The following is a 288,358-nucleotide window of genomic DNA, read 5'->3' on the forward strand; positions in this document are numbered from 1 at the left end:
TTAAATGGAACCCCGTTAGTTTTGTTAGCTCATCTGAACATATAAACAAATACGTAATCTGTGCCGTTTGTTGTATTGTAAAATGTTAATTACATCCGGAGATATTGTAACCTAAAGTTGACGCTTGAGTACCACTCCTCCGCTGTTCGATCGTGTGTATCGGAGAGCACCGAATTACGTAGGGATCCAAAGGGAACGGTGATGGACCTTAGGTACAGAAGAGACTGGAACAGCACATTACGTCCACATGCTAGCACCTTTTTATTGGTCTTTTTCACTGACGCACATGTACATTACCATGAGGGGTGAGGTGCACGTACACACGTGGTTTCCGTTTTCAATTACGGAGTGGAATAGAGTGTGTCCCGACATGTCAGGCCAATAGATGTTCAATGTGGTAGCCATCATTTGCTGCACACAATTGCAATCTCTGGCGTAATGAATGTCGTACACGCCGCAGTACATCTGGTGTAATGTCGCCGCAGGCTGCCACAGTACGTTGTTTCATATCCTCTGGGGTTGTAGGCACATCACGGTACACATTCTCCTTTAACGTACCCCACAGAAAGAAGTCCAGAGGTGTAAGATCAGGAGAACGGGCTGGCAAATTTATGTGTCCTCCACGTCCTATGAAACGCCCGTCGAACATCCTGTCAAGGGTCAGCCCAGTGTTAATTGCGGAATGTGCAGGTGCACCATCATGCTGATACCACATACGTCGACGCGTTTCCAGTGGGACATTTTCGAGCAACGTTGGCAGATCATTCTGTAGAAACGCGATGTATGTTGCAGCTGTTTGGGCCCCTGCAATGAAGTGAGGACCAATGAGGTGGTCGCCAATGATTCCGCACCATACATTTACAGTCCACGGTCGCTGTCGCTCTACCTGTCTGAGCCAGCGAGGATTGTCCACGGACCAGTAATGCATGTTCCATAGATTCACTGCCCCGTGGTTTGTGAAACCCGCTTCATCGGTAAACAGGTAGAACTGCAACGCATTTCTGTTAATGCCCATTGACAGAATTGCACTCGATGATTAAAGTCATCACCATGTAATTGCTGATGTAGCGACACATGAAACGGGTGAAAGCGGTGACGATGCAGTATGCGCATGACACTACTTTGACTCAGTCCACCGGCTCTCGCAATGTCCCGTGTACTCATGTGTGGGTTCATGGCAACAGCAGCTAACACACCAACTGCACCCGCTTCTCCTGTGACGGGCCTGTTACGGACCCGTTTGTGTGCTACGACCATACCTGTTGCATAGAGTTGGCGGTAGATGTTTTGCAATGTGCGGCACGTTGGATGCTCTCTGTCCGGGTACCGTTCTGCATACACCCTGCAGGCTTCAGCTGCATTTCGTCGACACTCGCCATAGATGAGTATCATCTCCGCGTTTTCAGAGTTCGAATACACCATGGTCACAGTTCCTACAACACTACACTATCACAGACGTCTGGTAACACGGTGTACTACAGTTGGTCTGCGTGCGGAGACGAATGCAGAATAACAATAGCAGCAAGCGCTACATGCGGACACTGCGACAGCTAGACCAAACCACAACAGTGCACTACAGCCACACTCGTAAACACGGTCGTCATCGTAAACATGTCCCTGCAGATGCTGCTCGCCGACCGTGGTCCGTGTTTGTTACAACACGCAACTGACCATCGGAGGTTTCAAGCGTCAACTTCAGGTTACAATATCTCCGGATGTAATTAACATTTCACAATGCAACAAACGGCACTGATTACGTATTTGTTTATATGTTCAGATGTGCTAACAAAACTAAAGTGGTTCCATTTAAAAAAACGTAGGTTTGTGTTAAAAAACATACTTCCGTGTATTTTTGTATGGTTTGTATTAAGAAATTACACTAACCCCTCTCCTCACGTTCGGTCTGTGGAATCGGTTCGACAGTATTTGATGTGGTTTACGAAATATATCCAGCGGTAACGTTAGGTGACTCACCCTGTATACTTATTTGGATATGGGGTGGGACATACGAATGTAGTGTGTGGACATACAAGATGAGAATGTGGGTCTCGCGGGAGGCGTGCGCGAGATAGTCCCTGCAGCCGCACTATCCTCTGTTCCCTCGCTGGCTCAGCTGGATAGAGCGTCTGCCGTGTAAGCAGGAGATCCCACGTTCGAGTCCCGGTCGGGGCACACATTTTCACCTGTCCCCCGTTGATCTGTATCAACGCCAGTGCGCAGCTGACGGTATTAATTTAATTCTAATTTCGTTCTAGACGGCTGCAGGTCATGATGTATGTGTATGTCCAAAAGAACAGACACCATATCCATATAAGTATTTCTTATGCATGGTCCAAGTTTCATCGAGCTTTGTTACTTGACAGTGACAGACCATGCGGTAGTTACGTTCGTTCTAAACGGTTTGCATGCCTGTGTATCTGGGCGTAGAGTACACTCTAGGATCCTGCAGGTCGTGAGACGGACAGAGACGTAGAAAATGACGTAAACAAAAAGACGGTCTGCTTCGCGCGAAGACGCCGCATTCCACAGGCGTGTCGGCAGAGAAAGTGCGTGCCGTTCAAGTTCAGCAGGAGAAAGTGTTGACCGCCACAGGAGTCTGGCTAGTGCGTAGAGGCAACCACCGACTCAAAGGAAGGCCTCGGCGCTTGTTCGTGACGTCACGTCAGCTAGGCACGGCGAACGCCAGGTCTGTTGCAGGCATACTCATAATGGTGGTATCTCCCTCTCTGACACAGGAAAATGTGAAACTATTGACGGTAGTTTAACAACACACATTGTTCTGAGAGATTTCTGCAATAAATTAATTGTGTAATTCAAAACACTTCTTAACAAATAAAAAACCATGTACCTGCAGCCTACGTAAGATCGGCCTACTTTGCTTTTTTTCAAAGCATTATATCTTATGGGCTTTTAATATGGGGCAATAGCTCACACCTTCAGGACATTTTGGTACTTCAGAAGAAAGTAATTAGAATTATCACAAACAATGATAAACTGGCCAACTGCAAACCACTGTTTATCATCTTAAAAATATTAACTGTTATAAACATGTATATTTACACTGGCCTACTGCGTATAAAGAGCAACTTACCAGAATAACAGCGTAGAAGAGATGTACACTCTCATGGAACCAGAAATAGTAGCCATCTTGACATACCTTACTACAGATTATCCAAGTCACTGAACAGCTACGAAGTGGTGGGTATGAAGATGTTTAACAAACTGCCACTAGAATGGATAGAAGCTACATTTGATTTATTTAAAGAAAAATTATTCAGTTGGTTAGCTGCAAATCCTTGCTACTCACATCAGGAATTTTATGACTGTAAAATATCATAGTGGTACCAGTTTGGAGAGTACAGCATAATTTCTTTAACTGAATAATTTATGATGCAATGTTTTTCATATTATTTGATTTTAAATATTGTATTTTATGGAAAACCAGTAGCGACATATTGATCTTCAACCCATGTATATATGCTGTATAACTTGTATAATTTGTATACAGGGAGTTACAAAAAGGTACGGCCAAACTTTCAGGAAACATTCCTCACACACGAAGAAAGAAAATATGTTATGTGGACACGTGTCCGGAAACGCTTACTTTCCATGTTAGAGCTCATTTTATTACTTCTCTTCAAATCACATTCATCATGGAATGGAAACACACAGCAACAGATCGTACCAGCGTGACTTCAAACACTTTGTTACAGGAAATGTTCAAAATGCCTTCCGTTAGCGAGGATACATGCATTCACCCTCCATCGCATGGAATCCATGAGGCGCTGATGCAGCCCTGGAGAATGGCGTATTCTATCACAGCCGTCCGCAATACGAGCACGAAGAGTCTCTATGGTACCGCGGTTGCGTAGACAAGAGCTTTCAAATGCCCCCATATATGAAAGTCAAGAGGGTTGAGGTCAGGAGAGCGTGGAAGCCATGGCATTGGACCGCCTCTACCAATCCATCGGTCACTGAATCTGTTGAAGAGAAGCGTACGAACACTTCGACTGAAATTTGCAGGAGCTCCATCGTGCATGAACCACATGTTGTGTCGTACTTGTAAAGGCACATGTTCTAGCAGCACAGGTAGAGTATCCCGAATGAAATCATGATAACGTGCTCCATTGAGCGTAGGTGGAAGAACATGGGGCCCAATCAAGACATCACCAACAATGCCTGCCCAAACGTTCACAGAAAATCTGTGTTGATGACGTGATTGCACAATTGCGTGCGGATTCTCGTCAGCCCACACATGTTGACTGTGAAAATTTACAATTTGATCACGTTGGAATGAAGCCTCTTCCGTAAAGAGAATATTTGCACTGAAATGAGGATTGAATCATTGTTGGATGAACCATTCGCAGAAGTGTACCCGTGGAAGCTAATCAGCTGCTGATAGTGCCTGAGCACGCTGTACATGGTACGGAAACAACTGGTTCTCCCGTAGCCCTCTCCATACAGTGACGTGGTCAACGTTACCTTGTACAGCAGCAACTTCTCTGACGCTGACATTAGGGTTATCGTCAACTGCACGAAGAATTGCCTCGTCCATTGCAGGTGTCCTCGTCGTTCTAGGTCTTCCCCAGTCGCGAGTCATAGCCTGGAATGTTCCGTGCTCCCTAAGACGCCGATCAATTGCTTCGAACGTCTTCCTGTCGGGACACCTTCGTTCTGGAGATCTGTCTCGATACAAACGTACCGCGCCACGGCTATTGCCCCGTGCTAATCCATAAATCAAATGGGCATCTGCCAACTTCGCATTTGTAAACATTGCACTGACTGCAAAACCACGTTCGTGATTAACACTAACCTGTTGATGCTAGGTACTGATGTGCTTGATGCTAGTACTGTGGAGCAATGAGTCGCATGTCAACACAAGCACCGACGTCAACATTACCTTCCTTCAATTGGGCCAACTGGCGGTGAATAGAGGAAGTACAGTACATACTGACGAAACTAAAATGAGCTCTAACATGGAAATTAAGCGTTTCCGGACACATGTTCACATAACATATTTTCTTTATTTGTGTGTGAGGAATGTTTCCTGAAAGTTTGGCGGTACCTTTTTGTAACACCCTGTATATATGCTGTACAACTTGTATATATGTAACTTGCCTTTGTCAATTGCTGTAATAGCTAAACGAAAATAAAATTTCATTCAATTCAATTTAGTGTACATTGAAACTGTGCCGAGCTGTTTGCAGAAAACGTTCTAAAAACGTCCTTTGTTTGTTCGCAGGGTCCGTGGCGACGCATCCGTGACGCACCACCTGAACGACGTCATGTCAGCCGTGAGGAGGGGGGACTGCTCGGCATTCGCCTGCTCGTCTCTGCCGGGACCGCGGTAGATGGCGCCACCCAGCGACTTGTCGAGGCTGCGCTGAGGTGGCCACGAGAAGGCGGTGACGCGAGGCGATCGAGAAGGCGGCGGAGTGCTTGCACCGCCTGTGTCAGAGACGCTAACAGCGACTGGCCAATGGTGCACACTGTGTGGTGTTCTGATAACCTAGCGAACTGGAGCCTCTCTACTGCGACTGATGTTCGGTTGATTCTAACGCTCGCAACTGAGAAATGCCCTGCACAAGGGAAGAGGAGAATTTACTGTGACACGTACAGGAAGCACAAGCAGGTACATCCGTCCTTACTCAAAGCAAGATAGTCCGTCCACTGCATCACATTCAGCAGAACTGTTCCTTGGGAGAAATAAGGCTGTTTGCAGCTCGTATTGTACGACACGAACCAGGAGACACGCAAACGCACTAAAATATTTTTACTCTTCTATAAGAAGACTACCACGATGAGGCTGCCTCGACAGAAATCGAATGGCATTGACAGGTATTTATCGCTGGTCGCTGCCAACATTAGTTAGCAGACGACTCAATGTTTCATGCGCCTCCGTCAGTACAAATAGAAATGACAAGCATTAAAATGTTAAATGCAACAGAGTTCTGCAACATCTTATTTATTGGCATGTTTGTCGCATTTAACATTGTGTTGGCTGCAAGCTTACAATAGTAGCAGCCGGAGAGCGTTCTACACCTGTCAATGTATTTCGATTTCTGCCATTTCAGACACTTGCCGATAGTGCACGTACAGTAATGAATCTTCAACGCGACTAGCTTCTTAACGGAATTTCCCATGAGAAAGCCAATCTCAGATGTGTTGTTAGAATTCTTGTTCACAGACAGATTCGCCATTCGCCGTCAACATCATCTCAGAAACAACGAAAGTCGCTGTTGCGACAAGTGTATACAACATCCAGCTGACCCTCCATTTCAAAACTATAGGTTGTGATGTTCTGGGAAACAAGAAAAGGTGCATGAACTGTTTTAGTTGAACGAAGTGTAATCTCGTATCTAAAACGATTTTCTCTCTCCTTCTTTGCCTTTTCTCCCTTTTTACTCCATCCCTGCTGACTGATAGAATGCGAGAGATGGTGACACAATAACTGAGTTGTTTGAAGACCCTTCTGTCGCAAACTTCACAGTAAAAAATGACCTCAGATATAAAATGCACATAAACAAAATTGACTTAAAATATAGTACAAAGTATGTACATTCCATCTATTACGGGGAAATGTTACTGGGCTCTGGATTTGGAACCAGCTGGACGCAAGTATCGTCATCATCAATACATCATCATCATCACCATTACGTCATTATCATCAATACATCATCATGACTTTTATCGATGCATCATCATTTGCAATAACCTGACTGCAAATATCGCCACCAATACATCATCATCATCACAATTACATCATCATCATCATCTCAATTACATCATCATTATCATCATTATATCATCAAAATTGCATCATTACTGTCATTATTACATCGTCATCATCATGTCATCATTATGAGAATTACATCATCATCATTACTATTACCATTACATTACCATCATCATCATCATCATCATCAATACATCATCAACGCCATCCTTACTATTACACCCTCTTTATAATCATTATATCCCCTCTCCTAAAAATCATCATTATTACATCAACATGACTTCCTGGCAGTTTTTGGGGAGCATAGGCCATTCACAGAGATCTCCAGTTGGCTCTGTGTTTGGCCATGGTTTTCATCCCCGCCATTTATTTCGCCTCCTGGAATCATTCCTCATCAACAGCCCATTTCCAGACGTTTCCACCCTTTCTGATACCTGTTGCACTCTCAGTCTAGGAATCCCTCCTCAACAGCACCAACTGGCTTCCTAAGCATACTTCCTGACTATCTCCATTTCCTCCTATTTATTTTTAAAGTCACTAGTCTCCGCTCAGTAGCTTTCGACACATTTTCATGTGAAATCTCATGTAACCATAGGATCTGCAGAATATGTCGGGTGACCTACCACCTTTCGCATCTGTAGAAGACACGTGTAATAATCACTGCTGCATCTTCTAATTTTTTCTTGACTTATTAATATGTTAATAATTTTTGCAAGTTTGATGACTATGTCATTGACTTTGTCTGAAAGTTGTAACGCTTTCGTCTGCCTCACCTGTCATCGTAAGTGTGTTGTCACGCTATACAAAGAAGTAACCTTACTATAGTGAGTCTCCAGTTTTACTATGATTCTCTATCGGGCAGGACTGCTTGGCAAGAACGTCGCCGTTCTTTTTCTGACAGCCATTCTGTTGCATTTCGTACGGGCCATACAGATCTGCCACGACCCAAACTTCGCGTCTCTGAATACGATCGATGTCTGTTGTGTTATTTGCGAATAAGCTTACTAGGACTACAGGAAGCACTTAGAAGTGAACATTCGCCTTCCCTTGTGGCAGTATTTCTTTCATTCTCTTCCTGTGGACTAGCTCTCTCACTTCAGAGCGTGTTGTTCCAGTTTTCTTCTTTGGTTTTTTCTGTTGGTCAACGTGCCGTTTGTGACTTTTGGACCGAAAGATAAAGCAATCTCGGTCGCCTTTGGTGCAGTTCCTGTCAATATAAGATCAGTTATGATATCGCCAATCCATTTCGCCTTGTCCGTTTCGGCTTCACTCCTGTTGCCGAAGAAGTCGACTGTTTATTTTGCAAGTCTGTCTGGGCTTGCTGTGTTAATGTCTCCATGGAATCTTAACCTGTGTTTTCTAAATTCATTTGTGTACCGGTATTGTTTCTATTTTCTGTTTGCCTCCGAGTCGCTTTTGTTAGTCTACAAGTTTTGGAACGAGTAAGTTTCTTATGATTATGCATACCTTCGGCTCAGTGTTTTCAGTTACTGTTTTACTCTTCAAAATAGATCCATAGAAACATTTGAGTTTAATTACTGTTATATAATATCTTTATTTCATGTGTTTTAGGTACATTTCTTGTTGTAGACATTTTGGGTAAGTCTGTATGCAGCTTCCATCTTCTGGCATCTAACCTAGTTTGCTTTTGTTTCGATTCCATTTTCGTGAAGGTTTCACTGAGGTATTTAAACGGTGGAGCTAGTTTGATCTTGGCATGTTTCGTCTTCATTAATTTCTTTTTCTTTGTTTCTTCATACATAAATGACTTTCCGATCGTTGAGTAATGCTCAAGAATTGTCCGTGCTAGCATCTCGTATACGATTTCGTGTACAGGTGCATTGAATCCACGTATTCATCGTATTTCACATCGCTTCTCTAACTATTAAACCACTTCATGTGCTGCGTATGGTCACCAGTAATCTTGTAAACTACACTGATTTACTCACCATTACCTATACTGATATCGTGATGGCGACATTAACACGGTGGGCTGAAGCGGTGTGGTCTTCAGGCTTTGGTTGATAACCCGAAAATACTAGGGTGGCATTAAAATTTTTCTTAGAAAATCAATCAAGGATTAGTTTTTTTTAAATAAATGATTTTATTGTTTCTCGGAATATTCCCCTTTACCAAAAATACATTTTTTTGCATTCTATGAAACCATCCTTAAAGCAATGATGTCTCTCTCTCTTCCTTAGACAGCTTCAGAGAACAGGCTTTTATAATGTTCCGCTGCTTCGTCTGGTGATGAAAAATTGCTTCCACGCATTTTATCTTCACTATTTGGAACCGAAAAGTAATCACAAGATGCTAAGTCAGTTGTATGCTGGAATGTCCATGGTACTCCTACCGTATATTCCAGTATGTGTGGGAACAGCAAGCTGGGAAACATGTCCTGAACATAAAACCTTTTGAGCCGTCGGCTGTGGTGTACATAATAGGATTTGATCCGATTTATGTTTTTCGGCACTAAATTACTGTGGGGAAGAATACGAACTGACCCGATCTGAGTCAATGGCGTTAAAGTGCATACCACAATTGCAATGAAAACGCTTCAAACTTTATTTTGCTCTCGGCTGCATTTAATACGCTTTAAAACGTGCTCCTTATATGAACAAATCTCACTTGTTTTTAGAACCATGACTTTTTAAGACAAATCTCAGTGTTCTCATAGTCTGATATTTAACTAACGTAGTCGCTACGAAAACCATTCCTCAGAACGAGAGAAAGCTGAGAGTGAATAAGGAAGCCTGGAAGCTGGAAGATGGCCTCCAGCGAGGGACCAATCCCGTAAAATATGCAAACGGCCCGCTTCCTGAATAACGCAGGCTGGGAAAACGCATTGCTTTCTCTCTGCGCTTTCTCCGAAACCGGAAGGCAGCCAAGAAACTCGATGTGTTTCACTTTCAGTTTCGTCCGGCCGCTTGCCTCCTGGCTGTAGAGGCAGTCCATCAAACTTATGACAGCCACTCGGGCAGCTAAATACCGCCGTGTCCGTAACGACTTCTCTAGACGTCTCTCTTTCCGCGGCCATTACAAAGGCGTTCGCCTTATGTGCTAATGCGATGCCGCTTTCGCGGGAATTTCTTGCAGGCGCTTTCCGCCGATGTCTTCCGGCACGACTCTCTTTCTATTCCACGAGGCGCCTTTCTAAAGAAAGAGCCGTTTTCAAATAAAATGGAAACAATTATTATTGTTATTATTATTCACGTATGGGCCCAATAGGACCGACCGCTCATGGTGCAACCAATCAGTGTCGCTTTTGTTGGTTGCCCTTCCTTCCTGTCCAAATTTGTTTCATCCTTTCAGAATGAAGTCTCTTTCTTTCACCAGACCACGGTGTTCCAGTCCGTTTTCTAATTTCCCTCTGACCAATTTCCAGTCACATATCTTTTGTCTGAATATTTTTCTACCTCTAACGTCTGCCTGAGTTATATCAGCTACTTTAAGATCCTCCTTAATCCCAGCGTTCCATTTAACTGGCTCAGTTTTGGCCTTGCTTCTGTTTTCGTAGAATTCTACTATTCATTTTGTCAACATAGTGGGTGTCATTCTGTTAATGTGGCCATAACATTTAAGTCTTCGTTTTCTCATGACACCACATATGTCTTTGTAGTCTTCTGTTTCCTTATCACTTCTCAGCCTATAAGTTTCTCTGTCAGTAATTTTGGGGCCTAATAGTTCCCTAACAATCTTTCTTTCTTTCTTTCTTTTGAATTTCTTCAATATTCCTCTTTCTATTTAAAATTAAAGTTCCTGCTCCATAAAGACACTGAGGTTTGATTACAGCTCTGTAATCTCTAAGTTTACTGAATTTAGAAAGTGATTTTTTATTATAAATATTTTGTGCTCATCTGAATGCAGTTGGCATTTTTTGATAGCGAACTTCGTTTTCAGCTTTTTCCAGACAGTCTTCTTGCATTATTTCCCCCAAGCATTTAAACTGAGAAATTGTTTCTATTTTTACATATTTCGTGGTCAAAAAGTTTTATGCTTATTTATTATTATTATTCGAATTTAGAAAACTCAGATCGACGTGAATCAGATGATTTATGTCATCATATTCTTTATCTTTTCTTGCACCCAAACCCCCGATTGTTAAACACTGAGATCGGTGCCAAACGTTGTACGTCTATAGAGTATCAAGAAAAACGCCGATTTAGTTCGTGCTGTATGCTGTCGTCGTACAGAACATGTGTAAACGGTAGTTAAAAGTGATACCAGAACTACGAAGCACAGGAAAAGCATAGCTATGAGGGATGGTTTAGGAGATCTCGCGTATGTCAGTTGGTAGACTGTAATGTCGTTCTTCTAAAGGTTCCGCGTTCAAACCCCACCGACGACATTTTTTCTAACTGCTTACGCGTGGAACTGTTTCTGGGAGAACATTTTCCTGACATGTAAAAGGACTTTTCGGAGTTAGTAGCAATGTTCTTTCGGCAGTCTGCTTTCGCTTCGTTAGTTGACAGTGGCAAACGTGTGAGCACATTTGTATAGCTAGTGTGGCGTTCTGTCGGACATATGCGACAGAACACCGCACCTATCTATTCAAATGTACTCTATAGGTTCGCTGCTGTAAACTAACGAAGCGAAAGCAGATTGCCGAAAAAACGTTGTTACAGACTCCGAAAAGTCCTTTTACATGTCAAGATAAAGTTCTCCCATATAAAGATTCCACGCGTGAGCCATTTCACACGCGTATAAATAAACGTTCTTGCCAGCGAAAGAAACCGTAATGGCGTTTGCGTATAGCCAACAGTGGAAGGTGCTCTGCGCGCATTTGCAGTACAGCGACCGCAGAGCCCCAACGGCCATATTTCGAAACTCTTCAGTTGAGGTCACAACTCTAAACACTGTGCACACATTGACTGATGATGTGTTGGCATACACAGCGTCTTTCCAAAATAGTGTACACAACCTTGTTGCTGGATATTTCGCTAGTTAAAGCACACACATGTACAGTTTTCGAGGAGTCGCCTATCTCGAAGTTTTAAAATTCAAAATGGCTATCTTCCTCCACAATGCATAATCGACAACGACCTTATTATAATTCATTTCATTAGGAATGATTCCTGGCTTTGAGCTCCTATTCTGGCTACACTGTTCGACGATCATTGGCAGGCGGTACCTCGCTGTAACTGTGGAAATTACTGTTATTTCGAAAGCGAATATTAAACTTTGATTCAAGAAGATGGGGGCGGAATTTTTAAGAGTAAGCGCGCTTGTCCAACTGCACCTCCATCACGTTTAGTAACAATCCTACAACAAACAGTTTGTACATTGTTCTGTTCTGCCGATTGTGTACATTATTCTGAGACAAAAATTTTATGTCTGTATGCTTTAATTGAAGAGATATTAAATTATTTTGAGACACTTTCTAATGTAGCCACATGGAGGTAGGTAAGTTGTCGTATTTGACAGAGTAAGGCTTCATTCCAAGCCCTACTTGCTAACGCAATTTGCCAGTCAACATGATGCGGAGAATGTCATTCATACCTGTGGAATAGATGCCTGCCAATCCGGCCTGTATGCACTGTGAATTATTGTAACATTTCTGTCTGTTGGTGTCGTTTTCTAAATCATGGATAAATCTGATACGCTGATCCATTCATAATTGTCCAGCACCGTCTTCTGGGCACAGTTATTTTACTCATCCACATTGATTATTCCTCTGTGTGTTTCAGGCTCTCTAATGACTTATTAATCATCTTTACAGCTCAAAATTGTCTTCCATCTCTCAGATCATTATTTATGCAATGAGAGCATTTGGAGTATTATCGCTGTCTTGCAGTACGAATCTCCGCTCAGGGTTTCTAGTAAACCAGTGATGTACAATACATTGTGAGCACCCAATGTATGGCTATAAGCTGCGAACAAAGTCGACAGACAATGAGAAGCAGCTGACCACTCTTTCACGTTCATTACTTTCCCTTCTTCTTTCTTTTTCTCCCTTTCTTCCGTACGACAGCAGAATGAAAGCTAGATTACACCCACGTTCCATGTTTATTACTTGCTGTACGTTTTCTCATTGATTTTCCGTAAGAAGCACGAGCGCTAAACACAAAGACTGAAAGTACATTCCTCAGAATATTTCTCAATTTATGAAAATGTTAATTATTAAAATTGTTACATTCGACATTCCACTTATGCTAAAAGCTTTCACAGTAAAAGTGCTTTAGCAGCCTGTGTGAATAATTCGAACTTTGTTAGTTTTTTTTGGAAAAATCAAAATAAACTACATGACTCATTAATTGGGCTGTCTATCTGCACAACTACAGAACCAGTGAAGAATGTCATGATTGACTCCATATATGTATATAGTGATCAAAAGTTGTTGTTTACTTCTTAACAATATTTATAATTATTTTATTGTACTTTTAATGTGTACATAATAATCTGTTATTGTGTTTTAATCTTACATTATGTCATATGTATTGTAGAATGATGTGGAACTTTATTTCGCTTATTGTGTATTAATTTATATCTATTTAAACAATAAAAACTGCCTCTACATCATTGTTTTAAGTCAAAACCTCTGAAATGGAACGCCTTTCTCTAGAAAAATGTAATCCTAAAATGTAGCAAAACAGCCATTTCTTGCATATTAATGATTACATTACATACATTGTTCGCTTGACAGACACATATCAAAGGCAACCTCAAAGATGGAGAACAAGTAATAGAAAGAAAACTATGTTGTTGTTGTGGTTTTTTAACAGACACATATCAAAGGCAACCTCAAAGATGGAGAACAAGTAATAGAAAGAAAACTATGTTGTTGTTGTTGTTGTTGTTGTTGTTGTTGTGGTCTTCAGTCCAGAGACTGGTTGATGCACCTGTCCATACTGCTCTATCCTATGCAAGATCTTCATTTTCAAGTAACTACTGCACCCTATATCCTTCTGAATCTGCTTGGTGTATTCATCTCTTGGTCTCCCTCTACGATTTTTACTCTCCACACTGTCCTCCAGTACTAAATTGGTGACTTGATGCCTCAGAATGTGTCCTACCAACCGATCCCTTCTTCTAGACAAGTTGTGCCACAAATCCCTCTTCTCCCCAATTCTATTTAGTACCTCCAAATTAGTTACATGATCTACCCACCTAATCTTCAACATTCTTCAGTAGCACCAAATTTCGAAAACTTTTATTCTGTTCTTGTCTAAACAAAAAAATATGAGATATATTTGTAAAATGTATGATATCCTAATCTTCCTCAGATCCTAAGTGAGACTTTTCTCAAGAATACTGAAAAACTCAAAGATTTTATACATTTTTCTTTTGTACATTAATTAAAAATTTTACCATATCATTTAAATGCAAACATATCAAAATTAACAAGATAATTCCTAGGTTATTATAACCAAGCATCGTCAAAAAAGACAGTTTCAAAGTTTACATACATAGATTGCATAAACATAGTGCAATTGTGTCAGAGGACGATATTATATGGCATTCATATTATGTGATAAGGTTAATAATACTGTTCGTCTGTAATGTCTGTCCGCAACATTGAGCTCCGCAAATCTAGACATGTGGAGAGCGTAAGGTTGGCAGCACATTCATTTCATTGTATAAGCTAGGCGCCGGGATTCACTGCTAGAGGCTGCAGTTTTGTTGGGAGATGGGACTCAACATTTTTAGAACTAGAACAATGAAATTAATTATTATATTAATTACAATTAAATACACTGTACTCACCAGTATCCCAGTAGGCGCTGGAAACGTTTTCCTCTTTCTTGAAGGCATAGTTAAAGACGTTTACATTTATTTAGGAACACTTTTACCAGTGTTTCTCGTGTTATCGACTGCAGGTAATCAATTACCGTCGTCTTCAGTTCGTCTGTTGTCTTTGAGTTATTTTGATAATCAAATGTTTCAGTCGCACCCCACAGCTGCCAAAGACCTTTCGTAATTACCCAGGCTTCAAAGATTTAATCTAAAAGTCGTAGGGACTGGTGTGTCATATGACGAATAGCGTTGCCTTGTTGGAAAAATGAATGATTTATTTGATTTTCATTCAGCAGGGCAATAAATCGATAAATAATCTGCGATTAATAAATATCGAAGGTGATGGCAGTATCGAAAAAGATCGGCACTATAATTTGCACTCGCGTTATGGCAACCTACATTCCGCTGCGTGCAACGGTGTTTCTTTTAAGGCATGTAGATTTTACGATGACCAAATTCGTGAATTTTTTGGAGTTAATGAAGCCAGATGGGTGAAACCAAGCCTCATTACTGGAAAAGTTTCGATCTAAAACACCAACTCCACATTGGGCAACAAATTGCTGAAATCATTCACAATATGCTATTCGTTTCGCATGGTCCATACAATATAATTGTGCACAGCAGTCGTTTTATACGGGTGCATCCCCAGTTCTTTGATAATAGCTTTATGTGCTGCCGTGTGAGATATTTCAGCCTCTTGCGATATCTCCTCACTAATTTTGTTGGACACAACAACTTAATGTCGAAATGTCATCAAGCTTCAGTTTTGTGAAAATTGTGGGCGTATCAGTTCGTGATGCACCATGAACTGGATCTGTTGTATGGAATTTGCAAATTACACTGAAGCGCCAAAGAAAGTGGTATAAGTGTGCGTATTCAAATACAGAGATATGTAAACAAGCAGAATACGGCACTGCAATCAGCAACGCCTATATAAGACAACAAGTGTCTGGCGCAGTTGTTAGATCGGTTACTGTTGCTATAATTGCAGATTATCAATATTTAAGTGTGTTTTAACGTTGTGTTATAGTCCATGCACGAGTGATGGGACACAGCATCTCCGAGACAGCGATGATGTGGTGGTATTCATATGATGTGCAGTATCATCACAGTCTAACATTTATGTTAGACTGTGGTATCATGGCATACCAAGCCTGGTACTCCTGGTGGCTGCGTCAAGGGCACGAACCATTGCAATAGGCATGTATACTCCCCAGACTGAAAATCAAGGGGACTTCACCAACACACTGTACTGACTCCATGAGTTTGGCCTTTGAAGGAGAGAAGCTTATATAGTGGATGCAGTGCTCTTCGCTCATCCAGAATTGGAAACACCCTTAGCACTGATAGTTGGCGCCAGTCAAATAGCAAAAAGGGTGCACTACTAACAGTCTACGTGAGGGCATGTGGCAACCTTTGAACTTCTACTCCCATAAGCTGTAATCTTCTCAGCAGAACTAGACCACTGGAATTCCTCTTAATACCGTATATAAGGCAAAAAAAAAAAAAAACTTCTTCCCACAAATGGAAGCAAGGGAGTTCACAATCCTTACAGACATCAAGTCATTGATGTACGCATTTTGGCAGAAAAACAACAACTGCTCACCTTGCCAGCACAACCAACTCACTTTCATTGCACAATTCAGTACAATGTATTGGGTATTGACAGCGTGGTGGCCATTTACCTGTCTTACATCTATGGTATTTCAAACAGCTCACACACTGGAGCCAACTTGCTGAGGCACAGAAATCTGATAAAGAGCTTCAAAACTATCTCAACAATCCATAAATTGCGCTGGAATTGAGGTTAGCCGATGTATTTGGTGCTGATGCGAAATCTGGAAAATTGAGGCCATTCTTACCAGTAGCATTTCGCAATCCTTCCTTTGACGACCTGCACAAATACGTCATCCTGGCATCAGGTCAACAGTTCACCTAGTCTTCCACCACTTTGTGTGGCTGAAATACAAAAAGACTGCGGTGAATGGACTGGCATGTGTTTGTTGTTTTTTTGGGGAAGGAGACCAGACAGTGAGGTCATCGGTCTCATCGGATTAGGGAAGGACGGGGAAGGAAGTCGGCCGTGCCCTTTGAAAGGAACCATCCCGGCATTTGCCTGGAGCGATTTAGGGAAATCACGGAAAACCTAAATCAGGATGGCCGGACGCGAGATTGAACTGGCATGTGTGTCAGATGCCAATGGAGGAAGATCAACCATCACACACATGCATCGGTTGGGAACTTTCCAATTATTAATGCGTGATTTGCACACATCCAAATCGATTTGTGAGTCCACTACCTTCCTCCAGCCTACCACGATCAGTCATCTTACTTGCTGGCCTGAAGCAACCCCAGTGAATAACATATCTACAGAAACATTGGCATCCAACTTCACATCAAGTTGGATTTCTTACTTTGGTTGGCCATTGCACATAAGGACTGATCACTGGTGCCAGTTCAAGTCATAGCTGTTCTGTGCTTCCAACTAACAAAGTTCTGTGGCACAGTGCACCGTAGGACCACCATCTACCACCCGGCCAGTAATGGTATGATAGAGTGCAGGCATTGCGCGGTCAAAGTGGAAATAGTGAGCCAAGATTTGGATTGGATGACAGCATTACCAGTTATATTACTGGGACTAAGGATGACATATAAACTCGATTTAGACGAATCACCAGCATAATTTGTTTATGGTGAAATTGTGTGCCTGCCTGGAGGGTTTGTAGAAGCACAATCATCACAGTTACCTGATATCGATCATAGTGACTTTCTGCTTCGACTGAGGGAATGTGTCGCACAATTTTGCCCACATCAACTTTTAAGGCATGGCACCAAAGTTGTCTACATGCATCAGGACCTACCAACATGCACCTACATCATGCACTGTGTGTGTGGTGCCAGATCTTCACTGCAACCACTGTACACTGGACTCCACCAGGTGCTGCAGTGAGGGGAATGTACCTTTGAGATACCGGTAAACAGCAAGCTTATCACAGTCTCCGTAGGCTGGGTAAAACCAGCATATGTTCCACATGACAACTGACTACCTGACACACCTTGACCACACCGGTCAGCACCAGTGTCAACACCGTCATCACCCATCACAGAACATCCGTCCACACACACAACGAGATCTGTATGGCAAGTACACTTTCTGATGCGCTATCTGTACAATGCTCCACTTCCCCTGACGGGGCTGATGTAATGTCTGAACTTCAGTTTCTCTCACAGTCTAGGGCAGTGCAGAGTTGTGTCATGTGCGCACAGATCTATAAGTATCATTACAGTGCAGCTGTCAATTGGCTTTCCATGTCAGTCACCAGGGGCACTGATATCGATGGTGAATTATTCTGAGCCAACAGAAAGTATGTGTTCTTGTGTCATTCTCATCTTAGAGACAAGAAATAGTTTTTAATTCAGATACATTGCATCTGTACAAAAATATTGTGTAATCAATAAAGAAGTTTGCTATTTCTTTGTAGAGTATTCAATTTCTTAGGGGAACACAATAAAGAGACAGTCATTTCACACACCCATAGGCCAGACAATGAAATGGTCAATGATGAATCTAGCAGTACACAACCACCCATCCATTTTATTTCTCTGGCGATAACCTATTGTTTTGCCCACAGGACAGAGTAGGATTCTCAGCAAAATGTCTCGTGCACCATCTCATCCATGTGGTAAACATACATATTTATTACACGTCATTTCTCATGAAATAGATGAAAATACTTACTTCATAAGCATGCTTCTTAAATTTGTTGTTCAGAAATGAGATAAATGGATTCTATTACTTTGTCAAGAATGTAAGCTTTGTTGTCCTCTTTCTTACTATAGCAACTCAGAGAATTATTTACAGATGCACTCTTTGTTTTCTGGAATTTTACCTTAATACGCTCTTAATATTTGCCATGTGCAACTTCGGTTTGCATTAAATCAACTATAATATCTTTGCATTTGGTGCACAAATGGCATTTACTCAAGGAAAAGTCTTACTTTGTGCACTTTTCTTGGAAAAAACTGCATGACAAGCAAGCACTGAATGACCTCCAAAATTTAGAACAGGCATAACATTACTCAACTTCCTATTATGACATCTACTTGTGTCTGCTTCTTGACAGGTTGCAATTAAAGCTCCAGTTATACCCCAGTTCTGTAATGAGTAAGCTGCCACTTTGTTTATCTCTTTAATCTTATTGAATAAGTGCTGTGACATAACGTTAACAGAGGCACCTGTTTCTAAAACAAATGAAGTAGGAATTTTTCCAACTACAGTATCAATTAAAGTTTAAACTAATACTTGTGTGTTATTAGAACATGTGTGTTTATCCATACTCAGTTCATCTCTTATATCAATACCTTCATTATATCTTAACAGGTTAATGCGATTGCCTTGATTGCCCCCAATCCATGAAATGACCACCACTGCAGGGTTCATGAGTTAATTTCATTATAGTTGTCAATTGTGGCTTATTGGTCACCTCAGTGATATTTACTGAAGTGCCCTGATTCTGCCAGCTAGTATCAGATGGACCATTGTTCATCAGATTTTTTTGCAGGTGAGTATTATTCACATTTCCTTGGTTCTGATTCGCATTATGCAAATTCCAGTAACTGTTGCCATTATTCCCATATAACTGTCTGCTCCTGTTAACTTGATAACCAGGATGATACTGATTAGTACATTTTCTCCTCCTATTATTATTCAAATTTAGCAGGTGGTGGTCATTACACTGTGTGTCATACCCAGGTGATGTGGACAGTGGTGTCATGTGGGCAGCACTATAGCCATTTGTCCGAGCAGAGCTCTGGTTCCGCATCTGCAGCTGATTTGCTGATGGTGCCTTATGTTGTCATTACTATTGTTATTACTGACTTTTAAGACTTCTTGTATCAGGTCTATGGAATCTAGTATTGATATGAACTGTTCTAAGTCATCACCCGGTACATGTACTAATTTCTCCCAAATAGCAGCTCACATTCAGAATTCTTGATACATCTTTATGAGAAATAGGTTCATACCAGAAATGAGTTTTATTTCAGTGTTTCTCAAAATATTTCCATAGACCATTCTGTTTATCACAAAAGAGATCTCGATTGAGTATCTGTTTCCTAAGTCTCTTCTACAGGCATCTTGATCAGTATTTAGATAGAAATGCTCTTTCAAATTGTTCCTATATTTGACAAAGTTCTGCCAGTTCCAGTATGTATCCTGTTGTGAAGTGGATATTTTACTATTCAGTCCATGATTGGAGTAACATGCCTCCTGGAACTACCCAAACGTCCATATGCCACACTGTCTACATCACATAATGCTTGCAATATTATTTGGGTTCCCTCAATAGGCAGATTGAGGAATACTTGTTTTGCCTGTCTAGATTTGTAAATTTTATTTTTACAATATTTTTTCCTTCAGACCTGTATGCATGTGCCATGCAGCATATGGAGGATTGAGCCAGTTCGGGAAGCATGGACAGACAGCTGAAGTTGTTAAGGTGACTACTTGTGACAAATGGGAATCTCAGATTCAGGTCCTAGTCTGGCACTGACTTTCATGTGTCACTAATAGGTAGTTTAATCAAACAATGGAAACTCCAGGTAGGAATATCAACACTCAGGAAAAGAGAGATTGCTACTTACTGTAAAGAAACCACACCTCATGCACATATGACCGCCAACTCCAGCATCTCGGACTTGTAGTTTCTACATCTAATACAGCTGATGTCAAAGAATCCACAATCAGCAAATAAGTTTCATAATATTTCATATGGCTTCATCAGCAATGTCTGTTCCTTCAGACATGCATACATACAGGCATAGTGAAAATAAATATTATGGTCCTAGATGCCTACAAACCTGCTACAGTTGAAGTTTGGAAGGTAGGAGACAAGGTACTGGCGGGATTAAAGCTGTGAGGATGGGGCGTGAGTCGTGCTTGGGTAGCTCAGTTGGTAGAGCACTTGCCCACGAAAGGCAAAGGTCCCGAGTTCGAGTCTCAGTCCGACACACAGTTTTAATCTGCCAGGAAGTTTCAAACCTGCTACACTTTCAAAGCAGGCGGAAAAGTGATACTCGGATGTGGCGTGTCCCAAGTGGCACACAGGGGGTCCATACTGGCTTGCTAGCAGACTTGAGTGAAATAAAACAGCTCTTGCAGACCAAATACAACTACCCCTACAGTTAACAACCATAGCTGTAACTCGGAGCATGCTCTTGACAAAGTTGATCACCTCTGAAAGCCAAGCATGGAAGTAAATCCTTTAAGGAAAAATCCACCACCTGGCAATTGTCAAGGAATACTGCACTCAGATATGGCAAACAGTCAATTTAAAGATAACTTAGATGAACAGAGCATATGAAAACGCCCAGGACTGACAGAAGATCAAAAGTTAGACTCAAGACAGAACAGGTAAACTACATAGCAACACATAACATAAATTCCATCACATGACCAGGGAAACTCAAAATTTTGACAGACAAAATGGAGTCTAATAACAGAACTTCAAAAAATGAGAAATATTGATGAGGATCCAATAGAATCACAGGGGTATAGAATTTGTAAGGGAGGACACCGGACTGTTGCTAATCTGGCCATTCCTTGCACATACAAGGAGGTACCCAAAAAAATGGAATAACATTGCCGTGTGTGGAGCTTGTGTAGTAACACATTTCTGCCACTAGGCCTGTATAACGCAACTCATTGCCAGTTCAGTTCCACCTGTTTTATCATCTTGGTTTTTACTGTTCATCTGCAATGATTGTTTTTGCTAGTGCTGTTTTGTTCTTGTTTCGTTTTTTATGATGTCAAGTTCAATTGAACAATGTGCAGCTGTGAAATTTTGTTTTCGACTCGGTAAAATTCTGATGAAACTGTTTTAATGTTGAAAATAGGTTACCAAGATGACACTATGGAAAAAACTCATGCGGACAAGTGGTTTGCTCGATATAAAAATGGCGACATGTTGACCGATGACAAACCTCATTCTGAACATCCAATACCTGCCCGAATCGATGAAAATATTGAAAAAATTCGATAGCTTTGTATCCCCAGGTCAGACCGTCAATCACACCTTTTATTTGGAAGTTTTAAGAACACTGCACAACAGTGTTCGTCAAAAAAGACCCTATCTATGGTAGACAGGAGACTGGTTCTGCCACCATGACAACGCACCTGCACACACAGCCATCTCTGTTAGACAGTTTTTGGCTAAAAGTGGCACGGTTCCGCTGCCCCAAGCACGTCACTCACCTGACCTGGCTCCGTGCAACTTTCTCTTATTTCCACATATGGAAAGGGGATGAAAGGACATCAATTTGAGAATATTGGAGGAGTCAAAGAAAAAAAGAGGGAGGAGCTGTCAGCCATTTCTAAAGATGACTGCAAAAAATGTTTCAAACATTGGAAGCACCAGGAGGACATATTTATTAGTTGTAATGGAGAATATTTTGAAGGGGGTAAGATTGTTTGTAAACAATTTGAAAATATATAGTTTTTAAACAATAATTCCGGTTTTTTTTGGGTACCTGCTTGCATGGATGCTAGATTAGCATAAGTGCCATATTATTGAGTGTGTCTTAAATTTAGTGTAAACACATAGGCATTGTACTTTATTATACCCAAAGACACATTTATTTTCATGGAAAACTTAGTCTTTGAGTGTGTACATATATAGACTTTCACTGAAATTGGAACTGACCCAGTGGGACTCACTTCAACTGTTTTGGAGAAACCTATTTTGTCCAGTGTCAAGAGGAGGCAAATGCAAAAGGGTTGGGGTCTATTAATCATTAGCAGTTCAAACGTACGGCAAATAATTGTACCCCTTAGAGAAATAGCAGCAAGGGACAGGAAAGGACACCATGTGCTCTCAGTGTGCATGCCTGGCAGCATCATTCAACATGCTCAAGAGGCTATCCTGGTAGCCACTGAAGAAACAGGGTGCAACCAACTGCAGTTTGTGGCGCATTTTGAAACAAATGATGCTTGTTGTCTGTATTCTGAGGTCATACTTGGGTCATTGTGGTGACTGGCAGAGAAGTTTAAGAAGACCAGCCTTACGCAAAGAGTTTCAATGAAGCTCACAATTTGCAGCATTGTCCCCAGAATTGAGTGAAGGGACTGAACCAGAGACTTTGAAGATTCTGTGACAAGCAAGGCAGCAACTTCCTGGACTTGCACCATAGGGTCAAAGGCTGACTGTATGTGGACACATGGGTTATTTAGATTAGGCAACTCTCCATCCATTCCAGGTAACACCAGCTGTAGGAAACCCAGAAGTACCGGTGTAAGATCAAAAGAAATACCTCCCACAGGTGTGAGTATTAAAATCCTGAAAAGCAGCAAAGCTCACATAATACTACGTGCAGAAAGCTTATTGAAACCTAAACTAATAGGAGTGATACTTTTAGGGAAAATGTAAGAGTATACTGAAATTATAGGCAAATGGGAAGTGGTGGTGGTGTATTTATAGCAACAGACAAGAAACTCAAATCCCCAAAATAGAAACTGAGGCTGACTGAGAGGTTATTTGGGCAGGACTCAATATCAGCAGTGGGCATAAAATGATAACTGGATTCTTCTATCACCCACCACATTCAGTTCCTGATGTAACCTAAAACTTTAGAGAAAACATCAGTTCCCCAATCATTCTGTTATCATCGGTGGAGATTTTAATCATCCAACAATCAATTAGGAAAATTCCAGTTTTGTTAGTGGTAGGCATGATAAAGCAACCTGTGAAACAATGTGGAATGCCTTCTCTGAAAACTACATAGAACAGATAGTTCAGAATCCTACTCATGATGGAAATACATTAGATCTACTTGCAAAATAAAGGCTAGACCTGTTTGAGAACGTCCACATTGGAACTGGTGTCAACGACCGTGATGCAGTTGTGGTAGCAACGGTTGCCAAAGTACAAAGGCCACTAAAACAAGCAGAAAGATATGTATGTTCAGTGAACTAGATAAAAAATCAGTAGTATCATATCTCAATGAGGGACTTGAAACTTTCAGCACAGGGTTGGAGCATGCAGAGGAATTATGGCTCAAGTTTAAAAGAATAGTTGACCATGCACTGGACAGATGTGTACCCAGTAGGACGGTTCATAATTGGAGGGAACCTCCATGCAATACAGTTACTGTAAAGAAACTTCTAAAGAAAAACAGATTACTGCTTAATAGGTATAAAACAAAGAATAGGGCTATAGACAGGTGCTGAGTGAAAAGTGTTTGACTGTCAAGAGAGTAATGTATGTATTCTTCAATAACTAATGTTGCAGAATTTTTTCAAATGATCTTTCACATAACACAAAGAAATTCTAGTCATATGTGAAGGGCTTATTTCAATAGTGGTCCAAGTCCATTTTTGTTCATTTTGAGATACAGAGTCCTGAAGTTAAATGAGCACTGAAAAATCTGCAGTTGAGATACCAGAAATATTCAAGCTTATGGCCTCTTGCTAGAGATGAACCTTTCTTTCTGTTTGTTTGGATCATTAATTTCAGAAGCATTATAGGCATAAAAGTGGAGGTAATGGACTTGTACCACTATTGAAATAAGCCCTTCATGTAATGGCTGTTAGTGGCACCAAAGTTAGGGTCCTGTCCCTAGTGAACAAGACAAGAACTGAAATTGAGAGTAACAAAGCAAAAGCTGAAATGCTTAACTCCATTTTCAGATGTTCTTTTACAAAGAAAAACCCATGAGAATTTCCCCAATTTAATCTTTGGACTGCTGAAACAATAAGTGACTAAGTACTAGTGTCAGTGGTCTTGAGAAACAACTGAAAAGTGTTAAAAAGTGAACAAAGCTCCAGGATCCCATGGAATAAAAAAATAGATTCTATACTGAGTTTGCAGTTAAATTAGCCTCTCTTCTAACTATAATATATCAAAGATCCCTAAACAGATTCTGTACTGAATTTTCAGTTAAATTAGCCCCTCTTCTAACTATAATCTATCATAGATCATTTGAAAAAAAATTGTGCCCAATTCTTGGTAAAAAAAAAAAAAAAAAACACAGGACCCATTCATCTACAAGAAGGGTAGTAGAAGTGATCCACAAAACTACTGTCCAGTATCCTTGATATCAATTTGTTGTAGAATCTTAGAACATATTCTGAGCTCAAACATAATGAGGTATCATGAACTAATGATGTCCTTCACGCCAGTCAGCATGGATTCCAAAAACATTGATCATGTGAAACCCGACTTGCACTTTTCTCACATGACATACTGAAAGCTTTGGATGAAGGCAATTAGATAGCTGCAGTATTTCTTGATTTCTGAAAAGCATTTGACTCAGTACCAGACCTATGCCTATTGTCAAAAGTGTGATCATATGAGGTACCAGGTGAAATATGTGATAGGATAGAGGACCTTTTGGTAGGGAGGATGCAGCACGTTATCTTGGATGGAGAGTCATCATTTTGGGTGTGCCTGAGATAAGTGTGTTGGGACCCTTGCTGTTCATGTTGTATGTTAATTACGTTGCAGACAATATTAATAGTAACCTCAGGTTTTTTGCAGATTATGCAGTTATCTGTAATGAAGTACTACCTGAAAGAAGCTGTATAAATAATTACTCAACTTTTTAAAGTTTTGAAGTGCTGCAAAGATTAGCAACTTGCATTAAATGTTGAGGAATGTAAAATTGAGCATGACACAAAACAGAAAAACATAGTATCCTATGACTATAATACCAGTGTGTCTCTGCTGGAATTGGCCAACTAACACAAATACCTGTCTATAACACTTTGTAGGGATATGAAATGGAATGATCACATAGGCTCATTCATGGGTAAACCAGGTGGTAGACTTCAGTTTATTGGTAGAATAAGTTCTTGAAACTTTGTTAACACACTTTCTCAGGATAGTTTACATCTATCATCAAGGATCTTCCAATTCAGTTCCTTCAGTATCTCTGGGACAGTCTCTCACGGATTAAACACCTGTGATCATTCACGCTGCCCTTCTCTGTATATGTTCAATATTCTCTGTTAGTCCTATTTGGTATGGATCCCACACACTTGAGCAATATTCTAGAACCAGCCACACAAGTGATTTGTAAGCAATCTTTTTTGTAGAATGATTGCACTTTCCCAGTATTCTAACAATAAACTGAAGCCTATCACGTGCTTTACCCATGACTGAGCCTAAGTGATCATTCCATTTAAAATTCCTACGTGCTACACCTAGGTATTTGTATGAGTTGGCCGGTTCCAATAGAGACACACTGATATTATAGTCATAGGATACTATGTTTTTTGGTTTTGCATAGTACAGAATTTTATGTTTCTCAATATTTAATGCAAGCTGCCAATCTTTGCACCACTTTGAAATCTTATTAAGAGCTGATCGAATATTTATACAGCTTCTTTCAGATAGTACTTCATAGATATCTGCATAATCTGCAAAAAATCAGAGTTCACTATTAATATTGTCTGCAAAGTCATTAAAAGACAACATGAACAGCAAGAGTCCCAACACACTTATCTGGGGCACACATAACATGCTGCATCCCCCCTACTAAAAAGTCCTCTATCCTGTTACAAATTTCACCTGATACTTCATATGATCATACTTTTGACAATAAGCATAGATGTGGTACTGAGTCAAATGCTTTTTGGAAATTGTGAAATACTGCATCTGCCTGACAGCCTTGATCCAAAGCTTCCATTACGTATTGCGAGAAAAGGACAAGTTGGGTTTCACATGATTGATGTTTTCGAAATCCATGCTGAGGAGATCATTCTGTTCGTGATATCATTATGTTTGAGCTCATAAGATGTGCTAAGATTCTACAACAAATCGATGTCAAGGATATTGGACAGTAGTTTTGTGGATCACTTCTACTACCCTTCTTGTAGATGGGTGTGACCTTTGCCTTTTTCCAAGAACTGGACACAGTTATTTGTTTGAGGGAACTACAATAGATTACAATGACAAAAGGGGCTAACTCAGCTGCAAATTCAGTATAGACCCTGGCAGAGCTTCCATTGGGCCCTGGAGCTTTGTTCAGTTTTAATTATTTCAGGTGTTTCTCAACACCAGACACATGAATACTTATTTCACTCATTGGTTTCAGTGGTCTGAGGATTAAATTGGGGCAATTCTCTGGGGTTTTCCTCTGTAAATGGACATTTTAAAACAGAGCTAAGCATTTCAGCTTTTGACTTGCTACCCTCAAGAGGATGTCGTTATCAGGAGAAAGAAAACTGGCGTTCTACGGATCGGAGCGTGGAATGTCAGATCCCTTAATCAGGCAGGTAGGTTAGAAAATTTAAAAAGGGAAATGGATAGGTTGAAGTTAGATATAGTGGGAATTAGTGAAGTTCGGTGGCAGGAGGAACAAGACTTCTGGTCAGGTGACTACAGGGTTATAAACACAAAATCAAATAGGGGTAATGCAGGAGTAGGTTTAATAATGAATAGGAAAATAGGAATGCGGGTAAGCTACTACAAACAGCATAGTGAACGCATTATTGTGGTCAAGATAGATACGAAGCCCACGCCTACTACAGTAGTACAAGTTTATATGCCAACTAGCTCTGCAGATGACGAAGAAATTGAAGAAATGTATGATGAAATAAAAGAAATTATTCAGATTGTGAAGGGAGACGAAAATTTAATAGTCATGGGTGACTGGAATTCGAGTGTAGGAAAAGGGAGAGACGGAAACATAGTAGGTGAATATGGATTGGGGGACAGAAATGAAAGAGGAAGCCGCCTGGTCGAATTTTGCACAGAGCACAACATAATCATAACTAGCACTTGGTTTAAGAATCATGAAAGAAGGTTGTATACATGGAAGAACCCTGGAGATACTAAAAGGTATCAGATAGATTATATAATGGTAAGACAGAGATTTAGGAACCAGGTTTTAAATTGTAAGACATTTCCAGGGGCAGATGTGGACTCTGACCACAATCTATTGGTTATGACCTGTAGATTAAAACTGAAGAAACTGCAAAAAGGTGGGAATTTAAGGAGATGGGACCTGGATAAAATAAAAGAACCAGAGGTTGTACAGAGATTCAGGGAGAGCATAAGGGAGCAATTGACAGGAAAGGTGGAAATAGATACAGTAGAAGAAGAATGGGTAGCTTTGAGGGATGAAGTAGTGAAGGCAGCAGAGGATCAAGTAGGTAAAAAGACGAGGGCTTGTAGAAATCCTTGGGTAACAGAAGAAATATTGAATTTAATTGATGAAAGGAGAAAATATAAAAATGCAGTAAGTGAAACAGGCGAAAAGGAATACAAACGTCTCAAAAATGAGATCGACAGGAAGTGCAAAATGGCTAAGCAGGGATGGCTAGAGGACAAATGTAAGGATGTAGAGGCCTATCTCACTAGGGGTAAGATAGATACCGCCTACAGGAAAATTAAAGAGACTTTTGGAGAGAAGAGAACCACTTGTATGAATATCAAGAGCTCAGATGGAAACCCAGTTCTAAGCAAAGAAGGGAAAGCAGAAAGGTGGAAGGAGTATATAGAGGGTCTATACAAGGGCGATGTACTTGAGGACAATATTATGGAAATGGAAGAGGATGTAGATGAAGATGAAATGGGAGATATGATACTGCGTGAAGAGTTTGACAGAGCACTGAAAGACCTGAGTCGAAACAAGGCCCCCGGAGTAGACAATATTCCATTGGAACTACTGACGGCCGTGGGAGAGCCAGTGCTGACAAAACTCTACCATCTGGTGAGCAAGATGTATGAAAGAGGCGAAATACCCTCAGACTTCAAGAAGAATATAATAATTCCAATCCCAAAGAAAGCAGGTGTTGACAGATGTGAAAATTACCGAACTATCAGCTTAATAAGTCACAGCTGCAAAATACTAACACGAATTCTTTACAGACGAATGGAAAAACTAGTAGAAGCCAACCTCGGGGAAGATCAGTTTGGATTCCGTAGAAACACTGGAACACGTGAGGCAATACTGACCTTACGACTTATCTTAGAAGAAAGATTAAGGAAAGGCAAACCTACGTTTCTAGCATTTGTGGACCTAGAGAAAGCTTTTGACAATGTTGACTGGAATACTCTCTTTCAAATTCTAAAGGTGGCAGGGGTAAAATACAGGGAGCGAAAGGCTATTTACAATTTGTACAGAAACCAGATGGCAGTTATAAGAGTCGAGGGACATGAAAGGGAAGCAGTGGTTGGGAAGGGAGTAAGACAGGGTTGTAGCCTCTCCCCGATGTTGTTCAATCTGTATATTGAGCAAGCAGTAAAGGAAACAAAAGAAAAATTCGGAGTAGGTATTAAAATTCATGGAGAAGAAATAAAAACTTTGAGGTTCGCCGATGACATTGTAATTCTGTCAGAGACAGCAAAGGACTTGGAAGAGCAGTTGAATGGAATGGACAGTGTCTTGAAAGGAGGATATAAGATGAACATCAACAAAAGCAAAACAAGGATAATGGAATGTAGTCTAATTAAGTCGGGTGATGCTGAGGGAATTAGATTAGGAAATGAGGCACTTAAAGTAGTAAAGGAGTTTTGCTATTTGGGGAGCAAAATAACTGATGATGGTCGAAGTAGAGAGGATATAAAATGTAGGCTGGCAATGGCAAGGAAAGCGTTTCTGAAGAAGAGAAATTTGTTAACATCCAGTATTGATTTAAGTGTCAGGAAGTCATTTCTGAAAGTATTCGTATGGAGTGTAGCCATGTATGGAAGTGAAACATGGACGATAAATAGTTTGGACAAGAAGAGAATAGAAGCTTTCGAAATGTGGTGCTACAGAAGAATGCTGAAGATTAGATGGGTAGATCACATAACTAATGAGGAAGTATTGAATAGGATTGGGGAGAAGAGAAGTTTGTGGCACAACCTGACCAGAAGAAGGGATCGGTTGGTAGGACATGTTCTGAGGCATCAAGGGATCACCAATTTAGTATTGGAGGGCAGCGTGGAGGGTAAAAATCGTAGGGGGAGACCAAGAGATGAATACACTAAGCAGATTCAGAAGGATGTAGGTTGCAGTAGGTACTGGGAGATGAAAAAGTTTGCACAGGATAGAGTAGCATGGAGAGCTGCATCAAACCAGTCTCAGGACTGAAGACCACAACAACAACAACAACCCTCAATTTCAGTTCCTTTCTCATTCACTAGGTATTGGACATTATCTTTGGTGTCACTAACAGTCTTCACATACGACGAGAATTCCTTTGGATTTTGTGAAATATCAGTGGACAATATTCTGTTACAGCAATCACTGAAGTTATCATGCATTGCCCTCTTGACAGCCAAAAAGGTTTCATTCAGCTTATTCATATCTATAGCCCCATGCTTTGTTTTACAGCTATTAGGCAGTAATTTGCGTTTCTTTAGAAGTTTCTTTACAGTGACTGTATACCATGGATTTTCCTTACCATCATTAGCTGATGTACTGGGTACATATCTGTCCAGTGCATGGTTAACTGTTCTTTCAAACCTGAGCCATAATTCCTCTACATGCTCCTGCCCTGTGCAGTTCCAAGTTCCTCATTGAGACATGACACTACTGACTTTTTGTCTTGTTTACTAAACACGCACATCTTTCTGCTTGTCTTAGTTGTCCTCTGTACTTTGGTAATTGTTGCCACAATTGCATCATGGTTTCTGACAGAAATTTTGATATTGACATCCTCAAAGACATCTAGTATTTTTGTTTCTGTTAGATCCAATATATTTCCATCATGAGTGGGGTTACGAACTATCAGTTTTAAGCAGTTTTCAGAGAATGTTTCCTGTGTACTGTGACAAATCACCACCTCCATTTCCTATAAGCCTATCTGTTCAATAGTGGAAGAGATTTCTGAGTCCAAGGTTGCCAGAATTGAGATTATTGATTAACTTGTCCCCATGCTTGTGTCATCTCAGATCGCTATCCACATGGATGCCCATATGCTTTACATATGGAGCCTCATCCAGTGTATGCCAATGGATCTCTATTTCTGGTATCTATTAGTCATTTTTATTTGTTTCAAATAGCATAGTGCAAGTTTTTCTATGAGTAAGAGTAAGGTCTTGGCTGTGAACATTTGTAATCCTGTTCCATTATTCCCCTGGCTGTGTCTGGTATGGAGGAGTTTATTTGCCCAAGGGTCATATTTTGCAATGAGATTAGACACATCAAATTAATACAGCATTAAACAAAGGTACAATTTGTTTGCACATTAACTCTATACACAGAAACACAATAAAAAATTTAATGCTAGATTACATTTATGCATTTCATTTGATTTTTATTGATTCCAGAAATCCTGTTATGTGTTGTTACACATGAACATTGGAAAATTCATGGTTACAATTAGTGTAAAAATTGTTATTAACTTATAATAAGAATAACAACATTTACAGCTGTAGACTGAAATCGATCAGCAAAAAAACTCATGGTATTTAAGAAAACATTTAAACAATGGAAACTCCAGGTTGGAATAACAACAACTTTAGGAAAAGGATAGATTGTTACCATAAAGATGACCTGTTGAGTTGCAGACAGGCATGATGAAAAGACTGTTACACATTATAGCTTTCAGCCAAAACCTTCTGCAGCAAAGAAAACAAAGACACATGCACACAAGAAAGCACACCTCATACAACCATGAGTGCTGCCATGACAGCTCTGACCGGAATGTGACTATCATGTGAGTAGCAATCTGGAATGGAGTGGCGAAGGGGGAGGGGTAACAGGGTATGGGTGGAGGGACAGAAGAGCACTGTCTGGCAGGCGATGAAGTGATTAGATCACAGCCTGATGAGACTGCTAAGTGCAGAGGTGCAGGGATGAGGGATGGGGAGTAAGAAATGGGGGTAGTGGAAAAAGAGAGAAGTGCGGAAGACGAAAGGGATAAGGACAGGTGGGTGCATTGTTAGACAGCAGCACACAGTGAGGGTGGCGGACATGAAAAAGGAGGAGGTGACAGGGCAGAGCAGGCCTAAAATGTTGGGTGAAAGGTGTGGGACTAGATTACTGTATGTTGAAGTTGGGATAATTTTGGGAGTGGAGAATGTGTTTTAAGCATAGCTCCCATCTGCACAGTTCAGAAAAGCTGGTGATTGAGAGTGTAATCTTACCCTCCCACTCATCACCATTAAATTTCTCTGTCTTTAAACGTTTCAAAAGCTTTGAGAGGAGTAAGATATATGAAAGAAAAACTTTTTACTTATCTTCATTTTCTCTTGTTGTTGGCTGCAGTTCTCACATCAAGGGGTACATTCTTGAGGCTGAAATTTTGATTGTGTGTGTTCCTGTTGATCTGAATAATGTTTGAAGATTTGCCTGTTTTACTCTTGAATTTTGTTTTTTTTTTTTTTCACAGTTTTCAATATCACACTGACTTTACAATTTCCACTTCAGAACACAAATGCACATTGTTAAAATTATAAATCAGTTTCCATCTGAGGCATACCCACTACTGCTTACATTCTGCGGTACTCACAATATTCCAATGCAAAAGAGTTTACAAGCTTTCTTGACAAAAGAAAGATCTTTACCAAATTATATCATTATTTTTATAAATGAGTCCAGAAATAAATTTAATAATTCACATTAGATTGTGCAAATTATTAATATGAATTTTAAGTATGCCAGAAATTTTGTAATTTCAAATATTTCTAAAAGAAATTAACCATAGATACAGAGTGTAACAAATTAATTTCTTTTTATACATTTCAGTATGAAATTTTACTCTACCATCTGGTGAGACAGGCAAAACACCCTCAGACTTCAAGAAGAATATAATAATTCCAATCCCAAAGAAAGCAGGTGTTGACAGATGTGAAAATTACCGAACTATCAGTTTAATAAGTCACGGCTGCAAAATACTAACGTGAATTCTTTACAGACAAATGGAAAAACTAGTAGAAGCCGACCTTGGGGAAGATCAGTTTGGATTCCATAGAAATATTGGAACACGTGAGGCAATACTGACCCTACGGCTTATCTTAGAAGCTAGATTAAGGAAAGGCAAACCTACGTTTCTAGCATTTGTAGACTTAGAGAAAGCTTTTGACAATGTTGACTGGAATACTCTCTTTCAAATTCTGAAGGTGGCAGGGGTAAAATAGAGGGAGCAAAAGGCTATTTACAATTTGCATAGAAACCAAATGGCAGTTATAAGAGTTGAGGGGCATGAAAGGGAAGCAGTGGTTGGGAAGGGAGTGAGACAGGGTTGTAGCCTCTCCCCAATGTTATTCAATCTGTATATTGAGCAAGCAGTGAAGGAAACAAAAGAAAAATTTGGGGTAGGTATTATAATCCATGGAGAAGAAATAAAAACTTTGAGGTTCGCCGATGACATTGTAATTCTGTCAGAGACAGCAAAGGACTTGGAAGAGCAGTTGAATGGAATGGATAGTGTCTTGAAGGGAGGATATAAGATGAACATCAACAAAAGCAAAATGAGGATAATGGAATGTAGTTGAATTAAGTCGGGTGATGTTGAGGGTATTAGATTAGGAAATGAGACACTTAAAGTAGTAAAGGAGTTTGGCTATTTGGGGAGCAAAATAACTGATGATGGTCGAAGTAGAGAGGATATAAAATGTAGACTGGCAATGGGAAGGAAAGCGTTTCTGAAGAAGAGAAATTTGTTAACATTGAGTATTGATTTAAGTGTCAGGAAGTCGTTTCTGAAAGTATTTGTATGGAATGTAGCCATGTATGGAAGTGAAACATGGACGATAAATAGTTTAGACAAGAAGAGAATAGAAGCTTTCAAAATGTGGTGCTACAGAAGAATGCTGAAGATTAGATGGGTAGATCACATAACTAATAGGATTGGGGAGAAGAGAAGTTTGTGGCACAACTTGACTAGAAGAAGGGATCGGTTGGTAGGACATGTTCTGAGGCGTCAAGGGATCACCAATTTAGTATTGGAGGGCAGCGTGGAGGGTAAAAATTGTAGAGGGAGACCAAGAGATGAATACACCAAGCAGATTCAGAAGGATGTAGGTTGCAGTAGGTACTGGGAGATGAAGAAGCTTGTGCAGGATAGAGTAGCATGGAGAGCTGCATCAAACCAGTCTCAGGACTGAAGACCACAACAACAACAGTATGAAATATAATACATCATATACAAAATCATATAAAATTCTTTTAGTGAAGCAACTGAGATAATTTTAACCTATACAAGATTTAAAATAGTTTTTGGTATCACATATTTCTATAAAGAAAAAAGGCAATGTTAGAGGAGTGAGTCCCATTACAAGGGGAGGATCCAGATGGCCTGGGCTGTGAAGCAGCCACTGAATCAAGTTCGGCTGCGTGCTGTGCCACTGGATGTTCTACTCTACTCTCAGCTACTGCTTGGCAGTGGGCATTCATCCTGGTGGACAGCTGGTTGGTAGTCGTATCAATATAAAAAGCTGTGCAGTGATTGTGGCAGAGCTGGTATCCGACATGGCTGCTTTCACAGGTGGCCCAGCCTTTGATAAGCCCATGAGAGGTGTGGAACAGGAAGTGCTGGGTGGGTGGATTAGGCAGTCTCACACCTGGGCCTTTCACTGGGTTGTTATCCCTGTAGCAATGGGATGAGATTGGAAGTGGCTGTGATCTGGATGCCCTGCCAGACAACACTCTTCTCTCCCCCACTCCCAGCCATACCCTGCTGTCCCTCCCCCTTCCTTTCCTGTTGTGTACATAGTTCCCCGTAGTCAGTGCATACACAACTTTCCCAATAGAGCGTGCCCCGCTAAGCACAACAGCGCAGGCGCAGCGCTCGTCCGTCTCCGCACTACGAGATGGCGCTGTCTTAGAGACGGACCAAATTCTGCTTCTGCCGACCCGCGTATTAATATGTAACGCAGCCAATGAGATTGCTGCTAACATAGAACCTTTTCTCCTCGCGGATCACACTCGCGCAGTGATACCTGAACGCGCGAGGTATTATAACGAGTGTACAGACCTCCGATTAGTCAGTCTGCATTTGTCTGCACCAGTCTGTACCAGTCTGCATTAGTCTGTACCAGTCTATAGTCAAGTTTCAGTCTGTGCCTAATAAGATTATCATATTCCTGTACGTAGCCATGAAGATAAATGTATAGACACTTTGTCAAGTATCAGAGATATGTGAGAATAAGATTAACGTACCAATACCAAAGGAACTTCAGATTGTCAATTGTAAATAGCATCCAGAATCCAGTTAAGTAATTTTATGTTGTTATTATTTTAATAAATGTGTGTGAAAATTAATCAAGTTCTGTTTAAAGTTGGTCACCGTCAATCTGCTACTCTAAGCGTGCGAGGAGCATTTCTATCGTCTGACCTAACGGCAGAAGATAAACACACCACGATAAGACCACAAGAGATATTGCTGACACTCGCCTACTTCGTTAGAGCGACAAGTCAAATAATCTGATGGTGTGTGTACCGAAGGTCTTACAGTACGCATACCACACTGCCCCCCTCCACATTGCCATTCTCATGACAGTCACATTCCAGTCCAGTGGTAACAGTCATGTACCTACAAGGTGTTTCTCTTTGCTGCACTACGCTTTGACCAAGAGCTATAATGTGTAACAGTTTCTTTATTGTGCCTGTCTGCAATTCAGTGGAACAAAACTAGCATTTACTTCTGTGGAATAAACTAAATGAGCTATAAACATATGGTTATTTTAGACTCTGCCATTCTGGCTTCAGACTGACTGTCTGCAGTGTCATTTTTTGCCACGTGGTCCCTTTCGAATGTAGTATACAGGGGTATGGGGCCAGCACAGTGCTCTAACAGCTGTTGTCGGGTTTGCAATCCTTGTAGCTGCTACTTCTGTCTCAAGTAGCTCCTCAAGTGGCATCATGAGGCTGAGTGGAGTGCATTCCTGTCCTCCTATCAGGGAAGAATCCTCTTCAACACAGGGAATTGAACCTAGGTCCTCTGCATGGCAGTGAACCATACTGACCACTTATGTACAGAGACAGACTTATTTTAGACTGACATCCATAAATTCTACTACTGTTTAGAAGCAGTTCTTCTGAAGCATCACATTTACTTTTGTTTTGATTGCTTCTCTATCCAGCTGTAAGATTTTGGGTAGCCTGTAGTGCCTAACACTTCTGTGGCCCTTACATAGTTGTTGACTAATAATAGATACCTTGTTGGAATGATGGGTCTGATGATGATAGATGTCTTTTATTTTTGCAAAAATATGTAAATTTCCATGAATGAAATATACTGTATTGTGAAGATAAATATAAGACCTGGAAGGATATTGCAATTCAGAAATAGATGTTTAGTGATGGAAGAGAGAGGCACTTGTTTCATTATGTTCATTATTCTCTTCTGCATCATAAATATCTCTCTGTGTGAGATTCCACAACATGGACTGCAATATGTGAGTACTGAGCGTACAAGTGTTTCAGTGCTACAGACTTTAGTCAAGATATTAAAAGCATAGCACTGACTGGTCGGTCCGTTTATTAACTTTTTTAATGCATGCGCTACTGCAGAGTGTCAGCTATACACACTACAAGGAATTTATTTGTTACCTCTTGGTTTATAGGCACATTTTAAAATCTGGCATAACGTATCCTCAATGAAACTATATGTGACAGATGAAAACTGATATACAAAATTCTGCCTTTATTCAGTAACGCTTTGTGTTTAACCAGTGTTCTGGCTTCAAGCATGTATCAAAATTTGTGTTACGATGTTCATTAGCACAGGGATTTCAATACAGTATACTGGAGTCATCAGCAGACATTACTGGTAGACCTTGTTGATTGCTTCAGGGCAGGTCATTGATAAACATAATAAATAGAAGTGGACCAAGTGTGAAACTTTGAAGAATGTGTAGGAGCACTGCTCCGCAAGGTATCATCGTCGGTGGTCGATGCAGCTCCAGTGCAACAGGCTCTTTGAACGGTAGTCATTCTAGCGACTCAGATGTGTTCGTATGCTTTTGTATGTTTTTGTATGTCCATCCTTTTGACTGGAGGTCTTGGGGGCCACAGCTGTTCACTATTGTAAGAAAATGAAACACCCACAGCAGTCCTTATGATATTATTTATTGTGTAGCTACCAGTTTTGGCACTTCAATGTCCATCTTCAGGCAGTTGATGGTTGAAGTGCTGACACCACAGTTACAGACAGTCTGCATAAACCAGTAACTGATGAAGTGTATGCACGGACTGTGATAACCCCTTCAGCATCTTATGTATGTATTTTCTTATTGGTAATAAATATTGTCGAACAGTGCATTAGGACTGAGTAGATCTTCATCTTAATCATCTCTTATACCCTGTGGAACTACTCTGATAACTCCCAATGTTTGTGAGAGCACAGATATTCATCATTTCTAACAATTACACATTCACAATACTACTGAAGAGCACACATCATGATATGCAGTCTTCACTGATGGACAGTGTCTCTTCATCCATGACATTTGTGACAACAGCATAAGAGGTAAGTTTCTCACTGGTACGTTTACTACATTAGGACAATGCACCCTTTTGTAACAGTCGCATGCTGAAATTTGCACACAATGCCAATGGTTTTCAACCTGGACAGTGCAGAGCTTCTTAACTGACTTTATGACCACCTACAGTCTTCAGTAGTGTAAGTGACACGCTTCAATACAGTGGTTTGGCATATAAAACTAGTGCCGAACAATTGAAAGCAATAAACAATTTACTGTGGGGACCTCATTGTCATTCCCATACCATGCACCTGCTAAGCTGCAACACATCATCTGCTCAGATTCATGCTCGTTTGGCACAGCTGAATGCCCTTCACAGACAATGGACAATCAAGTACATCGAGGACATTTCACCAAACACCGACAATGCACTCGTGTTGTCGGTAACAATGCTGTGGGCCATGCACCACAGTGTCAGCCGAGGCATGCTTACTTCTATGTGGTGGCCTAGCCCAACCAGTTTCACCCGACTGCTTCCAACTTGGACGTCACTGTACCTGGCTGGAGCAATGTCCTTTGTGCGACGCCAACAATCCCCCATTTCCCTGCTGCATGTGCTGCGCTGATACAGAATACCACTAACTGCCCCATGTCGTGCCCATCCCTGTGTGGAATATCACCAACTGCAGCACACCTGACTCTGCACAGAACCTTCCCAACCGTGTCATGCCTGCACAGCCGCTATATGTCACTGACTCGCTGTAATCACACCTGCTCAGAACATTGTCAAATGCGTCATGCCCGTGCAGTCGTAACATGCTACTGACCTAGCCATGCCCGTGCCTTTGCAGAACACCACATGACGTGACCGACCACACCACACCTGAGCAAAACCTCTTCTTCCGTTGTCTTGGAACATACATATAGGCACAGTGACCTCCACCCAGTCAAAACAAACAACTGTGCACCTAGCAACCATGCCCCACATGCAACTGTATCTGCATGGAAGCAGTTTGATGACACTGCATGTGACTGTCACATGTTTTGTGACTGCTTGATGGTGCCCACAACTGGCTCACCAATTTGACAATACTGAACTTCCAACAGGGTGTTCCTACAGTTTCACAACAGTGCCCAGATGCCAATCAAATGGAACTTTTCCAGCACTGCAATGCAATGGACAGGACATCTGTGTATTCTACACTGTGTATGGTGACTGGACTTTGCCTGCTCCAAATGTGCTCTCACCACTGCTGGTCATGTCATGTGAGCTTCCGAGAATCTCATTTTCAGCTGCGCCACCCGCCTTGTCCCCTCCGACAAACCACCTAATGTCGGACGTAAGTTCTGACATCAATCCTCTACTGGGGATAGGAAAATTGACTGGTTAAAACCGATACCAGTAATTTAGTTCCAAATAACTGGTACTTTTTGTATTTGTTTGGTCTTAGTTATAACATGTTTCTTATTTTTTACTAATGACTGAGTAAAAAAACCGAAATATCAATCAGCCATAATTTCCATTTTTTAAAAAACCTTTCTTAATAAGAAGCAATTTTTATATGCAGAATTTTCATTATTTTGAAATATTATGTCATTACAGAAAATAGGAAATTTGATCAGGGCTATTTTAATAATGGTGCTGACAGAAATGAGCAACAAACAGATGGCAAAAGAGTTGGTACAGCATTACTCAGACAATAATGTCCCTGTTACTGTGTTTCGTAGCTTAAGGTAAGTTTGTACAAGCAATGTGCAAGACTTTCCCCCATCTGGTCTATACATACATACATTAATCCTTCCTCCATAGATCATGAGTATGACAGTTCATAATGATGTGGAACGTGTTACTTTAACATAAGTTTTCTTTGCACAAAATAATTAATTAATTAATTTTTTTGCAGTTACTACTTCATATCTAAGAATTCATCTATTGAGCAGAAGGAGTTGTCATTCAGAAATTCTTTTAATTTGCTTTTAAATGTTGGTTGGCTATCCGTCAGACTTTTAATATTATTTGGCAAATGACCAAAGATTTTTGTGGCAGCATAATTCACCCCTTTCTGTACCAAAGTGTATGTAGTATATCACTGTCATTGCCAGACATATGTTGTGTGCAGAACTGCATCAGCTCTATTCTGGAAACATTCTTGTGAAGTGGCATAACAATGAAGTATAACGCTTAATTTGCTTTGAAAGATTAAAGTTTTGTCTGCCATTTCTATGAAAAAATAAAGCAGGAAGGAGATTATGGTAACAGTAATAAATTAAAAACTTAACAACTATTCATTCATAAAGCACAATAAAAATAGAAAGTAGCTGTACCACTTTTCAAAAATAGTATCAAATGGTGGATGGATAAAATTTTCTTTTATTTGCCTACTTAACTTAATATTTTGATTCTATGTATCTTCAAACTGAGTCAAAAATTTTTGGTCTTTGTTTGATTTCTATGTTTGTTACAGGAAACAATAGGAAGAAAACAAATGAAAATTAGTCATTTCAGAAACCAGTTATTTTGGACAGTTTTAACACTTAAGTTAAACTGATGTTGAAAAAATAATGTTATAACTTAAAACCAATTGTTACAGCAATGACCATCATCCCTACCCCCCTACCACTTCACATCTCATTGACAAAGGATGAATCTGCAGCTCTTGGATCACAGTACACAGATCCATGATCCGAACTCTGCAACTGTCACTGTTTTGCCGTCTCACATGGGCACACTCTGTTAAAGACGTAAAAGCAGACCGGGGAATGAACGTTTTACATTACTTTGACCTCTCCCCAGTTGTTCAACATTCCATGCTCTTGCACACTGACATGGGCTGCTGCGTTCCAGGACCTTTTGCCCTGGCACCTCCACCCAAACTTGGTACAATGCCCATTTAAGACAAACAACAGGAAGGCAATCGTGCGTCCATCGACACATTCAAGAGGTGTGTCTCCTTACCTAACGAGCTGTTGGTGATCCACCAATGCTATGCCTATTGCTATGGGTCGTCAGATGCACTCCATGAGGAACACATTGGTACCACAATATAAAATGAGATATCCACTGCCTGCACCCTGGCCTGTGAGCAGCCCACAGCCTTGACACACAACCGTCAAGACAGAGAATGTGCGAGCACAAACATGACCCTAATCCCACTGACTAGTCACACCTACTGGATGTCTGCCCAAGCATCCGTGCCCCACCCCTCCCTTACCCTATCGAGCACCCGCACTGGCACTGACCCCGGGCACACAGCAAAGCACACACGTCAGTGTATCGTGCCCCACCTCAGCACCTAGCTACCGCATTGCTGCACAAGCGCAACATTTGTTTTCAAATCTTACACTTTTTCATATATGTATGATACTATTAATAAAAAGAAAGGAATATTTGTTTATTATGATGTAAGTAAGTCATAAATTATGACATTTGTGGGGACTGTAGGGAGGCGAACCTATTGTCTCATAAGTTAGGTTAGAATTTAAACATAGAATTAATTTTTTGTTTAGGGTTGATGGATAACTTGTTTGTGCTGAAGAGACCAATAAGATTCTTCTTCAGATGTTGTATGATGCTGAAGTCAATAACAAAAGTATTTCTGACCTGAACAGTGATAAATACTTGCCCTCAGATAGTGTAGAGGTGGAAGGCAGTGACATAATGGAATAGGAAGAAGAAGATAACGAAGATGATGTCATTTATAGTGATGATGATGGAATAGTAAGTAATGACAACGCTATGAAAGATCATTTCGCTGGAAAATATGGAATGATTTGGTTCAAAGAGCCTCCCACCAAGTGCCAAACTCTAGCTCATAAAATAATTTTGGATAAACCTGGTCCTAAAGTGACACTCCTAGTTCAATAAAAGAAGTCTTAAAGTTCCTAATTACTCCAAAATAATGTTAGTCATGGTAAGGAAAACTAACAAAGAGGCTAGGTGAGTGTATAACAAGTAGAATGAAGATTATCCTGATAGTACAGCCGGTCACGGTGGCCGAGCGATTCTAGGCGCTCAGTCTGGAACCGCGCGACTGCTACGGTCACAGGTTCGAATCCTGCCTCGGACATGGATGTGTGTGATGTCCTTAGGTTAGTTAGGTTTAATTAGTTTTAAGTTCTAGGGGACTGATGACCACAGATGTTGAGTCCCATAGTGCTCAGAGCCTGATAGTACATCTAAGGTGTGGGAGAAACTAGATGGGGAAGAATTTTAGAGGCCTATATTGGTTTGCTTATATCTTCTGGAACCTACAGATCAGGGAGGGAGCACACGAGCGAATTTTGGTGTGAGAAACATAGTAGGCCTATTTTCAGAGCAATAATGCACCTAAAAAGGTTTCCAGCTATCACACATTTTCACAGTTTGAGAATAAGGAAACAAGGGCAGATTGTACAATTCTTGATAAATTAGTTGTATTTAGAGACATTTGGGAAAAGTTCATTTCACAGCTTTCTTCCATATACAGTCTACACTTTGAAATGACTGTTGATAAACAGCCTGTGCTATTTAGAGAGAAATGTCCATTTCAACAGCATATGAAAAGCAAGCTTGCTAAAGAGGTATAAAAATATGGTGGACTCAGCATTCCAGAAATGCATTGCCACTGAATGGACAGATTTAGAAAGCCAACAGAGAGAAGTAAATCAGGTTTCCACAGAATATCTAATGACAAAGTGGTTCAATAAAGGCCACAATATTGTAGCTGACAGCTTTTTCACTAGAAGACCTTTAGTGAGAGAGTTGTTGACAGTGAAAACCACTTCTGCTGGAACTCTAACGAAAAACAAGATCGATATTTCTAAGAAGATGCAACCATAATGTTCAAGAGAGGTAAACTCATCTGTTTTTGGTTTTTCTGATTCCATACCACTAGCATCACATGCGCCAAAGAAATTAACAGCAGTTATACTTGTCTCCCCCTTCACTTATCAAGAATTATAGTTGGTGATGAAAAGAAGCCAGAAGTAAAAGAGCATTACAACAAACACGAGGGATGTGTTGATACGATTGATCAGCTTGTGGGCACCTGTAGCATGAAACACAACACCAAGCATTGGCCTGTTGTACTGTTCTACAATACTTGGTATGGTTGTATCGTCACCCACAAAGCCACTCATCAAAGCAGAAGAGGTGGCAGTTTCTGTTGCAGTCAGGATGACAGCTTGTGCATCCTTACTTCAACAGAATACTATTTGATATGAGGTTCCTTCAAAAGGGAGCACACAGTGGTCTTCTTGCTCTTAGATACGAATATGAGCCTAAAAGACACAGTACACTTGTAAACACCAACGAAAGACAAAGGTGTTCCTTGCATCCAAGAAACCTAGACAAATCTGTTACAACTTTGGAAAATCTGTATGCAGCACCCATTCAAGCCAGACTGTGATGTGCTTACAGTGTAATAAAAATGAGTAAGTGTATTGTGTTGACATGACCATTTCTAAGCACAATAAAACTACAGCAGGTATTTTATTGTACTGAAGTTTTCATTTTTGTCATGATCACCAGAGATATAACAAAACCTGAGAAATAAAAAAAAATATTTCAGTTTTCTTCAAAAACATAAAATAAAATAATATGTCCCAAAAATGTTTAAGATGTAAGACAACAATGGCATGTAAATTGTAAAAAATAAACATAATTTTTTGCAACAAAAAGCAATGTAAAACTAAATGTTGCAAAATATGTAATGTTGTATTTTCTCTCGTTGTTGTTGTTGTTGTTGTTGTGGTCTTCAGTCCTGAGACTGGTTTGATGCAGCTCTCCATGCTACTCTATCCTGTGCAAGCTTCTTCATCTCCCAGTACCTATTGCAACCTACATCCTTCTGAACCTGTTTAGTGTATTCATCTCTTGGTCTCCCTCTACGATTTTTACCCTCCACGCTGCCCTCCAGTACTAAATTGGTGATCCCTTGATGCCTCAGAACATGTCCTACCAACTGATTCCTTCTTCTAGTCAAGTTGTGCCACAAACTCCTCTTCTCCCTAATTCTATTCAATACCTCCTCATTAGTTATGTGATCTACCCATCTAATCTTCAGCATTCTTCTGCAGGTAATTTTCACATCTGTCAACACTTGCTTTCTTTGGGATTGGAATTATTATATTCTTCTTGAAGTCTGAGGGAATTTCGCCTGTCTCATATATCTTGCTCACCAGATGGTAGAGTTTTGTCAGGACTGGCTCTCCCAAGACTGTCAGTAGTTCTAATGAAATGTTGTCTACTCCTGGGGCCTTGTTTCGATTCAGGTCTTTCAGTGCTCTGTCAAACTCTTCACGCAGTATCATATCTCCCATTTTATCTTCACCTACGTCCTCTTCCATTGCCATAATATTGTCCTCAAGAACATCGTCCCTGTATAGGCCCTCTATATACTCCTTCCACCTTTCTGCTTTCCCTTCTTTGCTTAGAACTTGGTTTCCATCTGAGCCCTTGATATTCATGCAAGTGGTTCTCTTTTCTCCTAAGGTCTCTTTAATTTTCTTGTAGGCTGTATCTATCTTACCCCTAGTGAGATAAGCCTCTACATCCTTACATTTGTCCTCTAGCCATCCCTGCTTAGCCATTTTGCACTTCCTGTCCTCATTTTTGAGAAGTTTGTATTCCTTTTTGCCTGCTTCTTTTACTGCATTTTTGTATTTTCTCCTTTCATCAATTAAATTCAGTATCTCTTCTGTTACCCAAGGATTTCTACTAGCCCTCGTCTTTTTACCTACTCGAACCTCTGCTGCCTTCACTATTTCATTCCTCAAAGCTACCCATTCTTCTTCTACTGTATTTCTTTCTCCCATTCCTGTCAATTGTTCCCTTATGCTCTCCCTGAAACTCTGTACTACCTCTGGTTCTTTCAGTTTATCCAGGTACCATCTCCTTAACTTTCCACCTTTTGGCAGTTTCTTCAGTTTTAATCTACAGTTTATAACCAATAAATTGTGGTCAGAGTCCACATCTGCCCCTGGAAATGTCTTACAATTTAAAATCTGGTTCCTAAATCTCTATCTTACCATTATATAATCTATCTGAAACCTTTTAGTATCTACAGGGTTCATCCATGTATACAACCTTCTTTCATGATTCTTGAACCAAGTGTTAGCTATGGTTAAGTTATGCTCTGTGCAAAATTCTACCAGGCGGCTTCCTCTTTCATTTCTTAGCCCCAATCCATATTCACCTACTATGTTTCCTTCACTTCCCTTTCCTACTGTCGAATTCCCGTCACCCATGACTATTAAATTTTCGTCTCCCTTCACTACCTGAGTAATTTCTTTTATCTCATCATACATTTCATCAATTTCTTCATCATCTGCAGAGCTAGTTGGCATATAAACTTGTACTACTGTAGTAGGTTTGGGCTTTGTGTCTATCTTGGCCACAATAATGCGTTCCTATGCTGTTTGTAGTAGCTTACCCGCACTCCTACTTTTTTATTCATTATTAAACCTACTCCTGCATTACCCCTATTTGATTTTGTATTTATAACCCTGTATTCACCTGTCCAAAAGTCTTGTTCCTCTTGCCGCTGAACTTCACTAATTCCCACTATATCTAACTTTAACCTATCCATTTTCCTTTTTAAATTTTCTAACCTACCTACCCAATTAAGGGATCTGACGTTCCACGCTCCAACACGTAGAACGCCAGTTTTCTTTCTCCTGATAACGACATCCTCTTGAGTAGTCCCCGCCTGGAGATCCGAATGGGGGACTGTTTTACCTCCGGAATATTTTACCCAAGAGGACGCCATCATCATTTAATCATACAGTAAAGCTGCATGCCCTCGGGAAAAATTACGGCTGTAGTTTCCCCTTGCTTTCAGCCGTTCGCAGTACCACAACAGCAAGGCGGGTTTGGTTAGTGTTACAGGGCCAGATCAGTCAATCATCCAGACTGTTGCCCCTGCAACTACTGAAAAGGCTGCTGCCCCTCTTCAGGAACCACACGTTTGTCTGGCCTCTCAACAGATATCCCTCCATTGCGGTTGCACCTACGGTATGGCTATCTGTATCGTTGGGGCACGAAAGCCCCCCTACCAATGGCAAGGTCCATAGTTCGGGGGGATTTCCTCAAAAAAAAAAAAAAAAAAAAAAAAAAAAAAAAAAAAAAAAAAATGATGTATAGAATCCACTAACAATAAAAACAGTGTGGGATATAAAAATTTGATGTTACAACAAAGAAATGATGACAAAAGCCAACAATAAATAAAGTGCTCCAATAAAATGAACTGGGTGTGGAAAGACCCCAAGTGCTCCAAATTATATAACTTTTCCAACATGCCTAGTGGAGGGTTGATCACGCTAAATTCTCTCTGCCACGTATGGGCTCCACAGCCTGACATCCTTGCTACAGACACAATTTCCCCCACCACCACCAACATCCCTTTGATCTTTGATTATACCACCGGTGTCCAGTGTGGACACAGCCGATGCTTCCCTTGTCAGCCACAGCCATACCATTCCCACCATGATGTCAAGAAAAAGTCCAGTTGTGTCTCACAAAAGTTCCAAGGCATTGCACGACATGTCGTACACATCATTACCCACCGCTTCAGTGGTTATTGACCCCATGCTCGTGTTCCCTTGCAATGCACTGCACTGGGGTGGGGGTGGGGGTGGGGGGGGGGGGGAGGGAGGGAGGGAGGGAGGGAGGGGAGAGCTCTGTGGGAACACTACTCTGCAGGGTATCATCATTGGTGGTCGACAAAGTTCTGGCACAATAGACTCTCTGACTAGTAGTCGGTCTAGTGACTCATGCATTCAGATGCTTATGTATGTGATCAATATTCTTCTACTGAGCATTGACCAAATGATTATTCGCCGTTATCATCTCCTATAACCTGAGGATCTACAAATGCCTTGTCTTACAAATGTTCTTTTGACTGAATACTTCCAACATTTTTAGAGGCTATTACAGCTCTTTGTGCTCTGTGTGGTGTGATCCAAACCAACTATATTGCATTTACCCTAATTCCAAATTGTGGAAGTTGTGCCAAAAGTAATTCACTGTTGACAAAATCGATGGACTATGTGAGATCAAAATATACTCCAGTTTTATGCTTTTTGCCATTGAGTGCACTATAACATTCATTTAGAGACAAATATAGGACCCAGTTTATTGATCTCCCTTTTTCAAAAACCAAATTTCACTTTTGCTGTCTCGAAAATTTATGGAATTGGACCACCATCAAGGAGCAGTTTATCATATCTGACAGTGGATAAGAAACGAGAGGGCAGATGTGTTTAGTTAGTTAGTTAGTTAGTCAATTTCATGTTCCATGGACCACTTGTGTGAATAATGATAGTGGCGTGGAAGGATTTGTTTTACCTACATTACACATTCTAATAATGTAAATATGGCAACAAGCTATCATTTTTATTTTTTAAATATAAATATGAGTTAGCAGTTCCTATCCACCATCTTTTTTACATTACTAAAATAGAAATTCTTCTATGGAACAGAAGGAGTAGACAGGAGAAGCTTTTCCAGTTTGTTTTCAAATTTAACTTTGCTGTCTCTCAGACATTTTATATCATTTGCTAAATGATCAAACATTTTGGTGGGAGCATTGTGCACCTATTTTTGTGCTTAAGACAACATTAATGTGGAGTAATGAATGAACATTTTTTTCCTCTGGTATTATTATTATGAACATCATTGTTCCTTTTCAGCTGCAAGGGATTATTTATAACAAATTTCATGGAGGTAAATACACTGTGAGGCATTAGGCATTTTGACTATTTTCTTAAACAGATGTCTAGAAGATGGCCATAACTGAGCACCACATATTATTCTCACAGCATGTTTTTCCTCAATGAAGACCTTCTTTCTTAAAGAACCTTATTCTATCTGACATTATTGAATGAAAATATGCAAAAATGTCAATTTACCAATTTGTCTATCACTAAGATATTTGTAATAATCTGAAGTGCAAATGTGGCTGAACATGTGTTCCAAAAGATATTTTTTCCAGTTTACATTCTCATCACTATGAAAACCTAAATGTTTTTGAAGTTTCCACCCTATATATGGTTCCTTATTGTGTTACAGCTATCAATGGTGTAGTACCTCTAGATGTGTGGAACAAAATATGTTTTTTCTTTTTGAAATTAAGAGTTAGACCATTCACAGTAAATCACTCACTAATACTTTTGAGAAAGCTGTTTACTGTTGGTTCTGCTGCTTTAAGGATTTTTGAATTGATTACAATACTGTTGTCATCAGCATAAACAAGCTTTGTGAAACCCCTTTGCAAAATCCCTTGGGTAAATGTGACATTGGTTTTTGGATGGCTATAACATCAATTCTATAAAACCTAAGATAAATTTATGAGTCACACAGTCAAATGCCTCAGATAGCTCATAGAAAATACAAACTGTACTATTTTGTTATTTAACACTTTTAAAATTTTGTTTGTGAATGTGTAAATGTCATTCTCAGCTGGAAGTTCAGAATGGAATCAAGGCAATATTACGAAAAGGATAGATTTCTACTCACCATATAGAGGAGATGAATTCACAGACAGGCACAAAAAAAAGACTGCTATTCATTTAAGCTTTTGCCAAAAGGCCTTCTTCTAAAGTGGAAAACACACAAACGTTAACATAAGTACAACTCACACACTCAACCACTGTCTTTGGCCTCTGAGGCCGGACTGTAGACTGCAACTACTCCTGATGAGAGAAGCCATCTGTTCTCCCAGCCAGAGACGTAATAGTTCCGAAGCAGGTCTGACGCCCAGCCTGGCTGTTGCTCAGGTCACCCCTGTTGTATCATGTTCACAACCTGCCTGAGCACCACATCAGCTGCCACACTAGAGGCACAATGGGAAGTGGTGACGCGAAAACTATCCAGCGAGTGCCTCACCTCTGTATCCGAGTGAAAACAGTGCAGCTCCTCTTGGTCGAGTGAGGGGTCAGGGAACCATGGGGAGCTGCAATGCAGCAACCTCATTCACATCTTGAGATGTGGCACAAAAATCTCTTCACAAAGATGACTTGTGAACTCTCCCTCCAAAGTATGTGGAGGGAGCTTCCACTACTTGAATTTGTGAAGTTTCTGGGTCCTGGGTAAGCATCACTATGCTGCACATGTAAAATCTGTAAAATCACTAGTTGTGGCTATTGGATATGTGTGCACTGGTGGAAATGTATGTTACTATTCCAACGAGGGCTGCTGTTTGAGAATGGAGAATGTAGTCTGAAATTAGTCATGACAAATAAAATTTTTTGAGCACAACTGTGACAGAAACTCAAAAAGTAAAATTTAATAACCCAACTTGCTGGTCTTCACTCCTACATAATACTGGAACTTCACAATTATGAATTATCTTGGTAAAAATGATTTATTGGCAAATAGTCAACATGAATTTGGAAAATATCTTTACTCACACAAAATAGTGAGTGCTGTTGGCAGAGAATCTCAAATTGATTCCTCACCTCTAGATTTTCCTGAAGGCTTTTGACACTGTTCCTCAAAAGTGACTTCTAATCAAATTGTGTGGCTCTGGAGTATTGACTCAGTTGTGCGACTGTATTCATGATTTCCTGTGAGAAGGTCACAGTTCGTAGTAACTGATGGAAAACCATAGAGTAAAACAAAAGTGATATCTGATGTTCCCTAAGGAGATGTTATAGCACCTCTGCTTTTTCTAATCTATATAAACAATTTAGGAGGCAGACTGTGCAGCCCTCTTAGACTGTTTGCAGATGTTGCTGTCATTTACCATCTAATAAGGTCATCAGATGATTTGAACCAACTGCAAAATGATTTAGACAAGATATATGGCACAAAAAGTGGCAATTGATTCTAAGTAATGAAAAGTGTGAAGTCATCCAAATCAATACTAAAAATTTGCACAGTACACCACACAGATCTACAGGCTGTGAATTCAACAAAATATTCAGGGACTACAATGAGGAATAATTTATACTAGAATGATGACACAGGTAATGTCATGGGGAAAACTAACCAAAGACTGTGATTTATTGGCAGAACACTTAGAAGATGGAGCAGGTCTATTAGAGAGACTGCCTACACTATGATCTTCTAGATTACTGCTGCATGTTGCAGGATCTGTGTTGTGTAGGACTGACAGAGGACATTGAAAAAGTTCAAAGAGCAGTTCAATTTGTATTATTGCAGAGGAGAGAGTGTCACAAATACGATATGCAAGTTGGTCTGGCAATAATTAAAACAAAGGAATTTTTGTGCAGTTATAAAGCATTATCTGGACAATGACCAGTGCAGTCCCATAAAATGGAAACCAGAAGGCTCTGGGCTGCATGCCAGTGGAGAGAGCTGGCAGCGCCACACCTCCAGGGAGGTTCTTCAATGGCAGTGTAGGTTATGCAGAAAGGACAGAAAAATTTCTGAACAGGAGGCAAAAATTTGTGCCCTTAAGGCTGAATAAGAAAACACAAACTTGCAATTATGTAGGTTAAGGGAGGAAAAAGAGACTGGAAACTTGGAAAAGGTAGCAAGCAAAGGGCAAAAAAGGGAAACACTTGAAAAACTCCAGAAATTCAATTAGTAAATCAGTTTGGCTTGCTATCTGAAGTGGAGGAAGGGCCTCATCCAGATGAAAGTAGGTTGAAGCAGAGTATTAGCTTAAAGAAGAAAATACAGGTCAGGATCAAACCAGAATAGGAAAAGAAGAATTCTGCTTATAGGCAGCGGTCATGGGAGGGGTGTAGGCCAACAGCTTCAGGGGAAATTAGTTGCAGGGTACCAGGTCACAAGTTTTGTGAAACTAAGTGTTAGCCTTAGCCAGGTGACAGAAAACTTAGGTCAGCTAGGCAGGGACTTTGAGAAGGAAGATCAGGTAATTAAATTTGGGGGAGCAGGAAACAGCCTGGCTATGAATCCGAGATATAGTATTAGGAGTTGACCTGGATAAAATAGGAGCAGAAATGGAGCACACAATTGTGGGGTTTGTGGAGGTCTTCCAGTGCCATTATCAGCCCTGGCTAAACACTGCTGTAAGGCATGTTAACACTGAGCTAAACAGGATGCTCCAGACACTGGCAAAATCCCACATAAGTGTTGTTACAGTAAATGCTATTGGTAGGCAGGAATACACTACACGTGGCCTACACCTGAATAGGACGGAGAAAAATAAGTTAGCTTCTCTATTAGCAGAAACTGTAAGGGGGTCCACAGTCACACAAGGGGTGATCTCTGTGGTTAATGAGTCCAGGCAGACAGGTTTCTTAGGTTAAAACCAAAGTCCAGACAGATGACAATCAAGATAAATAGAATAAAAGAAACTTCATGTACAGTAAATAGGAGTAAAGCTAAGGGCAGTATCAACTTACTTCATAAAAATATCAGGGGAATAAAAAATAAAGTAGATGAGCTATTAGTGTGTTTAGATGATCTCAAAAATAAGAATGAGACTGATTGTCTGTCTGAATACCACGTAACTGTGGGCATGGATAGTGTCAGTACAAGTGGGTGTAATTTAGCATCTTACACTTGTAGATCTAGGATGGATAAAGGAGGAGTTGCCATTTTCATAAAAAAGGGTATAAATGCAAAACTGTAGAAGTAAGAAAATTTTGTGTTGATCAGCACTTTGAGATTTGTGCATGTGAACTTCAGCTAGGTAATGTAGTATTGATATTATCAACAGTGTACAGGTCACCATTAGGAGACTGGGAGCTGTTCATAAAAAAGTTTGACTCCCTATTATGCTGTCTGTCAGACAAAAAGAAGAAGTTATTAATCTGTGGTGATTTCAATGTAAACTTTCTAAGTAATTCTGATAGGAAAAATGAACTAGAAGTGTTATTAACAATATATAACTTAGAATCAGTGATCAATTACCCCGCATGTATAGCTCAAGACAGTAGCATGATAATAGATAATGTATTTGTACAGAAAGAGGATGTAAAACAAACACATGCTTTCCCTGTGGTAAATGGATTGTCAGACCATGATGCACAACTGATTAGCTTACAAACTCTAACAGGGTGAACAGTTCGGAAACCATTAAGTAAAAGTGTGAGGTCACTCAACCCAGTATCTATAAGAGCACTTCAGAGAAAGCTTAAGAAATGTTAATTGGGAAGATGTATATAATGAGCCAAATGCTAGTGATAAATGCAACATATTTTTGATAAATTTATATCGTATTTTTGAACATTGTTTCGCAAAGAAAATTACTAAATGTAACACCACACACTTTTCAGAGAAACCTTGGATTACTATAGGTATTAAAGTGTCTTCAGAAAGAAAAAGAAAACTGTATGAGACAGCAAGAGCTAGTAAAGATCCAGAAGTAGTTTTTCACTACAAAAATCATTGTAACATACTGAGAAAAATTGTAAGGAAATCAGGAAATATGTATGTTAGAGAAGAAATTAACAACTCCAGCAATAAAATAAAATCAATATGGGAGACAGGAAAAGTAACCACTGGGGTAGGTAGTATTACTATTAAAGAGAATGAGACCATTCTAACCAACAGTACACAAGTAGTTAATGTATTTAACAATCATTTTTTAAGTGTAGGAGAAAAAAATTGATGAGAACAGTTCAAAAGAAAAAGCCAGGCAGTATGTGGAAGAGTCTGTTTTGAAAAAATTTAGTCAAATTAAGTTTCACCTTACAACCTCTTGCGAAATAAGTAAAATTATTAAATCTTTGAAAAATAAATGTTCTGTTGGAGTAGATGACATCCCTAATGAACTATTAAAACAATGTGGAGCAATTACAGCTGATGTTCTGAGTCACATATGTAATGCATCACTAACTCACCCAGACAGGTTAAAATATGCCATTGTCAGGCCTCTCTACAAAAAGGGGGACACCACAGATGTCAATAACTTTCAGCCAGGATCCTTGCTTACAGCATTTTCAAAAATCTTTGAGAAAGTAATGTGAACCATGACATTATGTTACAGAAATTACAATTCTATGGTATAAATGGAATAGTGTATGAGTGGTTTAAGTATACCTACAGAACAGGAAGCAAAATGTTTCCTTATATTGGTCAAGTGATTTAAACAAGTTTGCCACTTCATCTAACTGGGGTAAAATTACACTAGGTGTTCCATAGGGTTCAATCATGGGTCCCCTTCTGTTCTTGATATATGTGAACGACCTCTCTTCCTATCTGAAACTGGAAGCTGAACTGACACTGTTTGCTGATAATACAAGCATCATTATTAATCCAGTAAAAGAAATTCCAATTGAAAATGATGTAAGTAAGGTATTTGGAAAAGTCATTAATTGGTTTTCTGCAAATGGGCTTGCTCTATACTTTGAAAAAACACAGTACATCCAATTTTCTGCTGCAAAAAGTACAGTTCCTTCAATAAATATAACACATCAACGTAAGTCAGTAGACAGGGTAGAGCATACTAAGTTTTTGGGTATACATATAGATGAGAATCTTAATTGGAAAATTCATATTTTGGATCTTCAAAAGCGACTAGGTTCAGCAACTTTTTCAATCAGAATAATTGCCAATTTTGAGGATATAGAAATTAGTAAGCTAGCATACTTTGCATGCTTTCACTCTCTGATGTCATACGGGATAATATTTTGGGGTAACTCAACATTTAGACAAAAAGTATTCACTGCTCAAAAGAAAGTGGTTAGAATAATGTGTGGGGTTCATAGTCACACATCTTGTAGGCATCTTTTTAAAACATTGGGAATTCTTACAACAACCTCACAGTACATTTACTCACTAATGAAATTCGTTCTCAACAACATGGACCAGTTTAAAAACAACAGTGACATTCATGATTATAATACCAGAAAAAATAAAGACTTACACTATCCTTTACTCAACCTATCTTTGGCACAGAGAGGGGTAACATATGCTGCTATAAAAATTTTCAGCGAATTACTAGAAGAAATACAATGTCTGACAGACAGCAGTAATCGCTTCAAAAATAAATTGAAATCATATCTCCTTTCCTTGACAACTCCTTCTATACCATAGATGAATTCTTGAATAGTCTTAAATAGGAATAAATAAATCTATAAATATAGTATATGCATTTTGTGCCATTTAAGGGAATGGGGTAAACAGTAGAAATATTAATCTTTAACTTTGTATTGTAATATATTAAAAACTCTTGTTTCATATGTGCATTTCTTGTGCACTTGACACATTCCACACCGTAACGGCTACCATCCCATGCGATTGATCAATGGAACATGCAACCAACTAACTAACTAACTAACTGAGACAGAGTTCAGTGATCCCTGTCAGTGCTAATTTAAGCATCCACCCATCACTGGTTGCCACAGTTCAGTTGCAGACTTTGAAGGAAGACATAACTTAGCCTGCATTCTGTGAGTAGTACCAGATTGTCAAAGTATTTGTATGTAGGAAGCACAGGAATGAAGTTCAGTTAACTTTATTTTCTTTTTAGAAATAAAGAGTTCAATAAATCTTCAAGTGATTTGTACAGATGATTTTGGATTCCGCTGCTGCCCATCACAACTATTCTCTCCTTCCTTGATTGTGTCAGTTCTGACTCCCACAGTAACCAACACAACATCTGGTGCCATAGAGTACAGAACCAATGCTGTCTTCGCTCTTCGCCACTCCATCGCAGTGTGTCACTAATATTTCTTTCTTTTCTTTCAGAGGCACATTTCCACCAGTTGTGTATAATTGTTTATATAACTTTTTTGCAGCACTCCTCTCATTAAAATTGCCTCTAGCCCACCTCCTACACCACTTGCACCTATCCCTCTGGCTGCTCCTGGCTTTGATCTAATGCAGTTTATTCAGTTCCAGAATGAACAAATGTCGCAGTTGATGATGGTCATCCAGTAGCTCATTAATGCACAGGCCACTGCTGCATCAACTCTGCCACATCCATGGCACTGCCTCCATGCATTCCACTATTCCAAGCTTTCAGTGAACAGCAAGAGAAGTGGTTCAATGCTCCCTGTGCTAAGTGTGAAGGTAATGTAAAACTTTTGTATTTCTTGTCAACACCAGCACAGAAGTTTACTGTCTCACTCAGAAGTTATTCTCGATTAGTAGGCTGCAGTTGCTAGTTTTTGAAGATTTAGTGTCTGTGCCTTGAAAACATGGCCCTGCTGCTCTTCCATGCATGACAAAAAACATTCCCCTACACAGAATGTGACTTGCTTTGCTTGAGAAAAGCCAGGTCATGTACAGTCTGTGTGCTCGCAACAGAAAAAGAACTCTACCCATGCTTGCTCTTGTAAGTGCGGAATAGTGCATGTAGTTTTTTTCTAAACCAGCTTCCGGTTCTAGTAATGACCATCCACTCAAGGGCTGTGCAACAACAGTCAAACAAACTGTATGTGAACTTAACACTGCCGGATGCTGCGTGAAATTCAGTTAGACTCTGGCAATTCTATTATGTTGCTTAATTGTGCCACTTGTGAACAGTTGGGCTCACCACAGTTGACAAAATCTTGCATGCAATTTACAGGACATTCCTGTGCTTGGTATATGCAGTTTGCCTGCCAGATTCTTGTCTCTCACCAAAACAGTGACATTTACAATCTTGCGTTCGCAAGACTGAATTTTTTTTGGGTTAGATTCATTTCATTTGTTTGGTGTTCATATTCAGGACAGTGTACTTTCTATTTCTGCTTTCAATCCATAAGACAGTGTTACTCAGTAGATTGTGAAGGTTCCTCACTTATTTTCTGAAGCACTTAGCAGAGCAAATAATTTTGTGGTGCGTTTTACAATCAAGGACAATGCGCAACCTCAGTTTTTTCAGGCACGTCCCATCCCTCATGCTCGTAGAGACAAAGTTGCAAGTGAACTTAAAGAAGGGAAAGCCAGTGGTGTTATTGCTCCTATCCAGGCTAGTCAATGGGCTTCTCTCTTGGTAACCTTATCAAAGCTTTCTGGAAGACTTTGTCTTTGTATTGACTTTAAATCCACTGTGAATCCACAAACAATAATTGATACTTATCCATTTTCTCACCCTGAGTAATTAAGGGACAGGCTTGGTGCAGGCTGCTATTTTCCAAAAACTGACTTTCACAGTGCGTATTTGTAAATTCCACTAGATGAGGAGTCTCAGATAGTGTTTGTGATCAACACACATTTAGGGTTGTTCAAATTTTTGTGCTTACCCTTTGGCAGCATTTCTCCAGCTGCCATATCCCAATGCTACTTGAACAGCTTACTGCAAAAGTTCCATTCTGTTCAAACTACTTGGATGATATTATAGTGTCAGAATGCACACCATGGGAACATATCAGCAACCTCTGTACACTTTTTCAAGTACTTTCAGCTGCGGGCTGGAAGTGTTACACGGACAAATGTGCTTTTTCACAGACTGAAATTCAGTACTTAGGCCACATTCTTATAGCCAGGGTGTTTATTCCCTTCAATCACATTTGCTGGCCATCCAGGACCTTCCAGCCATGCAGAATGTGACAGAATTTCAGTCAGTTCTTGGGAAGATGACATATTATATCCAGTTTATACCCAATGCAGTCCAGATCGTAGCACCGTTGTATCAGTTGTGCCAGAAGAATGTGCCTTTTGTTTGGACCAAAGAGTGTCACGATGCATTCCAGAAACTTAAAAATGTTTTGTTGAGTGACTGATGCCTTGTTCATTTTGATCCCACTAAGCCTCTGGTTTTGGCAGTGGACACTCCTTTGTATGGAAGTACAGCTGTGCCCTCATACAGGTTTGGTTCACAGGACAGGCCGATTGCTTTTGCTTCCAAGTTACTGACCAACACTCAGTGTAACTGTTGCCAAATCGAGAAGGAAGTGCTCGCTATTAATTATGGTGTGACAAAGTTTCATCATTGTATGTTTGGTCAGAAGTTTTAGCTAGTGACAGGCCGCAAGTCACTTCAGTCTCTGTTTCACCCACCCAAACCTGTTCCACCATGCAAAGCTCAGAAGCTGCTACATTGGGCTTTGTCACAGTATCAGTACAAAATATTGTCCCAGCTCACGTCAAAGCATGCAAATGCTGATGCTCTTTTTTGCTTTCCTGTTGGTCCTGATTCTGAATTTGATGCTACTGCTGCATCTTGTTGTCAGATCGATGCACAGGACACTGAACTTTTATAGACTTTTCCACTACACTATAAGAAAAGTGCACAGGCCACAGAAGCAGACCCTAACTTGAACCTTTCATTGCACTACATCAGTACTGCTTAGACTTGTTTCATGAAAAACATTCAGAATTCGTTTGTGCAATGATATTTTTCTCATCAGCGTAGCCTCTCCATCCAGCATGGTGTGTATTTTATTGCAAAATGACTCTGGACAATCATGTGCTTATTCCTAAGGTTCTGCAAAAAGATGTTTTGTGATTGCTCCACCAAGGACATTAGGGAATTGTACACACAAAACAGTTAGTGCATCGGCATTGTACTTGGCCGGGTATGGTCACCCACACTGAACAAATGACGTCAAAGTGTTGCATTTGTGCTGAAAATCTACTGGTGACCCCCCTCCCAGCAAACATTTTGGGCATGGCCAAAATCTCAATTGCCACAGTAGCGAGTGCATATTGATTTTGCTGGTCCCTTTTGGAACAGTTGTTTGCTTATGGTTGTGGACTCTTATCAAATATCCATTTGCAGTGCACATGTGCTTTACTATATTGCATAGTACCATTAAGGCTTTGTAATCTGTTTTTTGCTTGAAAGGTCTGCTTGAAGTGTTGGTTACAGGCAATGGACCAAAGTTTGTTGCTCAGGACTTTGAACAGTTTTGTGAGGCCAATGGTATCACTCACTTTATCAGTACTGTATTTCATCCTCAGTCGAACAGAGAAGCTGAACGATTTGTGTGTACATTCAAGCAACAGATGAACAAACTGTGTGCCACCCACACATGGGATCAAGTGCTGCTGCTCTTTCTCACAATGTACTGCTCCCAGCCCCACAACAGTCCGTCACTGGTTGAGCTTCTACATGGCCAATGCCACTGCACACTGCTCCAGTTGGTGCACCCACCACAGCACACAGCACCTTCCATATTCCGCGAGTATCACTTTGCGCATAATGATTTTGTTCTTTTCAGAGTTTTTGGTCACACAAGACACTGGGAGAGAGACAATTCCTCAAAATTTGGGCGCTTGTACAGGTTGCTGTGCTGCCACCAGAACCAGATTTGTGCTTGTTGCTTGTGAGATTCTTCTGCATACTTTCTGTCTCCAGGGTCACATCCTACCAGAATCGTGCAGCCAGCACAGCCACCCATGGACACCTCTTTGGCACCACCTGCAGAACTAATGGAGCTGGACCCATCACCTTCACTGCGACAGCAGCTCAACTTCCCAGCCCTCATCCTGGTGCCCACCATGGACCAGGCACCATCGTTGTCATCATCGTCATTTCCACTGCTGTTGTCAATGCTGCCATTTCTGCTTTTCATCAGCCAAACTCAGGAAGAGGGTGGGCACTTTTCTGCGGTTTTCCATCTGACATTCCCCTTGGAGCACAGGAAGGACGTCAGGTGCAGCCAAGGTCTTGGTGTCAGTCCCAGTTGCGAATCCCAGCTCCTCATACCACCCAGCTTCCTGCCTTCTCCCTCCTCCCCCCCCCCCCCCCCCAATTGTCATAGGATGGCTCCCTACATGACAATGGTATGGCATTTTGTGAGGGTGGGGGGAAGAACGTGCAGTCCTAAGGCATCAACTGCACACCAAGCGACATGGCACTGTGGAATAGACTCAAGAAGGTGCTGACCCATGTGACAATGGAAAGAGCAGGCAGTGCCACACCTCCAGGAAGACAGAGTTCAGCACTCCCTGTCAATGCTAATTTAACCAGCCGCCCATCACTTGTTGCTCCAGTTTGGTCGCAGACTTTGAGAGAATCAGTGCTAAGTATTGAGAAGACGTTACTAAGTCTGCATTCTGTGAGATCACAACTATTCTTTTCTTCCTTCCTTTTGTCAGTGCTGACTTCCACAGTAGCCGACAACATTTTTCACTGTAACAGGATCTGCCATGTACCCAACGTTTGCCTAAAGGGATTAGCAACCTCTCAGACACTGAAGCACTACTGGGTTGCATATGTATGAGATGATGCCTCCCCAGACTGAATGAATCACAACAAAGACGACAAATGGCAGGACAAGCACCACCAGAGGTCCTTCATGCCAGGGACCTATTTCCTCTGCCGTGTCATGTGTGTAGAACTGGATCAGCACGAATATCTCCACACCAACTGTACGGGATGGCACAAGCCAACACATCAGCAGTTCATTCAACTGGAACTCTGGGCCAGCTTGTGTCCCGGCTCTTTGCATCCCGTCAGTCAGAGCCCAGTCAGAAGCCACTGCAGTGGGAGTTATGACTTTCCAGAGATATCCCAAGATGTACCTGTTGGTTAACTATGCTGAATGCTCAACCTCCGTCATTAGGGATTATCAGTGATGTAGACTTCACGTCTCACTGCATTTACTCACTATGTTTTCCAGGTGTGTGACTGTTAGTGTCTGAGAAGTTGTATTATTTTTTATAGAGAAAAGTTTTTCCTCTGTTATTATATATCTCTACTGTGTCCAGTATAAACCATTGTTTTTGTTTACCTGTGTCTTATTATTGCTTGTTAAGCATCTCCCTGTGTGAGTTATAGCAGGATTTTCTCATGAAATTTTAGTCACCAACTTTCTCCTTCAAATGTGAAAATATTTTGTTAGGAGAAATTATCATTGAAATCCCTTCTACAAGAAGGGTAGTAGAACTGACTCACAAAACTACCATTCAATATCCTTGACACTGATTTGTTGTAGAATCTTAGAACATATTCTCATCTCAAACATAATGGGGTATCTTGAAACAGAATGATCTCCTCAATGCAAACCAGCATGGATTTTGAAAAAAATTGATCATGTGAAACCCAACTCACACTTTTCTCACATGACATAATGAAAGCCTTGAATCAAGGCAACCAGGTAGATGTAGTATTTCATGATATCTTAAAAGCATTTGACTCGGTACCACACCTACACCTGTTGTCAAAAGTACAATAATGTGGGGTATCTAGCGAAATTTTTAACTGGATAGAGGACTTTTTTGAAGGGAGGACCAGTGTATTATCTTGGATGGAGAGTCATTGTCAGGTGTAGAAGTAACTTCAGGTGTTCCCCAGGGAAGTGTGTGGGATCCTGCTTCTCATGTTGTATATTAATGACTTTGCAGACAGTATTAATAGTATCAACAGGTTTTTTGCAGATGATGCAGTTATCTATAATGAAGTACTATCTGAAAGAAGCTCCATAAATATTCAGTCACACCTTGATAAGATTTCAAAACAGCAACATGTTTTATATGTTCATAAATGTAAAATTGTACACTTGACAAAACAAAACAAAATGTAGTATCCTATGACTATAATATCAATGAGGAACTGTTGGAATCGGCCAGCATGTACAAATACATGGGTGTAACACTCAGTAGGGAATGAAATGGAATGTTCACATAGGTCCAGTCATAGGTAAAGCAGGTTGCAGACTTCAGTTTATTGGTAGAATACTGGAGAAGTGCAATCAGTCTACATAGGAGATTGCTTACAAATCATTCATGTGACCTGTTCTAGAATATTGTTCAAGTGCGTGGGACTTGTACAAAGTAGGGCTAACAGGGGATACTGAAAGTATACAGAGAAGAGCAGCACAAATGGTCACAGGTTTGTTTAATCTGTGGGAAAGTGTCATAGAGATACTGAAGGAACTGAACTGGAAGACTCTTTAAGATAGACGTAAACTATCCCAAGAAAGTCTGTCAACAAAAGTTCAATAAACAGCTTTAAATGATGACTCTAGGATTTTACATTTCCCTATGTATCAGTCACATAGAGATCATGAGGATATGATTAGAATAATTACTGCACAACCAGAGGTGTTCAAATAATCATTCTTCCTGCACTCCATATGTGAATGGAGCGGAAGGTACCCGAAAAACTGCTACAATGGGACATACACTCAGCATCTCACTGTGGTTTGCAGAGATAGATGTAGATGTAATAAAATAAGAGAAATTAGAGCTCACATAGAAATATTTAAGAGTTTCTTTTTCCAACACACTGTTAGAGAGTGGAACAGCAGAGAAATGGCTTGAAGGTGTTTCAATGAATCATCTGCCAGGCACTTAATTGTGAATTGTAGAGTAGTCATGTAGATGTAGCTGTAGATTTTGTTTCAGTTATAAGGTATAGTACAATCTTCTGAGAAAACTAATCTGCTGAAAGCTTTAAGACTACAAAAACCACCATCTGAGCCATGGTGGGGATTAACAGGAGACAATACTGCAGATCTTTTTGTGAAAAGCTAAATCTAATGACCATTCCAAACATGTATATACAGGGTGTTTCAAAAATGACCGGTATATTTGAAACGGCAATAAAAACTAAACGAGCAGCGATAGAAATACACCGTTTGTTGCAATATGCTTGGGACAACAGTACATTTTCAGGCGGACAAACTTTCGAAATTACAGTAGTTACAATTTTCAACAACAGATGGCGCTGCAAGTGATGTGAAAGATATAGAAGACAACGCAGTCTGTGGGTGCGCCATTCTGTACGTTGTCTTTCTGCTGTAAGCGTGTGCTGTTCACAACGTGCAAATGTGCTGTAGGCAACATGGTTTATTCCTTAGAACAGAGGATTTTTCTGGTGTTGGAATTCCACCACCTAGAACACAGTGTTGTTGCAACAAGACGAAGTTTTCAACGGAGGTTTAATGTAACCAAAGGACCGAAAAGCAATACAATAAAGGATCTGTTTGAAAAATTTCAATGGACTGGGAACGTGACGGATGAACGTGCTGGAAAGGTAGGGCGACCACGTACGGCAACCACAGAGGGCAACGCGCAGCTAGTGCAGCAGGTGATCCAACAGCGGCCTCGGATTTCCGTTCACCGTGTTGCAGCTGCGGTCCAAATGATGCCAACGTCCACGTATCGTCTCATGCGCCAGAGTTTACACCTCTATCCATACAAAATTCAAACGCGGCAACCCCTCAGCGCCGCTACCATTGCGGCACGAGAGGCATTCGCTAATGATATAGTGCACAGGATTGATGACGGCGATATGCATGTGGGCAGCATTTGGTTTACTGATGAAGTTTATTTTTACCTGGACGGCTTCATCAATAAACAGAACTGGCGCATATGGGGAACCGAAAAGCCCCATGTTGCAGTCCCATTGTCCCTGCATCCTCAAAAAGTACTGGTCTGGGCCGCCATTTCTTCCAAAGGAATCATTGGCCCATTTTTCAGATCCGAAACGATTACGGCATCACGCTATCTGGACATTCTTCGTGAATTTGTGGCGGTACAAACTGCCTTAGATGACACTGCGAACACCTCGTGGTTTATGCAAGATGGTGCCCGGCCACATCGCACGGCCGACGTCTTTAATTTCCTGAATGAATATTTCGATGATCGTGTGATTGCTTTGGGCTATCTGAAACATACAGGAGGCAGCGTGGATTGGCCTCCCTATTCGCCAGACATGAACCCCTGTGACTTCTTTCTGTGGGGACACTTGAAAGACCAGGTGTACCGCCAGAATCCAGAAACAATTGAACAGCTGAAGCAGTACATTTCATCTGCATGTGAAGCCATTCCGCCAGACACGTTGTCAAAGGTTCCGGGTAATTTCATTCAGAGACTACGCCATATTATTGCTACGCATGGTGGATATGTGGAAAATATCGTACTATAGAGTTTCCTAGACCGCAGTGCCATCTGTTGTTGACAATTGTAACTACTGTAATTTCGAAAGTTTGTCTGCCTGAAAATGTACTGTTGTCCCAAGCATATTGCAACAAACAGTGTATTTCTATTGCTGCTCGTTTAGTTTTTATTGCCGTTTCAAATATACCGGTCATTTTTGAAACACCCTGTATATAACAGCCAACTGTACAAGCAAGATGGTATGGGCCATTAGGTGTAGAATAAAAGAGCTTGCGATGGTGGAGATATATCGTTCGTACTTGTCGATGCCACACAGTAACCCCCCCCCCCCTCCCCCACTCCCCCTACAGTGTGGGGCACAGCTTGAACATTGTGGAAGGGGGGCGTATCCAGCAGTGAAGGTGGTGAGGGAGACGGTAGTGATGTGATGGGGATATCCATCTCCGGAGGTTACTGCGGCAGGGGCCACACCGGGAGGTGGACGTGGAACTCCAGTGGGTGGTGTGGGAGGATGTGGCATCAGCCTGCACGTGAAGATGGAGTGGTGTGGGGACGGACTGTGTCCCCCGTTTGAATGCTGCCAGACGATCACTGCCGTCTCCCTCATCGCCGGACATGCCCCTTCCGCTCAAACCATGCTCTGGGGGGGAGGGGAGGGGGGGGACTGTGTGGCATCGACAAGTACGAATGACATATCTCCACCATCACAAATTCTTTGACTCTGTTCACCTAATGGCTCACACCATCTTGCTTGCTGAGTTTGCTGTATGACTTGTAATGTGGACATCTGAATGAAATATACCGAGTCTTACAGAAATGTGTGTGTTCCCTTGGGCTACAACCCAACTGAAACCCCACAATTGTATAAAGCATATTATGTGATAAGAAGGATTTGATATGATTAGATTTGTTCCAACAATCTTTGAATATGTGTATCTGTAGTGTATCCCTATAATGGGATAGAATATTATAGGTGTGTGTAAATGATGTCGTAGTACACTGTATGCAGTGTAACTGCATTGACAACTTTTGACATTTTCTTCTGTAGGAATATATTAGTATTTATTTTTAAGCAGGTTGTATTTATATTCTCTTTCCATGTCGCATGCTGATCAACATATTATGATACACACAGCTGAAAATCGTAGCTGAAGGGATGGTTGAAGAAAGACTTGGACTTGGTATGAAATGCAAGGCAAATTGTTGATGATGTGAGGTCTAATGAAGAGGGTGGCAAGTATATGACAGGGGTGGATAATTGCCACAGACCGACTTCAGAGTTGATGCTGAAACAACTTAGATACACTCAAAAGTTAATGTATAAGAAATACTAGAAAAAAACTGTAGCCATTAACTTTCTTATCTCCCCTCCAATCCAAATGAACACAAATTTAAAATAAATAACACAGGTTTAAGAATTGGTGAATGATGTGAAATTCTTGGCAATATACATCCAATCTGATTTAAAATGTAACACACATATTCAAGATTTTGTAGCTAAACTGTCTTTCATGGAATGAAAACCACAAATAGCATCCTTTAGCTTGTTTCCTGCTCTCAAAAGAATTTTGGAATTATATCCTGCCCTTTTCCTATCTGAATCAGGTTGTCCTTGATCTCTGCAACCAATTTTCAACAATAAGGACTCTGAATTATGGTTGTGGTTTGCTCATTGTCAGATCAATCTCTTTGAAACAACACATTCAAGACACAGAAAGCAGAATGCCTGACTTGCAGAGACTATATCTTGTCATGAAATACCCATAACAAAGGTAAAATACAGGAAATAAAATAATTTTGTGAGTTTTAACGTTAAATCTGTTTTGAAGGAATTTATATCTGTTGTAGCATGATACATTTACTGGAGATAAAAAGTGTTGCTTAACAATATTTATTTAATAGTTTCCAACATACGAAGCTAATTACATGTCACTTACTCTTTTCCCAAAACGGATCGCACAGAGCTTTTATAAAAATCAAAGATATTTCAGATTATAATGAAAAGCAGTGAACTCTCAACTATTTTTCCTGTTATTACAATCAATAGCTTTTCCAAAATTTCTCCCAGAATCACTGTGATCCCTACACTACTCCGACACCAGTAATTAAGTTATGAATTAATACATGGTGGTGAAGATGATTTCCTACAAAAGAGCAACACAGCATTACAACAAAACAAATATACAGCATATTAAAATGACAAAAAACATATATAATATAATTACAAGAAACTGTTTATAGTATGTGATGTGATAGTTCATTAATTCTCTACAGAGATAACTTGCTGCAAGAATCAAGGTGGAAACCTTGTAGTCCTTCCTGTGGTATTTGGAGGTGCTTTCTTCTGGAGAATGTTGTGGTTGAATGTCCTTTGAACAGTTTGGAAGATAATTTTCTGATTGTCTTTTTTCTTGCAAGAGAGAGGCTGGTTTAAATCTGTCCACTGACATGTTTATGTGTTTGCATTTCCTCTTTATGGTGAAATATTTTTCAAGACTTACTATGACAGGGAAGGACAATTATATGTAGATTCTAATGGTTTTCTAGTCCTATCACTTCTCAGGAAGACATAGGAATATGCCTGCAGGTCCCGTGGGACAAATACCGGTCTTGATGTGCTACATGTAGGTCTTCTATGTTTCAGATGTAACATTTGCTTTTGCAAATCAGATACATACAAATCAAGGTAAGTCTTCGTAGTTGGCGCTTCACAAAATTCACCAGGAAGTGTTACAGTCTTTCTATATACCATCTGTGCTACAGTGCTACCTCTTGTGCTACAGCACCAAACCTCACTAGAACAGTAGACAGAGTTTCTGTACATTTATAAATGTTATGGGTCTCGATTGCAGACTTCAGAGTTCTAGAGTTCTGTATAGTAGCTCAACCTTGCTGTTGCACTAAGGATGGTGCAATGTTGTGTGTACAATTTTCATTCCACATACTGTGCCCATATTATTAAACAGCTGTAATCTAAAATGTGTACCTTGGTTGTTAATCACCTGTAATGGAACACTGAATCTTACAGTCCAGTGCTGGTATAGGGGTTTTGCTACTTTGATATCTTTGAGTGGTATGACTTCCATCCACTATGTGCAAGGATCAATACAAGTCAAGCAGTAAGTCATGCCATTAGAAGGAGGCAAAGGTCTGATGAGGTCAATGTGTACCAAACTGAAACATTCATAAAGTTCTACAAATCATTTAAATTGTGATCTTGTGCGGTCAGTGATTGTAGGAACACTGTTCACGTTTACATCGCACTTCACTTGGCGTAGACCGGGACTGTGTCCTAGGCATGCCCGATGTTAACTGACTGGGCACAGCCCGTGCTGCCGGAGTTGTTGTTGTTGTTGTTGTTGTCGTTGTTGCTATGCCGGCAGAGGTCACATCTGAATTCTCGCGTGCCCTCTGGTGGACGGGACTCTACTTGCGGCAACTACTGTCCGTGATGTGCCGTGCCAATGTGCGCCTCCCGCGATCTTTCTGGTGGCTACTGCACTCCTCCTCCTTCAGGGGGTGAAGCCACTGTGATCCACTGCGTCGGAAGGTGCTCGGAAGGTGGAGCGTCAGGCAGGAGCGATGACCTCCACATCCATTGGATGGCCGGAGTCAAGGGGATCTGCCAACCCTTGAGCCAGAACCTTCGAATACGGCTGGAAGTGACCCACACAAAGAGGCCCCCGTCGTCCCACAACCGGAGCCTGGGACAGAACGGGCGACAAGCTGTCGAACTCTGGATCCTGTTCCACCCCAGGAGGGGCAAGACCCAGTGGCAGGGACGAAGTGGAAGGGACGACCACAGGTGAACCAGCATCCTGAGAAACTGGGCCTGCTAGGGGGGCCGGCTCTCGCTGGGGCATCTTGAACGATGGCGATGCCGATGCTGGAGCTACTGGAGGCTGCCAAGGCTGAGAACCATCGCAGTGCGGCAGAGGCACAGCGGGCAGAGGAGGTAATGTCCCCTGTGAAACCAACACAGGTGCCGGCAATGGGGAAGCCGGGGTCCGAGAGGTCGGAGGGTGGGCGCCCAAACATGGACGTAGCTGATTTTGGTGACGACGTACCACCCGGTCCCCCACCTGCAAGGTATAGAGCCGGCAGCCATTGCGGCACAGGACCACCGCCGGTATCCAACGTGGATTGCGACCAAACCCACGGGCCCAGACCGACATACCCAGTGGAAAGCCAGGTACTCCATTTTGTGACGACTGGCGAGGACCAGGCCGGAGGAGGTGCAGCAGAGTCCTAGGTTGACGCCCATGGAGGAGCTCTGTGGGGCTGCGTTCTCCCATTGGTGTGGTCCAGTATGCCGTCAAGAAAAACGTCAATGCTTCCTCCGCAGGAAATTCGTGCACATACTTTTTCATCTGCGTCTTAAATGTGCGCACCATGTGCTCGGCTTCCCCATTAGATTGTGGATGGAAGGGGGGAGAGCAAACGTGCCGAATACCGAAGCACCTACAAAAATCCTGGAAGGTCTGCGAAATAAACTGCGGTCCATTGTCCGAGACGAGGGTGATTGGCAGACCTTCCACAGAAAAGACTTTTGCTAGTGCCTGGATTGCAACTTCTGAAGTGGTTGAGGAGCAGCGAACCACATATGGGAATCGGGAATAAGCATCAATGACAATGAGCCAAAAACCATTGAGAAACGGGGCCGCAAAATCGATGTGAACACGTTCCCATGCTTGGGTTGCCGGCGGCCATGAAGAGAACGCTGCCCTGGGAGATGCTTGTTGGCTTGCACACTGGGAACAGGCGGCCACCAAGTGCTCAATTTCTCTGTCAATACCGGGCCAGTACACATATCTGCGAGCCAAGGTTTTAGTACGGGAAACACCCCGGTGCCCCGCATGTAATAACGTGAGGACCTCCCTACGTAAACTTGCAGGAACAACCACGCGAGGAGCTGTATCCTCAGTAGCCAGGAGGAGAACTCCTTCCAAGACCGAGAGGCGGTCTCGTAGAAGAAAATAATTACGAAGAGGGTCTGAGGCCTGGCCCGGAGGGTGGGATGACCACCCCTGCTGAATGAGGCGAACTACTTGCCGGAGAACCGGGTCAGCTGCTGTTTCCCTGCCGACTTGAGAACTAGTGATCGGGAAGCCATCAACTGCTTGGCGGGACGCCACATCCAAATGAAAACACATAATCTCCTCTCGATCAAACGTAGGATCCGGGCCCACCAGAAGACGGGAAAGAGCGTCGGCGTTGGCTTGCTGTCCTGTAGGGTGAAAATGAATGTCATAATGGTACTTAGAGAGGAACAAGGCCCAGCACTGTAGTCTGTGGGCTGCCCTAACCGGAATCTGAGAGGCGGGGCCAAATAACGATATTAATGGCTTATGGTCAGTGATTAACTGAAACTTCATGCCATACAAGAAAGGGTGAAACTTGGTAACAGCGTAGACAATGGCCACAGCCTCTTTTTCCACCTGGGAGTAATGGGCCTGCGTGGGACTAAGCGTTTTAGACGCAAACGCCAGTGGTTGCTCAGAACCATCTGCGTTGCGATGGGCCAGGACCACCCCCACCCCATACTGCGAAGCATCTGTAGCCAGGACCAACGGCTTATGGGGATCAAAAGTAGCCAAACAAGGGGCTGACGTGAGGAGGCCCTTCAACGAGGTGAACGCTCGCTCGCAAGCAGGCGACCAATCAAAAGGAACACCCTTGTGCAGAAGGCAGTACAGGGGGTGGGCTATAGTGGAAGCCCTGGGAATGAACCGGTGGTAATAGGCTATCTTGCCTAAAAAAGCTTGTAACTCTTTCAGCGAAGTGGGCCGAGGAAGGTTGACGATACCTTGGACCAAACTTCCTAGTGGCTGGATACCGTGCCGAGAGATGGTGTAGCCCACATACTCAATGGATGGTTGGAAGAAGGTTGACTTATGCAGGTTGCAACGCAAGCCCACAGACCTGAATTTGAGAAAGAGGGTGCGAAGGTTGTGCAAGTGTTCCTTCGTGCTGCGGCCTGTGACAATTATGTCATCCAGGTAATTAATACAATGAGGGATTGTCGACATGACATGCTCAAGATAACGCTGGAATATCGCCGGGGCACCGGATATTCGAAAGGCCAACCGCTGGTATTGGTAAAGGCCAAACGGGGTGTTGACGACCGCCAACCGTTTGGAGTCCTCATCAAGTGGTATCTGATGATAAGCCTCCGACAGATCGATTTTCGAAAAATATTGGCGTCCCGCCACGGCGGAGAACAATTCATCAGCACGAGGCAAAGGATAGGTGTCCACCACCAATTGGGAATTAATGGTGGCCTTGAAATCGCCACAAAGACGTAATTTGCCCGAGGGCTTCCTTACAATAACGAGGGGCGAAGCCCACTCACTGGAAGAAATGGGAAGAACAACCCCTAGGGCTGTCTGCCGGTCTAGCTCTTCCTTTACCTGAGGGCGGAGAGCCAAGGGGATCTGCCTCGCGCGTAGAAAACGCGGGCGAGCCGACGCCTTCAACGTTAAGCGAGCTTCAAAATCTGAAACACGCCTCAGGCCCTCCTCAAAAATATCTGGAAAGTCTGAGGTCAAAGATTCCAATGATTGATAGGGAACGTCTTCGGAGACCAACTGTATGGTGTCAGCGATAGAAAAACCGAAAGCTTGAAAGGCATCCAGGCCAAAAAGGTTAGCGGAGCTCGCATCACTGACAACAATAAAAGTAATAGGCCGAGTGACTGATTTGTAAGTCACGTCGGTAGTGAATTGACCCAGTAGGGGAATGTTTACCATAACCGCGTAGACGCCGGTAAACTGGCGCCAACGGGGGCGATCCTAGGTCGGAATAAGTTTGTGCATCAACAACGAAACTGCCGCGCCCGTATCTACTTGCAGTTGTAACCGGCGCGACCGAACCGACACCTCGATAAAGAGTTTGCGTGCCGATGCGTCGGAAGCCTGGCCCGATGAAACTTCCTGAATGTCAACGTCCATGTCCCCTGTACCTGCTTCCTTCGATTCTTTTGAGGCTGAGCGGCAAACTTTAGCAATGTGACCTTTTTTATTACATTTGCGACAAACGGCCCAACGCTGGGGGCACTCTGACCGATCATGATATACATAGCACGACGCACAGGACGGCAACAGGGGCCGGCGACCGGAATTCTGTTTACGCGCCGTGCGGGAGCGGCCGTAACGGCCGGATTGAACCGCTCGCACGTCGTCCACCCCCGACACAGTGGACGCGGCCGCGCCGCCCTGAACCTCCACGACGTCGCTCCATGCTTCCAACTGTTGACCTGCTGCGTGAGAGACTTCATACGATTGAGCAATGGACAGGACTTCCTCAAGGGAAGGGTCTTCTAACTGCAGGGCCCGTTGCCGGACCTCCCTATCAGGGACCGAACGAACAATGACGTCGCGTACCATAACGTGGGCATACGACTCTCGCGACTGATCCGTGACAAAACGACACTTGCGTTAAGACCGTGCAGGGTAGCGGCCCACGCCCGGTAAGACTGATGGGGCTGTTTCTTGCATTGATAGAACTCGACCCTAGCCGCCGCTACATGCGTGCGGCGGCGATAATATGAAGACAGCAATGAACACAATGCGTCAAAAGACAAGGACGAGGGTTCCTGCAACGGCGCTAGCTGCCGCAAAACTTGATACAGCGAGGGAGATATCCAAGACAAGAAGAGAGCGCGACATACCTCCGCATCGGCAACATGAAACGCCTGGAAATGCTGCCGAAGGCGATGTTCATATGCGTCCCAATCCTCCGCCGTCTCGTCATACGGGGGAAAGGGAGGAGGGAACTGCGCCGGAGCCGACGGCGTGGAGAGCAACGCCGGAAGCACTTGTTTCATGGTGGCCATGAGCTCCGTCTGCTGCGCAACCAAAACTCGCACCAAATCCTCCATGCCGTGGAGAAGCTGCGAAACCGGAACAACGACGCAACACGCGAAAGAACGACCCTACTCGTCGCCAATTGTGTAGGAACACTGTTCACGTTTACGTCGCACTTCACTTGGCGTAGACCGGGACTGTGTCCTAGGCATGCCCGATGTTAACTGACTGGGCACGGCCCGTGCTGCCGGAGTTGTTGTCGTTGTTGTTGTTATGCCGGCAGAGGTCGCGTCCGAATTCTCGCGTGCCCTCTGGTGGACGGGACTCTACTTGCGGCAACTACCGTCCGTGACGCGCCGTGCTAATGTGCGCCTCCCGCGATCTGTCTGGTGGCTACTGCAGTGATCTTGGTCTTCTGGCAGACAACACAGGATATAATCCTTTGTCAAACATTGTTTTTCTATGTTTAACCAAATAACTCTATTAGTTAGAAGTTTCACTGTAGTTTTCTTCCCAGTATGAGCTAAACCACAAAAATAGAGAAATATTAGATATTGTAAGGCTTGAGGAATGTATGGTGGAAGTTGATATGACTTGAAGTTTAAGAAATTATTTCCTGTTTGGTGTTGCTGCTATTCTTGATCCTGCAGCTGGAGCTCACTGATTTCATCATAGTCCATTATTGTTACTTCATCAGTCCTGGATAGGGCATCTGTAACAATACTTCCATGGCCACTGACATGATGAATGTGAGTCAATAATTGTGAAATGTATTGCAGCTGTCTAATCTGTTGAGGAGATTCCATTTCATACCTTTGTCTAAAAGCAAATGTGAGTGGCTTATGGTCAACAAAGATTATGAAGTCTCCTTGTTCTACCAAATGCTTAAACTTTTTTTATAGAGAGGTAAATTCCCAACAATTATTGATCGTAGGTACTGTAAACCTTTTGCTGTCGACTCAGTTTCTGTGAAAATCGTGCAGTCAGTTTTTAGTTTCGTTTTTCCTGTTGCTGGAATATAGAACCAACAGCAAAATTTTAAGCATCTGTGAATCAGTAGCTCAGTTGGTAGAGCACTTGCCCGCGAAAGGCAAAGGTCCCGAGTTCGAGTCTCGGTCGGGCACACAGTTTTAATCTGCCAGGAAGTTTCAAAACCTCATTAATGAATAGCTGGATTGTTGAAGGTGACATCCACAGGTCAAAATACATTATATTAAATTCATACAATCCTAATCATGTGATTATACACTGAAGAGCCAAAGAAACTGGTACACCTGCTTAATACCGTGTGGGTCCCCGCGAGTACGCAGAAGTGCCGCAACACGATGTAGCATGGACTTGACTAATGTCTGAAGTAGTGCTGGAGGGAACTGACACCATAAATCCTGCTGGGCTGTCCATAAATCCGTAAGAGAATGAAGGGATAGAGATCTCTTCCGAATAGCACATCGCAAGGCATCTCAGATATGCTTAATAATGTTAATGTCTGGGTAGTTTGGTGACCAGCGGAACTATTTAATCTCTGAAGAGTGTTCCTGTAGCCACTCTGTAGCAATTCTGGGTGTGTGGGGTGTCGCATTGTCCTGCTGGAATTCCCCAAGTCCGTCGAAATGCACAATGGACATGAATGGATGCAGATGATCAGACAAAATGCTTACGTAGGCTACGTGACACCTATGAGAGTCGTATCTAGACATATCAGGAGTACCATATCACTCCAACTGCACATGCCCCACACCATTACAGAGACTACACCAGCGTGAACAGCCCCCTGCTGACATGCAGGGTCCATGGATTCATGAGGTTTCCTCTATACCCCTACACATCCATTGATACAATTTGAAACAACACTAGTCTGACTAGGCAACATGTTTCCAGTGCAATGCTGGTGTTGATGGGCCCAGGTGAGGTATAAAGCTTTGTTTTGTGCCTTCATGTGTGGGTCTTCAGGTCAGAATTATGTTTCGTTGAATCATTCACACACCAACACTTGTTGATGGCCCTGCGTTAGAATCTGCATCAGTTTGCGGAAGACTTGCATTTCCGTCACGTTGAATGATTCTCTTCAGTTGTCATTGTTCCATTCTTGCAGGATATTTACCAGCCGCAACAATATTGGAGATTTGATGTATTACCAGATTCGTGATATTTACGGTACACTCGTGAAATGGCCGTACGGGGAAATCCCCACTTCATCATTACCTTAGAGATGCTGTGTCCTGTCGCTCGTTTGTAGACTATAACACCACGTTCTAACTCACTTAAATCCTCATAACCAAGTGATTGTAGCAGCAGTAACCGATGTAACAACTATGCCAGGCACTTGTCTTATGTAGACGTTGCCGACCGCAGTGCCGTATTCTGCATGGAGGTACCTCCATGGTATTCTGTCTGTTTACACATCTCTGCATTTGAATACACATGCCTATATCAGTTTCTTTGGCGCTTCAGTGTAGCTGTCTTGTGCTAATCTTCTCCAATAATTCGGTATTTGACAGCAAGCCTTAAACAGATGGGAATACCGTGAAAACTTCTATTAGAGGTACTGTTCAAATGGTTCAAATGGCTCTGAGCACTATGGGACTTAACATCTGTGGTCATCAGTCCCCTAGAACTTAGAACTACTTAAACCTAACTAACCTAAGGACATTGCACACAACCATGCCCGAGGCAGGATTCGAACCTGCGACCGTAGTAGGCGCGCGGTTCCGAACTGAGTGCCTGAACCGCTAGACCACCGCGGCCGGAGAGGTACTGTTCTTTCGTTTAACTGTCTGGAATCTCTACATGGGCATATCGAGCCATTCTTCTTGGGTGCCATACAGAGAGGACTAGCCCAGGCAGATTTAGATGGACTGATGATGCCATAATCTAACATGAATTTAAAATCTTGTTTCGCCACTCCCATGCGCTTTTGATCCAACTTTTTTGCCCTAGAAAACAAAGGTGGACCTTCGATGGTCTTGTAGTGTTTGATAAAATGTTTACTTTCTCTTGGTACCAAATTAGGTTTAGCTACATCTGGATACTGCAACAACGGCTCTGTAAATTTTGTATTTTGTCTCATACTACCAGTACTTAAAAAAATTTTCTCTGAGACTGACATAACCTCATAAGTGCGCTTGATTACATCATCTATTAATTTCTTATTATGTACATCTATTAGTAACTGTAATTTACTCAAAAAAATCAGCTATCTGTATAGCTTTATCTATTTTTGCAATGATAAATGGTCACTGAAATTGAAGCTGTAGCCCCAAATCGATGGTACAAAGTTGGATTAAGAATGTAGGAATTAGCAGCATACGCTTTACATGGAGATTCAACATTGACCTTTGAATTTGTTGGAATTGCAGAATGTCAATTAAAAATTGCAGTACCTTCTTTTTGTCAGTAACAAATAGGCAAATTTTGCGGCAATTGCCGTGGGAGCCGACCTTGTCGCTACTTCAGCTGCTGTGTCGAGTTTTCCTGTTCGGACCAGCTATGGCGTCGTGCGTTTTTCAGATTTGCAGTGCAGTCCAAAGCGAAAGTGGTAGTAACTAGGTTTGCCACCTGTTCCGATGTATCGCGAGCGTCAAGACTCGTCGCGACAAGACCCACTTTTGTCCCGATTTTGCAAAATACTATTACGAGCTTGGCTCATAGTATTAAAATAACGCCATCTGTTAGCGCAACATGTAAATGCAGCCTCAGTTTATATCCGTCAACAAGCATATGCTAACAAGGTCGTATGGCAGATGGGATTGCATGTTGTGTATCCTGTATCGACGATGGAAGCCCATTCCCTGATCTAGCGCCATCGCTCGAGAAAACACCTGACTTCTCCAGTAGTATGGGACTGGAATTATTTAAAGGCCCGTCCACACGCAACGATCTGTCTGCGCAAATGTCTGCGCACATCACATCTGCGCAGACAGATCGTTGCGTGTGAACAGAAGATTTGCACTAACCTGAGGTGTGTGCAAACCTGGAAATTGGTGTTGGAGGTTTGAGCAAAACATCTCAAACCTGTGGGTTCAAACCACATCTGTGCAGACAAGTTGGAGCGTGTGGACCGGAGATCGCCGCAAATCTGGCGCGAAACAGCTGTTTGCTCAGTCTAGTGTTTGTATTTGTGCGCACAGGGCATTAAAATAGCTGATACTCGTCAGTTTGTAAGTGAATTCATTGAAATATATAGAAACCATCCATGTTTGTGGAAGATTAACAGTAAAGAATATAGTGACCGAGACAAAAAGACAGCAGCATACAATGCTCTAATTGAAAAATTGCGGACAGTTGACGCCTCGGCAAACAGAGAAACAGTAATAAAAAAAATAAATTCGTTGCGAACTGTTTACCGAAAAGAGTTATCCAAAGTTCAGAAATCTAGAAGATCTGGTGTATGAGTTTTGTATCCTGGAACAAAAGTTTGTAACAGGTTGCTTCTACACAGTAGCGAACTGAAAATGCCTACTCAGAAACAAAGTAAACCATAGCTCATTGGCTATGTAGGTATATAATCTCTAATAATACAGGCCTACTGTGTTTTAAACACGCCTACAACACCAAAAATATTATCTGTAACTTGACAGACTTAATTTACTTGACTTGCTTTCATGAACTCATCCTTCAGGACAGCGTAAATAGCTTCACATGTGTTGGGTATTATTTCACTCAACGCTTGTTTCGATATTGCAGTTGAAAATTCCAAATCCTTGTAGCCCCTTCCTGTTGCTAGGAATTTTAATGTTACCCCCAGCCGTTCATGAGGAGAAATTGCCCTTCTCGTACAAGTATTTTTTCTCATAATATGAGGGGTTAAAAACTTTAAGAGATAATATTCGACATCCATCAGCAAATAATTTCGCCAGTCGTTCGGTTCGCCCTGCAACTCTCGCAGTAAATTTACGTGAGAAAACTGCTTTCGCTTTAGCAGCCACTGTCTACACTATTTTGACCGCTTTCTGTTTCCTGCGGTTGGTCTGAATATTTTTTGCACCACAAGTTACGAACACAGACCACAACAGAACTTCCTCCACTTCTATATTTCAAAATAACTGAATTAAATTTTTGACGTTTACGGGGAGCGTAGTCGCTTGCCACTGCTATTCCTTTTCTACACCGACAGATGGTGGGCGAGTAGTAGATTGGGGTTTGTGTGGTGTGAACACATCACAATTGTAGCGATCTTTTGCATGTACAGACATCTGCGCCGATGTCTGCGCAGACAGATCGTCGCGTGTGGACCGGGCTTAAGGCAGATGTGAGGCATCACATTTCTACGAAGAATCATACAGATTCGCGGTAGCATCGACATCAGAGACTATTTCTACATTCAAGATTGAAGAAGATACCCCGGAAGAATTGCTAGTTGGTGCTCCAGAACTAACAACAGCTTATAACGTTGTCAAGCATTAATCAATCGTTCAGTTCTCTTGACAGTACCGCAAAACTGAATGCTGCAACGTATTCTGATTCCAGAAGTCGCCGCAAGGCGATTTACAGCCAGGACCTGAAATAATAGGGCTTATACGTTGATATCAGTCATTAGGCTCTTCTGTCTCTCAAAAAACCAAAATTTCTGTCGTTAATGCCCGCAGCTGAGAAAATTCTTAAGCTTTGGATTCCATTAAAACAATTTTTTGTCTTCGAAGACAGGCCACATAAACTAATTTTACATTTTTCAGTAGTCCGATCAGTGACACTTACTTCATGTTTCTGCAGTCAAACTTGGCTCTGTGTGTAAAAAATATAAGAACTGTGGAGAAGAACAGAGTCTCGATAACTAAAATAAGAAATATATTAATCTTCACTCAAAGACGTAATAATGAAAGGAAAACTGCCAGTTTTTATTGACATGCAAGACCAAGATGAATGTGAGTAAATTAAAGAAAGAGAACCCTAATAAAGAAATAATTAATTTCATTTCGAAATCTGAGGAAGAGACAATGGCTTTCTATATCACGCATTTGATTACTTTGAGAAATGGACTATTCCTTTTAATAAATATAAAATATTTGATTGGAAGATGCTATCTGAAACCTCTGATTGGGTGATGATTGAAAACATTATTATATACCTGGCTAAAAATGATGTGAAGATTTCTGCCGACAACTGTTTCAGGATTGTATATATAGGAAAAGCTTTTCAAGATTCTCAATACTGGAATTCTATACACTCCGTGGAAGACAGGTAGCTTTACTTCCTTAAGAAAATTGAAAATCCCGAATTCAAATGCCAACTGCCAAAATTATGCGAGTATTTCTTTTCTATTCCTGCGCACAACGCCACTATGGAAAGGGTGATTTCGCCCAGTGGACAAATGAAAGAATTCGGCTGCCAGGGACTGTGCCAGTTTAGCTACAAGCTGCCTTGCATGAAGTTTTATAAAAACGTAAAAGGGAAAAAAGATTTGTTTAAAAGATGAAATCTTACGAAAAATATGGTTTACCAACTATTTCTGCCGCAACAAGCACCATATAATTGTGTTCTAGATAAAAAGTGATTTTGTTAAATAAATTTTTTACTTCATTTCTACACCCTCATCTCTCAGTGTCCCGACGAGGTCCCACGTACGTATGGCAATTCTAGATAACAGTTCTTGCCCTTGAGATTGTATTTATTTCGCAATTTACTGCGGCTATTATTACGTAGGAAATCGAGGCTTCCTTAGTGAGACCTGCCTCGATAACCAATTGACTGTGCGGCTATTTGTCTCTCTAGCCTGTCATTATGTCACTTATTGTTATCAGACCATCCTGTTGGTTACAAGAATCACTATACATGGCAGAGAATTCGTTACAGGGATTCATTCCTACTGGTCTACCAGCAATTATAGCCACTTTTTCAAGTCCCTCTTCACTAACAATTAAAATATTGCTTATATAATCCGGAAGGTTTTCTAGCCAGAGTGTCTCAAGGACCTTTGCCAACACTACTCCTTGCATTTTAGGTAATAACTGGCTAGGCTTTTGGTATTCCAAATCAATTCTCTTGACTGAACTCTTAACACGCGTAACTTCGATTTCTTTGAATATGTTCAGTAGACGTTCTCAGTCAAAACATATTTATTCACTTCCGTGCGGCAAATAATGTCCCGAATATTCTCTATGCATTTTAGTCCTAATTTGCCACTTGATTTTAAATATAGTCTCTTCTGTAACAATTTTGCAAGTGCTGAAATGCGCCTGTACTTGATAGAATCAAATTTGGGATCTTTCACTCAAAAAAGGCGGAATTTTCGTGCTAACCTTATTGGCTACCAATCAATCCTCGGGGATGCTCCTGCTTGTCTCCGTATCTTCTTATTGTCACTGCAAGTATAACTGCAGTAGCATGATATATTTACTGAGGCTAAAAAATATTGCTTAACAATATTTATTTGACGGTCTCCTGTATACAACGTTAATTATACAATGTCATTTGCTTGTGAGATGTCCCGTATTTTCACGTGGAAAAAATGGTAGGCTCATACTTATGAGATGTTGACTCTTACTATGGCATTTTTCCTACACGTACATCAACCTCAGACTATTTCATTTACGTTTTATTGCCTAAGTCTACTACATTTTGTGATTCTTTCTGCTGTCTTTTTCGAAATTATCTAGCGTTAAACGATGCGAGAGACTTACTTACTCGAAAGGCAACAATCACAGACAAAATCTGAGCAGTTGTTTAACGGATCAAAGAAACTAGACAAAGGGCAGAAGTAATTTAAAATCCAAGCAGATGACGATTGAGCTTCCACTTCAAATGGCTAAATATGACCGCCAAGGAACTGTACGTACGCCGCGAAATTCAAATCGAGTAATGTAGACCATTAATACAAAAAACATAGTAAGCTTGGAACAGCTGCAATAAAGGGACTTGATCTTTGAGGATAGTATACGTATACCGAAACGAAGGGTAATACAAGTCGAGTTAACAGCGATATCAAATAAATAGTGCAATACATTGAGCTATCGAACCTTCGATGGTTCCTCTGGGGGCCACCGATAGCGCTCGCATCGTTCTGAGCCGGTGCGTAACATCATTTCGAAGTGCGGTGTGTGTTGGCGTTGATGCAGACGTGTTTTAACTCGGGATGCGTGATTTTAGGGACGAGAAAGATCTTTTTCTAGTTTACGTCTAGCGAACTAATTCGTTGAGATGACATTATTTTTCTGTATGGAAGCAATGTCGCACATTTGATTTATGACAGACTCATCGTGATGGAAGGGGGAGGTAACGCAGAAAGGGCATGTGGATGTGATACGCAGGTATATTTGAAAGACACCAAGAATGAGAAACGACCAATTTTAAATTTTTTATGGGAGTAGCATTGTCTTGTTTTCACAAGACCATAAAATATAACCCAATTTGTAACTTATTGTACAAGCCCTTATTCGGGTATCCTTACTTTCCTCTGAGAATAGAAGGGTAAATAATGGGTTTCATGTTATTTAAGATCGGGTATGATGATCGTTTTTCTATCTGGACGTAAATAATCTGCGTAAGCTTCAGTATCAGATTTCTACTGGTAATCGTTTACAGATGGCGTAATATTTTGTAGAAATTACGACGCTGATACTGTGCTGCCTTTTAATTCTGCGATTACACCTCTTGTGTTTCGTATATAATGTGCTATTGCAATGCATAGACATTTGGCAACTACTGTGAAGTATTTGTGAAAGATTCTACTCTATTTTCTAGATCCCAGTGAGTGAAGGCTGTCGGTTGCGCATTCGTATGGACACTGATGAATGGGGTAAGTATTTTATTTGCAGACGCTTGGCGTCATAATATCCATGCACTGAAGTCACCCGCTTCACTCATAACATATTTTGTTTCAGCTCTGGGAGAGGTCTTGCAAATTCGCGAGATTTCCGGCACAAGGAGTTATTTCATTCGCTATTTGGGAAGTAAGTATTTTGGCAAGTCATTCATGCACTTTGCAGTTGTGGTTATGTCGCTGAGAGACTGTTGTTATGCCATTGCAGAGGCAGGGCAACAAATGTGAAATTAACTGTAGGCTAGTACCCGGTTATATCCAGCTTCAGAACTTTTGAAAACATTTTTCTTAGTGCTTCATTGCTCAGCTATCATACCATGTCTGTCAGTCTTGCATTGTTTACATAAATAGTTTTCTACTAGTAATAGCTCATGAAAATTGTCTAATTATTATAATTCCTTGTGCGCCATTTCCAGCTTATTGAACATAGATCCGCAAAAATACTGAAGTGTTCCAAAATTGCATCAGTATGGATTAAAAAAAAGTGTTATTTAAGAGTCAGGTGATTTGCTAATTAATTTATATGTTGTAATTTTCTCCAATCTGTTTTATTAGTAGTAAGGTATCTTAGCACATTGCTCTGAATTTGTGTAGTTAGTTATGCCATTAAGAAAGGTTAGTTAAACTTCTCTCGTGTACAAGTCGTAACACAGTGAAGAAGCGTACATAATGTACCAGTTATATCCAGTTCACCCCATGCCCAAATAGTTCATGGAAAGAAATATTGTGGCTTTCTCAGCACATCTCCATAATATGACATCTGTCTCTATGCCCTGCTAACCACTGTGAAGGGTGTGTCCCATTGTACCAATTACTAGGGATTTTTCTCATTCCATTCATGTATGAAGCAAAGGAGAATGATGGTTTGAACGCCTCTGTGCATGCAGTAATTATTCTAATTTATCCTCATGATCCCTATGTGATAGATACATAGGAGGCTGTTGTATGTACCCAGAGTCATCTTTTAAAGCTGGTTCTTGAAATTTTTAACAGATTGTCTCTGGACAGTTCACTATGTCTGTCTTAAAGAGGCTTCCAGTTCAGTTCCTTCATCTACATCTACATCCACATCCATACTCCGGAAACTACCTGACGGTGTGTGGCGGAGGGTCAACATCTGTGACACTTTCCCACATATCAGACAAACCTGTGACCATTTGTTCTGCTTTTTCTCTGTCTACATTAAACGTCCCCTGTCAATCCTATTTGGCATGGGTCGCACACGCTTGATCAGTATCCTAGAACTGATAGCATGAGTAATTTGTAAGCAGTTTCCTTTGTAGACTGCTTACACTTCCTCAGTATTCTAATAATAAACTGAAGTCTTATCATGTGCTTTACTTATGACAGCTTATGTGGTCATTTCATTTCATAGCTCTTCAAAGTTCCATACCCATCTATTTGTAGGGCTGGCAGTTTCAACTGTGACTCATTGATGTTATAGTTAATAGGATACTACATTTTTCCTTTCGTGAAGTGCACAATTTTACATTTCTGAACACTGAAGGCAAGTTGCCAATCTATGTACCACTTTGAAATTTTATCAAGATTCAGACAATACTTCATTACAGATACGTATGTCATTCTGTAAAAAGTCTGAGATTATTATTAACATTGTCTGTAGGGTCATTAATATACAACTTGAACAGTGAGGGTCACAACACACTTCGCTTGGCACACCTGTAGCTGCTACTACATCTGCCAATGGCTCTCCATCCAAGATAGCATTCTACATCCACCGTAACAAAAGGTCCTCAATAGTCACAAATTTCACTTGCAGGAGATGTGGGGAACTCTGAGATGTGATACAACAGAATGAAAGAAATAAACAATGAAATGTTAGCAATTTAAAAGATTAGAAAAAGTGCTCCCAGTTTCTAAAGCTTGGGTTTGTAGTCTTGTGTGGGGCTAAATCTGCTGCCACTTGGTCATTATAAAATACCCCCCTTCCCCCACATTAATTTGATTATACAAATATCTTAATAGTCCTTTTCCTGAAAGTTTACTTAGAAAAACTATAGAATTTTGGGGTCTAGTGTGGCAGGGGATACAACCCGTCGGCTTTGAACAATGACGTCATTCCTTAGTCGTAGATAGTAATGTCTTCACTCCGAGGCATAGATAATAAAGCAGTTCTGTGTTCTAATAAGCGCTATCATTAAAATAATTGAATGTGAATCTAAAAGCGATCGTTTATCTATATTTCACTATTTTACCGTATTTCACTTTCTTATTCCACCAATATGCTTCAGTAGCTGATAAGTGTTTTCAGGCTTATTAAAAAAATCTCACGAGATAGAATAAACTGATCCTAAGATACAGATGCTTCAGTAGCTGATAAGTGTTTTTTGGCTTAAAAAAAAAATCGCACGAGATAGAATAAACTAATGAAGTTTATTCTATCTCGTGAGATTTTTTTTAAAAAGCCAAAAAACACTTATCAGCTACTGAAGGGAGCTACAACACTAAGAAGAATCGCTTCTCGGGTTTTGAAAATATCAATGTTTATCTCTCTCGCATTCCTTTGTTTCTCAACATTCTCCTCAGCTCTTTCATCTTTGTAATACATGCTCTCTGGCGACTTGTGACGTCATTGTTCAAAGCCGACGGGTTGTATCCCCTGCTACACTAGACCCGAATTTTGAGACAAAACTGCTGGCTAAAGTTCTTGGTACTGTTATTAAGGCAAGTATAAAAGAACCATCAGGCATCCATACTTTTGCAGCTATCAATTACTTCGTTTGAGAGATCTTTCTCAACTTATCCTCTCTAGAGGAGGGACCCTCTCATTCTGGGACCTAACAAGGAGACCACAAGGTGTCTGGATTTTTGAATTTTTATATATTTGTGGTAGATGAAGTTCAGGACTCAAATATCAATCGATTGGCTGCAACTCTCAGAAATTCTGAAGAAAATAGAATTTGAAGTTTTCTTACCATTCTTTAATGCAGTAATGTAAGGTTGATCGTCTGATAAGTGGTGTGGCTCAGTCATAATGCTTGCCTGCCACTTTGGAGTCCTGGGTTTCATTCAGATTTTTAAACAAAGATGGATATTCTATGGTATGTCCATGAAGCGTATAATACAGAAAGATGGAAAAGAAAATTGTTTTCCTTTTTATTAAAAATTTTGATTAATGATCTTTTATAAAAGGTCGTTACTTAATAAGTCAAATTTGCAATGAAAACTAGATATCTGTGTTTAGTATGTAATCAGAAATAAGATGTAAATTTTTGATAAAAATTACAAGTTGATGTGTGTTAATTCGCATTTTTATATTTAAATGATGTGGGTATATGATCTGAACAGAGGGAAAAAAGAGAAAATGGCCGAAATGACTCGACCCAGTGATTACCAGTCTTTGAGTGCTACAATTTTTTGTTTATGCTTCATGGAAATGATTGTAGAGCTAGCACCTCTGTTTAAAAATTTAAATCTGCTAAGTATTGAGCCCAAGCCCACAACATGGCAGGCAAGCACTGTACCACAGAGCCACCCACATTGCTCATAGAAAGTCAGTTTTATGTTAGTGTCTTAAACAGGGTTGTAAAACTTCAATGTCGATTTTTGCAAGTTGTTTTAAACTGCTTTTGGTGACTGGAATTTGAGTTCTGAACGTCATGTTCTATAAATATAAAAATTACAAAAAATCTGATTGCTGTGTGATCTCCTTTTGAATGTTCAGCATTCTTTTGCCCTTCCCTGACATCGGTCTTTCCTCTCAGCGTAAGAAACTTGTAGTCTAAAAAATCAGCTCTCTTGTACTTTGTGTATTGGTTCTAGGATTTTAGCTGGCCAGCAATTCTGCCTCATAATTTTATAATTTTCCTGAGAGTTTCAAATATTCATATCTGTTGACTCCACAGTACAGACAAAGGGTTCAAAAAGTTGCCATTTTGACGTTTAGTAGCCTACCAGATTTCCAGTAACTGGCACTGCTGAGAATGAGTCTTAAGACTGATAGTAAAACACAGCTGGGCTTATGTACTGCTCTTAGTTTGGCAACAAGTAGCCATTGGGATAAGTCTTTGACATAACAATAAGAGGTGAGAAGAGAGACAATGTATTTATAGCACCCAAATTGAAACCATTGGCTTATTTTCTGTGTTTTCTTTTTTTAGTGAGTTTTGAGAAAAATATTATGTTATTACGGCAGCAAGTGCTTTAAAGTGGACTGATTTAAGTGATATTGGTCTGCACAGTGAGGTCATCAGTCAGTGTGTGTCTCGTGGATTAATTGCAGGGACACAAAGATGTATCAAATTTGGTGGCGAAATGATTACACAATTGATCTGTGGGAACACACTAAGTCGATCAGTGTTTTTTAATTTGAGTAGGTAGGTGGATAATGTTTATTAATAATAGTTTACACATTTGATGTATTCATAAACATGTATCGACCTACCTTCCCCCAAGACTTAATTAAGAAACTTTGATCCACATAGTCAGTGTGCTCATGCAGATCAGCTGTGTAGCAACTCAGAGCAAAAAAATATTTCACTGCTTTTTGGTATATCTGATGGGTTGTGATGCTGTCCTTGGTTTGTGGATACTACAGGTAGTACAATTTAAATAGCTGCCACTCAAACCGCAGTGTTTCACCCTTTCTTCTGAATGTATTACTTCGAAATGTTGTCTGCCTGTTGTATCATTGGCTGTGTAACATAGTGTCAGATCTTGTGTTTCCATAGTTCTGTACGAGAAGTGCTGATAACATTCCTGCATAAACTACGTAAGTATGCCACTGGTCCTATTCTAGACCTTTACCTACAACTGACAAGAGCAGAACAGAAATAAAATGGTGGAAATTGAATAATTGATTTGAATAGATAACTAAAAACACATAATTTTTAGAAAGGCGGTATGGAGTTGTGGCAGTCAAAGATAATTAGGTAATATAGGTGCAGATGACAAAAGACCATTTTCAGGAAGTTTCTCTTCCTGATGTAGATAGTGAAAGGTGGCAAAAATTAAAGACCTTCCTGCTTTTCTATATGAATCACATTCCACAGGGGGTCTAGTTATGCAAGGAAGCAAGCGAGGTATATTTTATTTTGATGCAATGCCGTGTATGAATGTTTGTGTTATGGTGCTCATGTTAATTATATCGTATTGTCATTGTCTTCAGACTGGTTTTATGCAGCCCTCCAGGCTAGTATGGTCCTTTAATGTCTGCATAACTGCTGCAACCTACATTTATCTTAACTTGCTTACTTTAGTCAAGCCTTCAAGTCTTCCCACATTTTACCCCCCCCCCCCCCCCCCCCCCACACACACACACACACACACACACACACACACACACACACACATACACACACACATACATACATATTCTGCATTTACCAAACTGACAATTTCTTGATGCTTCAGGGTGTGTCCTATCGACCAATAGTTAAGTTGTGGGCTAAATCTTTGTCTTCCATTTGATTCATTACCTCGTCATTTATTACTCAGTCCCTCCATCTAATCACCAGTATTTTTCTATAGCACAACATTTCTAAAGTTTCTCTTGTGTGAATTTCCTAGTGTCAACGTTTTGGTTCAGTACAATGATACACTCTAGGCAAATTGGAAAATACTTCATGCCACTTAAATGTATATTTCATGTTAACAGATGGCCATCATCAGCTTTTTTGCTGCCCAGATAGCAAAACCCATCAACTACTTTCAACATCTCACTCCCTTATCTAAATACCTCAGTGTCACCTAATTTAATTACACTACATTCCATTACACTTCTTTTACTTCTGTTGTTCATCTTGTAATATCCTTTCAAGATGCTATCAACTCCATTGAACTATTCTTCCACATCCTTTGCTGTGTCTGAGAGACTTAAAATGTCATCGGCAAACCTAAGTTTTTATTTATTTTCTCTGAACTTGAATTCCCTTTCCAGATTTCTACATGATTTCCTTGACAGCTTTTTCAATGTACAGATTGAATAAATAACAAATATCAAGAATGCGTTTATCACCTTTCTTATGGCTTCCCTTTTGTGTTCATATACACTAATACATAAACATTTGAGTTTATGAAGATACTCTCCAGTGTAGTTGAACCCAGCTACTTAACAGATACCTCTACTCATATTATGGAGGAGGCAATGAGTTGCATACAGGAACAATGAAAAAGTGCTAAAATATTTAAGTCCTTTTGAAATCTCACACACACACACACACACACACACACACACACACACACACACACACACGGTCTCCAGATACCGGGGCCTGACTTATTATTCCATTCAGAAGTGTCCATTGTTTGCTGGATATATCTGCAGTCAGTATTAAATTTCATTGGATTACGCACAAGATATTCAGTATGCTCAAAAAGGTTGCTGAATACAAGTGTGCAAATATAACTTCCTGCTGTTCTGATATTAAACCCGTCCCTTTGCAGTAGTTGTTCATGGTCCTAGCATTATATTCATGTTTTGCTCTATTTTTCGAGACAAGAGAAATAGTTGTAATGGCAAAAGAACATCCAAGAAGATACACACTGTGAAGCAGTTTGCCAATATGAAGTATTTTGTGGAAAAGGTCTCTGTTGGAAGTTGTGAAATTAACACTAGGTATTCGATACAACATACTTCCATATTGTGAAAGTACGTTATCCCTGTGAGCTGAATTCAGACAGAGACTCCTGTAACTCATCACTGAATGAAAATGTGCAGAATTATGTAAGTTTCTTCATCCTTAAATTGCCCAAAGCTGTAGCTCTGCTTACTATAATTATAGCAGAACAAAACACTTCATTCTAATAGGCCGGTTTTCTAATTAAGGTTGCACAAGAGAAAAAATCAGAATATATTTACTTTTATTGTGTATATCTTAAATAGTTCTATAAGTACTTAATTTTATCCACTGGTTCCTGTCAGAATTTAGTGATCCATTTTCCTTGATCATCTGGTGTTTCCAGATCTTTCATTTGCTACTGTTTCAGTAAGATATCTGACAATAGCATTTTATTTTCCTTCCTTACTCCTATACTTGTCATCTTCAAACAGAGCGCGCGCGCGCTCGCACACACACACACACACACACACACACACACACACACACACACACGCACGTGAATGCAGGAGGGAGGTATGGCAGGAATGTAGGCTACACATGTAATACCTGATTGTAGTGGCTGGTGGGTAGCAGCATCCACTGAAGGGGGCATGAATTGGGAAGAGGTGACGGGATAGATAAGGAAACAGCTGGATGGAGGCATGAGGGCTGTGGGTTACCTGAAATTGCGGCCAGGAGGATTACGGGAGTGGAAGATGAATGGTAAAAATAACTCGCGCCTGTAGTTAGAAAGCTATTGGTAGAAGGAAGGATCTAGATGGCTCAGGTTGTGAAGCACCCTTTGAAATGGAGAATGTTGTGCCCATTTGCATGTTGTGCCCATTTGCATGTTGTGCCCATTTGCATGTTGTGCCCATTTGCATGTTGTGCCCATTTGCATGTTGTGCCCATTTGCATGTTGTGCCCATTTGCATGTTGTGCCCATTTGCATGTTGTGCCCATTTGCATGTTGTGCCCATTTGCATGTTGTGCCCATTTGCATGTTGTGCCCATTTGCATGTTGTGCCCATTTGCATGTTGTGCCCTTGGGTTGGTAACTTTGTTCTGGGCCACAGTTTGGTGATGGCCATTCATTTTGGTTGACTGCTGGTTGGTTTTCATGATATTGTATTGTGCTGTAGGTAGAGAGATGGTGAATAAAATGCTTTTGGCTGTCAAGAGAGTAATTCACGAATCCTTTAATGAGTGCCATAGCAGAATATTGTCAAATAATCTTTCATGAAACCCAAATAAATTCTGGTCGTATGTAACAACTGGTTAGACACTGAAGATAGTGTCCAGTCACTTGTTAGTGATAGAGGAAGCAAAAACTGAAATGCTTTATTCCATTTTCAGATGCTTCTTTACAAAATAAAACTCGGGAGAAATGCACCAATGTAATCCTCGTACCCCTGAAAAGGCGAGTGAAATAAGTGTTAGTGTCAATGATGTTGAGAAATAACTGAAATCATTTAAATTGAATGAAGCCCCAGGGCCCATTGTAGTCTCTATCAGTGCTGAGTAAGCCCATCTTCTATGTATGATGTATTATAGATCCCTGAAATAAAGAAACTATGTCCAGTAGTTGCAAAAAAGCAGAGATCACACCCATCTACAAGATAAGAAGCAGAAGTGATCCGCTTGCTCTTATCCAATATCCTTGACAGTGATTTGTTGTAATATTTTAGAACATATTCTAAGCTCAAATCTCAGAACAGAATGAACATTTTCGTGCCAACCACCAAGGATTCCGCAAACATAGATAATGTGAAACCCAGCTCGCATTTCTCACATGACATACTGAAAACTTTGGATCAAGGCAGTCAGGTAGATGCAGTATTTCTTGATTTCTGAAAAAAACATTTGACTGAGTACCATGTAAATGCTTATTGCATATGTATGATCATATGGGGTATCAAGTGAAATTTGTGATTGGATTGAGGGTTTTTTTGGGAGGGAGGATGCAGCACATTACTTTGGATGCAGAGTTGTCATCAGATGTAGAAGTAACTTCAGGTGTGCCCCAGGGAAATGGGTTGAGACTCTTGCTGTTCATGACCTTGCGGACAATATTAATAGTAACCTAAAACATTTTGCAAATGATGCAGTCATCTGTAGTGATTTACTGTCTGAAAGATATACATAAATTTTCAATCTGAATTTGATAAAATTTCAAAGTGGTACAAAAATTGGCAATTTGTTTAAAACTGTGCACTTCACAAAATGGAAAAAAAATGTAGTATCCTTTGACTATAATATCAGTGTGGCACAGATGGAATTGTCAAACTCCCATAAATACCTGGGTGTAACACTTTGTAGAAATATGCAATGGAATGATCTCCTAGTCTGAGTCATGGGTAAAGTGAGTGATAGAATACTAGGAAAGTGCAATCAGTCTGTAAAGTAGATTGCTTGCAAATCACTCATGTGACCCATTCTGGAATATTGCTGAAGTATGCGGGATCTATACCAAATTGAACGGAGATATTGAATGTATACAGAGAGGATCAGCATGTAGGGTCACAAGTTTCTTTGACCAATGTGTGAGTGTTGTGATGCTGAAGAACCTGAACTGACGGACCCTTGGAGACAGGACATAACCTGTCCTGAGAGAACGTACTTACAAAGTTTCAAGAACTAGCTTTAAATAATGAATCTAGGAATATATTACAATCTCCTGCTTGTCACTCGCATATGAATCGTGAGGACAGGATTAAAGCACACACAGGCATTTAAACAATCATTCTTTCAGCATTCAATAGATTAGGCTAGATTAGTACTTGTTCCATAGATCATGAATACGACACTTCGTAATGATGTGGAATGTGTCAGGTTAATAAAAGGTGTCTATACAAGATATTAAATTACACAAAATATTACATGACACTTAATGTTTTAATATATTTTTTTGTGGGGTTGGGGAAATTACCCACTTACTATATCCAAAAATTCATCTAATGGGTAGAAGGAGTTGCCATTAAGAAATTCTTTTAATTTCCTTTTAAATGCTATATGGCTATCTGTCAGACTTTTGATGCTATTGGGTAAGTGACCAAAGACTTTTGTGGCAGTATAATTTACCCCCTTCTGAGCCAAAGTTAAATTTAACCTTGAGTAGTGAAGATCATATTTTCTGCTAGTGTTGTAGCCATGTTCACTGCTATTACTTTTGAATTTGTTTTGATTGTTAATAACAAATTTCATAGGTGAATACATATCTCTAGCTCTTTAAATAAGTGTCTGGAGGATGATCTTGGATGATGTCAATGGAAAGGAAAGAAAACGCCATAACTGGTACAGTGGGATGTCCCCTCTGCCATTCAATTCAGAGATCTGCAGAGTGTAGATGTAGATAAAAAGCTATGCAGTAATTGAAACAGAATTGGTACAGGACATGGCTGCTTTCACAGATATTACTCCCTCTGATGGGGCTGGATAAACCTGTGGCAGGACTGGAATAGTGTGTGCTGCATGGGTGGATTGGACAAGTCTTGTCCATTGTCTTCCACAGGGATTTGATCCTTGTGGCAAGGTGTTTTGAATGCAACCTGGGCTGTCTGGATCCTTCCCTCCACCACCAGCTTTTGTGAACTACGCAGATAGGAGTTGTCATTGCAACACATTCTTCACTACCTTAACCCTTAACCCTCCTGCTCTCAATAACCATTAGTCCACTGTCCCCACGCCCTCTGCCAGCAGTTTCCCCTTCCTTCGTTCTGTCACCCTCTCCCAAATCTACATCTCCATGCCACCTTCATGGTCTGCTACACCCCACCGACTGTGGTACCTGTGCATCACATGCCTGTAGCCTGTCCATGTACACCCCCCGCCCCCCCCCAATCCTGCATTCCTAGCCAGAAAAGCCACTGCCTCCCTCCAAGCTGCTAGCCACCCAGCCCCAACTCATCTTCCTGCCTCTCATCCCCCTACCCCCCTTCCCCTTCCACACTCACACACACACACACACACACACACACACACACACACACACACCCTAGTTTGCTGAAATGTGATCCCTGCATTCTGTGTCCAGCTGGCACAATATTGTGCTTGTGTGTGCATGCCTGTCATTGACTCAACACTTCTGCTATTCTGTAATTTGTTGCCTTTATTGCTAAATTATTTATCTTGTTTCCAAACTTTCCTATTATATTCATAATTTTTAGATTCATACTTGACGGTTTTGTATGTGACACAGTTAAAAACCATAACTGAATCAAAATGTTACAAATTTTAATTAGTTCTACTTCATTGCTTACTAAAAATACATACTAATGTATAAAAATGCTTCTATGTGTGACAGAGGAGGGCCGTTGTGTATCCACCGCAGTGTAAAACGCAGAAACTGAACACTAATAAATCTGAAAACATGACAAATCCATTTCCAGTCATTCCACTGTAAGGAAATTACCTTTGATACTTAGTTCTCTCCTCTCCCCAATGGAATCTCCTGAATCAGAGGCAGTTAACTTGCATGTAATTTCATGTGCATTGCTTGTAACTGTTACTAACATCAGGTTTCAGAGAGTTTGAAAGAATAGCTGACCATGAACCTGATATGTATTTACTGTACCACTCAATGTGGCATGCACTCAACAAGTCATTGAAAGTCCCCTGCAGAAGTATTGAGCCATGCTGCCTTTATAGCTGTACAACTACGAAAGTGGATGCAGGATTTTGTGCATAAACAGACTTTATGATGTCCCATAAATGTTCAGTGGGATTCATGTTGGGAGATCTGGGGCGCCAAATCATTCGCTTGAATTATCCAGAATGTTCTTCAAAAGAATCACGAATGGTTGTGGCCCGGTGGCATGGTGCATGGTCATCCATAAAAATCCCACCATTGTTTAGGAACATGAAGTGCATGAATGGCTGCAAATGGTGTCCAAGTAGCTGAACATAAACATTTCCGGTCAGTGATCCCTTGAGGACCCAGTCCATTCCATTATGGAGCTATCAATAACTTGCACTGTGCCTTGTTGACAACTTGCATCCATGGCTTTGTAGAGTCAGCACCAAACTCAAACCCTACCATCGTCTCTTACCAACTGAAATCAGAACTTGTCTGATAAGGCCCCAGTTTTCCAGTCTAGGGTCCATCCGATATGGTCAGGAACCCTGGAGAGGTGCTGCAGGTGTTGTTGTTCTGTTGGCAAAGGCACTAATGTCGGTCATCTGCTGCCATAGCCTGTTAAGACCAGATTTTGCCTAACTAATATGTTTGTCATATGTCCCACATTGATTTCTGTGGTTATTTCATGCAGTGTTGCTTGTTTGTTAGCACTGACAACTCTATGCAAATGCCAGTACCCTCAGTTGTTAAGTGAAGGCCGTCTGCATCTTTTTATGTATGAGAAACACAAAATAAGCATTAGGCTGTTGGGGGGGCAACATATGAAGTTTTAAGTGATAAATGTAGCAGGATAATATTGAAAGATCCCTCACAAACCACATTCTTGTATAAAGGTTTTAGTGGTTCTCAAGTTAGTGGCCAGATACACATGGATGAAACAGCAAGTGAAATTGAGAATAGCAAAGCAAATGCATAAATGCTGAACTCCATTTTCAAATGGTACAAAGGAAAATACAGGAGTAGTGCCCTCAACTTAATTATTCCACTACTGCAAAGATGAGTGATATAGATAAGTGTTAGTGGTGCTGAGAAACTGAAACTGAACAAAGCTCCAGAGCCCAAAGGAACCCCTGTCACATTGTAGATTGAATTTGTGGCTGAGTTACCCCATCCTTTACCAAGCAAAATTTGTTACTGGATTGAGGATTTCTTGTTACGGAGGACACAGCATGCTATCTTGGATGGAGAGTCATTGACAGTTTTGGAAGTATCTTTAAACATGCTCCATGGAAGTTTGTTTGATCTCTTGCCGTTCATGATTACCTGAGCTTCTTGCAGACGGTGCAGTTATCCATTATGTAGTCTGAAAAAAGCTGCATAAATATTCTGTTGGATCTTGATACTCAAGTGGTGCAAAGCTTTGCAACATGTCTTAAATGTTCAGAAATCTAAAATTATACAATTCTTTAAAAACTTGTAAAGTATTGCTGCAATATAGGTGACCTCGCAGCTGCAGTCAATTGTACAAATATCTGGGTGTAACAATTGATAAGGACATGAAATGAAACAATCTCACATGCTCAGTTGTAGTATTGTAGGTAAAGCAGGTAGTGGTCTTTGATTCAGTGGGCAAATGCAGTCTATCTACAAACGAAGCTGCTTACAAAACATTTGTGCAACTGATCCTAGAATATTGCTCAAACAAATATATGGGACCCATAGTAACAGCCCCCTAGGGCAGACTTCCTCCAGCTTACTGGGCAGCTACCTCACCCCTTTCAGCTGCTCAGTGACTTTAATGCCCACCATCCCCTTTGGGGTTCTACGAGAACCCTGTCTGAGAGGTGCCCTCTTGGCCGACCTTCTCAATCACCTTAACCTAATTTGCTTTAACACGGGAACACCCATGTTCCTTTCGGATTCCACGCACACCTATATCCGAATCCATGCACACACATTCCCATTTGGACCTATCCTTCTGCACTGCTCAGCTTGCCTGTTATCTTGAGTGGTCCATTCTCTCTGACACACACTTGAGTGACCATTTCCCGTGTGCTATCTGTTTTTGCTGACTCTCACCCCACCTACGTGCACACCCAAATGTCAACTTTCTAAGGCCAACTGGAGGCTTTACTCCTCCCTGGTGGCCTTCAACAAACGTTTCTACAGTTGTGATTACTGGGTAGAATATCTTATAAACGTTATCCTTACCGCCACAGAACATTCCGTCCCTTGCTCTTCTTTACCGCGCTGTGCCCTGGTCCCTTGGTGGACAGAGGCGTGCCCTGACAATTCATGTATGGAGGCATCCTCCTTGCATTTTTAACCATCATCCTACAATAGCAAACTGCATACATTATAAACAGTTGCGTGCACAGTGTTGTCGTGTTCTTTGGGGTAGCAAAAAAGCTAGCTGGATTTGACTTAATGGGTGTTTTAACAGTTCCTTTCCCTTTTCTGTCATGTGGGCTAACCTCCAACAGCTTTGTGGGACCAAGGTCATGCCACAATTTCTGGCTCGACAGTAGCAGACGATGTCATAGTGGACCCTATTGCTATCTCCAACACCTTGGGCCACTATTTTATGGAGATTTCATGGTCCTCGCACTATAACCCTGCCTTCCTCCATCGCAAAAGAACAGAGGATTCTCGGGTGACACCCTTCTCTTCTCGGAATAGGAAGTGATACAATGCCGCCTTTGCTGTGAAGGAGCTAGATTATGCTCTCACTTCACCCCAATGTTCCACCCCAGAGCCAGACAGTGTTCACATTCAGATGTTGCAGCACCTTTCTCTTGTGAGCAAGCACTTCCTCCTTCATACCCTACAACCGCCTCTTGGCAGAGGGCACATTTCCCAAACGCTGGTGTGAAGGTATAGTCATACCCATACCTAAGTCCGGTAAAGACAAACACCATCTCTCTACTAATCACCAATTGTGTTTGCAAGATGGTGGAACATATGATTCATGCCCAGCTGTTACGGTGGCTCAAGTCTCTCAATTTACTAACCACTGCACATAGAGGATTTGGAGCACACCATCCTGCAGTTGGCCACCTCGTCACTGCGTCCACCTATCCCATGAATGGTTTTCTGCAGAAATCCTAGACTGGCTGTGTTGTTCGATTTGGAGAAAACCTATGACACCTGCTGGAGGACTGGCATCCTCTGTACTCTCCACATGTGATTCTTCAATAGCCGCATGCTCCATTTCCTTCAGGAATTTTGAAGACTGAGTTGTCAAGGTATGTGTGGGTTACACATTGTCTGACACCTTTATCCAGGCAAACAGTGTGCTTCATGGTCTCGTCCTGAGCGTCATCCTCTTTGCTGTCACCATTAACCCTATAATGGCCTGTCTCCCACTGGGCATTTCCACGTCCCTTTTTGTTGACGATTTTTCCATCAATTCAGTTCTCCACAGACTTCTCATTGAGCTGCTTCTTCAGCAATGTCTGTCATCTCTACTTGTGGAGCATTGACAATGGCTTTCATTTTCCCACTGACAAAACTGTTTGTGTGAATTTCTGGCAGCACAGTTGGTTTCTTCCACTGTCTTTACATCTTGGGCCTGTCGCTCTTCCGTTCATTGAAACTACGAAATTCATGGGGCTTGTGCTCAGTGGGAAGCTTTCTTGGCCTTGTTTGTGTCTTACCTGGCAGCCCTCTGTAAGCGGTCCCTCAGTGTCCTACGTGTCCTCAGTGTTACTTCCTGGGGAGCAGATCAAACCACCCTCCTCCATTTGTAACGGTCCCTTGTCTGTTCGAAAGTAGATTATGGGTGTTTCGTTTATCCATTTGTGCATCTGTCTGTCTTATGCAGTCTCAATACTATCCACCATTGTAGCATCTGTTTGGCCACTGGTGCCTGTTACACTAGCATGCCATTTGTCTGCCACATGTAGCCACCCACCCTATGCCGCCCCCTTCGATGACTCCTTTCATCGTCAGTATGGGGTGCGTCCCTCTTCTGTTACCTCCTGGAGTTCACTTTTGGCTCTTGCTCCAGCAACTTAACTTCACGCTACCTGCCACTCACCTGATGGGTGTGAACCCTTCACCACCTTGGCTTTGTGTGGTGGCCAATGTTTACTATGGCTTTCATTCGCTTCCTAAGGTCACTAATCCAGCCTCGCTCTATCTTCTTCAGTTTCATGACCTTTGCACTGAACATTGCAATAGTCTCTTTGGGTTCATTGATGGCTCTCAGACTAACCGTGGTGTGTTGGATGTGCCTCGTTATTGGTACTGACATTTTTCGGTATTGGCTTCCGGAACATGGCTCAATATTTACAGAGTAGCTCTTCGACCTGTGTCAGGCCATGCAGTACATCCGGCGACACGGGCTTTTCGATTGAGTCATCTGCTCAGACCTCTTTGTGCCCTTGAGAGCCTCTGTGTGCTGCGCACTATCCATCCATTAGTGCAATGGTTACATAAAAACTGTCACTTGCTCATTCTTGATGGAATCACTGTGATTTTTATGTGGGTCCCTGGTCACATTGCTCGGACAGAAAATGAGGCTGCTGATGCTACTGCCAAGGCTGCAGTCCTTGTACCTCAGCCTGCTAGTTCTTACATTCCCTCTGATCATCTCTGTGCTGCCATCTGTCAGCAGGTGGTGTCACTTTGGCATCACCACTGGTCCTTCCTTCATGGGAACAAGCTCAGTGTTATTAACCCTTTCCCAGTGGCTTGGACGACCTCCTCTCGGTTCTCTCGCTGTGAGGAGATAATTTTAGGTAGGTTGCTTATGAGGCACATTCATTTTACCCATTGCCATTTTGTTAAGTGGTGCTTCCCCAACATTTTGTGCTCATTGCCCTCAATCTTTGACGATCTGCCCTTTTTAAACACTTACTTCTCATTTGCATTTGCCATCTGAGCTATCCTCCATTTTAGTGAATGCTGCGCACGTTCTTGGTCCTGTTTTACTTTTTATCTATTCTAGTAACATGGTGAGGGACATTCAATCTTTAGTTCAGACCTCCATTTCTCTGTGGCGTATTTTAAAGGCCTTTCTCTATGTTCGTGGTTTTAGCTGTCTTCTCTTCTGTCGATCGGCATTAACATGTAGTTGTTTTTAACTCCTCTCTCTGTCTGTGTTCTACAGTCCAGATGTGACCCTAGTTGTATTTGCACCCTAAAACAAAACAAAACTAGCAAAAACCATACTAACAGCGTTATTGAATGGTGGCTAGACAGGTGTTACCCCACAGTAATGACCCACTTGCTGCATTAAACAGCGCGTTTGCATCAGACCCAACCAGTTGCTCATTCAATTACTAATTATCTCATAGACAATTGCCACATTGTGGAATTGTGCTGCTAGCTTGTAATCTGGGTAGTTTTCTTGCACGGAGCTTAAATTTTTTCTCACTCAGCCCGCTGTTTATTTTATATTACTGGTGCTCACTCGTATGTATAACAACACAATTTCACTGTTAGCTTTAGCAATAATGAAGGAATAGTTACGGGTTCACAATTGTGAAACAATGGAAAGGTGAAAAACAATATTGTTTATAGTTTAAACATATTGGTTAAACAGCCATTCTTCCCACATTCCACACAAGAATGGAACAGGGAGAAGCCTTGAATACAACAGAAAGTACCCTCATCTGTGCATTTCAGTGGTTTACAGGGTATACATTTAGGTGTAGGAGAGTAACAACTTATGCTGGTGACAAAGGAAACATAAAAGACTGAAATTAATTTCCGTCTTTCTCAGCTTGTTTCCGTGTTCTGTACAATTCCTCTGTAATGTGTATTTAGCATTCACCTTTCTCATCATCTTGCAGTCACTATGCGGGAAGATGAATGGGTTATGGAGGATCGTCTGGATCCGAATGACGTGGACTGCCCTCGAGCAGCTCCCGTTCCCATTTCTGGTGCGCCAGTAGAATCTGGAAACACTGCGTCTCAGCAGACGCGTACAGGACCCGATGGAGTTGTCTATGAGGTGAGTCTCATTCTTACAGCAACTGATGAGGGGACCTGACCGCCTGACGCAATTTGATTTTCCTTTCATAATTATACCATTTGAAAATCAGTGCCCATACCCTGAAAGGATGCTAAAATGTAGTGAGATCAAATTACTCGTTTTGCTATTGTTCTGTTCCTTTTCGATAACTATTTTTTCCTTTTAATTATTAGACTGGTAGCAGGCATACCTTGTTTCCTTAGAAATTTCAAAAGTCCTGTCTAGGCACCACTTCATTGGAATTCCCATGGCATAGTTAATTTTATGGAAAACATTTTCCTAGAAAAGAAGTTGATAACTGAATTTGTTTTCATGCAATGTGATAAAGACAATGTTGAGCCAGTAACTGTTTATTTGCTTAGCTTTTTGGATAGCTCTAATTTCACTCTTTCCATGACCCAGTGTACTTTTTTGTGAAAATTCATTAATGAAGAAATTTACACTTGAAGCTTTGACCCATCAAGTATTACTTTCTTCAGTATGCATGCGACATCGTGCGCTGCAAATATTTTTCAAAATGCCGCACATAAAACAGGATTATTGTGGGGCTCATACCTTGGGTTCTGTTGATGATGAGAAGGTAGCCCTAGGACTAGGGACCATTTTTATACACTACTGGCCATTAAAATTGCTACACCATGAAGGTGACATGCTACAGACACGAAATTTAACCGACAGGGAAAAGATGCTGTGGTATGCAAATGATCAGCTTTTCAGAGCATTCACACAAGATTGGCGCTGGTGGAGACACCTACAACGTGCTGACATGAGGAACGTTTCCAACCGATTTCTCATGCAGAAACAGCAGTATACTGCCGTTGCCTGGTGAAACGTTGTTGTGATGCCTTGTGTAAGGAGGAGAAATGCGTACCATCACGTTTCCAACTTTGATAAAGGTCGGCTTGTAGCCTATCGCGATTGCAGTTTATTGTATTGCGACATTGCTGCTCGCGTTGGTTGAGATCAATGACTGTTAGCAGAATATGGAACCGGTGGGTTCAGGTGGGTAATACGGAATGCCGTGCTGCATCCCAACAGCCTCGTATCACTAGCAGTTGATATGACAGGCATCTTAGCCGCATGGCTGTAACGGATCGTGTAGCCACGTCTCGATCCCCGAGTCAACAGATGGGAACGTTTGCACGAGCAGTTCGATGTTTGCAGCAGCATGGACTATCAGCTCGGAGACCATGGCTGCAGTTGCCTTTGACGCTGCATCACAGACAGGAGTGCCTGCGATGGTGTACTCAACGATGAACCTGGGTGCACGAATGGCAAAACGTCATTTTTTTTCGGATGAATCCAGGTTCTGTTTACAGCATCATGATGGCCGCATCCGTATTTGGTGACATTGCTGTGAACTCACGTTGGAAGCGTGTATTAGTCATCGCCATAATGGCGTATCACCCGGCGTGATGGAATGGGGTGCCCTTGGTTACACATCTGTCACCTCTTGTTTGCATTGACGGCACTTTAAACAGTGAACGTTACATTTCAGATGTGTTACGACCCGTGGCTCTACCCTTCAATCGATCCCTGTGAAACCCTACATTTCAGCAGGATAACACATGACCGCATGTTGCAGGTCCTGTATGGGCCTTTCTGGATACAGATGTTAGACTGCTGCCCTGGCCAACACATTCTCCAGATCTCTCACCAATTGAAAACGTCTGGTCAATGGTGGCCGAGCAACAGGCAGTTCTTGATGAACTGTGGTATCGTGTTGAAGCTGCACGGGCAGCTGTACCTGTACACGCCATCCAAGCTGTTTGACTCAATGCCCAGGCGTATCAAGGCTGTTATTGCGGCCAGAGGTGCTTGTTCTGGGTACTTATTTCTCAGGATCTATGCACCCAGATTGCGTGAAAAAGTAATTATGTCAGTTCTAGTATAATACAGGGTGATTCAAAAAGAATACCACAACTTCAGGAATTTAAAACTCTGCAACGACAAAAGGCAGAGCTAAGCACTATCTGTCGGCGAATTAAGGGAGCTATAAAGTTTCATTTAGTTGTACATTTGTTCGCTTGAGGCGCTGTTGACTAGGCGTCAGCGTCAGTTGATGCTAAGATGGCAACCGCTCAACAGAAAGCTTTTTGTGTTATTGAGTACGGCAGAAGTGAATCGACGACAGTTGTTCAGCATGCATTTCGAATGAAGTATGGTGTTAAACCTCCTGATAGGTGGTGTATTAAACGTTGGTATAAACAGTTTACAGAGAATGGGTGTTTGTGCAAAGAGAAAAGTTCTGGACGGCCGAGAACGAGTGATGAAAATTTGTTCGCAGCCCAGGAAAATGTTAAGGATATGGTGTTTCGGCCACCTCTCCCAGCCACCATTGATGATTTGAAATGAGAAATAACAGCAGCTATCCAAACTGTTACGCCTGATATGCTACAGAGAGTGTGGAACGAGTTGGAGTATCGGGTTGATATTGCTCGAGTGTCTGGAGGGGGCCATATTGAACATCTATGAACTTGTTTTTGAGTGAAAAAAACCTTTTTAAATACTCTTTGTAATGATTTATAACAGAAGGTTATATTATGTTTCTTTCATTAAATACACATTTTTAAAGTTGTGGTATTCTTTTTGAATCACCCTGTATATTTGTCTAATGAATACCCGTTTATCACCTGCATTTCTTCTTGTTGTAGCAATTTTAATGGCCGGTAGTGTATTAAACAGAAGGATCAACTTGTAACTATCCTACACAGCACAGGGTGAAAGTTTGGATGTTATACACTTCCTCCAGGTCACGCAAATACAACAAATCACATGGTACACTTTGCCTTAGATGTGGTCTATTGTGCACTTTAAGAGGCTTCCAGAGGCATCATTTAGTTCATGGGCCACTCCAGAGAAAGGCCAAAAAAGTTTTTTTACCATTTTTTTCAGTCAGTGGTGGATATCTAAATAACTACAGCACACTGCTCAAATTTTGACAGGTATTCTTCCTGTTTTCAAAAATCTTTTATTGTTGAGAAACACCCCAGAAACATGGTTTTTGGATACCAAACTGAGCCTTGGATTCAAAGACAGCTATTCACACCCAGTGGCTGTACTTCTTATAATGTATTGCAAAGGTCCTGATTCCAAAAAACCTTGAAATGTTTTCCATCTTCGTCCTTTTCAGGGGTACAGAGGTTCAAAATTACCCTACTTGTGCACATAAAATCTGGTGTGCGATAAAAATGTAGTTTATAAAGCATCTCCATGATGGAATGTACAGTATCCTTTTGGTATCAAAGTTGATGCCTAGCTTTCAACCATTCAACATATCTTTATCAATTTGCCCGATCACCGGTGTTGCTATCAGCCATCAGAAAATTTCTGTTCTATGGCTATGGTATTGAAACCATGCTTTGTGGTCTGCTGTAGTCATAACTCAGTTCTTAAAAGTACACTGTAAAAATATAGCCATTGCAAAAGTGGCGTGTAGTTTATTGGAAGAGTGTAACTGTGATTAACATTCTGTGATCGATCTGATAGACAGTGTTTCATCATGTGGTCGTCAGTGTACTAAATGTGAAAATATTTGAGTTGCCTAAATAATGTGCTGTGCTCATTATTAAAAGCTTGTAAAACAAGTTTACAGCAAAACCACAGACATTTGGTAGGGAGTGGGGTAAGGTGAGCTGAGTTCTTGAGCACTTTGGCACACAATTGGCTTCTATGTGGAAAAAATGTGAACTATTCTGACATGCAGAGAGATAAATTATGGTCAGGGTAATACCAGCTTGTTTGTTTCCTGCTTGTTTTGCCAATAAATTCTAGTCTTCTATGCCTTAGAAATCCATGTTGGATACTGCTTCATTGTGTGTGTCTTCTGTAAGATGAGATTAAGACAACTAAAACAGAACTAAATTTTTTCAAAACTTGATAACTGCAACAGATACAGTTTTTCATAAAATGAGTATTTCTGTTTTCGCCTAGAGAGATGAATATAAAAATTTAATTTTTTACATAATTACTAGATGGTACTGAAATTAAGTATTGTAATGAAATATATTGATATAAAAGGTAAACATTATGTCTTTACTATGCCTAACTCAGTTTTGAAATTATTTGCATTTATCAAGTTTTGAAAAAGTTCTCAATTGTAATTGCTGCAGCAGCAGCAGATCTTCAGACTGTCCCCACTCAGTTATTTCTCCTTTTGATCCAGCTCAGTGAATTCTACCTGCGTAGCTTCCAAAATTTCTTGCTCACCCAACAAATGTAGCAAATTTGCAGCAGAATTATAGCAACTGCAAAACCTGATGAGTACGTACATGAAAAACAGGATGACATGAGCGCACAATTGCGACAGTAGCTCTACGTTCACCTGTGCCTCTTTCAAAGTAATTTTAGAAATTGGCAACAAAGGCAGCACCTGTCAAGGGATGGGTAATGAGACATCTGTTCATTGTTCTCGCACAAAACTAGTCAGTTTGGAGTGCCAAGTTGTATGTGGTGTTGGTCACCAAAGTGTTAAATTCCATGTGTATATACAACTGGAAATATTAATTAATAAATATTGCATCATAATTTTTTATTAAAAAGAAAACCTTATTTTTAATTACTGGTCATGTGAAAACAAACTAAAATTTGATACAAACATGTGAAATGCCTGTATGTTACATGTAAGTTATATTAATCAGTAATACAGTTCAATCTCTAGAAATAAAAAGGAATTCTCTCTTCGGTCTTTCATGTTTTTGTACCAAATTCATATTATCACGAATACTCACCTTTCTTTTTTTTTGTGGGAATAGAAATTAAGAATAAAAGGATGTTATTTTTATTACAAAATATTTCAATATTTGTTATTAACATTTCCATTTGTTTATAAATATGGAATTTAATTAAAGTAAAAAAAATGTTGCCACTAGGGAACACAATTACTGATCTGTTATGCTAAGCACTCTGTTAGTGACACACACACACACACACACACACACACACACACACACACACACACACACACACTAATAAGATAGGAATGATGGTACAGTTCTCAGGTGCACTGCCAGTTTGTAGTGTCCAGTGGGCACAGATGGGAGGCAGACTACCATTCCCTGATCTCTTAGGTGCAGTGTTTATTCCCTATAAACTGAAACACGTGAAGACTGTGTTCTGGGAAAACAGTTATTCGGGAAGGCAGATTATGTTCGCTCTGTGTCCCACCACTACTGTACAACCTGTGGAGATACTGGAAATCATAAAGTATCAGCCACTGCTTGTTTACCATGCAAGTGCACTACTCGGAAGAATCGGGTTCATACTGAAGAACAATCACGTAAGAATACTTTAGCCTGCCAAATAAAACATGGGCATTATTGGGAATTTCGAAGATGATCTCAGTTTTTGAACAAACGATGCGCACCATTGGTGATTGACGCAGAGAACACCAGTGGCGCACTAGACTATTGTACCCCGACAACTTGGCAGTCGTAGAGCACTTAACAGATCGCTTGGTGAGTGGGGTAGCCACAGCTGTAGAAATGCAACTAGTTGTGAACAAATAGATCAATAAATCTTCTCACGGCAGCTGTTGCGCTTATTTATTCAGAGCACTTCATCAGACCCCCGTGTGATTGTACTGGAATGTACCAGGATCTTAGCAGAAACTTCAAAAATGCTGGGACAGTGTCATTAGAGGCCATTGAAATAAACACCAGAGGTACTAGTCATCCAGTGCTGCGGCTATACTCTTGTGAGTGCTTAGGAACTGACACTGGCTCTAATTAAGAAAACACACAGCATCTCAGCAGCCATGGTACATGGAGTAGCTATACCCACGCTACCGCAGCTGGCCCCACTGCCGGGCTTTGCCAGCCACAAACACTGAAGCATGTGGCTCCTCGGACACTGATGTGTGCAGCTCGTCGGTGTACCTAATGGTGGTGGTGTGTTTGATAGGTGAAATACAGTGCTTGTCAGATACAGTGTACTGGCAGTACACCCGTGGACTGTTAAATCAATAATTACACTCGGAGAAACTGAATAATTGGAAGATAGAAATGTTTTGTATTGAACAGTGCTAAGAAATCCTCTAATTTTCAAAGGCTATTATTAGCCCACCCCTCCACTCAATTAAAAAGAAAAACATCATTACATTTTACTGTATTAGGAGATTGATGTCTCGGCACTGGCATTTGAAGAAAAACAGAGGGACCAGTCGGCAAGATCCGCTTAAATCCAGCAGTGACTGACTCGTCAGCCAAGCCACTCATATCTGTTTTGTCACATGATTAGCATTAAAAAAGGTTGTTTAGATCCTGGCAACAAGTGTCTTAAACATCACACATTACTTTTCTTGGTGGCATTAGCCTCTGCACTAGGTAGCCAGAGATACATTTACATGTGCAGTAATCTCATTGTAACTTTAATGACACTTAGTTATTTGTGCAAAAATTTGGTACATGTACCATCATTAATTAACCTTGCACAGTTTAGTATGCCTCTGTTGTCCTACTCACCTACCTTATAGTTGCATTCACAAATGATGGCAGTCAAGTTTAGGCTTGTTCTGGCCATTCTCTGACTGCCAATGATAGTTCAGGAGTGTTCAGCGTACTCTGCCTTGTCGTTGCTAACATGAGCCTTATGTGTGACCATAGCTAGTTAGTGAATTTTTATTCCAATGTTATGAGCTGTCATCACTCATAGTGGTAGTATGTGACAAATTCTTCAGAATAAGGGAGAAACATAATTCTCAGGCTACATACTTTCAAGAGTGAACTTGTGTATATGCATACTGCAACTGTTATTTGGAACTGGCATCAGTGCATTTCCTGTCTGTGCTCTGACCTTTGCTGACCACCATCATTTGTGAACTGAACTCAGCAGCTGCAGTGTCACACGAGATTCGAGCATACTTGCCTGCAGAGCATCATCGATTGTGAACCGCTTCTTCCTCATTAAGATTTGATGATCCCCAACAGGGCACTGTCTGGTGTTGTAAGGGTTGGACTTCAAGGCGGCCAAGGATAAGGGGCCGGTGAATTTGGGGAACTGTATTTAGTCCATGAGCCAGGGAAGAGTTCATTCAGATGCTCATGAACGGCAGTTGCAAAGTTGGCGGAAGGTCCATCATGCCAGTAAATGTCCTCTGTCAGTGCCAAATTCTGCAGCTGTGGGAGAAGCCACTCATTTGACATCATAACATGAGTAATGTAGATCACAGAGCCATCAAGGAGGTACTGACTGAAGCTGTGTTGTTAATTCATTTCCACCCAAAGTGTGATATGTGGAGTTTTGGTCTCAATTTCATGATAAAAATGTGGACTTAACTTTTCTTGTATGAAGATGTTCCTATCACTTGAGTTCAGGTAAATAGCAAGTTTGCCAAAGTAAAGCATGCACTTCAGTGAAGGGATGGTAGGGAGGGCCTCCAGCAAGTCCTGCACAATTCCTGCTGGCATTTTTTGATAATTATTAGTTCATTGATGACAATTGGTTGGAATGCTTGCTGAGTTCATTTTAGTATGAAGTTGTATTGTGCTTCTTTTAATTCAAAGTTGTGTAGGACACTTTCTGGTCAACTAATGGGGTGAATGTATCACTCTGGAAACATCCCCCAGGCTGTGGCTAAGCCATGTCTCCGCAATATCCTTTCTTTCAGGAGTGCTAGTTCTGCAGGGTTCGCAGGAGAGCTTCTGTAAAGTTTGGAAGGTAGGAGACGAGGTACTGGCAGAAGTAAAGCTGTGAGGACGGGGCGTGAGTCGTGCTTGGGTAGCTCAGTTGGTAGAGCACTTGCCCGCGAAAGGCAAAGGTCCTGAGTTCGAGTCTCGGTCCGGCACACAGCTTTAATCTGCCAGGAAGTTTCATATCAGCGCACACTCCGCTGCAGAGTGAAAATCTCATTCTGGAATGACCTGCTCTACATGGAGACTTGAAACTCCTCTCCGGGTAGCCACATGGCAGTTATGCAACACGCATGTTGCAATTCACACAAAGCCCACTGTTGCCCCGTCAGTGAACAGGATGCGAGGTTCAGATCTTAGATTATTGCCACCTTACACCTATTTAATTCAGGTGTAAAGTGCCAGTACAAAAAACCACAAACTGAGTGTTTTTACTCTGTAATTTATTTCCAGACCTGCAAAAGAGTAGTCACTGCATTTATCTTGTACACATCTCCTGTTCTGGTATGATGAAATACCATAGTATGTTTTTAAAAGTCTAGGGTGACCATTGCGTTTTGTAATGTCACCCAGTAGCATAAGCAGCAGGGCATTCGTAACCAAGCCACCTGTGTGTTAAACAAACCAACTTTGAACCATTTTTTTGTCACACAGTCATGAACAAAGCTCTTGCTGATGTGAGAGTTGGGTGGGACACACAGCACATAGTTACCACTTGAAAATCCCGATTGAAATGCAGCTGAACTCATATCCACTGTTGTGAAAGAATGTAGGAAAGAAGAATGCTACATTCGCAATGTATAAGACAATTTGTTGAAGTTAAATTTCGTACAGTAAGTTTGCAGTCACATTTGTGAATTGTGAGAATTATCTTTCAGTGTAATAAACTGTTGATCCATTAGGTGAACAGTTTGCTGTTATTGATAATCAGGAATAATGAATGATAACGATGGCAGCAATAACAGTGATTACTCAGGAAGCACCAATATAGTGGCTTACTGCAGCAACGCTGAGGGGAGTGGAAGCCATCCACTTTAGTCCAATGTGTAACAGTTGATATTATGTTTTTAATAGTAGTAGTTGCTCAGTAGTGAGGTGTGAAACATCTGCTCTACCTGTTTACCATATATCTGTAGTTGTACTGCAAGCAGTTCCTGCAGAATACACACGTACAAAATCAGCAGTCTGTGGTGGCCGTGTATGCAGCTTTGATACCCACATTTAAAATGATGTGATACAAGAAGATAAGCAAGATACAGTATTGTTTATTGAATTTCAAAAAGCTGTGTACAAACTCGGTCTGAGCAGATACCCAGTTATTAATGAAATGCCAGAACAGCCTTTGTGGGCATGGCTCAAAAGGCAAAAAATGAACTGTGAAAGCTCATTAATGAAATTTAAGTGTTGAAGATACATAAAGGTTTTGAAAGAATGTGATTGCAGTCCATTAGGAGAGGACTAGTGTGTTTTAAGAAGAAACTGGCTCACTTAAGAAATTTTAGCAGGTTCAGGAAAAAAAACAAGTAAACATATATTGTATCCAAAATTAACTCTCTTAATGACAAGCAGCAGTAATAATGAGCTCAAACGGAATGATACAGGGAACCAAAATCAGAAAATGAGTAAACCAGTGATGCTCATTGTCACAGCTGGCATTTAATTAGTGTCTATTTGTGTATAGAATGTGCAATAAGGAAATTAAAGAGCTGTATGTGGAAGTTGTCATGGACAGAAAAATTTAATGATACTATTTGCTAATGTACAGTGGTGGTTACTGCATGTGAACAGGAAGTGTCGGAAGCTTATTGAAATGGAACTTGTGCTGGCTTACAGCTATAGACGCACATAAACAGAAATAAAACTAAAGTAATGGTGTGCAGCTGGTGGTGATGCTGGATGAGTAAATGTTAAACTTGGCAAGGAGATGTTTGAAGAGATGGTGGTGTTTTGCCTTCTAGGTAGTACAATAGATCGAGGAGGAGGATGCAAGACACACAGTAGCAAGGATGACCCCTATGCCAACCAGTAGAAACACTGATCATGTGGACCCCATCTTGCACTTTGGTATCTTGAAATGAACAGGTCAAAGCAGTCATGTAGTTGTATTCCTCAAATTTTAAAAATTGTAGGACTCAGTACCACACCACACCACACTAATTTATCGAATGAACGATCGTATATGACAGTGGTCATAAAAATTTTTGCTTAAGAACCAGTATTGAGATTGTAGGGTGACTCTTCAGGTCGCATGGGAAAGGCAATGTGTGTGGTCACAGGTACATTTGAGACGTGGAGTGTGTTACGGAGATGCTGAAGAAACTGAACTGGCAGACTGTTAAGGACGAATGCAGACTAGCCCATGAAAGCCCATTTATAAAGCATCAAGAACCAGCTGTATCTCATCAATTTAGATATATATTACAGTTCCCTGCAGATGACTTCCAGAGGAGTCATAACAAGATTAGGTCGATTACAGCTCACATAGTACGCAAATGGAACTGTAAGAAGTTCTAATAACTGGTATGTTGAAGTGACCTCTGTTGTGCATCCGCAGTGGTTTGCAGAGTATAGATGTAGATGAGCAGAAGGCTTTCTGTAAAAAGAAACACAATTACTTTTACCTTGTTCCGTGACAATCGCCTTCTCATAGTATTTTGGTGCAGTGGTCCTGCTTTGCAGTACTACTGATCATACTGTGGGACTTTTTCCTTCTGTATAGGGGCAAGGCCTGTACAAGCTTGTATCTAAAACATCATGTACGTGTTCATGAAAAAAGTCTGCTGCATTCAGTTTTACTGACAACACACAATGAGTCAAGAGACAGTGATATACACACATCCTGATGATGGTAGTATCGCGTACTTAAGTTATAAAAGGGCATTGCATTGGTGCAGCTGTCATTTTACTCAGGTGATTTATGTGAAAAGTTTTCCATTGTGATTATGGCTTCATGATGGATATTTAGACTTTCAACGTGAAATGGTGGTTGGAGCTAGATGCAGGGCACATTCCATTTCAGAAATCGTTAGCGAATTCAATATTCCGAGATCTACAGTGTCGAGACTGTGCTGATAATGCCAGGTTACAGGAATTACCTCTCACCATGGATAATGTTTCTGTAGAGTTGTAAGTACCAACAGATAAGTAACACTGCATGAAATAACCACAAAAAACAATGTGGGATGTACAACGAACATATCCATTAGAACTGTGGTGAAGTTTGGTGTTAATGAGCTATGGCAGCAGACAACCGACACGAGTGCCTTTGCTAACAGCACAACATTCCCTGCAGCATCTCTCCTGGTTTGTGACCATATCAGTTGGATCCTAGATGATTGGAAAACTGTGGCCTGAACAGGTGAGTCCCAATTTCAGTTGGCAAAAGCTGATGATAGGGTTAGTGTGGTGCAGCCCCCATGAAGCCATGGAAACAAGTTGTTGACGAGGTATTGTCCAAACTGTTGCCATCTTCATAATGGGGTGGTCCATATTTACGTGGAATGGATTGGGCCCTCTAATCCAACTGAACCAATCATTGACAGGAGATAGTAATGTTCGGCTACTTGGACACAGTCTGCAGCCATTCGTGGGCTTCATGTTCCCAAACGATGAAGGAATTTTTAGGGATGATGATGTGACGTAGCACCAAACCACAGCTGTGGTTTGATGAACATTCTGGACAGCTCCACTGAATGATTTGGCCACACAGGTTGCCCAATATGAACCCCATCAAACCTTTATGGAGTGTAATCGAGTGGTCAGTTTGTGCCCAAAATTCCGCACCAGCAACACTTTAGCAATTATGGATTTCTGTAGAGGCAGATGATTCAATATTTCTGCAGGGGACTTCCAATTACTTGAGTCCATGCCACATCAGAGTTGTTGCACTATGTCTGGCAAAACATCAGACATGATATTAGGAGGTATCCCACGACTTCTGTCACCTCAGAGTAGAGTGAACAAGTAACTTATTTACTTCTCTCTCTCTCTCTCTCTCTCTCTCTCTCTCTCTCTCTCTCTCTCTCTCTCTCACACACACACACACACACACACACACACACACACACACACACACACACACACATGTAAGCATGCACACAACTGCCATGTCTTGGAGCTTGGACTGGAATAAATGTCAGATTAGCAATGTTCATAATAAGTCATCTTGTACAATTTCCTGCTGTTGGAAGGTTTTGCTTGGACCAAAATCCTCTTTGTTATCTCTGGACTTCTGCAAACTTTCTTCCTCTGTTGTGAGCCACATGTCTCTTAACCTTCCCCTTGGTCTCTTGCCCCCTCTCATCATCTAAAAAAAAATGGGATTTTTCACAAGTATCATCGGGGTTTCAGGCGATGTCTGCTGAAACTACAATGAATACAGGAAGGGAAAAAAAAATCGGAAAAGTGCTGGTAGTATTAACACTCCAGACTAACTTAGTTATGCATACAGGTGAAGATGATGATTTCATGTGGTTCAGTGGCCTGGTGCATGCCTTTCTATTGGAGGCCATGTTGACAATTTGTGGGGCCCTAAACTACCTCAGTTACGAAACTGGAGAAACCTACAGTTTAACGTGGAGTCTGACCCATGTATTGTTTCTGGCAATTCCTCACATCGTGGAGAGATGAAGGCTGGTTTAAAAAGAAGACTGAAAATATGTGGACTGGCAAATTTGATAATGTAATGCCTTGGTTTCCAAGCACAGTCTTTACTGCTAGACCACCAGACGTGACATTTATATAGATAGTTCATTTATAGGTTTTGATGAGTGAGTTTGTATCAAAATAAACTCTTAAGGGTAAAAAAATGCACCACAGAGGAATTATCCGAATGGGACATAAATCGGTAGAAATGATGCCCACATACAAAGAAACAAATCATTAAAATTTCACAAAAATTGGATGATTTATTCAAGAGAAAGAGCTTCACAAATTGAGCAAGTCTAAAACGCATTGGTCCGCTTCTGACTCTTACACAAGTATTTATTCACAGTTGATTGATAATTGTTGTATGTCCCCCTGAGGTATATCATGTGTGCCACTTTCTGTCCAATTGGTGTGTTAGACATCAAGGTCCGGGCAATCGCAGAGGGTGGGCTTATTGGTAGTTGGGAGCTCCAATGTTAGGTGCGTAATGGGGCCTCTTAGGGATATGGCGGCTCAGGAGGGGATGAAATCCAGTGTGCACTCCGTGTGCATTCCAGGTGGAGTCATTCCTGATGTGGAAAGGGTTCTTCCGGATGCCATGAAGAGCACAGGGTGCAGCCAGCTGCAGGTGATGGCACATGTCGGCACTAATGACGTGTGTCGCTTTGGATCTGAGGAAATTCTCTCTGGATTCCAGCGGCTGTTTGCTTTGGTGAAGGCTGCCGGTCTTGCTTACGAGATGAAGGCAGAGCTCACCATCTGCAGCATCATTGACAGAACCAACTGCGGACCTTTGGTGCAGAGCCGGGTGGAAGGTCTGAATCAGAGGCTCAGACGGTTTTGCGACCATGTTGGCTGCAGATTCCTTGACTTATGCCATAGGGTGGTGGGGTTTCGGTTTCCACTGAATAGGTCAGGAGTTCACTACACTCGGCTGGCGGCTACACGGGTAGCGGAGGCTGTGTGGTGTGGACTGTGTGGTTTTTTAGGTTAGAAGGCCTCTGGAAAGTAGGGGGTGGGCTGCAATCTCGAAGTCTCAGACGGTGTTCAGGAAAGATAGATTAGGCAGAATTGGTGGTGGAATGTTTGTGTCCGTGAGTAGTGGTTTATCTTGTAGTGAAGTCGAAGTAGATACTCCGTGCGAATTGGTATGGGTGGAGGCTATACTTAACAGCCGAACTAAGTTAATAATTGGCTCCTTCTACTGACGCCCAGACTCCGATGATATAGTTGCTGAACAGTTCAGAGAAAATTTGTGTTTCGTAACAAATAACAGGATGCTGAGGGAATTAGATTAGGAAATGAGGCACTTAAAGTAGTAAAGGAGTTTTGCTATTTGGGGAGCAAAATAACTGATGATGGTCGAAGTAGAGAGGATATAAAATGTAGGCTGGCAATGGCAAGGAAAGCGTTTCTGAAGAAGAGAAATTTGTTAACATCCAGTATAGATTTAAGTGTCAGGAAGTCATTTCTGAAAGTATTCGTATGGAGTGTAGCCATGTATGGAAGTGAAACATGGACAATAAATAGTTTGGACAAGAAGAGAATAGAAGCTTTCGAAATGTGGTGCTACAGAAGAATGCTGAAGATTAGATGGGTAGATCACATAACTAATGAGGAAGTATTGAATAGGATTGGGGAGAAGAGAAGTTTGTGGCACAACTTGACCAGAAGAAGGGATCGGTTGGTAGGACATGTTCTGAGGCATCAAGGGATCACCAATTTAGTATTGGAGGGCAGCGTGGAGGGTAAAAATCGTAGAGGGAGACCAAGAGATGAATACACTAAGCAGATTCAGAAGGATGTAGGTTGCAGTAGGTACTGGGAGATGAAAAAGCTTGCACAGGATAGAGTAGCATGGAGAGCTGCATCAAACCAGTCTCAGGACTGAAGACAACAACAACAACAACAACAACAACAACAACAACAAATAATTACCCCACTCATACGGTTATAGTTGGTGGGGACTTCAACCTTCCCTCGATATGTTGGCAAAAATACTTGTTCAAAACCGGTGGTAGGCAGAAAACATCTTCAGAGATTGTCCTAAATGCTTTCTCCGAAAATTATTTCGAGCAGAACCCACGCGAATTGTAAATGGTTGCGAAAACACACTTGACCTCTTAGCCACAAACAATCCAGAGCTAATAGAGAGCATCATGACTGATACAGGAATTAGTGATCACAAGGTCGTTTTAACTAGGCTCAATACCGTTTCTTCCAAATGCACCAGAAACAAACTCAAAATAATTTTATTTAAAAAAGCGGGTTAAGTGTCACTAGAAGCCTTCCTAAGAGACAATCTCCATTCCTTCCGAACTTACTATGCAAATGTAGACGAGACGTGGCTCAAATTCAAAGATATAGTAGCAACAGCAATTGAGAGATTCATACCTCATAAATTGGTAAGAGATGGAACTGATCCCCCATGGTACACAAAACAGGTCCGAACGCTGTTGCAGAGGCAACGGAAAAAGCATGCGAAGTTCAGAAGAACGCGAAATCCCGAAGATTGGCTAAAATTTACAGATGCGCGAAATTTGGCACGAACTTCAATGCGAGATGCCTTTAATAGGTTCCACAACGAAACATTGTCTCGAAATTTGGTAGAAAATCCAAAGAAATTCTGTTCGTATGTAAAGTACACAATCAATACCTTCGCTGCGCAGTGCCAATGGTACTGTTACCGATGACTGTGCCGCTAAAGCGGAGTTATTGAACGCAGTTTGCAGATATTCCTTCACCAGGGAAGACGAATGGAATATTCCAGAATTTGAAACATGAACAGCTGCTAGCATGAATTTCTTAGAAGTAGATAACTTAGGGGTTGCGAAGCAACTCAAATCGCTTGATACGGGCAAGTCTTCAGGTCCAGATTGTATACCGATTAGGTTCCTCTCAGATTACGCTGACACAATAGCTCCCTACTTAGCAATCATATACAACCGCTCGCTCACTGATAGATCTGTACCTACAGATTGGAAAATAGCCCAGGTCACACCAGTGTTTAAGAAGGGTAGTGGGAGTAATCCATCGAACTACAGACCTATACCATTGACGTCGGTTTGCAGTAGGGTTTGGGAGCATATACTGTATTCAAACATTATGAATCACCTCGAAGGGAACGATCTATTGATACGTAATCAGCATGGTTTCAGAAAACATCGTTCTTGTGTAACGCAGCTAGCTCTTTATTTGCACAAAGTAATGGCAGCTATCGACAGGGGATCTCAAGTTGATTCCGTATTTCTAGATTTCCAGAAAGCTTTTGACACCATTCCTCAAAAGCGACTTCTAATCAAGCTGCGGGCCTATGGGGTATAGTCTCAGTTGTGGGACTGGATTCATGATTTCCTGTCAGGAAGGTCGCAGTTTGTAGTAATAGATGGCAAATCATCGAGTAAAACTGAAGTGATATCCGGTGTTCCCCAGGGAAGTGTCCTGGGACCTCTGCTGTTTCTGATTTATGTAAATGACCTGGGTGACAATCTGAGCAGTTCTCTTAGGTTGTTCACAGATGATGCTGTAATTTACCGTCTAGTAAGGTCATCCGAAGACCAGTATCAGTTGCAAAGTGATTTAGAAAAGATTGCTGTATGGTGTGGCAGGTGGCAGTTGACGCTAAATAACGAAAAGTGTGAGGTGATCCACATGAGTTCCAAAAGAATTCCGTTGGAATTCGATTACTCGATAAATAGTAAAATTCTCAAGGCTGTCAATTCAACTAGGTGCCTGGGTGTTAAAATTACGAACAACTTCAGTTGGAAAGACCACATAGATAATATTGTGGGGAAGGTGAGCCAAAGGTTGCATTTCATTGGTAGGACACTTAGAAGATGCAACAAGTCCACTAAAGAGACAGCTTACACTACACTCGTTCGTCCTCTGTTAGAATATTGCTGCACGGTGTGGGATCCTTACCAGGGGGGATTGACAGAGGACATCGAAAGGGTGCAAAAAAGGGCAGCTCGTTTTGTATTATCACGTAATAGGGGAGAGAGTGTGGCAGATATGATACGCGAGTTGGGATGGAAGTCATTAAAGCAGACGTTTTTCGTCGCGGCGAGATCTATTTACGAAATTTCAGTCACCAACTTTCTCTTCCGAATGCGAAAATATTTTGTTGAGCCCAACCTACATAGGTAGGAACGATCATCAAAATAAAATTAAGAGGAATCAGAGCTCGAACAGAAAGGTTTAGGTGTTCGTTTTTCCTGCGCGCTGTTCGGGAGTGGAATGGTAGGGAGATAGTATGATTGTGGTTCAGTGAACCCTCTGCCAAGCACTTAAATGTGAATTGCAGAGTAATCATGTAGATGTAGATGTAGATCAAAATCCTGAGGCGTTTGCAAACGTTCTCAGTTGGGAAGAGCTCCGGCAACCCGGTCAAGGTGGGTATTGGCAAGCATGATTACAAGTAGAAGGAACTCTTGCTGTGTGCAGGCAGGCATTATCTTGCTGAAATATAAGCTCAGTATGGTTTGCCACAAAGGTTATAGAATATCAACATATTAGTGTGCTGAAACATGATGTGTGTGTGTCCCGGGACAATCAGGAAATATGGGGAAAAATACTGGAATTTTTCATTGTTTTAATTTTCAGTTAAATTTTTGTAATTTTGTCTGGCAAGAACTGATACTTTAGCGAAGAACTTCACTTTATCTTGCTACTGCGGAATAATACTGCAGCAATAAAACACAAAAGTTAGAATAACACACAAAAAAGCACCTCAGTTGCAAAGAAAATGCACCATGTACAACGACAAAATGCAGTACCCACACAAGTTTTACTGACCGCAAAATGTGTAAAATACTTTAGGATGAAGACTATGCAATACTTCATATCAAACTAGTTTGATGAGTATGACGTGACAATTGTCACATTTCTTATAGTTTGCAGGAGAATATTGTGGATGGGGGTTTCAGAAGAGTTACTATCAAAGTGCATTTTCTTTCACACAAGCTGAATTAAATTACGTGTGAGAACGTGCGATGAATTTCTTAAATTGTGAAGAATTTGACTCTCATTCGATACCTAACAGTGATTTGGAAAAATACTGGGTCCAGAAGACCAGCCATTTATGCCATTATTTAAAATTTTTACTGGCAACTTTGTGTTTAATGTATCTTCAAGGGTAACACATACTAGGAAAGACTAATATTATATGTGACAGATTAGCTTTTATTGTAATTGTACTGTATGAATATAAATTTAAATGATTAACTTATCCTATTTGTGTGTTCATGCTACTTAAGGGGCTCTGTAAAGGCTCAAAATCATGAAAAGTTCAATTTTTACGTTTTCTGAATCTGCAGACTATTACCTTTTAATAGATATATAATTTATTCAATTCCAAAGACTACAACTATTTTTAAATTTTTTTTGAAATGTGTTCTACATGGGCGTGACTCACTGTGGCGCTGTTAAACTGCTGTCAAATGGTGTTATTATTAACGTCCGTGTTCATCAGGTACATTTTAGTGATGTGAGATAAATTATGTGTTGTGGCTAACCTGTGATGGTTCAATATATATCGCTGGTGTGATTGTCGATTGTTTCATGTTTATTTACTCTGTCGTTATCTCGAAAATATTCGTAATTAATTCTGTTTCTTGAGTCTCTGTTTTGTTGAAGTATAATAATGAGTAAAAATAAAGTTATTAGAAATCCTCTGAAGGCTTTTAAGAAAAGGAGAAATGTTGGAAAGCCAAAGGTATGTGTTATTACTGTAAACAATAAAGACGATAACCAAGTGAGTGTGAACCTAACCTCTCAAGTACACCTGCCCATACCAGTCAAAGTGGGAAAGAAAATACTTCACACAAGAAGCTTGGTTCAATGAGTGAAAACTATGAATGTTTTATGGGCGAATCGGATGTGAATGAAATATTTGATATGTCGGTTCTCAAAGGAATTTTTTCAAACTGTGTAAGATGTATTCATTGTAGTGAAGTTAGTCTGGAACTCTCCATAATAAAGCACGTAGGACTTGCTAGTGAAATACAACTGAAATGTGATAAGTGTTCACACATGACCACCTTTTGGAACAGTGTTGCAGTAACTGCAACTGAAGAAAATGGTAGCAATATCTACGAACACAACATTAGATTTGTTTATTCCTTGCGTTCAGTTGGTAAGGGTGCTACTGCAGGTGCAATTTTCTGTGGCATCATGAATCTTCCAAATCCCCCAACCAAGTTTACGACCTATAATAAATTAATAGGGTCTAAAGTAGAAGATGTCTGTATAGAATCTATGAAGAACGCTGTGGAAGAGGCAGTAATGGAAAATAATGGTAACAGAGATTTGACTGCAGCGTTCGATGGTACCTGGCATAAACGGGGCACACATCTCTTCATGGTGTAGTATCTGCCACCAGTATGTATACGGGGAAAGTTTTAGATGTAGCAGTAACATCAAAGTATTGTAGATGTCCACAAAAATATAAAGGTACACATGAAAATAATTGCAAAGCTAACTATAGTGGCAGTAGTGGAGGAATGGAAGTGGTTGGTGTCGCCAGTATATTCCAGCGTTCTGAGGCATGTGATAAAGTGCGGTGATTCTAAAAGTTTCAAACATGTTCAAGGACTGAAGCCCTATGGTGATGATGTTGTAGTGCAGAAATTTGAGTGTATTGGACACGTACAGAAGCGAATGGGAACAAGACTTCGGCGACTGAAAGCTTCGTACAAAAAAAACAAAAACTCAGTGATGGTAAAGGGTTGGATGGGAAGGGAAGGTAAGGTTAACTGACAGTGTAATTGACAAAATACAGAACTATTATGGAATGGCTATTAGGCAAAATACACAAAGTGTCGACGAAATGAAGAAGGCTGTTTGGGCTCTTTTTTTCATACTTCTTCAACCGATGAAAATCCCCAACATAGCTTGTGTCCCAAAGAAGAAGACAGTTGGTGTAAATATAACAAAGGATTGCTAACTGGTGAAGTGTACACTCATAAGCATAGTCTGCCTCATGCAATAATGGAGGTGATAAAACCTATTTTCAGAGACTTAGCAGCACCTGAACTGTTGAAAAAGTGTATTCACGGAAAAACTCAAAACCCCAATGAAAGTGTAAATAGTGTTATATGGTCGAGAATCCCCAAGACTGTATTTGTTGGAATAGAAACACTTCACTTCGGTATGTATGATGCTGTTGCGACTTTCAATGATGGCAACATTGTAAGGTGCAAGGTATTTAGAAATATGGGAATGAAGATAGGTTCTAACATGGTACGAGCGATGCTTGCTTTAGACAAGGAACGCCTTCGGGCTGCAGACAGGGCTGTAAAGAGTCTATAAATACAAGCAAGAGTAAACAGGAGGAGGAACAAGAGGAAGCTGGAGGAGTAGTTTGCAGAGGATGAAGATAATCCATCCTATGGACCTGGAATGCACTAAAAAGTTAATCCAATCTTTGTCGCTCGATTCCCAAAACTTTTATTTTCTCATACTAATTACATGTTTTCTAAGGATCTTCCAAACATATTTGTTTCAAACTTTCAGTAAATGTTACACAGTACCTTCTGCATAATTTAACACAGCCTTTTTCCAAAAAACTGTATATTTTTGAATGTATAAAAAAAAATTGCAAAAAAAATGTTGTGAATTTTCATTACAATTGAAAAAAAAAATCATCTTTAATAACTGAACTAAAATTTTGTAAAATCCCTGTGTTAAGTTGTAGCCCATATTCCAATAAATAGTCTGTAAAAAGTTCAACTTCCTACCTCAAATACTTTGTGAGGAAAGATGTAATTTATAAGCGTTATTTTAACATTGCAAGTATAGGGCGTTCCGGAGCCCCTTGACCTTTGCTGTTGCTATTGACGGACAGTATCGTATGTCCTAGGCTCTTAAATATCTGCTGTCATTCTCCCCCCTCCCCACTGTGGTGTATTAGAATCCTGAATAAACCAACCCACTTAAAGAAAAATAATTGTTGTTACTTACTGAATACCATTCATACAGAGTCCACCTGAGTTGCCATTTCCTATACAGTGAAACCTCTTTATAACGTTCCTCCATATAATGTTTTCCTCTGTTACATCTGTTTTTTTCGGTCCCGACTAAAAGCCCATATAACCAATGTTAAATTTTCCTCTTTACTGTGTTTCCTCTCTTACAATTTCCTCCATGTAACACCCATACTTTTGGAACCCTGGTCAATTATTTACCTCTTTATAACGTTTAAGTGACTGGATGTAGACGCATCATTTTCAGTTCTGTGTATTCACAGTTTGCACCGGCTCGGAAAGCCCATGCTCAGCGTATTTCGTATGTCAGCAGAACAACCTGGTCACGTGACATGTCACACACATTCTGCTTGCGATCTTTTTGGCGCCATTTACTTTCATCCATCCACTTACCGGGCCCCATGTTTTAATTACAAAAAACTAATCTTTTGATACATTGATCATTTGAAATAAATATCATATTACAGTGTTGTGAAAATTTAAAATGTCATCTGTGGCACCATTTGTCAAAGCTGATAAGTGGTATCCCGATCTTCAGTAATGCCCTATAATTATTATTTGGAAGCCTTCCTCTTTATAGTGTTTTCCTCTATACAGTGTTCAGAATTTGTGGTCCCTTGAAAAACATTATATAGAGGTTTCACTGTAGTCTGTTTTCTTGATTACTGTCAGTCAGTGTATGAGAGTTGGATCTGATTAATGTCACTGTTAATGGCAGCTTTCTCATAAAATCCCCTATTACAGCTAGCTTTTATCCACAGGAAAATAACACTTTTACACTGCTTACATCATCCTTCCACCTTTTTGAGAAATATTTTTGATGTATCTCCGTCTTAAAAATGGCCTTCTACTACACCAATGCACGCCACTAGTCTTTCTCCTCTTCCTACATTTCTCCTTTTCCACACCCCACCCCACCCTCAACCCTTGCAACTCTTGACTGCCTCTAGCTATTCTACCCTGGCTTCACCCTTACCCCCACTTACACACACGCACTCACGCACTCTCTCTCTCTCTCTCTCTCTCTCTCTCTCTCTCTCTCTCTCTCTCTCTCTCTCTCTGAAATACTCTGACTATGGCTGTACGACTTCGCTTCCTTGAAAGATTAACTCAGCTTTTAGGTGGTTATTTCTATTGCAGAGCTTGACCCTCGATCAACGTCTGCCAGTAATACCAGCGTATGCCAGTCTGGGAAGAGTGTGCCTGCATGACAAGATGCCGACACGTCAGCAGAACATAAGAATGATAGAACTCGGGAAGTATCGCATCAGGCCACTTTATTACTCTCCGTATCCTGAGGTAATCTTCTTATTTTTATCCTTCCTTGTGTGTGTGTGTGTGTGTGTGTGTGTGTGTGTGTGTGTGTGTGTGTGTGAAAGTACATTGTTGAATGTTTTTCACTTGAAGTTAAAGGGTACCATTAAAAATACACCCTGGTAATCTGTTAGGTTGGTGCATAATCTAGTAGGATTTTGTTCTGCATGTTGGTATTCCAGGTGCTATTGGTTAATTTATCTATTGTCATTTTTATTTGTAGTTCACTCTCACTATTTGAGTTTACATATTGTCATTTGGAGTAGTCTTCTGTTTGAATTCAGTAGAGGGGTGACAGCAGCGGAGGAAGCCGGAAACATTTTCACCATGTGTGGGAGTAATGCCATTGGACAGAGCATAGCAAGAATATGAATTCTTGTCTTGACATGTTCAGGAAAACCTACAGGGTTTGAAGAAGATTGTTTAAATGCATTAATTCACAATGATCAACATCACTGTGCTTGAGAACTGGCAAATATGCTAAATTTTGATCATTCCATCATGCGACGTTTATTTGCAATAATGTACGTTCAGAAATCAGATGTATGCTCTAAGTCAAAATCATAAAAATCAGTCAGTGGCCATATATGCATCCCTGCTTTTTTTCCATCATCATCATAAATTGGCTCATGAACACCACTTGATTATTCGTACCCTTATTGTTACCAGTGATTAGAATGGTAACACAAGGAAAAGAAAGGGATGAGGACTAACAAAGCAGTAACTTGCCGTACAAACATCTGTGCGCATCGACAAAAGATAAGCTATGCATCTGGAGGAACAGTGACAATGTGGTATACTATTAATTGCTTCCCCAAGGCGTATCCATCATCGCTAATTTTTTGAAAGATTCCATTATGGCTTCAATTGCTTTTCATGCATGGTTGTACAATTTTGTGCTTAGGCAATTTTCAGGTATCTAAAACGGAAGCAATATACATTGGATACATTAGTGACACTTGTGATTTTGGTGTAGGAACAAGTCATATCTGTAATATACTAAACACATTATAACTTACTTTATGGGTGATTTTTTAGTAGTAATCCTATTACTCCATGTTATGCTCAAAAAATCTTTCTACCGACTATCCAAAAATGACGTGCTCCCAGAATAAAATAACTAATATTTATAAGTTTTTTAAAGAAATTACATATGTAATTACACCAGTGATGAATGGTAATTAAATATAATGGAGAAGAAAAGCCTGTCGAGTTTAATTAACAAATTTCTGTAAAATAATTGTAGTTTTCCTGGTGTTAAGTACATTAAAACATGGCTCTTATATATAAGAGCTCGGCAGCAACTGCTCGAAAGTCATGTGCATTATGCGCCTGGTATATCTACATATATGACTTTTTCCTACATCAAAATCACAAGTGTCACTAATGTGCCAATGTGTAGTGCTTCTATTTTAGGTACTTGAAAATGGCCTAAGGCCGAAATTGTACAATCGTACATGAAATAGAGAGAATGGCAGCTGAAGGCGGCATGAAATCTTTCAAAAAATTCATTGTATTGAAAATTATTGACTCATTGCTAATGTTTACTGGCAACAACTAAGATGCCTTTCAAACACAATCCAAGAATGACTACCAGGAAGACAGTGTGAAGTGATGCTACACTGTAACACCTGCCCTTGTTCTGCTTGACTGACAAACACTACATAGGAGTTGGGTTGGGAAGGCAATCTGCACCCATTTCATTCAACTGATCCTGCATGCTAAAATTTTCACCTTTTTCACTCTCTACGGAACAACCTACAAGGAATTTCTTTTCTGGATGAAAATGCTCTACAAATATGGCCCAGAGTTCGACTCAAAACCTCATGATTTCAACAGTCATGGAATCAAAAATTTCCCCTAACATTGGTATACTGTTGTGAATAGTGAAGTAGAATGTGTTATTGGTAAGTCTGTTGTGTTTATTAAACGTAAGTAAAATGCTGTGAACTTGTGGACCAACCCAATATATTCGGTTGCCTATCTAATGGCTTCCAGGAGCAACAAAAATTTTATTTTCAATCCTTTGCATAATTATTGACCAAATTTAAAAATTAAAAATGCTGTTATAATCTAGTCACTAAGAGGTATAATCTCATGTTAAGCATTTAACACATTAGAACAAGTATTGCAGTTGGAGACAATGAGATTGTCTTGAGGCAGTGTGAATCAATTCATGAATACATATACTATATTCATCTGATATTTGAGAATTAGAGCACTGTGTTGACTTCCAAAACACATTACACATAATTTCCAATCTTTACAAGGTTTTTGCTTGCTGGTACCCCACAAAATTATGAAACAAAAAATGCTTATTACTTTTTGCTGTTCGTGCGGTAAAACTGCCACATCAAGGGGATGTTTTAATTTATTACTTCTTTACTACTAACTGTATTTGCAATACATTTTGCATATTGTATCCACATATACCACTGAATGAACCTGCAAAATTATACAGCTATAATTGTAAGGCACACCATCCAGGAGATATCACATCATAAACAGTGAGATGTGTGAAGAAGTTGCTGTTAATGATGCAATGTCTCCTGAACAGTGAGCCATACAATTATAGCTGTATAATTTTGCACAATAGAATAATGTAAATTGACTACATTAAAAATATCAGTAGTCTTACTTTGGTTGTTTAAAAGTAGTACCAGCATCATTGTGTTCATCAGCTGAACCACAAACAAGAAATTGTTAGAGGCTTTGAGGTCCGATATCTTAAGTACTTTGAATCATTCCCCTTACTGCCCCCTCTTAGTCCTGCAGGTAAATATATTTGTGCATAACTTCTGGAAAGGATGTGGAATTTTTCAAGGGTATGTCCACACAAAATATTCTCAGAGTTCGAATGGAGTCATGTTTGAGTTAAAATTTGAGCTTTTGAAGACACTGAATATCTTCATCTCCTGACTGCTTGTCTTTTCGTGTAGAAATTATCTTGCTTAGTATTGGTGGAGTGGTGTGTCAAGGAACAGTGTGTAGAGGTGGGAAGTGGACAGTGGAGCACATGAGCCCCTCCATCCACACAGGCCAGAACTACTGTATTTACCTGTTCAGAATTTTCCCCAAATTCATCATTTGAAAGATACAGGTCACTTGCATTTGCAGATTAAAATACTGCTCTGGAGGTCATAGGGGTATCTCACATTCAGACATGAACATTGTCATGTGCAGACTTATTTTGAGGAATTCGGAAGAGTGACAGAGGAACACTATCAGCTCAGCTGAGAACTAGGTCAAGTGTAGGGAAGGGAGCGGTGAGTGGGCAGTGCATCATGTTGTGCTGCAACTGTGGGAATGTATGCTGTGTTCCTTGGCTTCATATAAACGACTACCGTGTTTAAACTGCAGTTTGCCTGAATTCTTTGTGCTGGGAACTAAATTGACTTTAATCTGCTGCTTTTTTCACTTCATTGGTCAGGTGAAATTATCATCGGTGGTGGTTAAACATAACGGTGTTATAGACTGGTTTAGGCACAGTCAAGATAAAAGTTAATGTAAACAATTTTCTACTTCATTGGTTTATCAAAATGTTGACAGTAGAAAAGGGCATAAATGGCCACCAGAATACATTGGTGTTATTCATATTTAGTGTTGTTACTGGAACTGGTGGGTTACATAAGGGGCTCTAATAGCACCAGATGTCGATTACTGTGAAGGACATGAAGGCGCTGCATACTCCCATAGAGACAGCAATGTCAGCATCTTATAAGAGTTTGAAAGGTTACCTTCCATTAGGAACATGGGTGCACTCAGTGACTGTCATATGATTTACAAATGATAGAACGCAGCAATCGATTGTCATTTTTTATGGGTTTTGTTTGGCAAATCTAGATTTCACTAGTGCCTAGCCATTATCAATGCATTATTTCATACTATTAGTGCATGTCAGTTCACGGTTGTTCAGACGTCTGTTACAGTTCTTCCAAGACTACTGTATAATGAATGTAGGCTTTGTGGAGAACACACAGATCGGCAATTGTAGAGTTTGAAAGAGACCTTATTGTGGGTCTCCACACACATGCCTTGTCAAGTTGTGGAATGACCAGATTTGGAGGGCATTTGGATGCGACATGTCGAATGTTGAACTGTGTAGGTAGGTATACTCATAGTTGAGAACCGGGTCGACGTCAAACTGCCAAAATGGAAAATCACTGTCTTGTGCACTAAGCACATTTTAACCTATTCACAGCTGCACCTACCATCCAAAAACAGGTATGGATTCCCTGCAACATTGTGTCATCCTGCACCACAGGTGGAAGAATAGCAGTGGTCGAATTAGATAATTCAGTCCTGTGCGTAGGCTTCTGTTAACATCCCAACACGAACAGCTCTATTTGGTGTGGTGCTGTGGCTGGGAAGCACGAACTGCTGATGAATGGCATTGCATTGTGTTAACAATGAATTGTAGTTCTGCACTATCCCAAATGATTGTCTGCGAGTACGGCAGCGATTTGAGGAGAGGTGACTGTACGGAGGAGCCGTCAGATACGACTTCGGTCCGAGACTGGTTGTGACTGGGGGAAATCTGGTGGCGAGTGTTACCTCTCATGTGAGAGTAGCGTAGTGCTATTTTTAGACAGGAAAATTATGGGTGTGTGTGGGACCGCAATCTCTGAACTGTACACGTGATGATGTAGTACTCCTGTGGTCAGCAATATCCCCAGATCTCTGCCCAGTAGAACACGTGTAGGACCAGCACAGATATCAGCTCCATCCCAGTGCCAGTATACAGGATATGAAGGACCAGTTACAACAGTTGTGGCCATTTCCTGAGTGAATGATACAATGGCTTTGACATCTTTCCCAACCGAATAAGTGCATGCATCCATGCCAGAGGAATGTAATGTTGTACTGATAAGTGGGCTCCTACTGCCAAATTCTATGTAAATTTTATTCTGTTTTGTAATAACTGCAATAACATCACATGCCCTGTCAATGTGCAAAATTTTGTTTCATGTCTTTCACCTGTTCTGGGTGCTTCACTTTTGTTCTCAGACAGCAAATAACCAGTGAGACTTGCAAAGGCATAATGCCTTTACTTCGTAAACATTTCATGGTGCAGTACGAGGATTTTGACAAGTAATTTTCTGTATGTTTAATCCTGTAATTTCTTGTATCAACAAAGATGTGGATGCCTTATACATACAGGGTATCCCAGGAGGAGTGGTCAGTATTTGGGGAAATGACAGAAATTATCATTTGAAGCAAAAAGTCTAGTAAACATGGCCTCTAAAGTGCATACCTCAGTAACTATGAGCACTTATATTTGCTACTATGAAGCACCTCTTCTATGAACAATGTGGAGTGGAACTTACATTTCAGGCCATGTCTTCATATGGAGCAAGAAGATAGGCCTGCACTACTAAGATAAAACAAGATTTCCTCTTGACATTACTTTATACAACTTGGATACAGGTTCATTATTAGTAAATTGAACTGTATGTTAACTTCTAGTGTATAGGAAGAGCTTAGGAAGACGTATGTCAATGCCTGTAAGCAGTTAAGGGTGTTCATTTCATTGTAATTGTATCAATGTCATAGCAACTCATCATAAATAAAACTGCACATGGTACCACATTTCTGTAACAGATATTACAGTTAAAGCTGTTTAACTGTAACTGAAATCTGCTACATTGTGTTTTTATTTATGATGGGTTGTCAGACTTTTAGGTAATTGCATTGAAGACAACTACACAGTAGCTGAAATTGATCTGCAACAAAAAGATTAAAAATTTATGAGCAATGCGGCCTGTACTCCTATCTTGGCTCTCATTAATATGGTTATGGAACACACGGTTTCTGATGGGAACAAACCTGAAAAACATTGTCGACAGCTTTTGATACAATTAACAGATTGATATTTGTGGTTTAACAAGGTTTTTGCATTTCACCAGCGCCTGTGATTACATTGTATGTCTAATTAGTGCCCTCTGTTCTAGTCTATCCCATCATAACTCTTCAGGAATGTTCCCATCACTCGTTAACATCTGAATCTTCTGAATCTTAAGTAGTAGGTGGCTGCCCAACTTTATTTCTACCATTTGGTATCCAAGCCACCATACATTTTGCAAGCTCTTGATTTTCCGTCTTTTTGATATGCCTTTACCATTTTAGTTGATTCTGTTGTATAAAACTAATAATTGAATTTTGAACATTCATTCTGTTTCTGATTGTTGGGTTTATTTTTTTCTTTCTTGATAATATTGCTGAATGTTGCCAGAAATCAATGTCGCAAGGTAATAATTTTGAAATTAGCTACCATCTGATTGCACAAATTTCTGAATCACATGTAATTGTGCACCCAACTATTGCTTTAAATATTCAGTAAGAGTACTGCGCAAATAAGAACCTGCCAGTTGATAAACCAATGACAGTGATACAGTTTGGTTAAATCCATCTGATTGTGATGAACATCTTGGTGATCAGATATGTACAGGGTGATATGTATATTTTCTTCACTGCATACAAACTCTAGGGATTGATCGATGACAGGATACGGAACAAAAAAGGTCTAATGGACTTAGGTTCAGAAGTGCACGGTTTCCGTAATAGACCAGTTATTCTATCATACATTGTTAGTCTACACCGCTGTACAATGCAGCCTCAGTTACGGTATTTGTTGAAAATGGTTTCCATGTGCCTCAACACATGCATGTGTGCACTGTAGCATGTTCTGTCTCTCACATTCACATCAGCCAAGCTGCATTGGAGCAGTGACGAAGGCAGCGTGAATAATCCAATGTCCCACAAGTGGAATGGACTCTGCGTACGCGACACTATTGAGGTGACCCCATAACCAGAAATCGCATGGGTTGAGATTTGGTGAATAAGCAGGCCACGGGACTGGACCTCATCTTCTGATCTGTCAACCAGGAAAGACACGATTGAAATGCATCCAGACATTACAGCCCTGCACACCCTGTAAGGTGATAAGGGTAGCAACAATTGTCAAGTAGGATTTTCCATGTGATCATCTGGCTTACCCTGTGCTGGCGAGCCAACTACCTGGTACTGACATGGGGGTCGCTTTCCATAGCGTTAATCGCATTTTCCTCCAAGTCTGGCGTCCGAACATTTTGGGTACATCCTTCATAATTTCCTGCTTCCAGAAACAATCCTGCCTCAGACAAACGGTGAAACAGTTGCAAAAATCGAATGCCGTGGTTGTCGTCGACAGGGATAGGTCTCCCGGTACAATCTTGCCATCTGTTGCTATTTACCTTCCCGTAAGTAAACACCATATCAGCAAGTTGTCAATTTCAATACAGATCCATTGTGTACAGTGCTGTATCACATCCGCTACAAGATGAGTCAGCAACAGAAGTGAATCACACACATTATTACTAATTACTGTGGCAGGCAGGCATGCTAGGGCATGACGTGAGAAAGAGTACCACCCTGTAAGAGGAAAACAGGCATACTGTAACTGTTGCTGCATGGTAGAGCGTGTATTAGACCGCAGACCCTGTAACAAAGTATGAATGAATAAATGGTCTCTAGGTGGAAATCGTGCATTTCCAGACAAAACTTCATTAGACCTTTCTTGTTCCGTATTCTCTCATCAATCAATCCCTAGAGTTTGTATACAGTGGAAAAAAATCACCCTGTAGAGGCAGTGTATAACAAACAAAGCTGTTGTGAAGTGTCTGTCATTAGTTTGTCTGCTGGTGCCTTCTAATTTAATGACCAATACAGCAGTGGTGCAATACTCTTATTGATTTGCAGAATGGTTGCATTCTTCCTGTGTGACTCACAGTTGCAAGCTTTAAATATTCTTGCTCTTTAGAATTTGTTCTCATTTCTCACATTTGCACATGAAAATTCTTCCCCAAGTGGTCATTCCACCAATAGTAACCCACACCACTTCCATAGCAGAGACATCATCATTGGCAGTTAGTCAGCTCCTGATAATGAAGAAAGCTCGATTTTGAGACAGAGTGAATACCATGAAAACTTTATGCATTCTGCAGAGAGATTCATTTTCTCCTAGTGTATATTCTTGCCATAGTGTGTAAACTAGATAGTCGTGTAAAACACAACCGGATTCAGATGTAGTACTGTTACGGCAAGTTTATGAAATTGTACATTCTACAGAAACAATTGCGTGTTGTGAATCTGCAGTTTGCCCATTATATTTGTTGATCAAACAGTCCACTGGTATACTGCCAGTTCATAACAACAAACGGGCACAGTATTTCAGTGATCAGATATATCACTACTGTCAGGTGTGCTGAAGAAGTGCATTTGCAGACAGCTACCACCAACCTGCACAGAACACTAGCATATGTTGCATGCACAGTCTCAGATGTGGGGTGTCTGTCCCAGGAATTGGAACACCACCTAATTACGTTCCAAGAAAAGAATGGCAGAGCAAATGCGCTCTTCACCCTACCAGTACAGTACAACCTGTGGAGATGGAAGAAATCACTGAGGAAGAGGTAGCCACACACTTTATATTGCACACCAGTACTTTGTAAGGAAAAGTGCGATGTGTACTGAAAAAGCACTGAGTAAGAACTGTGTTTTGGCCACCCAATAAAAGGTGGGCATTATTGGAACCATAAAAGATGACCTCAGTTTGCTGAAGGACAGTGTGTATCAGATTCTGTGGCAATGCTGCAAGACTTGTCTTGGACAGGCAGTGTGCACCATCAAAGATCGATGCCAGGAACACGAGTGATACACTCATCTAATGTATCCTAACAATTTGGCAGTTACAGAGCAGTGTTTGCAAGAGAATTGTGCGATGGAATGTGGACACACCAGGATTTTGGCACAGAATTCGAAATACCGGGGCAGTGTCATTAGAGAAGCTATCGAAATTAACACCAGGGACAAAGGCTATAATCTCAGCAAGGCTTAGGAACCAGCTCTGGGCCTAATTAAAGACACTCAGCAATACAACAAACCGGTGGCAGGGGTGATGTAGCAACTATGATACAATCACAGATGCCAACGTGCGTATAAGTAGGCCGCATGCACGCAGCAGCATTAACACACCTGACAAGTCTTCTCATCCAAATACTGTGTCCGTTGGACACTGAAAGGGCAGCACACCTGTGGACCATTTGCTCAATTGTTGGCTGTCCTATCTTTTTGTTAGTGAATGGAAAATAGCTTTATGTCCACCTCAGATTTATATGCTGTGACATTTCAAACATCAGCAGCACTTCAGTAGAATGTTATCTTCTGTCTTCTCTCTTGCAGTGCATTTGTAGGTGTGATAGTTAGGGAATTTATTAATGCACCACACTTGTAACAGTACTTATAAACTAAATGTACACAGATATTAATACAGATTTATAAATTTTCAGATGTTTGAAAAAGTGCCATGTATGTACATATGTGAATTTTGCCTGAAACCGTCAAAGTCAAGGAGACGTCTTGCGCACCATTTGGTAAGTGCTACTTGGATATGCTTCCATTTTGCTTTATAAAAAAAGAGAAAAATAAAACAATATTCAACAAACTTTGCCTTTTACTAGCATATATGCATAATGATCAGCACACTAGTTGTAGGTAACAGAGATTAAATACAGAGAGCAAAGGAAATTGACAACCTTGCACAGGGACTTGTACAAGCATCGGTTTTAAAAGTCAAATGGAATGAAAGGAAAACACTGGTTAAGAAGAGAATAAAACAGCCATGTAGCTTCTCATGAATTTCACATTGAGCAATCCATGAAAGAACGAAGGAGAAATTTGGAAACAGAAAAGGAATAAAAGTTCAGGGAGAAGAGAGAGAAACTTAGGTTTGGCAACATTGTACCTCTCTAATGGCAAATGACTTGGAAGAGCAGTTGTGTGGAATGGACAGTGTCTTCAAAGGAGGTTATAAAGTGAACATCAACAAAAGTAAAAGAAGGGCAATAGAATGTCGTTGAAGCAAATCCGAAGTTGCTTAAGGAATTAGATTAGGAAATGACACACAAAAAGTGAGTGAGTTTTTGCACAGCAGAATAGCTGACAGTGGCCAAAGTAGACACAATATAAAATGCAGACTGGCAGTGGCAAGAAAAGTGTCTCTAATATTGAACATAAATTTAGGTATTGGGCTTTTTTTATTCCTCTCTCTGAAAGTGTCTGCCTGGAGCGAAGCCTTGTCTAGAAATGAAGTACGTCCAGGTTCCCGGGTTCGATTCCTGGCGGGGTCAGGGATTTTCTCTGCCTCGTGATGGCTGGGTGTTGTATGATGTCCTTAGGTTAGTTAGGTTTAAGTAGTTCTAAGTTCTAGGGGACTGATGACCATAGATGTTAAGTCCCATAGTGCTCAGAGCCATTTGAACCATTTCTAGAAATGAAGTGTGGACTATAAACATCTTATGCAAGAAGAGAAGGGAAGCTTTTCAAATGCGGCACTAAAGAATTATTTGAAGATTAGATGGCTAGATCAAATAACTAACGAGGTGGCCCGGAATCAAATTGGGAAAAAATTAAATTTTCCCTAACCCAACTAACGGAAGGGATTGGTGGATATGACAGATTCTGTGGTATGAAGGAATAGTTTGGTAATGGAGGGACGTGTGGAGGAGAGGCATGGTGAAAATTGGAGACCAAGGAATGAATACAGTAAGGAAGTTAGACTAGATGCAAATAGCAGAGATGAAGAGGCTTGCACAGGCTAGAGAGGTGTGGAGAGCTGCTTTGGGGCAGTCTCTGGACTGAATGCTGCTGCTGCTGTTGCTGCTGCTACTACTGCTGCTACTACTACTACTACTACTACTGTACACCCTTGTAAAACAGGGTAATGAATTACATTTAAGTACAATGTAAGCCTTACAACTACAGCACTGTACCAGAAGAGGAAACTCCTGCAATGAGGCAATTTTTCTTCTTGTTTATCAATATGACTGCAAACATTTGCAATATCATGTCAAAGTATAGTTATTGGTGACACTGCTTCATTTGTAATAATCTCATACCAATAAATTGCACGCAGGAGTATCTGAGCAGTCTTTATAAATGTTTGTATTTCATGCTCTCACTTACCATGTAGTGAAATGGTCAGAAAAGATTTCAGTATGTTTTAGACAAAGTATATTAAACATTTGAAAGGTATCAGTTGACTGAACACTAATGCGAGGTCTTCCACAAGCGTATTAAGAATGTTCTTGATTCACCTAAATATTTAGAGGTTATGGTTCTAAGCAACTTGAATCTCAACAATCATATGGGAAATGTTGTAGGGCATGCGAATCAGATTTTTGTTGGCAGAACACCTTGTAAGAATGGACAGTCCACCAAAGTGCATAAACTACATTTGTCTAACCTCTTCCAGAGTATTTTTGTGCAGTAGGGGATTCTTATCTTATAGGATGACACGAATCAAAGTAAATCAGACAATGAAAACTTCAGGTATGAATATCAACAATATAGGAAAAGACAGATTGCTGCTTACTGTAAAGAAGACACGTCAAGCTGCAGACAGGCCCTAGATGCTGGATTTGGCAGTCGTGTGCGCGTGTACATTTGTTTTACAGATGAAGGCCGTGGCTGAAAGCTATGAGTGTCTTTTAATTGTGCCCATCTGCAATTTGATGCGTCTTCTTTACGGTAGGAAACTAAGTAAAATTTTAGAGAAAGGCAGCTTGTATTGTGAAATAGTGGAAAGTGAGATAGACCTGATAAGTAGGTGAGAACGAGAATGACAGTCATTAAAATGAGGACATTTTGTTGTGGCAAAACCTATCTAGAAAATTTCAGTTGGAAACTTTATCCTTGAAATGCTGCCTCCCACTTATATACAGAAGAAAATTTTGGTAAAGTAAGAGAAATTGGAACTCGCACAGAGGATTTCTATGTTCAGTTTCCCCTTTCACTGTTCTAGGTGGAATAGTAGTGGTATAGTTTCCAAGTAGTGCCTTGCACCATCTGCCAAGCACTTAAGTATGAATTTGAGTAGTTATAGTGAAGCAGTTTGGTTCATGTCGAATAGATGCTAATACTTTCTCATTCTCATTCTCATTAGGCTAAATGTGGCTTAAGGCATCCACCGGGGAAAGAGATATACCGAGAGGAAAGCATCTCATTCTTCGAAGTTGATGGGCACGTGTGGAAGAAGTATGCCCACAACCTTTGCCTTCTGGGAAAGTTGTTCCTGCCGCATCGCACGGCGGGACATTGTGGGCCGGACTGGTTCATCTACTATGTGCTGACCCATTCGGACTCCCACGGCTGCCACATAATGGGATACTTCAACCGAGTTAAGGAGCCATATGCGTACGTCCACAGGTGTACTTCTGCTGTGACACTTCCTCCCTACAAAGATATGGGCTGTGGCAAGCTTCTAGCAGATTTCAGTAAGTAAAATTGTTATTCCTTTGTGATCCTTATTATAAAGGCATTTTCATACGGGACATGAAAGCTAACATGGAGGTGGTTTGTGAAACTGTTGGGATTGCCCAGAAACTGTCACATGGAACATGGTAGTCAGTGTTGTCTTTGACTCCAGGTCTCTCCAACAGCTGTTGTTGGCTACATATGGAACGCCAACTGCACAATTTTTCTTCCAAAATAAACTTGAGTGAAAAAGCTGCATCAGCTGCATTATCAATTATAAAAGATGAAGAACATTGTGAAGATGTCAGTTGATTTGTAGGTTTTCAACATGTTGGAAAATACCTTTAAAAATGTTCAGTTTCCTCTTAGCCAAAAAACACTGGCAACATGTTTGAACAAACAAATTTAGTTAAAAATACGAGGGGCTTTCAATAAGTAATACAACACTTTTTTCTGTGAAAGCAGGTCAGTTCTATTCAGAATTCCATTACACTGTATTATTCCCAACTCTTGACTACAAAACCCTATTTTTCAACATTATATCCGTTCAATGTGACACCTTACGCCACCTTACTGGCAGGGTCTGTATGTGTGCACAGTACCACACTACTGGTCAATGTCAGAGCCAGTCTCGCTGCATCAATAACCTCGCAATCATCCGTGTACTGCTTCCTAGGGAGTGCATCCTTCATTGGGCCAAACAGATGGAAATTAGAAAGTGCGTAATCCAGACTATAGGGTGGATGAAGAGGAAGTGTCCAGTGATGTTCAGGGAGTTACTTTTGGGTGCACATAGTTAAGAGGCCTTCTCTTGTGGAGTAGTAGTTTATTTGCATATTTTGCATCAAACAACATGTCGAAATTATTTCTTTAAGTTTGATAGGGTAGCACATTAAACTTCAGAGTTGATTGTTGCACCATAAAGGAGGACATTAAACAGAATAACCCCTTCAGAGCCTCAGGAGACCACTTGAAACCGATGTTGTTCAGAAGCCATTAGCAATAGGTGTACCACCTAAGCCACATACCACTACCCAAAATCAGAAACAAATTAAGCCATCCCCGCAACCCAGGCAACCACCTCCTTCTGTTGGTAAAGAAAAAGTCCTCTGAAAAGTAGTTCAAAGTCCAAGAAAGCAGTAGTTAAACCTTTGGATCGGTGAGCTATCTCCCTTTCTGATGGAAACTAAGCTCTTGAGGATATGGACTTACAATTGGAGGAACCGGCTAACATTCCCCCTGACCTGCCCGGTAAATCACCGCCTCCGAGGGAGAAAGAAAAGAACGACAATTGCTAACCAGTGGCTTTGCAGTGAAATTCGAATGGATATTGCTCACATTTGGAAGAATTGCAGCTACTGGTCTGGGAGAAACCTTTATGCATCTGCTCGCAAGAAACTCATCTTAATCACAGACACACCTGCATTACGGGTCTACCACGCATACAGGAAGGACGATACTACTGGAGACAGAGCTAAACGTAAAGTGGCTGTTTTTGTTGACAACAAATGCCACTCCTCTCCTGTCCCTCTTACCACTACCATCCAAGCAGTTGCTGTGAAAGTTCACAGTGTTTTCTTTGTACATGCCCCCTAATGATGCTTTGGATGCAGATGCACTGGTGGAACTCTTCCAGGCACACCCATGCCCATTCCTTCTTGTGAGGGACTTCAGTGCACACAATGTGACGTGGGGCTCAGCTACCGCTTGCTCCAGGGATCTGTTTTTGTTCCCCAGCTAATGCAGACTCAGTTCAGTGGAAAGTGGCTCCAGATTTACATTCTAGTGACCACTTTCCAGTGTGGATCCTTCTGCCAACTAGGACGGTGGCCAACAGGAGACCATGCAGATGGATGATACAGAGGACAGTACAGTCGACAGGCTATTTTTGAACAAAAAGATTGTGCACAGGAGGTGGTGGCCCATATACCTCAGACAATGGCCTGTACCTTGGTGGAATGATGACTGTTGATTGGCAGTCAGGCGAACAGCTCTGTGGAACTTCACTGTCCGAATATGGACAAACTTTATGCCTTCAGAGCTGTGAGAGCACACAGCAAAGCAAGTGATAAAAGAATGGAAGAGGGCTTCCTGGAGGGAATTCATAACTTCCATTAATCGGTCAACTTCCACTGCGCATGTTTGGGAATCAATGAGACAGGCTTCAGGCAAGGGTAGTTCATATCCCCTTACGGCCTTGTCCAGTAATGGGGTCTTGGTACACACACCAGATGACATGGCTCAGGTTTTAGCTGAACACTTCTGTACTGTTGCTACGTCATCCATGCAAGCTCCTACTTTACAGGCATTCTGTAGAACTGCAGAGATGAGGAAGCTCAGTTTCTTCTCGTATAATGAGGAAGTCTACAACCTTCTGTTCTCCATGTGGGAACTGGAGTTGGCTTTGTTTGCAGCCACACTGCTCCATTTCCTGATGAGATCCATTACGCCATGCTTAGTCATCTGTGTCCGGAAGTGAAAGAAAAGCTTCTCTCTTGTTTCAATCAGATCTGGTTTGATTGACAGTACCCCATGAATTGGAAGGAGGCAATATTAATTCCATTCTGGAAACCAGGCAAGGACTGTATCACTCCTAACACTTACTGGAGTGTCGCCCCTACTAGTTGTATGGGTAAGACTCTTGAATGTATGGTCAACCACCACCTTGTCTGGCTGTTCGAATTCAGAGGGTCACCTGAGCCACTCCAAGTGTGGTTTCGGGTGATACTGTTCCACCCTTGACAATTTCATCCTAGAGGCAGCAATACAAGAACCTTTCTTACGCCAAAGCCATTTGGTTTGTGTGATTTTGACCTCAAAAAGCTTGTGACACAATTTGGAGGTACATCATCAGTCGCCAACTTCATGAATGGGGACTACATGGACGCCTGGTGCTTATGATCCAGTCCTTTCTTGAGGACCAGCATTTTTGTTATCGCATTGGCAATACCATATCTGACTGCTATGTTCAGGAAAAGGGGTTCCCCAGGGCAGTGTCCTCAGTGTCATATTGTTTGCCATTGGCATTTCCTCTGCAGTCAAAAGTCCTATTAAATGCTCTTTGTTAGTGGATGACTTTGCAATCTTTCACTCTTCCTCTAATCTTACATTGACAACAGGGTAGCTACAGCAGATCATTAGGAGGCTAGTCTGCCCCAATAGCTAAACGGTCAGCGTGACGGACTGCCGTCTCAGGGGACCCAGGTTCGATTCCTGGATTGTTTGGGGATTTTCTCTGCTCAGGGACAGAGTGTTGTGTTGTCTTCATCATTTCATCCCCATCCGGGGCACAGGTCGCCCAATGTGGCGTCGAATGTAATAAGACCTGCACCAAGGTGGCCGGACCTGCCCCGTAAGGGTCCTCCTGGCCAATGACGCCAAATGCTCATTTCATTTCCATTAGGAGGCTGAAAACATGGGCTCGGCCAACTGGTTTTCAGTTCTCACCCAAGAAGACTACATGTGTCAATTTTAACTGTGCCCATCATGGTTTTAACCAACCAGTGCTCACAATGGGGGACACTATTTTTAAGTTTTCAAGACAATGGGCATGTTTTGGGTTCAATATTTGACCTGAAATTAACTTGGCTCCCACACCTGAAAGACCTATGAACAAGGGGCTTCCAGTCATTGAATATTTTGAAGTATCTTACGGGAAAACATGAGGAGCTGGCAGGTCCCGCCTCCTGCAGTTTTATAGGGCATTTGTTCGATCACGTTTAGATTACGGCAGTGTGATCTACGGATAAGCCTGTCCTTCCTACCTCAGGATGTTAGATGATGTCCAGCAAGAGAGCATTTGGATATAGACCCAATTCAGTGTGCGTGTGCACAGGCTGGTGAACCACCACTCTGGATTCGGCAACGGATCCTTTTGGCTCGATAGGCGCTGAAAATATCAGTGTCGTCTCGGTCATTAACATTTAGTTCAGTGGTCCAACCCACCTTTGAATGGCTGTTCAAGAATTGGCCCCTTGCGACCCAGCCATTTGGTATAATGCTACAGACTGTCTCAAGGATCTGGATCTCTCAGGCATCAAAATACATAGCCAGGGATGTAACACATTGCCACCTTGGCGTTTTCAGATGCCCAAAGTGATTTTAAGCTTGACATAGTACAAGAAAACGTGTACTCCAGTTTTTGTTTTCAGTACTTTGTTTTCATCTATTTTAAGTACATACCACAGTTTTATTGTTATTTATTCAGATGGATCCCAGCAGGAGAATTCTCTCTATTGTTCTGCTGTTTTCCCTGATAGGGTTTTTAAAGTGCACCTTCCAGAACGATTTCAAATTATGATGCAGAGTTATATGGCATTCTGATGGCACTGGAGAGGGCTCACAGACATCACCGTACAAGATTTCTTGTCTGTTCCGACACTCCTAGTGCACTGCAAGCACTTCACCAAATGTATCCAGTAGACCCACTGATTTAACTAGCCATGACTCCTTACAGCGGCTCCAACACCGTGGGGAGGTGGTTATCTGGCCACATTGGGATACGGGGCAACAGCATGGCCGACAGTCGCCAAGGAAGCATGTTGGGATAGTGCTGTCCATCAACATCTCATCCTGTTGCACGCCATCATCTAATTTTCTAAGATGCATCATGCATCATTGGGAGACTGAATGGTTGGAGGTGACAGACAAACTGCAGTTGTTCAAAACAACCACAAAGGCTTGGCAGACTTCATGTGAGCCTCGCCACTGGAAGGAGGTTTTCCTTACCAGACTGCGCATCGGGCATACCCCTTTAGCACATGGCTTCCTCTTCCGGTGGGAGAATCCATCTCTCCGTGAAGTTTGTGGCTCAGTGCTTGTAGTTCCACATATTGTGGCTATGTGTGTCCTATATACTGATATCAGAGTAGCCCTCAGTCTCGCTGGAGATCTGCCCGCCTTCCTCGCAGATACCAGTACCAGTTCTACACAGGTGGTGAAAATTTTGTGAACTGTCAGGCCTCATACCTAAATTGCTGGGGGAAGGGCAGCAGACTTTAATTCATTATAAACTGCATGTGGGTACAGCCTTTGTCCTCACCCATGAGATCTGCAAGCTGACTTTTTGTCTGGGTGATGATAACCATGATGTAGAGTGCCACCAAGTCGTCGTCGTCGTCGTCATCATCATCGTCAAGTCTCGCAATTTACTAACCACTGCACAGTGTGGATTTAGTGTGCCGCCCCATTCACTTTGTACCCACTACGCTCAACCTTTGACAGTCCACCATTTCTTGAAGGAATGCCCTTTTTTAACCCCTTACATTCTTGTCGTGTGGACCATCCTTTTTGAAAGTATTTTTATGGAGTGTAGCAATGTAAGGAAGTGAAACATGGACGATAAATAGTTAAGACCAGAAGAGAATAGGAGCTACTGAAATGTGGTGTGACAGAAGAATGCTGAAGATTAGATGGGTAGATCACATAACCAATGAGGAGACTGAACAGAATTGGGCAGAAGAGGTATTTGTGTCACAAGTTGACTAGAAGAATGGATCAGTTGGTAGGATATGTTGTGGGGCATCAAGGGATTACCAATTTAGTATCGGAGGGAAGTGCGGAGGGTAAAAATCATAGGAGATGGAGATGAGTACACTAAGCAGATTCAGAAGAATGTAAGTTGCAGTAGTTACTCAGAGATGAAATGGCTTGCACAGGACAGAGTAGCATGGACAGCTGCATTAAACCAGTCTCTTGACTGAAGAAGAAGAAGAAGAAGAAGAAGAAGAAGAAGAAGAAGACCTAGTTTGTGTTTGCCGTCTGAGCTATCGGCAGTTTTAGTGAACGACACATGGGCTGTTGACTGCGTTTGACTTCTATCCATTGTGGCAATGTGGTGAAGGCCATTTAATTTTTAGTCCAGGACCTCTGTTTCTCTGTGGCGTATTTTATAGACCTTTCTCCATGTCCCTGTTTTTAATTGTCTTCTCTTGTTGTTTGGCATTAATGTGTAGTCGTTTTAACTCCTCTTTGTCTTTGTATTGTACAGTTCTGATACAGGTGTATATGACCCTAGTTGTTTTTGTGCCCTAAAACAAAACAAAAGTGGAGATGTGGACGTATCACATTCATCATGTCGTTTCATATTTCTTAGTGCATTATGGAAATCCAGTAGGACTTTGTGCATTTTTCCACACATACAAATGCTTCAGAACAGGAAATCCTGCATTGTGATGACAAAATGTCTCACACATCCACGTTAGCTTTCGTGTCCAATATGAGAACAGCTGAACCCAACTGCTTGTTTTATTCTTGTGTTCACTTGCATAAATATAATTTGGTATCTGCACAAAAATAGAATGAACTTTAGCTCATATGCCTCGAAAATAGGCTGACTGCTCTGTTGTTTCTATTGACAAAGCTCATAAACCTCACTGTGTCTTTTATGGGGAATACTGCTGTGTGCAAATTTTTTTGTTATTTCCTTTAATTTTAGTTTTGAACACATCAGTCTTCAGGCTGGTTTGACACTGCACACACTCCCCCCCCCCCCCCCCCCCACCCCCCCACCCCCCACCCCCACCCCGCCCCCAATTCTTTGGTAATCTTTTCATGTCTTTGCAAGTGTTAAACCTAATATTTTCTGTAATGTTTTAAATATTTTAATTTTTGTCTACTCCCGTTATTTTTCCCCTTCTGCTACCCCTTTGTGTCAGATTCACTGCTGTATGCAGGTGGCCTATAACCTGTCTCCCCCTTTTTGTATATTTTCCCCATACATATTATTTCTAGTACTTCTACTTTCACACTTTATTTGTCCACTCAATTTTTAGCATTACATCACCAGATGGAACTTTGGGACACAGCGTTCACCGAAAGCCGACGCACACAGATTTGTATCTGCACCCTAAGAGTTGTCATCCACCACACCAACGTAGTGGCGTGCTTAGGACTTTGGTACGGAGAGCATATGCCATTTCCGACGCAGACAGCTTAACCCAAGAACTTGAGCATTTGATGACTGTTTTTAAGGAAAATGGATACACCGAGAAACAGATTCGTCGGGCTATGGAATTTGGACCGTCTCCGGAGGTGTCCAATGAGGAACATAGATCTGTGGCCTTTCTTCCTTATGCTGGAGACTTATCGTTTAAGATTGGACGAATTTTAAGGAGTTTTAACATTAAGAGTGTGTTCCGTCCACCCTCTAAGATTAGGGCTCTGCTCGGCTCTGTGAAGGATGATTTGGGGCTTAGGAAACCTGGGGTGTACAAAATCCCGTGTCAATGTGGGAAAGCTTACGTTGGCCGTTCTATTCGCTCAGTGAATGACAGGTGTGTGGAACATCGCCGTCACACGAGGCTACAACAGCCGGAAAAATCGGCCGTAGCAGAACACTGCCTGAATGAGACACACAAAATGAAATTTGAGGAAACTGTTGTAATTGCCAACATTTCCGGTTTTTGGAATAGTGTGTATAAAGAGGCGATCGAAATTAAGTTGGCTGATAATTTAATCAACAGGGACAATGGGTTTCCTCTTAGCAGAACGTGGAATCCTGTATTATCTCGCATCAAAACTGAACGTTCTTCGGTGTGGCCTTGATTGCGATATATCGTTGCCAGCAGTGTTTCACTAAGGGCGGCGCCACCTCCCTGTTTTGGAAGTCAGAAACCGTGATAGGCGGCGCATGCGCCGTGTACTGAACGGTGACCTATATAGGACGTCGAATTGCAATCTTGCGTCAGTTCTCAGTGGGACTCATCAGCAGAAGCAGCATTTCCTGAAGATGGCTAACAGTTGGATCGCCGAAATATCGAGTCAAGTTGATTTTAGGATCCGGCAGCAAACCCGAAAAGACTTTCAAGACATTTTCCCATCTATTTGTCACTGCCACAGTGTCATTCTTCTGGGCGCCTGCCCCGCTGGGCTCTCCATAGGGCTGACTGGGCAGCTTTTACTTCCGCTGCAACCATTGAGTCTCCCCCACAGGGTGACATTGACAAGGTGGTCCGCGTGTTAACCACGTCAATTATTTCGGCAGCCGAGGCTGCCATCCCCCGCTCTTCTGGCCTCCCTTGGAGGAAGGCTGTACCCTGGTGGTCGCCGGAGATTGCTGAGGCTATTCGCGACCGTCGGCGGGCTCTCCAGCGTCATAGGCGGCACCCGTCTCTCGAGGCCCTCATCGCCTTTAAGAGGCTCCGTGCCTTGGCCCGTCGTCTTATTGCACGGCGTAAGCAGGAGTGCTGGGAGAGGTATGTCTCATCCTTGGGTTCCCATGTCTCCCCCTCGCTCGTGTGGTCCTGGATTCGGCGGATTTATGGATACCAGACCCCTATGGGTGTCCCTGGGCTCTTCTTGGACGGCGCTGTCTGCACGGACGCTGCCGCCATTGCTGAACGGCTTGACGTGCACTTTGCTCAGAGCTCTGCGACTGCATCTTATCCCCCCGCCTTTCGCTCTCTAAAGGAGCGAGCCGAGCGGACGCCGTTCTCATTCCACACGCGTCGTTCTGAAAAATACAATGCTCCTTTCAGCGAGAGGGAATTCCTTGCTGCCCTCGCCGATTGCCCTGATACAGCACCAGGACCAGACTGCATCCACGTGCAGATGCTGAAGCATCTCTCCAGGGACTGCCAGAGACACATTCTCACGATATTTAATCGCATTTGGAGCGGAGGCATGTTCCCATCGCAATGGCGAGAGGGTGTTGTTGTCCCCATCTTGAAGCCTGGTGCGGACCCACTGGCGGTGGACAGCTATCGTCCCATTACCCTCACCAACGTTTTGTGCAAATTGCTCGAACGTATGGGGGGGCGGTGTTTGTGTTGGGTCCTTGAGTCGCGCGGTCTCCTCGCTCCATCCCAGGGTGGCTTCCGTCGGGGCCCGTCTGCCACGGACAATTTGGTGCGGCTGGAATCTGCTATCCGTACGGCCTTTGCCCGACGTCAGCATCTCGTTGCTGTATTTTTCGATCTGCGGAAGGCGTATGACACCACATGGAGGCATCACATCCTCGCCACTTTGCATGAGTGGGGTCTTCGTGGTCGGCTCCCGGCTTTTCTTCAAACCTTTTTATTGCGCCGCTCTTTCCGGGTGCAAGTCGGTGCCGCTTCTAGTTCATCTTATATACAGTAAAATGGGGTCCCGCAGGGCTCGGTGTTGAGCGTCTCCTTATTTCTAGTGGCCATTAATGGTCTGGCTGCAGCCGTGGGGTCGTCAGTGTCTCCTTCTTTGTATGCCGACGACTTCTGCATCTCATTTAGCTCCACGACTACGGGAGTAGCCGAACGCAGGCTGCAATTCGCCATTCGCAAGGCAGCATCATGGGCTCTGACTCATGGTTTTCAGTTCTCTGCAGCCAAGACTCGAGTTATGCACTTCTGCAGGCGTTGGACGGTCCACCCTCATCCTGAACTTTACCTCGACGGCCACCTGCTTGAAGTGGTGGACACTTGCCGCTTCTTGGGACTCGTGTTTGATGCCCGGCTCACATGGGTTCTTCATATTACTCAGCTGAAGCAAAAATGCTGGCGGCACCTCAACGCCCTCCGCTGCCTTAGCCACACGTCTTGGGGTGCAGATCGCTGCACGCTGCTGCGATTGTACAGAGCCCTTGTGCAGTCCTGGCTTGATTATGGGAGCCTGGCCTATGGGTCTGCATCACCCTCAGTGTTGAAGTTGATAGACCCCATACACCACTGTGGGGTTCGGCTTGCAACTGGCGCTTTTCGCACCAGTCCCGTGGATAGTCTACTGGTGGAGGCCGGGGTTCTCCCGCTGCGGATTCGCCGCCATCGTCTGCTCGCCGACTATGCTGTCCACGTGCATTGCTCGCCAGGCCATCCCAATCGTCGCCTGCTTTTCCCTGCATGGTCCTCCATCTGCCCGAACGGCGACCTAAGTCTGGGATTTCCGTAGCTGTCCGCGTCCGGTCCCTGCTGTCGGAACTGGGGTCATTCCCTCTTCTGCCTCCCTTCCGGGTCCGTGCACCTACGCCCCCCCTGGTGTTTGCCCCAGCCGTCCGTCCGTCTGGACTTGGCACAGGGACTCAAGGACTCGGTTCCGCCTGTGGACCTCTGTCGCCGTTTTCTTGCGCTCCTCGCCTCATTTCCGGGCTGTGAGCCTGTCTACACTGATGGTTCCCTGGTTGATGGTTGCACTGCCTACGCTTTTGCTCACGCTGCCCATGTTGAGCAACGCTCCTTGCCGGCTGGCTGCAGTATTTTTACTGCAGAGCTGGTGGCCATCTTGCGCACTCTTGAGCATATGCGTTTCTGCTCAGGTAGGTCCATCGTCATCTGCAGTGACTCCCTGAGCAGCCTTCAGGCCATCGACCGCTGCTATCCCTCCTCTCCTCTGGTGTCCTCTATTTAGGAGTCTGTTTCCGCCATTGCCCGTTCTGGTCGTTTGGTGGTCTTGGTTTGGATGCCAGGTCATGTTGGCATCCCGGGGAACGAACGTGTTGACAGGCTGGCCAAAGGGGCGATCGACGCCCCAGCTTTGGAGATCGGCCTCACAGCTCGCAATCAGCAGCTGGTGTTGCGCCGTAAGGTGCTTGGGGTGTGGTCTGCTGAGTGGCGAGGCATGACAGCGCCTAATAAACTGCGGGCTGTCAAGGAGAAGACCGATGTGTGGCGCTCCTCCCTGCGGTCTTCCCGCAGGGACTCTGTTATCCTGTGTCGGCTGCGCATCGGCCATACATACCTGACGCACGGCCATCTTTTGCGTCAGGAGGATCCCCCCGTGTCAGTGTGGGTCCCGGCTGACGATCGCCCACATTTTATTGGAGTGTCCCCGACTGCACACCCTTCGGCAGTCTTTTAATCTCCCGGGCACTTTGCCTTTGGTTTTAAGCGACAATGCCTCTGTGGCTGATGAAGTTTTAAATTTTATCCGTGGTAGTCCTTTTTATGGTTCCATTTAGGGAGGTCCTGCTCCTTTCCCTTTGTGTGTCTCTTTTCCTCGAGTCTCTCGTATTTGGTTGCAGATTTTAGTGTGTCGTCGGTTGGTTGACTCTTTCCCTTTTTTGTTGTCGTGGTCAGTCAACCAGTCTCCGGCCATCTTCTTTTCTTCTGTTTCTTTTTGTCTGGTGTTCATCTGTACTCTTCGTGTCTGTCGTATTCATTACCGCATTTGTGTTCTTTTAGGGCCTGGGGGGGGAGTATCCTTCCCCTTGGGGTTTTACCTGCTTCGTGCATTATTGTCTCGCCTGTTTTTGGAATGGGGGACTGATGACCTTAGCTGTTTAGTCCCCCCTTCAACATCCCAACAACCACCACCACCACCGATATTGTGGCAAAGTATAATGCTTCGTAGAAGTGTTGAGGAGGTTCCGGTAACCTGGCAAGGAAGCCTCATTCGAGGAAACTCTCAATACGAACTGTGGCAGTTGTCAAAAAGGTTCAAGCACTGATTTTGGAAGACCTGGGTCAGTTGCTGAGGAAACAGGCATTAATGTCGAACATCGAGTGAACAATGTGTCGGATGGCGGAGGAAGACCTTGTAGGAGCCATTTAGTCCAAAGCTGGCTATCGGATAATGTTGACATGTTCTGGCCAAAGTAGTTTTGGCCCCCGAATAGCCCAGATTTGAGCCCCCTTGACTACTATGTTTGGAGTGCAGTCAAGAGCTACCAACAAGATGAGACACCAAATCTCGCATCTCTGCACACTCCTATTGAAGCAGCATCCGTGAATATGGACATCGCTGTTTTAAAGAGTGTGTGTGATCAGTTCAGAACAAGATTGGAGGCACTCATTGTGGCTGAAGGGGGTTACATTGAGTAATATTAATCTTGAAAGATACCACTACTTATGTGTAAAAATATTTTCATTTGTATAGTGTCTTAGTAGATTTGCTTTTAAAGTTTCATTTGTCCAGATTTAAGCACCGCATCATGTGCCGTCACGAGACTGGGTTCCAGATGGCCACATGGCACTACCAAAAGGGAAGCGCATCATGTACAGTTTATAGCTGTGGTGCATCGTACTGCATCTGCAGCAACAATTTGAGCAGCAGTTGGCACCACTGTGACCCAATAAATTCTTACGAATTGGTTACTTCGACAGCTCTGAGCTAGATGCCTGTAGAGTGCATTGCACTGACCCCAATCCCCCGCCGTTTGTGACTTCACCGGTGTCAATTGAGAGCTCATTCGAGGGCAGGGTGAAGGGAAGTCTGTTGTTTCATGATGAAAGTCTCGTAGGCAGTGATGGCCATGTGCTGGTTAGGAGCATGAGGACTTGCAACCAACGCTGGATCAGCACTTGGAAGTATGGTCTTGGGGTATGATTTTGTATGATAACAGCAGCACTTTTGTGGTTATCCAATGCACGCCGAGAGCAAATTTGTACGTCAATCTAGTGATGTGACCTGTTGTGCTGCCATTCCGTGTGGTGTTTTACAACAGGATAATGCCCACCCACATACATGTTGCCTTAGCCTGCTTGATCCCCAGATTTGTCTCCAATTGAACACAAATGGGACATCAGACAACAATTGCATCATCCACAAACAACATTAATTATATCTGACCAAGTGCAACAGGCATGGAACTCTCCCCCCCCCCACAAACTCACATCTGACACCAGTACAGCACAATGCATTCCTGTTTCTATGTTTGCATTCAACATTTTGGCAGTTACAGAGTTATTAATGTACCAGCGTTTCACATATACAATGGCTTGTCTTGCACCTACATTAACCTGTGATGTTGCAATGTTAAACACTTAAAAATGTTACCTAGGCAAATGTGTTCATGAAATGTCATCATTCTAAATTACTTCTTGATGTTGCAATTTTTTTCCCCATTGGTGTATTTACCGCATGGGTACCCAGTTTTTTAGGAATGGTGTTGAGACAGTGCACAACAGAGTTGTATTATTAGTAGTGTTTATGTCATGACTTGCTGTTAGGTGCTGGTATGGCAGTGAAGGTTTGAAAAACAAGACTCAGTGTGCATTACAGTTGCAGATAGTCAACACTGCTGTCCTTCGCAGGTATTGACACAGTAAAGGGATATGGAGAGGTATTGACACAGTAAAGGGATATGGAGAGATCTTCTTTCTGCACAGGTGTTGAAGAACACAATTTGGAAATTCAAATTAACTGGTGATTTGGGAATTCTCCTAGGAGAAGCCAATGGCCAATTATGCCCCAAATTGTTGAAGTTACTACTGCCATGGCTGAGAATGCTGGACGCAATGTGTGATCTTCAAGCAGTGCACAAGCTGTTAGACAGCTGAACATTCCATGCTCAAGTTGAAATACTTTGGGTAGCAGAAGAGCAACCTCTAGTGTGGTTCCATAGTGTCATGGATGTAGATGATCATCACATAAACACTGTATGCAGATAAAAATGTTATCCTCTCATGTGGAAATTAAGATGTTGCTTTTTATGGTTTATTCTTAATTTTTTGTCTGCATGTCCTTACAAATGAGGGCTGCTAGCAGTTAAAAAAAGCAACTGCCAGTTTTTAAAAACGCCAAAGCCAGCATTCAGGCTTTAAGGTGCTTGACCTATACAGTTTTTCACTTAAAAAACAAATCTGTATATTTGCGAGATGTGTACCACGGTACTTGGCGCTGTCACATCATCACAGCTCCGAAGTTCAAGGCTCCCGACACAACAAACTAATCAGGAGATTTCATATCTCCTTCTGGAATGAAACTTGTGAAGGCTGAAGAGGTATTAAACTTGCAGAATATTTCAAGTCGTGCGGTCAAAGAGAAGTACTCAAGACTGTTGGGCAGAGATGCATCAGTGGCTTCACCTGCACCCAGATGTGACTATGAAACAGGCAATAACAACAATAGTGATGGAGGTTAAGATTGTTTTGAGATGATGTATGCCGTGTACCACATTTTGTCCTTTATCTTTAATAAATAATTTTTAACTTAAGGCAAGTTGTAGGATACTAATTCAGTATGACAACATCTGCATGGAAAATAATATTATGCATTATATTAGTGGTGTTTCTATGGAATTCTGCAAAAACCCCAATAGTCCAATCCATTTTCCTTCTCTACACCTAGGGAATATAATTTGGTGTCACTCAATTAGTTCTGATAATATTCCTGATGCCTAAAGAATATTTAGACAAAAGTAAAATAATTTAGCTATGTACGGGATGAGGATGTGCATGCCCCCCCCCCCCCCCTCCCCACCCCTCAACATTGTGATTTTTTGACTAGTGGGGTTTTTGCCAGCAAGCCCTCAAATGTTCCCATAAGTTTCATTGGCCTACAAGCACTCGTTAATCATCAGGGCCTTTCAGGTAGTGAAACCTTACTTATAAACACCCTGTAGACTAAGAACAGCAAAAGGCTTATAACCCATCCATGGGAACTCAGATATAGATTTGGTTTCCCCTGATGACAGTTATTACAAGCATTACAAGCATGTTTAATTCATCGGTCACCACAGAGGACAGGCTTTACTTTGATCCAAGTTATAATTGTCTTAAACAGGAATGTTTCTCACAATTTGGTGTGTGTGTGTGTGTGTGTGTGTGTGTGTGTGTGTGTGTGTGTGTGTGTGTGTGATTTTAATTCACTGATGAAGGATTCTGTGTGAAAGCTCAGTAATTTCCTTTGCTACTTTCCTGTTCTGTTTGGTTCGGCTAGTAGTAACCTGTTCATGCAAAGATATACGCATAGAGTATTCTGAGAGAAGACTCTTGTATTTAAAAGTATACGTTACTCCCACCAAACTGAATTTATTCAGTTCTCTTGTTTCTCTTTTCCTCTGCAGCCTACAAGCTGTTCCCACTGGATGCCCACCTGAGGCTGATGGTGGATGAGTGCCCCATGCTGCTGGCCGGTAGCATCTTCCAGAGCCACTGGTCTGAGACGCTGTTGGACCACCTCGTGGATATCGAGCCACCGCGTGCCGGCGGGACGCGTCCAGTCGTCGCTTTCAAGTGAGTTATTCAGTTTTCTCCTGTTTGGAAATGTGTTCTTAGCACCAAATGTCACTTTGTCATATTGATTTACTCTCCGTCTGTACGCTTTGTGCCATTGTATTGTAGGTGGTAGGGATACATTCTGCGCTGTTGGCATTTTCGCTTCTTCCTATTCCGTTCGTGGACAGTACGCAGAAAAAAAATCAATACTTTTCTTTACATGCACAGATTTATCTGATTTTAGTGTTTTGGTCATCATGTGAGATGTACTCTCTGATCAGAAGTATCCAGACACCTGTTAGTGAACATTAAAATGGGGTGTGTATACTCTTCATCATTAACAGATTGAAATCTGCTAGGGACATTTTCAATGAGATGTAGAGGATTGGCAACCCATTCCTCCTCCATGACCTGAAAACAGAGGAGGAAAAGATATGGGACGCTGGGGTCGGGAGTGAAGTCGATGTTTTCTGATTCGTCCCACAGGTATTTCGTTGGGGTCTGTTCGGGACTCTGGGTGGCCGACCCACTTCAGAAGTGTTATTGTGCACAAACCATTGTATCGTAGTGACTGCTTTGTTACAGGGTACACTGTCATGCTGAAATAATCACTAACTTTGAACTGTTTCTCTTCTGTATGCAGTACACTATTCTGCAGAATGTGTTAATATCCTTTTCTGAAGCACAGTCAGTGGACTGCACCACAACTGAGAAACATCCCCGTACTGTAATCCACCTCCTCCTCACTTCACCGTTACTACTTCACACGGTGGCAGTTGACGTTCTCCAGGCATTCATGAAACCAAAACACTTGTCAGATTGCCACAGGGTATAGCATGATTTATCACTCCAAATTGCTCATTTCCAGTCATCCACTGTTCAGTGTTATTGCTTTTCACACCACCTCAAGCAAAGCTTAGCATTAACAAATAAATTTGTGGTTTATGAGGAGCTGCTCACCCCATTCTTTCTAACACTCTACAATGTTTTGTTGTAGCTGTACTTCTGGGTAGCATTTCAGAAATCGAGTGATTCTTCCTGCTGATTTCATGTGCTGATTATTTATTTATTTGATCTTGGAGGTTGCTGTCAGTCAGTACTTGATCTAGCTGATCTTGGTGTAGCTATGGTTCTTCATTAGCACTTCTGCTGCAGTTGCATCACCAACAGTTAACTTGGGCAATTGAAAAGGGTTGAAATGTTCCTGTTTGACTTATCACTGTTGTGACAATCAATTACTAATAGACTTTCGATCGACACATTCTACTGTGACTGCTTCTCTACTGATGACACAATACTCCTGCCTCCTTGTATACTGGTGCACCTGCCTCTCGTCACTTCTAGTGGTCAAATCTGTGTTATGAAGTGGTGTCTGGATACATTGGGTCAGAATAGTGTATGCTTTTGCATCTGTGCTGTGGGAGCATCCACTGTATGGTCTGTTGTGTGGGTTATTACTTTCATTTTCTCCCCTCTCCTCTTCCAGTTGTGAAAAATGTGTGGGAAGAATGTCTGTAGGTAAGCCCAGGTGTTAGCTCTAATTTCTTCGGCTGTTGTGGCCATTTTGAAAGATATGTTGCTTATTTTCATTGGCTTATGTCGTACGTTGTTATATTTTGGGGTAACTCTTCCTGTTCTAAAAGGATATTTTTGGCTCGGAAATGGGCAGTTCAGTGGTGTACACTATGTGATCAAGAGTATCCATACACACCCAAAACATATGTTTCTCATTGTAAGTGCGTTGTGCTGCCACCTACTGCCAAGTAGGGCACTCTACAGAACTCACGGACTTCGAATGTGCTCAGGTGATTGGGTGTCACTTGTCATACGTCTGTACGCGAGATTTACACACTCCTAAACATACCTAGATCCATTGTTTCCGAAGTGAAAGTGAAGTGGAAACGGGAAGGGACATGTACAGCACAAAAGGGTATAGACGGACCTCATCTGTTGATTGACAGAGACCACCGACAATTGAAAAGGGTCATAATGTGTACTAGGCAGACATGTATCCAGACCATCACACAGGAATTCCAAACTGCATCACGATCCGCTGCCAGTGCTATGACAGTTAGGCTGAAGGTGAGAAAACTTGGATTTCATGGTTGAGCAGCTGCTCATAAGCCACACATCATGCCAGTGAATGCCAAACGACTCCTCACTTGTTGAAAGGACGCTTGAACAGTGGAAAAACGTTGTATGGAGTGACGAATCATGGTACACAATGTGGCTACCAGATGGTAGGATGTGGGTATGGCGAATTCCTGGTGAACGTCATCTGCCAGTGTGTGTGTGTAGTGCCAGCAGCAGTAAAATTCTGAGGCTGTGGTGTTATGGTGTGGTAGTGTTTTTCATGGAGGGGGCTTGCACCCCTTGTTGTTTCGCGTGGCACTATCATAGCACAGGCCTACATTGATGTTGTAAGCATCTTTTCGCTTCCCACTGTTGAAGAGCAATTCGGGGATGGCAATTGCATCTTTCAACACGATCGAGCACCTGTCCATAATGCACAGCCTGTGACAGAGTGATTACACAACGATCACATCCCTGTAATGGATTGGCCTGCACAGTGTCCTGACCTGAATCCCATAGAACACCTTTGGGATGTTTTAGAATGCTGACTTCGTGCCAGGCCTCACTGACCAACATAGATCTCTCTTAGTGCAGCACTCCATGAAGAATGGGATGCCATTCCCCAAGAAACCTTCCAGCACACCTCATTGAACATGTGGCTGTGAGGGTCATAAAGGCTAGGGGTGTGGCAACACCATGTTGAATTCCAGCATTACTAATGGAGAGTGCCACAAACTTGTAAATCGTTTTCAGCCAGATGTCCGGATACTTCTGATCACATAGTGTAATTCACAAACCTTTTGTCGACCCCTGTTCACGAGACTGGGTGTTTTGACATTGGCCTCTCAAAAAACAACCACACACACACACACACACACACACACACACACACACACACACACACACACACCTTACTGTCATTGGAAACTTTTTCAGTCGATAGAATTGACCATAGTTTGCAAATCCGTCCTGGGAAGGGTTCGACACTGCTGAGGTTTACCCAAGTAATTATTGAATGAAGGTTCGGGAGCCACATCAGTCACAAGTGAATTCCAATTACGTAGTTTTCTTTTTTTTTCCAGTTAGTCTGTCTGGCATTTGCCATTCTTACAGTTAGTTGTCCTGCCAACATACTGATTGTAACTGATCCATTTGTGATGAAGCAGGCAGAATGTGTTTGTTTTCCACTTAACATGTTTCCCTCCCAGTAGAAGCCACTGAGCACATCAGAAAATTACCATAATTTAAAAAATTGAAGAAAGTCAGATGCTTTATTAAACGATTTGTCTGAAGGGAAAAATATATTAGAATCATTTGACATGCCTTTGATGGTGCTTGAAATCGCATGCAGCAAATGAGGTGTTGATTGAGAATGCAAATTCCCTTTCCTGGTATTTGTAGGATTATTTATTGAAAATTTTTTAGACAAAAAAGTTTTTCATATTTTTATTAGACCTTTGTGCACAGATGATAGAACGTGCCAATCGCACAATAGCTGACTGCACTGTCTACATAATCCATCAGATAGATCTTTAAAATTATAATATTCAAAGTTAAACATCAAACTTTGCACTCTGTTGTATCTCATTTGTTGCACATCATTTCGAACAGCATTCAAAGGGCACTTCAAATGTTACACTAATCTGTTTTATTTCTTGTGTTCAGAATGCGTGCTCACTTGCTTTTTAAGTGTCTGCTGTTCTCGTAATGTCTTGAATTTAGTACTTGATTTGAAGGAAGTTATTATGGCAGATAAATATAACACCAGTGCAACGTTTTATGTGCACAATAGCTAGACCCTGGAGACATGAATGTTTTGACTACTCATATTTCCTAGTTTTTCTGTCCTTGAAATGTCCTAGAGTTAGTACTTAGTTCAAAGCAATCCTTTTTCGCACCAGTGCAACTTTTTATGCTTAAAATTGCTATGGCCTGAGGAGGTGAATTTTTTGACACTTCATTTACATAGCTAGCAGCAGCTGTTAGTGAAACATTTAATTTTACTTCAGATCACTAGTTAGATATTTCTTAATTGCCCAGTTCTCACTCTCTGTTTGCCAATGAAAATTCAGATGAAAATCCATTGGGTAATTTGTAGGGAGTAGTGTTTTAAATAAATCTTAAGATTTGACCAAAAAAATATAAAACATGATACCTACGCTATATTGTCTGCTGGATCAAGCTGGAGATGGTGGAATGACAGAAGACAATAGAGAGGCTTATGTTTCCAACAGACTGGGAGAGGTTGGGAAATTGTATGTGGTTGTGGTGGTGGTCTTACATCTACATAGATAGTCCACAAGACAATACTATTCACTTTCTCCTGTTCCCCTCACAAATAGAGAGAGGGAAAAATGTCTATGCCTCTGGATGAGCCCTAATCTCTCTAATCTTATTTTCTGGTCCTTATGCAAAATGTAAATTAGTGGATGTAGAATCTTTCTGCAGTCAGCCTCAAAGAATGGTTCTCTAAACTTTCTCAGTAGTGCTGCTCGAAAATAACGTAGTCTTCCCTCCAGCGATTCCAATCGGACTTCCCAAAGCAACTCCATAGTATTTGCATGTTAGTCGAACCTGCTGGTAATGAATCTAGCAGCCTGCCTCTGAATTGCTTCAGTATCTTCCTTTAATACACTTGGATGGTACTCAACAATGGGTAGCACTATGTGCTAGAGGCAGTCTTCTTTACAGATGAACCACACTTTCCTAATTCTCCCAATAAACTGAACTCGAACATTCGGCTTCCCTACTACAGTCCTTATATCCTCATTTCATTTCATATTGCTTTGCATTGTTATGCCTGGATATTTAATCGACATGACTGTGTCAAGCTGCACACTACTAATGCTGTATTTGACAATTATAGGTTTGTTTTTCCTAATCATGCAGATGATGATGATGATGATGATGACTCCAACTGTAGCATTCTGAAAAACTGTTTAATTTTGCTGTAATGTGGAGAAATACCTAATGTTGAAACTGGGGGTTTGCTAGCTACTACATAAAGTTATGAATTACTGTTTATAAAAAATCTAGTTTGGTACAAAATTGAGGTAAGCTCTTCAGAGAACTTTATTGGTTTTCTACTGAATCCTAATCAAATAAATACCCACTATCATCTGATCATATAAAAGCTGTAAAAGTTCCTAATGCATGGAGTAAACAACCAAAATTGTTGCATAAGTTATTAGAATTTTAGGAAAATGTATGCTCCAGATTTACAGCGTATCAAATATTTATTCAGTAATGTTTCAAGAAATTTTTAAGTCTGATTTGTGTAGTGTGCACCCAGTAGTAGTAGTAGTAGTAGTAGTAGTAGTAGTAGTGTTATTATTTAACTACCCATTAGTTTCTTAACATCCATGTTCCTTTCAACTTGGGTCTTTACTTCTGGAGAGAAATAATGAGACTGTCATAGACTCCACAGTCAGTCGCGAATTTTACAGACTTTAAGCATGAAATTCCTACTAACCTTCTGTAACGATCCACTAGCTAAAGAGGAGTTTTTGAACACTGTAGGTTTCCATTTCACCAGTATATTGGGAAATGTTAGCAGTAGGTGTTGGTGTGAATATGCAGAAAACCAGTCTGTGTTTCATAGTCAACAGCTGTGGTGGTCTGAATAATGCAGTTTGCTGCAGTGTTTATGATATAGAAACAGTAGATTCCTGTACAGTTTTTAAGGTGTTCTGCTATATAGACAACCACTAAACATTGGTACCCAGCTGTTTACATCTTGAATTAAGCACTATCCACCCTTTCTAGCTTCCTGTAATAAACTGTTTTTTCATTTGCAGTCAAACAATGGAAAATCTAGACTAGAATATCAACAATATTATGAAATGTATATATATTGCTATTCACCGTAAGGGTGACACGTTGAGTTGCAGACAGGCCTGGCGAAAAGATTGTTATATCCTTCTTCAGAAAGAAAACGTGCACACCTTACACAAACGACTGCTATCTCTGGCTGCTCTGATTAGAATACCTTCCAGAGCTCGCAGGTGCGTGTGTGTGTGTGTGTGTGTGTGTGTGTGTGTGTGTGTGTGTGTGTGTGTGTGTGTGTGTGTGTGTGTGTGTGTGTGTGCGCGCGCGCTCTTTTTCTTTCTGGAGAAGGCTTTGGCCATACGCTCACTTGTCATTTTGTTGTGGCTGTCTGCGACTCATTTGAATTTTCTAATTTTGATGCTCAGATTTTTATATGTACGAGGTGTGATCAAAAAGCAATGGCATTTTTGTTTTCCATAAAGAATCATTTATTCTTCATAGTCAAAAACTTTGTCCCCTTTCAAGTAATTCTCCTGAAAAATTGGGCCAGTGCTTTTGCCAATCCTGGAAGAATTTTTAACTCGCCTTTTGTTATTATGGTGTTCAGCTCCTTTGGCGATTCTCCAGCATATATCTTAATGCAATTTCCATGAATGGTTTTTCCAAAATTGTCAGTTTCCTTTAGTTTGGTTCAGGCAAACAGCACAGAACTTCCAAATAGTATTCCTTATTGACTGTATAACCATAAGGCAGGAACTCATGATGTGCTTTCACATTGTAATCTAATTTTTTTCAATCTAGTCTCTTCTGGCAGTTTGCACTGGGACGATTAGACGTAGGTTTCAATGTCATACTTGTATAACCATGTTGTGTCACCTGTTATGGTCTTCTTTACAAGTTCTGGATCATTTTCAACTTCATTTGGCACTTCCTGAGCGATGTGTACTCAACATCATTTTTGGTCAAAATTTTTCAGAACAAACTTTGCTGCTACACATTTCATGTCCAAAACACGTGAAAAAATTGCATGGCATGAGCCAAAGCGTATGCTGACATCATCGGCAACTTTTCCTATGACGATTCGCTAATTTTCAAGAACTATTTTCTTTACTTCATCCATAGTGTTGTCAGTAATTGATGTACTAGGGCAACCAGAGCAGTTGTAGTCTTAAATTTTTTTTTTACCTTCTTTGAAACGTTTATACCATTCTTAAGCTCTTGTCTCAATCATACTAGATTCGACAAAAGCCACAGTCAACATTTTGAATGTGGTGGTGCACTTTATTCCATTTATCAAGCAAAATCTAATGCAAATTCTTTGATCCATCTCTTTCAAAAGTAAAAATTTGCAGAGCACTAGGAAACACACACAACCTTTAGACTGTCAACAATAAAGTATGTATTCAAAACAGCTGAAAATGCAAATCTATATCCAGAACATGTGAACCAACAAGATAAAAGAAAAGAATTGAAAATTGTCTGCATAAACCCTGTGAAATTATTAAATTCCTGTTACTTTGTCACACCTCATAAATGGGAAGAAAACTGTTTTACATAATTTTTGTAATAATCACACTTTGAATTAAGTCTTTCATCTCCTTAAGAGTATCGTAATCAGCAGACACTGTTGTAGAAATCCTCAGTTTGTATGGTAAAAATGTACAATTAAAATTAAACAGGGCCTGTTTCTGTATTTGTAATTTTGGAAGATTTGTAATGCAGGGCAGCTGCGAAGTGCCTGCTTCTGTAGCTTGAAATTAGTTTTAAAAATAGTATTCTTGTAAACTTTAGTGGTAAGCTCTGGTAATAAATGTCTCTTGGTTCTGGAGATAAGTCAGTGAATTTTCAAGCGCATTCCTTGTCCTCAGAGCTGCACACAAGGGCCAGTTTCTCTTCTCGTGCGGAGCTTGTGGGCAGTCCGTTTGTGTGGCATCAAACATTTCACACTTAGGTGAGTGGGACAACCGGCAGCCATTCCTGTGCCAGTACTGTGGCGAGTCATTTGTACGCCTTGCGAATTTGTCGACATTGAAATGTATAAATCCGCTTGTCACAAAATTAGGCATTCGAGACGGTTATCGGCACGTGCCGAATCTCTCGCAGACCTCGTGTCAAAAATGTTGAAGCCTAATTTTAGTGACCTATTAAAAATAAGTCAGGTGAAGTTTGAAACTTTGTTGCTGCTATTTAATGAAGATTGTGTAAAAGATGCGTGAGGAGACCACTGTGAGAAGTGTGTTTGGGATTTGAGTGTTTTCGTACACTGCCTGTGTTATGTTTATGGGTATCCCCCAGTGTTTTTGTACTTCAGTCATTTAGATTACCTTAGAAATTGGAGCAGAGATGGGTGGCAACAATGACTAATTAGTAAAAGTATTCCCATTTTTAATGTGTATTGATGAACAGAAAGTAAAAGCAAATCGTAAATACTCAGGGAAATGTTGTTGTTAAAATACATGTAAATAATAAGAATAAGTAGTTAGTTTTCATCCTTCTCTTTTTCATTGGAAATTGGCTAATAGGAGCAATCTGCAGAATCTGTAAAGCTGTCAGTCAGTCACTGTAGATAATAGTTCTCTGCAGATAAACTGAAAGTCTGCCTGTAGTGATGTTGAGTAATTTATTAGTGATTTAATTACCAAAAACTGTAGAAGCACATTTGTATTTTTAATGCAAATTAGTGTCAGCATAACACTTCAGACAACAATAGTATAAAATAAACGTTTGGCTCTTAATATGGCTCTTCAGAGGGGGGGGGGGGGGGGGGGGGGGGAGAGAGAGAGAGAGAGAGAGAGAGAGAGAGAGAGAGAGAGAGAGAGAGAGAGACTGTTTGCCTGTGAAATCTTCACCACGATTTCAGTCTCATTTTTCGGTTGTCAGCCTCTCAATGCTTCTACTATTGAGTAGTTTCCTTTGCTAATGCCATTATGTTTTTAATCCAGTTGTAAATAAATAGTTCGATAGTAATCATAAAGGGTCTCCAGATAAATAGGCCATCAGATCACAAACGTACATTCTCTCAGAAATTTAAGAAGGAAACTATAATGAAATTTATTGTTGTTTAACACAAACACAATATTTTGTGAACTGTGGCTCTAACTTAGCCTAATTTCTCAAATATTTATAACTCAGGTTACATCTGTATGTAGATTTTGTAAATCTCAACAAAGAAAATGTTTGTGCCTGCTTGTAGGTTGGGCCAAATACAGATAACAAACATCATGCTAGGTCTTTGATCTTGGGGTAGCTTTCTTCAGGAAGAAATTTCTAAAACTGAACAAGGCTTCTTGCTTTCAACTTGGCCACAAGGTATCATCAGTGTACAGTTCTTATTTTAGTGCTGCCTGGAACATTTTCCACTTCACACAAAAAGGATTTGTGGAAAGTTTTGAGCTCCTTGGTATGAGCATCCACCTCATAGGACCTGCACCAAAAGTTCTAATTATTGCCTCCTGTCCCTATTTCATGTTCAGTTCTGACCCTTAACATTTTCCACTGCAAAATTTTAATGTGACTTTAGCCAAACCATACAGCAGACAATATAAAATACTGGATGGCCGGACATGTCATTAAGGTTTTAAGTTAATTTATAGGTTCTAGTTGCAAAATCTTTTATTCTCACTTTTATGGGAAATTGTGTGTTGAATGAATATGTTAATACCAGCTTAGTTTTGCACAGTCAGATTGTTATATGCTATGAAACAGCAGCCAATTTACTAAAGAGTACATTATACAAAATTTTAATTCCTTTTCACAATAAAATAGAAAAAAGCAACAGAAATTATTAGCCAGTTCAGTTTGTCAGTTTTTATATGTGAAAGCTTCCGAAACAATTCTTGTATTTAAGCACAAAAATACATCACATTTTTGACACTTCTCATATGATGTCATCTCAATACATATCTTAGATCTCGTTCGTTTCCTTCCGTATATGCCAGCGAACATACTTGTCCTTTTGGCAGCTTATAACTGGCAGAGGCTGTGCGCATTCCTCTTCTTTTTTGATATGTCATCTTTACTTAGGCGTCCTTGCTTGGTTGGTCTTTCCCTGCCAATACTAGTCTACTTGCGGTTTGTGCTTGGAATTTATGCAGCGAAATGTGTCGTTCTTGAAGAAACTTACAGTTGTTGTAACTACTGCAACTGTAATTGTGCACCAGAAGATATATTAATACCACCTCGATTTTATGTGGGATTTATATAGTGATGATAGCATGTCCATCAGATCAATACTACTGATAACAGATATTGCAAGTGGGGATAACAGGTGGTCTTAATTCTCGCACATATTCTCATGATTTGTCCCGTCTGTTTGCCTTATTTTGGGGCTCAACACCAGTGAAGGATGACAGCAGAGTGACGTGTTTGTCATAGCATCTCAATACAGTGAAATGTCCTGTGTGGTTTACTAGACTTGCTATTGCTCTTAGTCCTTTGGCCTTCATGTCTTTTTCGTTGGGCAGGTCACAATCTTTCAGCCTATATGCTCTTATTGTTCCAGTGAAATAGGTGCCTCTGTTCAACAAATACTGAACAAGAATATTGTAAAAGTTTTCAGCATATACCTTGAAACTGTAATTTCCTGGCAACATGATCTGTTAATTTTACAACTAATTCATGCATGAGCCCTTTCCCTTCTTCTCTCTTCCTTTTTAAATTTTTTCCTGCTGCGCCCTGATAAATGCCAAAGTCGTATAAGTAGCCAGAAGCTCATGGCTCTCCTCCACATATTGAGGCCCCATCTTATAGATTTGTTTTGCATAAATTGTTTCATAGTGCTTCTACCTTTAAAAGCAATCATTACTTCATTGATGCTGTGGTGTTCCTCTGGAACTTCTTTCAAACATTTTTTTGAGTTGACTCAGTCAAGGTCAAATTTTCCAGAGCTTATCTTTAGTTCGTTTTGTCAGTTGATGATAAATTATTCTTGAAGTAGAGGATGCTCAACAATTTTTCAAATATGTTTCATGCTGTAACATAACAAATCAATGGGTGGGCGATATGGGTCTCCAGTAGCAGCAAATGCAAGGCATTTGAGCAAGTCCCATTCCCAGGTACATGCCTAACATTTGTTCCAGTTCCAACTTCTGGTCATAGTTGTTCCAGCCTTTTATGTCCTGTACTGATTTGATCAGTCTAACGAGTTGTGAAGTGTATCATCTGTCATCAGAGTTCTGAAATATTCCAGAGGACTCATTAGTCCAGTAGAAGTCAATACAGGAATAGTAACAATGGCCAATGACTGTAGCAAAATCTCCCTTCTTCCACTGTAGTTGATCAGACTTTTCTCAAAATTGCAGTCCTCCTGTATTCAGCCAAACACCTTCAACATCATTTTCAGCAGGAAAAGGAATATTAAGGGGATACTTGTTCACGTGCTGACAAGTATCGTGTCATAACTGCAATTGTTTCATAAGCGATCGTCACCCCCACCACCTTAGTAAAAATATTTTTTTGTCACTGACATCAGGCTTGCCCAGAATAGTGTGTCTTCAGTGGATAGCTACAAAAATGATAAACTGTGATTGTAACTTCAGTTTCATCACAAGTTCTATTGTTTCACGAAATAAAGTAGTTTGGGATTCATTCATAACTGTGTTACTCATTGCCCAATGTAACACATTTGTCACATGCATTTGCTACCCCTATTACAGCACAGTGCAGAATAGTTATTCCATTCCCAAACCATATTTAGTATTTGCGATATGGCAACATAAAATAATATATCAGAATAGTGCAACAAACAGTAGTAATACAAAGACAGTGAATGCAACGATGTTACCTGGCATGACATAGCTGTTCACAGCAGTGGTCAGATGACGAAACTACATTGGTGCACTGTGTCTGCACTGCTGATTCATATGAATGCCACCAGAGATCCCTAGGGAGGTGGTGTTATCAGATGTCACACAAGGCACTAAGCTGAAAGGAGACACACATTGTAGTCTCTGTAGCCCTTCAGACCCAGTATGACATCACGCAGGACACTAGAGAGTTAGATAATATTACTCATTCTGGACTTAGGAATAGTCTGTGTTTATTTGCTGTTCTATTTCAAACTGAAACAGTTTGCAAATTTGGCATTTCATAGTTGTAATTTATTTATTGATTTTGGATGTGACTGCTTGTAGCTCTATCATGACACTGCTTAAAAAAAACCGTCAGTGAAACTAGAACCGTGACCCAAAGCAGTTCTCATTTCAGACGCAAACAAATTATCTCAGTGCCACTGAAGCACTGTTGTAGTTCTCTCTTCCTTATTGTCCCAACGGCGGCTAGAAATGATCAACTAAATCGTAAAAGACTAGAATAGTTGTAATTTCTGCATAGAAAGACCTCCCTGGACTCGAAAGCTGACTTCCCTGGACTCAAAAGCATAATTTGATATACCGATGTCCCACCTTTAAAGAAAATAACTCAGATTATTCATTCAAACTGAAAGGAAATATCAAGTGAATTTCTCAGCGTATTTGTGTGTCATCCAGGAAGTAACTCAGTAGCCACAGTGTTACTAATCGTATTCTGTGTTATCAATTTTGTTATATTACGAGCAGGAAGAATTTGTTTTGCCAGAGGATGTGAAGCCTGGTGTGGAAGTGAGCACCTCTTGTATCTGAAAGACACAGCAAATGAAGGCCTGAATACAAAAAGTATATGGCAATGGATTTTATTTGCCTTTCAGAACTAAAGCATAGTTACTAATAATATTCAGATGCTGTGACTGCAGATGAAACAACTGTCACAATTATTTCTGTTCTTCTGTTGTAAGTGCATTGAAAACTGAAAAGCTAATTCACCAAATGTGATCCACATGTCTGGAGAGTCGAGTGGTTACACTGCGTACATTGAGAGGAAGTATTGGCTTTTGATATTTACAGACTTTGGAAATGTTTTTGTGAAGAATATTGTCATTGGCACCATCCCTGAAACAGAACAACACAAATGAAAGAACAGCTCAGCTTTCATTGTGAAATGTGAACATCCAAGGAGATGCTTTGTAAGCTAGAAATAACTTCACATTCCAAAGTAAGAATGAGTTGAAAAGTGGGCTCAGAAAACAATTTCAAGATTGACACCAGCAAATATGTGCGTTGTAAGTTCAATTCGAGCTTCTGCTAATATGAAAGGAAAAGCAGTTGTCATCAGGACAAGAAATAAGGTATGAAAAATCCAGACAATAAGTCTGGAATAAGCAAAACTGTCATTAAGCTTATAAATTCTAAAGAATGGCATGTAGCTACCCATAGTGGTTACAATGTAACCAATACCCATGTTTTGTCAGTAAAAGCGAAGAGCATCCATGCTGAAGAGCTTTTTCAGCTTGCATTACACTTAGACAGCAAGATATCGAGATGACAATACATTCACCATATTGAGCATTGTGCTAATTATTATGCAGTGCTTCAGCTGGTGCATGATGTTATTAATGGAGTCCCTGGTGGTATTATCTATGAATGATGCCTCTATCCTGCTACAATATTCAGATGATATTTGATAAAGGTGTAATAAGACAAAAATGCTGGGCAGACAGTTTTAGTACTTGCAGAGACTATTTATACACTGCTGATTCATGATGTTAAACTCCAATTGTGTTGGATTGTAGCTGAGACTTATTTTCTGCTTATGAAAGAGTTGCTCAGCAGTGGGTGAAGAGCATCCACACCCAGGTACCCCGCACATAACACACACCCATAATGTGCCAGTTAATTGCAGTGAAATGCCATATGCTCTCATCTTTCTGGCAGTGTCCCTTTTTTTGCAGTAGATCATCATCTCATTTTGGAAGTGATAGACAATTGATAAAGTGATACAGTCCACCACACCCAACTACTGTGAATGTTTCTTAAAATATGACACTGGATGCTGTACCTCTTTGGCTCCATGTTGGCTTTTTTGAGTGGTTATTCTACTGTCAATACTAATATTTTACTGTGGTGTACATCCAGTGTCTCCAGCCTTCCAGCTCCACCATTCAAAATACAGTGAAAATGAGGGACATAAATGATCTTATGACTGATAATATTATAGTAGTAAGTGGCAAAATGAGGTAAACTGTCATCTGACAATTATGAACTCGAGTATTTCATAGGATTCCTTAAGTAGATTTCATTGCTGCTGTTTTCAGTTAAAATAGAGGAAGAGAAAAACATATTTGGATTTAAACATACGTTTGTAGTGAGATCTGAATGTATGGCTGCAGTTGCAGCAGTACTGAAGTAGTGAGATGTTGCGAGAATGCGAACATTCTCTCATTCCTTTGGTACAGGGTACTCTCCAACCTTACATGTCCACACACCATAATGAATAAGGTAACACAAGATTCATTCACAATAAAAACTCGCATCCATAAATAAGTATTTGTGAGCAGTAGTTATGCACGAAAGAAGAGACTGTTGGTTTTATGTTTCCAACCACGCCATCCCTCGAAGTTGTCCCGGGTGCTCTGTAAATGTGGTGTAGGCTGCCAGGATGGAGGGCCCTAAAATATTTATCACTTCTCAGTGCTGTAATATGATAGAACAAAATGAATTATATACTTCTCACAAAAGCTACTGACTTGTCGTGCTACTATCGAGTGCAGAAAACCTCTTTAGTTCCTTTCATGTTATAACGGCCCCCTGCCTTAATATGATGAAAATTCAGTTTTATGCTAGTAAATAAAATGTCACATGCTTTAGGAGACTATAATTTATCATCGAAACATTTCAAAGATGTTCACAGGGTGCTCTTCACAACGCTGAATAATACTGTTTCAAAGATAAAGTTTATGGCTCTTCACTTTTTTGTGTAGGGTATAATATATTTATAAGAAGTCCAGATTTAAAAAAAGGTAAGGCTGGAGACATCTAGTAGTTTTATAAAAGTAATCATACGTTTTTATTCCTCTTTAAAAAACACACGTAAAGTTTACATGGCGTCTCTGACAAAACAGTTACATCTTCTGCATCAACCTCTTTGGTTCTGCGATCCACACGTTTACATGCAATTGAATTAGCCGGCACTAAAAACACTGACTGATGTAACTTTCACAACTACACTGAGCCAACTGCCTGCTGGTCTTTGACAGTGCGTGTATTTATAACCTTCCAAAGAGATCAACAAATTCTCTCTCTTTTTTGAGTCAATTAAATTGTTATTAAATTAATTATCTACATGAAATAGTTATGAATGATTCTGGTGCTGAGATGTGTAGATTAAAAACATAAATGGTGGATTTTACAAATAATTACAAGTGTCAACCAAGTGAAATTGCTGGATTACAAAGTGTTGAATATGACCTTTCTCATTTGCATAATACTGGGGTTAAAAAGTGCAAATCTGTAAATTGCGTGAGTATACAGTACAAAAGTATTATTAAACTTATTTGTTTTTCATACTAAGTGTAGTGAATAATCAGGTTTTCCTGGCCAAATTTTATAACGAGCAATTTCGTAGTCACATATGCTGACACTTTGAATAAGCCTATATGAGCGAAAAACATAACAGTTCCTAATTAAATATTCGTGTTAAAACAGTTTAAATAACTGTACCTTGCTTTTGCAATCTCTTTTGGATCGAAATATTGTATATTAATGACATTGAAAAACATTGCATCATAATTGCACCCATACGAAATTTAACTAATTTGAGTTTAATTTACTGAAAAATTGTAACTTCCGTACTTCTTTTCCCTCCTATCGGGATCATTACAGTGTGTACCTCCTGCATCATAACTGTGAACTATATGGCCACTGCGCTACTTTCACTACCTTGGAACAAAGCTCACATTAAGTGTATAGGAGGTATGCAAAAAAAACTTCAAAATAGATTTCCCCAGAAACTCGGAGCCATTGGATGAAAAGCTGCAAGTCACTTACTCAATACAGGTGGCTCTACAATATACCTAATACTTACCAAAATTTCTGATTTACAGAGCTAATGGTCTCCTTTTCTGATAGAGAAACTGGTTGACAGTTTGAACTTGTGTGTTTGCAACAATGCTGCACAAATAAATCCCATTGATGGCGTAACAGGTAGCAACTGTACATGGGAAGCTGAGGCATATGGCTCTAGTGCCAACAATATAAAAATTGTCACATTGTGTGATGCTAATACCAGAACGAACATTAAATATATGTTTTAGTGGTGCAAATATACTCTGTATCAGATTTGTGAATGACATAACAATAACAAAATAAGTGACTATCTAAAATCTATGAAAAAACTTTTACTTTATTTGCTGTCCATACCTGCAGGAAACAGATGTCGCCTTTAGGACACAGCATCTCAACACTTCGCTTCTGATATCTCCAGAATATTAACATAGGCTTCTGCTTTGAGAATGCCTTCAATTTGTCATAGGGGCACTGCTCCCCGAGCAGAGATATAGCCCCAAACGACAAAAGAATAGCGTCCACTTCTTTCTCTTTCCACAGGATACCTTGGACTAAACCACTCTCATCGCAGGCAGCACACCTAGTAATATCAAAACTATGTAATGTTGATAAAACATCTCACAAATTCAATGAAAACATTTATTGAACAAATACAGTGTCATAAAAGTGTAACTATAAAAGGAGGAAAACCAATTTTATAAAGGGTGTTCTGTACGGCAATAACGTGAAGCCAGTTTTACCTAAATCGCTTGTATATATGAAACTATACACAATTAATTTACTGACATCTAACATGAACTGGGGCATTGCTCAGGAAGAAAAGATTTTCTCATCTGAAAATATGACTCCCCAGTCAAAGGCAATGTATTCTTCCACGAAAGCTGTGTGATCGCTCTTCTGATACATAGTGAACCATTCCTTTATAACAGTTCTTTGGTATAAGAATCCATTATCTTTCGACCTCCTCCTCACAGTTTTGCACTGCCAAGAAACTCTGAAATCTCTCCTAGGTGCCAGCAACCAATGAACAGATGGGCGCATATGTTGTCAGACATCAAATGTCTCTCTCACTGGACACACAGGATCATCCACCTCCACCGTTATGCCCTGTACAACCAGTGGTGACATATTCTCAAACCTATGCAATGTAATGCAGCTATTTAGTGTGTGTTTAGAGTGACCACGACAGCATTATCAGCGCCCTCATTTAAACAGACCACCTCATAAGCTGATAGGAGGAACACAAATTTATTCAATAAAAATTAAAGGTTTACCGGTTATTTAATGAGAAGGAAAAAAGTTTGGTACAATATTGAATAAATAAATATCATTATGAGGTAACCTTAATCTGACAATACAGATTACAGTAAATATCAGTGTGAAGTATTTTATTGGCGCGGCAAGCTATAAAATTAATATTCACCCAAACTGTGTCCTGCACATTATGTTAATTAAATTCGTGGGAAATGTATCACATCTGTAATGTATTTAGCAAAAACAGTGCAGTATAGATATTGCGACAAATGCAGTGTTAAACAGTGCCCAATGTGTTCACGTTGATCGACCAACGGACACTCCAGCACACACTGAAATACAAACAGGAAGACATCATCTTGGCCTTTAACGCAGTGTGCTGACATTAGTATGTGCGCGTTCTTCACGTAGCCGAAGTGAAACTATGTTCCCAGATACGATGGAGCATGTGGAACCAGTATCATGTCATTAGTCATCAGAATATTAACCAGTGGTTGACAACTCTCGTCTTACACCAGTAGGAAGAGAACTTCATCGCAAAGTAAGATGAGGTGACTTCAGAATTTATGCAACACAAACAAAAAGAACGAAAGAGCTGTTCTGCACTCGATAGTAGTACACAAGTAAATAGCTTTCTGAGAAGCATGTAACTCATTTCCTGTGCTTGCATCAAGGCACTTGTTTCAATGTGAAGTGAGAAAATAAAAATTTTAGGGTTGTTTATCATAATCTGATACCAGATTCTAATTACAGTCCTGATCAGAAACGATATAACCCGAGAACCGCAATTCTTTCATGTGTAACTACTGGTAAAAAATTCTCATTCATAGACATAGTCTTGTGAACCTTGCGTTACCTTACTCGTTATGGTATGGGGACATGTAAGGTTGGAGAGTATCCTGCGCCCCCTCCCCACTCTCCTACCCACATACTGCTGTGAACATCTTTGCGCATGTGTGCATTCAGCACTGACTCACAGTAGCTATAACAGTTGACAGAATTCATGCATGAGGCAACACAGCTGTTAGATCATTCAGACAGTATTAAGTCGACAGGACGTGGACTGATGATCAAATTGACATCAGTTCTTGTGACGTATTCATCCCAAAATTGAGTATTACTCAAAGCAGTCAAGTGTTCTAGCAATTGCTCTTAGATAATTCCCATACAAATAATTTATTAATGGAAAGGCCCCGTTAGTGTGAAACTGTTGGGAATTTATTAAGATCAAACTCAAGATTGAGGCACAATGAAAATATAAATTCTCATCTACAAGGCATTTTTCATGTTCGTTGACAAAGCACCAGCAGCAGTTACATTGCAAGCATCACAGAGATTGCTCGATGTTGTCTTCCCTTTTTAAGATCAGCAATTCTTATGAGGCTCTGTCTCTATCATCCTACTCGACAAGCTAAGCACTGTGGGTAAAGATCTCTGCCCATTTTCAGTATGAGACAAATTTAACTATTATTGGGCGAGGTTTGGTAGCACCTGGTAGTTTTTGTGCCAATCTATGGCTCCTGTCAATGTATGTCAGTCACTTCAGCACCTAATTTTTCATGTGCGACCAGTATAAGCAGGTTGTCTGTGTCTTCTTCCTTATTTCCTGCTACACCATAGAGTCGTAGACTACTGTGCCTTTGGGACTGTTCTAGCTCAGTCATGGCAGATAGTTTTACTTCAAACTCTCGTGTCTTTTTCTTGTACTCGGACAGGCGTTTTTAATGCTGTAGTTTTGGCAAGATTGACCTCAACAATTTCACACACTTTGGTCAATACTGCTGCTGTTACTGCATCTGACATAGTGTCTGCTATCACATGGAGATTGTCTTTGTCGTGAAGTGCAGTCTTTACTTCAGAGCGGACCAGTTCTGCTATACTGGGAGCTGCAGCCTAACCTTCTGCAAAGAGCAGGCCTGCCACATGTGCTGCTTCCCCACTGCTGGTTGTGCTGCTGTTGACTTTCCTGCTTACCATTTTTTCCAGCGTAGATATTGGTGGAGCACAGAAAAAGTAGCACTACTGCACAGAACACTGTTGTTTACACAATTTCCACTAGTGCCAGACAACACCACTTACGAAAGCACCCTCAAATTCAACTAAAATTAGCGAGCCGAACTTAACACGTATTACGCTGCAGCTGCCATCTTGGACCTTTTGACACATGATATGGTCTGTAGATTCACACAAGTAAAGGAAGATAGATTATTTCTTCCCAAATAGTGATGACTGAGCAGGAGAGATGACCAATAAAAAGATGGAAAATTGCTTAGCTTTTGCTCCAAGTTGTCACAACTCACAAAATTCACTATGCTCTCCCTGTTCATTATTTTGAAAATCTACTTTTCTGCTGCTCTTTAATAGCATCAGTTTGCCTAATAAATTGTTCTTTGTATTCATTGGTCGCATCATCACTTTCCGCAAAATAATTAGTATTACTTTCTAGTTACCCCAATCATAGGTCATTGGACAGCTTGTCTTCTATTTCTCCTTTCCCTGTTTCGGTGACTGTGTTCCAGCCAGCTTTGTTCAGCAGTCCAGAAAATGGTCTTGGTGCGGATTGTCCCTGATTGACACGTACAACACTCTAGTCACGTGCCAAATATGTCCCCATAAAGCCGGTCAGAGTACAGCTGCCTGTGCACTATCCACAACGTCATCATTGTGGTTTGCTCTGAGTCCACTGCTTTCTTGTCGAACAGAGGTGTCTCTCTTGACAAGTGGTGTTAGTCAGCGTGCCATTCACAATATGCCTGTGCTGGCTTCTTTGTATGACATGCAAGCTGGGCAGATCCTTATCTGCGACAGTTCGCAGTGGCTCCAATCCCAACTGTGCTGCTTGGTCACAGATAGTCACACTCCATTGATGACAGAAGTTGTTTTTTCCCATCAGGCTTCTGCCAGGCAGCACACTTTGCATTTTGGACCGCTCAGCTGTGCTCACACCCGACCATTAACTCCATGCTTCATTGCCAGGCATATTTCCCTGTGTCTCACACAGTTCCTTCTGACATCATAAACAAAATCAAAAGTTGTAGATAATCACAGGATATTTACATTAGACTTTATTCATTTAGGTAAACTTCACCCTAGCTCCAGCTAAATGTGCTCTTTAATCAGGCAAGACTGATAAGATTTTACTGAGACAACATTATAAACGAGGATGCTTCAGCTGATTATTGGTGCATCAGTTCAGTTGAATTGGTATGCACAATCCTTGGTATGTGGAAGGGCCCCTTATAAATAAGAATAATTTTTTATTCTAGTTTGTGGTCTTCTTTTACAGATCACACATCTTCACTAACACCAAGTCACTTCTGTTGTACTTAGTTGAGTTAGCTTTTAAGTTGTTCCTTTCTTTCTGCTTGCCTGGAGCCCTAAACAAATTTTCCCTTGTCTTTTCGCTGACAGCCGCTTGTGTGCTGTGTAGGAATTTGATACCCTTGCGTGAAAGATATGGGTATTTCCTCTAAAAAAAAAATCTCACACGATGCATATTGTGTACACCCAAGTGATGAGACTTCATTGTATCATCTAGTTCACCAGTCCTCATCACCTCACTTACCATGTTCGCAATGTGTGTAATACGCAGTATTCAACCAATTTCTCTCGACACCTGCACTGCAAGGATGGAAGTAAGATATTTCCTGATGTAAATTGATTTAATCCCTTTGAAACAGCACACATCCAAATAAGGTCATGTTGCTGGAGTTTTACTTGCTACTTGTCAGCCTATTTGGGAATTATTTGCTATAGGCAAGGATCTCTCCTTTGTTCCTTCACATGTTCTCGTATGGCTGGTATAGGAAATTTTAAAGTGGTACCTGCTTAAGGCAGAGTATTTTTGCCTTCCCTCTTTTCCTCCTTCAGTCAGAGGATTTTTCTCTTCTCCTTGTGGTAGGTGAAATAGAGCATTGGCTACTTCATTCTCTTTGCCTGGATGAAACCTGATCTCCAATTCGTACAAATCTAGTGCCAAAACCCCTCACATGAGAGTTGGACACTGAACAAGGATGCCAATCATTTGTGATCACTCCACACCATTTTCCTTCAAAGCAAAAAGTGCGGAAAACTTTCAAATGCTCGCACAACTGCCAATGCTTCCAGTTCTGTCACTGCATAGTTCAGCTTCCATTTGTTGAGCACTCGTACTTGTAAAAGCCACAGTTCTTCCTCCACCATTTGAAATAAATTGGGCTCCCTGTTCAAAAATTGAGCTGTCTGCCACAAGATAAATTTATTGTGTAAGGTCCGAATGTTGGTATCAACACATCCCACCTCCACACGGAAAGGTGATTTGTGAGCGCCAACAGGTGGGAAGCTTTGAGAACTTGGGTTTCTCCTAAATTTTCAGTAAAAGCATGCACTTGTCGTGCAATTCTCAGCTCAGGTGCTTCTCCTGTGTCCTTAAGTTTTGATGGGTCTGTCAGTATTCCTTCAAGGCTGATTGTGTGTCCTACAAATTTAACGTGCCACTGTCCAAATCCAGAGTTCCTCAGATTTACCGTTAGTCTGTTGTCATAGGTGATCTGAAAACTCTCGGTTGAGTGGTATTGTGTTCTATCTGGCATTCTGTGGCTGTTAGCAAATCATCAGTGTAAACAGTCACCTGCTTTGGTTAGTCATGCTGCAGCTTTTCACCCAGGGCTATTACAAAGGCCAGTGTTGATACATGAAGACTGAACAGGTAAATTGATATGTTTTTTCCCTGTACAGAAAGGCAGTGTAATGTCGACAATACGTTGCTAGCCTGATCTACCAATACCCTTCCGTAAAGTCCAGACTAGTAACAGTTCAAACCCTGTCAGACCTTCGCAACAACTCATTTGCCAATTCAGGCCAACCTCTTTGCTTTATGAGAATTATATTTAGTTTCTTAGTCTCTAGCACCAATCAAGCTACTCCATTCTTAAAAACTGCTATTGTAGGGCTCTTTTATTTTACTTATGGGATAGGCATTCAGTAGGTGATGCAACCCTTTTTTTCTGAAAGCAAGTTGGTTTTAGCCAAGATTCCAACACATTATATTATTCCACACTCTTTTGGCTACAAAACTGTTTTTTTAACATAATCTCTCTTCAATGAGATGGTCTTTCATCACTCTAATGGTTGGTGGTAAGTCAGCATCACTGCATCAATAACCTCACTTTCACCTATGCAGAGCTTCTTGCAGAGTGCATCCTTCTTCGGGCCAAACATGTGGAAGCTGGAAATTGCAAGGTGAAGGCTGTTGGGTGGGCGGGGAAGAACAATCCATTGAAGTTTTGTTAACTTCACTAGAGTATGCAGCCTGATGTGAGGCCTCGCATTGTCATGAAGTAATTCATTTCCATTTTTGTGGCAATGATCACACCGAAGTTGTTTCTTCAGTTTCCTGAGGGTAGCACCGTGCACTTCAGAGTTTATCGTTGTACCATGAGAGACGAGATGAAACAGACTAACCCCTGGAAGACTTGCCATCACTTGGCCGGCTGAGGGGCGGCTTTGAACTTTTGGTTCAGAGCAAAGGTGGCGTGGTGCCGCTCTGTAGGTTTCTGTTTAGTTTCTGGTTCAAAATGATAAACTCATGTTTCATCATCTGTGACAATGCTCGAAAAAAAAATTGTCACAAATTGCCTCACAATGCACAAGCATTTCTGCACAGATGGTTTTTTGTTGCTCTTTATGGTCTTCTGTTATGCTACAAGGAATCCAGTGGTCACACACCTTTGAGTATCCCAACTGGTGGATGAGTGTGTCAGCACTAACAGACATCCAGTTGAGTGGCGAGGTTTGTGATGATCTGCTGATAGTGTCAGCAAATTAAAGTGTCCACATGTTCCAACATTGCAGCAGCCACACCTGTGTGTGGCTGGCTGGCTGGCACACGGGAGATCGGACAGGTTTGCACCACCAATTGTGATGCTGACAGCTGCCTCGCCCAATGACTCTTCGCGCTTTTGTTCACTGCCAGCTCTCCATAGGAATTCCTCAAGCCCCTACAAATATCTGTGATCTGGTTTTCTGCCAAAAGAAACTCAATGACAGCTATCTGCTTGGAACATGGCTCCACTACAGATGCCGCTTTGAAGGCTACGTACAGTGCCTCCAACTATCAGAAGTTCATGAAATGAAATGGTAGGGGCTGAAGAAGAAATGTTTCACAGATTTCCAGAATAAATTCCGCATTTTCCAACCAAAATTGATCACGAAAAAAATGTGTTGCATTATTTAATGAATGTCACTCTTATTCATAAATAATTGTTGTTTTTTTAATTATCCTTCAGTGTGCCTACATTATACTTCCACAGTTACCCTGTTTTGTTTTCAACCATTACACTTTTCAGCCATCATAAATTATTACAAAAAACTGATTACCATGAAAAATATAAAAGTTACATAAAAATAACAAAAGAATGTTTCAGTCTTAAACAGGACTGTGAGCCAGCAAGCATACAAGAATATGATTTGTGTAATACAGGCAACCAGTTTGTTGCAAGATGTAACATGACTTGTTTCTAAACCAATGGTACATGTCACTAAAAATTATAGCTATGGGACATAGCACACTGTGTGCTGCTGTGGGCTGTAAGAGGAAATAGGCACGAAGCCTCGAATTTGCCAGAAAATATGGTCACAAAAATAGTCACGCCACCTATTAACAATTGAAGAAGTTACCTGCTTACATTAAGAGAAATATTTTAAGTAGCATATAAGTGTTCATCTTGCAAGTCAACAGCCAGTATTATGCAAAATGAAAATTTATGCAGGCCAATGGAATAATAAATATTCTATGAATTTCGTGTGAAAACAAATTACAATGTAATAAATTAAAAAAGGAGGGGAAGATGATATTTCAAAAGTCTATTCTGAGGAAAATGACAAATTGGTTTTAGGTGTTTCTAAATAACGGCTTTACGCCATCAAAGAAATTATTACATAGCTGCAACTGTTCATTCAGAATGAAACTGTCATTAATAGAAAGAGATATTCTTTAAATCTAACAGAGATGCTCCACAACTGATGAAGTATGGCCTAGGTGTTCACACATTATGTAACTAACCATATAACTCTTTAACTGAAGAATTAAAGGTACTCACCAAACAGCTTTCATATATTATGGAGCACTTAAAAAGACTGCACAACCACCCACGTCATATCTAAAAGTAGAAAATGCCAGAAACTGCTTATTGTGATATTTAGTGCACATTCCTTAATGTAATTCTAAAATCAGTCACAAGAATGAGCCACTGGTGAGGAAACATGCTTTCGTAAGTACACTATTTTCCAGTTACAATCAGTGATGTGTTGTCACGTGCTATGTTCAGAACAGGAAAAATCTGGAGACATCTCTAATACACAATCGTTCAGATGTCCCTCAACCAGAAATAACGTAGATTTATGTTGTGGGGTTTGGAAGGTTGAACATCTTGAAGTTGTGTGAAGATAATGCAGTTGTCACAGATGGTTTCTCAAAGCAAATATTTCACCTAGTAAGCAACTGCGGTGTTCCCCATCTTGCATTAAAATAGTGGTGTGTCCACAGTTGCATTCTTGCAAAGCTGGAACCACGTGTCGCACAAGGAGAGCCTTATAACGTGCATATGTCGCTGTACAGATTAACAGGCCCACGAGGTGTCATCTTCTCAACGGACTGAGAATAAATGAGCTTTTGAAACTGACTGCACTTGAGGAAAAAAACAGGCAAATGTTTATTTTATGAAGAACTGTTTTGTTAGACCAACCTTGTGGATTTACAACCCCAACAGACCCTAGAGGTCGACCATTAAGCATAAAAGGATGGAAATTTACACGAGGAAACACAAATGAGGATGGAATTCTGTTCCCTGTTGCATTTATTATGCAAATCAGCCCCTATAGTTCCTCTTTCAGCAGATGTTGTTATTTCTCCAATTTGTCTCTAACTTTTTGAAGCAAGTATTTTTGGGGGTTCATAAACAGTGCTGATTCAGGGCCCACCACAGTTCCATGTCACAGGCTTCAAGTTTGTGATGTCCAAAACATGTAAAAAATTTTAAATATGGCTGCCACATTGTGTTAGTTGAAAACTGTTCCATGAGGTGTGCTTGTGGTTTGGAGCTTCTGAAGAGAGAATTTATCATTGTACTTTTTAGGAAAATCTCATAACCATTGCTTCCCAGCACTTTTACTTGCCAATCAAGGGGGGGGGGGTCCACAATTTTATTATTCACTTCTGGAAATTCATAAACCAATCTCATTTCTTGAGTTTTCGATAATCCATAATCAATTAATAACAAGTCCTCTTATCAGTAAAGACCTTTCTCGGCTTTATCGGAGAATATTTATAGACTGAGGTACCAGCTTCGTCAAACTTTTTAAGGTGGAAATTTGAAGTTGGTTTCTTCAAATAAAAATGTTGTGCTGCTTCACAAACATTCATTTTTTTGCTCTTGAACTGACTTAATAGCAACTTGCAGATCGTCTTTATCATCAAACTTTTAACACCAGGTTTGCTTCTGGGCGTCTTTACTCAATTTTCAAAGTACCTAGCACAAAATGAACCCAAACATATTAAAATTTCTATCTTACATAATGCTAAAATTACTGTAAGTAAAAATATTTGCCTATTGTGAAGTGACGATGTACCTTTGACCTGGTCAGAGGACCAACACCCCAAACAGAAAAACTTTTAAAGTATGATGATAGATGGCAGCTCTAGCAAGGGTGGTCAAATTTGCATCACTATCCCATATATGAAAATGGGAATTAATTTTATAAACTATATTGCAAAGGTTCTGTAGTTACGCTGCACAATGAAAGATAATTACATTTAGGTAGAATTCTGTATTCTACGTATGGAAAATGCTTTACATAATACTTAGCCTGTTTTCGTCCAATGTAAGAGCAGTAGTGTAAATTGTACGTAAGTTGTAATAGTCGTTACAATAGTGTGATGTGCAAGAATTTAAATATTGAAGAAAATTAATAAAATTATTTTTATATTTCTGAGCAAACATGGTACATAGTATATTAATTGTAGAGTTCTGCATAACTGTTACTTTTTAACATTGACCAGTGAGTTTTGATTCATTACACTGGTCAACACTCATTTTCTTGCCAAGGATATTTGAGTGGCTTTAGGATGGGTTAGTAGTGCTGAGGACGAATATAGCAACCATTTATGCAGTTTGGCTCTAGTTTTTGAGATAATGCATGATTTATTCAAAAAATTAGAAAAAATTGCTAATACTGAACTCGAGCGCTACAAACTACAATGAAAAAAGAAAATAATCTTTATAAATAGCTTCTATGAAAACCTGATAGGCATTTGTCCACGTATAAAACATAATTGAAAAGTTTCTCTATAAGTATATCATTTTCCGTCCATGACGAACCGCTTCCTGCACGCTTTCCTTTTATAGGTCTCTTCAGAACAGTCACGTTGCAGGTTCCAACAATAATCTGCCATCATATGCCTGTCCCATCTTCCTTTATATCTTTCCTCTATTCCTTTCATATCTTGATGGACCTGCTCTCCTTGTTCCTCGCTGAAATCACCTAGATTACGAGGAAATTGATCCAAGTGGCTGTGAAGGAAGTGCAATTTTATGCTCATGTTAGCTCCTAAGTTTTGAAAGTTAGTGAGCATGTTTTTGACCAGTTCCTCATAATTGGGAGCTTTATGATTGCCCAAAAAACATTTTACAACAGCGACAACTGTTCCAGGCCGATGCTTCAGTGACAGTCATGACACTTGTAAAATTGGTATCGTTGATGAGCCTGCGAATTTGAGGACCATCAAATATTCCTGCCTTAAGTTTTTCACTACTGAGTCCAGGGAACGTATTGCAGATGTATGTGAAGTAATTACCATTTCTGTCTAAAGCTTTGGTGAATTGCTTCATTAGTCCTAACTTAATATGTAATGGTGGAAGAACAATCTTGTCCCTACTAACCAGAGGTTCATTAATGATGTTTGCTTCACCAACAGCCATATGTTCCCTTGGAGGCCATGTTTTCTGCTTCCAATGTTCGTGCTTTGCCCTACTATCCCACATGCAGATAAAACAGGGTGCTTTGTGTATCCACTTTGTTGTCCAAGCAAGAAGTTCACCATTTTCAAATCAACACAAATCAACCACTGGTGCTGCATATACTGAATTTTCTGCAGAACCATCTTGATGTTAGCATATGCTTCACAAAGTTTTGTTGAGTGGGCAATTGGAATAGATGCGTAACGATTGCCATTGTGTAGGAGAACACATTTTAAACTTCTAGTGAAACTGTCTATGAAGAGACGCCAGTCCTCTGGTCTATATTCCGGCAGCCCCAATTCAAGTAAAAGTCCAGGTATATTGCTGCAATACACTATAACCTCCTCTTGGTTGAAGTATGGAAGAAGGTTTTCTTCTCTCGTCCGGTAAGCTGTTATTTTAACACTTGGATGAAGACAGTTCTTTTCCTTAAGCCTGGATGCTAAGAGTTCTGATGCTTGCTTTGAAAGATTGAGTTCTCGTATCAAGTCACTGAGCTCCTTCTGGTCGAACTGCTGGGGTTGTGTCTCACGTCCTTCGTATTCCGAACCACTACTTGTACATTCCTCGCCGTGCACATCGTCATCTGATGATGTTAGCGTGGGTAATGTTGTGAAGGTTGGTACAGGAACATCGTTGCTGTGCACCACCAGTCTTCTTGCTGACTCCAAATCGGGATATTCCCACTTTCGTTTTTTGAACCTATTAAAACCTTTCACATTAACAATGCAAAAATAGCAATCATCTGTATGGTTCTTCTGCTTTCACCATACCATAGGCACTCCGAAGTTTAAGCTTTTCCTTTTTCATTTTGTCCACTGCCGTAAGCACTCCACACAGCATTTACAAACTTTATGGGGTGCCCACGCCTTGTCTTGATCTCCAAGTTTAATTCCGAAATATGCCAGATACGCTTCCTTCACAAAAGGAGTGATATTCTTCCTGTTCTTTTGAAGAACGTATTCACTACAAATGTAGCAGAACTCATCTGGATGGTTCACGCAAAGACGGCGTGAAGAACTCGTGTTTTCCTAAAACAAAATTGCACAAATACTACATATTATGCAGAACTTTCTTGTATTTGCATGTCAATCACATCCAACAAACATCATTAATTGTTTTGTGTGAAATGAATACTCACCTCTTATTTTCTACGTCACGATGAAAAGGTTCTATCTCCTTGAAGCTGCACTGCACATGTGTGTGACTTTCGACCATCGCCATTTTTCTTGTTTACACTGAACGCTACCTGTCGGCTGTTGCGGGGATTACCTCGGCCAACAAATGAATGTCGAGTACCGCCGAATTCAAATCTGCACAACCCTCAATATCTTAAACACGCGCACCGCACAACAGGACTGAACACATGCGGACAGTGTGATGTTTGCATGATGTAATCCTCAACCGCACAGATGCACTCCCTGAGCACAATTGTTTAATAAAGATAGTACAATATCACTAATTAAAAAACAGGTAGCAAATACATTACACCATATATGGACCCTGCAGTCGATATTATCCACATGAAACTCTCATTTCCACAAATAACCTATATCTCGAAAACCAGAGCCAATTTGGAAAAAGTACAAATATACTCGGAATGAGTATCATAACAATATCCCATTTTCGTTCAAACTTCCCTGGCAACGAAAAAAAAAATTTTATTTTGTAGAGCTGTGTTATCATAAACAAATAACACTAAAGTAGATCTCGTAACTGGTACCACATGGTACTGTTACACAAATGAACTGGTGCTCACAGAGAGCACAAATATTTGTTATTTTGTTCAGTGATATATTTCAGTAGTAATTTAGTATGTGTGATCTTGTTTGGTATATATGCGAAGTTAACTGACTTTTATAAACTCTTATAGCCTTTTATGTTCACATAATTCTCTCTCGTTGTGAATAAAATTCCTTCTAATAAAAAATGTAATACATAGACACGCTACTGAAAGACAGAATATCAAAAGAAAATTTGTGTAGTGGAAATTACTTTAGTAACTTCTTTTGCTCATCTGTACTTTAACAAATGGTACAGATAGTATTTTCAACAAGGTTAGAGCACTAGAATGAGAAATGGGTGCGTATAACAAGTAGTTTACCCACTATGAGGACAGATGCTATGATAAATTGTGACATAATACAGTGATTGATCAACAAAGAAAATACAGACCATTTAGTCTACACCACCTCCTATTTCATTGAAGACGGATTTGACTGGTTTTGTTCCATTTTTGCACTAACAAATGCCACTAGTGGAATCACGAATAAATAAGTAAAGAATATTATCATTGATGGCAACAATGTAGCCTTCTCAGTCACAGTTGGTGGGTTAAATAATAGAGTGTTGGAAAAAAAGACATTTAATTATTAACATAATTCAACAGAAGACCCCGTGGCAGGAATTTTCTGTTCCTTCTAATTGTTCCCATAAGATAAGTGCCAACTGAATACAGCTTTTCTCCCAGGGGAATAGATGTAAAAAAGTTATCAAAAAACACAAAACACATCATAACCTTTTTGCATGTAGCTCCCAAGAGCTAGTAGTTTTGTGACTACTACATATCCCAGGCCATTCTTTTATTTTATTTTTGTCATCATGGTATACATTGAAGCTTAGGTAGTAATTTACTACTGAATCACATAGCATCCAAAATTTGACTCCCCACGTGTGATGATGATTATTGGGGAGGTACTGGATTAGCTGTGTGTGCGCGCCTTTGTCCCAACAAGACTTTCATCAACACTCAGTTGCTGGTGTGGAGTGTAGTGGCGACGGAAAACACTGTTGGCAATATCCACCAACACTTGAAATTTGGCTGTTGGATCACATAATGGGTGACCAGGAGGGTGAAGTTTTGAATTGTCTACAAAATGTAAGAACCGCAGCAACAGTTGACACCTGTTGCGTGAAAACATTTGCAAAAACCACGGTGTCAGCAGGTTTGCACCAGTTGACCAATAACTAAAAATTGTCGGTTTATCAGTCCCATATTCAAAATCACTGCTATAAAAGCCTTAATTTGTGCTACAGTTGTTGGTTGCCACTGTTTGATTCTCGAATTTGGAGATAAATGCATTGACTGAATCACCTGGCGAGCTTATCTGTTAGTCTGTCACCATAATCGTAAGAAGCTGCTGCGAAAAGAACAAATTGAAAAAAATCAGTTGGTGTGGCGTTTGCTGGTATATGTTTAGGCCCTGGTAGTTCTACATAAACAACACTTGGAGCAGGCGGATTGTCTGATGCCTCAGCCATTATTTCAACAAAAGTATTTGCACCGCAATTGCGTTGTTTGGTCGTCGGCGTCGTGGTCATTTGCTGACGCACAGTCATCACTTGAAGAAGAAAACGAGTCCTCTTCTCCACTGGACATCTCATCATCCGATTCACTTTCTGCAAATCCATCTTCACTTTCACACTTGACGACACCATGCTGCCGCAAAATACTCGGTAAATAAACAACACCAGAGAAGTTTATTTTAATCGACATATCACACTGACAATCGGAAAGATGATCTATATGCAGTGCCTGTGACCTTCCTTCTGCATCTTGCCTAGGAAATAGTAACATCTTTGCATTCAAGTGCGGAAAAAATGAACAAGAAGAGCATCAAAATCAGATCGTTACTGGCATTTTTCGCCAAAAATCTGGATCACGATCAGATCCTATTTCGCACTTAAAGGGTTAAAGATGAATAATTGAATGTAGTTGAACCGATGAAACTACTGCAGTCTGGGCTTAGGGCTCTTCCTGCTACCATCTTATTGCAGCTTGTGATCACATATTTTTCTGTAAAAGTGTCACCAAAGATGAAGCTGCAATGAGACATCCATAAGGTAAAAGAAAATGACCTTCGAAATGAAACACAAAATCTCTGAAAAACGTGAACGTGGTGTGAGCATTGCTGATTTAGCATGCATATACAATCAGTCTACGTAAACTATTTGCACTGTCGCCGAGAACAAGGAGAAGATAAAGAAGATGTATTTTTCAAAGGGAGTGACAAGAGTATCTAAACAACAGTTTTGTATCCTTGACAATGTTAAAAGGTTACACCTAATATGGAGAAATGAAAAGCAGTCGCAAGGTGACACTATTAACAGAAACACCATTTGTGGGAAGGCAAGAATGATTTTCGCCGAACTCGTTAAGATGCCAGGATCATTAGCAGCTGGAGAAGTGTTTAAGGGAAGCTGTGGGTGACCCGAGAAGTTTAATAGAAAGGTTGTGAGGCACAGTGAAGCAGTCAGCCCCAACACAAAGGCAGCAGAGAACTTCTTCAGCCACTTCAAGGTGCTCATAGATGCTGTAAGTTCTCTGCTACAACAGGTTTCTAATTGTGACGAGATGGGTCTATTCTGGAAAAAGATGCCGAAACGTACCTTTATAACTGCAAAGGAGAATGCATTGCCAGGTCACAAGCCAATGAAAGACCGTCTTGACTGCTATTCTGTGCCAATGCAAGTGGCAAGTTGAAAAGTAAACCACCGCTTGTTTATCATTCAGAAATTCTACGAGCGTTTAAGAAGTTGTTGTTGTGGTCTTCAGTCCTGAGACTGGTTTGATGCAGCTCTCCATGCTACTCAATCCTGTGCAAGCTTTTTCATCTCCCAGTACCTACTGCAACCTACATCCTTCTGAATCTGCTTAGTGTATTCATCTCTTGGTCTCCCTCTACGATTTTTACCCTCCACACTGCCCTCCAATACTAAATTGGTGATGCCTTGATGCCTCAGAACATGTCCTACCAACCGATCCCTTCTTCTGGTCAAGTTGTGCCACAAACTTCTCTTCTCCCCAATCCTATTCAATACTTCCTCATTAGTTATGTGATCTACCCATCTAATCTTCAGCATTCTTCTGTAGCACCACATTTCGAAACCTTCTATTCTCTTCTTGTCCAAACTATTTATCGTCCATGTTTCACTTCCATACATGGCTACACTCCATACGAATACTTTCAGAAATGACTTCCTGACACTTAAATCAATACTGGATGTTAACAAATTTCTCTTCTTCAGAAACGCTTTCCTTGTCATTGCCAGCCTACATTTTATATCCTCTCTACTTCGACCATCATCAGTTATTTTGCTCCCCAAATAGCAAAACTCCTTTACTACTTTAAGTGCCTCATTTCCTAATCTAATTCCCTCAGCATCACCCGACTTAGACTACATTCCATTATCCTTGTTTTGCTTTTGTTGATGTTCATCTTATATCCTCCTTTCAAGACACTGTCCATTCCATTCAACTGCTCTTCCAAGTCCTTTGCTGTCTCTGACAGAATTACAATGTCATCGGCGAACCTCAAAGTTTTTATTTCTTCTCCATGAATTTTAATACCTACTCCGAATTTTTCTTTTGTTTCCTTTACTGCTTGCTCAATATACAGATTGAACAACATCGGGGAGAGGCTACAACCCTGTCTTACTCCCTTCCCAACCACTGCTTCCCTTTCATGTCCCTCGACTCTTATAACTGCCATCTGGTTTCTGTACAAATTGTAAATAGCCTTTCGCTCCCTGTATTTTACCCCTGCCACCTTTAGAATTTGAAAGAGAGTATTCCAGTCAACATTGTCAAAAGCTTTCTCTAAGTCTACAAATGCTAGAAACGTAGGTTTGCCTTTCCTTAATCTTTCTTCTAAGATAAGTCGTAAGGTCAGTATTGCCTCACGTGTTCCAGTGTTTCTACGGAATCCAAACTGATCTTCCCCGAGGTTGGCTCCTACTAGTTTTTCCATTCGTCTGTAAAGAATTCGCGTTAGTATTTTGCAGCTGTGACTTATTAAACTGATAGTTCGGTAATTTTCACATCTGTCAACACCTGCTTTCTTTGGGATTGGAATTATTATATTCTTCTTGAAGTCTGAGGGTATTTCGCCTGTTTCATACATCTTGCTCACCAGATGGTAGAGTTTTGTCAGGACTGGCTCTCCCACGGCCGTCAGTAGTTCCAATGGAATATTGTCTACTCCGGGGGCCTTGTTTCGACTCAGGTCTTTCAGTGCTCTGCCAAACTCTTCACGCAGTATCATATCTCCCATTTCATCTTCATCTACATCCTCTTCCATTTCCATAATATTGTCCTCAAGTACATCGCCCTTGTATAGACCCTCTATATACTCCTTCCACCTTTCTGCTTTCCCTTCTTTGCTTAGAACTGGGTTTCCATCTGAGCTCTTGATATTCATACAAGTCGTTCTCTTATCTCCAAAGGTCTCTTTAATTTTCCTGTAGGCGGTATCTATCTTACCCATAGTGAGATAGGCCTCTACATCCTTACCTTTGTCCTCTAGCCATTCCCTGCTTAGCCATTTTGCACTTCCTGTCGATCTCATTTTTGAGATGTTTGTATTCCTTTTCGCCTGTTTCACTTACTGCATTTTTATATTTTCTCCTTTCATCAATTAAATTCAATATTTCTTCTGTTACCCAAGGATTTCTACTAGCCCTCGTCTTTTTACCTACTTGATCCTCTGCTGCCTTCACTACTTCATCCCTCAAAGCTACCCATTCTTCTTCTACTGTATTTCTTTCCCCCATTCCTGTCAACTGTTCCGTTATGCTCTCCCTGAATCTCTGTACAACCTCTGGTTCTTTTAGTTCATCCAGGTCCCATCTCCTTAAATTCCCACCTTTTTGCAGTTTCTTCAGTTTTAATCTACAGGTCATAACCAATGGATTGTGGTCAGAGTCCACATCTGCCCCTGGAAATGTCTTACAATTTAAAACCTGGTTCCTAAATCTCTGTCTTACCATTATATAATCTATCTGATACCTTTTTAAGAAGTATATAATCCAAAAGAGCAGGTTAAATATGATGTGCAGGTCCAACAACAAGGTTTGGGTAACACATCTTTTTTGTATCCGGATCAACGAAGTGTTCGGTCCTTCAGTGGGGGGAAAAAAAAAAATTCTTAGAGGTGAATCTGCCACCCCATGTCTTGCTTGTTATCAGTAATGCTCCAGTCCATTCCCCGGGCCTACAAAACCACCACCTTGAAGAATTTCAATTCATCAAGATCCAGTTTCTGCCTCCTGGCACCACTCTGTTACTCCAGCTTATGGAGCTGTAGATTATTTGTAACTTTAAGAAGCTCTATGATAAAGCAGTCTTCAAGCATTGCTTTGAGTTGACTGAAGCTATCAATTTCACTCTCACAGAGTTTTGAAAATATTACTTCAACATCATTGCCTGCATAAGAAGCTCGAAAAGGCGTGGGAAGGGGTTACCAAAAGAACTCTCACTTCTGCTTGGAAGAAACTTTGGCAAGAGTGCATTGTCAGATGTGACTCTGAGGCATTTATGTCAGTACCTATGGAGTCTGTAGTCAATGAGATTGTGTCTTCAGCCAAGACAGTGGAACTAGAAGTGGATAACAATGATATCGATGAGCTTGTTGACGACCACTGAAGAGCTTACGGAGTTGCAATGCGTTCACAGCAGGAATTTGTGGAGAGGAGTCCTTAGGAGGAGGTGGTGGAGTGGGGTGGTGTGGTGGTGGTAACAGAAAAGCAGCAATCTTCTGGCACAATAAAAGAAATACTGAAAGCATGGGAATTGGTTACATTGTACATTAAAAATCATCACCCCAATAAAGCAGTGGCCATGCACTGTACAAATTTGACGACAATGATGTGTTGCATTTTTGCCAAGTATTGAAGTGCTGGCAGAAACAAATGACCATAGACAGCTTCCAAGAAAATTATTTATGCACCATGAACAATAAAATACAAAATACTGTGTGTACAATTTTCTTACAATAAATGGCATGAATAAGGTAAAACATTTAATAATTTTTGTGTGAGGACCATATTATCATATTTTAATTAATTTACACTGTGATCCAAAGTATCCGGACACCCCCACAAAGATATGTTTTTCATATTAGGTGCGTTGTGCTGCCACATACTCAATATCAGTGACCTCAGTAGTCATTAGACATCATGAGAGAGCAGAATGGGGTGCCCCATGGTACTCAACAGACTTCGAACGTGGTCAGGTGATAGGGTGTCACTTGTCATACATCTGTACGTGAGATTTCCACACTCCTGAATATCCCTAGGTCCACTGTTTCCGATGTGATAGTGAACTGGAAATGTGAAGGGACACGTATAGCTCAAAAGCGTACAGACCAACATCGTCTGTTGGCTGACACAGACTGCCGACAGTTGAAGAGGGTCGTAATGTGTAATAGGCAGACATCTATCCAGACCATCATACAGGAATTCCGAACTACACCAGGATGCACTGCAAGTGCTATGACAGTTAGGCGGGATGTGAGATAACTTGGATTTCATGGTGGAGCAGCTGCTCATAAGTGACACATCATGCCAGTAAATGCCAAATGACGCCTCACTTGGTGTAAGGGGTGTAAACATTGGACAATTGAACAGTGGAAAAATGTTGTTTGGTTGACGAATCACGGTACACAATGAGCGATCTGATGGCAGAGTGTGGGTACGGTGAATGCCCGGTGAATGTCATCTGCCAGCGTGTGTAGTGCCAACTGTAGAACTTGGAGGAGGTGGTGGTGGTGGTATTATAATGTATCATCTTTTTCATGGAGGAGGCTTGCATCCCTTGTTGTTTTATGTGGCACTATCACAGCACAGGCCTACATCGATGTTCTAAGCACCTTGTTGCTTCCCACTGTTGAAGAGCAATTCGGGGATGGCGATTGCATCTTTCAACATGATAGAGCATCTGTTCATAATGCACGGTCTGTAGCTGAGTGGTTACATGTCAATAACATCCCTGTAATGTACTGGTCTGCACAGAGTCCTAACCTGAATCCTATAGAACACCTTTGGGATGTTTTGGAACGCCGACTTCGTACCAGGCCTCACTGACCAACATTGATACCTCTCCTCAGTGCAGCACTGTGTGAAGAGTGGGCTGCTATTATCCAAGGATCCTTCCAGCATCTGATTAAATGTATGCTGCAAGAGTGGAAGCTGTCATCAAGGCTAAGGGTGGGCCAACTCCATATTGAATTCCAGCATTACCGATGGAGGGCACCACGAGCTTGTAAGTCATTTTCAGCTAGGTGCCCGGATACTTTTGATCACATAATGTATCTGGGAGAAATTGTTTTGCTTAACGAGTGTTTCGCACTAAAAGTAAGATTGTGGAATTAATTATGCTCACTATAAAATCTGATAATCAAACAAAAAGAAAAAAAAATTTAATAGCATGTGACCACATGTTACAGTATGTGACTACTTCTTTAAGTAATTTTTTCTGAGTTTGCTAGAGGCTGTCGTGTTGATTTTCTTAGACTTAGCAGATAGGGTAAACAGACAGGGTATTCTACTGAAGTTTAGCTTAGCAAAGAGATAGACAGTACTAGACAAGTAGTGAGATCATCGAATGTTGAGGATCCTCTTGCCTATTTCATATTGAAGGTAGTATCTTATTGTGTAAAGTTCCGTTGAATGTCTTGACCATTGACAAATGGGTCCCAAGCATTTCCTTGTAAAAATGTATATAAAAAAGCATTTCCTTTTAGCCAGCAATGGCCATGAGTAGAGAGCATACAGTTACATCCCAGAATACTTAGTGATGAATGTTTTATGAGCTATCCCAACCACCAACAAATGGTCTAAGCATTAGTTTCATGGAAGTATAACTTCAGCATTGGGCAGATCATAACGATACTATGTATCGAGTTAAATAATTTAAATTTTTCTCAAAATGATAGTAGCATTAGATTATGTATAGACTTTGACAATATTTAAACAGTAAAGAATAATTTGGCATAATGTCAGAACAGATCCATTGAAAATTTATATTAGTATGTAGACATTACCTAAAATAATAATTAGTAATGTAGCTTGACTGTAACAACTATCGTGTGTGAAAAGCCGATTCTTTTACTTGTCACATATTAACAATAGTAAGCAAAGTAGCAACATGTTTAAATTTTTCTTTGCTGTCTTCTGTCTTAGTATTGATCAATTAGCATAGGCAACAAGCAAGCATTCAAACAAGTAATAATCATGATATACAGTAAAGTCTCAAAAGGAAAAGAAAGGTCCCTATTTATTTACGTAAAAGTTTTAAAGTGGACTAATGAGTCTCATCTATAACCAAAACCAAGAACACAGTGGCAGCTCAGTTTATATTTTGCAATCAGTTCATTAAGGTAATCCCCCATTTAGATAATTATGGAACTATTGCCCACTTTTCTCAAGTCTGAATAATCCATCACATTTTTTATGAGCATTTATTAGAATGGTGAGACAGCTTTATTATAATTCATCATAAATCGTTAACTTTTTATATAGTCAGCAACAATATACATTGTTAGTATTTCATATTCTCAGGCCAAAGCTGTCATTTACATAGTCATTTATTGAATTTCAAATACTAATGGCAGACCTATGTATCAACAACTTTGCAATAATTCTTAATGCAACCACAGACCTTATATCTCATCAATTCACCTTATTCAGTACATCATTATAAATGTCAGTATAAAACATTACAAACAGAGCCCAAAGAAATCCCTAATACATCCCTTCCTTAACATGTGCGTCATTAACGCAGACTACTTTACTAGAAATCCTCATTCATCATCATAATATCTGATGACTCATAAATATGAAACTTCATGGCAGATTAAAACTGTGTGCCGGACCGAGACTCGAACTCAGGACCTTTGCCTTTTGCGGGCAAGTGCCCTACCGACTGAGCTACCCAAGCACGACTCACGCCCTGTCCTCACAGCTTTAATTCCGCGAGTACCTCATCTCCAACCTTCCAAACTTCATTCTGGAACCATAAATATCATTGTTGAACCCCCTATAAGTCACTGCAGAAAATCTCATCTTCAAAACTTCCTCTCAAATAAAAAATTCTTTAGCAATAATACATATGTACTTCCTCCATAACAATAGCAATATCTCACTTATTTTGACTAAGATTACTTCAGTTTCATCATTGTAGGTCTTGATAGTAGTTTCTATTTTTTTCCTTTCTTTAATCTTTAGCTGTGAGTCTAATTGTTCACTAGTTGATCCTACTTTTGTGCTCAGATCTCTCATATTAACTTACATACGGTTCATCAATTCATGGAAGTTTGGCTTTTTCTTGACTTGCATCTGTATCGTTTTGGCAATTCCCATTAATATATTTCATAAAACGAAGTAAATTTTAAGATATGTTACAACTTATCTTCTTATTTGCTGCGTAGTTTGGTGCAACAGTCTTCTGAAATGTTTTTAGGAACTTTCATGTAATGTATACTTCTACATGCTTATTCTTCCTTGGTAATTATGTGCTGCACATGTTTTCAAAATGTAATATTTTTTATTCTTCAGATTCCATGGGTTCCATCAAGCAGATATTAACACATACTGTATTTTATTGTTCTGTTCAGCAAGAAAGAAAACTGTTAAACTTCATAATCAATTGCATTATCTTAGTCATGGCTCCATGTGTATCTATCTTCCACTGTATAAGCTGTATTGTAGTCCTGATCTCATGATGTATCCCTGTAGGTACATCTCTTCAATTTCCAAGACTACCATATTGTTTTGTTACACGTAGCACATTCATAAATATACCTTTAAATTAAGAAATTGCCTGTGGTGATTTGAAAAGCCAGCAATGTATTGTGAAAAGTTCCATAAAATGTGTTGCAGAGTTTAGCTGGCTGCTGCTATATGAGATAGTCCCATACAAATGATTAGTGAGATAGATATTTGCATGTTCTATGGGTCATAACTGTGACCTCTTGCTATGGATGTGGACAGTCAGTTTTACAAACTCAGCACGCTTTCTCAGTGAAAATTATGGTGACATTCTACTTTCACAATCTGTCAGCAAATGCATTACATGCAGTGTAGTAACAAGTAAAATTTCTCTGCTAATGCATTAAAATGTAGCAAATAACTCATAAATTTGATGTGACATAATAGGTAATGTGACATAAAAACTAATGTTACTTTAAATTTCAAGAAGAATGCAGTAATCCAGTCAAATTTTGAGCAATGCTGTAGTTGCACTGCTATGATTGAAGAAGTTGGAACAGGTGGAGAAATATTCATGTCTTTGGTAAGGGCTGGTGCAACTTGCAGTGCATAAGCTGGTATTAAGAATAAGTTGAATGTGGAGGGAAGAAGGAGAAGCAAAAGTTGATACCATTCCTGTAAACTAATTGTGCTATAAGGGAACATTTCTATGGGGAGATTATCTTTCTTAGATAAATGGAATGAAATAGTTTACTGATAGATAAATCCGTTATCTGAGGCACTACAGTGTTTTAAGAAATGTCAAACTGGTTGTATTGAGGTATTAAATGACACTCATTACTTGTAGGCCTACATATAACTAGAGTCAGTAAAGGCATACTGGAGAGTGATGCGTATTGTCACAGAAGCATTAAAGCTTCATGGTGATGTAATACATTAATTATTCAGTACAATGTAAACAAAAATTCAGATAGGCAACCACTAACCTCCAGATAATTGATCCAGTTGAAAAGACATCTAGGACAGGAAATGATTGTCGGCACCAAGCCTCATTCAGAATAATAGAAATCTGACTCACTTCCCATTACCTTTACTCTTTAATGGTTTGTGTTGTGGATAATGATAGTTCTCAGAAAAATATTCACAATACAAGACACAAAAATAATTTTCATGTTGACATTACCTCATCATTTAGCGTTCAGTGTGGAATTATGTACTTCAGTGATAAGATGGTCAGCCAGCTCCCTTCGTTCATAAGGCAAGCAACTATTTAAAAAGTAATTAGCCACTCTTTCTACAAAATATCTGATACTCTAGTCAAGGATTGGAAATTCTTGTTAGCCACATGGCATGCAGCACTGTTTGTTGTAAAGCTGATTAGTAAGTAATGGTGTATCACAACAATGTAAATAATTCTTTTCTTTGAAAACTATAGGTACAGAACTTAAATCATGTAAAAATTTAGTAGGAGATAAACAGCAGTACCCTATATAACTGAAGCATCTATTTTTTCCCCTCCTTCTTCAAATCAGTAATTTACATTTAAATGCTATTAACTTTTATTTGATTCATTTCGTCACAGCCATCTGCACCTGGGGGACGACAATGTTTGCTAGGGTCTGACTGGCAATCCAATGCTATGTGTTCTGGGATTTTTCTTAAATAAGCCACCACAGTCTGTCCAAATACGTCTAGTTTAGGAGGCTCTGTTGTCTCTTTTACAATATCTTGTAATGCTGCTACTGCCTGAGATACAGCTTCAATTTTTTTACTCTGTTTCTTCGAATTACAATTTATTTCTCTGCAAATCCTCTTTGGGGTGTCTTGGGTCTGTGACGACCCTGGAGAATCAACCAAGCTACTATAACTTGCATCATCTATCAACTGAATCATCATCATCATCTTGGACAGTTTCCAGCCACTGGCTGGGTCTGTCGGGAACACAAGCCTCTCCATCGTGTTCTGTCTTTCCACCATTCCCCCTCTTCCACCTTCGTCCAGTTCTCTCCTCTTCTCGTCACACATTCCTTCACTCCCTTCACCCATCTCTCTCTTGGTCTTCCTCTGGGCCTCTTCCCCTCCAGTTGCAGATCAAACATCCTCTTTGGAATTCTTCCCTCATCCATTCTCTTCATGTGTCCATACCACTGCAGTCTTGATTTTTCTATCCTGTCCTGTACTGGTTCCTCCTTTAGTCTTTCCCTCACATACACATTTCGCAATCTGTCTCGTCTTGTTACACTCAACCTGCTCCTCTGGAACTTCATTTCACTAGCCTGTATTCTACTTTTGTCGCTTTTGTGCATTACCCATGTCTCACTTCCGTATGCCAATATAGGGACAAAGTAGGTTCGGTATATAATTCCCTTGGATTTTTGTGGCACCTCCTTGCTCCAAATAAGCCTCCTAATGCATTTGTAGAACTGCCCTGCTTTTCTGCACCTTTCATTTATTGCCATTGCGTTTCCCCCCTTACTTTCAATCATGCTTCCCAGGTACTTGAAGTTCTCTACCACTTGTAGTTTTTCCCCTCCACAAGTTATATCCACATTTGGCCTATTCTTCTTCCTTGTTGTGACAATTATTTCACTTTTCTTTGCAGAGAAATGCATTCCATATTGTGCTGCCGTTGCGTCCCATACATCTAACTGCTCTTGCACCTCCTTCTCGCAATTTCCCCATAACATCAGGTCATTGGCAAAAAGCACTGCTTTCATTTTATGATCTCCAATTGCATCTGATACTTGCTGTAGGATTTCATCCATAACAATAATAAACAATAAAGGCGAAAGCGCACTTCCCTGTCGCAGCCCATTTTCCAGCTTGAACCATGCAGTACGTTCCCTCCCCACTTTCACACAACTCTCACTTCCCTCATACATTTTTCTGACTTTTCGTGTTATCTCTTCATCTATCCCTTTTGCGTTCAGCACATCCCAGAGCTTGTCCCTACAGATACTGTCATACGCCTTCTTAATATCTAAAAAGGCCATGATTAAGTCCTTCCCGTACTCGTAGTGCCTTTCCTGCAGTTGCCTTACCGCAAATATGAGGTCCGTTGTTGATCTTCCCAGTCTGAAACCATACTGCTCCTCTTGCAGTCTACTTTCAATACTGCTTCTTATTCTCTTCTCCAGGATCTTTTCATAGATTTTTCCACAGTGGCATAGCAGGGTGATTCCTCTGTAGTTCTCACATCTCCTTTTATCCCCTTTCTTGAAGATCGGGACTATAATTCCTTTCTTCCAATCCTCAGGAATTCTGTTCTCCTTCCACACCACCCTCAGCACTCTGTATAGCCACTGGGTTCCTACTTCTCCTGCTGCTCGTATCATATCCACTGTTACTTCGTCCCAACCTGGTGCCTTGCCCCCTTTCATCCTCTTTATGGCTTCTTCCACTTCATTCCAAGTTAGATCATCAATTTCCCCACTATTATAATCGTCTGCTGCCTTAGGCTCTCCATCGCTGTTAGTTACCCGCTTGGCGGCATTCAACAGATCTTCAAAGTACTCCTTCCAAATCTTTTTGAGCTCATGCATTTCCTCCACAACTCTTCCATTATTATCCATGATCCTCAGGCACTCGCTTCTGTCGTTCCTCTTATTTCTTACCATGGTGTAAAGTACTTTTTTGTTCCCTTCACTGTCCTCTTCTAACATTCTTGTCCATTTTTCCATCCACTTCTTCTTCTCCGCCCTTACTATGGTCTGTGCCGCTTTCTTGCTTTCCTTATATTTTACCCTAGCTTCCTCTGTTCGGGTCTGGAACCATTCTCTGAAGGCTTTGTTCTTTCGAAGTACTGCCTCTTTACATATGTTGTTCCACCATGGGGTTTCGTTACTTCTCCTCTTTGTGCTAGTTCTTCCGCACACAGTCTCAGCTGCCTCAACTAGAGCCCTCTTAAAATCTCCCCATTCTTCTTCCACTGTTCTCTGATCTTCCTTTGGCAGCTTCTTCCTGATCAGTGTCTGGTACTGGGTCCTCCGTTCATCCTCTTTCAGCATCCATGTCTTCAACCTTTTCTCCTGTATATCTGTTGCCCTCCTATCTTTTTTCTCTCTTAGGGTGGCTACCAACAGCCGATGGTCACTGTCTAAGGCCTCAGATGGAATGACCTTAACATCTATGAGGCTGCTCATCATCTGCCTATCCACTAGTACATAGTCTACTACTGAAGTTTGGGACCAGTCTCCACTGTACCAAGTTATTTTGTGGCTACTTCTCTTCTTGTACCAGGAATTTGCGATCTCCAGCCCATTCCTCTTGCAGAATTCCAGCAACAATTTTCCTTCTCTATTTCGGTTCCCCCAGCCCTCTGGTCCCATTATCTCCTCGAATCCTTTCCTGTCTGTGCCAACATGTGCATTGAGGTCCCCTATTATAATCTGATTACCTCCATTTAGCTGCTTTTTGCATGTCATCTTCAAATTCCTCCTTCCCCTTTTTTGTACACCCCACCTGTGGGGCATATGCTTGGATGATTTCAATGCTTTTTCCTTTCACTCGTACTCTGGCTTTTATCATTCGATCATTGATACCTTCCACCTCCTCCTGCAGACCCTCTCTGACCACTATTGCCACTCCATTTCTTCCGCTCTCATTCCCTATCCAGTACAGTTTACATCCTTTACTTAGTGGTTTTTCACCAACTCCTCTCCACCTAGTCTCAGCAAGTCCCAAGATGTCCAATTTCCTCCTTTCCACCATTTCTACAATTTCTTCTAACTTCCCAGTTAGAGTCCTTACGTTTAAGGTGCCCAGTCGTAAACCATCTCGTAATCCTTTTCCATTGCTTGGTCGGTTTCCTTTAAATCCGTTCCATGATCCGAGGCATGTTCCCTTTTTAAAAGCAGTTGATTTATCCACTACTGGCTTGCTAGGCCTATCGCAGCTTCATCTATCAATTGAATACTGTTTGCAATGTCTGCTTCTACTTCAATAGAATCGTCTCCATCTTGACTTGGTGTATCCTAAAAAAGTCAAAAGAAATCAACATTATATAGAACACATTGAACCAAAATAGTAATTGTGAATATTTTACAACATTGACAAATTTAAATCTTGCGGCATGTAGTATGTGAAGCATTTTTATGGCTTCCCACAAGAAAGATTTCTCACATACAACATATATTTTGCAAAAATATTTTTCTTGCACCCTAAATTATAATAAACCAGCCTGACAAAGATAAAAAAGAATTTCAGCTACAGTTAATACACAAATACAATGTGATTACATGTGTTGTAACATTTCAGGGACATAAAAATTAGCAGCTAAAAATCATTACTGCTTGGTCGTTCCGTGGTCATGAATGTTAGATTTGTACAACTGACAGCGAAGTATAAACATGGAAATAAAACCCCACAAGTTAATACTTACCTTATGTGTATTAATGTGAAATGTTGATTAGCTCCATCAGAGAATATTTCCATAGCTTTGATATTATTTTTTGGTACTGAAGTATTTTCTGATCAAAAGCATGAACAGTTATCTTCTGTTACATATAATCAGATATAATAGCATATGAAACTGGACAAATAACTGTTTTAGTTTCATTAAATATGAAATTATGGGTGTGTGACAGTTTTCCCTAAATAATTTTATTCTCTTGCCTCTAATCTGTAAAAAGTATTTCCAACTATTGTTTGAAACTGTTTGGAGATATTGAATACAATGAAATTTACCAAATACATTAAATCTTCAACAGCACATTTTCAGTAAAAATATAATCTACTGGTCATTATGGTGTGAAATATTGTAGCTACAAAGTCAGAAATTATCCAGTCTAACTTTTGAATTTGTGTACAAGAAGACAAAATCTATTGGGTTTCAGAATTATTCATTTTGATTTCACTTTTCATGGAATCACTGGAATACTTGTCTTAAAGGTGCAGAACTTTACTTGGGCGCAAGATTTTCAGTTTCATCACAACAGGGAATGTTTCACAGCACACACTACGACCTGATTTCCTATACAGATCAAACGGCTGTACATATTACTAAATAAGATGTTTTGGAAACATAATAAATGTAAAATATTACTTACCAAAGTGTTTCTCGTCTTTCTTGTCTCGACTACATGTTTTAATAACTGGTCTGCAGCTTCAAACCAAGCAGGCTGGGTTTATAAATACCATCTGTAGACGCACCACTCTTAAGTGATTTCAGTACTTTTTTTATGTTCATTCGTGTAAGCATTTCAAATTCTTCTAGTTAAGCTCAAGTATTGTGGTATGAGTGGGGCAGTCTGCAAATGGTTTAATTCATATTTAACTGGAAGAATGCAGAAAGTTTAAATAAACGGTACACATAATGTGCAAAAATCAGCAGATTCCTCAAACTGGGGAGGTATCAAGAGTGGTGTCCCACAGGGTTCGGTCTTGGGTGCCTTATTGTTCTTTATATATATCAATGACTTGCCACTCTATATTCATGAAGATGCAAAGTTAGTTCTTTTTGCTATATAGTGATCATACCCAACAGACAAGAACTAACAGAGGACATTGTATGTAATGTCTTTCAGTAAATTAAGTGGTTCTCTGCAAATGGACTCTCACTGAGTTTCGAGAAAAAACAGATACCTTTCATTAAACTGACACATTCCACATCATTACAAAGTATTGTATTCATGATCTACAGAACAAGTATTAATATAGTGTACTGTACTGTATCTTCTCACTATAAGCATAAATACTTACATGAGTATTGCATTGAATCGTAGGTTAAACAAACCTTGAGTTTGCCAATATCCAATAGTGGTCTGTGTTAAGTAAATGCTTTCTTTGAAGTGTTAAATAAATACAGCAGCCAAGTAGTTAAAAATCAAGAGTAGAACATGTGTTGATGTGCCATATCGTAGATTATCTAAATCACAGAACAACTACCTAGGCTAACAGGTTAAGCACAGATTTTAAAGAATTGCCTGTAAATATTTTAAAAGCTACATTGCATAAGCTACTAGTAAACAATGTTTATTATACAGTTGAATTTTTTGAAGATGAACGTACTGCTTTCTAACACACAATTTCTTCTTTCACCTATTTCATGTAAAAGACATTACATTGATATAATAGATAGTGTAGAATTGTATGCTCTTGACTTTTGTCTTTTGCTTTAACGAGTCAAATGATAAAATTTTATCATAATCATCATCATCATTTGTTACAAAGTACAAGCTGACTTTACTGGACTAGTCTGCAGTGACTGCTCCTGCCTATTAATGATTCACATCTCTGAATGGTCTCTTAGTTGATGGGATCTAAGGAACATGATGCATTAGTGGAGCATGAGAGGCAGAAAGACACTTTGGCAAGTAATATATGTATTTATTGAATTTTGAATACATTTTATTCAATAGTTACAGAAAATTACAAGCTAAATCATAGTCTTGCCATGGAACACTTCCGGTTGTTATGAAGAATTGACAATATTGGTCCCTAACAAGTACTGCTTCTCGTGAGTGATTGTTGCTTCCAAGACATGTCACTTCCTGAAGCCCGGCAGTATGAATGTCCCTCCATGAACCTAGCTGTACTTCTCCTATGACAAGGTCTTCATTATCAGGCAGGCCTCGAGTGAGATACGAAGTTGATGTTCTGCGCAACCAGTTGTGCAATGCACTGCCCCACTTCGTGACAAAGATCTTCGAAGCAGATCAGCACAGATATGTCTGTAGTTAGTTGACGAAGTAGTATCGGCTGTCGTCAACAGATGGCAGAGCAATACAATTTTACCTAGAGCGCCTATATAGTGAGGTGACCATATTTTCTAGATTCAAATTCGGGACATTAACATATTTCCTAGGCCCAAATCCGAGACACATTAAAAATTTTGTAAAATAGGCTATATTTATTTATTTATTTATTATATGAGAAGGTGGTTTCAATTAAATGTAATATACAAAATATAAATTAAATTTGTTACAAAGAAAAGCACATTTACATTTTATTAATTCCTTCTAAGATGAATGAGTGTGATCAGGGCAACTGTATTTATCAGTGCTGTGAATTTTCTTTATCAATTCTGTATTTTTCAACAACATATGAAAAAACTCGACACAAGTTTCATCATCATTTATTCTACTTACTAACATTGCTTTCATGGTTTCTACAGCCAACTGTGTTTTGTCACTTGTCCATATATTGTTCATGTGGGAAAATACCCTTTCAGTAGCAGCATTACTGCCAGGAAGCAGAAAAGAAACTCCACTAGCTTGAATACATTTGTAAATGGCACATGATTCTGGCTGAAATGAGAAATCATCTCAACCCATCTTTGACCTGGAACAGTGTTCTTAGCAGTCCATTCAATGATTTTCTCAGTGGTTACTTTTGTGTTAGCAGAAGAGCCAACACCATGTTACAAGTGGAGGCCGAAATGCACGCATTTTAGTTCATGCAGGCTGGCGTGAGGAGGGAAGAACTATACTGACGTGAGGTCTGGAACATGACAAGGAATGAGAATTCAGAAAGTGGATGTAATTAGTTTGATACTTAACTTCAAACCATTAATGATGAATGTCACACTTGACTGTACATAATTCACAATATTATCTGTTCAGAATACATTCTTGAAGATAGTAATTATAGTAACTGAATATGGCCCCTTGCTATGTCGTAGCAAATGACGTAGCTGAAGGCTATGCTAAACTGTCGTCTCTGCAAATGAGAGCGTATATAGACAGTGAACCATCGCTAGAAAAGTCGGCTGTACAACTGGGCGAGTGCTAGGGAGTCTCTCCAGACTAGACTTGCCGTGTGGCGACGCTCGGTCTGCAGTCACTGATAGTACCGACATGCGGGTCCGATGTATACTAACGGACCGTGGCCAATTTAAAGGCTACCACCTAGCAAGTGTGGTGTCTGGCGGTGACACCACAGTTACAAACTGTTTGACACTGACATACTCATCATACATAACATTTTCTGCAAACTGAACATATGGCACAGTTTCTCTAACTAGAGAAGTAGTTCTTTCAGTGTCATCCCATACCGGTATTTGATTCAAGGTAACCCAATTGTAGCAGTCCAAGTTCTGGAAACTTTTTTCAGTCCACTTTTTTTAAAAGTAGGATAGAGCAGTTTCATAGGAAAATAATACAGCATCATGAAAACTCTTTACCTCTGCTGGAAGCAGACCTACCTCTGTTTCAAGAGTTTCAAAAATTGTTTTAACTCTTGAGGGAAGGAACTGGTCTTCAATTTTGGACTGCAATGTAGTTTTCAACTTACTAATACAATCAGCCACTTCAAATATAGTGACTGTCTGTCCTTCAACTTTTTTTACTGCTTCATGAAATGATGAAGCCTGACTGTGAACAAAGTATAGCCATATTTCAGACAAAGAGTTTTGAAAGAAGTTTTGAAGTAACAATGGACACTTCAGATTGGCAGTATGATTTTAGTGGTTTAAACATTTTGATGACTCACTCAACAGCAGACAACAGTGCTAACCATCTTGTTTGGGCATAACCCAAAATCATTGCAAAATCTGTTTCAACAAAGCTGCAAAAGTCCTTCAGAGTTTCAACTCTCAAAATGTATAATATGAAATACAGAAATATTTTGGAAACTACAATTTCTATATCTGCAGGCAAAATATCAGTAGCTGCTCGAACAGTATTATGCAGTATATGAGCAGCACACAACCAACCCCTATCAGTCTATGACCGAGTTCCACTTGCACAGGGTGGCACAGGGAAACGGGAAATTTCGAACTAACGTCATTTCCATGAATAAATTCATAAAACTAGTAATTTATTAACGAAAGTGAATGTATTCAGTATGCCATTATTCAGTATGTCTTTACAATCAAAATGTCCAAAAGTGTCTCTTTACGTTTTAAAGCTGACATCGGAGAGATGTGCTCCCATTCGGCGTTCACACTCTTAACAGCCTGTTATGAAAACTCTGGAATGCGCGGTGTAGCAAATCTTTGGGAATGGCAGTGATTTCGTTTTCAATGTTCTCCTTCAGTTCATGTATTGTTGCAGGACGTGTACGGTACACCTTGCCTTTAAGATATCCCCACAGGAAGAAGTCGCACACACTAAGATCAGGGGATCTTCCAGGTCATGCAATGTCACCGTTACGTGAAATAATGCGTCTTCCAAACAATTGATGAACTGCTGCCATCGATTGTCGAGCAGTGTGTGACGTGGCTCCATCCTGCTGAAACAACATGTTTTCGACGTTAAGATTAAGCTCGCACAGTCTCGGTGTAAAGAATGTTTGAAGCATTTCAACATATTGAGCGGATGTTACTGTCACTGCACTACCGTCTACACGTTCAAAAAAATAAGGGCCGATAACACCATTAAATGATACAGTACACCATATTGTGACCTTGGCGCTATGTAGTGGTCGCTTGTGAAACTAGCAAGGATTGTCCTGTGCCCAATAACGAAAATTCTGTTTGTTCACGAATCCGTTCAGGTGGAAATGGGCTTCGTCCAAGGAAATTCGCGTCCTCATTGATTTTAGCCAATATCTGGCTGCTAAACTCCATACATGACGCTGGGTCTCATTCATGTAAGTGTTGCACAATCTGCAACTTACAGGGATGGAAGTCTAATTCGTGCAATATTCTTTGGAAGCTTCGTCACTTAATCCCTAGCGAAGATGCATGCTGTCGAACGGAGCGGCGAGGCCTTCTCTCAATTGCAGCTCTAGCAGCTGCAATGTTCTCTGGGGTACGTACCATTGGAATGCCACCTGGAGGTTTCTTTTTCAAGGCAGATCCTGTTTCTTCAAAATTACGCACCCACGTTGTAATCGCATCTGCAGATGGGACACGTCCATGACGTCCAAGCTGGTAATGCTGTCGAAATGTTCTCTGCGCAGCAGTCGCACTATCACCATTTTTGTAAAACGCTCTCACAGCTACTGCACGTTCCGCACCAGTCCAATTCTCCATGATTACTAAATGGCAATGTGTTCACATCAATTGTGCAAAGTTTCAAACAGCTGCCGGCGCTACAGTGCTGCCAACTGTAACGTTAAAAATTTCTCGTTCCCATGTGCCACCCTGCAGTTTAGTAAAAACATTATTCTGACCTTTTCTGTCAGCACTTCCAAAATTGCAGTTAGTGTTATCAGCACACAGTCCAACAACTTTTTCTTCTAGGCTGTTTTTTCTGAGGCTGTCTGTTAAATAGCCACTCACAATAGTAGATGTTTCCCCAGGCAACGATTTTAATTGTAATAATCTTACTTTTACACCAGTTTTGTAATCAAAATATCTGACGAGGATAGGAAAGACCTTAATCTCTTTGTGGTTAGATGCATCAGTCATAAATGAAATAAATGTCACTTTTTCTAAATCATGTCGCAACATATCTAATGCATGAGGAGCTAACACATTCACAATTATGGCCTTTGTTTTTGTACGTGCACAAGAAAATTTAGGCTCTAATGTCGCTTGAAGAAGCTTCGATGTACAATCCATAGATCTGAAACTATGATTGTGCTGAATTGTATGATACGCAAAAACGCCCTCAGTTGCAACTAAACTGTCCTCCTGACCACAAAGTTTCTCTGATGTAAAAAATGACTTTAACCCTTTCAGTCACACATTTTCAATTTTAAAAATAAAAATTTGAAATTTGGCATACTTATTAACCAGATTTTTTTTGATAATTTTGAATACAAAATTTCCTAATTTGGATCATCCGGAAGCTGGATCTGGATCATCCTATATATAGGACACGTTGACTGGTGTTCTTCTTTCTGTTGCCTCCTTATACGCTGACCATGAATTAGTTACTGCGAGATCCAATTAATGAATGAACATTCTTAGATTCCTCTTCTAGGACCTTTTGTTAGGGATACTAACAATATGTAAACAATATCTATAGGTACAAATTACATAAAATTACATAATTTTTTTTATTAGTAAAAAAGTAGACACACACACGCTGTGTCTGTGTATGTGCAGATGGATGTGTGTGTGTGTGTGTGCGTGTGTGCGTGTGTGCGTGTGTGCGTGTGTGCGCGCGTGTGCGTGTGCGTGCATACCTGTCCTTTTTTCCCCTCTAAGGTAAGTCTTTCTGCTCCCGGGATTGGAATGACTCCTTACCCTCTCCCTTAAAACCCACATCCTTTCGTCTTTCCCTCTCCTTCCCTCTTTCCTGATGAGGCAACAGTTTGGTGTGAAAGCTTGAATTTCGTGTGTATGTTTGTGTTTGTTTGTGTGTCTATCGACCTGCCAGCACTTTCGTTCGGTAAGTCACATCATCTGTGTTCACAGAATATTATTATTTTGTGTGAAATTGTGTAAAACAGTTTCTGTTTTTGGATATGCGCAAATGTATATTGCACTTCGAACACAAAAAATAAGTTTTTTCCCTTTGCAGCTCTCATTCTTACACCTATCTTGGGTATTTTTTGTGCTCACTTCCGGTAGGTGGTTCATTTGGTCATACTGTACATCAATCACTGGCTTGATAGCTGCAATCCGTTTGTGATGCAGTGGCCCAGAAAGTGGTGCCTCATCACTGGATGGCCTTCCTCTCTTCTTGGCAGGGGTTTTACCTCCAATTATGAGGGCTTCAGCGATATACTGTCTGAAATGGATAAGGTCCATGGTATCTTTCTTTGTAACTTGTTGGCTGGCAGCCTCCTACTTATTCTCTGACCATGAATTAGTTACTGCTAGATCCAGTCCGTGAGTGAACATTCTCAAGAGTCCACTTCTTGGATCTAATGAATGTTCTGTACAGTGACAAGAGGAAATATAGTTTGTCAACTCCTCCCATGCTGGCATTGTACAGTTAAACACATTCAGACCTGGGAACATCTATATACTTTCGTTGTCTCTTGTCCCAACGACGACATGTGGCAGCACTACCTTTTCCAATAAAGTTTGATCTTAAGGTGAGACATGAGTTGTCAAACCATTTGGTTGGTATAACACCATCCATGCTAAAAACTTCCTCTGATCCTCGGGGCAATTTATTCATTTCAGAATCAGATTTAAATGGAGGTTTCATAAACCTATCGGTTTGAATAGTCCCTACAGCATAAATATTTTTCTTCAACAGCATACTGAAAAAGTGAATAAGTACTAAAGAAGTTGTCAAAATATACCTGACAATATGGTGCATTTATTCTCTCCGATGATTCCGTTACTATTGCACCCCATTTTGTTAGTTTATTGCTTATGTATTGTTTTACGTCTAGTGAACTTTTGAATGGAACCATTTGTTTGTCAATACTTAGTTTAGGTTCAATTTCTAGTTCACTGCATCTTTTTCGGATGGTGTTATAGATAGGACGAACTTTCCAGAACGTGTCCTTGTTGCCTGGCTATTCTTTGTCTCTTACAACATGAAAGCACATTCTTAATTTAAAAAATCTGTAGAGTGAAATCCCTATCAGCTATGAGAGGAATCTGGAATCGTGGCTCCCAATACATGCGTACTCTTGGATACCCTAGATTATCCATAGCTAAATGGATCCCTAGAGAAATCTTCATCTCATGTACTGTTGTTGGAGCATAGTTGGCAATATTGTTGTGCACCGCATAATAATTTGTACAATACACAATCTGCACAATTAGGTCATCTGGTATGTACTGGTGAAAAATTTCAAGAGGATTCAATGTCGCAGGTACTTCATTTTCTCCTTGCTGCTCAAAGTGGTTTCTAACAGCTGAATCATATTCTCCTCTCAACCATTTCACATTCATTTTCTCGGCCAAATTCATGTTTTTAAAATATTGTATTTGGAATTCTTTTAATGTTGGACACGTAAATGGAATTTATTCTCCATCATCTTCACCCAGATCTTCTACAACGTCAGTTCTACCAGCCTGTGAACGAAGTCTCATTTGCAGTTGTGGGGTAACTTCATATTAGACTTCATTATACGAAGGTTATTCTCCACAATTTCTACTGTATACAGGACCGGTACATTAGTGTAAAGGTTAGTAATGTCGAACGATATTAACTTTGTCTCCTGATTACATTCCAAATTTTTTATTTTATTAATCAGTGATTGGCTATTCATTATTGAATAATTATTCTGAAATACGTATGATTTTTTAATCTTGTCGTGAAGGAACCTGGCTAAATTGTGATATCTGCTACTAATACTATTTACTATTGGATGGATAGGGTGGTTTATTTTATGTACTTTGAATTGAGAACGAAGTTTGGGAGTCTGGGGGTTCATGTTTATCAGCTGTTTCTTTTGAAAGGGCTTTAGCAAATGTTTAGCCCCATTTACAGCACATCTAATTTCTTTTTGTAGACCGGGAGTAGGGTTGTCCTCTATTTCAGATACATTATTAGGAGACAAAGTTAATATCGTTCGACATTACACTAATGTACCGGTCCTGTATACAGTAGAAATTGTGGAGAATAACCTTAGTACCTATAAAAAATATATAACAGACAAACAGATTACTGATTTCATACGTTTGTTGTCATTGGTAGTAAAATATAACTACTTCGAGTTTAATGGCAAACTGTATAAACAACTTGATGCCCTAGCAATGGGTAATCCGCTAGCCAGAATTTTAGCTGACATATTCATCAATTCGCTCGAAGACAAATTCTTCAGTAGGTACGACTCTACAGAATTAGGTATTTTATCCTATTCGCGATACTTAGATGACATTTTGATTATATACAATGGCACTAATGAAGGAGTAGATCAACTGTTCACACGTGAGTTACAAAATGAACGCCGCGAGTTAAATTTCCTAGATCTGAAGTTGGCGATAATAGAGAATAAAATAATTTTTGACATTTTTCAAAAACCGACGAGTACTGATCATACCGTACCTGCAGACTCGACACACCTTCAGTCTCTCATAAGAAAGCTTTCTTTCATTCAGCAATTCACCGTGCCGTGGTTACTCCCCTATCACCAGAAAAACTGCAAAAAGAAACTGATGTAATTAAGACTATAGCATTTAATAACGGCTATGAACCCACATTAGTGGAAAACATCCTTAAAGAAAAAGCTAAAGGAAGAGTCACCACTTTAGGTACTGGTCAAACTAATAATAATGATAAAAAGTACATCTCAATATCCTTTTTAGGTAACATATTGTATAGGATTCAGCATCTCTTAACTAAAAAATACGGCTGCAAGGTTGCTTTCTCCACACAAAAATAATTTACAAAAAAATTTAATTCATAATCTAAAAGCTTCAGACGAACCTTTACATGGCTCAGGGGTATATAAAATTTCCTGTAATACATGTCCAGCATTTTATATTGGACAGACAGGCAGAGCTTACAACGTAAGTTACAAAAAACATCTTTTAGGCAAAAAGACACTAATGAGCAAAATTCAACATTTGCAGAACATCTTTTCATAACAGGGCATAACCCCAAAGAATTAAATGAAATGACAATTCTGCATAGAGAAAAGAAGGGAGAAAACTTGATGTCTTGGAAGAACTTGAAATTTTCAGGCACACACCAAATAATGATGACGTTGAATGAACAAGTACATTTGAAAAATAAAAATTTCTTTAATGCTTTTAAACCAGAGCTCTCAGTTTTATGATACTTATAATCCAGGTTCTCTCCTCCTTTTCAGAAACATTATTTTACCTCTGTTAAGTTACACTCATTACTAACACACCAGATGACCTCTGTGCCCTAGTTATGCAAGCATTCTTTTCAAATTTTGTGTCGTAATAATGAACTGATGTTCTTCATTACGTATGTAATTCCAGTCGTATTTAACTCTGGTTCTACTTGTGCTACGTAAAACGTAGCGAACTTTGTACTATTTTATCCCGTTTGAAACCCATTTATAAAAGTTACTCAATAATTTGTAAAATTAATTTTTGTTAAAAGCTATATTGGCTATACGTATGATTTACTTCAGAAAATGTGTAATATACAAAATTGTTTTGCTCACGTTACTAGTGGCCCACTTGTGGCGCGCCCTACATTACGTGTACTTGGCAGTGTGACTAATTCCCACACAGTCGGTCTCCTCACACCACACCGGTGTTACTTATGTCTTAATGTTTGACTTTTTGAAGAACACTATGTCTTATATTTTAATGTATGACTTGAGCAACTCAGCTCTTAAATCATTGTACATCTTTGATGATATGTTCTTCATGTAAGTACTATTTGTTTCACACTCGTTTACATTATGTAAACTTTTATTAGATAAGAAATTTAATCTGACATATTCATTTTAGGTAATTACCTTACTTTCTGATGAAGTCACACTTACAGGTGACAAAACCTGGTCAAGGTATATAGAAAATCTATGCAACCGGCTGGTAGATTTTTACATGTTGTTGTTGTGGTCTTCAGTCCTGAGACTGGTTTGATGCATTTTCAAAAAACTCAGAGAAATAGTTTTTCTGTGATGTTAGACGGAGGAAAACTGAACAACCTTTGCACCTTATTTTGGTTTTATTCGTGCAGCCACTGTTCTTACACCTCATGCCATTTTTCAACCCAGTCATTTCTGGTAAATGGGTTACAGAAGGTGAAGGTGATTTTGGCGGCAATAATCTTCGCCTTTTAGGAGTTGACTCCTCACCATCTTCATCAGAATGTTGTTCCTCTTGGCCCCTTAACAAATGTTCAGCAATTCTAATTTTGAAATCAAGGTACTGCAGGATATTCTTCTTTGGCTCGTCGTTCTTAATTTGGTCACTTCTGTACTGAATCCAGCTATTTGCAATTCCCAGATCTATGAAGTGAAAAGTAGTTTTTACGGGCCACTTTTTGGTTCCGGTGCAGATCCTGTAAAAACTCATCATTGTATCAATTAAGTCTATGCCACCCATATTTTTATTGTAGCAGCTGATTACTGCTGGACGGGGAGCCTGAATGTATCTCCGATCTTTTTTCGACCACCTTTTACATTGACCCATAGGGTTCTTCCCAACCTTCGTCGATTCAGTTATGACTGGCTTTCGGTCATACCATTTTACAATGGAAATGAGTTTCTTTTTTCACTGTCTGGTCAACAGACCCACATCCTTGATTTGTAAGAATCTTGTCTGCTGTCAGATGGACTGCTCTGGGTATTCTTGATTTCATGATTGTTCCAATGGCAGGCAAGTTTTTTCAGCCAATGATTCCAGTAAAGGAACAGAGGTAAAATATCTATCAAAGAACACATGTGTTCCATCTGGAAGACTCTGGCAAAGCCTGAGGACTGCTGAGGCTCCTATTCCTTGTTTTAATTGTTGACCAATAGCTTCTGACACCGGCATCCAGTTGATTGTACAGATGGGGAATACTCTCTTGGGATATGTTATTCTACACCTGTTTGAACTATTCATGTAGTTCTGTAACAGTTGTTCGTTGACGACCTGCTACCAAAAACAGCCATCCACACAATCAGTTGGGGTGCTGGCTACAACATAACACCAAAACCTAATGATTATAGCACTCGTATGTTGTCCTCCACAGTTGCTGCTAAATTTGACAATGTGTTTGACAGAAGATGACGAGTTCTCAGTATATTTTAGTAAGCAGGATGGAATTTCCTGACAACTTCACTCAGCTTGACCTTCATACCAAATGACCATTGTGACCATATAAGTTTTTAAATCATGGGTGCAAAAATTGTATGTCCACTACTGTCTGCAATGAAACATATTGCTGCAGGTGAGTACTGAGGTTGGGAGAGTCATCTCTAAATCAAAATGCGTGACTGCAGTAGTCTTATCATCTCTAAAATGTTAGACTGCATTAGTTTTTGCTCGCTTTGCAGCTTCTGCTTTTGTCAGATGAATATCCTTCTGAATTTTGGGTGCACAGACATTTTTATAGCCATGCTTTAACAGGTTTTCCAGTCTGTCACAAGTTGTGCATGGATCAGTGTGAGGTTTTGAACATAAGTTTAAAATGGTTTGCAAATATACAGGGTGTTCCAAAAAGAAAGAACAGATATCAGTTGTTTATTACAGACAAACTATCAAAGATTTGTGCATGTCACTGGATAGAAGAAGGTTCAGAGTTTTTATGTTCACACACACTGTACCATACACTGAATATGAGCACCCTGCATTGCTTGAGAAACATTAAAACAGTAGTTCACTTCATTTGATACTCGAATCAGGTCCCTGTTTATTGATTTGACAGCTTCAGCAATTCAGTTTCTCAACTCTTGAAGAGTAGCTGTGTGGCGGTCGCTGCGCTCCTCTTGATTATTGGTAATATTACTTGTGATAACCCAACACGATAGATCATCGGACTTCATATGGCGCGACTGCACACGGGTGCGACAGATTGTACGCAATGACCTGTATCTTGGTGCCTGGAGTTTACAACCTTAACGCTATGTTTATATTAGTAAATTTTTAAAAGCACATTATTGCGCAACAACACACTTTTCCCGTAAATACTCTTCTCGTTCTGCATCTTTTTAATATGAACCGCTCCATAAGACGTTGTTTTGGTAATGTATTTTTAAATAATTAATAACTTTTAGTGCACTTAGTAATTTGTCTTGGCCTGCTCACGTGCGATATGTCTGCTGCCTTGCTACCCCACAATTCGAATGCCCATTGTTCTTTCTTCCCACGGCGAGCTAGGCTATTCCGTTTGGGCTACCTGGGTGAATCCCCACCTTGCTACTTTTGTAAAATTAACTTGTACATTTACTTATATCCTATTTACTTTCATACATTGTTTTTCCATCAGTCCATATTAATTAACTTTTTTATTCATTTAATTATTATCTATATTCCTTAAAAACTATTGAATATTTACTAGGGAATACTCGTCGTATAGTAATGCTTGCAGTACCGTTCACCTTTTGGCCGCTCGATGGCTCTCCTTGCCTGTCTCCAATCACTCCTGCCAGCTCGTGCCATTCCTTTACACTAATACTACTGCTCTGAGCACTTGTGGCGTCTTGTAGCATCTTAGCTGCCATAGGTGGGTCAAACACTGTCTTTTGTGTATCCCCACTGAAAAAAATCACACAGTGTGAGGTCTGATGACCTGGAAGGCTAAATCAGTGAACAAGATCTTGGTGCCCACCTCTCCCAATCCAATGTTGTGGGGTGATTTTGTTAAGGGAACACTGCAACTCCAGGTGAAAGTGAGTTGGGACATAAAAATGAAAATGTTGGAATCTTAATGAAGTTGCGGGAACACCAATTTTGCAGCGTGTCCAGGTATGACATTCTTGTCACATTTTCCTCTGCAAGAGAGACGGGTCCATAAACTTTATGAACAGAAATGGCTCAAAACCTACTCAATTTCAGTGAGTCATTCATGTTTGACAGTGGTGCCAGCAATCTGTGACCACCAAATTCTTACATTATGGGGGCTTACTGATGTAATGCCAATTCATCCAAAAAGATGAGTCATTTGGAATAAGTGTCCTTTCAATTTTCCTAGCGAACTGAAATGTGAAATTCATATTTTCTGTTATGGTTGCCGGGAAGCGATTGTTTCAGTAACTGCAACTTTTAAGGCTTGAAGTGCAGGTACTATTTTAGAACATGGCACACCATTTTTGAAGAAGTTGACGTTCCTAGTCTGCCCCTCTTGTCGTCTTCAAAGGGCTCCATGTGAACACATCTGGGATACACTCGACATTTTAATCAGAAGTGTGTCGCTGACCAATGTACAAGAATTTATAAATCATCTATTTGTGCAGGGGCTGCTTCCTGCAGAATCGATGGTGGAATGCACATTGAACTTATACAGTGCATAGAATTACTGCAAATTTCGACACAACAGATGATTTCTCCTGTGATGTAGTCACCACTTTGCTATAAACCAACAGTGCAGTTGTTTGAAAACCTAGAACACAACTCTGTCCAGTGACGTGTGCAATGTGTAATCCCCCCCTGTCCTTCCTTCTTCTATTTGTTGTCCACATTAAACAATGTCCAGTCCAAGTAAAAGTCCAAGCAAAGTCTTTTACAAAGATTTGAGAAGAGCAAAGATTACAATAAACTTTCAAGTTTATTTACCTTGTCATGCTGAGATGACTCCAGTGCTTCTTGTCTAGGGGTCTGATTCTTGAAGCTGAAAATCTAACATCGGGTCCTCATGGTTGGTTTGAACCAAATAAATTGGAAGATCGTTGCTGCAGATTTTTTTTACGTAAATGTATTTTCCACTGATTTTCTCACATTGTAGTATATCATACAGTATTTTGATTTTTCACATTAATAAAGACGAAATTACATTGTCCCCAGCTATTATACAAAAATACGTCCAATCACATCAGAGGCAAGCTTTGACTCTCCCTCTCTGCGGAAATAACAATATTTCAAAGGGTTTACAACTTTTCTTAACAAATGAATTCCCATTAGTTTTCATTACATTATTAATTTTGATTATCATTTCATAAACAATTAATCCAGAAATAAACACGATAAACAGTACAGGATTCCATAATTAATAACAGAAATTTTAAGTGTGCAAATAATTTGTAATTTCAAATCTTTCTAAAAAAATAATTATTTTAACTGTGCATTCAGAACTAGTACTTATTGATTATAACATTTAAACTAAAACATTTCATAAAGTAATTCCTTCTCATAAATTTTAGCTTGAAATATAACACACTGTGTATAAAATTATGTGAAAGTTTCCAGAAAAGCAATTAAGATACTATTTTTAGAATTTTGGGCAGGTCAATATTATTGGTATTGACAACTACTGTTGACGGAAAGTGATGCTAGAGGAGGATGTCCCTTCACAACATCCCCTTCACATAATATGGAAGCAATGTGTTTACAATATTTTGTGACCACCTATAAGGTTTGCCAAACAGTGTACAAAATGATGGCGGCAAAAGATAGAACACAGATTGTGAAAGTTAAATTCCAAAACAAGAAGAAAATTTTAGGTTGTATAACCATCACTTCCCTACAAACATAAGTATAGGTTACTTTACAAAAATCTGAAAAAGGTATAGATTCTGAAAAATTTCTGATTACAGCGAACATAGTTCTTCTTGCTTACAATTTGTCTATAGTCCTAATGTGTGAAACTTGAGTAGTGAAATGGCAAAATTAACATAAAATTACGGACAAAATTTACACGAAGTTCCTCTAACATATCTAGCTTCGTACGTAATGGTCTAATCTCGTGTAATCTTTGTCTCCTTCAGCATTGCAATGAATGAGGTTTAAGTGTCTATTAATGTTATGTAAAAATAAATAAATAAATTATTATAGGAAAATGTTACCATAATAATCTAATCTAAATTAACATAATACAAAAGTGAAACAGTATTTCTACTAACATAGTAAATACCACAAGTGTATGCGTATTAACCATCATAAAGTAGAATTCAGATGTGTGGAAGTATCTGATACATAACATGTTAACTACAAGAATATTGATCACACCAGTTTATAAGTCCCTTTAACCAATATACTTAAGATTGAATGATCTTTATGAGTGAGAGTAACAGGTTGTTAATTACGAATGGAGTTAAGCTGAAACACTGCTTCAAATCAGCAACTTAAGAAACATGTACCCAATTTTTGTGCAATATAGGTTTAGATTAAGGTGTTACAGAACATAATTACAGTGACCCCAAAACCAAAATCTTAACCTATTACAGGAAATGTAAGAAAAAATCTACTATGGAAGTCATAATCTATACATATATTAAGACATGGAATTCAAATTTTCAGATCTGTGGAACATTCTGTGCCAAGACAAATGATACAAAGTCAAAACTACAACATTACAACACTAAACTATAGAAATAAATGCAGAGGTAATGTAAAGTACTAGAATTACAAATTGCAAGTTTCCATCTATAAAGTCACACCTTCAAAATCGTCAAAAGAGAAGGAAAAATTCAGAGCCTAAGTGTACAACAAGTGAGCTGACTCGAAAAACTCACGACGACAGATACTGACCAGAAGTATGGACTAAATCACAAATACAAACCAGAGTATGTAAGTACAGGGTGAGGCAGTGAAACGGCATGATTTTGTAAAACCACCAAAGATTTATTTACAAGTAAAATCATAATAGTTGAACATGGATCTCAAGTACAAGAGTGGAAATTAAAGATTTAACTTAAAAACAATCATTTTTTAAATATGGTGTCAGTGAGGTGTCGTCCTTGGTTTTGCACACATTGTCTAAGCCTGAGATGAAATTGTCCCATGACGTTTCGTAGCATCTGTACTGGAATGTTGTTAATTTCCTGTCGAATTCGCTCCTTCAGGTCTTCTTTTGTTCTTGGTGGATTTTCCTGGAAGACTTTGCACTTGAGGTAGCCCCAAAGAAAAAAGTCTGGTGCCGTCAGATCTGGTGAACGGGCAGGCCAGGGGAAATCGCCATTCCTGCTGATTAGACGTCGTGGAAATGCAAGTCTGAGCAATTCCATTGAGACATTAGCAGTATGGCTTGTTGCACCATCTTGCTGGAAGAGTGTTTCAGCATCTGGATCATGTCGATCAATTCCAGGCAGACCAAAAATGGTCAACATGTCAGCATAACGTCCAGAGTTTACCGTCACTGTGTTGCCATCTTCATCTTCAAAAAAATAGGGCCCCACGATTCCATGAGATGACATTGCGCACCAGACTGTTACTTTTTCAGAATGGAGAGGTTTTTCATGAAGTTCGTGCGGGTTATCTGAGGACCAATATCTGAAGTTTTGCTTATTTACGTACCCACTAAGATGAAAGTGGGCTTCATCACTCATCCATAAGTTATGCACTCTTTCTTCATTTCGTTCAATAACGTTAAGCATTGACTGGCAAAAGCGTATACTGTTATTGTAGTCATTAGGTTTAAGGGCTTGCACTACCTGAATTTTGTATGGATGATAGTGAAGGTCACTCTTCAAAATCCGTCTTACTGATCGATTGCTGAGACCAAGTTCTGCGCTGTGCCGTCTCGCGGATTTTCGCGGACTTCGTCCCAACGCTTCGCGCACACGATTAATATTCTCGGGTGTCCGGATTGTTTTTGTGCTGCCGCCTCTTTTCTTTGTTGTGCTAGCAGTAGCTTCAAAGGTTTTAACCCAAAGCAGAATGGCTTTCCTTGATGGCACGGGAGCCCGTGGCGGCAGGTTGAATTCACGACGAAAGGCGCGTTGAGCACCAACCACACTATCCGCGTTTTTGTAATATGCCTTTACGGCATATGCACGTTGCGCACTCGACCAACGCTCCATGGCTACTGAAACTTCCCCCACTCTAGACGCCCAAGGTCACTTCCCCCACTCTAGACGCCCAAGGTCACTTCCCCCACTCTAGACGCCCAAGGTCACTTCCCCCACTCTAGACGCCCAAGGTCACTTCCCCCACTCTAGACGCCCAAGGTCACTTCCCCCACTCTAGACGCCCAAGGTCACTTCCCCCACTCTAGACGCCCAAGGTCACTTCCCCCACTCTAGACGCCCAAGGTCACTTCCCCCACTCTAGACGCCCAAGGTCACTTCCCCCACTCTAGACGCCCAAGGTCACTTCCCCCACTCTAGACGCCCAAGGTCACTTCCCCCACTCTAGACGCCCAAGGTCACTTCCCCCACTCTAGACGCCCAAGGTCACTTCCCCCACTCTAGACGCCCAAGGTCACTTCCCCCACTCTAGACGCCCAAGGTCACTTCCCCCACTCTAGACGCCCAAGGTCACTTCCCCCACTCTAGACGCCCAAGGTCACTTCCCCCACTCTAGACGCCCAAGGTCACTTCCCCCACTCTAGACGCCCAAGGTCACTTCCCCCACTCTAGACGCCCAAGGTCACTTCCCCCACTCTAGACGCCCAAGGTCACTTCCCCCACTCTAGACGCCCAAGGTCACTTCCCCCACTCTAGACGCCCAAGGTCACTTCCCCCACTCTAGACGCCCAAGGTCACTTCCCCCACTCTAGACGCCCAAGGTCACTTCCCCCACTCTAGACGCCCAAGGTCACTTCCCCCACTCTAGACGCCCAAGGTCACTTCCCCCACTCTAGACGCCCAAGGTCACTTCCCCCACTCTCGCAACCCCCCTCCGCGCCCGACAACCACTATCGAAATCGTGCCGTTTCACTGCCTCACCCTGTATATGTTGATTAATGAAAAGAGAAAACAATAAAAAAAATATTAGGGCCTATGCTTACGATGTGGGGACTGATCCATGAATCCAGGCTACATCGAGTACACACCAGCAGAAATGTTTAGACTCAACAAAATGAATAAAGTTAATGATCATATATCAGTCATACGTAAAGAATAATTAGAGGAACCATCTAGGCTCAATCAGTAGTTGCGCGCGCGCACACACACACACACACACACACACACACACACACACACACAATTCTCAATAAAATACCAGATATTCCATCTTAAACTTCAGTATTTCTAGAGATTATAAAAAAAATTAGAACCGGGTTTACTGAGTACCCCAGCTTGCCCTGTAGTGAGGGCAAGATGATTCAATGAACACAAGTTTACAAATTTATGGAAGATTAATATCTAATGAAAATGAAAATGCATTAAGTAAACATCATATGATGATAAAGTTCAGTAAGTATTACAGACATGCCAACTTCCAAAAGTGAAAAATCAGGAGAATTTTAGCGGTGTACTATTGTGAATTACAACACATCCCTGACGATTAAAGCTGCAGTAATTCAATAACTGTAACAATTCAATTACATGTAAATACTAAATAATGGACATATCTGAGCCTTCGGGCTGTATAATTTATCATTCAACATGCTGAACAATATGAATGATGAGCTCTGCAGGTTTCTTTGGATTCACACACATTCAAATGAAGCACTCTAGAGAGAACTACAGTTCGAAATTACGATCCGAGGAAACAAATTAACACATATTAGATTTCTGTTTTGACATTAGCACAGTTTTTGCATGAATAAATCACTGTAAATGATAACACATTTTCATTTCATAATGCAACCCGTATTTGCATGGCATCTTATATCCGTAAGACATCTTTCCCAAATTTAAATCAATTTCATACAGGATGTACATGTTAGGCTTAGCAAAGAATCTGAATAGTTTATCAGCCTGAATTTGTCTGATTACGGTAGTTACTTATTCAGCACACCCTGTAGCTGACTTAACCTTCTTCAAAAACTCTGAACTAAATTTCTGCTCAAAGCACTTGCCTTTTTGAACTGATTTTAAAGTCAAAAATTCTCCAAAGACATTTCTGAAGGCATGGACTTGAACTGAGTTTTGGTCTTTGTAACTGTGCTAAAAATTCTCTCACACTCCGCATTACTATGTGGAATTGACAAAATAGCCAACATCACCTTCCAAGTTTATCATATTGAAGAACCCCATCAGCCGATTTATTCTGACCAACCTACGCCCACTGAACATCAGTTCTCTCTGCTGCCTAGTTGGTTTCTTCCAGATGAAAGTTACAGAACTGAGAGTGAAGAATATCATCTTCTGTATCCAAGTTTTCACTTTCGCTAATCAGAATATTAGGAAATCTGTTTATAAAAAATCTAAGGCTGGAAAATGATGCTTTGCCAATTATAGAAATATTTGCAACTTCTGCATGCATTAAAACTTCATCTTTGAATGGAAATTTGTGTATCATGTCATCACATGATGATAAACATTTTCTTACAGACTTAGAGAATATAGACTTTTCCTCAGGCTTCAAAGGGGTCACCAAAGCAAATGTAGAATTCCCTATCATCAGATTACAATCGTCCTTTTGATTTGCTGGAGTGTGATAATCTACATCAATAAGAGAGCTGGAGGTTTTAATAATGAGTGGTCTCACAAATCTTGCTATCACATTCTTCAATAGTTCCTCCAAAATTGACCTCAATAAGTGGATATGTTGGCCACTTGACTGAAGACCTACATTTGGGCTCTCAAACAAGGCATAAAACTTGAAAGGAAAAGGCATAAAGATTCATGTAAATTTGATGACGGAAACATGAACAGTCATTCCTCACATGATAAAGCATGGTCCACAGTGTCAATGATTTTCTGTAAAACTGATGACTGGGTTTTTCTTTTAAGCGAGGAGTGTGGTGAAATCTTATCACAGTGCTTGGACTTGTGATATGAAGTAGACACATGTACATTTTGAGTTGTTTGTTGTTGTGGTCTTCAGTCCTGAGACTGGTAGGATGCAGCTCTCCATGCTACTCTATCCTGGGCAAGCTTCATCATCTCCCAGTACCTACTGCAGCCTACATCCTTCTGAATCTGCTTAGTGTATTCATCTCTTGGTCTCCCTCTACCATTTTTACCCTCCACACCGCCCTCCAGTACTAAATTGGTGATCACTTGATGCCTCAGAACATGTCCTACCAACCGACCCCTTCTTCTAGTCAAGTTGTGCCACAAACTCCTCTTCTCCCCAATTCTATTCAATACCTCCTCATTAGTTACGTGATCTACCCATCTGATCTTCAGCATTCTTCTGTAGCACCACATTTCGAAAGCTTCTGTTCTCTTCTTGTCTAAACTATTTGTCGTCCATGTTTCACTTCCATACATGGCTACACTCCATACAAATACTTTCAGAAACGGCTTCCTGCCACTTAAATCTAACTTGATGTTAACAAATTTCTCTTCTTCAGAAACGCTTTCCTTGCCATTATGAGTCTACATTTTATATCCTCTCTACTTCGACCATCATCAGTTATTTTGCTCCCCAAATAGCAAAACTCCTTTACTACTTTAAGTGTATCATTTCCTAAACTAATTCCCTCAGCATCACTTGATTTAATTCGACTACATTCCATTATCCTCGTTTTGCTTTTGTTGATGTTCATCTTATACCCTCCTTTCAAGACACTGTCCATTCCGTTCAACTGCTTTTCCAAGTCCTTTGCGGTCTATGACAGAATTACAATGTCATCAGCGAACCTCAAAGTTTTTATTTCTCCTCCATGGATTTTAATACCTACTCCGAACTTTTCTTTTGTTTCCTTTACTGCTTGCTCAATATACATATTGAATAGCATTGGGGAGAGGCTACAACCCTGTCTCACTCCCTTTCCAACCACTGCTTCCCTTTCATGTCCCTCGACTCTTATAACTGCCATCTGGTTTCTGTACAAATTGTAAATAGCTTTTTGCTCCCTGTATTTTACCCCTGCCACCTTCAGAATTTGAAAGAGAGTATTCCAGTCAACATTGTCAAAATCTTTCTCTAAGTCTACAAATGCCAGAAACGTAGGTTTGCCTTTCCTTAATCTTTCTTCTAAGATAATTCGTAGGGTCAGTATTGCCTCACGTGTTCCAACATTTCTACGGAATCCAAACTGATCTTCCCCGAGGTCGGCTTCTACGAGTTTTTCCATTCGTCTGTAAAGAATTCGCGTTAGTATTTTGCAGCTGTGACTTATTAAACTGGTAGTTCGGTAATTTTCACATCTGTCAACACCTGCTTTCTTTGGGATTGGAATTACTATATTCTTCTTGAAGTGTGAGGGAATTTCGCCTGTCTCATACATCTTGCTCACCAGATGGTAGAGTTTTGTTAGGCCTGGCTCTCCCAAGGCTGTCAGTAGTTCTAATGGAATTTTGTCTACTCCCGGGGCCTTGTTTCGACTCGGGTCTTTCAGTGCTCTGTCAGACTCTTCACTCAGTATCATATCTCCCATTTCATCTTCATCTACCTCCTCTTCCATTTCCATGATATTGTTCTCAAGAACATTGCCCCTGTATAGACCCTCTATATACTCCTTCCACCTTTCTGCTTTCCCTTCTTTGCTTAGAACTGGGTTTCCTTCTGAGCTCTTGATATTCATGCAAGTCGTTCTCTTTTCTCCAGAGGTCTCTTTAATTTTCTCGTAGGCAGTATCTATTTTACCCCTCGTGAAATAAGCCTCTACATCCTTACATTTGTCTTCTAGCCATCCCTGCTTAGCCATTTTGCACTTCCTGCCGATCCCATTTTTGAAAAGTTTGTATTCCTTTTTGCCTGCTTCACTTAATGCATTTTTGTATTTTCTCCTTTCATCAATTAAATTCAATATTTCTTCTGTTACCCAAGGATTTCTACTAGCCCTCGTCTTTTTACCTACTTGACCATCTGCTGCCTTCACTATTTCATTCCTCAAAGCTACCCATTCTTCTTCTACTGTATTTCTTTCCCCCATTCCTGTCAATTGTTCCCTTATGCTCTCCCTGAAACTCTGTACAACGTCTGGTTTAGTCAGTTTATCCAGGTCCCATCTCCTTAAATTCCCACCTTTTTGCAGTTTCTTCATGGCTGTGTGCCTTTGTCTTATGTTGCTGTGTAAGGCGGGTGACCTTGAGTGGGACTTAGCCGCTGAGCGAGGCAGCCGGGCAACACGTTTTGAAAGACCTTTGATGTGCAGAAACATGTAAGCTGCATATTTTCGTATTACGAAGGTATAAATTCGAATTCCACCACGTGATGTAGTCAGCCAATAGCAAGATCACTTGTAAGTAGTGCGAACACACAAATAAGAAAAGTTAATGGTTTAAATTAATATAAATAGTATTCACCTATAATATTGGTCTCGAAGATTAATAAGATGGAAGAGAAGCTAAGCTTCCACATATAATGTTGATCTTTTTTGCGCTTGTTACACTTTAAGATACATCACACAAATGTGTCAGTAAAATTTTTAATAATGACGTAAATGTCTGATCTTCTGGGCTCGAAATTCTTCTAAATGGTCGTCCTCCAAGAGTTGATTTTTTAAATGGGAGTCAAACGTTCGCAGGAGAGCTTTTGTAAAGTTTGGAAGGTAGGAGACGAGGTACTGGCAGAAGCGAAGCTGTGAGGAGGGGCGTGAGTCGTGCTTGGGTAGCTCAGTTGGTAGAGCACTTGCCCGCGAAAGGCAAAGGTCCCGAGTTCGAGTCTCGGTCCGTCACACAGTTTTAATCTGCCAGGAAGTTTCATCTTTCATTATGTCATAAAAGAAACAAGACATTAGAGGATACTTCGAGAGCATCAGAATTTTGTGAGCCGTACTAAAACGCATAATTCGGCTTAAAATGCACATTTGTATGCAAATTTTCTTGGAGTACCAGTGCTGCATTATCTCATGTTTGATACTTTATTATGGCATAATGCCATATGTGCACTTGAATTGCAGCGAACAGTTGAAACTAGCCAATAGTGTGAAATTAAACACTTCGTTTCAAATAAATTGATTGCCTCAACAGAAAAATCAATAAAAGCCAAATCTCTTTAGCAAACCGGCCAAAATAACTTCATTGTTCTAGAAGGCGATTAATGTTTGACTGTCAGAATGGTGGAAATAAAATCTAAAACTAATAAGATATTTTAGCCTTCTGTAATTACGTGAACGTATTTTAATTCATTTGTTAGCTCCCGGCCACAAAAATCCGTTTTATCATCATTTAACGTGAGAGCAATAAACGAAAAGGTAACAACAAAATCATTAAACGTAAACAGGTCACGTGGAGACGACCCACCTCCCCACCACAACTCAGACTGCTCTGTGTATCAGCCCCAGATTTACTAATTTCCGAACCGGGGCAGTATTAAGTAGTGGCGCCCAGCCACATTTCTGTAACAAGAAGCGGGAGAAGGTACTACTAATACACGACTCAACTGCGCATGCGCAAGAGCCCGCCCACAACTGCTCAAACGAATCTAATTTAAACAGTTGTCACGCCACGCTCGTTGGAGGCAATTTGTTGTTACAAAGCATTGCGTAGTCTTCCTAAAGCCTTTGACACACTTTGCTCATACAAGCGTCTGCCAACAGCAGCACTGTTTTGTTGTACACGGCGCATTTCCTTTGCAACTTAAATTTTATTTTCTTTCTTTTTTTTCTCCTGTTCATGTTTTGTTGCAGCAGTATTGTTCTGCAGTAGCGGGATACAGTAATATCTTTTGGTAGAGTGTTACAGTTACCAGTCAAATTCACAAAAATTTAACTGAAAACTAAAACAATGAAAAATTCCTGGAATTCTAAACAATTCCCGGGTTTTTCCCGGATGAAAAAATTCCCGGATGTCCCGGGTCATATACACCCTGTACAATGATTAAGTTAGCAATTTCCTGCTTCAAACGTCCTGCCACGAAAAAATATGGGGCTAAAATCTCTTATGTTTATTTCTAAATACGCGAATTAGATGACAATATTTTTCATTTAATCTTTGAATGTGGGCTGGCGCCTCGAAAGGGAACTTCCTGTAGAGCAGAGCGGTCAGCGAGGCCTAAACCCTAATAGCTACCAGTGCACCGGCCATCACCGGCTGAGATGCTCCTGTAATGGTAGAAGTGCAAAGACCACGTTATTATACGGAGACACAGAAAGACACCAGCGCTACTTGTGGCCTGGCTGTGAACTTCAATACTTACACTCATACAGCTGATCATGTAGTGCCCTTAGGAAAATCATGACTCTTCCACTTGCATATTACATGTTTCACAATCATCTGGTACATCTATGGCTTTTAGTACATAGCCTGCTACATAGGCTAAGGCTTGTTGATCTTCTACAGACTTGATGATACCATCTGAGTAAGAATAAATTTGCTCAGGTGTATCAGTGTCATTCATCTCACATTCACTTAGATCTTCACTCCTACCACTAGCTGCCAAAAAGTGACACAAACTGCTCAAGGGAGTGTAATCATCATTTTCACAGTTACTTACACTCATGACTTTGAAAGGTAAAGTCATATGATTGACAACATAAGTCTTCAGAGCTTGTACAAACTGAAAACAAGTTGGGTTTGCATTAGGAATACCATGTTGTCTTATACAGCAAAAGAAATTTTCTAAAGCATCTTGATTGAACGCCTTTAAGTACTTAAAGCCAACCACTTTCAAGGTCTTCCACAAGAAAATAATAGACTTTAATGTAATCTGCCAACCTTTTATGAAGCTAAACATATTATTTGCCAGCTGCCCATTTCCCTCTATATGCTATACCACATTTCTAAATGTGGCGAATTTTCTGATAAAGCACACCTAAATTGTTTTCCATCCCTGGGATATTGCTCATAACTGTTGAGTGAATCAAAGAGATTATCTACCTTTTCCACAAACTCAGCTGTGTGTATAGCTTCAGATGGTAATGTGTGAGTAGAAACATATATTTCAATTGCAGCTGCAACAGTATGGCTCATTTGTGCAGCAGCAACTTTTACCTTCATTTTGACATGGAAATCTGGAAAGTTAAAGTGTTGTGCTTTTAATTTGGGTAGAGTTTTGAACAAAAAGAACAATGTACTGATGTACTCAAACTTTGCTGCTTTGTGAGGTTCAAATTGAATTTTATTATCTATCAAAGCATTTCTAGTGTTTTTGAGCAGACGTTGTACTTCATAAATGGTAACAATTGGTTGATTATTGACGACAAAATGAAATATACTGGGCTTCAACAAATTTGCTTCACACAGTTGTTTAAGGGCCTTTTGGTTTGTTGCTTCTGGTCACATACAATACAAACCACTTTGAACCCAATATTCTGTAGTTCACTTACGATGTGAACAATGAGTGATTTCAAATGGGTGTAGTGGAAAGTGGTTGTGGTAAAGTAATATGCTAGAACTTCTTTCCAAGTTCTGTGAATGCCTTTCAGCATAAAAACCAATGCTTGACTAGCAGCTACAAGTGAACGTCCTAAATGACACAAGTCCTGATACCCATAGATTAGCTGTTTGTGTGCATCATAGTGCATACCATCATCCAGAGACATTTCATTACAAAGTAGAGCACAATACTTGTCATTTTCATGCATATTACTTACTTCCCTTGCTAAAAAGTTTAATAAAGCTGGATTAGTCCTGTATCAAATGGTATGTGGGAAAGCACTCCCTTGAGCAGCCTGACAGATGGAAGGGAGAAGTATGTGGCCAAATATCTGTACAATCGGGGACTACTTATAAATAGATAAAGCAAATGCTTTATCTTGTATAGACTACCGCACTGCTGTGGGCTGCATATTGGCATTTCTTAACTGACTATTAATAAAAGTTTGTCATATCATTTAACTCTTCGTCAATTAACTGAAATTTCCTGTCATCATACAACTCTTTTAGAATTTTCAATTTATTCCTCTCATTCTGTCGCTGTTTTTTTTTTTTTTTTTTTTTTTTCAATTTACACACTCTGGAAACTGTAATTCTATGCAGTTTATACATTTTGTGTTTTCTTGGAGTTAAATCACATTTAGAAACGCCAGATCCCATTACACCTGGACTACTTTCAACATCATAAACTGGTGAGGATAAAAAACTGTACTTACCATCATCTGTGCTCTGTAAAGGGGGACTGCTTGGTTGTATTACTGTAGATTTTGCATTGTGGCCTTTCTCATGCACACTTATATTTGCACCCGATGTGATGAAGCCGCCGCCACCACCACCACCACCACCACCACAACCAGTGTAACACAGATGGGGGGGGGGGGGGGGGGGGAGGAAGGGTGATACAACACCAATTCCATGTGCTTTGGAATAACACCAGGATTTAGCCTGTGTCTAGTAAACGTCACAAAATCTGCTTCATATAAATGATCCTCACGCACATAATAATAACTACAGTTGACACCTTCATCTATATTACATATCAATTTCCACTTCTTTAAAGTCTCACTTTTTGATGCAGATGGAAATTTATAGAAATGATTATTCTTGTGTTTGGAATTTGTTTTTACATAATAACTACTCCTGCATCCGGGAAACTTGCACTAGTATTTCAATCTCAAACTGGATTCTTCTCTTCCTGTATGATCAATCCTCATGTGTCTCAAATGTTGTTCAAACCAAAAATTAAGAACGAGAAAAAAGATCAGGTGCGGTTTACATTGATTAATGTTAAAGAAAACTCAATGTGAAATTAATTTCACTATCAAAAATCATATTAGCTTATGTCTAAATGCAACTATCCTTTACTGAAGTATTGATAACTGTTATCATGGCTTGTAATCTGACGTGGTATTGCTACAAAATAGTGAAAAAACAACTCATTTCTACTACGGATATGCAGATCACTCTATTTATAACTGTGTGAGCGTAGTTGCACTATATTCAACACTACTTCGTTAAACAGTGCTATCAGACAGTAGAAACACTGCTTATTGTACCATTTCAGTATATTTCAGCATCTAGATACCATGATAGATACCAAATTCAGCTGTACATTATCAGTAACAGTTACAGCTGTAAATCTGTATTACATTGTGTTGAGCATTAAAGTGCGAGAAGATTTCTACTGCATTGGATATTGCCACAATAATACATGTAAATGTCCAACTGCTGGAAGGACCTGCTTTGTGTGACTTCCAAACAAATGTCTTATTATGTGAGAACACAACCTTTGTCGATACAACAGCAACAAATACTTTTTACCTGGATAGAGGGTTATGTACTGTACAGAATATTTACTGTCGAAAACGGGAAATAGAACACACTCGAGGCATTACGAGTCAATTGTAACATGTCCAATATTTGGTATGTACTAAACGGCACAATAAATGGTACTTATTCTGTCACTAAGATTACTTCGTGGCAAAAAGGAAGATGAATCAAAGCCAGGATTATATTCCATTACAGGATGCGGAAAGTTGAATACCAACTATGTCAAAAGCTGCTAGCATGGGATTCTCCATGAAATACAGGGTGGCGCAGAGAAACGGGAAATTTCGAAATAACGTCATTTCCATGAATAAATTCATAAAACTAGTAATTTATTAACGAAAGTGAATGTATTCAGTATGCCATTATTCAGTCTGTCTTTACAATCAAAATATCAAAAAGTGTCTCTTTACTTTTTAAAGATGACATCGGAAAGGTGTGCTCCCATTCGGCGTTCACACCAGGGATGGGCTATGATCGCACTCGAGAAACGCGCGACGCGAAGGCAATTTCTCGAGAATTTCTCGGGTACGCTCGAGAAGTTGACAGTGCTGCGCTCTCTGAGAAATTGTGCAAACCTTCGGTACACAAAGCACTGAGCCGCAGCGGTCGTGGTCGTGGTCGTCGTCGTGCGTACGTGCTCGGAAAACTTTGAAATTCTATGATTGATATCAACTGTACTACCGTTATTAATGTTTAAGTATTAGTATATGTCTCATAAGACAAAAATCATAGAATTGTTGTTTAAAACAAAGCACAGAATTCGCATAAAACAGAAGCTTTATTCTTACAAAATAAATTACCTTGTACATTCTGCATGTATGCATGCATGCTTAAACGTAAAAGAGAAGTGCTATAGCCTTTTATATACAGAAACTGCGTACATGGGTTTACTTACTGAAGAAAGAGAGGAAACAAAAGCTGTTCAGCAGACGGCATTTTTACATAGCATTGCTACACTGCCGTCGATTTTTGTTTAGAAATAAGATTTTATTAACCAAGTGGCCTTTTAATCTACTTCTTTGTTTGTTTATAAGTAGCCCTGTTTTCGAAAATATTCTTTCACTGGGAACAGAAGTTGCAGATATTGCAAGATATTTTTTTGCCACGACAGCTAGACCCGGGTAACTGTTTTCATTTTTTTTTTCCAGTAGTGTAAAGGATTATCCGTGCGTTGTAGGTACGGTTCTTCCAAATACCATTGTACCTCCAAGTCTATGCTATCACAACCACTTTTCATTAGATTTTTATTGGAAACCTCTTCATCGAAAGAAGCCCATAAGGAACTACTGGCGTTTTGTACGACAAGGTACTTGTGGCTAGTGTAGTTAGCAGCCGAATGAGTAGATCGTACGGACTCTACCACGTTTGTGCACTCTGCAGTTAGGCTTGCAACGGCATGTTTTGAATGAATGGGATTCGTAAATTGTAACGTTTTGAATCGTGGGTCGAGAACTGTGGCAACGGTATGTACTTGCTTTGTTTCTATTAAGCCTAGCCGGGCTATTAGTGCGTTGTGCAGATGTTGCTGTAGCTCTTGCGATGTCGTGGTAGCCCACTTCCCATTGCATGTGGTTATGATTAGCTGTCTTGATTATTGGAATAGCTTTCGAAAGAGAGGTGTAGTTTTCAGTTGAGATTTCACTTGTTACCACTTCAAATGGCTCTAGTACACGTAAACATTCGCTCAAAATTCACCACTTGTCAGCTGTGAGGTTCTCTACACCTGAATACAAAGTTGATAAACATGCTGCAATGCATTCCCTTTGCTCCACTAGACATTGAAGCATATAAAACGTACTGTTCCATCGGGTTTCGGTTTCCTGAATCAATTTATGAGCAGGTTTTTTAATTAGATCCTGGGTCTCATGGAGTTTTTCATTACCATTGCAACTTGTTTTAAAATGGCTAACAATTTTTCTGGCCTTTTCCCGCATTACGCAGAGCTCAGTTGCTGTTCAAAAAACTTTTCACAATTAAATTGATAGTGTGTGCTAAACAAGGCACATGTTGCATATCTATGTTGCCACTGTCAATAAGTTGTACGGCCGCCATCATGTCACTGGCGTTGTCAGTTGTGATGCTTACAACTTTGTTTTCAATGTTCCATTTTGAAATCACGTTATCTAACGCCTCACTAATATTCAGTGCTGTTTGCTTTTCCGGGAAACGGAATGTCTCGAGAGCTAAAGCTTTCAGGCACCAATTAGTGTTAATGAATGACCAGTTACAGCAATATATGCCTCACTATTGAGTGAGGTCCAAATATCGCTCGTTAAAGAAACACAAGTAGAGTCTTCCACGGCCAAGTTTACAGCCTCTTTCTGTTTATGGTAATCGTCCTCAATCATGAGCCGCAACTTTTTTCGATTTGGTATCGAGTATTGTGGGTCCAACAGTGAAACAAAACGTCGAAAACCAGTGTCCTCGACGATTGAAAGCGGTTGAAAATCGTCTGTTATCATGGCCACTAGTGCTTCATCTAGCTGTTGTTGCTGTTTACTTCCCTCTATGAAGAGAAACGTAAGATTTAGATCAGTGCTCCTGCGAGCGGATACGTTATGCTCGACAACTAGTCCAATAAAATTACATATCGTATCGTGCAAAAGCTAGGATAGTATAGGTTTGATTTTGGGGTATGTTGTAGATTATCGGAGTACGATTAAAAAATCAATATTTTTAAGCATGGCGGACCGCTTCGGACACTATCAGAACTTTTGCACGGAATTCACCTTTTGTACCACACGTACCTGGATGTTTTGTTTGCCTCGCACTATTGGAAGAATGAGCCTCTGTATCCACGGACGTCGCTGTTTTATTGCTTGATAAATTGTGCAGTTTAAGATGTCTAATCATGCCCGTTGTATTTTTTGATACATTACGGAGATTTTTACGACAAATGTTGCAAGTAACGTTATCTCCATCCTCCGTAAAGTATTGCCAACACCATGACGTTCATTTTCGAGTGTCATATTGATTTGAATAACAACTTTACTCGAATGAAACCTGAGACATACTAGTTATGAGCACAGCGAGCAGCGATCGTGTTTATCTAGCGGCGGCATTCAATTCATAAAACAACAGCGGCACAGCGTATGTTGTCGCAGCCAACTGGTGCGCAGCAGCACACGCCGCCGAGCCATTTCTCATGAGCTTCTCGAGAATTGCTTAAGAACTAGAGGCTCAAGAAATTCTCGGTGCGCTCGAGTCGCCGCGCCCCGCCATCCCATCACTGGTTCACACACTAACAGCTTGTTATGAAAACTCTGGAATGCGGGGTGTAGCAAATCTTGGGGAATGGCAGTGATTTCGTTTTCAATGTTCTCCTTCAGTTCATGTATTGTTGCAGGACTTGTACGGTACACCTTGCCTTTAAGATATCCCCACAGGAAGAAGTCGCACACACTAAGATCAGGGGATCTCGCAGGCCATGCAATGTCACCGTTACGTGAAATAATGCGTCTTCCGAACAATTGACGAACTGCTGCCATCGATTGTCGAGCAGTGTGACTTGGCTCCGTCCTGCTGGAACCACATGTTTTCGACGTTAAGATTAAGCTCGTACAGTCTCTGTTTGAAGCATTTCAACATATCGAGTGGATGTTACTGTCACTGCACTACCATCCTCACGTTCAAAAAAAATAAGGGCCTATAACGCCATGACATGATACAGCACACCATATTGTAACCTTGGCGCTATGTAGTGGTCGCTGGTGAAACTCACAAGGATTGTCCTGTGCCCAGTAAAAATTCTGTTTGTTCACGAATCCGTTCAGGTGGAAATGGGCTTCGTCTGATTTCCATAAGTTACCAAGGAAATTCGCGTCCTCGTTGATTTTAGCCAATATCTGGCTGCTAAACTCCATACGTGACGCTGGGTCTCGTTCATGTAAGTGTTGCACAATCTGCAACTTATAGGAATGGAAGTCTAATTCGTGCAGTATTCTTTGTAAGCTTCGTCGCTTAATCCCTAGCGAAGATGCATGCTGTCGAATGGAACGGCGAGGACTTCTCTCGATTGCAGCTCTAGCAGCTGCAATGTTCTCTGGGGTACATACCGTTGGAATGCCACCTGGAGGTTTCTTTTTCAAGGCAGATCCTGTTTCTTCAAAATTACGCACCCACGTTGTAATCGCATCCGCAGATGGGACACATCCATGACGTCCAAGCTGGTAATGCTGTCGAAATGTTCTCTGCGCGGCAGTCGCACTCACCATTTTAGTAAATCGCTCTCACAGCTACTGCACGTTCCGCGCCAGTCCAATTCTCCATGATTACTAAATGGCAATGCGTTCACATCAATTGTCCAAAGTTTCGAACATCTGCCAGCGCTACAGTGGTGGCAACTGTAACGTTCAAAATTTCCCGTTCCCCTGCGCCACCCTGTACGAGGAAATATGAACAGAAATAAGAAATATACTTACCATTTAAGTAAACTGACGAACGGAAATTGTATTTCTTTGTAGGAACAAATATACAAGAGTCCACAGAACATAATGTGATGATACAACATCGTGTTCTGTATGAATCAAAAGTAAAAAAAAAGTAAATACTGAATCATCACACCATCAAATATTACGAATGCATCCAAAAATTAAGTAGAATAATAGCAACATACTTAAACTGCAATTTAAACGAAAAATCACAATCACGTTGCTACGATACCAAAACAATTATGGAAGACTAAGTCATCCAATAGGGACACGAGACTATAGATTGCTAAACTTGCAGCGCTCCAAGTGGCCTGGGACCAAACCAACGTCGTGTTACCGGAAATCCCTATATGAGTTTCACCCCCCTGCTACTGGGTACACAAATCGCGCAACAGACCTGAGAACACAATGATCCTACATTCTAGACAATGGTCTTGTAGAAGTGATGCCAACCCTCGCGCACCGTTTCCCCCCTATATTGCACTTCAAATTCCCCTAAATAATTTATCACACCGTCGGGTAAGCAATCAGGGTAGTGGGACGGTAAAAGGGTGTCAAGAATGAAATTGTCGAGCGGAGGGGCGGGGAGGGGAGGACAGTAACCCTAAATATTTTTCCCCCTGAAACATTTCTCTCTCTAACTTCCCCCTAGGCAGCTTAATTCCCCCGAAATTTAGGGGGAAATCCCCTAACTTGGCAACACTGCCTGTTAGACACAACAGTGCTAACCACTTTCCTTCGAACAACTATCCACGGTAACTTTATGATTGCGCTGGTGCTAACAGAAGCGGAGGAAATTGGCACTAGTTGAATGATACTCATTTGTCTCCGAACGCTGCCAACAGTCATCTCTAGTATGGAGATCACTGGCTGCCAACAATAAGTTCCTTACTTTATTGTAGATACGAAGCGTGAGCTACGGCTACTGCCGCTCCCGACAGCCACCGCACCAATCTACCAAGTTAACGTAGGCAAGTAGCAGCCATACCTTGTCATCCACCAATATATCGAAGGCGCAGGATTTTCAAATAGTAAGGAAAGTATTGAAACTGCTCTGAAAATCGGGAGATCAGTCTTCACTGTCGGGAGATCGGGAGGAAGAAGGAAAAATCGGGAGAGTTGGCACGTCTGCAGTATTAACTTTAAACAAAAGTTTAACAGGGTGTATACAACCCGGGAGATCCAGGAATTTTTTCATCCGGGATAAACCCGGGAATTTTTCATTTTTTTGGTTTTAAGTTAAATTTTTGTAATTTTGACTGGTAAGAACCAAAACTCTATCAAAGGATATTACTGTATCCCCGTACTGTAGAATAATACTTCTACAATAAAATATAAACGAGAGAAAAAAAAATGAAAATAACTTAAATTGCAAAGGAAATGCACCATATACGACGACGACACACAGTGCTCGTGCAAGCGTCTGCCAACAGCAAAATGTATCAAAAGCTTTAGGAAGACTACGCAATGCTTCATAACAACAAATTGCCTCCGATGAAGGTGAAGTCACAACTGTCTACATTTGATTCATTTTAGCTGTTACGAGCGGGCTCATGCGCATGTGCAGTTGAGTCGCTTTTGAGTAGTTGAGTAGTAGATTCTCCCCCGTCTGGCTACAGCAGTGTGGCTGTTGGCTGTGCAAGCAGTCGAAGGAAGCAGGTAGATGCTACCGGGAAAAGGGGGCGCCAAATTCTTGTGAGAAAAAAAACTTGTTTCACAAAGTGCCTAGCATCCAGCGCACGTTGGTCTATCGATTATTCATATGATTTTGAAACACATCCCTGTAGGTTTTTGATCAGATTTTAAGTTGATTTCTAAATGAATCATAAGTTGATTTTTGAATGCGTGTATAGTGTACGTGATATCTCTGTCAGGAGGATCCTCGTCACATCTGGAAATAAACTTTCTGCAGATGAAAGGGGACGGGGCTATACGAGCTGAGCGGAATAAAGCTGAACAGATGAACGCCAATCGCTGTCTGGTTATGTGGTTGATCGGGTTTGCAAATGGTCAGAGTTATAATTACTAGCGAAATCCATAGACTCAGTCTACCAGAGTGGAAATAAACAAGTAATAGGAATAACAGGTGAGGAAGATTACGTATTATCTTCTCAGTGTATCCAAGGAAATGAAATTTTGAAAGAAAATTTTTGGCCAGGTCACTACACTAGTTCTTGGCTTGGGTTCTATTCTGGAAGTAACGCAGATAACGTGGTGTACGAATATGTAACAATGCCTAACCAGAGAATAATCACGGGGTAACTAAACCTGGGATTCTGGCAGGGATTGTGAAGTTAAATCTGGCAGGGATTGTGAAGTTAATCGGCGAACAAATTTTGACAGTGGCAGGAATAGCTACAAAATTTTTGATGACAAGATTGTTTGTTAGAATGAGGAAGGAGAAGAAATGAGGACATCACACAAATTATGGATGAATAAGACATTTCCAAATCTATATAAAAAATTCGTAACACTACTTTTTGATCTCGTGCTTGAGAAACTGGTGCATGGGTGAAATTTGAAACTATTTCATAACATAAAGCTTTTTGCTTGTTAGTAGGCCTTATAGGCATATGATATTCATACTTCGTGAATTATATTCTGTCGTGTTATAAAAATGACAATTTGTGCCAAAACAGTCTCATTTATTTGGTGTGTGTTACAAAATTGCTGCAATATTTGAAAGGCCTATATTGTTTTATCTAGCAGGCAGTGACAAAATAGACGTAATCAGATCGAGAAATCACACCAGTTTTGGGTATTATTTGTATTTACAGCTTTTTTCAGTATTAGATAACGACATTTCGATTTTTCATGTAGCAAAACGTTTGACAAACTTTGATGAGGTAATAGAATCTTTTGCAGACATGAAAGCATGCCGTGTAAAGCTGTAGCAAGATTAGAGAGAAAAAATGCTAGGAGCTATGGATTGAAGAAATGTTTACTGTTGTGCTTGTCTCTTGTGTTTATTGGTTTTATGTAGCTTATATTTAATTTTATGTCACACACAACAGCAAGTTATTAACTAATAGACAATAAAGAGTGCAAATTTTCTGAAGAGTTCTTTTTCTCCCGATTACAAATAATCCCATTTTATACACGTTTCAATTCCACAGAGCGAAATCCAGTGACGTGCTATAGAAGAATGCTCTATGAAGAGGCGTGGCACTGCACTCTGGCACACTTAAGACCAAATAACATGTCTTACATTTCCTCGAACACATATGTTTTATGTTTCAGACTTTTCAGCAAGATGTCCACTACAAGATGAACATTATTATTATTTTTTTTAATTAATTGACCCAGTTTGCAAATATCGTAGACCCATGGCTGATGCGCAGAGCAGCCTGAGTTATCGTGGGTAGTCTCCACGTGACCCGTGTTTACATTTAGTGATTTTGGTGTTTCCCCTCCGTTTACTCACGTCAACTGAAAACAAAACGGATATCTGTGGCCGGGAGCTATAAAGTGAATTACAATGCATAATACGGAAGCCAAAAATATGTTATTAGTTTCAGATTTTCTTTTATTACACCTTTCTGACTGTCGAGCATTAATCACCTTGCGGAACAATGAAGTTATTTTTGCCTGTTTGCTACAGAAATTTGACTTTTATTAACCTTTTCCGCAGAGGCAGTCAATGTATTTGAAACGAAATGTTTACTTTTACAGTAGTGGATAGTTTTAACTGTTTGCTGCATTTCAAGTGCACATTTTCATATTCTGGCACATATGGCATTATGCCACAATAAAGAATCAAACCTGATATAATACAGTACTGGTGCTCCAAGAAAATTTACAGCCCGAAAACCACACTGAAAAGCTTAATCTCAGGTCGAGGTCTACGTCATTGGGAATCTGAACATACAAATGTGCACTTGAAGTAAGCACTTTAAATGTGCACATTTTAGTAAGGTTCACGAATTCCGATGCTCTTGCAGTATCCTCCGATGTCTTGTTTCTTTTCTTCTTGTATGATCTTTGTGTTTTACACATTCATACATAAGGGCTTCCTACGTTGGTAGCTGTGCAAGTGCAGCATTGCCTGTTATCTGCGCTCTCTGGCAACTGCTGAAACGAACTTACTTCTAACAGGTTGTGGTAAAATATTGCGAATGGTGGTTTGAAAAGTGTTAATTTCAAAGTAAATATCCTTTTACATAAGTTGAACTATGTGGAAGAATGTTATCAAAGAGCATTTGACTCTCATTTAAAAATTAACTCTTTGATTACGAACCATTTAGAAGAATTTCGAACCCTGAAGATCAGACGTTTATCTCATTATTAAAACATTTACTGGCACATTTGTGTGATATATCTTAAAGTGTAACACGCAAAAAAGATCAACAATATATACGGAAGCTTAGCTTCTCTTGCAGCTTATTAACCTTAGAGACCAATTATGTATGTAAGCTTTGCTTTTCTTGTAACAAGACCATGTATATTAATTTAAACTATTATCTTTCCCTGTTTGTGTGTTCATGCTACTTAACAGTGGAAAAACAGTAATGAGCATTTGGCATCATTGGCCGGGAGGCCTCTTGCGGGGCAGGTTCGGTCGCCTTGGTGCAGGTCTTATTACATTCGACACCACATTGGGCGACCTGTGCGGAGGATGAGGATGAAATGATGATGAAGACAACACAACAGAAAAATCTTCGACCTTTCCGGGAATCGAACAAAGGCCCCATAGGACGGCAATCTGTCACGCTGACCACTTTGTTTCAAAAAAAAATAGCATTTTGTTCTATACTGTTCGTTGAATTTGTTGGTGGCGGATGTCGAATGACACCCATTCAGGTTCTTCGTTGATCCGTTCACTCAGTTTTCTTACTGCAGAGGTTAGCTAAACCCTCTGACCGAACACGCTGAGCTACCGTGCCGGCAAAATGAAGGGGAGCCAACAGCACCCCCCTCTCTCTCTCTCTCTCTCTCTCTCTCTCTCTCTCTCTCTCTCTCTCTCTCTCTCTCGCCCTCCCCCCCTTTTTTTTAAACCAAGATATTTATTTGAGAAAAAACAAGAAGTAAAATCATCTCTACCTTTGTGAATTACAAGTTTTCATATTACTTTTTGTTCTTCTGTTTATGGTATTTGTTCTCTCTCTCTCTCTCTCTCTCTCTCTCTCTCTCTCTCTCTCCCGCCCCCCCCCTTTTTTTTAAACCAAGATATTTATTTGAGAAAAAACAAGAAGTAAAATCATCTCTACCTTTGTGAATTACAAGTTTTCATATTACTTTTTGTTCTTCTGTTTATGGTATTTGTTCTCTCTCTCTCTCTCTCTCTCTCTCTCTCTCTCTTTTTTAAGCATATTGATATGTTTTTCTATATTTGTTACTGAGCATAGTCCTTGTGTTGTGTTTTCATTGCTATTTAGTTTTGTCCAAGTTCGTTGTGGCAATAATGACACAACTGGCATTTCTCTGATGTCACAGTTGTAGTTCGGTTGCAATGTTTTATACTAAAATAAAGCCTAGATTATGTATATACTGATCACATTACATTATATCTATTTGAGTTACATATTTCCATTTGAGGTATGAAAATATGCTAGAAAAAATGGAGGTGAAGCTTAATTTCAGCCTTTAATCATAAATAACATATTATTTAAATGGGAGAAGATCTGACAGTTGAAGGACGAAAGGTAAAAGTAGAGATGAGTGATAGGGTTTATTAGAACATATTATGTCTTTGTGGCACCTAGGATGGGAAGGAAGAAAACATTTTAAAAAAGAGAGGAGGAGGAGGAGGAGGAGGAGGAGGAGGAGGAGGAGGAGAAGAAGAAGAAGAAGAAGAAGATCACTTTAATCAGTACCTGTTAGTTCCGTGGTGTGTGGGAGACTGTAGCACTGAACACTAAACCCTAAGGTGTATACTCAGACAAAAACACTTTCCTTTTCTTATTGATGCATTGCTTGAAACACTTTTGGAGCACTTTTACTTTCACTTTCCCCTGGAGCACTTTTACTTTCACTTTCACTTTCTTTTTGGTTTTCTATTATTATCACTTTGATCACTGCACTGCACTTTGGAAGTTGGTGTGATGCTGTGGGATGTCTCACTGGTGGTCAAGTGCCGCCGGGAAAGACGTCGTTGATGGTTGCCTGCAGGGGTATCCGGAAGATGTTCTCGTAGTATTATCTGTGCTGCTGGGCTTTCTTATGTTCCTCCCAGAGGTCTATCAGGAAGTCGACACGGTCTGTCTGCCGTTTCGTCACGCTGGCGTGGCCTGTCATGCCGAGGATCCACAGGGTTGCTAGTCTTTTCGGCCTGGGAAATGGTTTGGTGTAGGGCGCAATGATGGCTGTGGTTCTTATAGCCCGCTGGTCCATTCTATTTATTTTTGCCACCATTTTCTGGCACGTTTCCCATATACTGACCCTGTTTTTACAAGTGAAGCGGTGATCTAATGTGTCAACACAGCTGCATGCTTCACATTTGTCTGATTCTCTCAGTTCTATCTGGGTTAATTTTTGGTTTGTTGGTACCGTCCTGTTTACTCTTTGGTACCAGCTTGCTTTCACATGCTTTGGTAGCGTGCTTTTTGTGATGTTCTTCCATATTTGTGGCCAGTTGTGATTTGGAAACTAGTTTTCGATTTTGTTTCTGGCAGGCCTTCCTCTCAGCATCCTATATATTTTCTTCGCTGTCCTGTGACCACGGTTGTCACTGCATAGCTCTTGCCTATGTGGTATTGTTTTACATGGCAGATCTTATACGTGATGTGGCTCGTGTCTACTGGTGGTTCTTCCGATGCAGGTTGCATTCTTCTTAGAAGTGCTGCAGTGATGCTGTCTGGGTTGTTCTTGATTTCTAGCGTCCTTTTTAGCAGAAGCGCCGCACATTACGTTTTTACTTCCACAAGACCAAGTCGTCCTTCCATCGGTAGCAAGCATGTTTCCTGCGCCACTTTGAAGATTTCTCTGCACCACAGGAGATAGTATGCAGCTCCTTTTATTGTCTTAGCTATTTCTTTGGGTATGGTCAGGATCTGTGCCAGGTAATAGGCTTTCGATAGGATTGTGGTATTTATGAGGTCTGCTCTTTGATGGAGGGTTAGTTTTCTGTTTGAATGTAGTCTCATGAGGCCTCATATTATATTTAGTGCATTTCTCCAGTTGTATGTAACCATTTTCTGTGGGCAAGGCTGCATGAAGATGCTGAGTACTTTGTTTTTTGACTACTTCATACCACTGATTTGCTGCATTTATTTGCTATTCTCAATTGGCAGTAACACTGTTTTCTTCTTGTTTATTTTTGCTCCTGACGCTTCTTCTAAAGACTGCAGTGTTTGTTCTACCATTGTTATATCTTCATGTTGTTTGATAAAGATTCCTATGTCATCAGCGTAGGCTACGCAAGCCACTGTTTTATCTTCCACCGTGTAGCCTGCTATGCTATTGGTGATCTTCTTAAATAGCGGGTCTAGTGCTACTGCAAAGACGGCCATTGACACTACAAATAGGGCCATTGACAGGGGGCAGCCTTGCCTCACAGACCTGTTTAGTGCTATGTATTTGGTTATCCAGCTGTTTATGGCTATTCTGGATTTGGCATTCTTCAATAATTTGTCAACAATGCTGTTAAATTTTGGTCCGAACCCTAGTCTGGTTAGCGTCTTCATCAAGTAACTGTGATCGATCCTATCGACAGCCTAGTTGAGTCTACGGATATTATGGCTGCTGTACTTCTGTTGGTCGCTGCGTGTGCTATCACATCTCTATACGTGGAGGTAGCGTTAAATATGCTTCTACCTGGCACCGCACGTCTGCCATGGGCTTATCGCTTTGGTCATAGCAGTTTTCATGTTGTTTGCAAGGCCTTTAACTATTAACTTATAATCAGCATTTAGGAGCGTGATGGGACGGTAGTCTTCAATTCGTCGGGCTTTTTTTCTGTTTTAGTATCAGTATGATCGTCCCATCCATGAGTGTGGCTGGTATCTCTGCTCCGTTGAAAATCTCATTTATCATCTCCTTCACTTTTCCTCCGATTATGTCACAGTACGCACTGTAAAATTCGGTCGGGATGCTGTCAGCACACGGTGCTCTTCCTTTGGCGCTGCTCTTCAGGACTGCTCTGACATCATCTTCGTTGACGGTCTCCATCAGTTTTGGTCTGCCTGCCTCCGTTAATATCAGTGTTGTGTGTTGCAGAATGTTTGTTACTGCTTGCTGTTTTATTTCTTCTTTTTGGAAAAGTTGTTTGAAGTACATCTCAATGTGTATTTTGATTTCTGTTTTTGATTTGAGAGAGTGCCCATCCCCGTCGCACAGTTCTTTAATAGTCTTACTCGCTGCCACTTCCCTTTCCCTGTTGATGTGGTGCAGTGTAGCGGGCTTGTCATCCACTTCGCCGTATGTTTTGCTTCTTGTTATTACTCCCCTCAATTGTTGCTGTTTGATCTGTAGCATTTTGGCTTTGATCCTTCTCACCCTAGCAAGAATGATTGGTCGTCTAGTGGCACGTTTAGGGTATCTTTGAGACACTGTTGGTAGAACTCGGCAGTATTCGTCCGCCAGAACACTTTTTTGGCGCAGAATCGAATTAACAGATTTCTCAGCACTGGTTTAGTACGCGTGATCCACAAGTCTATTGTTGTACTGTGCTCTCCTCTCTGCACCAAACATTCTTGCCACGTGGCTGCTATTTCCTTTCTCAGAGAGGCATCTAGCAGGCGGTCGGTGTTTAACTTCCAGGAGCTTTTTCCCGCCACCATCTTCTCTGTTTCGAATCAGATGCTGCACTCGTAGCAGGAGTGGTCAGAAAACATGAATGGGCAGACCTCTACTCGCGATATTTTGTCCGCCAAGCCTGTGCTTACATAAACCCCCGGTGTTCCCAGGCAAGTACTAACTGGGCCCGATGTTGCTCAACTTCGGTGACTGGACAAAAACCGGTGTATTCGACATGGTATGGCCATTGGCCGCCACTCAGCTATCGGGGCGGACACTTAACAGCGATGTTGCTGTTAGCTGACTATATCACGTGTCCTATGCTCTGAATGTCCACTATCCGTTGTCATCATCACGTGACATGAGCTATGACTGGCTTACAAAAGCGCATCGCAGTCTCGTTTTCAATGACTTGAAAGTAACGTGCGGTGTTTGGTGGAATTGCAATGCATACTTTCGTAATACGAAGCGTACATGTTGCTTCGCATCAAAGATATTTCCAAAACATGTCTTTTTCCCTAAGTTTCATTTTCTAAAGTGCCAGGAAATTCTACGCCCGTGTATAAAACCATAACCATTCAAAGGATTGGTAAGTTTTGCAAATCCAAGGGAAAATATACTGTCATTTAACATGGAAAAAGTGAGTTTTCACCTGGGACAAAGTGTATTTTTAACCGGGAAATCCGGGAAAAATCCAGGAATTTTTTTTCCTTGTCCGCGTGTACACCCTGTTTAATTACTAAAGATAACTCCAATAACTAAATACAAATTATCTTTTTAACATTGTATTACGATGAAATTATATAAATAGGCTACGAACTTAAAAAAGTAATTGTAACATTAACTTCAATACCTAAAAGACTGTATGATAAATTTATATTAGTTACTCAAAATATTAACTTCAATAGGCCTAACTAAAATAATTCTTGATAATGGATGATAAAGATGTTGAATCATTTCTACTTTAATCACTAGTTGGTTTAGTTTATTGTTATTCAGTTATCGTCATCTTTCTGTAAGCAAAATTCACAGGCATAATGTACCTCGGCATCCTCATCCTCTTCTCTCGCACATGAACAGTGAGCCCACTTTTTGCAAGAGACGCATGACACCCGTCCTGTTGACTGCAAGTAGAAATAGCCGCAATACAGGCACGCAGTGTCATCTTCTTCTGATGTGCTTTCTTCTTCATTTTCCCCCTTTTTTATCTTCTTTGCCAAGTTTGTCATTGTTTTTTTTTTACCAGTTTTTCCTGTACAAAGAAAGAGGAATTTTTTAACATTCTTCTTTTTGCCAGGCTTAACTTTACTTGGAATCTCCATTCTCTTTTGTTAGGGGAGCTAGTAACAACAGTTTTTCCTTTTTTGTGGCCTGTTTTTTGGATGTTTTTCTTTCCGACATGAGGGATTGGTACAATTTGTTCAGGTGAAACAGCAAATGATCTTAATTGATTGGTGGTGTTCTCAGAAGCCTACTTGTTTGTAGTGTGGTAATTGGGGTTATAATCATCCCAAAATGAGCACCCAGGGCTTAGGCCTACAGAAAGTGCATAATGCTCTTTAGGACCGGCTTGGTTGACAGGACCATTGCTTGTCTCTGGCATCACCTGCTTATGCGAGCCAACTGAAGCCACTCTTTGGTCATTGTTGACAGTAACATTAGCGGCCTCACTTGTAGCTAAAGGAGTGTCTGTAGTGAGAGAAGTTTGAAACGCTGAATCTGGGAAGATGTTCGGTTCAAGAGGGGAAATTCCTGGCTATTTTTATTTTTTTATTTTTTTTTTTTTTCTCCATTTATGGCAGTCAACATGGTTGCAGCTCTGAGAAACGTTTTGCTCAAAATCTTTGCAATCTAAAACATTGTAACAACTTTACCAGGATTTGATCTTAGCCAGTTGGTTAGCTCTTGATCATAGTATGTGCTGAGAGGCTTCAGGAATGAAACATTTAGAGGCTGAAGCCTGTGAGTGCAATGTGGTGGAAAACAGAGGGTGGCCACTCCATTATCCCTTGCTATATCAATTACAGTCAGGCTCTGCATATGCGTTGAATGTCCATCCACCAAAAACAGCATGGATTTCTCTTTGGTTGCTCTATAAAATTCAATGAATGTGTCAAACCATTTCTCAGAAATGTCTTTGCATCTACATCTACATCTACATTTATACTCCGCAAGCCACCCAGTGGTGAGTGACGGAGGGCACTTTACATGTCACTGTCATTGCCTCCCTTTCCTGTTCCAGTCGCGTATGGTTCACGGGAAGGACAACTGCCAGAAAGCCTCTGTGCTTGCTCGAATATCTCTAATTTTACATTCGTGATCTCCTCAGGAGGTATAAGTAGGGGAAAGCAATATATTCTATACCTCATCCAGAAACCCACCCTCTCGAAACCTGGACAGCAAGCTACACCGCGATGCAGAGCGCCTCTCTTGCAGAGTGTGCCACTTGAGTTTGCTAAACATCTCCGTAACGCTATCACGATTACCAAATAACCCTTGATGAAACGCGCCACTCTTCTTTGGATCTTCTCTATCTCCTCTGTCAACCTGACCTGGTATGGATCCCACACTGATGAGCAATACTCAAGTATAGGTCGAACGAATGTTTTGTAAGCCACCTCCTTTGTTGATGGACTACATTTTCTAAGGACTCTCCCAGTGAATCTCAACCTGGCACCCGCCTTACCATCAATTAATTTTATATGATCATTCTACTTCAAATCATTCCATATGCATACTCCCAGATATTTTACAGAAGTAACTGCTACCAGTGTTTGTTCCGCTATCCTGTAATCATACAATAAAGGATCCTTCTTTCTATGTGTTCGCAGTACATTACATTTGTCTATGTTAAGGGTCAGTTGCCACTCCCTGCACTAAGTGCCTATCCGCTGCAGATCTTCCTGCATTTCACTGCAATTTTCCAGTGCTGCAACTTCTCTGTATACTACAGCATCATCCGCCAAAAGCCGCATGGCACTTCAGACACTATCTACTAGGTCATTTATATATATTGTGAAAAGCATTGGTCCCATAACACTCCTCTGTGGTACGCCAGAGGTAACTTTTAACATCTGTAGACGTCTCTCCATTGAGAACAACATGCTGTGTTCTGTTCTCTCCAATCCAGCCACACAGCTGGTCTGATATTCCGTAAGCTCTTACTTTGTTTATCAGGCAACCAGAGACATGACATTCCGCCCACATTCCAGGTGAACAATTGTTAAGTAGTTCCAGCTTCATTCGCTGGTGAGGATACACTAACATGGGCAGCACACTAACATGGGCGGCATAAAACCTCCCACTGCATTAATGCAAAATTCAATGGAGATAGTTTTCCCTCCTTCGGAAGATGATAACGAGCCTACTTGTTTTTTCCCTTTCAATGCCAATATTTTGGAAGTGTTCTTTGAAACAGCAGAAATCCCACTTTCATTGCAATTATAAATTCGATCTGCTTTAAATTTGTGCTGGTCGTGTAGTTCCCCTAATAAACCAAATAATTTGGATACATTAACTTTGTTAAAAGCCATCGCTCTAGCTGCGGAGGTTTGCTCAGGTTTCCTAAATAATAAACCTGGGTTTCTTTGCAAAAATCCCCTAAGCCAATCCTTTCCGGTTGATTCTTTGGTCTGGTTAAAATTATGCTGCTTGTTATTTCTCACAGCTAACAAGTATGTCAGCCAAACCAAACAAACGGCTTTCCATATTCCTTATGTAAATAATAAATTCTTGTTCTTCAGGGCTAAATACACTTTTGTAAGGTCCCAGTTTATCCTTTACAACAAAAGATTCACTTTTTTCAACTTCATTAGATTCTGATTTGAATTTTTTTACCTTACGTTCGAGAGTTGTTTGAGGCACCTGAAATGCCGTTGCTGCTTGATAATAACCCATTTGGCCATTGACTACTTCAGTGACAGCATTTTTCATAGCTTCTTCACTCCCTGAACCCCTCTCCATTTTCCTTTTATATGTCCGAACCATTTTCTGGAAATAAAATAATTAGACTTCTTGCATTATGTGTTATGTCATTTGGGGCACCCCATATTGCCCTCCCACTATGTACCCCATCTTGCCCCCCAGGAACCATTTTTAGGTTAGGTTAATATTATAGCACAAAATATATATTAAATTAGTTATTGCATACATTAAATTATTGCTTTTTTCAATGATGATACTTACAAGTACAAGAAACAATTACTTCTCTTACCTTTTCACATCTGAAAACGACAAAAAATTACATCAGCAAAGATGAAAACATGTTTTGATGTATACACTGCAAATGGTTTGCTCAAAATGGCTGCCAGCACTTACAAAAACACCGCCTTGCCCTCCACCCCATTTTGCCCCGTTCTCCCCTACCCAAAGCAGAATTAAGCATGAGTTTGCACACGAATCAAGTTCGAATGAGGTACAATAATGTAGTACTCAGGATAAATACGGGTAATCAGAGTCATTAGTAGCTTGGAATGATGACATAATAGAGTAGCATGAAGACCAAAACCAGTGGGTGAAATCACAAATGTATACATCTTGTTATACAGTCTATACACAATTTACGATCACAAACTTGAATGTCTTCCACACCATTTGCTAATTGTTCATACAAGCTAACCTATTACATAGAAACCTAAAAAATTAATTTACAATTTATAAAAAAAATACATACATACTAAGCGTTGAGATAAGAAAATTCATTGAAATGTATGACCACTAATTTAACAGTGCCTAATTTTATCAGACTCTGATGATTATTTACAACATGGTTCATTGAATGTACTCCTGAACTTTTTAAGTTTTCACCTTTCTGTGTTGGACATAACAAATCATCAGTCATAGAACATCAATCTTCTACAGCATTATATCCAAGTCGAACGAGATTTAAAATTACATTATGTATTGGGAAGTTAATCCCCCTACTTGAAAGAAAGAAAGAAAAAAAAATACATTCATGTGGAATAACACTGTCCGTAGCAGTGACTTCTTTTCTAAACAAATAGTTCCTTGAAATTTATATAAGTACAAGAATTTTGCATATAGAATAATTTCTTGGCTAACAATTTACAAATTTCAGTCAAAGGTCTGATGTAATTGACAGATGCTTGAGTACATTAACCAGCACTATGATCTCTTGAAAGTTGACTGGACCAACAAGGGTGCAGCCATACAGGATTATGGGAGTGGATCCACTCACATCTTTCAGTTTCCTCCCTAGATTTCTCATCACACACTCCAGCAGATAGGTAACTTTCTGTCTAGCTTTCACATCGAAGCCTGAAACATTGTTTTATGTACTAAGAATGCTGTTCAATACCACCCTCACATCACATGGCATATGTTTTGCCTGTCTACGAGGATTGTACCAAAAGTAGGGTTAGACGGTGCTCCAGCTTTTGTATTCTTAAGTTGAAGAAGTCTCCTGCCAACCCGTTGAGGAAGCATATGATCTCTGCTCAGACTTTATCGTTGCTCTTGAAGCGTTTGCCACCTAAGTGTTCCTTTAGATTGAGGAAGAGGTGATAATCGCTGGGGGCTAAGTCTGGGCTGTACGGGGGATGAGGCATAACAGTTGACCCAAATTTCTTCAAAAGCCCATGTGTTTGACCAGTGATGTGGGGTTGAGCGTTGTCATGAAGAAGCACTATTCCCTCTCTGTCATCCTCTCCGGCTCGCCGGAGTATGGTCAATGCTTCACAGTATCTGTCTCAGTTTATTGTTGTCCCAGGTTGCATGAAATCGCTGATGAGTGTCCACTTCCGATCTCAAAATACAGTCACCATAACCCATCCTGCTGACTGCATTTGTTTGAATTTCTTTGGTGGCAGTGAATCGGAGTGATGCTACTGATGAGATTGTTGTTTTGTTTTGTGGGTGTAATGTAACGCCCACGTTTCATCTCCTGTGATGATAGAGTCCAACTACTTCTCCTTGTAGCCTCCTGCCTCACATTTTTGAAGAAATTTGTGTGTGCGAGCACAATCAAGGCATTGCTCCTTGTGTCCGTCAGTCAGCATTTGGGGGACCCAGCGAGCACACTCGTTGTGATAACCCAACGTTTCTGGTAAAGTACTTTCAATTGTGCTGTGGGATGCTTCAGGAATGCATTCAACAAGTTCACAGACAGTGACCCTCTGATCTTTGAGCAACTCACTATTGATCTTCAGGACAATCGCATCCGAAACCAGTGGTCTTACACTCCGTTCTTCATCATGAACTTCCGTGTGACCCTCAGCAAAAGTCCTGCACCATTTGTGGACATGCGGAACGGACATGAACTCTTCACCATAAATCTCAGTCAGTTGCCAATGAATCTCCATAGCTGGTAACTTCCTTGCTTGTAGAAACTGGATTACTGCTCGAATCTCACATTTGGGGGAAGCGGTGATCAACACTTCCGTCTCTGATGGGTGGCAAGCCAACACTGAGTGACATAGCGAATCCCAGATGGGCGGGTTCAAGAGTGGGGGAACCATTGCGCACATCACTTTATTTATTTTATTTATCTACAAATTCCATAGATCCTGTTATGCGTATGACGCTAGGATATAGAACGACTTGAGTAATATAGACCATGGATCAATTAGTTTACAAGAGCAGAACTAGACATAAATTACATAAGACTTGCAAAAATAATAATGAACTAAAATAAAGTCGTAGGAATAATACATTATGCAAAGTTTATCACATTGCAAAAGTCTATTTGTCACAGTAAGTATATGGTTACAAATAGGAACAAAAAGAACATAATCAAACAACAGTAAATATAAATACATACAATGGCTACTTTTCTCTGTTGAAGTATTCGTCAAGTGAGTAAAACATTTTCTCGATTAAATATGCCTTTAGATTGTTTTTGAATGATGCACTGTTACTATGTAGACTTTTTATATAGCTCGGTAATAAGTTAAATATTTTGACACTGGAGTAATGCACTCCTTTCTGTACCCGAGTTAATCTTTTTAGTTCAAAGTGGAGGTCAGCCTTCTTTCTTGTATTGTGATAATGGAAGCTTTCATTGGTTTCATAGTGGGCAGGATTGTCAACCAAGAAACTCATTAGGGAAAAAATATACTGGCAGTTGTGGAAAGTATTCCAAGTTTTTTAAAGAGCGTACGACAGAAGGTTCTCGGGGGTACTCTTCATATTATATGACTACTTTTTTCTGCATGAGGAAGATTTTTTTAGATGAGGGTGAATTGCCTTAGAAGATGATGCCATAACACATAATGGAGTGGAAGTATGCGAAGTATGTGGAGTTCATGACATTTATGTCTCCAAATTGTGAGATTGTCCTAATGGCAAAAATTGCTGAGGACAGCCTTTTTACAGTCTCGAGGACTGTTGTCGAGACATGTGTCGAGATGCCATGATCGGCCTCATTTGAACTCTTCCGTCGGGAGGGTGAACTTGGAGTTGGAGTGGCTGCTTAGGATGGATATAGGATCCCATACTGGTTTGATTCCTGTGGATGCTATTGATAGGTGGAACTACACTAGGCATGGCCTTCACCTCAATAGGAAAGGGAAAGGAAAACTGTCTGGGTTGATTGCAGAAAACTAAAGGGGGGCACTGTCACAAGTGGTAAAATACCAGTGGTCACAGTTGTCAGAGGGATGCCTTTTTTTTTTTTTTTTTTTTTTTTTTTTTTTTTTTTTTTTTTTTTTTTTTTTTTTTTTAGGATAGGGAAGGGGGAACGAAAACGAGTTTTAAGAGAAAGATTGGCAGACACACTCATTTTGAGAAAACAGATGAACAGGAGTCAGATACAGCTCCATTTAAACAATGTTTAACAGAAAGTAATCAGAAACTGCCAGTTCATCTTCGCCAAAGCTATTAGAAGCCCATTAGTATGCAGTACCAGTTATCTTTATTACACCAGAACATTCCGGGACTCAGAACTGAAGTTGATGAACTACTCATTTGTATTGATGAAATGAATTCATCTAACCAAATTGACATAATCTGCCTCTCCGAACATCAAGTAACCACTGGTATAGATATGATTCTGGAAACATCCCGCAGGCTGTGGCTAAGCCATGTCTCCGCAATATCCTTTCTTTCAGGAGTGCTGGTTCTGCAAGGTTCGCAGGAGAGCTTCTGTAAAGTTTGGAAGGTAGGAGACGAGATACTGGCAGAAGCAAAGCTGTGAGGACGGGGCGTGAGTCGTGCTTGGGTAGCTCAGTTGGTAGAGCACTTGCCCGCGAAAGGCAAAGGTCCAGAGTTCGAGTCTCGGTCCGGCACACAGTTTTGATCTGCCAGGAAGTTTTATTTTTCTCTGTTTTACTGTTAGTTTGATTATCTTCTGTTTATGCTTGTGTTGTAAATGTTTCACTGCTGTGTATATGTTGTGTTCAGTTTTTTCTATCAGTGCCATGAAAACTGTGGTGTTTCCTATATTTTTCACCAGTTCTAGATGAGTCTCATAGAGCATCATGTTTAGGTACTGTTTTTTTGAATATAGCATTTTAATTTCATTTAGTAACCAATATCGTTCTGCAATTGATTTCAACTTTTGTGCCACCGTAGAACTGTTTTTAACCTTTACATTAATGTAACTTGGAATTAAATCGTTCTTTTTGCATGTGTTGAATTTTATGAGCTGAGCTGTATCGTCTTATGAAGTCTCAGATGTATTTTCTTGAACCTGTTGTACATGTTGACAGGGAATGTTTGACATAGCTGTATTGACATCTTCAACTTTCGTAGTCTTGTCTTCCTCAGTTGCGTGTAATATTATGGTATATTGATAATTTTTAGTTTATAGACCATTTGACAACAACTGAATAAAACAATTTTTAGTGCCATATGTATTTCGCCTTTATTTTCTGCAAGGCATCTACCATAATGTTACGTGCAACTGAGGAAGACAGGATGACAAAAGTTGAAGATGTCAATATGATGACATTGTTTTCACCGAAACCAAAAATAGAACTCTGCATCGGTCTGTTCTTTGTTGATAAAAATAATGGAGGGATTTCTTTTTTATTTTTGCCTAATGTGTCGACTGCTCTTGTTCTGTAGACATTTTTCTGTTCTTTGAATAGTGGAATGGACATGAAATAATTGTCTAGTGTTATATTTCTACCACTGTTCAATATAGGAGCAGCAACCCTCTTGACTCTGTCAGCAGCCTCGTTGCTCAAATTATAAATAAGGTCCTGGTGGCTGTTTTCTGGCATATATCACCAAATTACACTTCTAAAAGGTTTTCGCATCTACGAGGGTGTAGATTTTTATGCCGTATTTCGCGGGTTCATTTGAATTATATACCTGAAACTTACAGCGGTTGCTGAATGACTCCAACATTTCATCAATAGTACAGTACTCTCCGGGTGTATAATTGTCATTACAGTGTCAAACAAAGACCTTAAATATTTCTCGGATAGGTGCTAGGTTATCAGCTTGCTTTGTTGCCTCCTGACTATTAATATCATCAAAATGTAACTCGTAACAAAAATAAGCGCTCCAGGGACATTGTTGCTGTTAAAAAAAAAATCACAGGCAATACCGTCATCAGTCCACATTTCTTTCACATTCAAATGATTTGTTTTCTTCAAACCAGCCACGTTCAACAATCCAATGAATGCCTTTATTACAACCACGTCTGTCAGCTTACAATCCTGTTCTCGTGAAAATTTTTCTTGTAACTTTGTGATATGTATATTTGTGTGTGTAACTATTTTATCAGTCATTCCATCTTCCAAAAACACAGAAACACATTGTAAAGGAGTTTGTGCTTTCTTAGCTGCTTGTTTGACCCCTGGCAAATGGATTACGATATTCCAAGTCCTGGTACGTATATTACTTATGGGTTTGCGTATAAACCATTTTGTCGACTCATCTTTTTCCAGTATAAAATGGTATCCTACCTCTTGGTTTGTGTGGCTCTTCATGTGACAGCTTCATCCGAAGATTGTTCTGTATCTGTCTGATGGGGCATCAATATCAGAGCAGTTGCTTTCAGGGTTGTCTAGCCGATTGTCGTCTGTATCATCCCGATCCAATATACATTCTTCGTCCAAATCAGGGTCTTCTAGCCATGCAAGTATTTGTTTTGTTTGTCGGTTATCCATACTGATTATTGTAAGCTGTATATAATAAAGAACATAATTACTAAAAAAAGTTACCTTCGGCTTGTTCAAATGTAATAAAGCAAGAAATAAACATGTACATAACAATAAAAAAATACTGACACGGATAGACGCACAATGAGCAAAATGCCACACTTTATGGCACTTTGGCACAACCAATTCACTGCGAGGTCACAGGCACACTGAGCGACGTGAAAGTGTGGTGCACAGGGAGGGGATGAATGCTTGGGAAGGTACTGAGATACTTGCCGCACTGTAGTGTTAATAACCTACACAATTATCGAAATGAATTTTTGTGTGAGAGAAATGCTCAAAGCGTGCCTTCGTACGGGTTAATTAACAGAGCCCAGTTGAGAGTATCTACATGACAAGTTTTCTCTTGTTCCTGTGGTGTCATAGGCATTGTCATGGCCACTCTTCCTCTATGGCATGCACCATGTCTTCTAGGCAGGAACCAATGGCAGAGAGAAAACTTCTTGTCCACCAGGTACCGCTTACACGGTACTACGCTTATCGTAATCCCGACATGCAGATACACTGCATCCATCAGTGTTATGATACACGTGCATGAATTAAACATACATGCAAACAGCATATTCTGACTATGAATCTACACTGTACCATGTCTGACCCGTCTTCAAAAGACATGAGTTCCCAATACTAACATAATTGAATTTGCTTATGCAAATATCTTTTAACTAACTAGGATAAGATATTTAGTAAACGAATTTTGTTAATTTGCATACCTGACATCTTTCATAAAATAGTATTTCTGCTTACCAAGAAAACTTCCTTAAACTCTAAGTAACTAGATAACTTTAAGAGTGATAATTCAAAGAAGAAACATCATAGCCAATGGCAAAATATACAAGAGAAAAGTTAAGGTCAGGCACTGCGACAAGGGGAATGTGATGCTTCAAAATATGTGGATGGAAAGAAAGACAGAAAACTGGTACTATTGGAAAAGTTTAGCCACAGCTACTCTGTCTCTAATGACTTTTATGTTGACAGAATGTTAACTCTTCGTATCTCTTTCACCCATTGACATAAGGAAAAAGAAGGGATAGCAACAGTGATATGGCTGTAGAGTAAGAATGTAAAAGGGGTGAACCCAGCATAGTAGTGTATCTGACACCAGCTGCCAACCAAAATAAATTTACAATGCGGATTGGCAGAATGGATATTTGTAATTGTGCCCCTGCAGCATAGAAACCTTATCACTGAGAGATTTGTCCACCAGAGATGGTGTAAAAATGAACATATGTATATGTATTTGCACACAAGAAAGACATGAATATAGAATTTGATGTCAGTGTACAAATGATAAATGATCAGCAGCTGATTTTGAGACTAACGAAAATGGATTAAATGTGCATCATATTTGAAACATACTTGAATTATTGACAAAGACAAGCAAAAAAACTTCATAAGAAAAATCTATACATCAAAATAGTTATTCTTTCAAATGGAAGAGAGAGTGAGTATGGATACAAAGAAACAACATTAATAGACTTTAAAAGTAAAGAAAGAGGAGGAAGCATAGAAAAAACTAAGAAGGGAACATTGCTACAACAGCTCAAGGCCCAAAGAGGGGGGGGGGGGGGGGCTGGAGCACTGACCAGTAGCATTAAAACATATAGATAAACATTGTTATGCTTACAAAAACATATGTTTAAAAATTTGCAGTCCTGTATTTCTGATACAAAGTTTGATGCATTGACATGCTTTTGTGAATCTTCAGGTTTTCGCGGCGCAAAGACTGCTCCATTAAATTTCGGGAATGCAGCCGCATAAATTCTGCTTCTTCTTCTAATATTTCGGCTGTATATCTTTCAGCCATCTTCAGAGAGAGCCGTACGAGCCGTACGGCTCTCTCTGAAGATGGCTGAAAGATATACAGCCGAAATATTAGAAGAAGAAGCAGAATTTATGCGGCTGCATTCCCGAAATTTAATGGAGCTGACATGCTTTTGTTCGCATCCATTTTAGCAGATCATATATGATCCTTTCAAATGCCATGAGAACTCAGTCCTCCAGTTAATTGAGATCCACATATCATTGTTTACAAGGTCTTTTATTATGCTCCACAGTGCATTGTCTCGTGTGGTGAGGTCTGGGCTTATGTGGTCCTAGAAATTCTTGCGATCTGTGTCCAGTCCGGCAGTTTGGAAACAATTCATTTAGCCATTCATGGACACTCAATGAAAAATGTGGCAGAGCACTGTCTTGTTGAAGTGTAACAATGATAGCTATGCCTTTAATTCTAGAAGCAAGCAGAGTTAACTGTGTGAAGATAGCTGTGTTGGTTTACAGGACCATCAAATAACAGTACAAGTAGACAGACCATCATTAATGCCACCCAAATTGTAACATGCAGTGGATTGTTCTCTCTTTCCTCATGTAAGGGAAGATTGCCTTTCGACCAAAAAAGATGCTATGATTTTTATGAGCTACGATAATTGCACACTCATCAGAGAACATAGATTTCTTTCTTTTATCATTTGCACGCAGTAAGTGTGCAAGCAGCATTTAACGTATGTGCTCATGTTGCTCCAGGTCAATAACTCAATTCATTTACTGATGATGGCTGATGAAATGAAAGTTTCAAGCCTCTCTGCATGTGGTCTGAGTCAATAGCAAATTATCTAATTCTGCAGATTGCTACAGGTTGACTATATCAGCAATTATTCAGTTGATTCTACCACAGCAACATAAGTTTCAATGGAAGTTGTAGGCCTTCCTGTACATTCTAACAATACTACCACTTGCAAAGTAGGTTAGAAATCAGATTAATAATGTTGCTCATGCAGCATATGTTCACTTTATTTGGCAACAACAAAGTTATTGACTGTGGATGGTATCGTCAGAATGGAAATAATGAAGTCACTGTAAAAAAGCCATTAATTTTGGCACTTATCTTGAATTGATTGCCATGTAGATTTCGTCGAAGTTGTTATGGCTCATCGTGTTGATTCTAGGGTGATACCATTTTGACTGCTAAAAGTTCCAGATCTGTATTTTAGCAATACTTGGAGACCTAACAAATGCATTTTCAGGAAATTCTTAATGATCAAACAATCCCAGATCAGAACAGTGGTATGGTAGAAATAATTTTCGATTTGGTGTTCATGATCCACATTTTTATTAAACTTCTTGTAAATTCACGTAGACTTCTTCTTAATTGTCACATCATCAAGAAAACAGTTTTGTATCAATCTTCATATATTTAATTTCAACTTTAACCAAACACAAGATTTGACTGTTCTTTTACAAAGCGAAATAACAACCTAACTTCTGCAAAGTGAAACAAAGACTGCTCTGTGCGCATTTGCGCCAAAATGGTTACAAATAAGTCAAAGATTATGACAGTCTCACAGAAATAAATACACACAAGAACCATATCACTGTAATATATTGATACATTGGAGTACCTCTACATTAATAAAACCAAATGTGAATGTTGTTACAAAAATATGTCTGTTACTTCGCAGAAAAGTAGTACGATATTACTGGTATCGAGAACTGGGCTTGGGGTGCCGTAATGGTCATGTAAATAAAGAACCATTACAACATGCTGCATCAAGAACATTTCCCGTTGAATAGGTTTTTGTCGCCCATGTAAGTACCATTTGTTATGGTGGCAGCAGCTATACAATCTGACAAAACTATGATGAAATATTATTAAAACACACAATGTAAAATGGATGGCTACATGCATAACTGATTTTGAACCAAAACTGTCAGCAAGTTTTAATTTGCTATATTTATCGATATGCTGGTGTCTGAGACTGTGTACAATTGCATAACTGTGTTTCTCTTGTACTAGTTCCATTGGATGTTTTATCTGTTCTGTGTAGGGATATGAATTAATTCTGTACTCTCTCCCTTCCCAAAAAATGTTGTTCTCAATCACTGTATAGATGAAATGGCTTTAAAAGTTTTTGAAAATAGTTGTTACCCCAATGCTAAATCATATTCCAGACATCATGAGGGTAGATCACTGTTCTAGAGCACTGTTCAACAAATGTGGATGGGATTGAGCAGTGGACAGTTGTATAGAAAGATCAGAAAATTTTTTAAGTCTAAATGAGCACACCATCAAAACTGTTCAGGTGACATAAACAGTGAATAATGCATGAACACTTTTTTACCCATCTTCAGCAACTGTATTTCTATTTTTGAAATAAGTAGCAACCAGTTGCACAAAAGAAATTTAATTCCATTTCCAGTTTTGGCCACCTAGTGGCCTCCTCCAGAAGATTACAATTATTGCATTATTAGTAAGCATCATAAATAAGCTGGTGTGTGCATCATATTGCTGTAGTCCTGGCTAATCAGCTGTATTATTTTGTATATTTTTCTAGCTATTTTGCCTATCTTGAAACAAAATTTTGTTTTGGCTCTGTTGAACCACCATTTACTCTGAAATGAGATTAGAACATAGTTGTAAATTTTGCATCAGAACACTTTATGTAGTGATGATGCATTGAAATTATATACTCCACAGTTGAAAATTCAAAAATCTTAATGTTTTAGTTAATCAACAGATGGCATTGCAGGACTAAAAGTCACAATGGGACCTTTGAGCATGTTCTCTCTCTCTCTCTCTCTCTCTCTCTCTCTCTCTCTCTCTCTCTCTCTCTCTCTCTCTGTGTGTGTGTGTGTGTGTGTGTGTGTGTGTGTGTGTGTGTGTGTGTGCGCGCGCGCGCGCTCATTCTCTTTTTTAACTTACATTTCATCTGAACTTACATGTCAGTTACATTGAAATATTTTTGAATATGGTCATTGTTAAAAACCAGTTATTCATACATGTGGCAATGACATGGCAGTTTATAAGGACATACATGTATCTTTCGTTGAAAAAAATAGTTATTGCTGTGATTTGCCTTTTTCTTTTAATTGTGTAGAAAGGCACACACTTCAAGACACAAAAATACAAAAGTAGCATGATGGTTGCAAAGAGAAATTTGCTCAATATGAGAGTAATGACTAAAATACAAATGATCATAACATGAGAGTAATGACTAAAATACAAATGATTGTAACATTGTGATGTTGCTCATGTACTTTCTTTGGTATACTAGAGTAATGTTATATCACATTTCTGTGTACGTTAGAACTGTGTATCTGTTTTTATCTTCCATATTTTGATATGTTAACAACTATTCAGAAACCTGTGATGTGTCTGTAACTTCCCACCATCATACATGTGGCAATTGTAGGGTTATTTTGTAAAGGTATTTTTCATTGGATTGGAGTCCGTATGTGTGTCTGATTTAAGACTTTTGTCAACTTCAGTCATGAGAGATGCAGTGTTTGGACATTTGTAATGTAAATGCTGTTTGGCTATAACTTCAGACTGAGTATAATGTAAGGAGTGTATTGCAGCTTGAAAATACTAAAGTACCTTTTACTTAAGTGTTTGTGCCTTTTTAATTGTTTTTCAACTTTCTTACAATTTGTGTGTAAGATGTGATGAAAAATGTCTGCATATTGTTATAAATAAAACATTAAATAGCATTTCCGCCTGATTGTGTTTTTCTTTACACTCGTAGTACCTATTACATACAAAAACTCCATTTACAAAAAGTTGTGAATGCTTTGATCATACAGTAGGTAAGTGACAAGCCAGGAACATTTAAAACAAATAGAACAAAATTAAGCATCTCATTACTCTTACGAAAATTTCAGTACTGAGGAAGGTATATTGTCAAAGTTAATTAGCCACAGTTATACAACAATGGGTCATATTGTGAAAGTATTTCAGATAATACTGTAAAACTGGCTATGGAGAAAATAAAGGAAAACATCAGTGAAGCACATGTATTCAAATCTTAGTACAAAAATATATCGACCAACAAGTACATACCCCTGCCCATTTTCTAGATAATGAAACGGCAGTTGGCAACGTTGAACACCACTTCTTAATTAATCAGCTTAAATTTATGGGGATCAGCAGTAAAGACATCAATACATTTCAAAGACTGTGCTATAATTTAACTGTCAATGTCAAGGTCGAATACCCTGTTTTCGATAACGTCAGAATTCTAAATGGTGCCAGGCAGGGATGTTTATCGTCTCCAACACTCGACAACTTAATTTATTATGCTGTTTTTCCTAAGTCATTGGATGATGTTAACAGAGGAATTGAGATCAGTGGTTTGCTTTTCAATAACACAGATGACACTGTCATACTTGTTCACCATAGCTGCTCCTAAACATCACACCTAGTAAAATCATTTCCACACTGAGGGTTTCGTACAAACTTATATTTAGGCAGTTCATCCATTCCAGGAATGGAGGAGGTCAGTAATTTTTGCCTGTACTCAACATTGATATTGACAAGATATTGATCCCAGGGATTCCAAGACATTCGAGAATGTTTTCATTTCGAGCTTGAAATCTGGTAACAAATGACAAAAAAATATTTTTCCCTGTGAGACAAATACAAATTAACAATTTTCTGATGCTTGTTCCCATTTAGTTGTACTGTGAAACCTTTCTTCTGTCCACATTTCACAATTTGTCAAGGGGAAGTACCCTACAGGTTTTATTGAGCGAATCTGCAAGTATCAAAATAAGTTACATAAATGGCTGTATCTTCTGATTACATTGACTTAGAAGCTTCACTGTTTTATATTGTCAGTGTTTCGTAGACATTAATATTTAATATAAATTTCAGCTTGGTATGTCACCCATTTCTGAGGAAAAGGGTTTCAGAAGTTGGACAGAGAAACAGACAGGCAGATAACAGAGTGGTTCTATAAGGGTTCTGTTTTAATTGATTGAAGTGTGAAACCCTAAAAACTAACCAGCAAGAAGAAAGTGGACAACTTGATAATGTACTTGGCTGACGACATATTTGTCAGCAAAATCAAATACCTAGGATTCTGGCTAACAAAAAGTGGTATTGGCTGAGAAGATAAAAACTAAAATTGACACTGCAGTGTTTGAAAAACTCTTATGTCTAGGTTGTAATCACACCCTTCAATTAAGCGCTTAGAAAATTGTAAAGTGATGTGTGTCACTGATATTGCTATAATTGCTTAAATCTTTCACAGTTATGGCCTAATCCATCAACAGGTTGAAGGTATTAGAAGGCATTTGAAATGCGAATGTATCACTGCATTTTAAATATCCTGTGGGTAGATAATGTTACCAACGATGGGGTACTTCACTGTGCTGATAAAAATCTTGAAATCCTAGCAACCATTAATTGTAGAAAAACAATGTGTCTTGTGCACATTTTTTAAAGTGAAAAATGCTGCTTCATATGAATACTGAAGGAAGTATAGAAGGAAAAGTTGAATGTGGTCAGAATTAATTCATGGTTGATGAATCCCCTTGAGGGCTTGATGATTCAAATACTGGTACATTGATTAGAACAGCTGAGAGCAGAGGAAGATACTCCATATGATCACAAATTTACTGTAAGCCAAAGAAGAAACATAAAAGTATACAATTAATTAGGGCTACATAACTGTGTGTGATCTCTGCCTTTGAGAATTTTGTACACTATAAAGCTCCCACGTGCCGAGTTAGAACCGCTGAAAGTCGCGTGACACAGAATCTAAACAGATCTTAATGTATTTTGGGGAGTCTGTCTCCAACATCAGCATTTCATTGCTGTGACCACCCTGTCAAAAAATCACCACCATCATGGTACCTCAGCAGAAATCTTGACACTGTTCCCATTTACATGTTTTTTCTGGTGTCAAGATACAATTGGTTCGCAAAATTTTGTTGTGTGATAAAATTGTGTGCAGGATTTGGACTTGAATCCTGATGCCTGCTCTTCAGTTTTGAGAAGAGTAGAGGCAAAGTACAGTGCCCGATCAAAAGTATCTGGACACAGACTTTAATATGGGATGTGTGTACCCTTCACCTCTACAGCAGCTTGAGTTCGGCTGAGTCTGAATGTCCGTAGAGGCATGGCTGCTGTATAAAGCTGGACAGACGCCACTACCATTCATCAGTGATGCCGATTGCATGAGTATGTGTTTTACATTTCTGTTGTCTGCTTGCCCACAACTGCAGAGGATTTTATAAAGTTCAGTTGTCTTTAGTGGATGCATTATGTATTTGCTGTTCTTAAGCATCCTTTTATTTTCTTGGTGGGTCCAGAGATCGCTTCAGCATACTAGGTCAATACTTTCCCAATGCATTCCATAATCTTGTTAATAAAAAGCAGGAAAAATTTCTCCCTACATGGCTGTTGTTCATTAGTCCTGGTGTTCTTTCTTCTTGTATGGATAGCTCAGTCCACATTTCCATTGGAGTAACAATTTTTCTTGAAAGCTAATCATAGATGATTCAACTTATCTTGCAAATATATTGTGGTGTAAATTTTACTAGCCCTGTTTGCCAAGGCTTTAATGACAGTTTTTGTACAGGTGGTGGTTGGATTTTTTATGGAGATTGCAATCAGTATAGCTGTACTGTATATCTTACAGCCCAAAGTCCCATCCACATTTTTGATTACCAATACAATCAGAAAAAATGTTGCTTATTGCCCCCTTTCTGCATTGTAAATTGAATTTTTGGGTTGATACTACTGAGATGTACTAAGAAGACATCCAAGTCCATACATCAAAAGTGTTGTCCACATAGAGGTACCACTTAGCTGGTCTTTCATTGGCTGCCTCCAGTGCCCGTCATTCAGAAATCTCCATAAACAAGTCGGCACGGCTGGAATAAGAAGGCTGCCCTTGGCCCCCTGTTAATATGCCTGTAAAATTCATAGTTGTACTGGAGTATCTGGTACTGAGACTTTGTCCAAATACTACTATAACAGTCAGAAAATGTCTGAAATATGAAGTAATTTTGTTCACTTGAACCATTGTAATTAAGGACACAGCATCAAAATGAAATGTTAGTGAATAGATACCTAAATTGATCACGGCCTCTCAGCCTGCAAGTCTTAACTGAACCAAAGATTGGTAATGAAAGCCTACATTGTGTGGCTCTGAGACAGTTTCTTGCTATGAGGACCCAAATACCTGCAGGAAACTGCAGCTGAGTTGTGAAGTAAAGAAAGAAGAGTGGTAAGGGGAAAAGAGTGTAGACGTACAGAACATAATAAAGGTGTGTTAATGATGAGCTGAAAAGGGTGGTTATGTTTACGGTCTAAAATTTTACCTTTCATCTTATTCTGTGTACCGACGTATTCTGGACAAGGACATTTGCATTGAGAGATGAAACATCCAAAAGAACAAGTATAGGGACTGATTGGGAGATACTAAGTTGAAGTCCTTCAAGAAATGGGAACAGACAGATGCTCAACAGTCACACCTCACACACTCTTCCTGTTCTGAGGAGCTACATCTAGCGAAATAGAGCCTTGGGTAGACATGGCATAAGAGCTATTTTCGTACTGGCAAGAAGATTCTGCACTACCTGTAACATGTAGCACTGTACTGGGTCATAATAAAATTCATTACAACACAGACAAAGAAAATGCCCACATCTTTAATGGATGTATCCGTATTTCGATACATTGGACCAATGTTGTTACTGAAATGGAGATTTTCTTGCAAACAGAACTCAACACATTGTTCTTTACAGGGGAGAAATCTTTTGATGTAAAAGAATTTTGAGAGAATTCCATGAGAGTGTTACAGGATCATTATGTTCATAATATACAAGGTGTACAGTGTGTAGGTACAAATGAAAGGCGAGAGTAGAGGATGATGAAAAAACCAAATAATCCTAATAAAGGTAGGTCCAAAAGCCAGTGATTCCCCTGATGCGATAATATCTGCACATATGCACTGCTGTAGAATCTAATAGACTGTGTGGATGATTGTCGTTACCACGAAAGTATATGTATGTGGTACATGCATAATGGTTCATCAGCACACTTTCATATGACTGTTCCGGAATTTGTAGCACAAATCTTTGACAACTAGCGAATTGGTCATGGTTCATCAGTGCCGTAGTCTCCCAGGTACCCCAATATGAACCCGTTGGATTGTTTTGTGTGGGGATATTTAAATGGTTTGGTGTATTCAAATTCTGTCAGTAGTGTCGATGAAGTGTGAGAGTACATCTTGGATCGAGTCTGTGCCTTTGGAATGTGTGCGGGCTTTTTGAACTTGTACAAACATTGATGAGGAGACATGCTGAAGTCTGCTGTCACACAAGTTGGGGTCATCTGGAACAGTTGTTGTAATGCTTTTTTCCACAAGTGCAGATCTGCAATTTTGATCCTCGGAACTCGATTATAAGGTGTGCATTTACTCAGTCATAGTACATCCTATTAGGAAAATCACAGGTTTCCGGAACTATGTTTGCTCTTCATCCAGCTGTACAACCACCATACAGACAGACAGGAAGGCGAAATAACAAGTAGAAAATATCAGTTTTAAATTTTCAACTGATTGATATGCATGAAGATAGAAGATGGCTAGCCTTTGCTTATCTTGCTGATAGACATGTCGAAAGTAGACACAACACACACACACACACACACACACACACACACACACACACACACACACACAGAGAGAGAGAGCGAGAGAGAGAGAGAGAGAGAGAGAGATATTCCTTATTCACTCTGTTTTTTACTCTATTTTTCTTTCTTCCCCTTTTTTGCCTTCAACTAACCCCCTCCATCCCCCTGCTCTCTCTCTCTCTCTCTCTCTCTCTCTCTCTCTCTCTCTCTCCACTTCTCACTTCTCTTGCCTTTAAATTCGATGCCTGGACTGGACTGAAGCTGGCACAGTGCTTACAAAATGTACTGTCTTTAATATCTTAGTCTCTGATACCTGTCCTTTCATTTTTTTCCTTGCAGCAGGGGGATCTCTCGGCTTGAATTCGGCATGAGATGCCCCTCTTTCACAAACCTTCCCAAAACTCCCTGACAAAGGGACTAACCTTTCTGAAAGCTAAGAAGACTTTTTGTCTACTTTTAATGTGCATATTGACATTACTGGCATTTTGTCTCCAAAAGTAAGTTCTGGCCAGCCATTCTGTCAGTTTGTAATTGTGCACTTTCCTCAAGTGGATCCTCTTGTCAGTACAGGTATGTGTGTGGGCATTTTGACTGTTAATGTATTATTATTATTATTATTATTATTATTATTATTTTACTTTTCTGGAATGAGAAAGAGGAACAACATATACTTTTTTTGTGTCAGGCTGTGATTAGTCAGCCTATACCATTGAGACATCACATCGATTGCCAGAGATCTGTGGAAGCGTGTCACATTGATGCAGGTTGACCAATCACTGGCTGATTATAAGGTCATCACAGATGCAATCACAACAGTCATTTGTTCCTGACGAAGATGGTGGAGTGTTTTGTTGAGAGCTAGAGTTTGTACTCGTACTGAAATCAGCAATAATATTTTATATGAGGGTCCTGGCACAAGAAACTTTGTCCCCGTTAACAGTACAAGTAGCCTCGGTGTTGTCTCTCATTTTTGACTGGAAAGGTGAGTGTTACATAAAGATCAGCCATTGGAGACATATCAACTATAGTGGAAATGTGAAGTCAATCAGCACTACCAGTGAGAATTAAAATGGGGCATAATGATTGCTTTCTGTTCAGTGAGTGTTTTTGTACTGTTATGTTTCAGATCATTCATGACATGCTGTTACGGCAGTGATGTGTGTACAGTACCAATTTACGCCAATCTAGCCATGTAAATCCAGTTTTCTCCTTGAGAACTTAATTTCACATTCCTGTATTCTGCTTTTATCCTTCATGTTGCATGTTTCTGGAGCATAAATTATGCTACAGTTTTGTAAGCCTAATTGTTCATGCATTGGTACATACTTAATCTGTGGTATTAAGCTCACTTCATTGCTTATATCCTTCTGGACATTATGGTTTTCGTTAGTTTTTACCAATACTAGACAAAAACCAATCTTTAGTTATTGCAGTCACTGAACTACTGAGAGAAGAGAATCTGTGAGGTCTGGAAAGGCAGCAGAGAACACTGTGCAAGTTCAACACACAAGCTGGACTGTGAAATGTTCATGAACATCTCCAGTGGTGGAACACTGCCTGTAGCAAATGTTGAGATTTGGATATGCTACCAGCACACAGTTCTAATGCATCACAAATTGCTGGTTCCACTATACTCAAGGCAGAATAAACTTGGGGAAACATTTTAAGAGTAAACAGAGTATGATATGTAAAAAGAAGAGGATAAGCAGTAATATGTGAAGTTTATAATTTAACAAGAGCATGTCTATTATAAGCATGATCATACAACCTTGGTGTACTTTTTAGAATAATTTTTATGGCTAGATTTTTTTAAATGCATTTCACAGACTTCTGCAGACGATGTACAAAACTCTGTTGACTGTGCTCTGTCTTGAATAAGTACACAGGGCTCGTGTGGATACCGTCTTACATAAATCACCAGTGCTTTGAATCTGCTGATGCCATCATCAAATGCTTTGAACTGTAGAAGGTGCAGTGTGTTACCAGACCTGTATCGTTTATCTAAGTTTTAAATAATAACTGTCGCTGAAGTTGCCAGCAATTGGACAAGTGAGAGGGATTTGTTACATCAGATGTGCAGGAGGCTGTTGAATTGAACCATCTGCTTAAACCTACATGCACACTGTGTCCTTCACTAATAGGACACTACATTACTGGATTGTTGTGAAATAATAAAACTCACTCATTTTAAACACAGTTTTATTTCACACAAAGCAAGCCTGTGATAGTCTGTTTCAGTCCAATATTACTCATCCTGCTGAGCTACACAAGTCAGATTGTTTCAACTACACTACTGGCCATTAAAATTGCTACACCAACAAGAAATGCAGATGATAAACGGGTATTCATTGGACAAATATATTATACTAGAACTGACATGTGATTACATTTTCATGCAGTTTGGGTGCATAGATCCTGAGAAATCAGTACCCAGAACAACCACCTCTGGCCGTAATAACGGCCTTGATACGACTGGGCATTGAGTCAATCAGAGCTTGGATGGCGTGTACAGGTACAGCTGCCCATGCAGCTTCAACACGATACCACAGTTCATCAAGAGTAGTGACTGGCGTATTGTGACGAGCCAGTTGCTCGGCCACCATTGACCAGACGTTTTCAATTGGTGAGAGATCTGGAGAATGTGCTGACCAGGGCAGCAGTTGAAAATTTTCTGTATCCAGAAAGGCCCGTACAAGACCTGCAACATGCGGTCGTGCATTATCTTGCTGAAATGTAGGGTTTCTCAGGGATCGAATGTAGGGTAGAGCCACGGGTCGTAACACATCTGATATGTAACGTCCACTGTTCAAAGTGCCGTCATCGTGAACAAGAAGTGACCAAGAAGTGTAATCAATGGCACCCCATACCATCACGCCGGGTGATACGCCAGTTTGGTGATGACGAATACACGCTTCCAATGTGCGTTCACCGCGATGTCACCAAACACGGATGCGACCATCATGATGCTGTAAACAGAACCTGGATTCATCCGAAAAAATGTTGTTTTGTCATTCGTGCACCCAGGTTCGTCGTTGAGTACTACATAGCATGCACTCCTGTCTGTGTGGTCAGTGTCAAGGGCAACTGCAGTCATGGTCTCCGAGCAAAAATTGTGCTGCATAGTTGTAATTTAATTGCACATGTTGAAGTGGAGCACATACCAACTTCTGATGCTTTGATATCACTATCTCAAAGTGAGAACATCATATAAGAAATGAGCAAGCGAATATACTAGCTACACCAGAAAGACCACTACTGGTAACTACATGAACAAGCAAATTGCAAGCTGGTTTCAAGGTAAATCTTCCAGTTTTGATGCATATTTTAAAATTTACCCAGGTTTCTAGTAGTAGATACAGTCCTGTGAAATCAGATGAACTGGTATATCAGCACGATTTCATTGTTTAAAAAGCAAAATGGTCATCGCATATAATTGCTATGCGGAGGATTTGGATTTGATTTCAAGTACTTGCCAAGAATTTTCCCTTGGTGGGAGGACTTTAACAGGATGTACTCAGTCTTGTGATGCCAGTTGAGGAGCTTGGCTGCAAGGTTTGGAAAGTTGACAACCACGAGGTGAGTGGTGTGTTGACCCTGTCCCCTTAATACCACATCCGAATGATGCCATTTGCAGAGAATGACACAGCAACCAGTTGGTACTGAATGGCCCATTGGAGCTTTAATTCTTATTTGAAAGTTAAGAACTATGAATTTTTTAAACTAATTCATAGTTGTATTTTGGAATGAGTTTGTTAACATTATTTCTTATCCAACAATGTAGGAAAAGACAGATTGCTGCTTTCCATAAAGAAGATGTGTCAAGTTGCAGACAGGCACAGTTAAAAGACACTTGCATAAACACCTTTCAGCCACAGCCTTCATCAGTAAAACACACACACACACACACACACACACACACACACACACATGCAGCTATCATGGACGCAAGCAGGAAGCACGAGGGGGCACGGAATGGAAAGGGATAGCAGTCTACTGGTGAGGAGAGAGACTGGTGGAGTGTGCAGGGACTAGATTGCCATTGGGCTCAGCGTCAGTAGATTGTGGGGATAAAAGACGCAAAAAAGGAGAGGAGCAGGGAAAGACGAGTGGATGCATTGGTAGAGGTCTGCAAATAAACATTATGGGAGATGAGAATAGGTAGAATATGATAGGACAGAGGGGGTGGAAACTGGTGGGTGGAGGGTGTGGGGACAGTATGTTACCGTATGCCAAGGCTGAGATAATTACAGAAGCGGAGAATGTGTTATAAGCCCAACGCCAATCTGCGCAGTTCAGAAAAGCTGGTGGTGGGGAGAAGGCTCGGGCAGTGAAGCAGCCACTGAAATCAAGTATGTTATATTCAGCTGCATGTTGTGCCACAGCATGGTCACTTTGCTGTTGGCCACAGTTTGGCAGTGGTCATTCATCCTAGTGAACAGCTGGTTGGTAGTCACACGAATATAAAAAGCTGTGCAATGATTCCAGCGGAGCTGCTAAATGTCACGCCTGCTTTCACTGGTGGCCCGGCCCCTGACGGGGTAGGATAAGCCTGTGACAGGCCCAGCAGTGCCGGGTGGATGGATTGGGCAGGTTTTGCACCTGGGTCTTCCACAGGGATATGATCCTTGTGTGCAGACGGATCCCCCGTACCATTTCCCCCTCACACCCCCAATCCTCCTACCAATCCCAAGAACCAGCTACAAAGGAGTGTTCCCTTTATCACCCAGTATCCCCCCCCCCCCCCAAAAATCATATCCTTGTGGAACACCCAGGTACAAAACCTGCCCAATCTACCCACCCAGCACTGCTACTCCTGTCACAGGTTTACCCTACCCCATCAGGGGCCAGGCCACCTGTGAATGCAACCATGTCATTTACCAGCTCTACTGCCATCATTACACAGCTTTTTAGATTCGTATGACTACCAACCAGCTGTCCACCAGGATGAACAGCCACCGCCAAACTGCTTTCTTGAACTGCACAGATAGGAGTTGCGCTTACAACACATTCTCCGCTCCCAGCATCAGCCTATGGTAACATACTGTCCCCACACCCTCCACCCTCTCTGTCCTATCACCCCTCCCCATTCTGATCTCCCACCCTGTTTATTTGCAGCCTTCTGCCGATGCATCTTTCCCCACTTCCCTGCCCCACAACCTATTGATGCTGCATCTGTTGGTAGTCTACTGCGCACCCCACCAGACAGCGTTCATCTTTGTGTCCACCCGTAGATTACTGTCCCTTCCCTTTCTCTGACCCCCTCCAGATTGCTGCTTGCATCCCATAGCTGCATTTCGGCCCAAGATGCTGGAGTGTGAGGTGTGCTTGCTTTTTTTTTGTGTGTGTGTGTGTGTGTGTGTGTGTGTGTGTGTGTGTGTGTGGTGTGTGTGTGTGTGTTTTACTGATGAGGCTGTAGCCAATAGCTTTATGTAAGTGTGTTCTGATTGTGCCTGTCTGCAACTTGACGTGTCTTTCTTATGGTAAGTAGCAATCTGTCTTTTCCTACATTGTTGATATTTCTACTTGGTGTTTCCATTGTTTGATTAGTTCTTATCCCCTCCTTTTGTGAACTGCATTGTCTTTATCGTCTCTTTACCGGTAGTGTCTTTTGATTGTGCCTGTCTACAACTTGACTTGTCTTTCTTATGGTAAGTAGCAATCTGTCTTTTCCTAGTTCTTATCCCCTCCTTTTGTGAACTGCACTGTCTTTATCGCCTGTTTACCAGTAGATGCTTTCTTGCTGCTTGTCGCTGCACATAGCCAGCAACTACACAAAGTCCTGGTTTGTCGTTTTTGTGAGAAGCAATTGCTATCTGACTGAAAGCTGCCTTACAATACTGAATGAAAAATGACTCTCATTAGAACAGTATCACTTGCTGAAACTGTTCGCTACTGAGACAGCTAAGCAGAAATAGAAAGAAAGGCGCTGCCACATTTTAGTGACCTCACCATCACATATTCTGACCTGGACAAACAAAAAATGGTGCCTACAATGATGGAATGTAAAGTCCTAATTTCAAGTACAAATAAATGGAAAAAAAAGAGAATTCTTCTACATACATTGGATATGAGGCAGCCATTTGAGGACTTTGAGAGCAACTTATCAGTGATCGTAAGGACTGACTAGTATATAAAAGTGTAATAAAGGTAAAAAAAAGTCTTCACTCACCATACCTCTCTCAAAACCAAAGTAAAATACTGGACACTGCGTCTGCTCAACATATGCACTACACCACTCTAATGACAAGCTCTCACTCAAAATACTACACAATGGACTTGTCAGCTTCAAACAGTTTGTAAACCAAACAAAGGATCACAGCTCCATGTAATAGTGGGACATTCCTGTTACTGTGGGCACTCATGTCCCACTGATCAGAGTTCCCTTGGCAGGGTCATTGCCAATTTTCTGTCCTGTTTTCATCCATTCCCATCTTGCATCCCACCTCTAATGAAAATGAAAATGTGACTGATACAACATAAAACCTTAATCTCCCCTCCTGCCTTTTTTGAACCTCTGATAATGCAAGACTATGAAATGACAAATGTAAGAGTGTATTTCATTTTACTTTGAGCAGCAGTCTGATTTATATTCAGCAGGTCCTTAAAGAAACTAGTAAACAAAACACACCCTCATAAACAACTGGACCACCGATTTGCTAGCAAGTAGAAGTACATCGTTCTATAAAAAGGGAAATTCACTTGAGAAAACTGTAAAATTATGGGCCAGAATTGCTCTCCAGTACTTAACCTCAGGAGGAGAAATATTTAATGTTATCAGTAGATGCACAAAAGCATATGACAGTGTCCCACCTTTTGGCACTACTGGTTCCTTCACAGTTTCAAAACCTAGAATAATGTCGTATGCTTTGATATATTTCTGTTGGCAGCAGTCAGTACTTAGTCCTTAATAGCAGACATAAACAGTAGCTAAATTAGCACCCTACACACTTCTTTTTGTTACATCTTCAACACTGAAAATATCCTTCTGTGTTCTTTCAAAGTATGATGAAATTGCTTACTGTACACAATACATGCTCTGTACACTAACTGATCAAAAGTATCCAGACATCCCTATGTAGTGCAGAACTGAGGACTAGGTGTTCAGAGAGTCACAACAGGAATTACACAAAGAGACGGGGAGTATTGTGTTGTCAGTGGAGAAGCAATAACAGCAGAATGGGTCTTGAAAAGGCAATGGATTGAGTCCTATATCAAATGATTTGATATGCTTTTTGTGATTATCAAGGTCCTGAAACCTACATCAACCAGATAAAAATGTACAAAATCACCAGCAGTGCAGTGCAGTGCAGTGCAGTGCTCTGCAGGATTGACAGACAGCTTTCCTGTGACAATTGGCCTTTGTGAAGGGTCAGCTCTGTCTCCGCTGCTCTTTGCTACCATTTTATATATAAAAAATGGGTACTATAGCGTGTGACTTACAGAAGTGTGCACCTTGTACAATGCTATATGCTAATGACATTACGCTCATCGGTACAACCTTCAACAAAGATTTAAACATCCACAAGACTGAGTACCTTGAAACGATTCCATGTCCTGGAACTAAACAAATTAGTGGAGCTCCTCTTACCAAGATGCACATGTTTTAGTGTCTAGGTTCTCGACTGAAGAGTGACGGCTATGTGATGAGGAGGTGTGAACAAGGATCAAAGTGATCTGGATGTGATTGCTGGTACTTTGTGATAATAAATGCCTATCCACCTTCAGATGTCAGTGTGATAATAAGATGCCTATTCACCCTCAGATGTCAGTAACTAGCAGTTTATGTTGAAGGGAAAGGCATTCAGATGATATGACTGTAGCATCTGTGACGATCGGGAGGTCACTTCTATGGAGTAATATATAGTCAATCTGAGTATTGTGCCTGACACTACTGTGGGTGACCAGGTGTGAAGCACCGGGTGATGTGGCGCAGTGGTTAGCACACTGGACTCGCATTCGGGAGGACAACGGTTGAATCCCGCTTCCAGCCATCCTGATTTAGGTTTTCCGTGATTTCCCTAAATCGCTCCAGGCAAATTCTGGGATGGTTCCTTTGAAAGGGCACGGCCGACTTCCTTCCCAAATCCGATGAGACCGATGACCTTGCTGTTTGGTCTCTTCCCCCAAACAACCCAACCCCAACCTAGCTGTGATGTGCGTTTCTTAAAGAATGTATTGGTGGTAGCTAGGTCAATTCCTTCAGCCAATTCTAGAGTTCTGACCCCATCTTCATTTCTGATGCTGTAGCCAGAATTTCTGTGGCACCTGTACCCCTCGTGTGTACTGTCAATATGCCCATTAAGATTCCCTAGAGTATAAACAGATCTTCTTCATTGCACATCACAACAGCATCTTGAAACTCATTCCAGAATGTGTCTTTAGTTGTCTCTTTGCAGCCTGTCTATGGGGCAAACATGAATTCAACAAGCTGAGATGTTGGTGACTACTGATATGAGACAATCGGAGTATTGATGTACAGTTGTAAACTTTTTGGTTACATCAGGAGGTGAGTCTGGCAGTTGATAGAATGATTCAATTAAAATTTTATGTCTACCCGATACTGAGTCTTTGCCAAAATAATCTCACATGCAGCTTCAATTTCTGTCTCATTGCATGTCTTGTCTACTGCAAGAAATACACCACCTCTATTTCCCATTAGCCTGCCCTTTTTTTCCCCCCAAAAATCGCACTGCTATCAGCATCAGGTTTGAACCAGCTCTCTGTACCTTGTACTATGTGAGCATCGTTGATTTTCAGGAGAACTTCAAACTCTGACAGTTTATTGTGAATGCATCAGCAGTTAATTACTTGGATTTTAATACCCTCAACTGTAGGGAGCATTCCTTTGGATCTTACACAGAACTTTTTGGTCTATTACAGCTGTTGTTGACTGGACTGGATGGAGAGCCGCCTAACCTTAAAAGGCACTTGTATGAACCCCACACACAGTCAGCTATTTGGATAGCAGCCTCTGATGTGTAGGGACGCCCTACAGTTCTCAACCCTCTGGTGCAAGTCCAGGAAGTTGCAACCTAGCTTGTCACAGAACCTCCAAAGTCTTTCCATACGACTCAGAACCAAATGGCCGCGATCAGTTCTGGAGACAATGCTGTAAATTGTGAGCTTCATTGAAAGTCCATGCACAAGGCTGTTCTCCTCAATCTTCTCTGCCAGTTGCTGGAATGCCCAAGATTGATCTTGGAGCCCAGACGACAGGCACCATTTGCCCACAATCAGCAGTTGGTTGCATCCTGTTCCTTCAGTGGTTGCCAGAATAGCCTCTTCAAGATGTTGAATGAAGCCCCCAGGCATGCACTCTGAGTGCACCTGGTGTTCATTCCTGTCCCTTAGTTCCATTTCTCAAAGATGTACCATTATTCGTCATATGTTTGAACTGCCAACGATTAATAGATCTCTATCATTTTGTGTTCATCTCATCTTAACACAGAACAAAACAGGTTTCCTGACAGGTGAAGTGAGTCCCACTGACTCATTTACTGTTTCACTGAAAGACAGCACCTCAAACCTGTCGGTCAGGGGAAATGGTATAACACCCGGAGTCTTCCCTGGTTCCTGTCCTCTCTGTACATGAAACCTAGATTTACCATTGACACACCACTCACAGTCAAGTAGTCGAGTAATGACAGATCCTGTACTTTCTGCAGAGGAGAAAAATCTACAGGTGAGGATAGTATTTGAGGTATCTTTGGTTCCTCTGTTAGATGACTCTCAGGAACTCTCCCAATACACCAATTTGCAGCGGCTGCCAATCATTTGACAGTAGTCAGGGCAATTTTCAGCTGCTTACAAACATCAACTAACTCATCCCATGTTTGAGAACAGCATTCACAATGAGGCCGCATTGTGGTTGATGCAATGTTTTACAGGACAATGAACAAATAAATTTAAACTAATCGTGCTGCTAATCTTTTAAACCTGTCGAGCTAAAGTACTACTTATACCCTTTGAAGACTGAAGCAATTAGTACACGAACGCAATTTCTATTAAGGAAACAGAGAAACATGTAGTAAAGATTACTAATTTACTAAAATTTATTGATGTTACAGCCACTAACAAATTTCAAAACAGCACTAACTTGCAATAAATGTAGATAATATGCACTTCCCTTGAAAGGAAAAACTAGATGCAGTACATTCTGTTAGTTATAATATGAGCTACAGTAAACAAAACACAAAGTCTGGTTTATTATGAAGCAGCTTATGCACGCAACAATGATAACTTCCAAAAATTCCAGTTAATGTACATTTATTCACATTGATATACACTGAAATTTGTGGTGAACTATTCTCTGCCGCTAACTGTAAATCACAAACGCTGATTGCTATGAAATAAGGTATCCATAACACTTGCAACTTACAAAAATGTTCAAAAATATGCTTTTGTAAGCATCCAAAAATCCCCAAAAATATATCTACCAGCTGAAAAATGCTCTTGTTGGAGCACAAAAAAATGTGAATATGCTTCTCTTTCAAAGACTCAGACAGAAAAGTGGGGAGCTAGCTGTGTCAATCCTCATTCCACATAAAAAATGTTGGTATGTGAACAATTTGCACTCTTTTAACACACAACATTCTAAATCCTTTTGCTCGGTCTCTCGTAGTGAAGCCATCATGCTCAGCATCTCCCTATCACTGCCACTGTATGTAAATGTTTCTCTCCCGCTGTCCTCTTTTTCTCCCATTAATATTTTCTCTTATCTATTTCTCCAATTATTTCTCTGCCGCTTTAACTCTCTCTCTGTCCCACTGCCAATGTCTCCTGTTCTTTTGCATTCCTATTGCTACTGTCTCTTTGTTTCTCACATACAATATGTTGTATTTCTCCTCAACCACAAGTGTCTCTTCTCCATACATGTCCTTGGGGATAGTTTGCTCTGGTTTTTGACCCCTATGGCTGGAAACATTAACCATGGGTGTAGAGGGATATGGGCAACTTTTTTGTGTCCAAGTTAACCAATCTGGAAGTCCAGACCCCAATACAGTGTATGGTCTCCATTCATCTCTCTTTATCCATTTCCATTGCCTCCTCTCCCTTTGTCTCTCACTGCTGCTGTCTTCGTCCATCTCGCTCTCTTTCACTGCCATTTTCTCTCTCCCAATATCACTGTCTCTTCTCTCATTCCATCCCACTGGTATTGCCTCCTCTCTTTTCCACTATCACTGTCTCTCTTTCAACACGAATATGTTCGTAAGTCCAAGTTTTTGGTGAGGAAGGTGTAACAAGGATTGAGGCAGTTGGTTTCCCACTTTTCTGCCTCTACAACTATACTCTGCAAACCACCAAAAAGTGCATGGCGGATGGTACATCCCATTGTACCAGTTATTAGGGTTTCTTCCCACTCCATTCACATATGGAGCGTGGAAAGAATGATTCTTTTAACGCCTCTGTGGGAGCAGTCATTATTCTAATCACGATCCCTATGTGAGCGTTACATAATGGTTTGTAGTATCGTAGTGTCGTCATTTAAAGCTGGTTCTTGAAACATTGTTAATAGACTTTCTTAGAATAGTTTACATCTATCTTCAAAGAGTCTTCCAGTTCAGTTCATTCAGTATCTCTGTGATACTCTCCCATGGATCCGACAAACCTGTGACCATTCATGCTGCACTTTTCTGTATGTTCAACAGCCCGTGTTAGTCCTATTTGGTGCGGGTTCCAAGCACTTGAGCAATATTCCAGAACCAGTCGCACGAGTGATTTGTGGGCAATCTACTTTGCAGCCTGATTGCAGTTCCCCATTATTCTACCAATAAACCGTAGTCTACCATCTGCTTTACTGACAACAGCCTATGTGATCATTGCATTTCATATCCCCACAAAGTGTTACACCCAGGTATTTGTAGAAGTTGTACAATTCCAGTTTTGACCATTGATATTGTAGTCATAGGAAACTGTGTGTGTGGGGTTTTTTTTTTTTTTTGTGTGTGAAGTCACAATTTTACATTTCCGAATATTTAAAGCAAGTTGCCAATTTCTGCACCACTTTGAAATCTTATCAAGATCTGACTGAATATTTATGCAGCTTCTTTCATCATAGATAACTGCATCATCTGCAAACAGCCTGAATTTTCTATTAATACTGTCTGCAAGGTCATTAATATATAACATAAACAGCAAGGGTCCCAACATACTTCCCTGGGATGCATCCGAAGTTACTTCTACATCTGATAATGACTCTCCGTCGAATATAACATGCTGTGTCCTCCCTACCAAAAAGTCCTCAATCTAATCACAAATCTCACTTGATACCCTGTATGAGCACACTTTTGACAGTAAGAGCAGGTGTAGTATTGAGTCAAATGCTTTTCAGAAATTGAGGAATACTGCATGTACCTAACTGCCTTGGTCCAAGGTTTGCAGTATGTCATATGAGAAAAGTGCAAGTTTGTTTTCACATGACCGATGTTTTCGGAATCCATGCTGGTTGGCATTGAGGTCATTCATTATGTCTGAGCTCAGAATATGTTCTAAGATTCTACAACAAATCAAAGTCAAGGCTACTGGACAGTAATTTTGTGGTTCACTTCTACTACCCTTCACATAAATGGGTGTGACCTGTGCTTTTTTTTCCAAGAACTGGGCATGGTCTTTTGTTTGAGGGACCTATGATATAACGGTTATAGCTATAAGAGGGGCTAACTCAGCTGCAAATTCAGTACAGAATCTGATAAGGATTCCATCTGGCCCAGGATCTTTGTTCAGTTTTAACAGTTTCAGCTGTTTCTCAACACCACCGACACTAATGCTTATCACATTCATCTTTTCAGTGGTATGACAATTAAATTACATGGAAATTAATGGTGGGGAGGGGAAGAAAGAAAGGGAAAGGGATGGGGAAGGGAGGGATCAGTGCTGTCAGCTTTATTGGGACATTATGCAGTATCAGCAGCGATGAATCAAAATGTGTACCAGACCGGGATTCAACCCGTGATCTCCAGCTAACAAGGCACATGTGGTAACCACTGCGCCATCTGGGACACAGTGTTACCGCGCCATCTGGGACACAGTGTTACCGCAACCGCACGAACTATCTCGGCCTGCCTCACGGCTGATCCACACACTCATTGCGTGCCACCTATCCACAGCCCCTGTCCATTTCTTCCATATTCGCTCTTCCGAGATTCCCACAGGAGGTCAGAAGTATTTGTGCATCCACACTGAAGGTGGACTCATTGCACAGCTAGACCTGTCAAATTATATGAATATGTGGTTTCTGTTCTTTTGGACATGTCCGAATCCACCTTCAGTGGGTTTTGTAAAATATTGTTTGACAATATCCTGCTATGGTAGCCACTGAAGGCATCATGCATTACTCTCTTGACAGCCAAACATGTTTCATTCAGCATCTCTCTTTCTATAGCCTTACGCTTTGTTTTACCCCTGTTATGTAGTAATCTCTGTTTCTTTAGAAGTTTCTGTACAATGACTGGACACAATGGAAGTTCCATTCCATTATGAGCTTTTCGGCTGGGTACATATCTATCCAGTGTGTTCTTTAAAACCTGTGCCACAGTTCCTCCACATGTTCTCCTGTCAGAGTCTTTTAAAGAGGAGCGTATTCACCTTTTTTGTGCTCTGACGGGAGCATTTTTCAGCTGGTTCCCTTCTTTTCCCTTTTACAGCAGGGTGTGCTGTTTATATGAAACATATTCTGTAGGTCAATGAAGTGTAGACAGTTTATTTATATATTTTAACACATTTATGTACCAATATTTTGACATATATAAACAATAAATAAGTATTCATAATATAAGGTTAACACACAATCATCTACTGTCCAGTGCAAGTTCACTTTACACTGCAGGTACTTTACATAAAGATGCACAACATCTATAGGATACCAGGCCAAAAAATGCAGTATTTGATTTGTAAGTACAGAGAATTTCATATGACAAAATAACTTTTTGTCAGGTGCTTACACCACCAGATGACACCATCAAAACATTTCCAGGTCAAGACTGCCTGATTAGGCCTGAGGTGCACATTATACAGAGAGAGCACATCATAAAGAATTGTTGGTGAAAAAATGACAACTAAAAACATACTTTCGTAGCATCAGAGCCCCTCCAATGTCCCCAGAACCCTTGCTGTGACGCCAGAAGACTTGCCATGTGTTCATTAAGCCCTTTAAAACTACATTTATGCCTCAGACTGGATACTACAGTCATATTTTATGCACATAAGTATGGTAACTCCGAACCTCTGGATTTTGATAGTGGATAGTGAAATCAAAAAAGTTTGAAGGTTCCCTGAGAACATCATCTTAAGAATGTATGGTAAAAATTTTGACAATTTACCATGAACAGAAATTATTGAAGTGGCCATTCCCACGATTGGTACTTTTCCTAACCAAAAATAGGGGTTTTGTCAGGTCCCACCCATGAACAAATTGTGCTTTTATGAGCTGCCTAAGGCCCACCCCAGACCACAGCTAAAGCAAAAAGATCAGCCAACCTGCTCAATTTGCCTGATCTAGAGCTAGTGTGTAATGTTTAAATTTTGAACCTGTCTATAGAATATTTAAAGTATGCCCATTCTTCCAGTAGGTATGCAAGGGCTGATCAGTAGAGCTCGTACTATGACTCCTTGAAAAATCTGGTTTTCACGTGCAGCTTTTTGGAATATACTGGCACTGTGCACTGTCAAACATGGACTGATTTCTCACATGCCATAATTATACAGTGAAATTAGGGAACAATTGTTTCTGAACAAGGATAGACCTACTGTAGTCAAATATTTCTAAAAGTGCATACTTTTAACTTTAGGCCTACAATTGATGATGATAGTTTACCGCGGCCCTCACAAATATTTGAAATTTCATGATGTATCACAATACACCCAATTACCGACACAATTGAAGAAAGATTATGCAGAAGTGAAGTGAAGCAAACAGTAAAGTATTAGAATCAAGAATTCTGAAGCGGCAAATGAAACGTACGCGCTGTCTCACGCAAAGAAAATTTTGGAAGTCAGCTTTCATATGTAAATAAATGTGCAAACTGGATAGATATTTTACTTAGCTGATTTTGTAACAACTTATACACTGGTATATCTCACTAAATTCAGAGCAACGAACAATGCTGGTGGTTTTCGGAAGAATGCCATCCATACAATCCCAAAAGCAGCAAGGGTAGATTAGCGTGACAGCTTCGCACAAGCAGCTTAACAGCTCATGCATCCAAATTGCTGACAAAAAAATATACAGAAGAATGGAAATGAAAATTGAGGATATGTTAGACGATGATCAGTTTGGCTTTAGGAGAGGCGAAGGCGCTAGAGAGTCAGTTCTGGCTTTGCGCTTGATCATGGAAGCCAGACTGAAGAAAAATCAAGACATATTCATAGGATTTGGTGACTTAGAAAAAGCATTCAAAAATGTAAAATGGTGCAACAGATTTAAAATTCTGAGGAGTATATGAGTAAGCTGTAGGGAAAGATGGATGATGTACAATATGTGCAAGAACCATAAGGGACCAGTAAGAACAGAAGACCATGAATGAAGTGTTCAGATGCCATCTTTCACCCATACTATTCAATGTGTACATTGACTCAGCAATGGTACAAAAAATAAAAAGTCAGAGGTAGAATTAAACTTCAGGGTGATAGGATATCAATAAGATTCACTGATGGCATTGCTATTCTCAGTGAAAGAGAGGAAGAATTTGAGGATGTGTTCAATGGAGGGAACAGTTTAATGAACACACACAGTGGATTGAGAGTAAACCAAATAAAGACAAAAGTAATGAGGTGTAGCAGAAATGAGATTGGTGATAAACTTAACATCAAAATTGGTGACCACAAAGTAGATGAAGTTGGTGAATTCTGCTCCCTAGGAAGCAAAATAACCATTCCTGGCCCTTTTTTTATTTTTCAAGAATTTCAAATGCAGCAATGTAGATTGAAAACCACAACACTGTCAATTAGTTTATGACTTATCAATATAATCTCAATCCATTTCCACATTTTCATCTATCTTTTAACAAGGGCATGTATTCCAGTGTTGTAATATGCATGGTCCTGTTTTCAAAGCCATTGTGCATGGACATTTTAATGGCCTCCTCATCTACAAAGTGAATCCCATGATGAGCTTCTTTTAGAGGCCCAAACAGATGGAAGTCTAGTGGTGCCAGATCAGGGCTGTATGGGGACTGAGACAAGATTTCCCATCTAACCTGTCAGAAGAATGACGAGTCAAAAGGGATAGGTAAAGTAGGTAGCAGACTTCAGTTCATTGATAGGATACTTGGAAAATGCCCTCAGTCTACATTGGAGACTGCTTACAGAACACTTGTCTGACCTATCCTAGAATATGACTTGAGTGTGTGGCTTCTTTATGCAAGGATTTCACAATGGAGGATGCTGTGGTTATAGTGTGTGGTCTGGGAAATAGCATTGACAGAGACTCTGAATATTCCATAGAGAGTGACCTGGTGAAGATAGCATCAGCAACGAAGCATACGAGTGTGGGATTTCTGTCTGTGTCGAGACGCCATGATCGGCCTCATTTGAACTCTTCCGTCAGGAGGGTGAACTTGGAGTTGGAGTGGCTGCTTAGGATGGATATAGGGTCCCATACTGGTTTGATTCCTGTGGATGCTATCAATAGGTGGAACTACACTAGGCATGGCCTTCACCTCAATAGGAAAGGGAAAGGAAAACTGTCTGGGTTGATTGCAGAAAACTAAAGGGGGGCACTGTCACAAGTGGTAAAATACCAGTGGTCACAGGTGTCAGAGGGATTCCTTTTTTTTTTAGGATAGGGAAGGGAGAAAGAAAACGAGTTTTAAGAGAGATTGGCAGACACACTCAGTTTGAGAAAACAGATGAACAGGAGTCAGATTTTAGCTTACAGCCTCCATTTAAACAATGTTTAACAGAAAGTAATCAGAAACTGCCAGTTCATCTTCCCCAAAGCAGTTAGAATCCCATTAGTATGCAATATCAGTTATCTTTATTACACCAGAACATTCCAGGACTCAGAAATGAAGTTGATGAACTACTCACTTGTATTGATGAAATGAATTCATCTAACCAAATTGACATAATCTGCCTCTCTGAACATCAAGTGACCACTGGTATAGATATGTTAGACATTTCAGGATTTAAGCTAGCTTCCTACTTCTGCAGAGTAGATATGGGTGGAGGAGGAGTTGACACATTAAAAACTGCCATAAATTGAAGAACATTGACATTAATAAATTCTGTTTAGAGCAGCATCTAGAAGCATATGCAGCAGAAGTAGAGTTCCATAACAGATCCTGTATAATAGTAACTATTTACCAAGCACCTGAAGGAAATTATAATCTATTCATAAATCATCTAGAAGCTCTTTTGGGTTATTTAACAGGAAGAAACAAAGAAATTTTGATTCCTGGTGACTTTAATACAGATTTTCTAATGCACTCTTCCAGTAAACATTTACTGCAGTTAGTAATGTTGCCTTTCAATCTAACTCACACTGTAAACTTTCAAACTAGGATCACTAAATCCTCAAGGACACCCATTGATAATATTTTTATAGACAAATCAAAGGAACAAAATCATATCATAAAACCTGTAATAAATGGACTATCAGATCATGACCTGCAGCTCCTTGTTTTAGATGTAAATTCTAAGCAGGTTATCAAGACTGCTAAATTTGAGTACAGGAGAGTAGTCAATCAACCAAAAATTGAGTGTTTTAGAAAACTGTTCAAAGATATGAACTGGAAAGATGTTTATAGTGCTCATGACATGAATGAAAAATATAACACATTCATGAACAATGACAGTACCATGTTTGAAAACTGTTTTCTTCTAAAAGTTACTCAAATTAAACAGAAGTCTATAATAAAACCATAGATTACACAAGGAATAAAGATTTCCTGTAAGACAAAAAGGAAAATGTATCTGTCGACCAAGAATAGCTCCAATGCTGATGATTTAGCTAAATACAAGGAATACTGTGAAATATTAAAAAAAGTAATTCAGACATCTACACAAATGCACTACGAGAAGCAGATAGCAATGTCAGGGAACAAAATAAAAACAATATGGGATATAGTGAAAGAGGAGACTGGTAGAACCAGAAAGGAACAGGAGCAAATAGCATTAAGGGTAGATGACACATTAGTAACTGATGAGCATAGTGTGGCAAATCTATTTAACAAGTACTTTATATCCGTTACTGATAGAATGGGGTTGTCAGGATCAGTAAATAATGCCCTTGAATATCTGAAACTAGCCTTTACAAATAGCTTCAGGTACATGAATATGTCACTCACTTCACCAAAAGAAATAACTTACTCGTGGTCTCGCGGTAGCGTTCTCGCTTCCCGAGCACGGGGTTCCGGGTTCGATTCCCGGCGGGGTCAGGGATTTTTCCTGCCTCGAGATGACTGGGTGTTGTTGTGTCATCTTCATCATCATCATTCATCCCCATTACGGTCGGAGGAAGGCAACGGCAAACCACCTCCATTAGGACCTTGCCTAGTAAGGCGGTGCGGGTCTCCCGCATCGTTCCCCTACGCTCTATAAAGAAGCATGGGACTTCATTTCCATTTTCAATAAAATCTTTAAAAACAAAGCATTCTAATGGTTACGATGAAATATCAACAAAGTTAATTAAGGCATGTTCTTGTGCGTTTAGTACAATTCTAAGTTACTTGTGTAACCAGTCAATTATAACTGGGACATTTCCTGACTGGCTAAAATATGCAGATGTTAAGCCTCTATTCAAGAAAGGGGATCAATCAAACTACAGACTGATTTCACTTTTGCCAGCATTCTCAAAAATTTTAGAAAAAGTAAAGGCAGCTTCTCAACCATCTGACCACAAATAACATATTATCAAGAACACAGTTTGGATTTCTGAAATGTTCTGATATCAAGAAGGCTATTTACACTTACAGTGAAAATGTACTTAATTCATTAAATAACAAATTACAAGCTGCAGGTATTTTCTGTGATTTGTCAAAGGCATTTGATTATGTGAACCACAACATCCTTTTAAATAAATTAGAATTCTATGGTATCACAGGCAGCGCTGCAAAATGGTTCAAGTCATACTTCGCTAACAGGAAACAAAGGGTGTCAGTGCAAGCAACTAGTGAATTAAGTCATCAGTCATCATCAGAATGGGAAGAAATCACATGTGGTGTCCCATAAGGCTCCATCTTAGGGCCATTGCTTTTTCTTGTGTACATTAATGATCTCTCATCAGTTACACTGCCAGAAGCAGAGTTCGTTTTGTTTGCAGGTGACACAAGTATTGCAATAAACAGTATGTCGAGTGTAGTTCTAGAAAGATCTGCTAATGATATTTTCATGGATATTAATAAATGGTTTAAAGCCAACTCACTGACATTAAACTTCGAAAAGACTCAGTATATGCAATTCAGAACCTGTAAGAGGTTTCCACCCAGCGTATACATAAAGTATGAAGAAGAGCAGATAGAAGAGGTTGACAGTCTTAAATTCCTGGGATTACAACTTGATAGGCTAATAAATTCAGTTGGGAGGAGCACACCACAGAACTGCAGAAACGCCTTAACAAATCCGTATTTCCAATTTGAGTGTTAGCTGACATAGGCGACATAAAAATGAAAAAGCTTGCATACTTTGCCTACTTTCATTCCATAATGTCATATGGTATAATATTTTGGGGTAATTCTTCAAGTCAAACAAAAGTTTTCAGAGTCCAAAAGCGTGTAAGACGTATTATTTGTGGAGTAAATTCACGGACGTCCTGAGAAACCTCTTCAAAGAACTGGGTATACTAACTACTGCCTCTCAGTTTATTTACTCCTTAATGAAATTTGTCCTAAATAATATATCTCTTTTTCCAACAAACAGCTCAGTTCATACAATACCAGGAACAAAAATGATCTGCACAAGGACTTAAAAGCACTTACTTTAGTTCAAAAAGGGGTCCACTACTCAGGAATACTCATTTTCAATAATTTGCGAGCAAACATAAAAAATTTAGTTACAAATAAAGATCAGTTTAAAAGGAGCCTGAAAGACTTACTAGTGGCCAACTCCTTCTACTCCATTGACAAATTTTTTAATAGAAACAAATGATGTATTGTATATATTCATACTAATAGTATTGTTATTTCAGCTTAAAAATTGACATGTTCCACATCCATGAGGATCTCATCAGCACGGATCTATGGAATGAACAACTAATCTAATCTGATCTGATCCATACTACATTGGACTAACAGGTGATATTCAGTATAACAAAAATGAAGAGCAGCACAAATCACCATAGGTTTCTTTGATCTATGGGAGACCACCACAGAGATTCTGAAAAACCTGAATTGAGAGACAACAAAAGATAGATGCCAGTTTTTCCTCGAAAGCCTACTTATAAAGTTGCAAGTGGAGAATCTAGTATTGTACAATCCTCCCTCCTTGCCATGCACGGCATACTTTAATCATGGCAACACGCGAACAGGTTCCATAATGAGCCATTTTTGGAAATACTTCCACCTTTGACCTGAAAGATGCTGATGGTGCCCTTTTGGACATCAGATAAATCACTCAGTTTTGCATAACAACAATGATTGCACTATTTTCTATGTCTCCCCAGACCCTTTATATACACTCCACTACTAGAGCTGAAACCTGCCATCTGTGAGTGGTTACTGCACATTGTTGTCTAACATGGGCAGTGGTTACATTAATGTGACTGGACTATGTGTAAGGATAAACATAAAACAATAACTGTAAATGCAAATCCACACCAGGCCTGAACCTTGATAATAACCAACACGAAAAAAAAGTTTCAGTATTTTCTCTGCTAAACTGCCAGTGAACAGTATGTGACTGACCAATTTAAGAACTTAGCTCTCATCGGCTATACGTGGTCAAGAACAGCAAAAAAAACACATATTCGCCTGTTAGGTCAGGGAAACAAACCACACAGCTGTTATAAATGGCATGTGGCTTCACAAGGTAGGTGGTAGAACTAACTGAAGACAGGGTATTGTTCTCACCAGCCACAGTCACAATCCAAGGGATATGGTCTCAGAATTCATACAAACTCATGGAAGCATTAAGGTTAAAACTGCTCACAACGAAATTGTGCCCCCCCCCCCCCCTTTTGCCATAAGTAACAGGAGTGTACTGTTCTCTCAAACATGATGTTGCCTGCTATGTACAAGACTCTAGAAGTAAATGTATACAAGGTGTCTCATAATTATTAGCAAAAATTAACACAGATGAAAAAATATAGTAACAGAAGGAACAAAAAACATTCTAGTAAAAATAGATCTGCAGCTTGTGAGGTAATTGTGAATGTGTGGTTAGTTCAGCATGAAATGTTGTCCTAGTTAGTAGAAATTCATTTGAAATGTAAACTTTCTAATTAACTTGCTTCTAATGGAGCACAAATTTTACTTGTGGCCCATGGTTGGGAAATATAGTATATACATGATGCAGCATAGGCACATGTTAGTACTGATGTAAGACTGCATCTAACGTACCAATATGGCGTGAGATGGATAGGTCAAGTAGGATCTGTATTTTGGCCTCCAAGATATCCAGTCCTCAGTCCTCTGGAGTTTTCTGTCTGGAATCATCTCAAAAATGAAATGTGTATCACTCCCACTGGTACATTTGATGAACAGGAACAGCAAGTTGTACAGTCTTGGCAAGATTTAGGAGATGATTCAGGGGTGTTTTCAAGAATAGGGCTGCATATACAAGTGTATAGTAAATTGTATTGTGTAACACGATGAAGCACTTTATGAAATAGAATCGCGTTCTTCGACTGTGCATTGATATCAGGTGTTTGTGGCACATGAAAGTGTGCGCTGGACCAGGACTCAAATCCGGAATTCCCTCTTATCGTGAGTGATCACCATAACCACTTCAGTTCATCCAGAACCAATCAAAACATCTATATGCCTTGCAGTCACAATCCTTATTCCCCCGCACTTTGTGACTCCTGCACAGGGAGACAAATACAGGGTGGGACAAATAAAAGTGGCCTGCATGAACGGATATGATTGGATATGAGTGTATACATATAACCACACTCCGTGACACACACATCACATGTACACGCTCCACGTGATCCACACTGGTTCAGGACACAGTGGGGGCTCTGTCTGTGTGGGTGAAGCAGTGCAAAGGGTACAATGGTCCTCACAGTGGAGCAATGAGTATTCATTGTGTAAAGTTACATGACAGCAAAGTTGTGGAAACAGTGTGGTCAGTTGTTTGCTGAGACTTTTAATGGTATCAAAGTGTACCACCACATGCTTTAGTCCAAACATGGTGTCAGCCAGGATCTGTTTTAAACAAGTAAAAAACATTCTGAAACGTGCCCACACACCAGAAAATGTGGCTGCACTTCACCACAAAATGCTTCAGATTCCTACCAAATCAACCTGACTCCAGTGTTTCTTTGTACCCTGGAATTCTGTTCTCTGGGCCACTTTTATTTGCCAACCATATTTTGTACAACCATTTTAGACCATCAAGGTATGCATACATCATTGATGGTTACAATGTCTCTATCTTCACAATACAATGTCATTTAGATGTGAAGATACAGGCACTTTATAAACATAGACATTGTAACCATTAATGATGTATCCATGCCTCCATGGGTTAAAATGATGATATAATAATAGCAGTCAAATGAAAACCAAACACCCATGGGACAATGAAATGGTTCCTTTCTAAAGTAATCATCACATGCTTTAGGCTATTTATCCCACAAGCTGACAATATGATCAATTCCTGTTTCGTAGTACACTGTTGGCCGTTGACAGATCCACAACTGCACCCACTCTTGCACTTCCTTGGCTGAAACCAATGTCCACAGATGTCTTTCTTCAGGCCACAAAAGATGTGAAAATCACATTGAAAAGGATCGGCTGCACCGAGGGTGTTGCAGTTTTTCCCAACCAAATTGCTGAAATGTAGCCTTCGTCCGATTGTAAGTATGGGTGGGACATTATCCTGGAACAGGATGATTCCATCCAACAGCATTCTGACAGCCCAAAGGCAAACAGTAAAGCCAGCAGTGGAAACATTTGCACATCTCCCCCATCCAAGTATAGCTGTTCACACAAGTTCTGGTAAGATCACAATGACCTCCTTTGACTGTAGATACTCTCTGCTAATCGAGTTCCTCGAGCATGGAACCACAGTCACATACATTACTATGAAGACATTTTTCAGAAACTGCCATACACCATAAAATCAAAAAGTGCCCAGGAACAATGTCAGACAGAATCATTCTGTTGCACGATAACGCCCGACCCTGCAGTGTCAATTGGACAAAGGCTATGCTTCAGTGATTTGGTTGGGAAACTCAGCAACATCCTCCATACAACCCAGATCTTTCGTCATGTGATTTTCACATCTTTGGCAATCTGAAGAAAGTAATACGTGGACATCGGTTTCAAACGAACGAGGAAATATAAGGGTTGTGGATTCGTCACCAGCCAACCGCATTCAACAAAACAGGAATTGAGTGTCTCGTGTTCCAGTGGGATATATGTTTTAACACATGTGGTGATTACTTTTGAATGGAACAATTCCATTTCCCAGTGTGGCGGCTACCCCTTATAATAATTGTCACCCTGTGCAGACATCACAAATTGTGCGAGCATAAGGATTGTGTCTACGTGATGTGTGGAAGTTTGGATCAGTGAGCCCTGGAGGTGTGCTTGGATATCTGAATTGGTTAAGGTGACTGCTCTACATAAGCAGGAAATTCAGGTTCAAGTCTCAGTCTGGAACAAATTTTCATGTGTTGCAAACAGATGACGTCCTTGCAGTCACAAAATGCAAATGTTTTGTAACATTTACCACAGCTGTAATCATCAGTGACAGTGTCTGTTCCTTCAGACATGTATGCATATCTGAAGAAGATTATATTGTGAAAATATAGACACTGTAGGGTGAAATTTGAGCCCAGTTACATGGGGACTTATTCAAAGAATTCCCATTCCAAACACATTTGTCAGAGAGACAGTCAAATGAAAAAAAGACAGACTATATAATGAGCATGGCACAAACTTTGGGAACACAGGTAGGGGCGTGTATACAAGTGCCCTCCAGTGGGAATAGGGAAGAAACAGCACAAATGTTCACCGCTGTGTCATCTGCTTGTTAGACATGTTCAATATGAGGTCAACAAATTGTGTGCGTGTCCAAATTCTTATGTAGGCTGGGAAAGAGGAACAGTAAGGTGTAGTGCAGTTTTTGACTGCAGAGGGAGTGCAGGGAAGTGAAAGTAATGCTTGAATGTCTGCTGTGTATGGCATGCGTTTCTGCATGGAATTAACAACTTCGAAAAGATCTGTTGTCATAGGATGATGGCAGGACAGGCTCATTGTGTCATTACCCCTTCTGTCATTGGTGCGGTGAATGCTGCCATCAGAAATGACCGATGGTGGACAGTGGAAGGTATTTGACTTATGTTGGACATCCATCATGGTGCCGCCACATAGGCCACCATGACAGAGAATCTTAAGTTCCAGAAATTCTATGTGCAATGGGTTCCCCACCGCCTAACAGAAGATGAACAGAACATTGATGTCACTGCAGCACCTGGAATGGTATCATGATGAAAAATATTGTTTCCTATCCTGTATGGTCAGAGGAGATGAAACATGGTGTCATCTTTTTGAGCCACAGAACATGCTTCAGAGCCAACGATGGAAGCACGTGGATTGAACTGCACCAAAAAAATTCAAATCCATTCACTACAGCTCTGCAAAAATCGCGATGACCTTTCTCATTGGCTGCAAGGGCCCACCGTTCATTGACTTTCTAAAACATGGCACTACAGTTGGTGGACAGTGGTATGTGAGCACTTTGCAAAACTTGAAGTGTGCTATCAAGTCTAAATGCTGAGGAATATTGATGGATAGCATCATCCTGTTGCAAGATAACACTTTCCCAAATGTTGCCAAGTTTGTTTCAGCTATGCTATGAGTCTTGCTGGGAAGCCTTAACACATCCTCCTTGCAGTCCTTGTCTCTCTCCATGCAGTTTCGTACTTTAGGACCACTGAAGAAAGACATTTGTGGCTGGCAATTAGCTTTAGACGAAGAGCTGCAGGCCTGGGTACAACCATAGTTCCATAGGCAGCTGCAAACATTTTTCCATGAAGGCATTAACCATCTTGTCTCCCAGTGTGACGAATGTATTAACATTTATGATGATTAATTTCAGAATAATAAACAGTTTAGTTACTTTTTTCCCATGTGTTTCATTTTCATTTTATCATTTTACTGCCACCTATACTAACCAAAACAATATTTCTCACTGAAGTGAGTGGCCACATTCATAAATATCTCACAAATGGCTTGTTTGTGGACTCGTGGTTATTGGAACATCTTTGTGAGAATGCGCCTCAATCATGGATCTTTCCCTGACCACTTATATAGAATCAGCGGTCATAGGCACCCTACTGTCAATGTGAAGAGGAAACAATTGGTGGACTTTTTAAAGGAGCTCTTAAGACTGCCAGCCACTTTGCACGATCCCAATTCTTGGAGACACAACCAGGAGTACATACGATACCATATTCCGGTTTCTAGCAAAAGAAGACATAAAAATCTAAAATGAATTGAACTTAATTAACAAATACATTTTAAGCAGTCAACTATGTTTTGTAATCTGATTACAATAATTTTGATCTGAAAACATATGAATGTATGCCCTAAACAGTACATGTGACGAAGAAGAAGAAAAAAAAGTCATCATGTTGTGTGTGTAAGTTCATTTATTTATGATGGCTAAAAAGTTTGCATGCTAGAAGCCAATAAAACGTTTAAAAAAATGGAACATCTTTGTTTCTGTTGTAGCATAGTTTCACCCATGTAAATCTTTGCTGCTAGTTATGTTACACTCTGCATAGTTATTTTATATAGCATCATCACCAGTAGCAGTATAATCAGTTTCTAATTAGGGCGCCTACCACTGGTAGCTAACATTTGTCTAGAGTAATTCAAAATGTTATCCTCTTGATCGTGAGCTTATCATATCATTACTATAGAGGCATGCTTAACTGACAACTCGCTTTTAGTTACGTACTTACGTAGCAAGACCACCTAGACAATTGTAATCAATGTTGATTTTCATAAAGTTCATTACTGCTGTTGGCATTGGGAACCATATTGTTGTGAAATGTTTTATTTGCTCTCTGGTGTTACAACTCTGTTGTTCTGACTCTCGTGCTGAAATTTACTTATTAGTTGACAATGTAAATATACCGTGCATATTTTTCTGCAGTTTGCTTTAGAGATAATTAACGTATTTGCCACCCCTACATTTCTACCTCTCCAATGAAAATGTGCTCACAGATTTATTTTTTCTTTTACTTGCAGCGTACATTGTGTAGGCCATATAGTCGATTTGCAGATTTGGTAAGCATTGTTTACAGCTATTGTTTCTGTTGCTTTCCTGTTGTATTTTTGGACCTTGAAAGACTGTATTAAACTATATTCGTACGATACTTCGCAGTTGTTATATTTGTATTTCTACTTCATCAGGTGTTACCATGTGCTAGCGCACATAGTGTTTAGTTTCGACATAAAGCTGAGCTTTGCCCTTGGAATCTCAGTTCTGTGATTTGTTTAACGATGGAATTCAAATAATCCTGGTAGTTATTTTATTGCACGATACATTTAGGGACGTTATAATTTCATCACCACGTGAATATTAACCGCAGACTGCATACTGTGCGCTGTAATTTCATAAATTAGTTACCATGGTGGTAGGCCCCTGTTTCGGTTCACGCCCCAGGGATTCTTCTCGTTTATAGTTACTACAGAGGATGTTCTATTTTGTAAGGTAATTGTGAAGATGTTATCTGGGCAAACATTGTCTCATTTTTCGCGTACAAATCATTTAAATTCATCGTACAACAAAACTGCGGTTTTCGTTGGAATGTAAAACAGAAATACGGCTGTGATAAGCATTAAGGGTTCGATTTTTTACGTCTGTTTATTTTTAAACTGTCATATTGCGTGTTAAAACTGGCGTAGAGCCACTCAAATTTTTACGGGCGTTCTTCTAAATTTCAAACCGATAACGTGTTAAAAGCAGTTAACCGGCGCAGGGTCACTTTTTAATGTTGGCGCCTCTGATGACCAGCTTCTCTGATCGCCAGCATTCACCTGTCCTCTTACGTCTCAAGTACGGTGAAATATTCGATGTGGTTCGCAGTATCGCATTGCAATAAAAACGTCGATCAATTCTAATGTAGTTTTACACACTTTCGTGTTATTCTTACAGTGCGACTTAAGCCCATTACAGCAAACGACCACCATATTTGGGACACTATACTACATTGAACCTTATAAACGAATGAAACTACAGTAACGCAACAGATAGTAATAGCCTATTTCGTATACATTCACGTGCTTGCTTAAACTACTCTACCAAACTTTGCAAGGAATTATTTAATCGTCTCGTTTTGATCAAAGGCACTACCTTAACATATTTCCAAGGTTCCGTAAATAGTGACATTTAAATCAGTATATCATAGCAGTCGCAAGAAACAGCGTTCCAAGAAATATCTAAGGTTCAGTTGAACTGGGCGCCTCGTATGGATCAAACAGTGCTCAAGATTAATATCTGACTGATAAAAAGGGCGTTATGAATGGCTTTGACGTTATTTTTCCATGCGCGTAAATTATTGTTTGTTTGGACTTTTCCCCAAAATTATAAAATCAGAGAAAATACCTTGGAAAATACTGCATACTATTGAAAATCCATGGCGACTACAACAATGTGCTTTCAACTGGTTTCAGAAAAACATAGTAAACACAAAAAAACGGGGCCGAAACAAAATTGGTATATACTCAAGGAAATTGCATTTATTCATATACGACAGCAAGAGATAAAATTTGCCAGTAGAATTTTCATGTATTTAATTTCAGACATGAATAACTTTGGTCGGAGAACGAATATGTTTCGTTATAAGGCAACCTTTATACATCAGTGCGATTAAAGTTATTTATATTGTTAAAATAACTGATACAAAACACCACATGGTCTTCCATGTAATGAATACCGGCACGCTCTTGTGTTATGTTGGATAGGCTGTATAAAAACAAACGACAGTCAGAACTCGAAATTCAACATGACGGAAGAGGGAGATGACAGAGAAACTATCTGTGATTCGGTGGTAAATACAGACTACAGCAGCATTATACATACCTAAATACTGAAAAATTATGTACTTTAAGGCTTTATGAAAACCCCATGAGTCGTGTTCAGTTTGTCCTGCATTGTTGTTTCATCTTGTAATAGGTTAGGACAGGTGTCTGCTGTACACATTCAGCTGTAGTTTTACTTGTAAGCTGATTTTAGTGTACCACACGTTTTCATATACCATTTAAACAAAGCGGAAAAGTTCCAGCATGTCGTATGTGCAGATTTTTGTGTTGTTCGGATGTCTGACGCCTTTGTTTACATCTGGCATTTATTGTTTTTCGCTATGGCTATGATGCAGGTTATGTTTTGATACAAACAATCTCAAACAAAATGCAGTTTAGGGAAGAAATCATAGCTAAATATTCATGACACCGTACGAGATTCAGTTTAGTTCTTGTCCTTGTTTTTCCGTAACTATACTATTATGTCAATAATTTAGTGTAATTTAAATTTGAAGTTCCGATAGTGTACTTCATAAATACTTGCACGAAAGCCTTGTGAGTAGGCGTTCAGTATATTTTTAGCTACAAATAGTTATTATTACGTGTGTTGTTAATGATATTACTAATCGTGAATGCAGATTTCGGAAATGTTTTATGTTGACACTATTGTTTTGTTGAAGGCATCTCTAACGGAAGGATGTCGATTGCCAGTTCGGATGCATGGAGGTGACGATTGGCGTAAGTTAAAGGATTATCCGATACCGACGACTGAATTTATTCCATAATTCTATAAATATGCCATTCATCTAATGTGTTTTGGTTTTGTTACAGCTCTCGCAGAAATAGTCAGCTTACGTGAAGTCAATGGATCGAAGAGTTTTTATGTACATTACGTCGATTGTAAGTATTTACATTCATTGTCTTTTGTTTTAGCATGAATTTTTTAGGTATTGCTCGGAAGTTAGAACGAACGTGTAATGTTTTCCAGCTAAGGTCGTTATTCGGTTATAGAGGGACTAGTTGGTATAGCATATTTTTAAATCACTAACGTTGTGAAATAATATAATTCGCCCCCATATAAAACTTTTCAGTATAAAGGTGGTAGGCGATTTTTATGATTAAGCGTTGTAGCTACTTTTGGAAAAATATTTGGGTTTACATTTGTTTTATACCACTGCCATATCTGTAATACAGTGTAAAAGTCTGCGGAAGTATCAGTTCCGGTAAATTTTCTGTGTTGTCACTGTTGTTGGAAGACGTCGATGAGAATGTTTCTACATTAGGTAACATGCCAATACAAAAACATTTTTGTATGTTTGAGATGTGGTTGTGCCCACATTATTGTGTTATCACTAAACACTAGAAAAAGTAGTTTGTGGCAGACATGTGATGTACACAGTGATTTCACGAACTGTGGAAATATTTAAATTACGTTGGTACAACACTGCTTTATGAACAGTCATAATACTTGCCAATAAACTAAATAAATTTATTATTTCATGTTCCACAATTTAATGAGAGATTATTAAAAGGACACATTGGTTCTGCAAATTAAGATTTTCTATACCTGAAACATTTAATGAACAAAGTATTATAGTAGTACCAATCGTCATAGATGGTATTTAGGGCCATAGTGTGATTCAGGTGGATACTAATTATGGAAACTGGTGTAAATTGTTGTATGTGCTAAGTCTGTGGGTGCCTTTCATCTTCTATGGCCTCTTGAGAGAATTTTATCATCTGAGCATTGTTTACTGATGCTTCATGGCGGAATGTTAAGGTTCCAAATTCAACTGCTGTAAATCAAACACTGGAATAAATAAACACAGATGAGAGGAAAATATATCTAGCATAATAAATAAATTGGCAGCAGACTGCCCAGTTTCGTACACCATCATCTGTATAATATTGATATTATTATTATTATTATTATTATTTCTTTCCTTTCTCAGATGTTATGTCTGGTTAAAAATGGAAAGTGACGCGGTCCTTGTTCAAGTACGACTTCCTTTTAACTGTACGGTATATGTTACATTGCATTTAGGAACTTTCGGGCAATTGAACATGTATCAATAATTACAGATTTCTGTAGTTGTATATATAAATTTGGATTTAGCTGTATTGCGTTGATGTACTGGTGGATATTGTGTGGTATCCTGTTATTTTTTATTATTACACGAATCTGATCAGCTAGTCGTTGTTCTGTTGAAAATTTTAATTCTGGGTACTTGTGATCTGTATCCAGTTGTGTTGGTTTTTAAGTTTGTTGCTTGGTAATAACAGAACATGAGGTGTCGGTTAACTTCATCTGACGATCTCATCCTCTGTCTTTGTTTTCCTTGTGGGGTGGTTGCAGGAAGCGTATCCTGCAAAACATCTCTATTTGGATTTAAATCATTTTCCATGTGGCTAGCAGTGTGGTTACCATTGTGGACGGGCATAGGGTTAAAGCGTCTTCACGATGGCTAGGTAATGCCTGTTGTGCGAATTTTATTTTCCAAGATTGTTGTGATAATGAGAAATGACAGTGAAATGAAACTTCCATTTCTTTTAATTGATGAAGAGTAGAACATGTGGCAGCTAAGTATGAAGCATTTCAACATTTGTTCTGCCTGCATTAAACTACCTACACTACTTAAACACATTCATTCTGTTGATAAAAGATTCGCTGCAAACTGTTTTGGAAGGTGTTAATCCTTCTGCGAGTAGGAAGCGGATCACAGCTCATGGTTCGTACTTGGCGGAATTTCTTACTGATACCTTTCATGCAACTGGACACTACAACATAAATTTATGTTGTACTGTGTTCCTGCGATGCTCGCTCTAGTCAGGGGATCCCCCTCTACCACTCATTGTAACCAAACATCGAAAAACAAAAAACCGCAGTCCATTATGATCACAGTGCACTTACTTTATGAACATGCCTCGTATTTATTATGATTGATGCAATGTTATGACGAATGTCCTTTTTGATCAAAGTTTAAATTGACATCAGCTTGGATTTTACAAGAATTTTATTCACATATTAAAAATATAAAATACTGGGGGTCAATGAATCCTATTTATTTTGCACTGCACTGGCGCATCAATGTCTGGTACCACTTTCTGAGTACTGCTAATTTGAAGATAAGCTTTTTAGGTGAAATCTGTCAGTGAACTTCTGTTTGTATATTTCATTCACTTTATTGGAAAAAAGGTGCTCACACTAGTACGCAGGTCCAGATATAGTTGTAGCTGCAAACTTGTAAAGTCTTGGAAATGTATATTTACACCCATCTACCAGCACTGGGGTAACTTTTCGGTTCCACGGCATTAGAAATTGTGGTTTTGAGGCCAAGAACTCATCAAGCCACGTTTGGAGCACATTTTCATTCGGAAAGGAAGTTCCATGAAGGTTGTTCGATAGAGAGTTGAATAGGTGAAAATCTGAGGGCACAAGATGAAGTGAATAATGTGGGGGCAGAACGACTTTGCAACCCAAATTCTTTATGTGTTTTTTTGTTAGTCCAGTAGAATTGGGGTGGACATTATTGTGGAGTAGCATCACTTCACGCAGTCTTCCTGGAGATTGTTCTTTGATTGTGCCTGCAAGATGTCTCAGTAGTTGACATTAAATGTCAGCAGTGATGCTTATGGTTTGGGGAAGCAGTTCACGGTACACCACACCATTGCTGTTCCACCAGATGCATAACATTATCTTTTGTAAATGCGTGCAGGTATTTATACGGGGAGTTGGTGCTTTGTTTGGGCTCAAGCATTCCTTTCTTTTCCGTATTTGTTTAGAATAAAGACACCATTTCTGATCACCAGTCATGATACAGGATAGGAATAGTCCGCATTTTTCACAAGCCAATTGGTGGCGAGCAAGCAGAGATGCACATATGACCCACCCGTTGATTTTTGTGATTTTGGCTTAGATCATGCAGTACCCATGCACTCAATTTTTGAACCTTCCCATTGCATGCAAATGTCACACGGTGGTGGAATGAACACAGTTCATCACATTTGCCAGTTGTAGAGTATAGTGACATGGATCATTGTGGATTAATGTGTTTAAACAATCTTTATCAGGCTTCAAAGGGTTTCCTGAATGTGGAGAGTCACTAATGTCGAAACAATCCTCCTCCAAATGAGGAAATAGGTTTCTTGCCTTGCTCTGCTCAGTGGCATTAACCCCATACATAACATACGTTTCTGGCTGCAACTGCCCCTGTCACATCTCCTCTTGAACTCAAACAGAAGAAAATGTTGGAAATGTTTAGATTTCTCCACTTGACACTCCATTTTCTAATGTCCACAGCTCCAGTCACTATCGACAAATGACTATATTTAAAATTCAAATAGCAGCAGTGAACTACAAAAAAAGATGACAATCGATAAATAAACCCATAGCAAATGGAATACCAATATACGAAACAAAAATGCTGTGTGCTTATACAACAACCTAATACCTAAAAAGCTTTCGAGGCATTCCCATGTGGGAAATTTATTCCTTATGCACAGACCTCTGTCGGTTTGCAGTATGTCTGTCTACAAGGTACGGTTGTACAGTGCAGATTGTAACTACAGCTGACCTTCTCATCCAAGGAATCCTAGGTGATTTACCAGAATCAGATGTTACAAACTGCATTATTCTGTCTTGGCACAGTAAGTTTTTGCTGATGTAAGTGGCAGCTCTTTTGTATGCCCAAGTGATAGGGTGTAAGAGTTTCTTGCATTGCTTTTCCACCTGACTGCACCCCAGAACACTGTGAGTAATTTGCTGTGGATTATGCGTTTCCCTTTCCCTTAACAGGTTGCAGTAGTCTTACATGAACGCTGGGCTATACATGGATCAGTGTCTTCACTAATTTCAAACTAAAGCACAAAGCAAAGCGAAGTACGCAAACATGGATCAGTATCTCCACTAATTTCAAACTAAAGCACAAAGCAAACCAAAGCAAAGCAAAGTACCCAAAGCATTTAGTAATGATTGGCAGTGCTGTAAACAAGGTAGCAAGGGTTAGACATTCACCATACGCAGCAGATCTCCTTAAATGTATACTGTTTTGATGTAGTTTGTCAAAATTGTTGTAAGAATCACACAGTAGGAAACAGTTTGAATGTAGAAAGGTTCTCCAAGCAAAGTAAGCAAAGCCAATTTCATGTGCTATGTTTGTTAACAAAAAAATATGAAGTGTTGTCTGTAACTGAAAATCAGCCTGAGCCAGTTTATTGACACTCTTCTACTACAAACGTTCAAGAATATGAATCAGTTTAAATACTGGTATGAAAGAAGAGGCCTCAAGTAACCGTTTGATTGGGATATTTGAGACCTGACAACTCTGCCTCGGCTAATGCATTGTATCGCCTCAACTTGGCTGTCGAATACTTCCTGCATGCTCTCATTTCTCAGTATTGTTTTGTCTAAAGTTTTCGACTCACACTTTCAATGTTAGGTGTATTTTAGGTTTATTTATACTGAGGTGACAAAAAATCATGGTTTAGCCATATTGATATATACAGATTGCTGTCGTACCGTTTACATAAGGTAGCAAAGGGTGGTGCGTTGGCTAAGCTGTCATTTGTACTTGGGTAATTTCTTGCGAAAAGGTTTCCAATGTGATTATGGCCGCACTTGGAGTTAGATGTGTGGGACATTCCATTTTGGAAATAATTATAGAATTAAATAAGGGCGTGTCAAGAGTGTGCCAAGAATACTAAATTTCAGGCATTACCTCTCACCACAGACAACAGAGGAGTCCACCCCCCCCCCCCCCCCCCCCCCGACGTCCGAGGTCCGGCGTTCCAAAACGGACCCCACGCATGAGGACCTTCTTCGGGTCCCGCCCACCATCCCTGTGCCTCCTCGGACTTCCAAGAAGGCCTGCAAGAAGAAGTCTTTATCTCCCTCTCCACCCCGGCGCGATTCGTCTGACGCTCCATCCGTGAGTCGCTGCTCCCGGCCGTCCTCAGTTTCGCCGGGACGCTCTGCTGCCAGGCGCTCAGCTGGCCTCTTGTTGGCAAATGATACTGCCCCTCCTACGCAACCCGGGACAGCGGCCGCAGCTGGCGGTGACTCAATGGAACAGGATCCGCCTCCCGCCGGTTGTAGCGTTGTTCCCTCGAAACCTGGCCCTCGACGGCCGTCGAGATGACCAGCTCTTCCCCCGTCTCGTTCCCCCCTTTTTTCTGACTAGCGATGCCTTTGTTACATTGGAACATAAGAGGTATTCGATCTAATCGGGAGGAATTACAGCTGTTCCTCCGCCTGCACTGTCCGCTTATCCTTGGTCTCCAGGAAACCAAGTTGCGCCCAACTGACCGTATTGCTTTTACCCACTATACCTCAGAGTGGTATGACCTCACCCCTGTGGACGGTATTCCAGCTCATGGTGGGGTCATGTTGCTCGTTCGGGACGATGTCTATTACCATCCCATCCCATTGACCACCCCACTCCAAGCAATAGCTGTCCGTATTACTCTTTCTGCCTTTACTTTTTCTGTTTGTACCGTCTACACTCCATCGTCATCCGCAGTTAGTCGGGCTGACGTGATGCACCTGATTGTTCAGCTTCCTCCGCCGTTTTTATTGTTTGGCGACTTCAATGCCCATCATCCCCTTTGGGGCTCTCCTGCATCCTGTCAGAGAGGCTCCCTCTTGGCGGATGTCTTCAACCATCTCAATCTTGTCTGCCTCAATACTGGCGCCCCAACTTTCCTCTCGGACTCCACTCCCACTTGGACCTCTCGATCTGTTCTACCACTCTTGCCTGTTGGTTCGAGTGGTATGTCCTTTCTGACACATATTTGAGCGACCACTTCCCCTGTGTCGTTCGTCTCCTGCACCACACCCCATCCCCATGTCCTTCGAGCTGGAACATACCGAAAGCTGACTGGGGACTTTACTCCTCCCTGGCGACCTTTCCGGACCACGATTTTCCCAGTTGTGACAGTCAGGTCGAATACCTCACGGCTGTTATCATCAATGCTGCCGAACGTTCCATTCCTCTTACTACCTCTTCTTCATGTCGCGTTTCCGTCCCCTGGTGGAATGAGGCTTGTAGAGACGCTATCCGTGCTCGACGACGTGCTTTACGCACCTTTCGCCGCCATCCTATGTTGGCGAATTGAATTGGATACAAACGACTCCGAGCACAATGCCGTAGAGTCATCAAAGACAGCAGAAAATCTTGTTGGGCCTCTTTCACCAGCTCCTTTATCAGTTTTACTCCCTCTTCTGTCATTTGGGGTGGCCTGCGCCGGCTGTCGGGCATTAAGGCCCACTCCTCGGTACCTGGTCTGACCTCAGGTAATGAGGTCCTTGTTGATCCTGTGGCTGTCTCCAATGCCTTCGGCCGCTTTTTCGCGGAGGTTTCAAGCTCCGCCCATTACCACCCTGCCTTCCTTCCCAGGAAAGAGGCATAAGAGGCTCGGTGACCTTCCTTCCACTCGCTGAATCTGGAAACTTATAATGCCCCCTTTACTATGCGGGAACTCGAATGTGCGCTTGCACTGTCCCGGTCCTCTACTCCGGGGCCAGATGCCATTCACGTTCAGATGCTGGTACACCTTTCTCCGGCAGGCAAAAGCTTCCTTCTTCGTACCTTCAATCACGTCTGGACCGAAGGTCAGGTCCCCATGCGTTGGCGTGACGCCGTCGTTGTTCCTATACCCAAACCCGGGAAGAATAGACACCTTCCTTCTAGTTACCGCCCCATTTCTCTTACAAGCTGTGTCTGTAAGGTGATGGAGCGCATGGTTAACGCTCGGTTAGTCTGGATTCTTGAATCTCAATGGCTACTTACCAATGTTCAATGCGGCTTTTGTCGCCGCCGCTCTGCTGTTGACACCTTGTGACCTTGTCGACATTCATCATGAACAACTTTATGCGAAAGCGCCAAACGGTCGCCGTGTTCTTCGATTTGGAGAAGGCTTATGATACCTGTTGGAGAGGAGGTATCCTCCGCACTCTGCACAGGTGGGGTCTACGCGGTCGCCTGTCCCTTTTTATTGATTCCTTTTTAACCGATCGACAGTTTAGGGTACGTGTGGGTTCCGTATTGTCCGACGTCTTCTTCCAGGAGAACGGAGTGCCTCAGGGCTCTGTCTTGAGCGTAGCCCTTTTTGCCATCGCGATCAATCCAATTATGGATTGCATTCCACCTAATGTCTCAGGCTCTCTCTTTGTCAATGACTTCGCGATCTACTGCAGTGCCCAGAGAACATGCCTCCTGGAGTGCTGCCTTCAGCGTTGTCTAGACAGCCTATACTCATGGAGTGTGGCAAATGGCTTCCGGTTCTCTGAAGAGAAGACGGTTTGTATCAACTTTTGGCGATATAAAGCGTTCCTTCCGCCATCCTTACATCTCGGTCCCGTTGTTCTCCCATTCGTGGAAACAACTAAGTTTCTAGGGCTCACACTGGACAGGAAACTTTGTTGGTTCCCGCACGTTTCTTATTTGGTGGCCCGTTGTACACGTTCCCTTAATGTCCTCAGAGTTCTTAGTGGTTCATCTTGGGGAGCGGATCGCACTGTCCTGCTTCGCTTGTATCGGTCCGAGTTTCGTCTACTCGTCTGCGTGGCCATCCCTCTTACGCCGTCTCAACTCCATCCACCATCGGGGGTTACGTCTTGCGACCGGAGCCTTCTACACTAGTCCTGTCGAGAGTCTATATGCTGAAGTTGCCGAATTACCATTGACCTACCGGCGCGATGTACTGCTGTGTCAGTATGCCTGCCGGCTGATGCCCGACCACCCCTCGTATCAGTCCTTCTTCGCCGATTCTCTCGACCGTCAGTATGGGTTGTATGTGTCTGCCCTGCTGCCCCCTGGAGTCCGCTTCCGTCGCCTGCTTCGACAATTGGATTTTGCCCTCCCTACCACCTTCAGAGAGGGTGAGAGCCCGACACCACCTTGGCTCCAGGCTCCGGTTCATATTTCTCTCGACCTCAGCTCGCTCCCGAAGGAGGGTACTCCGGCTGCAGTGTATTGCTCACGGTTTGTCGAACTTCGTGCGCGACTTACTTGTCACACCTTTATTTACACCGATGGCTCCAAAACTGACGATGGTGTCGGCTGTGCCTTTGTCGTCGGGGCCGTCACCTTTAAATACCGGCTCCTTGACCAATGTTCCAGCTTTACGGCCGAGCTTTTTGCTCTTCATCAGGCCGTTCAGTATGCCCGCCGCCACCGCCATTCATCGTATGTACTCTGCTCTGATTCACTCAGTGTTCAGAGCCTTGGAGCTCCCTATCCGGTCCATCCCTTGGTGCGACGGATCCAGCAGTCCCTCCATTTTTTTGCTGATGATGGCTCTCCTGTCAGCTTTCTGTGGGTTCCCGGACATGTAGGAGTGCCTGGGAATGAGGCTGCTGATGCTGCAGCCAAGGCTGCAGTCCTCCTGCCTCGGTCAGCCTTCCATTGTGTCCCGTCATCTGACGTTAGTGAGGTTGTTTGTAAGAGGCTTGTGTCCTTGTGGTGGGATACTTGGTCCTCACTTCAAGGAAACAAGCTCCGGGCAATAAAACCGTTCCCAACTGCTTGGACAACCTCCTCCCGACCATCTCGGTGAGAAGAGGTCCTTCTGTCCAGGTTGCGGATTGGGCATTGCCGGTTTAGCAACAGCTACCTGGTCTCCGGTGACCCAGCCCCGCAGTGCCCTTGTGGTCAAGCATTAACATTGCGCCATGTTTTATTGTCGTGTCCCCGCTTTAGTCAATCTCGAGTTGTCCTGTCCCTGCCATCTACTTCACTGGATATTTTAGCTGATGATGCTCGAGCAGCTGCTCGTGTTCTTCGTTTTATACCTTTGACTGGCTTGTCCAAAGACATCTAACTCTTTTCCTTGTTTTATCTGCCTCTTTGTAAGGACTTTCTGGTGTCCCCCCCTCCCCTTGAGTTTTATTAGATTCCATGTGCTCTAACAATTGTGACTGGGCGCTAATGACCTCAGTAGTTGAGCGCCCTTAACCCCCCCCCCCCCCCGCCTCCCCCCCCCCCCCCAAAAAAAAAAATAAAAAATAAAAAAAAAAACAGTCTCAGGACTGAAGACCACAACAACCACCTCTGTGAAATAAATCTTTAGCACCCTTCCAAGTTCTCCATTGATCAATCTGGAACAGATCCTATACTGCCTAGCAATATTCAAGTTTCGATTGAACGAGGGTTTTGTAAGTTATTACTTTGTGGGGAACTACATTTTGTGAGTATTCTTTTAGTGAATCTCAGTCTGGCACCTGCCTTACTTGTGATTATTGATGTGTGGTCATTCCACTTGAAATTGCTCTGTACGTATTCTCCTAAATATTTTATGGATGTGGGTATTTCCAATGATTGTTCAACATTACTGTAATTGTGCAGTAATTGGCCTTTCTGTCTATGTATCCATAATATGTTCGGTTTGTTCATTGAGGGTCAGCCACCAATCCCCACACCAGGCAACCACGTGACTGGCACATCAGTGCTAAAGAGCTTTCGCAGCCGACCACAATCATAGGTTTCCAGAATGAATCTTTCACTCTCGAGAAGAGTGTGCACTGTTTTGAAACTTCCTGTGTCCCAAATCAGGACTCAAACCCAGAACCTACCTTCCAGTGACTGTTCTCATCGACTGAGCTACCTGGGCATGGTGCGTGACCCTTAACTTTCCAAACTACACTTGTGGCAAGGTCTCTGCTTCAAGGGTAATCACGGAATTTGGAAATGTATCATGAATAATGACACACTGCACCAGGGAAATGGCAGCAAGAGGTGGTCAGACAGAATGTGCAGTCTTCTCTGTACACTGTCTAATCAAAAGTATCTGGATACTTATTAGTGAATATGTGTCTGCCCATTGCCTTCATTACAGACATTTTCAGTGAGGTGTCTAAATGTGTGTTGAAGAATGACAGTCCATTCTTCCTTGAGAGCCATAACCAGAGAAAGTAGTGATATCAGATGCTGGAGTCTGGAGCAGAGTTGACATTATAATCGTGCTGATACAAACACTCATTGTCTCTGAACTGTTCCTCTATGGTATGCATTGTTGGCACTATACATGATGGCAGGTAACCCA

At 40.6% G+C, this 288,358-nt stretch overlaps 3 protein-coding genes across 5 annotated transcripts in view; all 3 read left to right on the forward strand.

Annotated features, from left to right (window-relative positions):
- The first annotated feature begins 53,655 nt into the window (after positions 1 to 53,655).
- Positions 53,656 to 64,159, forward strand: LOC124716770. The gene is made up of 3 exons (XM_047243316.1): positions 53,656 to 53,755; positions 56,970 to 57,206; positions 64,104 to 64,159. Exons 1-3 carry the CDS (start codon positions 53,668 to 53,670, stop codon positions 64,157 to 64,159), a joined length of 381 nt encoding a protein of 126 aa, XP_047099272.1. The 5' UTR covers positions 53,656 to 53,667.
- Positions 64,160 to 77,278: 13,119 nt separating this feature from the next.
- On the forward strand, positions 77,279 to 182,513 carry LOC124717120 (histone acetyltransferase Tip60-like). 3 transcript variants are annotated; one of them, XM_047243850.1, is made up of 10 exons: positions 77,279 to 77,507; positions 77,941 to 77,995; positions 78,081 to 78,149; positions 94,954 to 95,114; positions 116,533 to 116,691; positions 126,033 to 126,116; positions 128,687 to 129,017; positions 143,693 to 143,861; positions 151,553 to 151,635; positions 182,143 to 182,513. In XM_047243850.1, the coding sequence occupies exons 1-10, from the start codon at positions 77,460 to 77,462 to the stop codon at positions 182,307 to 182,309; spliced, it is 1,326 nt and encodes a 441-aa protein (XP_047099806.1). In that variant the 5' UTR covers positions 77,279 to 77,459; the 3' UTR covers positions 182,310 to 182,513. The 3 variants fall into 3 exon arrangements, with proteins under 3 accessions (XP_047099806.1, XP_047099805.1, XP_047099807.1); XM_047243849.1 differs by lacking the exon at positions 182,143 to 182,513 and having other exon boundaries at positions 151,553 to 152,380; XM_047243851.1 differs by lacking the exons at positions 94,954 to 95,114; positions 182,143 to 182,513 and having other exon boundaries at positions 151,553 to 152,380.
- A 94,717-nt stretch (positions 182,514 to 277,230) lies between these two features.
- The window catches only part of LOC124717302 (histone acetyltransferase Tip60-like), a 105,459-nt gene continuing 94,331 nt past the window's right edge, over positions 277,231 to 288,358 (forward strand). Inside the window, exons 1-3 of the mRNA XM_047244128.1 lie at positions 277,231 to 277,347; positions 277,999 to 278,056; positions 278,150 to 278,218. Of these exons, the coding sequence (XP_047100084.1) occupies positions 277,303 to 277,347; positions 277,999 to 278,056; positions 278,150 to 278,218 (172 nt within the window). The 5' untranslated portion in view covers positions 277,231 to 277,302. The remainder of the gene's footprint in view (positions 277,348 to 277,998; positions 278,057 to 278,149; positions 278,219 to 288,358) is intronic.

The sequence above is a fragment of the Schistocerca piceifrons genome, chromosome 9 (assembly GCF_021461385.2).
Source record: "Schistocerca piceifrons isolate TAMUIC-IGC-003096 chromosome 9, iqSchPice1.1, whole genome shotgun sequence".
In the NCBI taxonomy this organism is placed as follows: Eukaryota; Metazoa; Arthropoda; class Insecta; order Orthoptera; family Acrididae; genus Schistocerca; species Schistocerca piceifrons.

Excerpts from the sequence above, each read along its gene's own strand:
- LOC124716770 (XM_047243316.1), top strand. The coding sequence starts at position 53,668 with ATGGCACTGCCTCCATGCATTCCACTATTCCAAGCTTTCAGTGAACAG. Across the intron at positions 53,756-56,969 it reads TCCCTGTGCTAAGTGTGAAG|GGTCACATCCTACCAGAATC; the intron begins GTAATGTAAAAC and ends TTCTGTCTCCAG. Across the intron at positions 57,207-64,103 it reads CAGCCAAACTCAGGAAGAGG|ATGTAACATTTGCTTTTGCA; the intron begins GTGGGCACTTTT and ends TCTATGTTTCAG.
- LOC124717120 (XM_047243849.1), top strand. The coding sequence starts at position 77,460 with ATGGAAGGGGGAGGTAACGCAGAAAGGGCATGTGGATGTGATACGCAG. Across the intron at positions 77,996-78,080 it reads TATGGACACTGATGAATGGG|CTCTGGGAGAGGTCTTGCAA; the intron begins GTAAGTATTTTA and ends ATTTTGTTTCAG. Across the intron at positions 95,115-116,532 it reads CCGATGGAGTTGTCTATGAG|AGCTTGACCCTCGATCAACG; the intron begins GTGAGTCTCATT and ends TTTCTATTGCAG.